The sequence below is a fragment of the Tympanuchus pallidicinctus genome, unplaced genomic scaffold (assembly GCF_026119805.1).
Source record: "Tympanuchus pallidicinctus isolate F22 unplaced genomic scaffold, pur_lepc_1.0 scaffold1, whole genome shotgun sequence".
Lineage (NCBI taxonomy): Eukaryota > Metazoa > Chordata > Aves > Galliformes > Phasianidae > Tympanuchus > Tympanuchus pallidicinctus.
Window position 1 is genome coordinate 42385100 of NW_026294618.1, and position 225627 is coordinate 42610726.

The window sequence follows — 225627 nt, forward strand, 5'->3', positions numbered from 1 at the left end:
TGTAAGACTTTCCAGGAAACAAAACCAATGCACATGAACATTGTTGTTACAACTACAAAGAAAAGTCTTCTTTCCCTCTTTACACGGGCAACTTTGGCCTTCTTATGAAAAATCCAGCAAACAAATATTTTCCTCCACAAAAAAAAAACCAAAAACCCTGTGATTCCTTACTGTCAACTGGTCAACTACCTCAAAAAAAAGAAACAATTTTTAAAAGTCTGTAAAAATGTATTAAACAAGGACATAATATCAAGAATTGGAAGGAGGATTAATGGTAGTGAAACAATTACACCATTATTTTACTCAAAATACACAATTATGATGCTAATGTCTTTCTTAGGTAAGAACATTAAATGCTTTTAAACATGTTTTACAATACAGTCTTAAATAAGGACTCAGTTTCATAGTTCTTTCTGCATATTTTCTTTACAAGATTCACGTAATTTTACCCTGAAACTCAGAATTTTACATCAGTTCCGTCTGAATTACAAAATTTGCATATCTAACATTCTTAATTCCCAATAGTAGACTTACAGATAAAATTGTTTTTGTTGGCCTCATTGCATTTCTGATAGAATGTAAAGATGAATTGCTGTTTTTGTATAGAATCCATACACTCCACAGACAAGACACCGTGCTGTTTTCCTAAGCAACCTCCCCACCCCATAGAGCTCTAGTGTAGAAGACTCATTGCCTTCTGTCCTAGCACAGCAAGGCTTCACATTTCAGAGAGTTTTTTCAGTAAGAGAGCAGTTCTGAGAAGTGCCACAACTACATTCCCAGCCACTCCAGTGAAAATTAGTTCATGTTGCTTCTGCCCAATTATTTACTCCAAAGTATATTCTTCATGTAGGGTTTGTGAAGACTGCTACATACTGGATCTTCTTTCCTACTCCTTCTACTTTGGAGACATAATAAGGGAAAAAGGCACAGTGGCACGGTGTGGCTACTCTAAGTGCCTTTAAGTTTTTCTGAAGACTTCTAAAATTGTTTTTCGCTTGAAAGATTTTCCAAACACATTTATCCATCCTTAGAGTTTCCTGCAGTCCCATATCAACTGATGAAATTGTCCATTTTTTTGCATGGGATCAACCTTTATATAGCCTTCAGCATTTTTGGAGTCTGCCTTCTCTTATACTTCCAGTCCAAAAGAATAATTTAAACTTTGAAACAGAGACATCATGAAACATGAAACTCTTACGTGCAGAAAACTTCAGCCTTTCAAAATGGTTTTACTTCTAGCAGAATTCACACTTTTGTTAGTAACCAAATATTTAATATTCTCATCAGCCTTTACCTGGTTGGGTGCCCCAGGAAACCCCCAGGTGCTGCATATCTGCCAGAGGAGCCAGGAAAATAGGCTGTGTAGAAACAGACAATGGATGAGAGACAATGGACATCCCTCTGGGAGTCCTCTGCAGGGGAAAATCCTCTGGATTATCCTACTCAGCTGCTCCCTCATTCATTTAAACCAAATTTAAGCAATCAAACTCATTATTTCCACCCACTCCTTTTATTTGCCAAAAGTGATGCTGCAGGAAGGATATCAGGGAGTGCTTGACCAGGAGCTCTTTTAAGAGACAACACATGGCAGAGGAACTGCATCAACCCCTTTCATGAAGCATTGTGGTCCAGGAGAGAATATGTGTTTGGAGCTTCCACTGAATTAGAAGCAATTCCACCTAATGTTTTCATTTTGACAAAAGTCAATAAATTTTGTTGAGTAGGTGTTCTATTGATTTTTTTCTTCCTAACCAGCTGTACAATTGCTAAGAAGCTGATGTACTGTCAGACATTTCAGTGACTAAGCAATGAAAAATTGGCACTTAACCCAACAAGCTGTCGCATTAGGCAGTCTCTGAAAGCCTGTTCACAGTAAATACTAGTTTTGAGGAGAGAGTCGCAGGTACAAATATTCCCAGTGGATGTTGATTGGTTTTTTCTTCTTCAACAATTGTCTTCAAATAAGCCCATCTCTCCTTTATGTACACTATAACATTTTAGTTCTGTGACATTTTCAGCCTAGAACACCCACATTACATAGCATTCATAGGTCTTTTTGATTATAATTATAACCTTATTTAGAAGTTTGCATCTGCACAGAGAAGCCTAGAGGGCTGGGATTGTTGTGTGATAAACAACTACTGCTCAACTTTCCTCAAATCCAATTGGACATTCTATAGCCAGGGACTTTCCATAGTGTTTGCAACCACACTTGTGACATCATTTGAAATTTCTTGAAAAGACCTAATAGATAACAGAAATTGAGCCTAGGTTATCCATATCCATCTTTTCAGGAATACGTTATTATTCACATTCCCATCTTTAAGTGCAGAAAGCATTTAGAAAAAGTGTTCAACGATGAAAAACCTTAGGGCTGTATTGTAATAATGAAACTCAATGATTACGTGAATTACCTCTGAATTACCTTTGTATTCATGCCTTGCCCAGAAGAGGTCATTAAATAGTTAAAACAAAACATTAAAAAAAAAAAAAAAAGAGAGAGAGAGAAAGGAAGGGAAAAAAAGAAGAAAATATATACCTGTGAACTTGCATGACCAGTAGTTCTTATTCATTTAAACTATTTAGGAAAATAAAATCTTCCTTGTGTGGAACAAAGCAGTCTTGGCAAGGAAAATGCTTATCTCCCAGGGTCTTACCCAGAGCCGGCGGTCTGTCACGTACACCTGATGTACCTGTTTAGCTTACAGAATAAAATTTTCCTCCCTCCAATTTCCGTCAGAAGGAACAAGCCCTGCTGCTCACAGCAAAACACAGGTCTCGCTCTGCGCACACCTCCGCATCCCTGCTATTTTTAGTGCCAATGTTTGAAGCAGTTCATTGAAGAAAAGGCTATTAAGGAACAACAAGCCCTCATTTCCTCTCAGATTGCGAGGTAATTAGACTGGCAAAGCAGTTACAGTGTTAATTTATAATTGGCGGATGAATTAAGTGCTTCTTTGCTGACACTGGAGGAATGACTCATGTCATTAACAGACAGCCTCACTAACAGCAGTATTTCTTTCCCCTTCGCCCCCTCTCACCCACCACCTCTTTTCCCTGAACACAGGATGGGGACTGGAAGGTGTGCTTTGCTGTGTTCACAGGTTTTCCAGGGTGGTCTCTGCCTCATGTTTCTAGCCCAGTGCTCAGTCCCACCAAGCAGCTTCTGCTCTGAGTGCAGCATGTTGGCTCTGGCAGAGCCCTTAATCACTTCATTGCATTTCACACAGCTATCAGCAAGACCTCCTACACCATAGTGCAACTCTGCCAAGAGTGTTATTAGGATCTGATTTTTAGGTGTTTTTACACAAAACTTAGCTAGGAAAGTTTCCTACAGACAAAATTAAGAGGGCTCTGCCCTTCAAGCAGTCATTCACACAAGCAGCCCCTTACCTGCAAGCTTTATCAATGGTACTATTCACGTGAGATTTTTATGGTTTACAGGATTAGACACTGTATGTAATGTCTCAGTCTGAAACCTGGCCTCACAGCATGGCCTTCTGCCCCCTCTCTGGCAACAGCACAAGGATTCTGAAATGCAAATAGGGAAAAAAAAAAAAAGGGAACGGAAGTTGCCTTTTAAACCCTTGGTTTCGTCATCACTCAGAAAACTCACACAGCTGCCGAGATGTGTGCAGGCTGCCTTTAAGCCCACCTCAATGAATTCAGTCTTCACACAGGCTGCATTGTGAGCTGCAGTAAATAAATTGCTGCTAGCCATATAGAACTAGCTTGCCAATATGACATGTTTCAACAGACTTGCATTCAGGTTTTAAAGGTATCTTGGTAATGTGTTTGTATAATTTTTTTAGTACACAAATGGTCCCAGCAGAGATGGGGAGCATTATGACCCATCCCTAGAGATACTCAAGGCCAGGCTGGATGGAGCCCTGGGCAGCTTGATCTAGCTGGTGGCAGCCCTGCCTACAGCAGGGGGTTGGAACTGGGTGGGCTTTGAGGTCCCTTCCAATCAAAGCCGCTCTGTGGTTTTACAATTCTATGGCTTCCATTATTGCAAGTGACAATTTATCTTTGTCATGAGTATAAATGATCCAAGTTCTCAGCTGAACTAATATGGATGACAAAGGAGGCCCTTGTACCTTACCTCTTGAAGGAAGACTGTTCAGGCTTGCATTTCACCTGTGACACTGCCATGGCATAAATATTCTTTCTCTGCAAGTTAAAATTTCATCTGCAATGTCTCTTAATGAAGTGTTCATCTCATTACTCTTAGATAAGATTCTGAAAAAAAAAAAGAAAAAAAAAAAAGCAGTGGTGGGACTTGTAGTGAGCTGCAGTAGTGGTTGTCATGCTGTGGCTGTGTCAGGGAACAGGATCCATCTCCATCCATCTGGCCTTTCTGGAGAAATGGCTACTCGCATCCCTGGTGGCACACCTCTGTGAGTTGTCCAACCCATGGACATTCCATTCCTTTGACAAAGCCTAGGAGAGGGTGAATCATCAGATTGCTAGGGACCAGGAAAAAATGGAAGCTAGGTAGGAAGGAAGGAAGGACTCTCTTCCAGGACACCAAGTCAGGCTGACTGTATCCTGGATGGGATTTGGTCTGGGCACCAGTTAGTAGTCCTACTTTTGACACAAAATTGCATCCCCAAACTCCAGTTCTGCTGGCTTTGAAGGTTAGTGCACCCCAAATCTTAGTCACTGTCATGACCATAACTTGTCTGCTAGGCCAGACTAGATGTGAGTTTTAGTAAGCATCAATAAGAGAATTGGCAACAAATGAGGAAAGAAATGGCACTGAATACAATGAGCTACAGTGAGTGTACTTTAAAAAAATAATAATAATAATTAGGTAGCAGGCTCCAAAAACATTCAATATCATTTGGTATAAAGCCAGCACCAGTTCAGATCGGGGTGACAGGATTACTGCTTAGATCAAGATTAGGGCAAAGGTTAGAGTTAGTATTTAGCAAAGCAGAGAGTGAAGTCTGGTTTATGGTAAGGAGAAAGCAATATGAATAGCCTCCTGGGTGGGAGGTTTAACTTCAGTTTTCAGGTTTAATAGGGAATAGCGTTACTGACAGCAAGGTTCAAAGTTTACAGCCAGATGCTGCAAAACTCAAGGACTAAAGTAAGACCACTGTGTGCAGTTTAGCTCAGATGTGTGCAGGGCTCATTTGCCTGTGAGTTGAGTATGAGGTAAGAGGGGCTGGGCAGCAGGGACACAGACAGCTAAGGTGAGAGCAGGACAAAACTGCCCTTATTCAACAGAGAGAAGACTGCTGATGAACCTTATTCCAGGGAATAAGCCAGGGAAGGTTCAAATGTGGAAAGTGGAGGAGCTGGGTGTATTTCCTGCTGGCCTGAAGAAGCAGTGTTATCAGGATGGAGAATGACTTACATTTGTGTTGGCCCAGATGGAGGGTACTGGGATAATTTAAGGATGCCATTTTGTTGAGCCTATTTTTACAAAGCCCTACCATGCGTTGAAAATTACTCCTCTAATCTACTACTAAGCTACTCCTATAATCATAGCCCATTTGCTATGCGCTGGGCTGTACTACACACAGCTTTAGTCCATGTGAATAGATTCCTTTCAGACAAAACAAAGCTGAAAGATCCCCTGACATGCACCAAGTGTCCTCCTGCCCTTCATGGAGACATGGGTCTATTACTTTCTTTTGGCTTTGTCTGGCCAAAGAAACCTAGAGATTCCTAAAGATTTTGCAGTACATCACAAGCTGCAATGGGAGGCAGTGTTATTCAGACAGTATTATCGGTCCCAAAACAACCTGACTAGATAAGCTTCAATGTAAGGATCTGAGAAAAAGCTGACCTTGTCACAGAAAAAGTTTTGCTTGTGTTTAACCTAGCACAGTAAGAACTTAAATTGATGGAGGCAGTTTAGAGACTGCAACAAGTAAAGCATCAAATGTTGGCAGCAGATGTGATTAAACCTGTGACTAGATGTAAAAAAAGAATAGTTCTGTATCATACGCAGAAGTATGTAAAGAGTGATTGACTGGGAAAGCTGAAGGGAGAAAACTAAAGAGAGAAGATCAGAACATCAGAACATCAAGCAGTATTGCCAGGACCTGAGAAACCACACAGGATCCCAGGACGCTCTATGATGACTAGGAAACACTTCTTTACAGGAAGGGTTGTTAAGCACTGGAATAGGCTCCCCAGGGAGGTGATTTAGTCACCATCCCTGGATGTGTTTAAAATCCGTTTGGATGTGATGCTCAGGGATGTGATTTAGCAGAGGGTTGTTATAGTTAGGGTAGTATGGTTAGGTCATGGTTGGACTTGTTGATCTGGAGAGTCTTTTCCAACCTGAGTGATTCTATGATTCTATGATGTTTAAAGTTTGATCGACTCTAATTTAATGACAGTTTTGCTAATTTGCTGTAAATTAATCTATACATCACCTAACTCTTGACAAAGAAGTTACACCTTAGTGGAGAGGTGACTGCGAGTCACTGTATTTGCACTTTGGCATGTGATGGTAGATCACAGGAGCTGCTCCTCCTCCACAGCAGGAATATGCTTGCTGGTTCCAATAGTTGGCAACTCTTCCCTTACCTACTGCCCCAACTAGTGAGCGACGGAGGCTGCTCTGGCTACACCAGGCCAGGAACTGGCTGGAAGTAGATCACTTGAAAAACACCAATACTACCCAAGAACTCAAAGAAAGCAAATGTTTTCATTTCTCAGTCTCACTAACCAGAAGTAGAGAGTTTGGAGAATAGCTTAAGAGACATTTCCCACACCTTTGTTAAGAGTGGATTTGCCTACCCTTTCTAGTTCAACAGACACTCACTGTAAGAGTCAGTGACCATGACATTTCACAGGGAAATAGCTATTCCGCGGCACAGACACAAGTCTCAAGATTTTAGGCAGTAAAGATGCAATTGTTACACTAGGAATAAATCTTGTCTGTGGCCTTTACAGAAATTTTACATCTCTTGCTGATCATATACTGTCTCTAGGACAACTTCCTGGGCGTTGGTTCTCCAGCTGGTCAGCAGAAAAGCAGCCATGGCCACAAAGATTCACAGGACTTCACTCCCCATGCCTTTTTCCTGAAATAAAAGAATGTTAAGAAGGTCTTGAGCCATTCATCAGGGCTTTTCTGGGGCAGATGCAATGTTTCCATGGTTAAACACACCACTCTCCCACACAGTGTCTTTGGCCAAAGACCAAACTCAAAGGTAGGTAGGGCAGCAACCTTACTGTCACTTGTACGGCAGGAACAAAATGAGCCAGAATAGAGATAAGGCATGAACTTTTGCAGCAGGGGAGGCAAGGCTCATTTTCTATCTCTACGGTCCACTGATATGGAAAGTAAATGTGGTCAGGAGAAGGAACAAATAGATGCCTTTTTTTCTTGTGCAGGTATTTCTGAGCTATATTTAGTTTCATGGCTAGCACTGACAATAGGGTTGCAAAGAGGTAGCAGCTAAGGTCTAAGTAAAATGCAAGACCCCCTATACTAGAGTAATGTTCAATGCTGAAATTAAATTACTTTTGCTGTGGTAGGGATTACCCCAGTCTCAGGTAAAACTAACTTCAGGATGGGCTTAAATGTGAGGCTTTGGACTGGAAAGATCAAATTCATAGGATATCCACTGAGTTCTGTTTGTTTTTTATTTGGTTTAAGACTTCTGGAATCTTAGTGAAGAAAAGTTAGGGTAGTGCATAAGGTTACGGTTACTGAGAGCAGTAATGTCTTTGTTGTGAATCTGTTATGCCAGATGGGGTATACGCCCCAGAGGTGGGGTAGACATCCATGCAGAAAAAAAGCTGGTTCAAGTCTAACCCTGGCAAGCCCCTCTTTGTAGCTAGACTGATTTTTATGTTTCTTGGATATTTTTTACACCTAAGATTAAAGCTGAAGAAGGAAAAAGGGCTGTGGAAAAGGTGTTGAAGATCTGATTTCACGATGCAAGTTTCAATGACTCAGGATGAAATGTAGAGCCATGTGACAGAATAGTTTCTTTGTTAATCTAAGTTGAAGAGAGGTAAAGGGAAGAGGCAGCCCTGGCCTACATAATTCAGATTCACTTGGATAGTTTGATTTACAGATCCTGAAATGCCTGTGGACTGGACTGCTACCAATGGGAAAGCATGCTCTTTCTTCTTGTTTGGATGAGTTGTTTGTTATTTAAGTCTGTGGCTAGGGTTGTGGTTATGGTTACAGTTAGCATTGGGCTGTAGAGACTGAATGATTCAGTTTATATTTGGATCTTGTCAAGTCTAACAGTTTAGGGTGAGAACTGGTGCCAAAAGGAAGCAAACTCCTTATGAATACATCTGTTGCTGGGAGATGTTTCTTGGTATGACTGGCGTTGGGGTTGTGGGTGGCATGTAACTGCTGGACAACAGGGATGGGGAAACAATTGATCTGCTGTTCATTCTAGATAAGAGTGTTTTAGAAGACACATTGCCAAGACTTTGGCCTAGGCTAGTCCTATCTACTACATATCTGTGGTCCTACATACTATAACTTTATACCTAGCTGTGGAATTAGGGATTAGTCTTAACAGAGAAAGGACATGCTGGAAAAAAAGCTTGTTAGATATTCTTCCCTTCTAGAAATGGTCTTCATTGTACGAGATCAAGACTTGAAGGCCATAGGAACAAATCTCTCTCTTCAGATTCTGCTGTTAATAACTCTATAAGCTCTAGAACAAGGAAGGTTATTAACCCCTAAACAAAAACAGAAAATAAAGTACATATGTGTGAGCATGTGCTTAATTTATGACTGTGTGTACAGTCTTCTGGAGGAGGCTGAAGTAATATGAACTCCACTTCTTGCACTGCTCTTCATACTAGATGGAGTCTGCATGGAGTCAGGCTCATCAGAGGCTGGTACTCAAACCTCCAAACCCCAGTCAGTATAGTTCTAGACTGGATTATGCATCTGCAAGATTTATACTTGCCTGATTCCCAAACCATAACACACTTAAGTACCCAAATAGTAAAACCAGTATTTCAGGCTCTGCTGTTCAGAACATTAAAGTTGATTCTATCCTTGAACCTTTTTTTCAGGCTGTGGAGAAGCACAGAATGTTCTTGCCTCTTGGCACAAGCCTATATCTTAGTCCCTGTGCCTTCTGTATTGCACCTTTAAACACTGCTCTCCTTGCCCTGCTGCCTGTTACACTAACATGATGCACATAGTTAAGAGCCCTAAGGCACTATCACAACTAGAAGAAGGAATGAGTTTTTCCCCTCTGGATATCAGCCCTAAACTGCCACATAGACATCTACTTTTCTGTCCAGCCCTGCTAACCATAAACCCTCACCTTAGCCACAGGCCACAGAAAGACAAAAATAGTCCTTTGTTATGAAACCAGCCCATAACCTAGGCTATCCCTGCTGCAGCTAAAAGACAAGCTATTCAACCTGTCAGTCCATCATCTTAAAGAGATGACAAATATAGACCACAAACTTAAATCTAAACCCTGAAATTGCTGAGCCCTACCCCAGTCTCCCTCCAAAAGCCAGTTTGGCCATCCAGAAATATCCAGCATCTTTTGAACAGTAAACAAGGCCAAAGAGTAGCCTTAACCACACCCCAAGTGAACCTTACCCCACACTGTTGTCTCTTCAGGCACCATTCTTCATGTCTAAACATGAGTGTTTGGCAAGACCACCTCATAAAATTAACTCTTCAGCATTCATCTGCCAAATCTGAATGCTGCTCTCATTTCCAATCCTGATACTAAATAAAGCTCAATGATTGCTTCAGTTTTTGGAAGAGTATTTTGATATTTGTTGACTCCTAGAAGCAACCTAAGTGTATTGCTGTAGGTCCACTCAGAATCATAGACTGATGGCATTTTTGGGTTATGAGGATACTATGATCCAGACTATGGGAGCAGCAGATTCTCACCTGCACTAGAACTAAGAATAAATCTGTGATTCTGTCTCAGCATCACCTCCAGCTATAGGCCGGTGATTTTTGCTTGATAAGCAGTAAAGCTGAGCATGTGGTACTTCATATTTTAAAATCTCAGATCCTATCCTAGCGTTAACATAGCCAGAGATCCCTCACAAAATGCATGTTCTATATGAGAGTTTCTGAAAAATAAGTTTCTCAGGGAGGTGGTATGGAAGCAGCAGTCATGTCCAGGCAAACGAAACTCAAGACAGCTCCCCGATTAGAGGAGTCTTGCTTTTACATATGGCTAACATTGCCTTGGTGTTAGAGGGAAAAGGAGGCTTGCAGGATTTCATAAACTGGTTTTGCTTCTCTTGATTTTGCAGTGCAAAATGGACAGTACCACAGGTTGCTTTAGTATCATTAACATTTAGGTGGTGTGAAATCACTGACAAAGGGCGACAATTCTCTTTAGTTCTGATGTAGATAATTACATTGCAGATGTCTAGACACGCTGGGATTCCTTTTTATCTAATGGAGGGAAATGGATACTTTGAAAGAGCAATTCCTCTGAGTTAAATATAGAAACATACTCTTAGAAGGCTTGAGTCTTATTCATCATGAATCTTATTCATCTTCAATTATATCTCTGTCAGCTATAAAGACAGCAGAAGGTGAGAAGCTCAGGTGTAAACATCTACATTTTGTAGACAGATATTTTAAATTTGCTTACTGACCTGCAAGATCAGGACAGCAATCAGTAAATTTCCATACATACTGCTTTTATCGTATCATGATCTATAGTTTCATGAACAGGACTTTCAAAGACATCAAATAATATAAGATTTCTTTTATCAATTCCAAGGAACATTTTTTTGTTATCTCCATTTCAGAATTAAATTCATTTATGATACAGGAGAATCCACTCCAATGACAAAATCAGTTGATCAAGTACCAAAGGCCAACTAAGCAAGGCTGAGAGCACTGACCATTTATAGCATGCAAACATCCAGTCTGGGTTCTCTTTTCACTCACCTTACAAGAACTCAAGGAAGGAAATCAGAAGATCACCACGACCTGGACTGGCTGCATTTCATGAAGTTGCCCCTGGGAAATGCTTCCTAGCTTCCAGGAATCGTAAAAATGCTCATCTACAACTTACTAGAGTTTATTGACCTGCTGGTGAGAGGTGAATACCTCTCACATATTTTACTTACTAAGTTGAAAAGAGCCATCTGCATTCTCAGCTGGTACTAAGAAATGGACCTACATTTTTCTAATGCTCATCTTTTCCCAGCTATGGTTGATTAAATGGTGAGTTTCAATTCACGTATGGGGAGAGCACTAACCTCTTCTTCCACCGTGTCTGATTAAGGAACATGCAACTATAAGAACAAATTGTTTCTAAGTACGAATTTGGTGCACATTCATCTGGACCAATCAGGAGGCTGATGCACAGTAATATATTTATGTCATCTAGTGATATTTCAATTCATTCAGCCAAATACATTTAGTTTCTCAATCAATGACAATTACATTAACCAACTGTATTTTCATTAGTCTTCAGTGCACTACCGTAGCTTTTTTCCCTACTTAACTATCAATTAAAAATCCAAATATGTCAAATATAACATTAAAATGGTCACACACAGTGCTCCAAGATATATAATCTTGCTGGATATTGAAAGGCAGCGGTGGCGGTGAGTGATTGCCCATCATTGGATCTGAGAACTACAATCCATTTATTTTCCAGGAAGCAGAATTAGCTCCGTATGAATATTTCAAAGCACTACCCATTAACTGAGTGCTAAATCTGTATGGGTCTCTACACTGCAGCTTTACTAAATGTACCTAGACTGGCAGGCTCAGGTGCTACATGTGAAGTACCTGGAGTAGTACAGAGCACAGCACAGGCTGCAAACCCTCCTTAGACTGGGAACAAATGCTCTTAATTTAATGCCATGCTGCCTCAGTTATACTATCAGCTATGCCCAATTAGCTAGCCTAAGGGTATATTTGATCTCATTTCTGCCACCCATTTCTGCCTTTCACAGCCTTCTCATCTCTTTCTCCAGTTTAAAAGAATGGAGCTGTCTATGCAGTTTTAAATAACAGCCAATACTTACTGAGGCACTCTTGTATCATATTCAAAACACACGTGATGTTCCCTTCAGAAGAGGAATCAATCTATATATGAGAATTTTAAAGTGCCTTTGGAAATGTGGAGTGCTTCTTGTTTTTTATATGCAAGAAATATTTCCTTGCTGAGAATGTTAAGAGATACTTCTTCCCAAGCCCTTTATAAACACTTCTCAAGCTATCCTTTATAGATGGATAGAGACATAGCCTCTTTGACATCAGGCAGTTGGTGCAACGTAGTGCAGAACTTATCAAACTGAAAAACATCCAGAGCCTTCTTTTTCTAAGATTACCGTAAGGATTATAAGAGTTCAGGTTAAAATCACACCAAGGGAAACAAGGTGAAAATAAAAGCAAATGAAATTACTTGTCTACGGAATTCAAACAAGCAAACAAATAGGGGTGCACAATTTGTAAAGCAAATTAACAGAACTAAAAAGGAGAGGAAATGTGTATTTCCACCCTAGAGTTTGTATTATGCTTAAGGAAATCAAGCACTCCTACAGCTGTTGGCTGAGGGGAGAGGCTGAGACACTTTCTCCATGGTCAGTGAAGTGGAAGCAAACAGAGGAAAAAACCGTGAATATAAATGACTGACAAAGGTCTGGGCTGCCAAGGGAAATCCTGATTTCACCCTACAAACATAGCCTGAGCACTGTATAGGAGGTAATCCTCAGGCAGAGTTGCTGTGGAGCATCCTCCCGATCAGCTTCTGTATTATGCAGACCATGAGGTATCATCAGATTTAGGACTAAGTACACTAAGGTGTCACACTATCTATGTAAAGTTATTTTTCCACATGTGCCCAAAACCAGTTAGCAAACCACTTGCCTATTTTATACTATATATGATTGAAATGGAATTGCCATAATCAGATCTATTCATGTTAATATACCATTTTATTTAGATCAAGGCACAAGGTAGCAGGTTATTTCTTTCTCCAAGGCAGAGGTTTGCAAATGCTTATTTATAATGCTTAATTTTCAAGGTAAGACCTGACTACAGATTTTCCTGGAGTTCAACAGAATCGTTTTGTCTCATTGCATGTCAAAGAAATTTCCAAGTTAACACTGCCATCTGAAGAGATTCTAAAACCTCATACAAACAACTTTCAAATAGGCTTGGTAACGTCTTCAGTGAATGGACTCCATCTCAGTTTGGATATTCTGGGGAAAACTATTGAATATGCTTTAATTTGCCAGACCCATTCTGTTCTAAAATGTTTCCCTTGTCTTTAAATCTGCAGTTTGTTCAGTGGGTTGTTTAGACAATATTTCTCCAGACTTTTGACTGCTTCACCTCTGCAGAGGGAATCACATCCATCAGCATAGCATTTTTTATCCTTCCTGGATGGTAATCAGAGGAACAGCCATCTATCACCTTTTTTTTCAGGTATATTGTGGCAGTCACATTGGAGGATGTCATTATTGGGTAGTTTTTCTAATCAGTTATCCTGCAGTGTATCTAGTGACGGAGGTTTGCATGAGCACAACATCTTGTCCCCTTCGTGTTGCTGTGGATCACATCTGCCATGCTTCAGGTTCCTTATTCACTTTCTCTTTGACACGTGCTGAGATGTTATAAGCTTCCTTTCATGTGAAAATATTTTCCCAGCTCTACTACAAGCTTTATCACTTAACCATTCAACTAGATCTGTTACAAGATTCATTTTTATGCAGAAACAATTTAGTAAGTAGTGGTATTTTCAAATTCAAGGCAGCCTTATCAATTTTTATTAATACAATTCATGGACCCAGGAGCAATTTGTGACCAGAAAGTAGAGATCTGATTGCAGAAACAGTTTCTTTCTTACAAAAGTTTTTTGATTGTTGATACAGAAAAAGTAGTGCTGAGAGGCAAAGTAGCAAATGCCATTAAAAGTTGAAGATCACATTCACTTTTAAGAAAATATAGCCTTTAAGCTTTGGATTCCACTTTAAAATTCCCTAGAATTCTATTGCTTTCAATTTAATTAGCTCTGTGCTCCATTGTCTCACTTGAAGTATAAAAAACTGAAACTCCGGTATTTTACTTGAGGTATAAAAAAATGGAATTATTTAAATTTGTGGAAATTTTAACATATATTAGTCCCTTTTTCTTTCACATACTACTGCATTCCCATTTAAGTGCAAGATTTAAAGAAAAATGCACTGGAAGTGAAATACAGCTGAGCATTCACTCTTGAAGACAGAACAGAACTGCTTATAGATAATTTTAACATGCACTCATATTATGTTTGACTTCCTCAGCAGTTATCAGAGCGATGCCAACTAGTTTGCACCAACTATGTGAGGCAATTTAATACATGATGCACTCTAAACACAGAATGAGTGGGAAAACTGACAATTCTATATTGAATTACTATATAAAGGCAGGGGGAAAAAAGCTGTGACAATTGCCTGTCAAGACATTTATTCCTGTGACATCTGCTAATGCTGAACTAAAAAATCAGCAGCACCAACAGTGCGTTCTTGAGATGTGATTTAGAATGTAGGAATTGACAGTAAGTGGTTGAAGCAATTTGATTCCATTAATGTTACTAATATTTTTTTAAACATATTACCTATTATTGACTTTTAGCGTTAGCTTGAGTATGTTTTATTGATGAAAGCCTTTTGCACTGATAAAAGAGCACAGAGAGACATATAGAATAGCACTGCTTTGATCAGGGGGGAGTCAAGTGATACAAAATTACTTCTGTGCTCTATTTTTGACTTATTTATTATTAATATTGACAAGGGGATAAGGGGATAGGAGGTGGCAGAAGAGATTTTCACAGTCATGTAGGCTGCAGACCAAGTTATCCTCCTGACTAACTGCACTCCCAGAAAGAACTTTCACTGTTAGTCTAAAGACATGGGTTAATAAAAATTTTCCAACGTGGAGAATAAAATACCTTAGTTGTTTCCATATAATTAGGGAACAGAGACAGTCACCGTCCCTCAGTACCTCCTCCCCCATCCCCACCTGATGTCTTTGCCGGACCAGCACTGACACTGAAGATTCCTTCATGCTACCTGAACAGGTATCCAGAAAGTGACTGGAATAAATTGTCAAAGCCATGAATATGTAAATATTCAATATATAAAAATATTCAAATAAATATCAAATAAATAAATATCAAAGGGAGCATGTCAACATTTGTGTGACAAAGACAAGAACTGACCTCTAGAAGATGACAGGTAGGTAAGAACTTTGAGTGGAGTGGCTGATGGCTGTGATGAGCACAGCACTCTTTGGTATTAGCTATGCTGTTTATTAAATAAGAGAGAATGCAAGTCAGCAGATAAGATGCAAGATAGAGGGAAATTAGCAAACTTGGATCCATTCCTATTTTCCACTGTGTGCAAGTTTTTCAACCTTTGTGCCACAGCTTCTTTTCTTAAATAAAATAAAATATAATAAAAATGAAACCAAAAAGCAATCCCAATCTACTGACTAACCAAAAAGCCTCCCCTTGTATGCCTTTATGAAACAACGAGAAATCTACCTAGGCTCTTAGGAAGCACCTCAGGAGGGAGTTTCAGGAATAATCAATCACACATAAAACAGTAGGGAGGAACAGGAAAATAGACAAAATTATGTCACAAATGGGATCTGCAACACAAGATGATGTTCCACCACAAGTTCTATTCTACTTCTAGGAGTAACATTTGCAGAGACAACAGCTCTGCATTAATCTTCAAAACCACATTCTCTGTTGTTTTCTGCCACCTTCCTGGATTGCTGGAAATTGTGCAGACATTGACAGATAAGACTTAAGCAGTATTTGGAGATGCCAGCAGAGAAAGATCATGATTTTCCCCAGATTGTGTCTTCAATTTCCAGTTGTTTTGGTTTTTTTTTCAGTTGAGTTTACACCCATGTTAAAACCATCCAAGAAACAGTTATGCCCAAGGTAGTGTTAAATGAGCTGCTTTAGGTACTAAACCATGTGAAGAATTGGGTGTAGAGAGTTCATACTGACACAGTTTGTGTGCATAGTGAATCACTGGCAAGAACAAGCTAAAATGACTGCAGGCTGAGCTTCATGCTGTTGTATTCAGGCTACATCATATTCATATTTAGGACTGATCCTTCAAAAAATTACTTTGACTGTAGCAGGTTGCTCGAACGGAAGCACTCAGACACATCACATGCTGGCACATAAATGATAAGTCCAACCAAGTATTGATTGCTGTAAGTCAAAATTGTTTCAGTGTAGAACATAAATCTGAGGTTATCTTTTTAAAAGACTGCAGAATATTTTGTTTTTCCACACCTGAAGATATAAAAAAGCAATTCATCAAAGATATGTGAGTGGTAAAACAAAAGCTATCTTAAATCTGTTTTCTTATTTGACTTCATATCTTACCTTCTTGTACACTTTTTTCAGAAGCTATTTGTCACCTGGATTTACATGCTATATACTCTTATCAGAAAAAAAACAAACAAACAACCCAGTTGTGCTGAGATTTCTCAGGCTCAGTCTGTGAAAGCTGATGGATATTTAACTTACAAATGTGAATATATTAAATCTTCAGTGCTATAGACATACCGTGCTGTACCTGCTAAATAGAATGTCGTGACAATAATGGAGAAATTATCTTTTGAACAGCTTAATGCTTGTTGTGGTGACTGCAGTCCTCGCATGTTATAATTAGAAATCACATGATCTGGATGCCCCATGTTTGTTTTTCATCAGATCTAAACTCCAGAGGGAACTAGAGGATGAATATCTGCAGCAGCCTGGTTTGTCTAGGACTCTTTTTGCATGCCCTCTGATAGCCACAGCAGGTTTTGTCAATTGGATCTCCTGTCAATGCCCCTTCTGAAGTCTTCAGGAAAAGAAAAAAAAAAAAGTGATAAATTTGTAGTGAATAAGCCTTTGCAGTGTTTGCTGTTCCTCTCTATATTATATTAACTCAAGCATACACTAACTTTTCTTTAGTGAAGTTCCCAGAGATTTGTTTGGTACAGACACAACAGATGTATTTATCTGTAGATTCCCAGGTCTCCTCTGAAACCCCTTCACAAATCAGTGTCATAGTAATAACCTTCCATACTTCCCAAACCCATGAGGTTATAAACAAGAGATCAGGCATCAATAAAATCATTTCTGAGTCCTGTTAGAAAACACGATGAGTTATTGAGAAAAGCACGCTCCCAAGCCTCTGAGCCTCTGACTCTTGGACATTTCAGAGAAACATGAAGGTTTTGCTTTGTGCCTTACCAAATATAATTTCTACCAGCACAGATACTTTTCATTAGAAGTTCTTCACCTGCCAGTTCCACATGGGACTCTTCTGCAAGGTCCTGTTCAACTCAAGTATTTTTTTCTAAGAAATCCAATCAGGGGAATGTGAGCACTAGTACCTTTGTCTTGTGCTGCCACATGCATCTAGTTCCTTTTCTGCTTTACTTATTTGTTGGCCTAAGTCAATTAAAACATTACAAACCACTTAGTGCTAGTGGAAACTGCCGGACTAAGAACACTCAAAATATTTATCCAAAAACAAAGACTGGATAGCTCCAGTAGAATACAACTTAGCCTTGACCTAAAGGAGCATGGAGTGGAAAGTGAAATCCATCAAGATATTTTTACAGATGTCAGAGACCAACATGAAGATCAAGTCAAACTTCTGCATAATTCAGGTCAATAGAATTTCTGACTGCAGTATTTTAATCCTTGTTGCAACATTTGAATCCCACTTTGCAATACCAAAATAATGCCAATCAATCTGGACTTCCTATTTTGTGTAAGTTCTTGCTCTGATTCTGTAGTCACTCATGTATGTGAGTATTTTTCCACGTAAAGGACAGATACTGCAGCACTTTTTTCTAAAGAACTCTCTCTGACGCCTATTTCTGATTTCTAATCCCTGAGAATATCTTGTATACCAGGTTTAAAGGTGCTGTTGTAGCCTTAGACTGAAGTGCAACATGCAATTCTAGTAAGGTCAGTGGGGGTAGCAACCCTACAGAGAAGCAAAAAGTGTCCGCAGACAAATTAGCCTAAACTAGACCCACACTTCTCATCCTATGAATTTCTGTGAACTCCCTCTTCCAAAATTAAAACTGGCTCTATAAGTTCTGCACACCTCTTCAAATCAATAGGACTGGATTCTGAAAATCCCATTACAGAAACACAAATGTCAACAATAGAATTAAAGCCTTTTCATTTCTCCCTGGAAAATAGAAAACAAACATTGTAAATTGCCCATCAATTACTCAAATGCAAATGCTTAAAGTTCTTTTCTCTGCAATTATAGAAGTTGTTCTACGCAATCAAAGGTTATTAAGACAACGCTTAATGGCCTTATTCATGATTCTAAGCCACCTTCATCTAAAATTTAAATCTACCAGACTGCTTGAATGTAAATTGTGATGCTTGAGAGTATAAAAAATGGGATAACACCATAAATTTCAAGTATTTTCAGACATGTCTGTTCCCATCATTTTTGTTTCATTAGCTTTACTGCTCACTCACTCTCAATTAGATCATTCAATATCCTTCCAGCAGTTCTCTCTGTGCTCTTTCCCATTCTTGGTTGAATAGCTGTCCAACTACTATCATGGGGAGAGGAAAGGGGAGAGGCTGGCTTTCCTGGAATCTGCTTACTTACTGTCTAAATGGCCTCAGAGCAAAAGCTGATGCTATCAAGCTATTACGAGAGAGCCTCTTGAGATCATTAGGCAAAGCCTGGCCACAGTCCTGCACACACAGAGGTGGTCAGCAGTGCAGCCATTCTTTCTGCTCAGGAACCTTTCATCCTTTCCTGTTGAAACTTTGGTTTGAGCTACAACAGCATTTTCTATTCGGCTTTTTTAAGGATGAATTTGTGAAAGGCAGAAATCAACCCAGCAGAACACAGTTTATGATTAACTTCAGCCAGACTATGTAGACCTTATCTCAGTCCATAGTTATAGTGGTTATTTTTTGGAACACCGCCTGGTATCAAACCTGCACACACAATTAAACTTGCCCCACTCTGGAGCCTTTGCCAACATCACTTGAGAAGCATCTAAATTGTTTGAGCTAAGAGACACCAGTATATGAAAGGGAGAGGAAAAGAATAAAACACTTTAATTTTCCTTTTGATCTCAGAGGCAGAAAAGTTTCCAGGAACAGAGCACAATACGGTTCACCAATTCTGGTCTCACAGGCAGCACATCTACAGCTGAAACAGGTCTTTCGATAGATTCCATGACAAATCAATAAGAAACGCTCCACAGGGGGCTCAGCGAGTACTGGAACACATCCACTTAGTTGCTAGGTGAATGCCTTTGTTTTTATATTCTAAATCAGTTTTTTCTTTCTTGGGTGAACTTTCTGCACAAGGAGCAATATGAAGGAACAAATGAATGCTATTACAACCAGGACAATCTTTTTATTCAGGTGAGTGCTGGGATTATCACGGCTTATTTTCATCTCTGCTGCCAGAGTGATGAGGTGAAATGCACTTTAAGTTTCGGTGCATAATTACTTTATCACACCACCTGGTCTCGCTTCTGTCCCTGTGACGTGAAATACAGACATTGAAGACAGACTGTGGAGTATTGCCAGTGCATGTTAAACTTTCTTCTCTGAGGGATACGATGAGCCCTGAGCTGGGCTGAGTCTTGCAGAGAAAGGCCATAAAGATCAGAGGTGTGATCCTTACTTCCCAATGCATTAACCAGCTAAAATAGCAAAAAAAGGCAGAGAGCAAAGCTACAGTTCACAAAGAAAAAAATGGGAACTAAGGGACCCACATTGCTATTACTGCTTGGTAAAGTTCTGCTGTAACACAGAAGAATACAGTTTTTATAAGACAGGTGAGAAGTACCATGTAAGAGACAAATTCCCTTAATGTATCCCTGGTCCAAGAACAGCATCTTATAGAAGACTTCAAGGAAGTTTTCCTAATTCACAATGCAAGTATAATAGGATGAGATTTGGCTGCAGAGGGAAATGTCTGCCTCTCTGTTCATAACCATTCTACATGGAAGAACAAAAGGGATATGGATTGCAGGTTTCCTTTTGGCTGCCATAATACTGTGAGCACAATCACGTTTTATCTTTGAAAAAAATCCAGAAACTTAGTTCAGACTACAGTAGGAAGGTATAACTGGAAGCAAACACTTTATGAACACTAGTGCCCTTTACTGAGGTTTTTAGGGTTTTTTTCCTTAACTCTTTGTTCCCTGTCATTCATACACAAATCCAAATCATTTTGCGAACTAAGAGAAAAGAGTGAACTCCTTCAGGAATTGTCCTGGAGAAATCTCCAATGGAAGAGGGAACGAATCTGCAGGATGCCACAACCACTGTGCTACAAACCAAATGCATGTCTTATCCGCACTGCCTTTAAAAGCCATTCTTCTCAAGCAATTGAAATGCGTATTGAATTCTACAGAGATTGAAACTAGAGCGAGCTTTCCTACAAAGTAATATGATTCCATTTCACCAAGGAAAAGCTCTAAGCAGTCTGTTCTATATGCTGGTGGAAAAACAGCTCCAGATGTATGCCTGGCATCCTTCAGTTCATCTCTGATGTAGCGTTGCTTCTGCTTGCTCTTCCTAAGATCCAGCCTTGAATCATGGCTCTGTGACTTGCTGTCCTCAGGGAGCAATACGTACATCATTTTTCATCCTGACTCCTTCAAATGACTTTGCTACAAGTACATTTGCTCAACCTTTCACTTCCAAATTGATGAGATGACAGAATTATAAAAGGCAGAGTGGACAAATAGAAAATGGTGTGATCCTTTTCCTTCCCAGGGGATTCTCTTTTCTAATTACTACATGCCAATAGACAAACTCTAGAGTACTGTATGGCATGAGTATATGGGCTGCAAACATTTCCAGGAGGGCGATCTTCTTCTCAGGTACCAGAACCATTTTTTATTTTATTTTGTAAGTTGCCAGAATAAAAGAAGATGGTATAAAATAGACAACCTAGGCATGAGTTTTGTAACATGCTTTGTATCAGACATGGCAGCAAAGCTGAAGTTTGAGCTATCCTTACCCATGATGTATTAGGTGACCTGTGAGGTGAGATAGGAAGAAGAGGACTCTGGGACACAATAGGAAATCTATCTCATACTATGCTGTTTCAGTATGGGTTTTCTTCTCAGTTGTAATCAAAATCCTCCTATTAACTTCTCAGAGACACAAGATATCTATCAGTCTGCTGCAGAGCTGGTCAGAGCAGAGCTTTCCTCCTCAGCTTGCACCAGAAGCAGCTTCAATATTTAGTGCTAATTGTATTTTCCGTGTTGTTTTCTCCAATTATAAGACTAACAGCCAAAGAGTTATTGTGGCTGGCAAGCTAGGCAGCAGTCTCCCTCACCATGGGCTACACCCTGAGAAGAGCACTACACTACATGACTCATGATTGTTTGAAGGTGTAGTTCCTAGTGAGCTCTGTACACATCCCAAGAAAGTAAAAGAATTGGTTCCTCTACCTCTATGTTTCTGGACATGGGTGGGTATGTCCTGGAAGTTCCTTTCTTTATGGGAGAAGCAGAACTTGACTCTAGCTATTACATCATAGCTTTAATTACTCAGTTTTGCCATTAAACCATGGACCATCAAATCTTAATGTGAATTGTTGATTAAAAGCATGTGCTATTTCCTGAGTGTCAAACAACATGTGACAATAAAGTAGGCATAAAAGATTAGGAAAGCAAATGTTCAGCTACTTCTGTACTAAATGTAAAGCACAAATGACTGGTCTTTGAATGCTTTTGCATTTGCTTGAAGCTTTGTAACATTAAAATTGATTCAGCTTTCAGAAGAATGGAATTTGAATATTCCCAAATCCTCAAAGGCTGAATGGCCCCTAACTCAACATTCTATGGCTTTTCTGTAAGTGCTGGTACCACATCTTTTTAAAAGGTAATACTGAAGTAGCCTGAAATCTCAAGTATGTCCTGAAACAAGTTCAGATATGCTGAACAGTTGTCTTATCTAAAATGGACATCTGGAAGCTAACCAAGTCCTCCCATGCTTTGCTTATACTGAAATGGGAACAACAAGGTCCTTAAGGAAATGACCTATGAAGAGATGTAACTGAAGTAGGTCTTGTGAATTACCTTCTAGAGGGGCCTGTTTCTCTCCAGTGGTGCGAATAAAGCTTAGGCTGACGAATTTAGACTCTGAGCTAAATTTCAGAAACAAATTTGATGTCATTTATCATCTTTTTTTTCTGAAAATATGTATTATATATGTATTAGGGCACTTCACGTCAAGAAAAGATCTTCAAAGGTGTAAGAGAAGTAGCTAGCTTCAAGTTCGCTTATTACCTGGTCTCTTTAAATGTGTTAAGTCAATTATTAACTTTCCCTTAGTACACTTACAGCAATGTCTGCCCCAGCTGAATTGGTGCCTTCACTTTCCCTTAGATATATTTCCGGATATTATCTCCAACCAGAACTGAGAAAGTAACAAACTGAAGAACAGCAGCCTCCAAAATTAAAAACCTCTGGAAAGTAAGGTTAAAATCATACTTCTCATTTTGGAACTGCAAACAGCTGTCAGCAGGAAGTACCAGGCTTACCTTCTCACAACAGCAGATTTTTAGATTGCTTTCCTATATCCCATGTTATCATCAGCTTACCAAAAACACTACTGTCATTAAGAAGCCTAATTCTTCTCTCCCCATCTACCTGCCTGAGGTTATTTCTCATCTGTGACTGGATTACTTGCTCTGAGCAATTGCTGACCTTCCCAGAGCTGGGAAATATTTGACCATTGTTGAGATTCTCACAAGAGTCTGACTGAGACATGACACGAGATGTCCCCATGTCAGGCAGGTGTGCATGAGTGTGTTTCAATGTAGTAACATCATGCCAGCAAAACCTTCAAGCTGCTAACAATTATTTTTAATATGACATGGAAGATGAGAGAGGTCTAAAGAAGACATTCAGTATGGAGGAGGAGATAGGAATTATAGAAAAGACTACTTGAAGAACAACCAATTCTTATGTCTCTAGAAGAAAAAAAGATTAAATGAACAGACAAAATGGTTTGGCTTTCTCAATAACTTATGGCAGACAAATGTAACGTCCTGTTTTTAGCACATTAACTAGCCTCGTGGGCTAAGAGGAAGCTATATACGTAGCTTGCAACCATCTCACATTACATTCTCATAAACAAGCTTTAGAAACACAGTCTATCTGTAACCAGCCATAGGTATGAGCACTAGGAGTTGAAAAACCGCTTTTATCACAGTGGTTTATTGATAAGCCACTGTCAGATGGGAAAAAGAGACTGTCAAGAGCAGACATGGTGCTGTCTGCTATCTTTTGATTGATATTCCCATTAAACACTATATGATGGGGGTAAGTACACAGAGTGAATGGCATTGGATTGTAAGCTGTACATGCTTAGGGTTAAAATTAAGTGATCTATAGTAGCTTGAAGGGAAGGTATGAAATTGTTATGAAGAAATTCAATAAAGTCCAGCGCCACACTGCAGAATGAGAAAAAAAATATGCACAAAACAGGGGAGCACTTTGCACTTCACTTTCCCAACATCATTCCTAACATTTAAATTGTTTCTTTTTTCATGTGGTGAGGAAAAACACACTTCCACCTGATTGAGGGTTTCTAGCCTCATTGCTGTCCTTCATCAGGCTTCCCGATGGCCTTCCCTTGCTCTTGTCACCCTCTGCCCAGTGAGCCCAGGTCACCTTTCACCACGCTCTAGCATCTCTACTTCTAGGTCACCCATCACCTCTCATGTTTCCATGCCCCACTTCCTAGCACATAGAAAAGCGGTCAGCCAGTCTGTAGCAAGAGCCAGGTGAGGCAAAGCATCAGCCTCAAAGCTTGATGGTTTCAGCTGAATAAAAAAGTGGGCAAAGCAGAGTCATGGCTACAACTTCATAAATATCTGCATGTTTCTAAGTTGTGAATTATTGGATTTTTGCTGGTGCTGTGACAGCCTGCAAACCACGCTGTTGTTTGCAATCCACAGCTCCAAACACCTTCCTTCCAGGATCCACACAGGCTGCTAATGGGGCACAATCTCAAGCTCTAGAGCCAATGTCTCTGTGCCACCACAACACTTCCCTTAGCATGGAGGTGCAGGCTCAGTAGAAGGCATGGTGGCACGTAGGAGTCACTTTTCCTTAATACATGCAGGTATTTTCTTTTTGCCAGCTCATGCGTGGAGCAATTTAAAGGGTTTCCCCAATTCCAAGGCTTCTTGATCTCAGAGCCAGGGCAGAAATGAAGAGGGATTCACACATTTATCACTACAAGGCACCTTGGCACAATGTTCCTTGTACCTGGTGCATGTATCAATGGTTTTTTTTTAAATGCGTTGTTCATGCAGCTGAGCAGGATAATGGCATTCAAGGCAAGAGGGAAACAATTCGTTATTCTCTACAGAAGTCCTGACCCCACCATCTCCCCAGCAAATGTATGCAGTGCTTTCCAGGGCTCTTACACTGATACGTTTGTGAGCTATCAATTATTTACGTACTTAGTCAATAATTTAAATGTCCTGGAATGTGCTGTTACAAAATAACTGCCTTTGTTCTTTGAGTTTGCTAGGATGCCCTGCTGGCACTAGCCCACTTAATGGCTTAATAAAACCTTAACAAGAAAATTGAAAAGCTAGATTTTACTGCTTTGATGGCAACTAAGCTATCTTTCCCACTTTGAAAGAGTTATCCTTGAAAGACTACTTCAGGCGTATGCAGGAGTTTTAGTAAATTGGGAGCAATATACCCAAGGGTTTAAGTGAATCTCTTACATCAAAACAAAAAGAAATGTCACTTTCTTTCAGATAAGTTATACCAGACAGCAAGAAAACACTGCTAGTGGGATTCCTACCTATTTTTTAATGGCCCCCTTCTGCCCCTCCTTTTCTCCTCAGTGCCACAGTTGGAAAGATTAGGTCTTCCTGAGATATAGATAATTCACACCAAGCCACAGCCTTACAAAATGTGTCCATGCAACCTGCTGTCATCTTAACCCAGAGCACAATGGGTGGCTCGTGTTTGCTCACAGGGCCTCTAACTGCACTAAGTCTGTTGAGACATTTTGCAAATCAGAGCTTCAATCTAATCTTAAAGACCTACACGTCTTCCTGAAAAACAAACCAAATCAGTTCGTCTTCATAAGGATGTTTGGTACTGTAGCTCACGCAATCTGGACATCTTCTTATTGTCTTTTTTGAGGAAGCAAATGGGATGTAAAGGAAGTATAACAGGTTTGTAACACTGCAGAACAACATTTCTTCTGAGCTCTTGCAGATGGTAGATTACCTTTTGACCAGTGAAACCAGTGAAACCCCCTCTACTTCTTCCACCAAAAGGGTTCTTGATAGAGCAGGAAGCAAATGCTGCTGCCATCAGTGTGGGCTGGGACTCAAGCCTCCATGACACCAAAAGCATTTCAAGATTTGAGTCCTAGAGCGTTAACATCAACAAGAGCCAAAGCATTTACAGGCAAACCGAGTTACACAATTCCAGGAAACTTTATCAAGAACAAGCTTGCCTTAACAGAAAAAGAATCAAAGCAGGCTTATTTTCAGATTCTGCTAATGATATAAGCAACGGTACAAACAGCAAACTGTTCTGTTGTAAGAATCACAATGATGGGGAATAAGTAAAATGAGAGGCAACAGTTCATGAGCTGCATGGAAACCTGATGCTATGAGGTCCGTATCCTGAATGTAAGCATCAGTGTGGACATTGGTGACTAACAAGGGTTGGCCACATGCTGCAGATTTCTGTCAAACCTGGTGTGCTTCCTCGCAGCACCCGTTCTGACAAAGTCAGGAGGAGCTTAGTATCCCATATCTCTGTCAGGTATGGGTGGAACAATATGTTCAAATATTATCTGGAGCAAGAGGAGAAAAGGGATTATAAGGGATTATTAGAATCATTTTCCCGATTTCAATTGTCTCTGTAAAACTATTTTTACTACAAAAAGCAAATTTACTTGAGGCTGCAGAGGTTCTATTTTACCAGTGTGCTATTACTAGCAAGAAAACATAAATCCACCATGGAAAACAAGGCTGTAAGTTCTTTTCCTGATTGCCTGATCCGTATGGGAAAGTGGAGGAAATGCCATAGAGATGAGAGCCACGTAGGATGCTGTCTCTGCCTCACCACCTGGGGTGGCAACAGGAAGCCGTGTTGGTGGCCTGCTCTGTGGTGTTCCACATGGATGGCACTTTCTGACCAACTGATTTTGTTTACTGTATGTAGCCACACATCTGATCAGCTTACAGAAACAGAGCAGTACTAGTAAAGTGAATGCGAGCAACAAAGGGGAAAGTTTGCAATTAGGATTCCTTGTGTAGGAGAAATTAGGAAGAATTGTGGCTCTCATAAGCTAAGAAACTTTCCCAACCTTGAAAGGCACAAACAATGAAGCCCAAAGAATTCTCAATTATCAGACCAATATATCAGTCTAGCTCCCAATATGGCCTCTAGCTGTGGGGCTGCTGAAATGCAATGCCAGATGGGTAAAGCAGTTTTGAACAGGCTTCTCTGCTACTGCAGGCAGGCCAGTGCTAATGACCACTCCAGGAAAGCAGGGAGAGAGCTCAGAAGAAACCACCATGCCCTGGAGAAGAGATTTCACGAAGCATCCCTGCCTCCCCCTAAGGATGGAAAGTTACTCACCAGAGTCAAGTCAGCGAGTTTCCCTCTCTGCCCATTTTCTGGATGATTTCATCTCTAGATATGTTCACTTACCACCAGGGCTGTGTGGCAATAACAGCAGTTCCCATCTGCAGATCCCAGGAGCTACAGGCCACAGAGCACCCTGAGGGCTTCTCAGTGCTCACCTTCTCCTGCAAGCCTAGCTGTTCACGTCACACGCTTCTTGGTGGGAAGCCAGCTGTGACATGAGGGTATTTCCTAAGTTCTTCTCATGCTTGTCCATTGCGCAGCTCCTACAACAAAGTTCAGCCCCTTGCTCCATTCCTTTCCTCTGGCACTTTCCCAGCTCTCGCAATGGAGACTCTCCCCTGGGGCAAGGAGTCCCCCTCTCTTGAGCCTCACCAATCATTAAACAAGTTGGGCGCTTGCTCTGACCTAATCAAGAGATTCCTTTTAGAAGACTGTGCTTAAGTCTCATTAAGAAAATATGAGCAGATTTCAAGCACAGGCAGTACAGTACTTCTGGAGATTCATTATCACTCTGTGGCATTATCTCAATATTCTGTTTATGTCTTCTAATAAGACAACTTTATTTGATTACAGCTGTTTTCTAAGTTGGTTTTAGAGTGTTTTTTCCATCTTTTTATTGGAAGTCATTGTTCAAAAGTTCCTTGCTAAGTTTCAATTTGCAAAAAAGCCAGATGGTTTAGTTAAATCAGAGACTTCTAAGATGTCTTTTATTTGACCTATAACTGAAGAGGAAAATGAGTAATTAAATCAAAACAAAATAAAAACATTTTTTTAAAAATCTAATCCTGTAAATTGCACCCACGTATCAAAGAGTTTCTCCAGGAGTTCTACAAATCAAGCTATGTCAATTTTCAAAACCATATTGAATATTTGAGAAATTCTAAAGGTTGGGGAGAGGCCTAATATGTGCAAAGACTTTTTAAAGGAAATTAAAATAAATATCACATCATCACTGAGGCAATAATCCTAGTCAATATCATGGAGTAGGCAAGAGGAAAGACGACTGTAGAAATTATGCAGTAGATAAGATTAGTAGCGCCAGTTAACACTGCTTTACAGAAAATCAATTTTGCCCAATGAGTATTATCATATTTTCATAGAATCATTAAGGCTGGAAAACACCTTTAAGATCACTTAGTTCAATCATCAACCCATCCCCACTAACCATGTCCCTTGGTGCCGCATGTACACATTTTTTGAACACCTCCAGGGATGGTGACTTCACCATCTCCCTGGGAATCCCATTCCAGTACCTCAAGTTCTATCCACTCATTATCATGACATTACAAGTCTGATTGTTAAGAAATAATCCACCATGCTGATATAATAAATTCAGGTATACACAATACATATATAAAGAGATCCTGTACTGAGCAATCGAGGAGTTCAGGGAAGCATCAGAGGTGTTCTTTTGCCTCTGCATTTTAAGGAATAAGAGTTATTATAGAACCCAGACTACTTCTAGTGGCCAAATTGTGGGAAAAAGTTAAGAGAGGCTAACAGGCAAAACAGTGCTTAGAGGAGAGCCCTAAGAACTGACAAAGGAAAATATGTCACAAGTTCTGTACCTCAATCAAATCCCAGTTTGTTACATGTTTATGCAACGTATATTTACCTATAAATATCATCCATATGAACAATATTATAGATACAGAGGTATTCAATGTAACAGGGAGCAGCAGATCACAGGCAGGCAAATACAGAATAAAAACAAAAAAGTGCAAAGTTTTAATTGTGAGATACCAGAATAGGCTCGCAGGCATTCTAGTAGCTTCTCTATCACTCAATGCTGTCTAAAAAATTGAGATATTTCTGGGCTCCATCAGAAAAGGTGTGGCCAGCAGGAATAAGGAGGTGATTGTCCCCCTCCACTCTGCTCTTGTCAGGCCTCATCTGGAGTACTGTATCCAGGTCTGGAGCCCTCAATACAAGAAAGACAGCTGTTGAAGAGGGTGCAGAGGAGAGCCACAAAGATGATCAGGGGACTGGAGCACCTCCCCTACAAAGACAGGCTGAAGGAGCTGGGCTTGTTCAGCCTGGAGAAAAGAAGGCTGTGAGGTGACCTAAAGGGAGCCTACAAACAGGAGGGGAGATTTAGGTTGGATGTCAGGGGGAAGTTTTTACAGAGAGAGTGTTGAGGTGCTGGAACAGGCTGCCCAGGGAGGCTGTGGATACCCTGTCCCTGGAGGTGTTCAAGGGCAGATTGGATGGGGCCCTGGGCAGCCTGGTCTAGTATTAAATGGGGAGGTTGGTGGCCCTGCATGTGGCAGGGGGGTTGGAGATTCATCATCCTTGAGGTCCCTTCCAACCCTGGCCATTCTGCGATTCTGAGATAATTATTCTGCCCTAAAAACATGCTTGACTTCAGATGGGAATTAAGAAAGCTCCAAGGCTTGTGTTAGCTGGAAGATCAGAGTAGGTGGATGCAATAGCTTTCTGAGTTTGATAAATATTTCACTTTCTGTAGCAGATCGCGCCTCCTGAAGTCATTGATTTCAGTCAAGTCTCCAGCTGCAACCTTAACACCTCTCTCTCCTTTCTTCCCTGAGAGCCGTGGGATTCCATGAAGGTGTGAGCAGAAGAACCCACTGGTGCTGGGCAATAGCCTGGCTGGATGTGTTGGTGCAATCAAAAGGTTCAACAGGAGAGAGTGGCATCTTTTTGTTGTTGTTATTTAATTGTAAACCTCCTCCTTATCCCACCTCCCACCGACACCCTAACCCCCAAAGAGTTGATCAAACAGATTGGAAAACACTTAAACTTGCTACCAGTTCCCACTGTGAATTGCTCACTGCTGGTTTCAAGTTCACTGCACCTTTTACACAAACCCCATCCCATTAAAGAAGTCCCAGGGCCAGACATTGCACTTGAGATCTGAGATGCAGCCCATGCACCTTGCACACAGCAAGCAGCACTGCACAGAGATTTGGGAAGAAAGTGTTTTCTCTCTCTCCTCCCATGCACATACACAGAAGAAAACTCTTCAGAACAATGTTTACAGTCTAAATTATTAAACTGAGGTTTTCAAGCAATACTGCTGCAACTCTCCTAGCTTTATGAGTACTAGTATATCTAGATCCCCTTAAGAACTTTATAAATCCATTAACCTACCAGGAAAATATATAAAACTGATTAGATGGCAGTTTAAGTACTCTGTGCAAAATATTTTCTTAAGACAAAAAAAAAAAAAAAAAAGTATTTGTGCATTTTCACATAGTCTTCTAGAAAAGAAAGGTAATTCTGGTTCTCAGAATAATTTAAGAGATCATTCCTCTCTACAGGAAGAGGAAAAGAGGAAAAACACTCACTGCAGTGTTTTAGTTTAAATAGGTAAGATAAAACCTGTCATTCGTGGAGAGAGAAAGAAGGTCTTGATAAAAATATTACTAGGTGAAATTAAGTGTCAGAAAACAACCTTACTGAACTCATTCACTGACACACAGAAGCCTGGGGCAGTTGTATTCACATCAAATCTCTCCCCTTACCCACCACCCCCCCAAAAAAAGCAGAGCTCTGAAATGCAAGCCAGAAAGCATATTCAAAGAATTCCCTAGGCTGTGATGATGATTCTAATCCACAGTCTAAACAACTCTTCCTATATTTAAAAAGGAAAGACAGTTACAGAGATTTTGAGTGGGAAAAAAAATGACAGTAAGGAATCTTAATAATACAACTTCATAAACATCCATCTAATGCAATTTTTGTAATTTAGTGCACACAAACAACATAAAAATGTTCTCTGGGCTTTCAGATCATCAGGAGAAATGGATGGCTTGCATTATTCCTTTGCTGGAAGTAAAGAAAGCAAGCAGACCCATTATGATGGTCTTGCCTACTACAATTTTCCTTGTGTTATGCACATAGGCTCTGCTAAATGAGTGCAAGTGGCATAAAGCAGCAAACATGCCAGCAAAAGTAATTTGAATTCTTGCAAAAAGCAGCAGTGCTCAGGCCTCCAGGAATTTCTCTTACATAAGCCACACAGATTTTCTGATGCTTTGATTTATTCCCAACTTTGATTTCTGGGTAATATTTGTAAGCTCCCTTTTTAGCTCGCTCTTCCTCCTCGGATTCAACTTCTTCCAGCAAACTGGGGACTGTGCCATGATCTATGCCTCGCTCATATTAAATTAAGCTATTGCACAGAATGAGAATAGATGGTCTGTGGGCCTGGTGCAACTGTCTGAAGATCATGCAGTAGCAACGGATTTGTATTGGTATTGACAGGGCTAAAAATTCACATAACGTAGGGCAGCAGAGTACTGCAACATTACACATAAGTATGCTGGAGTAGTTACCAACCCTTGCACATAGAAGACTCTAAAAGCGTGCTAATAATGATTTACAGTTACACAGCCAAAGGTCAGCAGCTTGAGAGGAGTTTCCATCCGCTACCAACAGATCTTTTGCTTGGATATTTATCCTGTTACACAGTTACACACACTGTTTTCAGATCACTGCAACATAAATTAACAGAGATTTGGGTCATTGCACTGATGCGAGAAGTTCAAATGGAAATCACAATATGGGAAAGTAGAATTTCAGCAGATTCCGCTATTGCTGATAGTCCGATTTGAAATGGCAGAGACACTTAAAGAGGAGGCAACAGTTATTTTCACTTTAACTCAGTGGATGATCACAGAATCACAGAATTGTAGGGGTTGGAAGGGACCTCCAGAGATCATCGAGTCCAACCCCCCTGCCAAAGCAGGTTCCCTACAGCAGGTCGCACAGGTCGGCATCCAGGCAGGTCTGGAACATCTCCAGAGAAGGAGACTCCACCACCTCTCTGGGCAGCCTGTTCCAGTGCTCCGTCACCTCACTGTAAAGAAGTTCTTGCGCACATTTGTGCAGAACTTCCTATGCTGCAGTTTCCAGCCGTTTCCCCTTGTCCTGTCTCCACTCACCGCTGAAGACAGTCTGGCCTCGCCATTCTGCCCCCCACACCTTAGATATTTATAGACCTGGATCAGGTCCCCTCTCAGTCTTCTTTTCTCAAGACTGAACAGACCCAGTTCACTCAGCCTTTCCTCATAGGAGAGATGCTCCAGGCCCCTCACCATCTATGTGGCCCTCCGCTGGACGAATGATGTCAATTAGACTCCAAAACCTACCTTTCCTCAAAAGGAGTGGTGGTTTTGGTAGTAACATTCACTATATACCAATACCTCTCTGGCCTCTAGTAAGCCAAAACACTGTTTCTCCAGTGGGACTGTGACATAGTGGCTGTCACTGCTCATTCTTCAGCAACACAGCCCAGGGCTGCCTCTGCTAGTGGCTTTCAGACCACCACATTCCTATCTGTGGTTTCATGGCTGTAACTCAGAAAAGTACATCCACATATGTTATGTTGCAGTCCACGTGCATGGTATTTCTGGAGAATTTTGCACCGTAGAGGAGCTAAGCAAACAAAACACAGGTGGAAAAAGTGAGCTCCCTGACACCAGCCACTTACTTTGCAAGAGCCTTTTCCATGGAAATTGTTTTTAAAGAGAAAGGCAGATTTGTTTTGAAAGAATGTTGGAATGTAAATGCTGTCTTTAGAAGAAGCATCTGCTTGATTTTTCTAGCATATGCACTTTTTTTTTTTTTTTTTACCTCTTCAGAGCACAACTCTTTCATTTGCCATTGCAAAAAGACTTCTAAACATTTCCAAGTTTTTAAAATTCAAAGATTCTTTTTGTTGTTGTTGTTAAGATAAGCATTAAAACCAGAAGAAATTCACTTTTGTTTTCTGTTGTTAGCTTTCAGATGTCCCCCCACCACCAAACAGAAAAAGGGTTTAAAGAAAAAATCTAATGAACTTCATAAAAAGAAAAGTGTTGTGCATCACTGCAATTCCTCACAAAAAAAAACATTCAGCCCCTGCCTAGATCTAGTCATTACCAAGTGAAAAGTCCTTGAGTGCAGACACGGAGAAGATAAAAGATCAGTAGAGATGTTAGAGATTCATGGTCTCAGCCTCCCTGTTAGATTAACTGATGATAACCACATTTTCAGGGTAGAAAGTTTCCCTTGCATCCAACTGGAAGTACAGACAGAGATAGATCACATTCAATCATATACTTTCTATTAAAAAAATAAAGCCCCAAGAAAATCTTTCCTAACACATGTGAAACAGATCAGTACAAGAGGAACGAGAGTGTTGCTAAGGAAAATTTAACAAATCTAACAGTTACAGAGAGCTGAATGAGGAACTTCACTTATCCAGGACCCACCTTTTCTGCCTTTCAAAACAGTCTCTGGTCACACTGAGAATCTGCTCAGCAGTGAGCAAGCACTCAATTCACGTTACATAGGTAATATTATCCCAAAATCTCATAGGCTGTTCCTGTTGGTGATGCCCATGGGTGTTCTCTGTTTCCTAGTATCATACCCAGCTGTACGCTCATGGATAAAACTTGCACACTGCTGGTGGTACAAGAAGAGCTTCCTTGTGGAGTAGCTAAGCCCTTTAGTGTTTGCAGGCTGTTAGAAGCAGCTGAAGGGAAAAACATCCCTTTCCTTCATAAAGTGCAGGTGCTCCAGAACTAGGAGCTGTAGTTTCTGCTCTCATGAAATCACTCTTCAAATAGCAGTGAGACCTGGTCACTTAATGCCTAAAACATATTTATGAAAGACCGGTTGTTCAATGAAAAAAAAAAAAAAAAACCAGTCACAAAGTGTGATGCCACAGAAGAGACGGTTTAACAGGAAAAAAAAGTATGAAAAATGAAGAAAAAAAAAAGAAAAATCCTTAAGAGCATACCTGCAAGAATGGGTAGCACTCAATAATTGTTTGAGAAACAACAGAAATGCAGTATGGTATAACCAGAAAAACATTAAAACAAGGAAGTGGTGGTCAGTGAGCCCATATTCATACTTGACAGCTTGAGTAGCCTGTGGAATAGTTTCCTTATTTCGTCATGACAGTTCAAACAAGTTTCTTCCAAGGCCTAGGAATGCCTTCCCTTTGTCTCTCAAGACTTACCAATGGAAATTAAGGACTCAAACATCCTTAGGTGGGAGGGTGCTCCTCTGCACACTGGTTTTTATCTTAACCTCTGAAACATAGCTGATCTTTATCTGGATGTCTGAGGGCACTTTCAATTAATATCTTGCTTATCAGGTATCCGTTCTTCATAGCAACTTCAGCATCAGGAAGAGTCTGGAGGTCTGTTATATTTCTGTCCGGTCTAATACAGTTTTGATTGCAAGGCTACCATCAAGGCAGATCCAGAGATTTCAGGCCTGCCTCTCTATCAAAGTTATGTTGGTTCTGTGCTATCTTTTAATCTCATTAAGCTAATTATCACTCAGATGGAGAAGTGGAAAGGAACAAAATAACCTCTGCCAACACTTAGGCCCTGCGAAGGGGAGGAGGATTATTTACATGCACACAAACATACGAGCACACAGCCCTGACTTACTGCGCGTGGCATTTTCATAACATTTGAGAATCTGGTTGCTAAGCATGCTGCGACATTGCCACTTGACATTTACATTTTATTTTCTCTTTATTGCTAAAGGTAGGAAACGAAGCACTCTCCTACACTATTAAATTATATTCACCTTGCTAATAATGCTGCTAAAAGCACCGTTCCATTTTATTTAATGAACTTAAAGTACCCGACAAACATCCAGGCATTTCCAAGAAAACCTATTGTCTTTCCTGCTTGAAAAAGGCAGGATTTGTTGAGAGCATCACCTCATGGAAGAACACAACTTGCTGAGAAAATCCTGGCCTTTGCATTCTGGCTTGGGAATCCCCAGGGCTTTCCCAAAGAGCTAAGCACTGAAGCAAGCCTAGACAACAAAGACTTCAACAGCAAAAAGCTCAGCTCCTTTAAACATAAGGGAACAGGTAGATCACTGTACAACAGAGTAAGCCAAACTAGAGATCACAACATGTCTGCTTCATGGCTGGCCCGTGATGCAGTACACAGTAGGATCAGCATGCTGGGACACACTGCTGAGCACCTGGCTGTGAGGCTGTCCTTCTCTGCAAAGGCAGGTATCATCTTTGCAGGAAAAAAAAAAACACAGAAGTGTTACTGAATTCATCATCTCTGAAAAACTTTGGCTCATTAGTAGCTGCAGCGTGAATCACTTCACAGCTGAAACATGCAGGCCTTCTGTGCCACAGCAAAGCAAGAAATGAGAGTTTTACCTAGTGTATAAATAAGAGACTGGGGTGGCTGCTCCAGTTCAAGTGTCTGCCTTTCAGACTTCCCAGTTAGGAGTCTTCCTCTTCTGGGTCAATGCAGAGAAGTGCTAAGTGTCTGTCTTTCCCGCTGATTATCACAGAAACTTTTTCCAGTTTTATATAAGATATTTATATATTTCAGAGGAAAAATAAGGTATTTCAGAATTGTAAATCTTTATCACTCTCGCTGAATTATTTAGCTACAACTCAGCCAGTAGGCTACACCGGACTATTTTTAACCACGGAACATCTAATTGATCTTTTATTTGTACCTCTTTCCTTGAACAGAAAATTGTGTGTTTTCAGCATCATAAAGAATCTGTCACTTGGTATAGATCCCCATGTATCCCATGAAAATATCTCAGGGAACTGTGAGCTTCCAAGAGACAAAACTAGGTGTTTGAGCCCAGAAGTTAGCACAATTAAAACAAATGAACCCAGAAGGTATGCTCTCTTCAGGATCATGGCATGTTTGGTAAGGCTTGTTTTGACATCACAGTCCAAATTCAAAGGAAAACTAAATTAAAGAACAATAAATACAAACTTGAGCAGTTGGCCCAGTTGAACCTCATGAGGTGGCAAGCTGGATGTGAAGGCACAGCAATGCATGCTCACAGCCCAGAAAGACAACAGTATCCTGGGCTCCATCAAAAGAAGCATGGTCAGATCAATGGGATCCAGCCCATCTGTGCTGCTGTGACCTCAGCTGGAATACCACATCCAGTTGTGGAGTCCTCAGTACAGGAGAGACACAGACCTATTGGAGCATGTCCAGAGAAGGGCCACAAAAATGATGCAAGGGTTGGAATACCACTCCTATGAAGACATGGTGAGAAAGCTGGAGCTCTTCAGCCTGGAGAAGAGGAGGCTCAGGGAAGACCTAATAGTGGCCTTTCAGTATACAAAGAGGGGCTCTAAGAAAGAAGGAGACAGACACTTGGCAGGTTCTGTCAAAAAGGAAGATGAGAGCCTGTCAAGGGAAAAATGGTTTCAAACTAAACAATGGAGATTTAGGTTGGACATAATTATTTTTTTTTAAAATTTATTTATTTTACAATAGGACTGGTACTGCACTGGAATAGGCTGCCCAGAGATGCAGTGAAAACCCCATAGAATCATAGAATGACTTGGTGAAAAGGACCTTAAAGATCATCTAGCTTCAACCCCCATGCCAACCACTAGATCAGGCTGCCCAGAGCCACATCCAGCCTGGCTTTCAGTGCCTCCAGGGATGGGGCATCCACAACCTCCTTGGGCAACCTGTTCCAGTGTGTCACCACCCTCTGTGTGAAAAACTTCCTCCTAATATTTAACCTAAACCTCCCTGTCTCAGTTTAAAACTATTCCCCCTTGTCCTATCACTACCCACCCTTGTAAACAGCTTCCCCCCCGAAGCTGTTCCTCCCATCCCTGAAGACATTCAAGACCAGACTGGACAGGGTTCTGAGCAACTTCATGTAGGTATCCTTGTTCAATGCAGTAGAGTTGGACTAGTTGATATTTTAGGGTCCCTTCCCAACTCCCAAGATTCTATAATGCTATGAAATAGTAGCTACTCAAGGCAACTATGAGATTATAGGAAAATGAGACAACTACTTCAGCAAGAAAAAAAAAAAAGTGAGGAAAGTAATTTGTTTCATACCATTTCACTGATTGATGTGGACTCAGTTTTCCATATTATTCAAGCAAAATTTCCCACTACAAATTTTATTTGAATTTTGCTCTAGTTTTCTGAACTCCACTGTAGTTCATCTGAATTATAACTACAGCTTAACGGGCAATTTAAAATAGTTCATGGAAAGAATAAACCTATCACTTACTAAGTGAAGACCAGAAATGTCTTCACATTCATACATGAGATGATGTCTAGATTTCTACTTTTCTCACTTCTAATTCTAAGAAAAAACCCCAACACTTTGCTAGACAGCAGATTTAATTTTCCCTCTTCACATTTGGAGCTGTTCCATTGTTTGGGAAAGGACAGTAGTCAATTAGCTGTAATTTGAGAAAAACTGCATCTCTGACACACTGTGAAATAACAGTGGGTCACTGGAATTCAAGAGCTTGGACACAGTGCCATGACTCACGGCTTTCATCAAGAGGTGGCACCTGCCAGGCCCTGCGCAAAGCCATGGCGCTGATCCACCTTGTAGTAACTCAACTTTTCTCCAAGTCTTTAATCAAAGAAGAAGGTATTGCACCACACAAAAGCAGGTACAGAAAACCACCCCTACACTCCCTCAAATTTTCACCAGTCCAATTATTGCAATGAGAGGCAGCATAGTTGGTGTGCACCTTACAGGCAACCTGCCCATCCATGCTGATGAGACAATTTAGACTTGTGAAAAGGCAGTGTATCTAGCTCTTGTTTGAAGAGAGAAAATAATAAACAATTAAGGAAGAAAGTGAAACTTCACTGAAGTCAGGAAGTAAATGTGGCTTCTCACACTCACTCCTCAGGCAAAAGGTTTCTGATGATGCATTTAATTGTGGGAACACCCTGCCCGCTGAAGGAGGAGCCCTCCAGTGCATTCAGAGAGCTCTCATCAGTCTTTAGCCTTTTTCACAACATCCCAAAACCAACCAGGCCAATAGGTGCAGGGTCTCCTGGATCACTAGGGAGCTGCTTTTGTGCACACAGCCCCTGCAGTCAAGTAGAAAGCCATATCTATGGGCAAATTTGATTTTGATGTTATTCTAAACTATTATCTCAGCCCAGTTGCAAGGTGTAGTTTCTAAGTGGAAATATCTTACAACTACACTAGAGGAACATACCAGGGCTTGTTATGGGAAGGAACAGTTTCCTTCATTTCCGCACTGCCTCCATCCCAAGGACATAAACAAGGAGCGCCACATCGCTGCGCTCAGGTCTGGTGCACCTCATCTAGAGGTTTTAGCCAGACCTTGAGCGAGCTGTGGGTATTATCCTACAAGTATGAATCAAGGTCCAGCATTCCTGTGATGCTCCAAGCAGCGGCTGCAAAGCAGAAGTTTTTAATTGTTATTTCACCTAATTCTGATAGGCAGAAGATGAACCTGAGGGTGAGAAACACAGCCAGCAGAAGCCAAGTAAATATTTTCTTAAGATACAAAGCTTTCACATTATCACTGTTTTGCTTTGCCCAAGTTACCCCCCTCTGCCCTCATCCTTCTGTTCCCGAGGATAACAGAGAAGGACAGGCTGAAAAGGCTGTGTCTCCCTGTGGAATCTGGATTTACAACTGTACTATTACAAACATACTGAAGACTATGTTTCAGTGACAGCTATTTACATAAGTTATTTATGAGTGAGCAGGCCTTGCAGTCCTTCTAGATGCTTCCAAGAACTGTGGTAACACTTCTGGCCAGAGCTATAACATTATCTATGGGAGCCAGCAGGACTGTGGTATAGAGGGAGACATGTTTCTGATACAAAGAGATATAAGGGCCTACAGTTGACAACGAGGCGATCAGATCTGTGGGACAGTTTTCAGAGAAGAATCAAAACAAAAAATGATCCCATAACTGCAGTCATAGATAGACATTTTATATACAAAAGCAAAAGTGGGAGTACTTGCTGACTTCTTATGATAGAGAATCAAGGAAAGCAGAGGTGAGAAACAGCCTCAAGAGTACAGCTGCGTTTTATGAGCTTCCAACATAAAACCTTAGTTTTATGATGAGGTGATAGACTGAATAATCACAAGCAGAAAGGCAAGTGCCAAAGCTACTTCAGCCAATTCACTGCAAATTAGGTAAACCTACAAGCACTGGAGACTGTTGATTTTGCACATTCCATTGCTCACGCTGGTGCTCAGAAAGCATCCGAGTATCCCTGGCTCATTCTACCACCTGTTGTATGTAACTGGTCACCTAAATAAAAATAAAGAAAAATCACATCTACTGTTCATTTATCTGGGACAAATAGAACAAGTTACAGATTCTGGTGGAAGGCAGATGAATACCAGCATACAAGTGAAAATGACGCCATTACTCACGGCACCATGGATGAAACAACTGCCTAAAATGCAGGGCCTAATCTGAATCCATTTGGAATGGAAGAGAATTACAATTTCAGGTCCTTAGCCCACACCATGCAGAGGCTGCTCTAAGATGCAACATCTGTTGTTCTCTAGAGAGAGCAAGCTATCAAAATACTGTCTGGATATGAAGTCCAAAAGTAAAAATGTCCATAAAAAAAAAAGTCCAAAATGTAGTCAAGCGGGAATAAAAAGGGAAGAGCAGATACCAGGAAAAATCCTCTTTCACCACACTCATTACTGGTTCCTAAGCACACATTTCTCATCTAGCAATATATATTCCCCCCCCCCCCCCCCCATTTTTCCTGTACTCTGGGCAGGATCCTTACTTTGAGTGACCATCAGTATTACCATTTGCTAAATAGTTCTGTAATGCTTTGGCTTCTGTAGAGAAAAGCAAAATACTTCTGTTGCATCCATTGGCTAGAAACACAAGACAAAGGACTGTTAAATACAGGTTCCAGTTCCTGCAAAGAATAACATCCTGTAGTATCCTTCTGCTAGATATTTAAGCTCCATCATAATACTAGTTCTGTCCATACTGCTCCTGTTGAAAAGTCATCCCAGGGCCTCCTTCCTCATATGGTTATAGAAGCTTACAACCCTATCTTTAGCCTATTCACTACGAAAGTGTCAAAAATATTGCTTACAAAGTCTTACTGGTTATAAATATTCAAATTTACTTATTTACTCTTATGCAAATTATGTAGAAGAGGTTTTACAAGTATTTTCAACAACAATATTAATAATTCCTAACTGAAAGCAAAAATATCTCCTCAAACAAAGTTAGAATGCTCTCTCATGTCTGTACTACACAGGCAACCATTAGGCATCTTGATCTTTCTTTCAACTTGTTCAGCCCAATACTGCAACATAATCTGCTGCTAGTGCTCTCACTTGACCTCATTCCATTAAACTTCATTGCATATTTCTTTATTTGTTATCCAGTTATTTCTGCTCAGTATCCTCATTTTCCTTCACATTACCAGTACTTTCTAAGAATTTCACATTGAAAGTTTCATTAGCACATTCCTTATTTTATGCCAAGGTGGAAACTCAACTTCTTTTGTCTCCCCTCAATTTGTATGGCAATAGGGCTTATTTTCAATATCCTTTGCAAGTCTTGACTTGATTTGCAGCAACTTTCAGCACTGCACTTTTCAGCAGGCACAGTGTATCTTCCCTGTTCTGAAAAGACATTGCTCCATTCCAGAAAAAACTCTTCACCTTTTGCCAGGGTATTTTTTATTTATTCATTCATTCATCTATTTATCTACTACTGAGATGCTCAGTTAGGTCTGGAAATTTTCATGGTCTTTTTCTCTGCACAGATTACATGACTTTGGACTTTTGACGGGAATTCCAGGCCTTCTTCACATGTCTTCCCTTTTTTACCGCCACACCTTCCTCTATTGTTGTTGTTTAGTTTTTGTTTTTTTTGTTTGTTTGTTTTTTTAGTGTGTGCAAGTGTCTATATTTCAAGTTAAATCTTGATTATACTTTCCTCTTTCTAGGATGCACTCTCTAAGCAGTTCACACTCTGGGTATACTCAGTAGGTAGATTGTGAGCATCTATGAAGTTGCTCTTCCCTGTCTTTCAGAATATCTACATATCTTCACCTGGACTCACCCTTGCCTCCAGCAGAGTGCATAATCCTCTGATCTTCTTTTTCAAGATGTGTAGAAGGCTGGATTTTATAAATAAATAGATCTTCTCAGAAAATAAGTAGTGCACACGGGAGAACTACTGCCTACTGAAGTACTTTTGACTACAGTTGAGCCTGTGTCATTGCTTGCCTGTAACCAGTTGTCTCTTAGCCTGTAGCATGAGAAAAGGAGAGGGCAGAAACCTCACCAGACATGCCCACACTTCCCCCTACCTTTCTCTCAAGACACAAAAATGAGTGGCTTACTTATCTGGCTGTGCATCATATTACAGAAACCTAATAAGAAACACTGCCCCAGGCTTCCCTGATCACTTGACATTTGAGCCAGGTGTAAGGAAGGTGTCGATGTTACCTCTCTCCCTGCAGCTTAAAGGATACTGCCACCTTTGGAATCATTTTTGTAACCATCTTCTGTGTGAAGTCTTGTTCAGGATGGGCTTTCAGGCAACAACAACAACAACAACAACAACAAAACAAAACAAAAAAAAAGCACTGCCAGTTCAAACAAAGATAGTTATAAGAATAGTTATAAGAAGCAGATCAAATAAAGGCTCCTGAAATTTCTTTCTTGCATGAGACTAGCAAAGAAAAGAGGAAAAAATAAAAATCCACAAAACAGATAACCCTTCAAAATGTTAACAAGGTGCTTCTTGGCTATTCTCACCAATAATAGCATCATTTAGTTGAGTTATTAACAAGGAGGGCTCATACATTCCCAGTTCTGATCCTAAGCTGAATGTGGTGTTTGGCCCCCTCAAGCAGGGCCTCAGAATTCTGAAGACATTTCTCTTGGTAGTCTGCTAACAATTCCTTCCACTACAGGCCACCACTCTTAATTCCTGAGATATATAAAATATGTCATATTTCCACTTTTTTTTTTTTTTTTTTTTTTTTTGTCTCCTTCCAAATACTTTTCTGCTCTGAAAATTTGATTTGAGTAGAAGATGGGTACTGGCACTAAAACTGAATTTGAAGTATGAGCAGTATTCCCCTCCATCTCAACTTTTCTATTGACTTTTCTGAGCAGTACTTTTGCACGAAGTGTAGAGACCCGTTTGGCATTGGAACTGATGGTCTTTTCATTCTACACACGATTTTACCCATTGACAACACTGCGGCTATTCTACACCCTCTCTGCCTTACCAGTTCTTCAGCATGGAAGACAGAGCACACATCTGAAAATACTGCTCTAAGTAGTCATTACCTCTCAGAGGGCCCTCCTCATCCAGGCATGAAGGAGAAACAAACAACAGACAAAACCCTCAGATTTCTGCACATCAAAATAAATCTTCAGTTCCACTCTTCCCTTTCAAATTGCATTTTCAGTCCTTAATTAAATCAGTGGAGGAAATGGGCTCTCCTCCTCTGGCTGGATAAGGGGGAAGAGAAAAGCAAGAAGTGAACATCTGCTCTCTTTCAGTAGTGTTTGAAGAGATTCCAGTAACAGCCCTTGCACAAAGCAAAAGGCATTTTGTCCTTTGGAGACTCACTGTTTTTTAGACATTTTGTTTAAATTAAGTCAGCATAGCAGGTCTGTACCACAGCACCGGGACGGCAAGCTTACTCCATTTTTTGCAGCAGGCTGAACTAAGTCCCTGAGAGAAGCAGCGATTGCATTTTAATTACATAGCTGGAAAGATATTTATTACAGAGACATTCCAAAATAGCAGAAGCCTGATTTACAAACACCATTTGGAATAATACATTCTGATGAGGTGTGGTTGACATCTTACTCTTCATACAGAGGGCAAGTGAAAGGTTTTGGCTGCTGCTATGGGGAAGTAAGAGGATTTCCTTTGCAGGACAGAGAAGTCCTATTAGTTCTTTGCAGTACCTATTGCATCTCAAGTTTTGACAGAGCCTGCTCACTGTAAGTACACTGATAAGGAGAGTAACAGGGGGTTGTTTGGAGGCTGATTCAGTGGCCAAGAAAAGTGTTGTGTAAGGGTGGCAAACAAAACTCTTGCCATGGTTACTGCTACCCACAAGATTTTCCTACACACACCGTTGTGTGTGTGTGTGTGGGGGGGGGGGGGGTGGGGGGGGTGCAGATAATTCAAACACAAATTTCTCCTTTGCCAGCCTGAAGTGCTGGCATTAAAAACAAAGTTCGCTCAGTCAACGCCTTGTAGGCATCTCCTTGGAGCACAAACAGAGAGTGTTAAATTGATGCATGAAACTCAGTACTGAAGGAGGCCTTCACTCTGCAGGGCGAGGGGCTGGAGCTGGTTATTTCACCCCAAAAATACGAGACAGTATGCATACGCTTTAATTAAAAGAACAACAATAAAGAAGGAAAGCCTGGAGAGAGTTAACACCTGTGTTAAAATAAAGACTGAGCAAAGCCAGCTGAAGCTGATTACTCCCCTCTCCTCCCATCAGCAGTGAAGCTTCTATTTTGTTTAGACTACCGCAAGAAACACGCTTTTTAGTGAGCATGTGTTTCTAGTTGTAAAAAACCCTGTCCTGGTCACTCAAGACAACTTAATTACATAGACTTACATTTTCTTGTTATTTGGATTTCAACTACTTTCTTTCTTGCATCCACAGCACCCTTTCCTGTTTTACTAATTTTGTTCCTCTTTAGCTGAGAGCACCACTCAAACTTTTAAATCTATCTTCTTAAATCAAAGTGCTCAGAAACAGACACACTGGCCATTCCTTCCTTACTTTATTTGAAGAAGTTGTTCCAAGAGTGGACACAAAGCTTTCAGCCAGAAGGAGGTAAGTCAGCAGAGCACAGGGGAGCTGGTTCTGTGCATTGCTCCTCACCCTTTCTGCATCAGAGCTCTCTGAGGCAGGGAGGTGAAACATCTGCAGCACCATACCACCCTGGAGTGCTTTCATCTGCTGGTTCCCAAGGCACCATTTGCATAAAGAGCAATTTACAGGAGACCTACCAAAACAATCTTGCTTTTTCATCAGAAATACAGTTTATTTTTTCTTAGATGAGCAAAACACCTTTATGTGCTAAACCATTTTCAGGTGGGAGGCATCCCAATAAAACATTAAAAGTATTCTAATGGGAGGGCAACCCACTAGAATTTTAACTAGCACTCACAAAGCAAAGTGCATGCAGAGCAGCAGAATATTCACAAGCACAGGGTAAAATATTCAGTCATTTTTGTAAGCAGAATCTGTCTCGGGGAGACCTCAGGCTCATATACAGCCTTCTCTTGTGGTAATAGACTGAAAAATGAAAGTCAAAGAAAGCACCCACAAAGCATAATCAAGAGACTTTTTACATTATTCATAAAAAGAAGTATTGTACCTTTTCTTCTGCTGCTTTTTTTCCTTTTTGTTAATTCCACTCCACTCCACTTTGTCTTCATAGGACCAAATAAGAGCAGCATAGGAAACCTCTTCCTTCACTGAAGCAAGGTTAGGAGCCTGGCTGCCAGCAGCCCCTTTTGCTGGGCTTTAGATGCTTACTAGGATGAAGGGGAAAAGAATTTATCACACCCTGGTACAGCTGCTGCTCTTTAGCACTAATGGCATGTAGAAGCATGGTAAAGGACAGAATTGAACTTGCATGGGAAATACCAGTTCTGATATTTCCTAACAGTCAAGCACCTTTAACTTACTATAGCTTTGGTAGCCTTTCTAGACAGTAGGCTTGGTCATCCATCTCTGTGTCACCTGCCCTGGGCCTCAACTTTTAACATTTCTGCAGTGATTTCAGAAAATGTTGATGGGGCCCAATCAACTCCAGTACCAAATACTTCTTCAGACTCAACTTATTTATTCTGTTTCCAGACAAGGAAACTTTGAAATTCTTTCTCACTAGTGCTTTTGGATGGCTACCTTACATCACCAGGGATGGTTTGAAAGATTTATCTTGTTTCCCACAGTTCAGACCTCAAGCTGCAGAATTAGTTCATTGGTGTGACATTGCTTAGATTTAGAAGTGCAAGAGCAAGATTTTTCTTTTTTGGCATGTGCAGAAATTTAGACCTGTGTCTACTCCTTGAGAAGCGCTCACACCCATTTCAGCTGACTACTTGTGCAGCAAAGCATATTTCTCTGTTCCCAGACGATGCTCTAGTTGGCTGACCTTTGTTTTATCCTTGAGCTGCTGACTCAGCCACATGCAGGACTCCTCTGCAGCGGCACAGGAGGCAGCAGGAGCATCCCACCTCTCCTGAAGCCCTGCAGCTTCTCTTGGCACACTGACCTCCGCAAACCAGCACGCAGCAGAGGCGTTCCTCCTGCCAACTCACCACTCCCAGCGTATGAACAAAGAACTAACGCTTTCTGTTACTATCGAGACCAAGGGAAACATTGCCCCCGGTGTCCAGAGTGGCGGTAGTATCTTCGCGCTTTTTCCCAGATACATTTTTTTTCAGCAGAGCCTTGTAAATCCTATTTTCCTCTCCCTTCTGCACCCCAGGGCTGTGAGCTGTCCTTTGCACAGCAAAGCAGTGGTGCAGAGCTCCCAGCTGCCACCAGCTCCGTCCCCATTGAATGCAGTCCCTCAAAACATCCCTCTCAGAACATCAGGGTAACACACCGATTGCCTCTATCTAAACATCTGATATGTCTCTGTGTGAGATATATTTTTTTTCCCATGACAATGTTTCCTTATTAGGTATTGTTTTTCACCAATAGTAAACGTGCTTGCAAAAGGTTTGACAAGCAGACTGTAAGTGCAGCTTCAGTCTCCCATCCACACTAAAAAGAAGAGACAGCAGTGCTTTTGAAAATCAGGAATGCTTTTTCTGATGATATGCATATATATATGTGTGTGTATATATATGCACATACACTGGAGCTGAGGATAGAATCCTGTGTACTCATGTAGGCTGGCCAAAACCCAGCGTCTCTGGGCACAGCAGGTTCTTCTTCTCTTCCCACTCCGAGTCAGTTTCTAGCAATGCTGTTTAAACACATTCTCTCTTGCACATATCCCCTTAAAGCATATTTACAGTGCAACTCCAGTTTGGCTCTTTCCTGCACCTCTTTCACCATCTGTTTTCTCATTGAGAAGATCCGTGCCCACAGTTAAACAGTGCCCTGGGAAAGCCCAGCAAAGCTTCCTGTTCTGAGCAGTTTAAATCCCTGCTCATGTACTGAACAAGCCTTTTTACTGCCTCCCCCATTTTATCTGCCTAGCTCTGTGTTTGTTGCATTTACCCGTAACAGAAGGCAACCATTTCACTCACCAGCTCTAGTCGGTTTAACCTAGCCCATAATAGTGTCATTGTAGTCAGCTTGCTGAGAGCTAGAAAAATTAGATATACCTGTTTTTAATGAATGCCGATAATGGCACAGCACACAAACAACAAAAGCAATCTGCTAGGTCCAATCACTCAATCAATTTGAATTTTAACATTGATAATTGTGTACTGTGAAGTTCAGAGGCACAAAACAGGATTACTTGCTTCATATTCCTCATAATAAACAGTACCAGAGCAGAAGAACACTCTAGCAGGGAAAAGACACATGGTATCTGTTCTACTGATGAGGAATGGGATGCAGAAGTCAGCCACTCAATCTGAGGTGCAGTGCAGGGAACGCGGGGCAGAACTGGTGCTGAGTTGTCATAAATGCTTGCCAGTAGCTTTGGCACTGGGCCATCTTTCTAAGACAAACTGCAGGGCAAAACTGAAAGTTTTTATGAGGATGTACAGGAGCCACAAATGTCATCTTTGTGTGTTATTCTTTCTGAAGCATAGCTTCTAATTACCCAACTTACTCCATATAAATCTCCAAAAGAATTTGAACTTTCATACCTACCTGTCCACATGACAAAAGTGAAGTATTTTAGTCTCTATGGGGGAGGATGTAGTACAGACAGTGGTATTCACATCCAGATGTTCAATTTGTGTGTGTGATACAACATCTTAAATTTATTTTGGTATTCTTGTTTTTCTGTTTATTATCAGTGCTGGCAGATGTGGTTCAGAAGAAGGAGGTTTTTTTATCTAAGTTATTGCACCTGGGAGAACAAAGCCACACCTTCTCAAACCTTCCCAACTCTGGCACTTATTTTTTCACTAGTACTGAGCAGACATTGTAACTGTACTAGATCAGAACATGAGAATTCTTCCAGGCAGCACTTAAATTGATTTTTACCTCCCATGAGACTGTACATTCTCCATTCCCCTTACCTCTGTAAGAATACTATAATCAACACAGATGCAGATAACTTTTAAAGCAATGCTGTTTTCCATGCCCACCACCTGTAGTAGGAAGAGGCATCACTGCACTGTGTAGCATATCATCTTCAATTACCAATACCTGTCAACACATTTGCAAGGCAGCAGCACACTAAAAGCCTGACCTTACTATCATCGATGCTGATGGAAATAGAAAGAGAGCTGTGATACCCACCTGACTTCAACACTCATTTTACGCATCACCTTGCAAAAATTCCAGGTGCTATAAATCCCTCAGTAGGGTGTTGTTCAGCTCACCTACCCCAGCTTCCTGAATTCCCATAAGGTCTCTGGAGATGTGCAGGAAGACCTGTAGGAAATGCTGCTTCTTTGCTGCAAGGGCAGAGAACTGAGGCAAAATCCTAAGCCTCTCCTTCCCACTGAAGCTGTGGATGCTCCATCCCTGGAGGTGTTAAAGGCCAGGTTGTTTGGGGCCCTGAGCAACCTGGTCTAGTGACTGAGTCAGTGTCTGGCAACCCTACAGGGAGGCTGGAATGAGATGACCTTTGAGGTCCCTTCCAATCCAAGCCATTCTATGATTCCCCCCCACGACTGGAGAATTTAGTGAGGAAAGAAACATAATTTCTAAGCTTTATATGGCCTAGAAAAGACTGAATTTAGACTTTCTACAGTGAAGAGAGTTCTATGACCCCAGAGCCCTGGAGCATTTAGAGGAAAGCCTTCACCCTTCCTTCTGTGGGTGGCTGTACACAGGAATGCAATGTGAGAAGGAGCACTGCAGCCAAGAATGACACTTGCTCAGGAGCAGGGTGCCTTGTCCCACCAGGATGCCAACCCATCAGTTATAGCCCAGCACTACCAGGCTTCTAGGCCACCCATGCCTCCAGACCACCCTGAGGCCTCCTGGCATCCCAGGCTTGTCACGCAGCTCAGGTGCTGGTCTGCCCAAGCACTGCTGGCCTGGGGGAGGAGGAAATACCTGTCTCTTGTCTAACAGGTGTTTTCAGGCAAGAATAGGTGACTACAGAAAGAAAATTTCCAAGCACAGTACAACGGTGCCTTGCAGTGCAGGAAGCAGACAGACTAGTTATTGTCTGAGCCTTGGGCTCTAGGCACCTAAATTTCACTGTAAGCAGTCTGGGCTCTGCACAGAGCTAACACCTTATTAAGTTTTCAGGTTCCCTTTCCAGGCCTTTCACTATTCCTTGTCTATCAGCTCTCTCTGCTTAAGCTCCACGCTAACAAACACAAAGGCACCAAAAACATAGACCTGGCCAGAACATTGTCAAAGTGGTATTTAGTCAAATACCCCATTACATCAAAGCTGAAACATCTCAGAAGAACACGAACATTTCAACAGAGTTTTGCCTGTGACCAGAATTAAAACTCCCAATAGCTTGCCGGAGGCTTTTGATCTCAAACCAGGCATTTCAACGCAGCTCTTTTTCACAAAGGCATCTGAAAGGAGGTGCTTTGTATTTTTTCCCCACAAAAGATACAGAGACTTCAGAAATCCCAAGAATGTGCCCTGGGATTGGAAAGCTGTCCCCTCATTCAGTTCTCTCAGGCTTCAGAGAAAAGGGGTTTGGGAGCAGGTGCCTTCGTGTCACCCACATTGCTCATTCAGGAAAGAGTGGCAGGGAACATGATGCAGGTTCTCCTGGTTTTCCTTCAAAAAGTTGCAGTAAAATAAAGTAAGAGCACATTGAACATTTCACCTTATTTGCCTAAGAGGACAAAGAAAAAAATATATGTTTATTAAGACATTTTTCATTATTACAAAGCATCAGATGATTTTTCTGTCAATTTTTCCTCTTACACATGTCCAATTAATCTTTAAACCTACTTCAAACATTGATATACAGAATAGAATAACTTGGTTTATGTCTTTTAAAAAGACACTTAATAGACATTTTGTGCTAATGATTATTGAAGATGCAATAGAAGGGAAAAAAAGCTATCATCTTCTAACTCCATTACTGTACACTAATACATCTTTCCTGACATTTACTGTCAGGATTCAGTTTTCCTTATGGTCAATCTAGCTCATACAGTTCAACCTGTTATTGGCTGGGAACTTTTCAGGCTGAGAATATCCTACAGTCACTCTGTTGCATGATGATTCCACTACTTCAGGAATTTGATTCACCACTAACAAAAACTATAGGCTGTTTTGAAATTATTTGCCTTGGAAACTAATATCACTGGAGTCAAATGTGTGAAGCTACTACAGAGGATTTTGCTTCTGCATGATGTACGCTCTCAGGAAGAAGGAAAGACTCCATTTTCTGTACCTTTTGTCTATCTCTGCCTTTAGCATTTTTTTGAATGTAAGTTACATTTAAGATCAGGATAAAGTACAGATTGATCCTGCTTTTTTTTTTTTCTTTTAAATAGATCTCAAGTTACTCTTCTGCCAAGTAGACTCTTGTTGTTACTCTCCTAATGTCTCAACTGCAGCCAGTTCATATAGTCATATGAAATTACTTCAGTATAATGAACGTGTCTCCTTTGAGGTCTCCTGAACTTATTCATCTATTGAGTCATCAATAGTTTTGCATTTACTTGTATCCAAGTGACCCTTTAAAGGGAATGAAAGACATATTTGGTTATTTTAACCCAGAACGATGAAGATAGATTCCAAGAAATATATATATATAGTTTTGAGTTAACACTGACGCTCAGACAGACCATATTTTGCCTTAGATGTTGATTTACTATAAAAAGGTTTTCCACTTGAAGAAGTGAGTTAGTTGTATTTCAAATTGAATATAGGAAAAAAATGAGGGGTGGAAATTGATTAGAAATAACTATCAAAACATTTGAAGCCAAAACATTTTCTTTGAGACAAAAAGAAAGTTTGGACATAAATGGATTGGTACAATTTGATAGCTTTTTCTTCCTCTTCGTATCTTCTTTGTGAAGTCCACTACGGGCTCTCAAACAGGCAAAAAACAGAGAGAAGAGAAAATAACTGAATCAGATGGACAGCACAGCTACACTCAGAGGCTAGCAAGTCTAGAAAGTAGAAGAAATTGTTAGGCTGAGTAAAAGAAAGTCCAATTCCTTAGAACATTTCTTCCAAGCCCTCAAGAAATGCTGGTATTATTTCACTACACCAAAGGTCCTCACTCTGTAGAGATCACAGGTGAACATTTCTACCAACATCTGAAGAAGAGTAACTTGTTCAGCAAAAGGGAAATTTCTCCTTCCTCGTGAACAGATGCAGTGTCAGACCCTTAAATGGAAAGCAGCCCAAAGTCTCTTATCTCCTTGCCCTTAGCTCCAGAATAAGAGCCAAGAAGGTTCAACTGAACTGAAAAGAGAAACAGGAGCCTCCAACGTAGAAGGTGCAAAAAGCAAGCACACACCAAATAAGGTCTCTTTTGTCCTCCCTTCTAGTGTCAGCACTTGACAGCTTGCTATCATCAGGGTATTACCCCTCTTACCCACCCTCCACCCCCCCCAGAAAAAAAGAAAAAAGAAAAAAGAAAGAGAAAGGAAGTTTCCACAATACAAGGAAGGACTATGTACAGAAGTATCATCCATCCATCTATCCATCAATCCATCCATCCATCCATCCATCCATCCATCATCCATCAGCAAGCTGCAGTACTAGATATGTAGCTTGTCCTCTCATACTCCCATGGATCAATGCAAGTTTCTGTTTATCAGTCAGAATAAAGATCATACCATTAGCTATCATATTCATAGCTATTCATTACAAACAGCTCAGGCATTTGCCTTCCCCAGAGCAGTGGATGTTGTTTTTTGCTGTAGCTCCAGCAAACCAGTGGTTAACTGGAAGCTCCTTAGACTTCCAATCTCAAGGTGGGTAAAAATTACCAAATGAGTTATCTTTTTTTCTGTTATTAAAAGAAAAAAAAAATGCTTATCCAGGTTAGCTGACACAATTCATTCTGGTGCCTTCTTTTCTGGCTTTTTTTTTCTAGTCACAGGTGAGTGGTATTTGATGTTATGACCACAGTGTGTTTTTCCATCCAAAGGAGAAAAAGAGTACTGCCAAAGCAGAGCTGCAGCATGGTCTTACACTCTGAAGGAAGGCTGGGTGCATGTCCAAGCACCACTCTGCCAAATACAAATCTGCAGGGAGCCTTCCAGCTTCTGATAACCATGTCCACTAGGAGCTGAGCAAAAACAGATGCATTTTACAGCTCACACCACCGTGCCACGATAAACACAAGCATCTGAAGAGAGAAATTCCCTGCTTTCTTGTTCTCTCCTGGTCATGCCTTTGTTCATAGAATAACTCCAGCCCTGGGAAGCACCTGCTTTTGCTGGAGTGAGGAGAGGCAGTCAGCAGCTTAACCTCAAAAAAGGCAGGAAGAAGACTGCTCTGACTCCTAAAGTGGTTTTTAGCAGCTCATGTGCTAGTTAAGAAGTTGTCTGATAGGGGGCTTTGGGTTTGGAAATGTCCCAGGCAAAAGAACTGTTCAAGTTTTAGGTCACCTGGATAATATTGTTCCTTGTTCTTGAACTGTACATGGTACCCCATCCTGTACACTCATTAGTTTTGGAAAGGAAATCTTTGTATTTGGTATAGCAGTAAAGATGATCAACTGATTTAGGTTGCTTCTAGATGATGCAGTAGGAATGTCAGTATCAGACAGAGATACAGAAATATTTTAGCAGGATGCCAATCAATCACAGTTATACCATACACTCTTTTATTACATGATGAGCTGTAGTTTGTTCATGTCTTTTATAGCCCATAGCATGTGGCTGCTGGTCAGCACATTCCACACTCTTAGCCTAGTAGTCCAAGAATCCTTTATAGGTGGTTTTAATTTTGATCTTTTCATATCTTTTCTTGTTTAGTTCCATTACTTTTTCCTCCTTTCTTCTGAAAAAAGAAAAATTCTCAGACAGTGCCAATAACATGCAGGAAATCCTTCACCTAAAGTAGCTGCCCTGTAAGAAAATAATACTGTGACTTGGTGACGTGTGGGTATAGCTCTCTCATAGCTGCCTGACATATTCAGATGGCTGAAACTTAAGGAGAGATGTCAGGCCTCAGAACAGTTCTTCCCTCTGCCATTGGCTCACTGCTCCTGGCTGGTATGCAGCCCTTGCCTGGCATCTTTTCTCAGTTGAGGACTCATTTGTATTCAAGGGATGTTTTAAGATGTAATGGATGTTTTATTACATAAGCATTTCAGACGAAAGGGCCGGTGTAAATTCAAGGAACTTACTGATGATAAGCATTAATAATAAATGTGATCACAGAGCTTTTGCAGTGATTCAATGATTTCACAATATTCTTACTGTGTAATCCATTTCTGATTTTAAAGCAAGAGAAAATAACAGAATTTTAATAGAAATTTGTAAAAGAGAACAATTCTGCACGATTATTTAAGAATTTGTAATTTCTTCGGAAGTAAAGAAAAACATAAATGCTGGGAGTTGGGCAGAAATGAAGGGAATAAATCTTTGAGATACAATACAAATTTCTAGGTCATAAAAATACATCTCAAAAATATGCACAGTTTATGATGGGGGGTGGGGGCGGAGGGTGCATGAGAGCTGGTGCTAACAGTCAAAACCAGACACAGATTCATACACTGAATATCATAAGAAAATATTTCATTAGCACTAGCAATAGAATAGTGGAGAAGAAAATGGATGAAATATCAAAAGAAAATTGCTTCTAATGGAAAATAAGAAGAAAATAAGGAAGAGTTTTTCTATATTTGTTCTGTATTCCCTACCTTTCTTTTGCCAGAGCCAAGCACATGCACTAGGTAGATTACTAGCTGGCTTTGATACATCCTTGAAAATAAAAGGAAAAAGTAAGTAGGAACAAGAACAACTAGTAGTCCCTATACATTGCTAATAATAAAACAGCTGTTTCATTCATAAATCTGTGCTGCAGTCTTTGACTTCTACAAAAATCTCAGTTAAAATCACAAAACTAGACTTCAGTAAAGCTATAAATTCAACTGACGATGCCACTAGTCACTAGAAATCCAATGGCTCTTAACTTAGTTGCTTTAAAAGTCTAATTTTGCTCTACTCGATATCTGAAAGCCTTTAAAATTACCACCAGCATCTAATCACTCTCACAAGATTTTATAAAGACTCCGGATCTGTTGCTTGTATTCAGCTACAGAAGTATCCAGTGGAGAAACAGAAGGTGATATGCATGCTTGATGTTCACACAGCATTTTGAAGATGAAAAATGTAATGTGCCAAGTATTAAGCTGGTCTGACCACCTTCTCATTACAGCACAGGTAGACAGTCTGTCAGAACAAGACAAACAGGACACAAAGCCGGTCTGGTGAGGATCCTGTTTTGCCTTAGAAATGATGTTAAAATAATTGATAGTGTCAATAATGGTTTCAAAGTATTATGTTCCTTTGCTCACTGCTTCAAAGAAGCCTCCAAATACCTAGAAATACAGCTATTTTACTACTTACATTTGATATGAAAAAGTACTAAAAAGCCTCTTGAAAATACAGGTAAGGAGATCTACTAATTTTTGATCCACCCTTAACATGTTTAAAAGATTTTAGGTACGTGCTTTGTATGCCTCCCTGTAATGAAAAACCTCCCATAAAGACTCTGATGTGGAACTGATTTGCATTCTGAATATGCTGAATGGACTTCAGGGACTACAGAAGCCTTTGGAGAATCCTTTCTGTCTTAAAAAGGTAATTTCATACTATATCTCCTTCCACAGGAAGTGAAAGGTTGAAATATGCAAATTCAAATAAACAAACGTTCCATACTTTATTATGAGCTCCAGGTCTCCTGTGCATTTACTAAAATTTTAGTAACTCTTCTTTCAATTTCAAGCACAATAAATTCAAGCCATTTGACAAACCTTTTATCACAGTTTTATTTAAGTGTTGCCACATACAGAAGCATATTTCAAGCAAAGATGCGTCTACAAACGCTTTCTTTGAACTCACTTCTCTCTTCCCTAACCACTTCCCCATGCCATCAAATGGCTGACAGTTTCTTCATCTTTTAGAACTCCCTTAATTTCCAGCCTGGATAACTTCTAGCTTGCACAGCCATATGGAGCACTTTCACCTCCACACGTCTTTAATTCATATGTTGGACATCTCAGCCAGATTTGCAGGATGGTCAAAGTCTCAATAAAACAAAGAGCATCCTCACTCATGAAAAAAGAGAGCTGGAGAAAGAGAAATACCCTCTATCTAAAGACCTTGATTAAGAAAATGGAAAAAAACATATGCTTGTCTCATGTGAGAGACAGTGAACCTTTCTAAAGGCTCAGCTCTCAAGGAGGGTGTCCAGTAGACACCAGAAATCACAAGATTCATCCGCAGCAATTCCCCCTACTTCAATGCTCATGGCAATGTCAATTAGAGGACACTAAAATTAAGGCTGACGTCTGCTCATGCCAGAAACATGTGGCTTCACACCTCCTAAATCCTGCGGTTTGGGCTGCATTGAAGATTGCCCTTTCTGAAACGCACCCAGCAGAGCACCACCCGAGATTCTGTATGGACAGTCAAGTTATGGGTATCTGCTAAGTGGATCGTGAGTAGGAGCTGGAGGTATCCACAAGTCTTGCTACCAGCTGTTGAGGAGAAATGCTCCCAAACCTCTTCTGATTGTTGCTAACTGGTCACATAAAGGAGAAAACGACACCATAATTGCAGAAGCTTGCTGGCAACTCTGTCTGCAGTTACTGTATTAGCAATGTTGAAACAAAATAGATAATCTCTACTTTGGGCACTAACTACATATATAAAAAGCTGAAGCATACCTGAGGAGCCACATTTAAGCCCACATTTAAGCTTGAGTGTATTATCCACCTGAAAATACCTTTATTAAATATTTGAGGATCCATCTGAATGTGTAATACCAACATAAATAATTTAGAAAGGAAGTGCACAAAAGAGAGGAACTAGAGAAACTCAACACTATTTGTTCAGATTATTTTGTTTAAAGGGTCATTTTTCACAGAAGAAAATTCCAGCTGGGAGGAATGGAGGGATGGTATCAATACTATTATCTCGGAATTAGAGAAAAAAAATGTCTGTGCACAGCCATCCATCCCTCTTCTTGCCCAAAGGTATGATCAGCTTCATCTAAACTATTCTCAGAATGATTCTTATCTTTTTTTCAGAAACATCCAAAGCTCTCCAGCAATTTATCTCAGCGCTCATTCTCTCTGCCACTTTCTTTAGAGGTTATTTTATCTCTCTGTTGAGCTGAAATCCTCCTTACTACACCTGAAGCAGGTGACTTGTTTTCTTCACAGTATGCAGGAAGGATAGGCAATTCCCCATGTCCTAGCAACTGCCTTTCACCTGCAAGTTGCAAGATACTCTCCACTTCTCACTCATGTAATAAGTTCCACTCTTTTGATTTGCCTCCAACTACATCTCTCATGATTTCCATTGCTCAACTCTCAACTCTAAAGGCTCATATGTCTCCTAAAAGCAATGTTCAAAATTAGACACAAAACTAATCTTTGGGGCTTGAAAGACTTCTGGTGAATTATTTGCTACGGGGCTTGAAAGACTTCTGGTGAATTATTTGCTACAAGCGTTTTTCAGACATTTCCCTCTTTTTCAAAGTACCTTCTTGATTCTGCCCTTTTCCAAAGTAGATACTAGACCAGCCATGTCCTTTCCCAACCCCCACTTTTCTTTAGGGTAGTGAAAGATTCAATTAAATCCTTATTTGTCCTCCTCTTCCCTGGGTGAACAAACCTCATTCACCACACCTTTGCTCGTATGAGACAACATCTGTGGATTACCTCTGGGCTCTCTCAGTTTACTCTTGTGCTGGTGGGACCTCATGCTACACACAGTGTTTGTGATCCCAGGGGAGACAAATGCAGCATGTTAATCACCTCGCTCAACCTGCTCTCAGCCTGCTGGCCATGCTCTCAAGTCTGAGGAATTCTGAAATATGTGTCACCACTGTGGGGCCCAGCTTCATCTTCCAGTAGAGGGAGAAACTGGCTCTGGTCACAGCCCTGGGCATTGCCCTACTCCTTATCTGTAGTCAGCAGCAGCCCCTGACCCCAAGGGGCTACAGGACTATAGGGTTTTGCCTGCTCTGGGTGGGAGGGAGGAGAGCAGAGGACCTCATTGCCTCCACACAGCCCCAAGGCTTGTGACTCTCTGCCTCTCTGGCATTGTCACTGCCTCCTTCAACCCTGTCATTACTCTGTTTTCTCCATGTCATCCTAATACCAATCCCTTTTGTTTTCCCCTCTCTCCCCTCTCCAACACTCCTTCACATTCCAGCCCTCTAGGCAAACAAGTCAACCCTGCTGCACCAAGAACCTCCACACTTGCATTTATGGCAACCTATTTATAACAGCAGATATAAAAACCACCTCCCACTGCCCTGCAGTAAAATGATTGTTCCTGAGTGAGGTGGAATGGATGGGGAGGAGGCCTTTGGTAGGCAGACATAAGCCCTTGCTCCCAGCAAAGTACCATCCCGCACCTACGCCTTACTAGGAGAGTTTCTTTTGCATTTTTCTATCTGAAAAGAGGTTGAAATGAGCTGGGAGTCAGCCTCTTCTCTCAGGTAACTAGCAATAGGATGAGAGGTATTGGCCCCAAGCTTTGCTAGGGGGAGAAACAGATAGGATATTTGGAAAATTTTCTTCTCTGAAAGAGCAGTGAGGCACTGGCACAGACTGCCCAGGGATGTAGTGGAGTCACTGTCCATGGAGGTGTTCAAGAAACATGGAGATGTGGCACCAAGGGACATGGTTAGTGGGGATGGGTTGATGACTGGACTGGGTGATCTTAGAGGTCTTTTACAACCTTAATGATTTTATGATTCTAAGCACCTGGGTGCTTTCATCACTTGTACTTTCATACGAAGCATCTGGTAGTTACTCATAAGCTCATGCCTTTCTTCTTCTTCAAAGCACCACTTTAAAGACTGCACCTCTTTAAAAACTGACTGCCAGGAGGTTCATAAGAGATGATCTATCAGTGTATACCCCATGAGTGTGTTGAGAAGAATGACCTTTTCTCCTTCCTTGTCTATCCCTCTGTTGTGTCTGATTTTTTGTAAGGCTGCAAGTTCTTCAGGGCTAAGGCTACCTCACGTCTTAGCCTTAGAGTGTTAATAACATAAATGATGAGAGTGAATTTCCTATTTCAGTGTTATTGGAAACTGAATATGAACAGTCCAGCTGGAAGAAAATGCAATTGCCAGATTGCCAATTCTTCAGCTCCTCAGTTCAAGATCTTCAGCACAACAACTGGACCAAGCCCAGATGTGAAGCTTGACCAAGGCATCAAATATCCCTGGTCTGAATGACCAAAAGAGCCCAGCTACTCTCCCTACAACAGTGCTGTTACTAATTGGCATGGAAAGCATTCAGACTAAAATCCACAAGGATACAGACGTCAAGAGACACCCGGTAATGACTACCCTAGGTTTGAGGAACACATGATGTAAGACTGAAGGAAAAGCACCAGCAAAGCATTAGTTGAACAATACCAGCCTGCACTGCTGAGTAAGAACAGTCATGCTAAGTAAACACATTAAAACATTCATTAGAGTCCCAGACCCATATCAGGTAGATAGCGATATTCACAGAACCCTAGTGTATGAGATCATACATTTTGGGATCAAGCCTGACATCCTGCTCAGGTCACCAATATTTATGTAGACGTTTTCCCTGTCATTCAGTTTCTCCACCACATTAACAATGTCCTTTTGCTTACTGTGGAACTGTGGCAGAGGGTTTAGATCAATGCCATGTTACCAGGGCCAAATTAATGTGGGAATTGCATTGTGTCCTGGAAATGACTGAGTGTTGTTTTAAGATTTTAATTTCAGTAAAAGCAGAGCAGCAGGAAAACCAAACAATACTTCAAATGTTTGTTTACAGTCAGTACTTCACAACAGTGCACACCTTATGGAGTTTGAGAATTTTGGAATGGAGACAAAGAGTAACTTCAAGCTGAAAAAATCTGCTGTGATGTCTGAAGCTTTCTATTAGTTTCCTGAAAGAGAAGAGAGTAGCGAGATAAGCCTATTAAAGGAATCAGAAGATACTTTATATAAACTTACAAAAAGATATTGTCAGCACATTTTTGAAAACCTCAGTAAGTTTTGTAGATAGTAAGTACAGAAGATACATGACAGCAAATTTTAGAATCATGTCTCAGGTTACTAATGCCTGTCGTGTTTTTGCATTATTTTCACAGCCCTGACAAAGGCTAGATCCTCTTCTTGCTTGTTATTTAACAACTTCTTTGTACCTATGCATTAAAACACTGGAACTGCCATGTTAGAGCAAAGGCCCCACTGAGCCCATTTCCATGCTACTACCATGCCCCCAGACTGGCTTCTTCAGGGAGAACGCACCAAGCACCTACAAGGTCACGTGCTTGCTGACTCCTATGCCAATGAGGGTCCTCAGTACAGGAGAGTTTCCATCCAATTTAAAATGGCATTTTCGTCCTTGCTATTGTAGCTCTGAACACTACAGTTATTTGCACGTACTCATTTGGTTTTGAATTCTACTGCTCAGATGAACCAGATAATTTACATTTGCCACCATAGTCTTGTAGTTGTACTTCTCTGGTCTCAAAGCTCATTCTTACTTCCTTGTAAAAAAAACCCAAAAACATGTTTTACAAAACTCAGCTGAAAAAATATACAGGTTTTGTTACATAAAGTTTACACTTTTCAGTATAGCAATCACAGCACTTAAGTCCAATAGTGCACAGTAAGCAATGTTCAGGCTGTGTTTTCAGCAGCAGTTGTTGAAAAGAGGGAAACAGAACAATTGCTTTACAGAGGCGTTGCTTCCTTTAATAATTTGTGCCACATAAAGAATACTTTTCACACTAGGTCATTCAAGAGAGATTTTGGTGGAATGCGATCATTCAGTTTATGCAGCAAAACCAAGCTGCCACGATTTAATTCTGCTGTGTGTTCCATTTTTATATTGTATCCCCATCAGTTGTTAAAGCATAGCTCCTGCTAAGCTGAAAGCATAGAAGAAAGAGTCTCAGATCGCTTCTGAAAAGCTGGAAAATGTTTTATTCATGTATTTATAGCGCATACATTGGAGGGAGTATCACTGGATTCAAAAGAGATTTGAATAGCCCTTCCTATATGAGATTTTGTTAGATCAGGGTTTTGGTTGGGCTGGATAAAACGGACTGTTTTTCTTCAGCTCCAGGTCATTCATTATGGACATTTTACTGAAGACTAAAACACAGCAATTATGCATTCATGAGAAGGAAGCTGAGGGCTTCGCTTGGAAAACTGAAGTCTGATAACCAAAGCAAGGATCAAGTATCTTTCCCAAGGCTACTGCATAATGGTAAAAACAAGACAGTTTAGAGCACAAACTGCAGAAAGCCCGCTGCTTAAAGCTGCTGCAGATAAAATGATGGATTTACAACAACCAGCTTCTTCATCTGTGGGGGCGTGGTAGACCTGTACAGTGCATAAATGTAGTGTGTGCTATATAACGAAGGGCTTTGTGTGCTACTAAGCAGAGCCGACAGATCCAATTTCAGTTATCTTTAATGCAAAAACAAGAAACATTTCCAATTGTATCTATTACAATACAGCTGCTGGATGATAATATCTGCTATCCAAGCCATTTCAGTCATATATGGGAAATCACTTCCCTACAAAGCCTGAAGGCACATGCAACACAAATCACTCTGAACTGCCTCTGATGCATGCATGTTTCTATACACCCTCACATTCAGGTAGAAGGTGTCACTGTGAGCATTATTGCAGAGCCCACTGAAACCTGAGTGCAGGGAAATGCTGACTTGCACAGATGCGTGACAAGGAGCCAGGCCCTGCAAGTGTTTGCTCCCAGGAGTCCTTCTATGGCTCATCAGGCTTCCTAATTGCTGCTCTGGGGAGAAATGACTCCACATGAAATGCTGTGCTAATAAAATTAGAGTGTGTGCCTACAGTAAGCGAGCTTGGGAGCATTTCCATCCTAGGATGCGCCTTACCACATGCGGAGAAAGGCTCAAGCCAAACCATTTCATCTTGCTGAAAACAAGGAAGCTAGCTGAAGAAGCTTATGGGTGTAACAGTGTGGGATATGGCCCAGAATATTTCACCTTGTAGAGAGAATCCCTGAACACGCTCTAAGTCCCTGCGGATTTCTAGACCAGCTGAAAAAAAGGGCTGTTCAGAATACAACATTCAGAAGGAAGAAACAGTAGGCTGCACACAAGTTTAATTGCTCATTTTAGGTTATTTTGTTTGAATAATAACACTGTACTTTATTAATGACTTGTGTGGCTAGCATATGCTTACAACAAAAGCAGTGCCATGCAACAAACAGAAGCAGAATTGTTTCAGTCATTGCAACGTACATTAATCCAGATACGCTCCAGCTGGACAAATTTGTGAAAGAAAAGCATAGGTAAGAGCTGGTCCCACTTACTATAGGTGAAATTATTGAAAAAGTCATGAAGTACGTGGGCTCTATTTTCCTCCCATCCCTCCCATTTCATTAAATAAATCCATCATGTTCTCTTTCGCTGAGTGGATTGCTTCGTCAGTGATTCCACTGTTCTGTGACGGAATGGAACAGAACAAAGGTTACCTGATCATTTTTCTAACTCACTCATCTGGTCTATTGAAAACTCAAGAGAGCCTAAATATGCATAAATACTATTAAAAAGCAATCTGTGGTTTTTTCATAAAGCATGCCACAAACTGATCCAACCATTCCAGTTCATTTGGGAATTTGGCAAACATTTTTCTCCAAGCATATTCCTCCATTTCATCCATTTTACTGATACATCATAGAACAAAGGCCTGTTGTTTCAGCTTTTTTTTTTTTTTTTTTGGTTCTCAGTTTGTGGAATATTTGTATTTTCAGTTTGCTGTTTTACCAAGAAAGATAAAACATTACATTGGCTGCTATCTGTTTATCTTCTGAGCATGCAGAGAAAAGCTAAGTAAGGGAACAATGTGCTCTGATAGTCCCTGCAGACCCCAAGATATGCTTAAACAGTGAGATCTGATAAACCCATTCTGCTTCTTGGGTTTGTTCAGCCTACTGGAAAAGTAAAGGAACACAAAAGGACCAGGCTCTGCACTCCCTCCGGAACTCAGGAGGCCTCTTTGGGGCCTCTTTCCCACTGAAAAAATGCAGATTGTTGAGCAGATTCTTCAAGTAGCTGGGCACTCTTAAATGCATTGCTGCATGTCTAGGGAGTAGAGACAATCAGCATGAATGGAGAGCTATTGGGAAGGAGTATACCTGAAAAGAAAAACAAAACACAGACAACTCCAGAATGTCATGAACTGTAAATACTTTGTTTTGAATTCCAATTCAGTTGTTCTTGCTCTTCAGGAAAACATTGCATACATTCCTACTTTTAGCCTCTGTCTTCATCAAGCATGGTGAAACTTGCCATATTAGGATATTCTTATTATATTAATGTAGTGTGTGGGAAGCTGAAACCTGAAGCGGTTAATTCATATGCTCTATAACCACAAGCTGAAAAAAAAAACCTTAGCTGGTATAAGGGAAACAACTCACTGCCACAAGAGACAAAGGAAAACTCTGTTCAAGCGCCATTTGCCTCAAATGAATGCGTACTACTACAAAAGGGAGGCCGTAATAAACATGGAAAACTTACTCATTACTAGAAATGTTAATGGAACCTCACTCGCTGCTTTCAGAGCAGAATCCAGGCTTGCAGTATCACTAGACCTTGTGGAGAGGAATAAAACTAATCACACTTCAGCATTTCTAGACCTTGAGGTTTTTAATCACATACACTGTCTCACTTAACAGCTCATTCATTTTATGCAGTTACAAGTTTCTGTGGTGTCTGGAAATGCATATAGAATGCGTTGCTTTTCCACCATTTTATTTACAGGTTTTTCCCCTCCAATGAAAATCAGTAGCTAGTAAGTCAAAGCATAATTACACAAACAAAAATACAATCAACATTTTACTAGATACAAATGATAAGCGTAAAGAAATGTCCGTGTATAAGTCACTAACATAAGTTTGTGTTAGTCTGTTATTAATATATGATATTATGGATTGGTGGTAATATAACTGAAGCACATTGATTTAAAAAAAATATTTCGAGAGCCACTTCTGTATGACAGGATCTTATACTGAGATATGTATCCATACAGAGTGATAGGATCATATATACTCATGCTCATCATCCTTTCCTCCACCCCCTCCTTAGAAGGTATTATCATTAAGGTAACTGAACTTCCTCAAAGCTTGCTTTGACCAAGTATCAGATATGAAGTGTTGACTGACACTGAAACAATCTGTGCAAGCATGCAATTTTCTGAATCAAAGGTTTAAAAAAATATTTACAAAGGCCATTTTTAAATTGACTGATCAAATTAAGACTCCAATCTTCATATTCCAAACAGCTGATATTTAATGTCTTTTTTTTTGGCTTTTTCCCCCCTCCTCCCCATTCCTTCTCCCCACCACAAATAGCCAGCCCATATTTAAGGTAAACCATCACAATTAGAACTCTTCAAAACAAATAGTTATTCACCTTGTGCCAAAAAAAAAAAAAAAAAAAAAAAGCAGCACTAAAACATTACTCAAGAGATTCTATAAATCCTTCATAATTAAGAAAAGTTCCAGGAGCAAAAAAAAAAAAAAAAAAAAAAAAAAAAACACCTTGTACAACTTGGGAGGAGAAACAGGGGAAAAGAGGAGATGCTTATCAAACCCTTCACTTTTTTCTCTGAACTTCATTAACAAAAAGCTCCTGGTACATTTCCCAATGCTTCCACACCTCCTTACTCTGGCACATCAGGTTCAATATGCAAACAATTTAAATAAAATATCAAAACCAAATCCCCATGGTCAGTAATTCAACCCTTAGGAAAACTGGTAATTTTTTATAGTTTCAAAACTAGCCCTGTCTGACTATCCATTTGGTTAGAACTCAAATTAAAACAAGAGGATTCTTGCAAGATGTGGTATTCTGTGTTTAGACTTGCAGCAGTTTCATACAAATAAAATGTGGAAGAAACCTCTCGCTTTTACTTTGCATCTTTTGCATACATTCCTACCAGCCATAGATTATAACTATACGGGCTGTGTGAGAAACAGAACCATTCAAGCTTTCGTTTCCTAGTGGTTTTAGGAGCTCTGACTTTATTGAACTTAAATGGAGGGCAAAAACCTCTTCAAGGTATCATTCTAAGATGTAGATAAAGTCTCTAGCCTTCTGTCTTGGTGGAGTGTTATCATCCATCCTTATCGTGAACGCTGTATTTCTTCTCAGCTTTAAATCAGGGGGTGTCAATTCTGTCTCTTTTTGCTTCCATCGTTACGCCAATTTCAAACTTGTTTGGTGAAAGAGCACATTGTTTCACCTCCATGCCGAAGACGATCAAATCCTTTTCACATTGGTCAGCTTTGGAAAGTCAGAAACAGTGGGGGTGCTTCTCTAGATCAGACTGGTACTAGTTACAGTATGGAGTGGAACCAAGCTGGTTTGATGCAGAGTTTGGACTGATTCATTTTCATGCTAGGTCGAAGATCTAGCCACCTCAGATGGTTCAGGAAACGGGGTGGGGAGTGGTAGCCATTTTCCTGCCCTTCTTCTAACAGCAAAAATACAGAAGAGAAACTGAGAGAATGAAAAGGAGACTTGTGGCGGAGTGAAGGGCATTTCCATGTCCCTGAACGGTGGTACTGTTCAGTGAATTTACGGTGGCTGGCAAAGTGGAACTTGCTGAAGAATTGTTTGAAGGTATTGGACTTGTTCCATTGGTATCACAGTAGATCTAGAATATGGGTAGAAAAAGTTAATGAAAAGTGATTTTTTTTTTTTTCCTCTTTAAAAACAAAATCAGGAGGTAGGCAGTCTTTTGGATTCTTTTCAAGGAATGATGGGCCTATTTAAGTGGGCTTTGCAAGACAATAAAGGGGAGGCTAAAATGCTGTGGTAATAGTACTGAACTGCAGAACTTAATGGAATTATACTGATTAAATCAAAACCTATTGGCATGCACAGACAGTAAGATGTGCAGTAAAAAGTCCATACAATACCAACAAATAAAAAAGATGCTGACAAAGAACAATAGAAATCCCCACACAACTCTGCATTAATAGTGGCAAAACAGTAGAAATTTGCATCTTCTGTAACTTCAGTATCAAGCTATACCCTACAGACACAGGAAAACTTTGAAAGCTAAGCTTTGAAGCTGGTTCTTCCCTTCAAATCGAAGATGTGCAATATGTAAGGGTGGAAAACAAAGGTAAGACTCGTGAGGGTGAGAGGGGAAAAAATGCACAGTTCAGCAAGCGTGGCTGTAGTTCTGCACCAGCAAACCTGTGTTCAATTAGAGCCTTCTGGTACACTGGAGGAGGGTTTGCTGAAGTAAAAACATTTTTTTCTTTAATGAGCAACTACTTTAGTAAATACTCTCCATAAAAGAAGTCTTTATTGTCTTGTATTGCCAGGGCTGCTGAGAACATTACTGCCTTTAGCAGAAGTGATATATGTTGTACCTCCACACTGGAGCTACTAAATCAGTGTTAAATACATTGCATGACCGTATCCCTCCAGCATTCTGAGTAAAAGCACATCACAGAAAGACACCAAGCTAGTACAAAGCCTCTGACAGTTAAGATTTTTGGCAAGCAGAAACATACTGGAAACAATTCAAGACTGCAGAACTTTGGGAAAAAAAAAAAAAAAGAAAAAACAGTGAAGTTTCTGTTGAAATTAGTCAGTAAGTGATCAATACAGAACTGCGGAGTTAATACCCTATAAACTGGTTAGGAGGTAAGACCCACCCTGCCCCAGAATTTTCGCAAGTCTTCACAAACACTCCTCCTTCCCTGTTCCCCACTGGGATAGATATATATACATATTTTTAAAGTTACATTGGGTGCGAGAACAAAGCCCGGATCGGCACCCACACGATCTGATCCTATTCTACTGAGGCCAACGAAAAAGGGACGAAGTTTTTATTCCCAAACAAAAGCGCAAGCTTATTTGAAACAGCCTCTAAAAGGCTCCTCGCTGCTTATTCGCACCGTGCAGCATTACCAGCCCTTTCCACGAGGAGTTCTGAGGAACCCGTCCACGCATGGTGGACGAGCACCGCGCTGCCGCCCTCCCCCCAGCAGCTGGCGGAGCTCGGCCAGCACGGCGATGCCCGCAGCCAGCCCCGGGCCGCCCACCCTGCCGTGCCCCACCCGCACCTTGGGGGCTCGCAACAGCGAGACTGACCGCCCTCTGGCTCTAAGTCTCATTTATTGTCAGGGGCCGCTCGGCTTTACTTGAGGGGTTTATCCCTCTTCTTTTCAGCGGGGAATCGATGCTCCTTCGCCACGCGGCGCTGTACAGAGGCGAAGCGCCCGCACCGCTCCCTCGAGGATCCCGCAGACAAAGGGGCGAGAGCCAACCTCTCCTCACAGCACCGAGCCCAGCCGCCCGGCGCCGAGCTGCCTCTCCCCCGCCCGAGCTCGCCCCGTTGCAGAGCCAGGAGGCTCTGGTCGGCGAGATGGCGGCCCCCTCCCGCAGGCTTCCCCGAAGGAGCACCCCGCCCCTCACCCGCTCCGGGAGGGTCCCCGCGAGGCCGCGCTGCCGTCTCCCGCGGCAAGGCTCACCTGCGTAGGTAGGAGGAGCGCCAGGAGCAGGAGCCCCAGGCCGAGCCGCGCCGCCAGTGCTGTCCCCACGGCCGTCCCCATACCCTTCTGCTGCTGTTCCGCTGCGTACCACACCGATACTACTGCCGTCCCAACCGCTGCGACAGCGAACGAGGCGGCTGAGCCGCGCCCGGGCTTTTTATAGCAGCGCGGGCTGCCGTCACGCCCCGCCGCCGCCGCCTTTCCCGCCTCCTCCCCGCACCTCCGCCCCCGCCCTCCGGGCCCGGCCCTGCACCGCCCGCGAAGTGCCGAGTGCGCCGCCACCCCGGCCGATGTCCGGCCTCGGGGCAGAGCTGTGTTTCCCTGGCTATGGGTACTGCAGGCAGAACGTGTGTGCCTTTGTCTTGCGCCTACCTCGTGCTCTGGCACTTGACCCCGACGTGGCAGGGGTTGAGTTGCAATTATTCGAGATAAATTCTTCTTATAAAGATCACAGAATCATAGAATCACTAAGGTTGGAAAAGGGCTCTAAGATCGCCTAGGCCAACCACCAGCCCATCCCCACCATGCCCATTAATCACCTCCCTCAGAGCCACACCCACACGTTTTTTGAGCACCTCCAGGGACCGTGACTCCATCACCTCCCCGGGCAGCCTGTGCCACTGCTTCACCACTCCTTCTGAGAAGAAATGGTTCATATCTCCAACCTGAACCTCCCCCGGTCCTATCACTACACAGGAGAAGCCGACTTCCACCTCACCACAACCCCGTTTTGGAGAGTTATAGAGAGTTATGAAGTCTGCTCTTCTCCAGACTGGACAGTCCCAGTTCCCTCGGAACATCAGGCTTTTCATTTAAAAACTGAGCTCACAGCTGAAGGAAGGACAGGTAGAGAAAGCTGTATTTCCAGATGATAGAAACAAGAGATGAAGGGTTGAGGAGATGAGGCTCGACCTTCCCCCTGGCTGTTAGGTGAGTGCCTTCCCACCAGTACTCAGGCTTCAGGACACAGCTCGCGGTTTCAGACACTCTTTGGATCTAAATATTTTATTGTTATCATTATTCCTCCAAGAGCAGGAAACCTGTGTAAGAAGTGGAACAGGAGGTTCTTCCAGTTGTAACCTGCACATAAGATTCTAGCTTCTGGCACACTGTAGCTGTATTGTGAATCCTCCCAGGTAGGTTCTGCCTCACTGAGTTGATGCAATCCTTACTCTATACCAAGATGAAAGATCTTCAGAGTATTACACAAAGCACTCGTGAAGCACTCCTGGGGTAATGTTTCTCTGGTTTTTGGTGTGTTTGTTTTTAAAATCTCTGAACATATTGAGGCTCTCGCTCCTTACTATTAGAGGCATAGTCTGTACCAATCTTTGAAACTGAGGATCTTATGTTTCTGAGTGTTTGCTGGTTGTCTGCTTAAAGCTGGTGATGAGAAGTTGGATTTTCATGATTCCAGATATCTGAATCCCCTATGGGAGCAGTCACGTGAATCACAGCAATGAAGTGAGGCCTTAGACTATTCTGACACCAGATCCCCATTCTGCTACTGCAGGAGATGCCAAAGGAATGTAACCTTGCTAGGGCTTTCCAACAGCCATAACAAAGACTATTCTAGCATAAAGCAGGCAGATAATTTCCTTTACAACCTCTCCCACCTTTTATTGGAGAAAAAGCAATGATATAGCTGTTGCATGATCCCCCAGGGTTACAGCAGTAGCTGAGACACTTAGTCAAAGCAAAGACAGGTGGGAATGATGGAGTAGCAATCAGACAGCCTTTCGCATTCTCTCTACCCAGTGCATTTACCTGAGGTCTGGAAGTCAGTTTTAGTGAGGCTTGTGCAAAGGTCATGTAAGGTGACTTGAACATACAGAGCACTGTATCACTGCTAATTATCATTATACAGTGTATTGCACTTCTGGTATTTTAACAAGTTACGTTGGAAAAGGAGATATTTCTTCTTGTTAAAATGTTAGACAAGCTATTTGCTTAATGGTCTTTTAAAGAAAGAAAATGCAGAGGTTTTAAAATACATGTCAGAAGTGATAAAATACTAAAATAAGGGAACTATGTAAAGGCTATGTTCTGAGGTCATATTTCTGAAATATTCCTGAAATACTCAGGCAAGTATGGCATATGTATTGGCAGCAAGGAAGAGGAACTCTCCAATGGATTCTGTTAAAGATTTATCTGACCAAGACACCAGGACACGATGTATGGATGTTTGTACAGAGATGAGAAATACTGAGTTTAGAACTGTACAAAGTGAAGTACTGCTATCTGGTGGCCAATAGGCACTTCTGATCTTTTTTTTTTTCTCTTAAGAGGTGACGTACTCTCTCAAAACACCCTCTGCTGTGTATTTTAAGAGGTTCCATGGTGCTGAGATGTGTTATTAGGTACCATTTTTAAACGCTCACTTTTCTGCTTCCTTTATGTTTTAAAGTCAGAAGAGCACTCAGCATCTCTCCTAGTTAAACATGTCATATTTGGTGAGAACGCATAACAAAGAGAAGGGCTAAAACTATTTCAATCTTTTGGGTTAAATAGAAATCAACTTGCGTATTCTGCTGAGGACTTTTAAGTTGGTTCAACTTTGCAATAGACATCATTTTCAATCTAGTGATCAGAAGCAAAATTTGTGTTACTTTGCATAAGATATTAGCAAACAGGATCCGCTGAAATGGTATCAATAAACAGAAGTCATCCATAAAAGGAAATGGAGAAGTAGTCTCTGAAACTTAAAAGTAATGCATTTGAATCTGGACAAGCTTTAGGAAAATAAGTGTAGTCAGAGCACTGAATGGAATTCATGAGAACTAATTTTGACGTAGCCATTAATTTTCTCTTGCCTTTATCTTCTGGTCTTGATCCATTTAAGCTTAAATATTTTAGGAGCATCAATTGCCAAGGAGAATCTCTGGATCCAGTGCTCCCAACCAGCTCTTCACTCTTTAGCTGTGTATAGATTGAAACTTTCTTCATATTATGGCACATCTCAGGCTCTTCATCCATTTTAAGCTCATGCCAGAGTGCACTGCAGCTCTCAGTAGTCACCTGGGTCATAACTGTATTATTTTACATAATCCCCAACTGTGAGCATGTGTTGATACTTTAGTTCTTGATCGTTTTACAAAGGAGAACTTGGAAGAGAGAAATGCAGCTTCCCAGTGTGCACTGTCTAGCCTGCATATGCTGATCTATGCTGACATCCTCTGGTGGTAGGCTTCTTTGTTGTCCATTTTTCCTGGATTTTGCCTTGAGAAACTCCCAGGTCAATATTTACTAACATATAACAACAGTATCTTTTCCTTATCTAGGCTGGCTCTCTTGCTGCTGGTTTAGTGGGAAGGATCTATCTTGCCAGAGCATCAGATCTCCAGCCACATAATCAAATCTTCCCAGCTCTTTTGAAGCACCCTTCTTTACAAATGCATCCGCAGTAGCATTGCAGAACAAGTTTGAAATTCTGATTGGTTGAAACTAATGTTATATATCTGGCCAATGCTTAGGTGTGCATCTTGATTTGAGCACTTGGAATATATTTTGAGGATTACTTCTTCCATTTGAGGGTTTACAGTCTGTTTTTTGGCATTGTTAGTAGAGATTTTAATGGAAGACAGGGTTGGTGGGACTGTAAATATCCACTTGGTGTTAACTTATGATTGCACTCAGTTATACATGTGTTCATAAATGGGCCTTTACTGGTATGATCCAAACCATCACTGTAACAGGTTTCTCTTCTATGCCAAACTGAGACAAAAACAAACAAAAAAGCAAACAGAATCAGGCTGCTTAATTAGAGGTGTACAGTTATGGAGGTAAATTAATCTACAATTTTCAGCCCTGGAATCCTAAGTCTAAAATAATGTCAACAATAAATGTTTAAGAATAGCAGCCCTAATACCAATAGATCTTATGATTTCCTGTTCAGTTCGCACAGTAGAGTTTGGATTCAGGTCTGCTTGAAAGCACACCTTTCTCTCTAAGTCAAATAAACTCTTGGGTGACATCAAGACAAATAACTTAAACAGAAGGTGAGCCTGTTCTCTAGCCTTCAGACCAACTGACATGTCTAGCCACATACGAAATACTAAACTTTGCTAGGCTCCAGAAAAGAGCTGCTGAATCTAAACTGTCTGTTGTAAGGCAGCAGTCCATGGCCCAGGCCAATCCCTGAATCCTGCCCAGGAGTAGTTTGGTATCGTATTGCTAGGTATGGGATGAAACCAAGGCAGGGCTTTCCTTGAACTCATCAGGCTTACTGTTACATGGAGCAAAAGTCATTAGCTCCATTTTCTCATTTGAGGTAAATTTAAAGGAAGCAGGGGAAATTCTGATGAACAGGCTGGAGCTGTTTATTTTATAAGACAAAACAAGAATGAATATGATTAAAAGATGCATAAATGAACAAGATATAGAAGATAGATCAGCTGTTCTTTCCATTTTGTCTTAGAAAAAGGGACCAGTTCGGGAATTGAAAAGATGGACAGCTGCATCTTTGATCATGCTAAGACTTCAGGTATCTTTTTAGATAGGAAATTCTTTACTGCAAGATATTAGACAAGGTACAGGGAGGGATAGGACATTTATCAGTGAGAACATCCAGAGTTTAAATGGAAAATATTGCAGGGACACGCTTTAATGGAAGACAGATTTTCCTTCTGTGTAATTCACACATTCTCTTCATGCTTCTGGACCTGAATGCTGGACAAGATATCCTTGACTCCAAACAATATGATTGTTCTGACATTTCATCCATCCCCAATGCACTTTTATTTATATTATTTTCTTTATTTTTTTATATATATCAAAAGTGTATTGAAGTCTACAGATACATTTCTCTTTCCTGATGCAGTACTGCTTGTACATGCTACTGAAGGTAATGTCTCTGAGTCACAATGAAATGTGAAATACTTTGAACAGCCTTTTTTTCTGCTTTTAAAAGCAAACCCAAGATAAAGCATTACAAAAAAAAAACAAGCAAACAAATAAATGCTTTTTAACTGTACACAGATGAGGGAACAATCTAAAATCTCTCTTTGGTGATTAATTATATTAAAGTTATTTGTGTGTGTATCTTGAATTAGGTGCTATCAATTAGAGAAGAGAACGCTACATTCTAAGTAGTAAAGCCATTAATCTGAGAAGAATACAGAGAAAACAGAAGTAAATAAGTAATTCAAACTAATTAACATTTGTTCATGGGATATGTAGTTGTTTTTGGCTAATAAGTAAGTTTCAAATAACAAATGCTTAGCTGATTATTTTTCCTTCTTGTTGCGTTTGCCACCTGATGTTAGCAGGAGCTAGATAAATCCTAGAACTGCAATCAAAGCTAGCACAATCATGGTCACTGCAGAATGAATGAATTTCCACAAACCTGTATTAAAAGCCAGTACATTAACTTTTTCTACAAAAACAAAGACATTGTATCTTATTACCAAACAAGGAAAGGAGGAAAAACATTTGTCATTGCAAACCTCTCACCAAACTGAGGAGTTGAAGAATTAGCAGTGAAACCATGAAGCCTTTAACCTGTGGGTAGCTGGACTGAATGCCAGGCTAACTAAAGAAAGCTGCTATTTTTCCTCCCTGATACTTAGCTACTGATGTAAAACTGATTTGCACTGTCCAGCAGTTTGTTAATTTCCAGTCTTGGTGGCTTACCGTGCTATGAATTATTAGGATGGCTTCTATCAGCTTTTTTGTAGTGATTAAAGTAGTTAGCACTGCCTATCCTCTTTTTCTTTCTGATTATGGCTCAATGGGGCATTCTAGTGTAAAAGAAAAATGGATTCTGTGTGCAGGGTGACACAGTGGCTGCAATAAAAAGTGACAGAAATTCGTAACACCACTGCTATTGGAGAGGATGAAATGGCAACTCAGAGAGTCAGTAAGTAAAGGAGACAAGATTCAGCATACTCAGGGGCTAGAGACATTAAAGGAATCCTATAGAGGAAAAAAAACATCCCACAACATTTTATGGTAAAAATGGCACAGTAGATACTATGGGTAACTGCGTAGAACAGTGTGCCAACTGGAAAGGCAACAGTGGAAGGACCAGAAAAAGAGTGTCTGCTGCAGGAAGGATCAGCTTTCAGAGATGTGTTTTACAGAAAGAGGTGGTAAGATTATTTGGACATGGACTGGATGTAAACGAGTTAGAGGAATTGTCTCCAGACTGTGGACTAAGAGAAGAGAGTATCTATCAGTTGCAGTCGGTATGTAATACTGGAAGGGGTGAACTAGCGGTCAGGGAGATTTAGCTCATTATTTAAATGAATATGGACAAAGTTAAGGGTGGTGCTCACACCGGGACACTCTGTTTTCCCAGGCCATATACATATGCATAGAACATTGGCTGTGTACCTTCAGTGCACCTTTAAATAAGCAGTGTGTTTTACAGAGTGTGTAGTTACAGCAAGGTAACTCTGAAGATAATTCTGCAGTGACAAGTAATCTAGTGAGGTGAGCATTGTGTAAAGGTAGAGTTATAGCATTAGAGTATAATGGTACAGCTACAGCTACTAACAGGGCTAGGAAAGCTGTATGGTGGTCTCGACTTCATTTTTAGATTCAACGAGTACCAACAGATCTGGTACACAGGAAAAGAAAGGAAACAAAAAATCCTGAGCAGTGGTGGAAGGATTTCTTGATTATAGACACAACATACAAGTTAAATGCTAGCAAGAATTTTCTCTGAGATATCAGAGTAAGAAGACTAATTTTTTTTATGGCTGAATGCTGTAGAATATATACGGAAGTGCACAAAATGAAAATGCTTTTGAGAAAAGCTTCTGTGGGTGCAGCTTGAGCCTGCAGAGCTTTGTCAGGGAGCCAATCACTGCCATCTAACGGTAAACTGGAGAAAGAGATAAATTGCACTGCAATCTTGACCCAGTCTGAGTGTTTTGGTTACAAAGATGGTTTGATGTAATTAATGTAGAAGTCATTAACATTGCCTTTATTTTTTTCTTTTTGGTCATCAAAATATGCACTTAATAACCTAGGTTGGGAGTTTCCAAGACCCCACAAAGCTGGAGTGTAAATCTTAAGGATGAGGGTTTTCATGGCCCTTCTAATGGCAGCACAGAGGAACCTGGTGACAAGGCGATCGCACGACACTGACGTTCCTTTACAGCCCAGGGCAGAATGGATCCTGATGATAACCTTGGCAAGGGCTGGCATCATGGCAGAGACAAAGTAGTAACATGAAGTATTCCTAAGTAGAACAACTGCAGCAGTTGTTGTTGTAGCTAGACTGGGAGATGGAGCAAGTGTGACAGAGGTGATGTCCAGTTTGGAGCTGTGCAATGGGGAGATAAACCAGGTGCATGATGCCTGCTCTTGGCTGCCAAGTTACATTTTCTCTGTGAGTGAAGAGGGACCTGAGAGCAATAAAATTCACATTCTGAAGACTGTAAGTCTTACAGGAAAGGGTGTTGAGCAGTGACTTAATCGCATTCTGGATTTGCAATGGGCCTCTATATCATCATATTTGAAAGATATAGAAGATAAAGGCACTTCAGACAAGTTCTTTAATCCTACATGAGTCAAATCACATTTTAAGGTTCTGAAAAGAGCAGATTGAATGGAAAATTGGCTGTTGTTTTTGTTTTTTTGTTTTTTGTTTTTTGTTTTGTTTTGTTCTGTTTTTCCATTGGAGAGCTAGAAACTCTGCTCAGGGAATCTCTGCTGTTTAGAGATACATTTTCTGTTCTGACTCATATGTCACTATGAGTGCAAGAAAGTGGCTTGTACTTGATTTTTTTCCTTGATAATGATGTATGTATATTTTAAGATGCCTGGATGAAAAGTACAAAAAAACTAACAGCTGTATTCCCTACTGAGACTGGTCAGAATCTCTCTGACCTGGGCAATGGAACACTCAAAACAAAGATGTAAAGATATTTGCAGCTTCCTTTCCAATGAGGCTTTCAAGGAGGGAAATAACTTTCCATAGAACTGCTTTGCTACAAAATATCCCTGACATAAAAATCTCTCCTTCAAAAATTTAATGGCAAAACTTAGGCAGGTGTTAAAACTAAGCTGTCAACTATAATGCCCATGCTAATTGCACAGCTGCCATGCAACAGTACCCCCACACCACTTCCTATACTTGCTGATAACTTTCTAAGAGAGGATTGCTTTGCCAAGTGAGGTGAAGGGCCTTTTAAAGTAGAAATTCAAAGGTGAAGTGCTTTTCCATCTGCCAAAATTACCCCAAACTTTGCACAGCTCTTTGCATCAGGGCAAGATGCTGTTGGTTGGATGTGACTGCACTCTGTACCCATCTGGTATGGATAAGGAAAATCTCACAAAGGCTGAGCAGCTGAAAAGTGGTCAGGAGGAGAGGTGCGAGTGAGGTGTGGCAGAGGGATGGACCTGGCTAATGGCTGAGCTGCAAAGAGAAGGGATTCTGGGTAGCCATTGGTGGTGGAGGTGTGAAAAGGGAAATGCAGAGCAAAGGAAAGAAACGAATCTAAAGACGTGAGAATCCCAAAATATGGTGTGACTGGGATTAGATTGTCATTGTGCAAATGAATCAGCGGGCGAGAGACTTGGACATCTGCTGGAGGCATTTCTCTTGGGAGAGGTTTCCATTTCCCGTTTCCTGGCTTGGGAATGCAGGCAGAGGGGCAGAAAGCACACACTCTGGCCCTTAACACTGAAGTCCCTGTGGTTTGGTCGTGCGGTGACAGAAAGCAGCTCTGGAAATGACAGATGAGAAAATCCAGCATCTTTGGTTTTACATGGAGAGGTTTTGGGGCAGGAGGAGTACTCAGACCTAAATTAGTAATTTATTTCTGCACTTTCAGCAGTTGTTGTAAAGGGAAAATTATAGATATGTTGTAAATATAATTAAAAATAAATATATGTGTATATATACACACACAGGAAAAATATATCATTCTGGGAAGGCTCTTCACTGGAGGGCGGTGGGCATGGTGAAGGCTGCCCATAGCAGCAGGCACGGCCCCAAGTGCCAGAGTTCACAGAACACTGGGACAGCACTCTCGACACGGAGTTTGATTTTGGGCGGCATGGTGTGGAGCTGCTTGGGTCTCATCCAACGTGGGATATTCTGTGATTCTAGGACACCAAACGGGACGCGGTCCGTGCCAGCCTGGGTGCGACGGCAGATGGCCGAGGCCAGGCCTGCCTCTCGCGAGAGCAGCTCCCTTTCCAGACGGCTGAGGAGCCAGCGGAGCCGGGGGATCCTCCGAGTCCCTGACGCCCGGCGGGCCGAGCGGGCACAAAGAGGCGAAACGGCCCGTTCCCCGCCTTCCGCGGCAGCCAGCCGGGCCCCGGCAGAGGGCGCCGAGCGCGGGCTGAGGCGACTCCGCCTCCGGTCTGCCAGCAGCGGCGCAGGGACGGCGGCGGCGGGCCCGGGCCTGGGGCTCTGGGGTACTCAGGTAACCGCGGCGGCCTGCCCTGCTGCGAGGCTCCCTCCGGAACGGGGCGGCGCGTCGCCGAGGCCGCGGGGCGGAGGGAAGCGCGGGGCCGCCGTGACCCCCAGCGACGGGACGGGCCGCGGTCGGGCCTGGGCTGCACGGCCTTCGCCGGGACGGCGGCCGAGGGCGGCCGTCAGCGACGGGGCCTGGGCCGAGGTGATGGCCGCCCTGGGCCGGCCCTCAGCTGCGGCAGCCGCCCGCCTGGAGCAGTGTCTGCGGCCCTGCGCTGCTGGGAGCTCCGCTCCGAGCTCAGCGCTGTGCCCGGGGCGGGTGGCGGCCGCGGAGCCGCCCTTGGCTCGGGGTTTGGCAGCTCCTGTGCCCCCGGGGCGGGTTTGGATCGGCGGCTTAAAATAACAGCGATCGCTTCAGAGAACTTTTAGCAGTTTGTCCCCGGCTTGAGGAAAGGCGTTAAGTCTTCAGGGAGCGGCACACCGTCCTAAAATTTTCAATTGTATGCCTACTAGTTGTAATTGCTGTGGTGTGAGCAGAGCCGTGGGGGTTGTGGCTATTTTTCTGCCACCAGTAGTCACAGACCTTTCACTACTGCAGCTGACTGCACAGGAATCCCATTCTGCTTTCAGCAGAGTTCACTCTGGTATCAGGAGAACAGCCTCTGGTGTCATGCAGTACACACACAGCTGTACAAAAGCCAGCATCACATCTGGCTTAGAGAGGTGCCCCCAGCTGAGGGGTGGGCCTCAAAAGGAGCATCACCAGGGCTGCTGGCCCCAGTCCTGTTGCGGTGTGCAGAGCTGAGCTGCTTCTGCTGGAGTGCTGCGGTGGTGCTCGTTCCCACTTGGAGCACTTTGCAGCCTTCCCTCAGCCAGGAGCATGGTCTGAGCAGAGCCTGGAGTTTAGAAACCTTCAACTCTTGGGGTTTTTCTTACGGCATCGAACGAATTGGTTGCTTTCACCAAGGAGGAGTCATAGCAGGCGTAACTCTCTCTTTGCTTTATATGAAATATCACACAGAATCACAGAGTGGCCCAGATTAGAAGGGACCTCAAGGCTCATGAATCTCCAATCCCCCTGCCACATGCAGGGCCACCAACCTCCACATTTAATACTAGACCAGGTTGCCCAGGAATCTGGCCTTGAACACCTGCAGGGACGGTGCATCCACAACCTCTCTGGGCAGCCTGTTCCAGCACCTCACCACTCTCCTAGTAAAGAACTTCCCCCTGACATCCAACCTAAATCTTCCCTCATATAATATATGAAATAGCTACCTGGCTGCTTCTTTTACGAATGGTGTGTTAAATGGAGGGAGGAAAATGCCACAGGTATGTTTAAACAGTTAATATTAAACTGCAGAAGAGGAACAGAGTATTCTATTCCATTGGGGGTTTCAGCGCTGGCTTCTGTCTGATACTTTACCTCTCGGTAGCGATGTGCAGTGTGTGAGAAAACACAGCAGGATGCCCACTGCGTTTAGATGGTGCACTGTGCAAGGGAACTAGATAACCATCTGTCTGTTTGTTTTAACTGTTGTGCTGTCCCTGGAGAAATCCTTCCCAGTAGTCAAAGCGCTTGCTTGTTTTTAACTATGAATGCTTATTTCATTTTAGGGTGTACTATGACTGGCTTCAGGCTCCCCATCACTGTGTTTAGAAAACTGAATGTTTGGGTTGGACTGTGGGAGAAATTCCCCTCTAATAAACTCTTTCCCTCTTGGAGAAGAAGCATTTTCTGTAGCTGTCAGGCAAGCACAATAAATGACCGAAGATGGTTTAGCTTTTTCCCAGTAAAACTCTGCACACTAAGACTTTCTCCAGAGTATGTCTCAGTACTCTCTCTGCGGAACAAAAGTAGCAAAAGCTCTAAGAGGAACAGACAAACTGTACAGGAGGAGGAGGAGGAGGAGGAGGAGGCAGATGAACAAGAAAGTGATTTGGAAGATGAATTGGAAAATGACCCCAACGTAGTAAAAGATTACAAAGATCTTGAAAAAGTGGTGCAGTCTCTACGATATGACGTGGTCATGAAAGCTGGCTTAGACATTGCAAGAAAGTAAGTATGAAAAAGAACCTGCTGGTGAGAGAGATGGCATGTAGATAACACCGGCGGTTTGATCCCCTTCATTGTTAGAATACCCACTTTTTAATATAGCTGTTTTGAGTTGGGATATCTGGGGTGTTGTTGTTTGTTTGGGGCATTTTCTATCAATTACCATGTATTTAAAATGAAGAAAACGTACTAAGTAATGCAAAAAGATCTAATTTGAGACAGAGGGAATAAATAACATGCTATTTAATGGCTGTAGAAATAGATGAGGGTAAGGTCAATCTAACACACCGGGTCAGCCAGATATGTACACTCTACATCAATAAGTCTGATCTTGAACCTATAAAAGCCTTACGTTGCAGTGTTGTTACTATAATTTGATCACTTACAAACAATTGAACTGGCTGGTGCAGGACGGAGGACTTCATTTGTTGGGTATTCAGGAGACAACTCTTCAGAAACAGCTTTTTATTTCTTTTACCTATAGCACAGAGCACCCTCTGTCTACTATTTCATTTACCGTCTGTGAAAGATTTCTTCCAGTTCAAGACTGTCCTGCCCTAAAATAAGTAATCCTTTATGTGCAAATTAGAGTTGTGGAAATATGCCTTGCATGTGAATGGTTTTCTTGTGTGTTTGCAAGTGAACAGTTGCATTTTGTTCTGCTGCATACTGTCAATGCAATAAAACCTTGTTTTTCTTCAGTAAAGTAGAAGATGCATTCTACAATAATGAACTCAGGCTGAATGGAGAAAAACTATGGAAGAAAAGTAGAACTGTAAGACTCTTTAACATTTAAATATTTTAATACAGTACAAGAAAATAACTAAACTGTGAGCTCTTCTCCTTCCTTTTACTTGGGGCAGAAGCAGCAGCCGCTAAATGGCTCTGCCATTTAGGTGAAGGGCATTGCTAACACCACTTCCAGCTTTCTCTGTGTGTGACTGCTATTCCTGGGGTACGGTGCTGCTCCCTAAGGCAGATGGGTGACCTGTGGTATTGAAGTGGGCTGAAAGCAAGGAGAAGGCAGGTGGCAGCAAGGACAGAGCTTTATGTGTTGCTGAAGGAAGCGATGATAGATACGAGGTTGATGGATTAGGAGTGATTAAATCTGAGGTATTAGTGGAGTAGGCACATGGTTAAAGTTTGATGATAGAAAGGGACTGAAACTGAGGTAGCCCAGGAAAGGTTATTTTGTCTGTGAGAGAGCACACAACACACACACAGCCAAAGGGTTGCAGGCTCAGCTGGCCAAGTTCTTTCACAACAGAGCTCACCCAAATGGTGACCAGCATACCTCTACGTTCCCTTCAGGTGAGGGGGATCAGGTGGCATTACTGTGGTGAAAAGGCAGGAAGGAGAGAAGTTTTAGTTCCCATTCCCCTCAAGTAAGGGCTCGTTTTTAAAGGCATACTGCTGCTGTGGATTTTGTGAGGGGACACAGACTGTTGACCCGCGCTGTTCTTTACAACAGTTTCAGGCGTTCTAAAGGAAGGAGGAGAATTTTGCATTTGGCTGCTTTGTGTCTGTATTGATAGAAGAAGATTGGCAGGAAACCCTATTTGGTAATAAACCTGTATGATAGCTTTTCCAGAGTTAGGCATTGGCTGTAATTTAGTAAGGGCAAAACTCCTGGCAGAGAAGGTCATGAGGAGACATTTAGTTGCTTATTGCCAGGGCTTTCCTAAAAGCTCACAGTGGAAGGACGGCTCTGTAGTGGGTCTGGTGTAGCCTTCCCACTTCCTCCCCCCAGAGATTCAGGAGAACAAATGGCACGAAAGGAGCACCATTAATGTGGCCTCGACTGTGGGAATTTGTTTTCTCCAGAGAATGCTTACAATTGCTCATCTCCTCTTTCTATTTCCAGGTGAAAATTGGTGACACGCTGGATCTCTTAGTAGGTGAAGATAAAGAAACAGGAACTGCTGTAGTGATGCGGGTAGTCTTAAAAAAAGTATCTAACAAGACTGAGAGTGAAAAATACAGAGTAATTTTAAGACGTTGGAAAAACTTGAAGGTGCCCAAACAGGACGTACTGAAGTAGCGGGGAGATGCATGTGGCAGCATGAGATTTGTTTTGCAGAAAACCATATTGTTTGTTGTTAAATACGAATTTTGGTTAAACAAAATGACAGTACCCTTTTTTAAGGGCTCGTGTTAGAAATATCTCCCTCTGCTGTGTACATCAATGCTCTGTGGTAAATGCCTGTCACTTCTTGCAGTTAGTTTTGTTTCATGATACTGTGGGATAAAATACTCTGCCCTCATATCTCCAGGCAGTTTCCTTACAGACGTTATATAAAATGACTCAATAAAGACAAATTTGATCACTGTTTAATTGCTGCCTGGTTTCTGTTAATCAGGTTATGTGAAAGCTGACGCCACAAGCAGCACTGCTTTCTTAGCTTTATTTCTAGATTCGTTACATAGTTTGGTTTTTTTTAATATTACATATACGTATGCGTAAAATTGCTTCCTTTTTAATTACTGATTTGATCCTGGTTAACAGTACCAACTCTGTGCTTTCATACACGTTGATGCAGTATAGAAAGATACTGATTGCAGCAGCATGTTCTTAAGCAGGAAACTTCACAATGACCGAGGATTTGTCAAGGCAGAGATCCTCTCTTCTCTCATGAAAAAGGTAGCTCAGGCAGGAGGCACACAGTTAACAGAAGAAAATGAGATCTTGGTTTTTTATTGCATACTGATGTCAGCGTGGCATTTAAAAGAGTATTTATCACTTAAGTGGCTGTAGAGATCTGATTGATCAAAGATCAGACAACACTGTGATTAGAAGTACATGCCTGTATTACAGCAGCAAAGTGCAGCCTTGGAGCTGGCGTCTTGGGTAATCACCCACACTTGTAATGTTGATCATACTCTTTTTCAACAGAAACAACAAACTCTATGAGCTATGTGGCATAGACGGAATTTTCATGTTTATAGGTGTTTAACATCTACACATCCAGGTGGTGTGTGTGTGTGTGCAAGGTGGGAGCATTCATTCAGCCCACGGTCTGTTCCCTACCAAGTGAGAAGAGCCCAGAGGTGAGAGCAGCCCAGATCAAGCAGCAGAAGCACACAGCAGTCTGCTTTTCCTTGCATGTTCCTGATATCTAAGTGGGCAGGCAAGAAGTTGTTGCTCACAAAACAAATGTAAGGTATCAGGCTATCACATGTATCTGGTACACAGTGATAAAGCAATGGCTGGATCCAATCCAGAAGGCTCTGCCTAGCACTGTCAGATTGCCCATACAGAACCATGGCACTGGCACGGCACCAGGATGACCTGATAGCTTTGCGTGCTTCCCACACTGCAGTGTGTGCTGCAGGGAGGCCAGCCTGCCTTGCAGAGCAGGATCTCTGGTCATCCATGGGAAGACAGCAGGGAAATGCTCACAGAACTGGGCTGCTTCTGCCACCTGCATCAGTTTCTCAGTTCTAATTGTCTACATAACAGAGTGATTTTAATCACTCGCTTTCTACTTGCTCCACAAAAGAAAAGGCAGTTATTTTTTCCATAGGGACAAGAGTAGCACCAGAAGCATTCCTGGTTTCTGTTAGCTTCTGCAATGGCACACCAGAACCTCTAGCTTCTGTGAATTAATTACAGTGTTCAACGTGATGGTTGGTCTGCAACAGCCCTCATGGGGAAAGGGGTGTGGAGAGTCTGTGTATATGGTGGGAGAGCAGCACAAATGTGAGTACTGCTGAAACTTAAAAATCTTCATCTCAGTACTAGAGCATCCAGTGAACCTATAGACAAGCACTCCAAGGAGAACATGGGTTCTTAAATTATTGAGAGGGAACATAAGAGAAACAAGGGGCAACATTATCTGCCACAGAAACAGACTCCTGGATTTTCCATACAAGGAGTAAAACCTCAGGAATAGGATGTGATCCTATCAGTGACTCACTCCTGCTGCTCCCACACACCTCAGCATTTTCTTTTCACAGGAAAGCTTTGCAGACCGTGCTAACACACCGCCTTGGAGCTAACTGAAGTCACACGCTCCTGAAAGCATCATGATGGGTGGAACGCTTTGCCTTCTGAGGAGCTTCAGCACCAAGGCACAACACCACAAAGCGTGCCTGGAAACGGTGACAAACCGCTGTTTCACCATAATGAGATTTGTGAAGGAAATGGGGAATGATTATCTGACATTTGTGTGTGGGGGGAGATATTAATGAGGTGATCTTCCTCCAGCCTTTGACAATCACCATTTGTTTTGCTTACATCTATTAATGCAAATCTTAGAGCAACTGGACATGTGGTGATTTTGCCCCCTTTGTTTTTTTTAACTGATCGTGCTTTACTTTTTTTTTTTTTAAACTGAAAATTGTGTTGTTTTTTTTTTTTTAATTAGTCACATTTATCTTGTGAGGGGGAAGATTGGGGCAGGGAAGCATTCTCCAGAGCACCTTCATTTAATCTCTGTTACAGCTCTTTCCATAAGAACCGAGGGCCTTTCAGCTTGCCATTAATGAAAAGAAAAACGCTCAGAGGGGACTGCAGCCTCATCATGGAGTGAATCAGGAAGGAGAGCAAGCAGCAGCCTGCCCACACCACAGGCTTCTCCTGGTGCGATCAATAACCAGCAGACACCATTCAGAAAAATGACAAAAAGGGATATGCTGGATGGAAATGATACAGCATGGGGGTAATGCCCTGCTCATCAGACAAGCTCAAGGAAAGTATTCCAGATCTGAGGGGATGCTGATTTGGAGTTTGCTTCCAGCATTCTGCTGCAGGAGACCACCTCTCAGAGCAGTGCTTACACAGAGATGACCACGAGCATCGTGTAGCCCATAAGAAATTAAGACCATCCCTACTGGTGGGAAGTTAACATGAACAATTTCTGTAACAGGGAGGGTAACGGTGAGGTAACACTGCAAACATTAGGTATTTGTCATGATTTCTGCTGGGACAAGAAATTAGATAGGAAGAACAAAGACTTGTGGATGGGGACTTATTTCTTTTTCTCAGCCTTACCAAGGACAACCCTAAAAGAGGGCACTAAAGCATGTCATTTCAGCAACTCATTTAAACAACTCCAAGTGCATTCCTCTTTCCCAGAATATTAGCAAGGTAAAAAACCTTGCAAACATACCTGCATTGGTGCCAACTGAATGGCCAGAACAATCACAAGAAAAACCCACGACGTCAGAGATGAAGAAGCTTTAGCAGTGACATTGGCAGAATTAGATTTACTCTGGAAGGCCATAAATGTGAACCTGCCCCATTGCCTTACCACGGATTTCAAATGCAATCAACTGAACTGTGCACTGTAAGTGAGAACACCTGTCAGCCCATGCCATTACCTCAGCACAGGCAAGCTCCAGACATTGCATTTTCCAGCTGTTTCACAACCCTTTAATTGCTGAAACAAAAGCTAAATAACCAACAGAGCCTACACTTTATTCTCTGTCTCCTGGGGCTGTAGAATTAATAATGCTCCTTCCAGCATAAAATTAGTGTGCCTTTGTAGAGCGTTGAGGATGCAGTTCTGTTTCCCACTGCTATACATAAATAACAATTCACAGAGATGAATGACACTCAAAAATGTATAAATGTACTATATATATCTGAGGGCAGGAAAAAGAGGTGCAAACATTTTCTAGAACATGAAACATTTGGTGGCTGTAATGTATAACAAAGTGGTTGTCTTCGTAAGTCAGGATCCTTCTCATTTCAAACCCTGTTACCTAAGCCAGCTGAATGCACTTAATAGGCAGAAAACAAACATGCTTGATCTCCCTTTTGATGTTTCGTTTTACATCCTCTACAGAGCTTCTAAGAAAAGGTTTTAATTTGTGCAGGCTAGGAAAGGCAGAACAATATAGAGCTGAGGTGTATTAATGTTCCTTTCAGGCTGTTAGAGGCGAGACATTCAAGCTGTATGTTGACAGGGACACGATACTTGCCTCAGCAGGGTGTACTGACCTGATAGGCAGAAGGCAACGCCGGTCTATAGGAAGTCAGTGTATGTACATTGCAGACATCTTCACACCTAGCAATCTTCCTGCTATTTTGAAGGGGGCAAGTTTGCTCCTCTACACAAAAGCCATCTGAAAGGCAGAAAAAATGGCTGCAGCAAAGCAGGGAGTTTTCGTTTATGTCTACAGTCTGACTTGCTAAGATTACGCAGGATCTTAGTTACAGCCTCTATAGGAAAAAGAACATGAATCTGTTCGTGTCACTGTACTCAGGAAATCACCAGACAACATTCCTCTTGTATAAAAATAATATACCTTTAATTTATTTACAGGACAGACCGACTGGATGAAGTGGCTGTACTTCAGATGCACTGCAGGAGCTTTTTTTTTTAGTGACCCCATGTCACTATTTGTATGTCTCTATTTTCTTCACAAAGCATACAGTCAAATCATGGAAGATTGGGAACAGTGAGACAAAGGAATGTACACAGCCATTAGACATAAGTTAAGAGAAAAAACAGCGAGGATCTTTCTGTACCCACTTTTGAAAATGCCATTTTAAAAGCTGAAAATGGCTTTTTCACTCATCAGTATGTAAGATAAACGGGCTGATTTTTGACGTGTCAGGAGATATTGCAAAATGACAACATCTACAGTAAAACCCAGTACGTCTTGAATTCACATGCTAGCTAGTAACACCTGCCAGTGGTACAACAGTTCAACGTTATCGACTTCTTTGGGAGCTTCAACATCACTGAGTGGTAAAACACATATGACATCAAGATAAGAAAAAATAATTATAAGGGAAAGCCACACTTTGCATTTCTTGCCATCTGGTGGGGCATTCACAACAGGTTGTTGATATTTTCTGTGATTTTACATCTCCCATACAAATGCACGTAAAAGACTTCACAGAGGTGCTCGGTAGCATACAGTTACATTAGAAGGTCTCAGTTTCTGGCACATTCAATTTGCTAAATTTATGCACTGAAATGAAAGATAAGATGCAGACATTGTGGTATCAGTTCTTCGTCTTTGGTAAAACGTTTTCTTTTTATTTTAGCCATATTAGCTCCAATATCCATCCTGTGCGTGGTCTGCTATTATTTCAACCAGCGGGAAACATTTAGATGGATACAAACAGTATCAGTGTATTGTTTAATACATTCATGACTTTCTTCATACATTCTTTGAGAATGTTGCTAGCACGTGGGGAAAATGAGCAAATGCTAATCTGTTATGATTTACTCCTGGTTTAACACACTATCCTTTTGCTAGTACCCACCATTAGGAAAAAAATGTTATTTTGCTTTTTAAAGGGAGAGATCAATATGACTCTAGGAGCAATAAATTCTAAAAATCTGAAGTAAAAATATCAAGTATTTTGTATTTTCTTACAAATGCTAAAATAGAAAATCACACTGGAACAGACTTCAAATTCGATACTATGACCCACTTGGGAACCATTAAAAAGGACCACAGAGAACATTAACAACTGCTCCGAGGCGTTCCAGTGACGGTCAGTACGCAGTCGCTGACTCTACTGACTCAAAAATACATACCTGACACTCTCTCATCATTTACATCGCCATTAAAAAAGAAGAAAGCTGTTTTAAAGCTGTGCTCTCCAGTGATAAATCATATAGTAGAGTCACAGTGGGTTCTGGGTGGCTTGTGTTAAATATGAACATATTATTGATGCAAACTTGCCCGTATAAATCTAAGTTATACATACACAATTATGTCTCCAAATAGCTACTAATTACACTAAATCAGTTTGGCTAAGTGAGCGAGCTCAATATCCCTACATCTGAAAAATCCAGACGGTGCTACGCTGATGCAAAGAATGATGCAAACAGCTCATTCACGGGGACCCTGTAGCACTTCCTTCCATCCCAAAACTAATCTTTGCGGGTACCTTTTATTTATGCAATTTGATCTTAATAGTGGAAACCTTTGGAATCATCATTTTGATACAGTAAGATCTAAAAGTTTTTAAAGTCCTTGTTGCTTATCTAGTTACTCTTGTTTTACAGAGAGGCAAGCAGGCAGGCAGGCAATGGCAATACATTCCACAGGTGCTGGCTTGGGTCTGTGCTGCTGGCTCTGCTCTCACAAGCTACCTTCAGTCACGCCAACCGCGACACTGAGCAAAAAAGAAAACTCACAGGGGCATGATCAAGCTTGGCGTGCCAACGTAAAGAAACATTCACACTGTGTCTATGCTCACGTCTCAACTCTTCAATACTTCAATTCTTAGAATTTTTAGAAACACAACATGAGTAACAGTCAAAAACGGAAATCACACCGCTCTGACCCATTCTTGGACGTGGCATTACTATTTTCAGTATCTCAGTATCAATAAGAACAAAACACATTAAAGCTGTGATTTACTTAGAAGCAAAGTCAGACATTCCAGTGATTTCAATGAATATGGCACTTTCAAAAAGCATTAGTTTTGTAGATTTCGATGAAGTTTAAATTTCAAACTCCAAATGAACCAACATAATTGTGTATAAGGGTGAAATGAAATACTGCCCCTGACAAACACCACATTTAAAAAAAACCAACTTTATTATTAAAAAGTGTTAAAAAAGGGGGAAGCAGAAATGGGGAATGGCATAGTAGAGTTTCAATACATGTACTTGCACCAGTGAAAGCCATGCTCTTAATGAGTCATTATGAGCTCTGTCACCAACGACGTAGGATCTTTTCCCATGTACAAACCTAGTAAGCCACTTCCCACTGCTGCAGTACCCACATAGATGCAACACACACGTTAAAATGCAACAAACTTAGTGCCTAGTTCTCCCAGATGCTGAGCAGCCCCAGCCTGACGGGCCCTTCAGCCTAAAACAAAGCATAATCCTGACAATAATTTAGTGGTCAAAGTCTTCGGAATTCAAAGAGCCCCTCACTTCTTTGCTTTCTTTGCTTTTTTCAGTATGTCACACTTTTTTCTGTTAGGACGCCGGCATCTTTCATCAATGCTCGGTATACATTCATAATGCCATACTTCTTCCATTTTCTCCACGGGGTAAACTGCTTCCACGTAATGGCGGATCAGCCTCAGTCTGATAGGGTCCAGCTGTTTTTTGTTACAAGCACCTGAATGGTTGTATTGCAGTCTGAGATTTTCGGGAGTAAAGAGTTCTGGGAAGAGTCTTACGAGAAGCCTGGCGGCGAAGTTTCCAACAGAAAGGCTCTGCTGTACGATCTCTCTTACCTCCTTATCAGTCAGCAAATACGGAGAAGGCACAGGGAAGTCTGGGTTAGGAATAACGAGTTCATCAAGTGGTATCTTGCAAAAATCCTTGCTGCTCCTTTCGGGGGGCAGTGGCGGCCCTTCAAACTCCTCTCGAAACCTTTCGGGGTTTATTGCATAGCTGAGGAACTCCCTCCTCTCGGGCCCTGGCATGTGGACCTTCCGCTGCTGCTGGTACGAGCGCCGTTGCTCTGTGTCCCTTCGCCGACACCTCTCATCGAGCTTCCCAACAAACTCCAGCATCCACACTCTGTCATTCTTTGCCCTTGGGTACAGTATCTGCACGTAATGCCGAATTAATTTAATTCTAGTGGGATCAAGCTGCTTCTTCCCCAAAGACCCACTACAGTTGTATTGCTTCCGTAAGTTTTCATGAGTAAACAGCTCAGGAAACAAGAGAACAAGCAGCCGAGAAGCAAAGTTGCCTATGGAAAGACTGCTTTCGTAGATGTTTTTAATCTGTTCTTTGTTCAATAGGTAATCGGGAACAGGGACATCAAAATCAGGAGGGGGAAAGTCAAGTTTGTCAAAGTCAATGGGCACAAGCCATATTTTTTTTGAGCGTCTACCTGGTTTTTCATATTCAAAGCTGTCTTCCACTTTTATGATCGATACGTCATCCGGTAAACTGGAAGAGTCGTAACAGTCATCTCTCAGCTGATCACATTCACTTCCATCCATATATACATTTTCAAGTTCTTCATTTATTCGCTGAACGCATTGCTGCAACCAAGCTTCCTCTTCTTGTACATCTGGAAAGTAAATTTCAGTGTACCTACGGATTATCTGAAGCCGATGAGGATCAAGCAGTTGCTTCCCAGAGTCCCCATAGCAGCTGTACCTTTCGGCTAATTTTCTGTGGTCAAAGAGTTCTGGGAACAGTCTATGTAACAAAAAAACACAAAATTCCCCCGGAGAAGAAGCTTCATCTAAAAATTCATTGAGATCCTGAGCATCTAGAATGTAGTCTGAGGCAATGGCATTACTCCTGTCCAAGGACAAAGCTTCTTCTTGCTCTTTATCCTCAAGAAAATGAGAGGAATCCACCTGTTCAGTCTCGTAAAAACTGGAGGACTGCACATTCTGTGGGTTGTTTTCCAATTCCCTTTGAGCCCAAAATCTATTGAAAAAATCATTCAGTTGAGGCAAACACTCCACCTGCCACACAGCTGTACTCTTCACAGAAGGATAACAGACTTCCACATAGCTACGGATAAGCTGCAGATGGAGAGACTCCAGCTTCCTCTTGTTAGGAAAGCCACAGGCACTGCAGCTCCTGTTGAACTCGTCGTCGCTGAAGAGCTCTGGGAAGAGTTGTACCAGTAAGCGACAGGCAAGGTCTCCACCTGATGTGCTTTGATCCATGAGCTGTTTGAGCTCAGCAGAAGTCAGCGTGTACTCAGGGGGAGGCTTGAAATCTGCCACACACTCCACTGGACTGACTTGCTTTTTGATTCTGCTCACCTCCAGAGACAGAAGGTCAACCTTATTGTGAAGCTGGGTCATATTGGAACTGAGAGTGTTAAGTGTGAAGAACATTTTCTGTATCAAAGAATATATATTTGGGTCAGACTCGACAGCAACAGCCGCTGCAGCGAGGGCTGCAGCAGAGTCCCTTTTGCGCTGGTCATTCAAAGTCCGAAGATGCGAGGGACTGCTGGGGCTGATTTTTTCATACAAGTCATAAGAGGCAAACTGCTCTGCTCCCGGTGCATTCTTTTTCTCTGTAATTTTGTGTGAGATGCCATACAGGGGTTTCTTGTAAGATGAAGTGGTTACGTCGCTGAAGGGTTCTTCCTCACAGAGCCACGTTATATTAGGATTCTTGTTCTTGCTTGGCTGCTCTGCATTTACCTGAGTGGGTGAGCCAGTGTCTCTGTTCTTCATGTTTGAATTGGAGCCCTTTGAATGAATAAACATTGTATTAGTAAGACTGCTTTAAAAATATCAGTTATAGATGTTTCCCCCTTAAGCAGGCATTGTTACATAAAAGTTCAAGGTCAAACTGTCTCTAGAAGATTCAGTTGTGTTACATACATCAAATTAATAAATCCATTAGTAAAATAACAAAAATACAGGAAAGTACTGTTTTTGTTTTATTATTATTATTATTATTATTTTGTCTTGGCTCATGGCTTTCTCCACACGCTAGAAATTAAATTATAACCCTTAGCACTCCTTTCCCACTGAGTTCTAAATACTCTCCCAAATTAAGTATCATTATGCTTATGTGTACGAGGATCTCGAGCTGCAGAGAACTCGGGTGGCAACAAGTCAGCAGGAGAGCCAAGAATAGAACTTAGATTTTCTGACTCTTCGTCCTGTGACCTTGCCACTGCTTCCACCACCTGCATTTAACATTCTTAGTGCTCTCCTTATGTTAGCTTTTGAAAATGCCATGAAGGCTGTAACTAAAACTCTCATTCTCTTCTTGCTCATGTCAGAGGTTTATAAAGTCGTTTCACTTTATTTTTTTTATCTTTAGAGTGGTGCACAAATCTTAAAAAAATTCTATGAGTAAAATATTAAACATTCTTTAATGTAAATAATAAAAACTTTTTTCTTCATGTGAAAATTATCTTGACATTGCAATTTTTAAAAGGCAATTTTATTTCTGAAGGGCAGAGAAGTTTAATTCCCAGTTTTCTAAATAATCTCTACAAAATACAGCAACAAACTCTCAAGAAATTCCTGCTCTTGATCATCTCAATCTCTTCCTCCTTCTTTGAAATCTGAAGCAAATACTTTCAGCTGCTCATAATAACTAAATAGGGCTTGAGGATTGTTCTGGTTTGGGGTTTTTTTTGGGTTGACTTTTTTTTTTTTTGCAAACACATGGATATTACAGATAATTCTTATTAAGTAGATACGACAAAATCAAAATTGAACATACAGATTCCAAACATCAGAAAACACTCACAGATTTTAGAAAAGACTGTACTGAAACATTTTGGCATGGCTTGTTCCACAATAGATCAATTTGATTAAAAAAAAAAAAATACAGAATTTGCATTCAAGGATTATAACAGATGGAATGCAGACTTCAGGTCTGAGCTGAGAACCATAAGCAATTTGAAATGCTAGCAAAGACTCCAGCGCATTCTGCAATGAGGAGCTAGAATTAAGGTTCCTTTCTGAAAAGCAGAACACTAACAGTCATTAAATTAATCTGGTCCCTAGGTGTCCTCCTACTTGGCATCTGCCTATTTTAGTGACAAACTGAATCTAATTACTTTTCAATTTCTAAAGCAGTCAGTGCATGCTTAAACAGAACAAGCTGTTTTCTACTCCAACTTTAGGAACCAGCAGACCCAATGAAATTGGAGTTGTTTCTGCTCTCATTCACATCACGCAGCCCTACACATGAAAACCTGTGCATACGTTCAAGGCTGTGTGGATGGACAGGTGATAAATGAAAGCATAATGTCCAAAGAATCCATAGCAGTGGTGGTGCTTAGGACAGCTGACTTTCAGGTTCCATTTATTAGACTGTACCTCCAATCTCACTCGTCTCAGAGCCCATTTGCTGGCAGACCACCACCAGCACATGGTACGACACACCCCACCTACATCAGCATCTCCATGACTTATAACACACTGAAGCACCAGAGGCTGATCTGCAGACAGACTGCCACCCAAACTGCTCCCAGCCAGCTCCCACAGTGGGGCTGTGGTTAGCACAGATGCCCTGTATTTGTCAGTGGAGGAACAGAGGCACTTCCAGCTGATAGTTTAGCTTTCCGAGCAGACAGACATCACCTGGTGGCAGGTCAGGGCAATCCTCCCAGACAACACAGACCTATGGGTACCTCTGTCTCCCAGTGAGCCCCCAGTCTGAGCTAAAAAAAAAAAACCACCAGCAACCTTCTTTTTACCATTTCAGACCAAAGGAGAAAACAAAGCTGCAATTCTGGAGAATCACAGAAGTATAGAATGGCCTGCGTTGAAAAGGACCGTAAAGATCATCCAGCTTCAATCCCCTTTGCCATAGGCAGGGTCACGAGCCACTAGACCAGGCTGCCCAGAGCCACATCCAGCCTGGATGTGAATGTAGAATTTATTTATTTTTTTTTCATATAATGTGAAATCTGCTACCCAAGTAGCAAGATACCTTTTGGAAAACACCTCTGTTCCCAGAGAGTATTCCAAATATTCCCTCACACACATAGTATGATTCATTCAGCTCCTTCTTTACCAAATAGCTTGTCTAGGTCACCAACAGTCTGCTAGTTCCCCTCAAGAGCTCCTGCCGTTCTTTCCCTGTTTAATTATACAACAAAACTTGGCAATGTGAGGGTTCCTCCCATCAGCGCACACCTCACGCGCAGTGCTGGGACAAAGCATGATTTGGCTGTGTACCCAGCAGCACAGACTCACTGCCTTCAGTATCTTACTGCACCCTCAGGCGTGGATGCAGGGTGCTGGGGGAAGGCAGTGGTCGTGCAGGAGCAGGGCTGGGCCCCGCCACCAACAGCTCAGCACTGCCACAGGGACCTGGGCATCTGCCTCGTAGAGAAATATACTCCGCGTTCGACTGATGGATGACAACAAGCTGGGGCCCATGCCTCAGCACTCTCCATGTCAGAAGTTTTCTTGTCATCTTTCCCTTTTGCTTTGCTTTGTTTTTATACAGGTTCCAGCTGGAAACAGCACTACTCACAGCATAAACACAGGGCTTTGGGTACATTCTCCAATTAAGTTAGTATTTAATATATTTTTAACTATATTTCTGTAATTTTTAAAGAAAAATCTTTAGTGGCAATTAGCTTATTTCAGAAAATGCTATTCTGATTTAGGATGAACAATTTTAATGTACTATCAATAAAACAAGCAAAGGAAAGTTTCTGTAAGATTAAATATACATAATCTAGTGCTGCTTTTTATATTATATTTGCATAGCAAGTTGTTGGACTCTATATGTTCTTTGAAGATGTCCAAAATGCAGCACTTTGGTAAACACTGACCAACACAACTGACTGTGAAATAATCTTCCATATTACCTCTCAGTGTCCTAACCGATCTTTAAAAGTTGTTTAGTTATTGCTCTCCTCAGTGTTAAAGCCCAGGTAATTTATGAGCTTTATCACGCTTTATACACAAAATCTCAATGCCTATAAGAATAAAGAACAAAACATTTTAGCATATGAATAATAAGAATAAATATGTCTAAGCAAGAAACACAGAATACAATTCCATCAAATACTTCAGCTTGGAAACGTCTTGCATGGAAATTCTTAAAATTTACATTCTGCTACATGAGATTTCTCTAAAATTGTTTTTATGGAATGTAGAAAAACATTGATTTCTAGCTTAAATCAGAATAATTTTTTTTAAAGTGAAATGTCTTCTGACAGGAAGTCACTGAGTAATCAACACCAGCCTGAGAGTACAATTATGTAGAAGAAAAAGTACAGCTCTAATTGTATTATAGATAGATGTCTATGTGAAACGTAACACAACCACAATACTCTGAAAAAATATTCTGTTCTCTGTTTAAGCAGAAATAGTTAATGAAGTCATCAACTAAAACAAAATATTTGCACTAGAAAAGCAGTACACTTTAAAAATGTTGTTAGGATTGAGGACTGGCTTTGGTTGGTTATTTAACTAAACTTGCTGATTCACTGGGGTCAGCTGAGAGCGAGTTTTCATCGTTGTAACTGGGTCACTTTCTGACATAATAAATTCAAGGTTAATTCATTTCAAATAAAATTTTAAAATGTATTAAAAGCAACCAGCAAAACACAAAGAAAGCACACTTCAGAGACCAGAAAGTAGTTCTTTTAAGATTTTGAATATAAGTAAAATAATTGTAAAAAGTAGAAGAGAAAGGGAAAAAAAGAAAGAAACAGTGTTATAAGATTAAAACCTACCTACCACAGGCACTCAGGAGAAAAAACAGAGACAGAGCTCTGAGAAGTCAGAGAGATGACAGGCATGAAAAACAAATACGAAGAGCCACAGCTAGAAAGGAGAAACGAAATGCACAAATGCAACTCGGGATAACTGGCTAAGTGGCAGAACAGCAGAAAAGGATATGTGCATTAGAGTAGGTCATAAACTAAATATAACCCCAGGATTGAAGTTATTCGAAAGAGGTTGAATTTGAATCTAGGTTATTTTAAAGAAGTGCTGAGTGTGAAAAACAGGAGGTCATTATAGTGCTCTGGAGGGCGTTAGGAGAGATGTGACAATCCAACACTGAACACGACTCTTCTGGGAATCTCAAAGAGAACAACAAAACATAAGGGGACTCCTGGAGAGGAGCTGAGGAAATAGAATTTCAGTACTAGGAAAAGAAGGGCCAAGCATGGATGGCACTATAATTTTTTTATTTTTTTTTTTAAAGGAACAGAAGGCCACCGCTCTCCCCACTGCAAAGAACAAGGGCAAAGAGAAACCTGTGCAGTTTCAGCAAAGATTAATGAAAACACCTCTGGTTATTAGGGAGGTGAAACACTACAAGGGGATAACTGAAGAGATCTGGAACCTCCTTCACTGGCTGGACAAATGTATGGATTGCCACAACTGGGATGCTGCAGAAGTTGCAATACATGCCATTCCAGGTGTGCTGGAGGGTTCTGCATCTCCGTGTTTTTCTTTTTTGAGTAATATGCAAATTTATACATGTCACACTGACATCAAGATCTGTGTCATGGAATGATGAGAATTACAGCCCTGGTGCTACTGCCACTGAGGATCCAGCTGAAGGACTGTGTGACGTGAGAGAGGCTGTAATCACAGTCATACCGATTTATGCCAAACCCCTACCTGCTCCTACGTTCTCTGAAAAACAAAAGTATACTTCAAATGAATGAATTAACCTGTAAGTGTATGTCATTGATACAATTGCTCCCAAGTTAAAGAAATGCCCAGACAAATTTTGTGTGCAAACTGGGTCAAGAGAAGCCATATTTGACTCCAACTCATCACTAATGCAAATCTTATTAAACGACTTGCATTTTTGCTTATAACAGCACTGAATTTAGCCTATAAAATATGAACAGAAAAATCACACAGTCATGTATAGAGAAGTCACCTCTTGTGTAAAGCGTCTTTTCTTCACACTGGGTAAGACATCTTGCTGGCTCCCTGAACCATCACAACCAAGTGAGGTCTGTTTCCGTTTGTTGGAATCCTGTAGGCAAGTAACTGCGCCATCCACTGAGTGTTTCTCAGAAGATCTGGATGTTACCGAGCAGTCTAGAGCTTCATCTTCATTTTCTGTTTCTACTTTCACAATATTTTTTTTAGGAATTTTTACTGGAAAAAGAGAAGGTTTAGAAAGATAAAGCACTCTCTCCGGAAAACCATGACAGCCTTAATACAATCTTTCGTGTTTTGTTTCTTTTTATGAAAATGTGTTTTGAAGAACATCATAATTTTTTTTTTTATTTTTTATTTTTTTTTGACTTGCACAATAAGTGTATGCTGAGGCCACCCCAAAGTCAAGGTTTTATTATGCTAGGAACCATACAGTCATCCAGTAAACGACAGTTTCTTCCCCGAAGAAGAGTTTTAAAGCATAAACAAAGTTACAGTAGGAAGATTTTTCTGGAGGGGAAGGAAGGATGCAGAGCAGAAAATACAATGAATAACAAAGACAATGGTGCATTTTAGATAGCTTTTCAGAAACTGTTAATGTAGTTTGTCCTGATCCAAGCGCGTTCTTTATCAGATTACAAAGCTTCATTTCAACAAGTATTTTTGCCTGAGCAGAAATTACACAACGTATGATTTTTTACCTTCATCGTCATCAGTGATTTCAGCTGAGTTCATCTTCTATTTCACTAAGGAGCAAAACAAAAACACAGATATCAGCATCTTCTGGAAACAAGACACACCTACACGTGTTTTTGTGATTACTTTTACTGTACCGCCATTGTGCATTACCAGCCCGCGGACAATTTCCAACCTCTATTTTTGGAGTCACCAGCTATTTTCAATAAATTTCACAACCTGTAGACCTGTAAACACACAACCTATACTGCAGACGACATACAGGAGCAGGAACGTATTGAAAATGACACACCTTTTTTCTGGTACAAAGCAAAGTGGAAGTCACTTCACTCGTATTTATGAAGTCTCTTGTCAGTACAGAAATGAAAGTTAACTGCAGTCAGTTCTCTCAGCCTGTTGCCACATCTTAACACGGTCAAATGCTTTTATGTTGTTGTTCTGTGTGACCCTGAGTCACAGAATGGAAACTCACCATAAAACAGAACACATGTATGTTGGAGTAAGTTTTCAATTACAAATCCTTGATCTCTTGTTGTGGATTGCATAAATTGGAATAGAGAATCTGCAGACCTGCAATAACTACTTTTCTTCCTACTGCAAAACAATAGCCTCTAATAATGTAAGAATGTTGCTGGGTTTCTTTGTAAGGATAAACAAATAATCCACACTATTCTAACATAATTTCAGCATTATTTCCCATATCATAGAACAGCTTGGGTAGGAAGGGACGTTACAGATCATATAGAAGACTCAGCTGTATTTCTGTCTCCTTAGGAACTAATTTGGCAAATCACTTGGGATAAGCATCAGTCTGTGGATGTGTTCCTGAAAGATACTCTAAAGCCTTTGGAGATCTACAAAGCAAACAACCTAATCAGATCTCACTGCCCTTAGGAGGCACACAGCTGCAACCTGACTCCCTTAACTTGTAAACCAGTGACTGAAGAGCTGTCACACATCTCTCATGATCACCTACTGTAGCCTCATGTTTAATTGGCCGCAGATTATAATTACGTTTTCCACAGTCAGACTCCTTTTTAATATGGCTGTCTTTCAACCTTTCCTGCAGATCCCTTAACTGAGGGAGCAAGTGAATAAAGCAAACAGCCCATCAAAAGCTTACATATAGCCCATGAGAGGGAATTATAAAGAAATCTAAAAAGAAACTGGAGTGGGGAGGGACAAGAGTCTGCTTTAGAACAAAAAATAATCTTTACCTTACTTTCAAAGCACTGAAGCTTTTTTTTTCCTTAAATAATCTCACAATATTGTTAAAAAAATTGTGCAAACACTTGAATATTGCACCACCAGGCATTTCTGTCACCAACTGATGGCTGTTAATGGTAAGCACGGGATCACACTCAGAAAGTTTCGTACGACTGTAAAGCAATGGGTGGCACACACACATCCAAACAAAAGATGCACGGAGTTATAATCTGCTCATCCTAGGCAACTTCTTAAGCATAGCATCTTCTGACACACTCGTCCTGAGCATGGCCCTTGTATGCAGCCCTGTAGAAAGCATCCTTAAGAAGAGAATGTCTTCATCTCATCACCAGAAAAACATATGCCTCACTTATACAGAGCTACACTACAAACCCTTCAGCTAGCGGCTGCTCTTACCATAATTTCAGAATTTGTGTTTGAGCTGATCCACACACAACTCACACCAGCTTAACGGTACTAAAACCACTGTGCTTACACTTCAGCAAACTGCAGAGACAAAACAGCACGAAATACACGTGACCCACACCACCTGCTAAACCACCTGGTAAGAACCAGTGAGGATTAATACCCAGTCTTAACAACAGCATTTGTGAAATCAGACAGCCACTACAGTTCCTTATGAAAAATCCTAAGACAGCATACTTAATATTACTGTACTTCACCAGAAAGCCATGTGGGACTTGAAGAAGAGCACATCATACTAAGCATCTGTATTTGCCCCAATGTCTCAGATACATTGACATTCAGCTTCCAGACCTTTCTTCTACCTTAGTTCACAGCAATAGGCTTAGCTTTAAGGAACATGAGCTGTGACACACAGAGCGTTTTTGTCAGGGCCAGAGGTGAGAGCAAGCAAACACACTGATAGCACTGCAGCAGAGCATTCTGTAACGGAAATCAAAGTGTTAGAGCTCCCCATCCCAATCCTGGACCGCTCTGTTAGAGCAGAGCACTAACAGCTGGTATGCTGGTAAACACAGAGCCAGGACAAAAGAACGTAAAGGCAGTGCTGGGAGGAATGATGCAACATATTGAGAGGATATACAGAATGATTTTTTTCTTCTAACTGTGACTATAATTGCTATTCAAACAGGAGACCGTGTTAGGAGAACTTCTCTAGGAAAATACTAGCAAATTGCATGTAGAAGATAAACAAGAATCTGAATGATGGCTATTTAAACCTGGAAAAGAAGTAAAAACTGAATCAAAGCACACACCCTGGTTAACAGTTAACTTTCTAAACATCAAGCAGGCCAAGCAATCCCCAGTTCGGGTCAAACGTTGAGTCTGAACATTTTGTCCCACGCGTTCGAAACACAGTGCTGTAACTTAGTTTTAAATTACCTTTTGATCTGAAAATTGCCAGAATACAATTAGAAGCAGATAGTAAAAAGAACATCAGACTCAATGACTAGACTTTTGTTTGGGCTCTCGGATATCTAACAAAGCATGAGCTCCAAACTGTTCCTTCTTGGGAGTCCTAGTAATCTCTCTCTCCTTATCTGGTTTCCTCTGTTACGATATTTGTAAAAACATGGGCATTACGAGAAAATTAACCACAGACAGCAGCTTCTATTGAGAGTGAGGAGTCAGCTGCCCCTGTAATTTCCTGCCACACAGCCCCACCTGCTTCCCGTCAGGCATGGCTGCTCACCTCATCCTCCACTGAGCTTCTTCAGCTTGATAAACTAACATAAAACAATTCACTTCTTTTTTTTTTTGATGGGTTGCTTTTCTTCTAATCCAGAGAGACAGTGGGTAAGGCAAGCAACCAGACCTGGCTCCAAGCACACGTCAGGTCTGGAATGGGAAGGAGGAGCAGAAACCTCTCTGACACCAACACGTCACTGGCACGGTTCAACTACTCCACACCACCACCTCACTTCAAATGTAGGTTGCAGCTGAACCGTGAGCAAGGGGTGTGAAGACAGCAAGTAATGCAGAACTGCTGCTACAGGCCAGGAGGCCACATGGGGCAGGTCCATGTGCAGGTACGTGTGCCTGCCCAGGTATGGCTAGCATCAGTCTGGCTGGGTGCTTCACGTTCTCTGCAATGCAGTTTGCAGAGTGTACGGGAATAACAATTATTTCTTTGATAGAAAAGGCATCATTCTGGTCCAGACTGTGCAAATATAAAGGCTGGAGAAGAAAAGAGGAACATGGGATGCAACAAGTGCAAAAAGTTATCATGAAAGAAAATCTTTCCTATCTAAACTGTTTTGATAGCTCTTATACATAGCTGCAGAGATGCTTGTACCAAGCACAAGTGGGTGTCATGAACCTGTACAATTTCAGCTCTCACCTTGGAAGACGTAACCACTCCTTTCAGCTCAGTCCTCTAGACTTTTGAAACAGTTAAAAAAGATGAACCTTAGAGGACTCTTCTTAAGGTAGTGACAGCTTTGTTTCTAAGAAACGTGAATAATATCTCAATTAGCAATCAGATAAAGACAAAACTATTCATTTCATCCTAATACACGGATGAGCTTATTTGCAGAGAACTGATTCAAGATGCAGCATCATGCACTCCTGCTGCAAGTTCAAGCTACTTCAAACAAATAAACATACATTACACTCAAACTCTAGACATTAATCTAAGCATTTTATATGCAATCTCGAGACTTGCACCAAGATCCAGAAATCCCACTCAGCTACCCGAATCACAGAACGGCCCACGTTCGAAGGGATCTCAATGATCATGAAGCTCCAACTCCCCTGCCACAGGCAAAGCCCCCAACCTCCCCATTTAATACTAGACCAGGATGCCCAGGGCCCCACCCAACCTGGCCTTGAACACCTCTAGGGACATGGCATCCACAGCCTCCCTGGGCGGCCTGTTCCAGCACCTCACCACTCTCACAGTAAAGAACTTGCTTCTGACATCCAACCTAAATTTTCCCTCCTCCTTACAGCTTCTAGACATCAAGTTTCTGGTGGAGCACATACACAAAACCCTAAGAGTCCTGCATGAGGAATTACTCTGCTCAGATTCAATAGAAAGACTTCGGTGCTTCAGCACTCTCACGGAGGGCAGCCACAAATGAGCACAAGGCATTTCACTTAACAGTGGTACAATGGTTAAAGAGGTATTCAGGAAATTTTTTATTTTCCCGCTATTGATTTCACACTGGAGACAATACTCAGGTCCCCAGATCCCAGACAACTGGCCTCATCACCAGGTGATGGACACACAGGAGGGCAGGCTGCAAGGCAAGCTTGGGCATGAGGAAGTAAACAAAGAAGGGAGTGTCCCAGGGTTCCTTGGCTGCCACTACTGGCCACATCTCCCTCCCACAGACCCTGTCCTCATCAGATCTCATCAGATTAGCCAAGGGAAAGGGACAATTCAATAAAGGAAAAGAACTTTATCTAATTTCACTCACATCACTTAGGCACATGACTCCATTTAGTAACATCCAACTGATAACACAGAATTACAGAATCATAGTAGTTGGAAGGGACCACTGGAGATCATCTAGGCTGACCCCTGCTAAAGCTGCAACCTACAGCAACTTGCAGAAAAAAAGTGTCCAGGCAAGTTTTTAAATATCTCCATAGAAGATTTCTCTGGGCAGCTTATTCCAGTGCTCCATCACTCTCAAAGTTTTTCCTCATGTTCATATGGAACTTTCTCTATTCCAGTTTGTGCCCACTGCCCCTGGTCACTTGGCATCAACGAAAGGAGCCTGACCCTACCTATTTGGAGCCCTTCCTTTAGATATTTATAATCATTGATAAGATCCCCTCTCAGTCTTCTCCAGGCTGAGCAGTCCCATGCCACTCAGCCTTTCCTCACAAGCAAGATGCTCCAAGCCCCTCATCATCTTTGTAGCCTTTCCTGGACTCTCTCCCCGCTCTCTCTTTCCTGGGCTCCTGTACACACTCCACCAGATGCAGCCTCACCAGGGCAGAGTAGAGGAAGAGGATCACCTCCCTCGACCTCCAGGATCCCATTGGCCTTCCTGGCCACCAGGGCACACTGCTGGCTCATGGCCAACCTGTTATCCACCGGCACCCAGGTCTTTCTCTGCAGAGCTCCTTTCCAGCAGATCAGCCTCTAACCTGTACAGATGCATGCAGCTGGTCCTCTCCATTTGTAGGACTCTATACTTGCCTTCGTCAAGCTTCATCAGGTTCCTTTCTGCCCATCTCTCCAGCCTGTCTAGGTCTCACTGAATGGCAGCACAGCCTTCTGGTGTGTCAGCCACCACTCGCAGCTTCGTATCATCAGCAAACTTGCTGAGAGTGAACTCCATCCCTTCATCCAGGTCACTGATGAGGACATCAAACAATACCTGACCCAGCACTGGCCTCTGGAGAACACCATGAGCTACATGTCTCTAAACAGATTTTGCACTGCTGATCACAGCCCTCTGAGCTCAGCCACCTCACCGTCCATTCATCTACCCCATGTATCCCATCTACCATAGAGGGCTACCTGATTGGTCAAACATCATTTCCTCTTTGGGAGCCCATGCTCACTATTCCTAATAACCATCTCTTGGAGATGACATCCAGAATAAGCTGTTCCCTTCCCAGGGATGGAGGAGAAGCTGACAGGCCAATACCCATTGCTAACAGAGAAGCTCAACACTTAGCTCAAAGCTGCAAATTTGAGATAATGGAATAATGACTTAAAAAAAAAAAAAGTTTTGGAATGTTAATGCTTGCCTGTCCTTTTAGAGGTAACTACTGCCCTGAAGCTGCTGTTGCAAATAGAGCTAAAAACATCATCGATGTGTCAAAATTGTGCCTACTTGAAATACGCACAAAAGCCTTCAGGATTAAGAGCACATAGGTAGAAAAAAAACGTATGAACACAACATAAGCCTAACCTCCTCCTATTTATACCTAACAATTACTGATTTGTTGGCTTCATAGTATTATTTTTTTTTCTGTCTCATGTTTACAACCCTTACAAAAACCACAATGCAAAGAGAAAAGACCTCGCTGGTAATAGAAGACCAAGCCAATTCTCCGCCCTTGCAATCGCTCTTAAAGAAAGCCAGATTGATCACCCCTAAGTTCTGACTTAAAAAAAATGCTGTTGTTCAATCATTTATAACTAAAAAACAACTTATTACTCATTAAACATCCATACACAATCAAAGCCCTGACAACTGGGGGGAAAAAAAGCATAAAAACCATGACAGACAGTACAAAAGTGCAGAGATACTGCATATAATTCTGATTTTATAACACATTTTTAAAAAAATATGATTACAAATTAAAATGATTATCTTAACTAATATAATAATTACTGTTTCCAGTTTCATAGAAGTTAGTTGTTCACTAATTCAATCGTTTGCAAAACATTGCGTTGTTCAGTTCTGTATTGCATGGCCAGTGCGTAGATGCTGCTTCTCAAAGCACACAATCCTACTAAATATATTAATAGCTCCACGTAGGTTGGACACCGAGCCTTGGAGATGTAGGTCTACAAGGCTTCATTATTGATACGTTACCAATAAAATAACATCATTTTTTTTAGACATTGTGTATTATGAGATGTTTATTCCTTCTAATGCCTCATGGTGGTACATTGCTTCGTGCATAAAAGTCACAGGCTTTAATGAGAACTACTTGAGTTTTGTTTACATCCGAAGAGGTGAACTGTTATTTACATTTTGGTCAAAAGATAGGACAGGTGTTTGCTAGTCACATTAAGAATGTTTAAAAGCCTATTTAAATAATTTGTTCAACTCCCTTGCTTTCAGCATGCAGTGAAAGATGTAACACTAGCTAAGGAGCTGATATTGTAAGGAGGTAACATTGGCTACATTTTACAAGACCAGTGCACAGAATTGCTGTTATTTAACAGAGAAAAAGCAGCTGGCCTAGCTACAACAGCACTTAATCAAGTCAGTGCTACATACAGTGTGGTTTATCCAAAGCCAACCAAGGACGGTTTATTAATTAAGAGACTTCTCAGACAATAAAGGGTCTGAGGTCCTGCTCCCTGTCTCTGTTCCCTGTCTCTGGGTCTGCACTTCTCATAAAGCATGCGTTGGATAAAGCAATGCAAAAACTCACGCACACATACACACGAGTCCAAAGGAGTGCCACAAAGGTTTTGAAGGGGCTGGAGAAGCTGCTGCAAGAGGAAAAGACTGAAGGAGTTTTAGGCCCTTTTGAGCTGGGGAACAGAAGGCTCAGGGGGGCATCCCAGTAACTTAACAGGTGGCCACAAAGAAGACAGAAGATCTCCTTTCACAAGGAGCCGCGCGGAGAGGATGAGGGGCAACGGATACAAGCTGTACCAGGAGAGGTTTCACCTTGATGTAAGAAAGAAATGTTTCACAGTGAGAACAACTGATCTCTGGAACAAGCTCCTAAGGGCCGTGGTAGAGTCCCCATCACTGGGGCTTTTCAAGACAGGTAGATGGCGCTGGATCATCTCACCTAGGCTCCCTTTTCCAAGGAAGGCTGGGCCTGCTGAACTTCTGAGATCCTTTCCAATCGGGGCTGTTCTGATCCTCCCTCGGAGAAGTTCCGCAAGCTAGGAAGCAGCTGGCTGGATGCAGTTCCATCCAGCTCATTGTGGTTCTAACTACCCCGGTAACGGTGAACACACAGTCCTTTGTAATGTCTCAGAAGGATGAGGTTAGAGTAGCTCTCTGAGAGGACAAGGAAGCCTCACCTCTTGTTCAGGTGACCCAGCAGCTGCCTCCCACTCAGGCACATTGCTCACCAAGCAACTGCTGGGCAGCTCTTCTGCTGGAGCAACCCTACAGACCTCTGGCTTTGGCCACGTCATTCAGGTCTTTCTCTTCCTGCCTGCAGCACTGGGTTCAATGTGAAAGTGTCTATGTGCTACAACTATTCTTGGCGTGCATTTTATTCTTCCAGTTTATAAAACAAACAAACAAAACAACACCATTCAAACTCAGTTTAACAGAATTACATGGAAACACCACTCCAAAAATTTTTCAGCGCTTGGTTTCTGTTCAACAGGTCAGCAATTTGAGTTTAAACAAGACAGAAATTTCTCAACACCTTTTCAAACAACACAACAACACAAGTATTTTACTCCAGGCTTTTTGGCATTTTCATTAATATTTTAATTTCCTCTTTAAGTATTCTCTTGTTATTGAAAACCTCATCACCACACTCATTTGCATGTTATGGAGAATAAGCAAATAGCTGCAGCTCGCTGCCAGTACACACCGCTACCTCAAACATCTGCATTAATCATGTTAAAAGTTACATCTAAAACCACCATCACAGACAGAAAGCAGAAAGAAAGACAGATAAAGGACTCTGAATTTCTCACTCTGAGCTGCACTTTGCATACGTTCAGTCCGTTTTCCTTATAAATTACTGCATTTTTCTCAAGAGAATTGTGGAAAAGCACGGGAAGTCACTCGAGCAGCAGGTTCAAGAAACAACTCCAATGCCCAAAGCCACGTGAACTGAAAATGCTTATTATTTCACAGAATTACAGGGCCGTGGGGGTGGGAAGGGCCCTCTGGGGATCACACAGCTCAACCCCCTGGATGCTGGAGCAGTATCCCAACAGGCTCCTATGAAACAGGACTCTTACATCTGTTATCCAAACGAGCAAAATGCAAACGGGGAATCTGGGAGCGTACTTGAAGCAGATGTTTTCTATTCCAGCAATTTGGTGACAGCAGGGTGCTGCCGGTGACCCCAGAATGGAGATTCGGAATACAATTTATTATTGGTGCCCAGTACTCAAAAACAGTATTCCAACAACATGAACGCGCTACAACCACAACTGCACGTATCGCAAGTTTAAAAACCACAAAAAGGACAATATTAAGAGAAGCTTTACCCTTAACGGGCAATACAACCCCCCGGGCCGAGGACAGATCGGAAACCTCCTTCGCCACCGGGCGCGGGAGGACGGGATGCTCAACCTGCAGCGGGGCAAGGCGCCAGCAGGCCCCTCTCGGCACGTCCGATCCGACCCCTCGCCGAAGGCACGGGGACGGCCCCCCACCCGCCGGGGTCCGCTCCGTTCCCCGCGGCCGCCCCCAGCCCGCCCGGTTCCCGGCCGGTGCCTCCGCGGTGCCGGCGGGGAGGCGGCGGCCGCCACGTGGGAGCGGCGCGGCCCCGCCCCGAGGCGGAGGCTGCGGCGAGGCCGCCCCGCACACCCCGCACGCGGCGGCCGCGGCCGCTTCCGCGGTCAGACCCGCGAGCCCGGGCTGCGGCGGCGGTTGGCGCTTCCGGTCCGAACCCTGCCCGGGCGGATCTATGTGGCCGGTGCGCGCGGGGGGGGGTGCGGAGGGAGAAGCGAGGTGAGGGCGGAGGCGACGGCGGAGCGGCCGCCTCGCTCTCCTTCCTCCAGCCCGGCGCTCCCCGCAGCGCGGCGCGGATGGAGGCGGCCCGACCGGGCGCCGTGCGCCAAAGCGCCGTGGCGAGCGGCGAACAAAGAACCCCCGCCCGCCGCGCTCCGTGCGGGGAGCGGGGCCCGGCCGCGGCGGGGCGAGGGGCCGCCTCACTCCCCCCTCCACCGGGCCTCCCGCCGTCCCCTCCCCGCTCCCCCTATCCCCCTTCCCGCCCGGCTGCGGCGGCGGCACTTACCGAGGCGCGGCGAGGGGGCGCGGGGGCCCCGGGACGGCGGGGGCGGCTGGAGCGGCCGCCGCTGGTGCCCGCCTCTCCCCCCCGCTCTTTGTGTGCGAGGGTCCGCGCGCTGCGCTCTCGCGTGACGTGACGGGACCGTGTGTCATTTCCGCACAAGGACACCGAGCCCCGAGCCGCCGCGGCCAGCGCCACCCGCCGCCCCGGGGCAGGGGCAGAGGCGGGGGGGGGGGCGGGTATGGGGGGGGGCGGGGAGAAGCGGGCCTCTCTTCCCCAGTCCGCCCCCGCCCGCCCCGCCGGGGGCACGCGCCGCTCCCACCGGAGACCCCGCGCGCGGCCCCGCCACGCGCGCGCCCGCCGCCCGCCCGCGAGACCCGGCCGCACGTGGGCTGGCGCCGAGCACGTGGCCGCGGGGCGCCGCGCGCCGCCGTCGGGCGCCGTTATCGCGCCCTCCTCCCTCTCTCCCTCGTTCGCTCCCTCGGCCGTCGCCTCGTGGCCGCCCCACGCGGGGCTCCGCGGCGGGCAGGGGGCCCTGAGGTGATCCACGCAGCTCCGTGCGGGAGGAAAGAACCGGCGCGGGGCCGGGGCCGGCTGCACGGAGCTGTGAAACGGGAAGTGCTCTCTGCTTTGATGAGTATCCGTGTCGATGTTGTCTGTTTTGACAGCAACGTGTGGAACGTCAGTTCGACGAATCCTGCGCTTTCCTCTCAGAGCTTGTGGGAAAGCCCCAAAGACGAAACCGTACATCAACGTGAGGAGGACGGCCCCGTCGGGCGGGCTCTGACCGGCTGCGCCGCGGTACGCAGCGACCCAAAGCGGGAGCGCTCCGAGCCCCGCGCGCAGATCCCGTGCACACGGCGGGCGCTCGCACTGCGCCGTCATTGTTTCACTTCTCCCGCAGCCGAAGGAACCGAGTCTCGTGTTACCGCGTTAAATGCAGTGTCAAGCAGTTGGGAAATGACTTTCCAGGAACGAAACCTCTCTGATAACCCGCTGCCCCACGAGTACTTCAGCCCTCCTCTAGGTACTCCCGATTTCCCTAGGACTGAGCGATACAAAGAGTGAAGCTTTAAAAAGTTTGTGATCTGAGGTGCTGCCTTTAGGAAAATTTCTGTCTTCCGTTTGTGTGGCTCCTCTGAGTTTGGACTTTAGGGTTTGGGACATCCTCGCAGCGCCACAGTGGCTGCATGCTGCTCGCAGACAATGCTTTGCTGACTTAACGTTGGCTGCTCTTTTTGTTCTTATTAAGGGACGGCTCTTACAGCAGCCCTTCCCAGCAAAGCTGCCAGCTTCCAGACTGCTCCGACGGAGCACTTAACGAGGACACCATTTATTAACGAGACAAGAATCTACAGCCAGCAATTCATTGACCCTTTAGCGATAAGGGCACTTCCCAATAACTTTTCTGGGTCTGTTAGCACTACGAAGGTGAAATTTCCAGCGTGATTTGTCCTCTGCCTTGTTCACAGAGCTAACTGAAGGTGTCCCTAAAGGGAACAATGCTTTAGCACCTGGCCCAGCTGCTGAGTAGTGCTGTGTCCCACTTGGATTTCGCTTGAGTCCTTTAGTTAGTGGAGTTGAGCAGAGGCAACCGTAAGGCAGGAGCATGCCAGTGGAATCCCAAACTCCATTTCAGAGCCCTTGAGATCACACTCGCCAGTCTGAACTCCGCCTCCTTTCTGCTCTGCGGCGCTGGCCCGAGGCACTGCAGCTACCAGGGACCCAAGCCCAGGAGGAGACCTGAAGGGCCTCAGTTAAGCATAAAGAAACACAGCATATTGCTGCCATAACAGCACTCACTGAGAGGGGAGCAGGCTGAGCTGTCTCCAGGCAATGCAGAGAGCAGAGTAGATTGTCTTCCTGGCCAGATAGCTTGCAGTTCCTTCACCATTTGAACTTGTGATGAACAACTCATTTATTCAAATGTTCATTTATTTCCCTTCATGCCTTTGGCTCAAAAGCCACTCTGTGACATTGCAGCAATCTCTGGAAAATTCTGCTGGGAAGAGAAGCTCTGGTACTCCAACATGAGCACTCTTCAGGAAAAAAATCATCATCACTCCTGAGTGCAAACAGTGCCCCATCGCTCACCCTGCCAAGCTGAAACAAGATTTCAGCCATCAACATCAACCAAAATGTGAAAGCTGCCAAAACTGATTGTCTTTCACAGAATCATAGAATGGTTTGGGTTGGAAGGGCCCTTAAAGACCATTGAGCTCTAACCCTAACTGCCATGGGCTGCTTACCATCCCCCAAGCTCAGCTGCCCAGGGCCCCATCCAACCTGGCCTTGAGTGCCTCTGGGAATGGAGCACCCCCAGCTTCTCTGGGCAGCTGTGCCAGTGCCTCATCACCATTGAGCAAAGAATTTCCTCCAAACATCTCACCTAAATCTGCAGTGTCGGACTGGCAGTGAGGGCACAGGTGGTGTCACCACTGCAGCAGGCATGAGTGAGGAGCTGGAGCAGCTCAGTGTGCTGAGGCCACAGCATGGTACAGTGACATGGAAAGAGAATGGCCATGAATGTAGAGCTCTCTGCTTCTAGTCGTGCACGTTTGGCATGAATGAAGACCCAAACCTCTGGCACGGCTCCTTTCTTGCAGACTGCTGCAATTCCCTGCAGCACTGGGGAGGCAGTGTTGTGGCATGTGATGTTGAAAGTGCTCTCAGTGCTAGTTATGGCAGTTTGGTTCAGGAAAATGTACCACTGTAGCACCAGTTAATCTCTTTTCTCCAGCACGCATCTTGAACCTAAGCCACACTGCAGCCAGACCCAAGAGCCAGAAAGCAGAAGAGAAACAGCCTTAGTGTGCAGAGTGAGTTCCTTCCAAGTCATATGCATTTTGCACAAGACCTTAAAGTGAAATCAAGTCCCATTCCTGTAGGAAGGCAAGCAGAGCCTCCTTTTGCCCTATGCCTGACTTCCTGTTGCCTGCAGGAGCAGGGCACACTCTGCTCAATGTGCAGGTGCACTGAGAGATGGAGCTGGAGGGCAATGCCTGGAGGATGGGGCCAGTGCTTGCTGCTGGAAGCCAGCACACTGCCAGGGCCAGGATTGCCCTCTAGTGCTTCCTGTAAGTGCATGGGTGAAATCAGGAGTTTGCACTGGCCTGCCAGAATTGGACAGGTGCATGAGAACATCCCGAAATAAAAATAAAACAAATCAGTCCAATTAACTCATTGAATCTACAGTAAAAGGTGGTCTGTGACTCAAAATTTATACAAGCCTGAAATATTCAATGGCAAATAAGGCAAGAGCATCTGTCACATGGTGGCCCACTTCACACTCCTCAGAACCTTTCACTGCCAGCCAAACTGATGGGACATCCATGGACAAATAGCATGTGCTTGCTTAGAGCCTGTGCCAGCCCACAGGCAGCAATGCTGAACAAGTAATGTGCTGCAGGTTCTATCCAGACCGTGCTGCAACCTAGGGGTGGAGGAACTGCAGAAGACACCCAAGCTTCTTTTCTACTTGCAAACTTTCCATGGGTGCAAGCAGTGCTGGGGGGCTCTGCCTGTGACATTCTGCACTGATTGGGAAGTAGTGGCTTGGAGTGCCAGCTAATGTAAGTGCGAGTTTTCTTCTCAGAAACAAAATTAGTATGTGATACTTTTAAATTTTGTAGCAGCACTGCATCTTGTTCTTAAGTACGATGATAGCCACTGTTGGAAGCCAGACTTTGCAAATATGGGCAAATATATATATATATATATACATATAGTAGTATTGCTAGTTGAGGATGTCAAAATAGAGAATCCAAAATCATATCAAAACTGGAATGGAAGATGTGAGTAGGACAGAACAGTAACGGAGCATCAAGAATAGAGTAACTGAGTGAGCAACTGAAAATCTCCCTCTGTGCTGCAGCAGTTGATGCATACATCAGTTGCCTCCACAACTGTTTAAAAATTGATGCGTCTGAGCAATTTCCCTCTTGGAAGTGTAAGCCCCTTTTAACCTCTTGGCAATGAAATCGTTACATGCAGAAATAATGCTTTCGGCCTGTTGCGCAGTCTCATAGCTCATTAAGATATCTGCATTCAAAATATTTGTAGCAATAGGTAAAAAATAGTAATAATTTGGCAAGCAATGTAGAAAACGGGGTTTCACTGAGAGCTCATCTGTCTGATTTGCTGAGTAATTTTTTTTTTTTTTTGAGCAAAGACCTCTTTTTTTTTTTTTTTAATAAGTGAGAGGAGCAGCGTTCAGGTCACAGAAGTCTATGTGGAAGGAACCCTCTTTACTTCAGAAGCAGCTTGAGATCTTCCCTTTTCATTCTTTGCCCCCACTGCTTTGGGAGAGCTGTTCAGTGGACAGGAACCTTTCCTTCTGGACGTGCATTTGTGTGCATCCCTGGTTCACAGCTATTAGATACTGCAACCCAAACTGCCACAGCCACTTGGAGAACAGTCATGTATTTGAAAAGTATTTGATGGTTGCACTGGATGATCTTGTAGGTCTTTTCCAACCTTGGTGATTCTGTGATTCTGCGAAGGCTTTTTACCAAGCAGAAAATAAATCTGCCTTGGAAATTGGAAAATTTAACCTGCTGTTTTTTTTTTCTTTTCCCTCTTAAAAATGGAAGGTGCGGGGGCCTGCATTTCCAAGAACGGAAGAAATCCCATGTGCTTAATGGCCATTGCTGGAAGAAAATATCAAGACATTCCTTTCCGTAAAAGTTTAAGTAAGAAACGCTCCCAGTCACTAGCAGTGCGACTATTTGCAGCAGGACCGGTCTTTAAGAAACACTTGGTATTTGAACTCCATTTATTTTCCTGCAAAGATATCTTATCTCAGCACATCCAAAAGCCATTTACAGCTCCTGAGCAGAGAAAGGGATAGTCATAGTTGTTGTAAATTGGCGTAAAACTTTAACGCGTTCACTTCCACAGGTTGACAAAAGCAAAGCCATTGTTTTATTAAAATACGACTCAGTAATGCAGGCATTTTTCCTTTAGTGTTCTCCTGCCAGGGCTCTGTTGTGCTTTCTTTATGTCGGTGCTGAAAATAACGATGCGAGCAACTAAGTGTAATTGTAGGAAATTATTGCTAGCGATTTGCATATGAAACACACACCTTTTACTGCCTCCAGTTTGCATTGTTCGGCTGGGTTATAAATAGTACAGCTCGAGTGCTGCAAACAGAAAACAATTTTCAACGGGCGCATGCGATGAATGAAGAAGTGCTCCGGCACAATGTGCGACTTGGAGAGCTTTCATGGGGATGGGCCGGGGGGGGGGGGGGGGGGGGAGGGAAAGGCTTTCTCTCCTGATCGTGCTCTGCTTTGGAGAAGCTGCTCACACAGCGAGCATCCCATCCCGCTCATCCGCAGAGTAAGGCTTTTTTGCAATCAGTGTTTATGTTTTTGTGGAGAAAAAGAAAAAAAACACGTAATCTAATCTGCAGGCTAATTCCACTAATTACTTCTAGATAACATTTCCTTTTTGTAATTTGACATTTAATAACTGCTAAAATATGAGCGCTACCGTTGATTCAAGTAATTTGATGTAAATGTCAAAGGCAGAAAAGGACCTGGTTATAAGACGCTGGCTTTGGTGCAAGCAAAATGCTCACTTCTGTGTACAATTAGAAAAATACAACGAAACTGATCATTTTTCTACTAGCAAAGAGTATTTTCAGTCCTTGATATCTGGGGGAAGGAGCGAAGGGATGAAGACAAAGCGAAATAGGGAAAAATTAGAATATTTTTGAGCAAGATTTTTATAACATGGCTGCAGAACGGCAACTGCCCTTTGTAATCCTATATAGGAGAATACAGCCCTCAAATTAAATTGTACTCATAAATTCCATAGAAACCAGACAAATCTGTGAAATGCTGTTTTAATTCTCATGGGCTCACCTGTCACATGTTTGCCACGTCCTCGTGTGATGTGACCCCTCTGGGCAGACCAGTGATCCCATCATGTGAGGGGGTTCGCACCCTGCTCCAGGATGCTGCCTTCCCATTCAGTAAGGAATCGCCTCACCTCGCCGTTTCTGTTTTGGAGAAAAAAGGCTCTTTTTCCACGGAGATGCGCCTTGGCAAAAAACCATTCTGCAGATAGGGAGGAACGAAAGCCAACTTGCAATGCTGCAGAGCGTGAGTCTCCTACACGTGGGGGAGCCAGAGCACTCCTCAGCTGGCACAACACAGGGACCCGGTGATGCACAGGCACGGCCATGCACGAGGGGCAGCACCTGGACATGGGGACAGAGCGGGCAGCACCAAGCACAGGGCATCCAGTCTCTATCTGCTCATCACCCTCTCCTCCTTTTCTCAACCTACAGCAAGTGTTGTGCTTTATGGCTCGGGTAATTCTAATAGCATTCGTCAACTTGCTATCAAAAGTTGAGCTTAATGATTTTTAGAAAAACAGGTCAGATTTAACCCAGAAGAGAAATGTGTGAATGCTGGTTATTTAAATGATTAGTGCATTTTAGGGATTGGTTTCTGAAAGGGGAAGAAAAAAAAAGAATTTATTGCAAAGACTGTGAAAACAGACCACTTTCAGAATTGGACATTTTCTTTCCTTTGAATTGCTTTGGGAGACTGAGAAGCAGCAATGGAGAGATTTCAGCAATAGGTTATACTTCAGAGCACCACAAGCTGGTACACCTGAACAACGTACCTGGGGCAAGAGGTATTCTCCAGCCACTCCACAGAATGCTCTCTCAATACTTCCATGAAAGTAAAAAAACCCCTTTTCAATTCTTTAGCAACTTTAATCAATTTGGTTGCATGCTAAGTCATGTGTGCACTCTATTGCCAATAGGGCAAAGCACAGGCTGGGTTACAGTAGGCCATCAAATCCACGTTGCCCACTTGCCTTTCATCCACCTGACTGGAGGCAGAGCCCCTCTAGATTAGTCAGAGTATTAATTACCTGAGTCTTGTAAATTTAAACCAGAAATCCCTTCATTAGGGCCAGGACTACCATAGAATCATTTAGAATCATAGAATGGTTTGGCGATCTTTAAGGTCATCTAGTTCCAACCCTCTCTGCCATAGACAGGGCCACTTCCCTTTAGACCAGGCTGCTCACAGCCTCGTCCACAGAATCACAGAATGGCCAGGATTGGAAGGGACCTCAAGGATGATGAATCTCCGACCCCCCTGCCACATGCAGGGCCACCAACCTCCCCATTTAATGCTAGACCAGGCTGCCCAGGGCCCCGTCCAACCTGGCCTTGAACACCTCCAGGGATGGGGCATCCACAACCTCTCTGGGCAGCCTGCTCCAGCACCTCATCACTCTCTCTGTAAAGAACTTCCCCCTGACATCCACCCTAAATCTTCCCTCCCAGCCTGGTCTTGAGTGCTTCCAGGGATGAGACATTCATAACCTCACTGGGCATCAGCTCTCCTCTCCCTGAGGAATCAGCAACTGGAATGGTAATTTTACTGGATGGACTTTTTATGGCTACCATTTTTGCTCACTGTTCGTGTATCTGATCTTGTAGATTCGAGGTGGGTTCATCACCCCGCTTCCTCATGTCCTCCCCTGGTCATGTAGATGCACCCATGGAATCCTGTCCTTTAAGCAGAGGAAAGCTGACTCTCAGCAACTGAGATTCTGGCCTATATGGTTGAGGACAATCTCTGAGTTACTGGAGCTGTTGGGACAGCCTCTCCACAGTCAAGATGCAGGCATGTAGGGTCAAGAAGAAGAGAGGTTCCTTTTGATTAGCTGAACAACTGACCTGTCCATCACTGGTGCCTGCAAATCATCCAGATCGTTGTAGCCAGGATGCTGGTATGTAATATCAGCTAGCTCATCATAAACTTCTGCCACATGGTCCACATGCACTGGACTTAATCTGGATCTTTGGGTGCTTGGTTGACATCCACACGTTGTGGCAGACCACCTCCACCATGGCTAATTCCATCAGTTACTGGATACGTTCCTCAGCAGTGGTCCACTAACCTCAGTGGTATACAGGATCCTCCTTAAAAGAGATACCTTTTCCATATGCTTAACTGGAGAAGCTGGCTCCAGAGGCTAAATGAGCTGACTTCTGCTTCTATTGTTTCTTTACTTGGCTGTAGCAAGTACCTGAGTCTGAAGACTAGGAAGCAGAGGTTGGGTTTCTGGCTTAGCTATTGGTCTCTTGGAGACCCTGTCTCACCCTGAAGGCACTGCATAGTGGTTAGTAGGTGCAGACCAGGCCCCAGCACAGCCTGAGGAGTTGTGTCCCTCTGGCACAGCCAGAGCATCGCTTTCTCAAATGCTGTGCCCCATCTTTTGGGGCTTGGGGGCGAAATTCTATATTGCTGGATGGAAAAGCTGCTCTTGGTGTCTGTTCTCATTCACTCACGCGTCTTTCCAAGACATTCCTAAATAGTTGGTTAGCCTTAGGAAAAGCCAGAATCACATTTCTGAGACAAGCACTCAGAGCAGCCCAGGACACTCAAGGTACTGAAGAGCTGTTGGAGCAAGGGAAGAAGCATCTGCCCTGCAGAAGCAGAAGGTGCCATTCTTTGTCTCCTTTACAAACTGGCTCTCAGAAAAGTGGGAAAAGTTGCAGTTATTAGCTGTCTCCACGAGATGGTTCCCAAAGCACTGGGAGAGCAGCAATGCAGGGCCCAAATACCAGATTAGGCTCGAGGCCAGTGCTTTTATCATAGCTCTCCCAGGCAAAGCACAAGCAGGTGCTGCAGAGCACAGTAAACCGCAAAAGGCAAGAACAGCCTTTAACAAGCTCTCAAATTTGATGTACAGCAAGAGAAGGAGCCTAGCATGAAGTAGGTAAGAAACCAAATAAACCAGTGGTGGGAACAATAAACATTGTGACCAGCAACAGGCTTAACAGAAGCTCTCCCTCTAACATGCTCCATCCAAATCTGTCGCTACCTCTGTTCTGCCCCGAATTAGGCACCAGAAAGGATTGTTGTGGGCTCACCCTGGAGGGCAGTATGGCAGACTGTGCAGCTGCTTATTCACACTCATTGCCTCCCACTTCCCAAGCAAGCTGGGACAGAGAATCAGAAAAGCGAAAGAAAGAAAAGTTGTGAGTGGAGATAAAAACAATTTAGTAGGAAGGGAAAAAAAAAACCACAAAAAAACAAGTGATGCAGAAGCAATGACCCCAGCCAACTGATGCCTAACCAGACCCAAAGCAGCAGCTCCCCTGGAAGACAGCCCAGCTTCTATTGCTGAGCGCAACGTTCCATGGCACAGATTGTCCCTTTGGTGAGCTGCAGTCAGCTGTCCACCTGTCCCCAGCCTGCTCACTGTGCAGGGAGAGTGAGATGCACAGAAAGCCTGGGTGCTGTGAAAGCTCTGTTCAGCCAAAGCATTGGTCCGCTACCGATACTGCTGTGGTCACAAATCTAGAACACAGCACCATACAGGCTGCAATGAAGGAAATCAGCTCTATCCCAGCTAGTTCCATCCAGTGCACCACAGTAAGTTTTTATTCTCCTCTCCACCATACCCAGAGAGGCTGTTCCCGAAGCGGCCTGTTTTGGGCTTGCAGCCCAACAAGCTTAATATGAAAATGGCTTTGGTCCCTGGACGGCTACCCTGCTGCTCAGGACATTGCAAGGATGGCCACCAGGAGGGGTTGATAGAGTTGGGACTGCTTAGACCACTGAGAGCAGACTAACAGGCAACCAAACACTACCAGCCTACAAGTACAGGGTAGGGAATTAAAGACAGGGGAGCCAAACTCTTCTTAGTCGTGACAGAAACAATGAGCCATCACCACCAACTGTTGTGAGGAAGGACATCAGAAACTCCTTCACAAGGAAGGTGAAGCAGCACTGGGGCATGCTGCATGGGGAACCTGTAAGAAGTTTCCAAGGCTTGGTGTTGGCAACAATCCCACTGTGAACAGGAGATCTGAACACAGGACCCTTAGCACTCCCCTTCCGGCCAAACATTTCTAAGCTCCTATGTACCTTGTTTTCCAAACAATTAGAAATTGAATTTTACAGCCTTCTTATACAACATTATCACAATTGTGAAGCTGGAAAAACCAGGCTGGAAGTTCCATTAGACACATATGAGACAGCCATCCTAACCACTGCAGCTGTGCTCTTTGCAGATGAATTCAGTTTGGTTTTATGAGCAATTGGGACCTTGTCCTGTATTTTGCATACCCGTGGAATGGTCCAGCAATACAAATCCTGGAACGAAGTTCAGAGGAGCAGCTGATAGGTGCTTCTGGTTGAGTCACTTGTGTTTTGGATCAGAGTACTGGTGGCAATTAAGAAAAGCAGACATAAACATTAGGTGCAATTTTCTGTGCCAAAGCCCTTGTGAAATGCAAGGGCATGGAAAGGAAATGGCATATGTCCTCGGCTTTGCTAAAAACCAAAATCACCTCACTCCTCAAACTCTTTAATTAATGTACATTCTGATAATTCTCTTGGTCATTAGAAAATTAAAAAACAAACAAACAAACACAACAAACGTGACCCTGAAAACAGCTTTTTGGTTTTTTTTTCCAATCTTACAGATGAGAATTTCACTATATATATACATGTACTACTAAGACAGCTGAAGACAACACAGCTTCTGTCACCTGGATGGCTGAAGCAAATGTTATGAATTCCCTCCACAACCAGAACTCAGACCTCCCCTCCCCGACATCCTTATAGAAGTAAGTGAGGAAAATAATCCAGGAGAATAAAAACAGAATGGTCTAAAGATTCTACCACTGCTCAGCAACTGCATATGGTGTGGGGAACCCAATTAACCCACAGTTTAACAGAGGGGTGCAATTCTTTGCTTGTGTTTTACCTGGATAAACCAAGGCAACAAAAATTTCTCAATAGTTATAGACAAATATATTGAATATAAAATTACCCAATAACAGTGGTACGGACAACTCATTTTGACTTCTTTTTAAATTACTGTTAAGGAACAGTTTAAGAGCAAGCAGAGCTTTCTGGTGGTAAAAACACAAAACCATTCTAAATAGTTTTGTCGATTTGCCTTTATTAGTAAAAAGTACAAATAAAAAAGATGTACTTGCATGAAAAAATAAACCAGGTGTACACAGTTGTTTTGCATGTTTGATTTTTTTCTTCATATAACCGAGGTAAGATAGCTCAGAATATCTCCAGCAGGCCCCAGTTTCTTGTAGCCTTTAATCATTTTGAAGCACTTAGCATAGATGTAAAATAAAGACAAGGTATGGCTTCTTCTATATGTAACATGTAACAATCAGGTCCAGAAAAACTGTCTGAAATACAACTGGGGTTGAATTTAAGTATTTACTTTCAAGCCTGGTGCCTACGTTAGCTAACCAGTGTACATTTGCACCTGTGAAGTTCCCTGAAGTTCTAAGGCAGATGCCCATGGCTGCCATCACCTGTGTGCTCTTCTGCAGCCTCCAGCCTTCCCGCAGCAGCAGCACCAACATGGGCAGAAGTGCCCTGAGCTTGGGAAGACAGAAAATGCCAGGGCAGGCATGGAAAACAAAGTGCAAGCAAGAAGTGGTCTCATGCTGAAGACATTCTCCAAAATAAAACAAGTCCTGAGTTTTGGACACTGCTCCTGTACAAAGATTGTCTCAAGCGTCCTTATTATACATGCAATATTACAGTATAATATAGACATATATTACATGGAATATTATGTACATTATGCGGGATACATTTTCAGTATATTTTTAGAGGATACAGTTTGTATTTGTATTTTGCACTCGGTGGAATGCAACACGCTGGTCTATGATAAATAAGCTGTGTGACAGAGCGGGGAGGAGTGCAGGGGGAGAAGGAGGGAGGAGAGAATTTAACAGAAATAACTCCACTTAGTGTTTGAGTGAACGATGTAATGAAATCTGTTTGCTGTGCTAGCTGTCTCCAGATTGGGCTGTAATTACACCACAGAAGGAAGAAAGGTAGCTGAGTCTCAATCTAGATCATTTATGTAAACTCAGCCTTCTTGTCAACGATGTTCTCAGATTGCATGCATGCAAACCACAAAAATCATCTCCTATGAACAAAACAGAGACAGTCTCACATTGCAAGCTCCTGATACACCTCAAGCTTTCTGTAGTTGGACTTAAAAATTCAGAACACTGAGATTCAGAACTTCTCCAATGTTTTCTCCATTTCATTCAGAGCCGCGAAAGGCTGCGCTCACAGAAGAATTTCACACAGAATTTGTGTTCTTTTCTGCCCAAGGCTGACATCTAGCCTTACAAATTACCATTTATTTGGCTGAAACGAATACAAGCATCGCAAATCCAGGAAATTATTCTGTGTAAGGTTGTGCAGAAACAAACTACTCGATCTTAGAGAAGGGTATTCCCTCAATTCCTTCCATTCTTTGACCCAGAGAAGCACATTCTGTACGCACAGTACAAAAACCAGGCAGCCACTTCCCTCAGCAGAGCCAAATTAATATTTGATTAAATATCTTAAAGCTCCTACTTACCATGCTTGACACATTTTCTCGGCAAGTTTCTCAGATAGGGAAAGCATTAGACACAGGGCAACTTTACATTGCAATACATGAAAAGAGCGCGAGGAGCCCCGGCCGCGCAGACAGATCAAGGACTTTCCCCTGTTAATTCCCTGCCCTGCAGTGGAAGATGGGGTGCCCGCTGGCTCTGGCAGCCGGGGGCGTTTTGTGTGACACCCGCTCCCTCCGCACGCCCTCCCTGGGCAGGAAAACCACCGGCCTCCGCCCTGGCGCCGTCCCCGCCGATGCCCAATCAATACGCACTTATTTCCTGTCCATTTGCTGAGGTCACGGAAACGGGCCTCATTAATTATTTCTGCCGGCGCAGCCTCAAGTGTGCTTCTGGCACGACAAGTGAACGCGTGACCTTTTTTTATTTCCCCCGTCTTTCTTTTTCCTTTTTCTCCCCCTTCCCCGAATTTTGCCTGTCATGGAGGGAGGTCAGGCGGGTCCCTGCCGATGGGCACCCGGCAGCTCCCACGAAGAGCTCAGGAGAACCGGGTCACGGCGTGGACGATGTTGGCCAGGGCGGCTCTGGCCTCCGAGGGAGGGAAACTCTCCAGGGCTGCCAGTGCACGGTTTCCATGGCAACGGCACAGGTCGATGGCAGAAGTCACACCTTTGCCAGCCTTGATCGCTTCTTGCAGCTGTTGGGAAACACAGGCATGGAGAGACTGCTCCGGCAGGGCCGGCGCACGGTTAGCTGTGATGGCGGTGCTTCCATCACCTTTTCCCGAGGTAAAGGCAATCACCAAAGCAATTAGAAACAGCTCTCAGAATGGTCTCAGGTGTACAGCTGCTCCATTCTGGCCCCAGACTACAATAAAACTGCAGGTGATTTAACGCTCATCGCCCACTGAGAGCTGCCAGCTCTCCAGGGAGCACAGAGCAATACAAGACTTCAAAACATCTGAGCATTTCCACGCCACTGCCTGAGAGCTGCTGTGCAGCACTGGCACACTGCACGCTTATTTGATCTCCCATTTGCTGCAGTGAGAAGCTGGATTTTATAAATGCTCATTAAGGATGGCATGCATGGGGCTTTTGCCTTCTGTACTACAGATTTCTATTAATACACTGCATGATTACATTTCTGACAGTGGACATATGCAAATTGTCAGTAAAGCAAGGTTTGTTCAACTTTATCATACTCAACTAAGTCTGGATAGAACAGCTTAGGTTGGAGGGGACCTTACAGATCATCCAGCTCCAGGCTCCTGCTGCGGGCAGAGCCACCAGTCCCCAGTTCAACTGCCCAGGTTCCATACAACCTGGCCTTGAACAGCTCCAGGGATGGGGCACCTACAGCTTCTATGAGCAGCCTGTGCTGGTGCCTCACTGCCCCCTGCATAAAGAATTTCCTCCCAGCAACTCTTTTGGTTTGAAGCTGTTCCCCCTTGTCCTATCACTATCAGACTGTGTAAAAAGTCAGTCCTCCTCCTGCTTGTAAGTTCCCTTCAAGTACTAGAAGGCCACAGTGAAGTCTCCCTGGAGCCTCCACTTTTTCAAATTTAACAATCCCAATTCCCTCAACCTTTCTTGAAAGAAAAGGTGCTCCACCCCTCTGAGTATCTTTGAGGCTCTTCTCTAAACCTGCTCCAACAGCTCTGCATCCCACTTGTCCTGGTGCCCCAGGGCTGCATGCAGAACTCCGGATGGGGCCTCAGGAGGTCAGAGCTGAAGGGGATAATCACTTTCTTCACCCTGCTGGCAACCCCTCTTCTGATGCAGCCCAGGATATTGTTGGCCTTGCAGGCCCATCCTCTCAATAAGGACAGGCAAACTGAGAATGGTTCAGTGAAACACCCGATGAGAAAGTAAAATTCCCCGTGACATTCACAGCAAGCTGCTGGAAAGATCTGGTATCTAAAAAACTTGGGTAAATGACAGGTTAAGTTTCCCACAAAATAATACAGACAATTATCCCTAAACCATGACAGCATTTCATCATCCTTAATATGTCCCACATGGCTTTCATTGTTTAGTTTCATCACGGTATCAGCTTTTTGTTTGTTTGTTTTAAAAAGGCTTTTCTTGAACACAGGTGCCTACATTAATTAAACAGGGTTCTATAAATTATGTTTTCCTCCACCTCGTAGCACAATGCCCCAATTCATTCACAAACACATCATTAAAATTGTAGCAACCTAGAAGTAAATCACGTCAAAAATATCTAAGCCACGTCCAAACTGTGAAAGTCATCCATTTTATAGATACTTGCATTTAGTTAAAATGAATGATATTTCTTAATACAAACTGAAGTGGATTCATTATCCGTATTTAAAGATGAAATTAGCTGAAAGCATATTACAGCACTTGAGTGTTCAGGTCCCAGTTCATAAAAATTTTATTTTCCTTTTCAGTTAGAATCTTTCTGTGCTGTGCTTTGGAGAACTAACCTGGAGGCAAAACTGCACTGCATTGTTAATTCAACACATCTTTTAACAAATAGGACTCAGCCGTACAGCACAGCTCTGCTGTGAAGGTGGGGACAGGTGAGAGTGAGGAGGTACGTGAACAGCATGGAAAGGTATTTCCTCTCTGCTTCCTTCAGTCATAACGTTGAGAGATGGCAGAGCCCACACACTTGAAGCTAACTGCTGATTTGTTAATGCTCACTAGAAATGTTTAAAGTACCTGCTAGTGCTCGTGTAAGTATACACCGAGATGTAAACTGGAAAGAAATCAACTTCTACAGAATCTTTACAATCTGGAATGAGGGAGAATTCAAAAACTGACAGAAGGACACAACCTATTTATGTGCTTGTTTTGTGCAAACCTGTAGACTCATACAGTGCCTTGAAGACAAAACAATTGAAAAAACATCAGACCAATCTACTATTGAACGTTTGCAGGCAAAGTTCAAGGAACCTCTAAGCGAAAAAATCTCTGCCTGTATGACAGGTTCCTTCCTCAGCTTTTTAGTCATGAACAATTTCACAGTCCTTAACAACTTTGTTTTGTGCTCCATTTGCAGAACCAGCCAGCCAATTCAAGTAAGTATACACACACTGAGGTAAACCAGCCTGGATTAATCAGAGTGAGCGTTACCTCTGTCTCAGACACGGCTGTTAAAAAGGAAGGGGAAAAAAAAACACGAGTACAAATTGGGCTTCTTGTAGCAAGAAAGTTATTAAAGAAATTCAAGATGTAACTCCATAGGAAACCAGGCTTCAGTAAGTCCTGCTTTACACAAAACAACTGATTTATGTATTTAGCTGCACTGTTAGTTTTACTGGAGCTACACTTGCTCTCAATTTTTGAACTTCAGTGATTTCATGTAATGAACTTCACAAATTAAGTACATTAAAAAATCCACGTATCCAGTTTAGATGTATTATTCCTATTATTTCATTTAGATAGGAACAGATAATTTTTTAGGCAAATTAATAGAAAAGAAAAACAAACTCTTTCAATTTATTACTGTATAAACTTCAATTAAGCTCCCTTGTTAATTTCTTCTAAACAAAGGGATCACATCTTCTGGTCTCTACTTACAAGGCTTCATTTTGCGCTAGCATATTTCCACTAGTAGGAACAATTTCATCTATCATTAAAATACAATCTACTTCAGAGCAGCATTCAATAATTAAAACAGAATACAGGTCAAGATACAGATTAGATTTTTTTTTTGCCAGTTCAACTGCAAGATATGCTGGAATACTGCATTTTAAATTTTTGGCTTTTGTTCCAACCACTGGCAATAAAGCCTTACTTCTTTCTAAAGGTGCCAAGCATGCGAAAGTTCACAGAAGGGCTCTTGTTTCAATTCAGCTTTAAGAATAGTTTTAAAATAGTGCAGCCCAATTAAGATTCATAAGGGAAGCAATAACCCCTCCCAGCAAACCAACACTGGTTTTCCTCAGCACCCTCAATCTATCCAGATGTTTACCAGGCTTAGTGGTTTTTCACTGTACACATGAAGCTCAGAAACACAAAGTTTTTTTGTCTGAAAGGTTGCTCTATGAGTCTAAAAAAAAGCAACACAACAACAAAATCTTCAACTAAATTCAAATCAACAAGGAATAGGTTGATAGGTTCCATTTCTCTCATATTTGAACCGTACTTTTTCCTTCACAGTTACCTACACACCTATTTTTTCTTGAAACAGTGTGCCCTTGCAGCAAAGATCATGAACCAACCTCAGGCTGCGTTAGCAAGGAAAGGCTGCAAATTGCTTGGTTTGGCTTAAGAGTAGAAGGCGGGAATTGCTGCCCCGACCATCTCAAGGACCAGTGCAAATCAAAGGCTTATGTGGAAAGGAGAAGCACTGGGCTCAGGTAGCAGCATGAGAAATGCTGATGAGACTCAAGGAAATTCTTTTCCACTGGGAGGATAGTCAATCCAACAGGCTTCTCAGGCAGGTTATAAGAACTCAAGTTCTTGCAGGTATCCAGAACTCAGACAAGGCTCTGAGCTGATCAATTCACACTAGCTCTGCTCTGAGCAAAATGAGGGACCAGATGTTCCCCAGAGTTCCCTTCCAACTTCAATTACCATATCATTTTGTGACTAAAGCCGAGTTCTGAGCACTGTTTTCTAGTCTCCTTGCCTTAGAAGATAAAAAGAAAATTTAACACAGAAATTACATATTTGCCTTCCAGAGCAACTGTTCTGGGCTCATCTTAGCGCACACAAGTAATTAATATGATATTTATGCTAAAAAAAAAAAAAAAAAAAGTGATATTGGTTCGTTTAATGAAACAAAAGCCATGTTGGATTCTCATCCTAAAAAGGCCATGGAAGACATCCACCAATTAAAAACAATGATACAGCTGATTTTTGGTATTGCATATACGCTTGAGTACTTCAGATAACTGTTACCTTTCTTTAGTTTAGCCAAAATCTAAATTCAAAAGAAAGAAACAAACACACAGACTCAGAAAACAAAACCTCCTAAATTTACCCCAAATAACAACATAACAGCATCCCCCATTTAACAAGTGATCATAGAATCACAGAATCATAGAATTGTCAAGAGTTAGAAAAGACCTGCAAGATCATCTAGTCCAACCGTCCACCTACCACCAATGCTGCCCACTAAACCATGTCCCTGTGTACCACATCTACACATTCACTGAACAGTTCCAGGGATGGTGGCTCCACTACCTCCCTGGGCAGCCTGTTCCAGTGTCTCATCACTCCTTTTGAGAATAAGTTGCTTCTAATATCCAACCTGAACCTCTCCTGGTGCAACTCGAAGCCATTCCCACTCATCATATCAAATAATTTGGATGTTAACAAAAGATTTCAGGGAACAAAAGTGAATGCCAACGAGCAATAAGGGCCAACTTCTCCATAAGGGACAGGGAGCCATGGGAGATGACCTCCCAGCAGGGCATGGGACCAGTCCTACAGGGTCCCATGAGGTGAGCATCATCCATTTTGAGATCTGGTAATTCCCAACGTGCAGTAAGCTGCTTCTCCTGAGAGGCTTTGTCTGCTTATGTAATATTGCTAACATATCAAGAATAAGTATACTCACTAACAACTGTTGTTTTAATATACAGAACAAAAGAAACTAATGGCAATTGCTGCAAACAAGAGATTTTAACAGAAAACTCGCAGAGGTCACTACCATCTACAAATACCAATTCTGTTTTTAGCTCTCTGCTGCAATTCAGGAGCAGGACAGCAGCTAGTCTACTGCCTGTAGTCCCATGACACCTCTCACGGTGATACTCTGCCATTTAATTAATCAGAGCTGAGGGAGCACTGTCATTTATGGTGTGAGATGGTAAAACTGCTCCAAAGACAGCACCACAGTAGGACAAGCGCGCTGAGTAAGGCAGTCAGGAGTGAGCTGGTCAAGCAGAGTTATACGCCCTTGCTGGTGCAGCTGGATGGCACTGTGTTATTGTTACTGCCACCAAGAAACCTCACTGTTTCCAGATCTGACCTTACCCATTTTTCTTCTTTAGTTCTTTCCTTCCGTACGTGAAGCCAAGACATTAGCACCATGCACTGTATGAATGGATCTACCACTTCCTGACTCATTACTGCCAATCCAGTATAAAATCCGCTCTGTTAAAGTCTTGTGGTGGTTCTATACACAAACTATCAAAGTATATCACAGCACTGCTGACGTGCCATATTTCCTGTGCCAGTTTGGATGAAAGGACTCCACAAGAAAGCAAGTGAGTAGGCCTACATTAAAAAAAAATTGTTTTGCCATATCTTCTTTCACTTGACCTAATTTATCTTTTACGAATGCTATATTAAGAAAAACAAGTCCTTTCCATGGTATGCTATCTGGATGCAAAATATAGGATGTCACTTTAGTCTCGTAATTCTTCTAGAGCCTTGGCCAGTGAACAAGAATTATTCACTCCTGCTACTTTTTGTACTTTTGTTACTCTCACTTAACAAGACTGCATAATGCCTCGCACCATTAAGTCTTGATTTCAGTGGAACCAAAATTATAAATAAGTGATTCACTGAGGATCTCAATTTGTTTTTGTAGAATTACAGCTTATCTGTGGCAAATAACTGGTAAAATGGACAAAGAAGCCTGAGATTTTTGTTGAAATTCAGCGTACTAATGAGGATGACAGGAAATCACATTTCAATGACACACAAGCTTTGTTTCTGCCATATATTGGTACTTTTACTGTTGTTATCTGAGAAACACCACTGAAATAGAGCTTCAACTACTTTTTCATCTCTGTAAGAGACTTTCAAACAACATAATGATTGGATCAATAATTTGTCTGGATGTGGTGTGATGGTACAGCAAAATTCAGAGTGAAACATTCAGATAATAATGCAAGAAAATAAGACTCTTTCTGATATCAAAGTCCTTCTAATAAGAAGATTGATATGCTGGGAGAAAGAAAGTACTGATAATTTTGCAGAACAGTGACCTTATTGACATGATAGTCTTAGGGCTAATTAAATTAATGAAAAGTATTTCACTTCTGTTTTTATCTCAGAGCCCTAACAAAATTTACTAGCACCACCAAGACTTTTTTTTTGTCAGTGGAAAAGCTCAGAAAGATCATTTTCATATAACATGCATCATATGAACAGTTAAAAAGTTCTTGAGCAGCCTTTTAGTAGAGTCACGTTGAATGGACAGATCTCAATTTCTCATCTTTTCCTTAATTCATTATTTTAATTGAAATCTGCAGTGAATAAGGTGAAATATTCTTAAGCAGACAAAACAGCAAAAGGTCTTTATGTAAATATTGTTATGTATTTAAATAAACAAACAGCATTTTTATTTTGTGCAAATGGCATGCTGAAGTTCATAGTAAAAATGAAGTTTCGCATCTAGTTTTGGTGACCATAGCTTTTTCAAAATGAAAGAGGTGTTTCTGAGACTCAAAGAGAAGCAAGGCTCTGGATTTGATTAGAAATGTTAAAGTAAATCTAGCAACTGAATAGAGATGAGAGGAGACACTGATGCTGTGGAAAAAAAACCCACAAAAAACAGCAAATGTGCAAAATACTGACTCTGGTGGTACAGGAGTAAAGACATCACAGCAAAGAACAAAAAAGAAACACAAATTTGTGTGGCACAATATGTACTCTAATTGGCTGTGTGCATGTACCGGTCAAACTAATACACTGAGATGAGCTACAGGTTACTGAGCATGGATGTAACTAATGGCCACTTTTATTTTAAATGAAGAAACACAGAAGAGAAGGATGTGACACCGATTTTGAAACTGATGTTCTCGAAAAACAAAGTTGATTATTGTTTGAGTGTGCAAAAGCAATGGAGAATTTTTCACTAATAAACTACTACTAGTTCTTCATTACTGAACTCATAATATTCATGAGTGTGTAAGAGACGATCAGCCAGAGCACTGAAATCATGTCTCCCAGCTGAAGTCGACTGCATGAAATAAAAACCTCAAGAGGGCTTTTTCCTTTCCTTTTCCCTTTCCTTTCCTTTCCCCTTTCCTTCCCTTCCATCCAAGTGTCCAAGTTGCACAGTCACACTAAGTTTTCCAACTTCATATGAAGGATTCAAAATATGAAATCATGCAAGTAAAAATGTAGAATATAACAACAAATACATAATTCAGTAAAGCAATTTTAGAAGCCTTTAGAAGCCTTTCTCCCACCTCCCACTTTTTTTTTTGTTTTAAACTATGGAAATGACACTGGGCATGTCACAACTGTAACTCTTATAAGAAGGAAATCCATTCTATAGTTAGAAAAGCAAGTAGCGTCGTCTGAACATTCAAAGGAGTGTTTCACATATTTGAGGAAAAGAATTCAGTACTCTCAGCAATGATTTAGAAAGTGGCAGTTGTATCAGTCTTTTTCTATTATTAAAAACAAAACAAATCAAAACACCAAATCAAAATGAAGATGATTTTAAATAGTTAAAGCTGAGATCCTTTTCATGCTTGAACAAGAAGAAAAAATAGCAATTCAAACTTTCTTAATATGGTATAACTACATTAGAAGTCTGACCTGTAACATGTATACATGTTAACTTACCACATTAACAGCAAACATTCACAGCTGTAATGTTCTTTAAAGTCTACTCCAAGAGGGTGATTCTCAATTGTGTGAGAGCAGTAACTTAACAATTATTTCCCAGTGATGCTGGAGGAAGCTAACTGGACCCTCACGATGTACTTAAGACTCGGAACAACTCAGCTTTGTGCTCACTGAGTAACTTGGGGACAAATCCCATCTTCTACCTCCACCACAGTTAAGCTGTTCTCCAGTACTGAAGGAGGGAGCCTTCTATGTCATCTCCTGCACTTCTCTAAGAGCACCACAATGCTCCAGCTACTTTCAGCTGATAAGCTAATTAATTCACATCTGCTTTTACTACAGAGCAGTTGCATAGCAAATGCTGTGGTGACTTAGCTCAAAGCTGTAACAGGAAAGACAAATTGCTATAAAACACCTGTGTGTAGATGTGTGTATTTTTCTAAAGGAAGCAGAGTATTAAGGTGAGATTAAGAAAAGAATAACAGCATATTCTATCAATAAGTAGAGATCACTGCTGGCAGCTAACCTGCAAACAACTGCAGAAAAGGAGACAGCAAAAGCTGACAAAAAGCTGACTTCAGAACTAAGTTTGGAGAATTAAATGGAATAAATAATGGCAAAAATGATCATTAAATGGCTGTGTTTGATACAGGATAGATAACTGTTAGTGACTTTTCAAATCAAGTAATAGTACAAGCCATTCTCTCTCTCTTCCTCTCTGCATGCATACATGCATAAAGTGGCTTAAATAAGGAAGTTTCAACTGTCAAGAATAACCTTGAAAATGTCACACATAATATTAAAAATAAAAAGCAGGTTTAAATGTAATTTACTGACCTTCTTGTAGTCCATCAAATTTCCTTTTCCTTGTGCCTTAAAGAGAAAGAGAGATTTTATATAAGACATTACCTATATAGACTACAGTAGCAAGAGTATAAGATGCAATTAGAAGACCTACTGCTTTACACAGAATTGACTTTCTTTAGGAATCAGATGCAGAAAAAATACAACTGAAGTTATTACCAGCTTATCCAACATAGTTCTGTTTCACAGAATCAGGCTTTTTAGTCTTAGTAATACCAGAAGAGGTGTGTTCAGCATGCCCTCTCCTAAACGTAAGACGTTACAAGCAGCAGGAGTATTTTCTCATTCTCTGCTCCTCTCAAACACTCAAGCCAACAGCACTTACACTTCTCCAAGCAGCAGCCTTAGCTAATGTTTCCTAAGCTTTCTTTTTACAATAGCACATTTGCCCTTTTCTTCCTTTTATCCTCACAGTAGTTTGCTCTTTGACTTTTACTGACCCTGATTTCAGGCACAGAGATTTTCTTCTATTACATAAGATTTCTGCATCTGGTTTAGCTTCCTCACTGACTTACAAAAGGTATGCCTTCTTGCCAAATTGGGGTAACTTTCCAGGTCTCACTGCTTGGCTGTGCCAAGGCTCTTGGATGTGCTAAGGTTCTGGGCCTCAAATAAAAGGATCTGTGTACCAGCATGCTCAAGATATGAACAAGCAACTCAGCTCAGCCTTTCTTCTGAATACCACATGCCAGTTGTGAGGGACAATAATATTAGGACATTCTTCATCGATAATCAGGTGGTGTAAAATCAGCTCATCTTGCCAGGAAGAAAGATCCCTGAATCCCCCATGGAACGGCTCAAAATGCATCAGATAAACAGATCACAAGCAGACAGTTTATGACAATGCTTTTGAAGTAGATTTTCAGGACTAGTGGTTTTGAAGATTGACTTTTCTTTCTCAGATGAGGTGACCCTCTTATGTATGTTCTTAAAACCTACGCTTCACAATACTTAACAAAGCATCTGATAAATCATCTACAAAGCATTTCGGAAATGCTTTTCTTCTAGTTGTGATTCTTTAGAGAAGGCTCAGAAAGACCTGGTAAAAGGTACAGGGATTACTTTGGCCTAAGTGAGATTGTTTCTAATTTATTCTCCTATTGAATTAAAAATGTTGTGGGCTAAGATGAGTTCTAGACCTATTTTTTTAATTTTAAGAATACAAGGCTTTCCAAAATCTCAGCAGGACTGCATTTAGCAGCTATTTTAACACTTTTGTCTAGAGGTCAGCATTCAAGCATTTGTCTACAGTGGTGTTTTCTGGAAACTATTCAGGGCTGGATTTAAGTTTATTGAAAAAAAGAAAAAAAAACACCCCAAAAATAAAGACATTTCAGGACTCTACTCCCCAGCCCATATTGCTTTTCAAATAAGACAGCTGACCATTCATTGGCTACTTTACTTTTAAATACAAAAGGTTGGAGGGGTTTGGTGGTAAAATCAGTGAGAATAGATTCTCTGGCCTTTGTGTATGATCATTCATGTACGTATCTGTATATGCATGCATACACACACACATATATACATACATCTACAACTTTTTTTCTCTTTTATGACACAGCTTCCCTTTGTACGCATCCCAATTTTCTTTTAAGGCAGTTTCTGAACATCCAAATTTGAAGGTAATCTTCTCAAAATACACACATCCACATGTGGTGATCTGGTGTGTTTTGTTCTTTTCAAATAAAGAAACAAGAGGGTTTTTAAACGGTCTCCAGCTCAGCAGCAAGAAGGTGCATATGCCTGTCTCTATTCTAAAGCTACCGTAGGAACAGCGCCTGTTTCTGGACTTGTGACAAGAGAACTCTGGGGAAACAATGACAAAAAGTCCTGGGCTCCACAGCATTTCAGGCATCCTTGATTAAGACACGAATGACAGGCAGTAAGTCCTGGCCACATACTTTGTATTTAGCTAAAATAATAGTAAGTACAATACTTCTATGTAGAGCATGTCACTTTTTTCCCCTTCAGCAAAAACCGCTTCATTGTTTCTATCATGCCCATTTTTGGTATAAGAATTAGCAAGGAGACAGACGGCACTCCTGGAATCCTGCAACCTCCTCTAGATTCTGCAGATGGGAAATGGTTTCAAAGCCTTTATAAAGTGCGCTGTGGTAATACCATTATTCTCCAACTGCAATCATCTAAATCCATTTACATTCAACTCACATCTGAGCCTTGTGTTGAGACTGCAGAATTTGAAAATTTCTCATCATACATTATGAAACATCGTCGTCTAATTTCAAATTGACACAAAGCTTGTTTTGGTTCAAGATTCACACACAGTACTACTGCAACCTGGCCACCATAAATGGAGAATTAGGCAGAAGCTCAAACCTTACATCCTGCGATGCTCAGTTCTGCTTTCAAACCAAGAAGGAAAGAAGCCATCAACAAGCATCTTAAAAGAACGTGTTTGCAGGGAGCTAGCTTATTACCAAAGGCAGCAGACTTTCTCCTGAAGAATCAGTGTAACAACATCAGGAATTTCCAAACAGTACACATCACAGCTGTTTAGAAAAGCAAAACATGTCTGTCTGATACAGGAACACAACAGAATGCTTATTACTGGTCATCTTTCTTTGTTTCTTCCCCACTTTCTCCTCCCTGCTCTCCTGTATCATTATCTATTTGTATTTCAGCACACAGGAAATATTCATAGGCTGGAATGCCACAGTTCTATGTGGTAATGTAGAACAGATATATGCTACACAGCCATCTTACTTTTATGTCCTTCCTTATGTGTTAGAGGAAAAATAACTGAATGAAGAGAACTGAGCATGAGGACATCAACCAGCTAGACCTCTCAAATACTTTGTAGTGGTCAGGAAGCCATGTCTCCCAGGTCTTTTCCCTCTGTTGAAAATCACAGATCCCAGAGAAAAGTTAGCCCAAGAAAACGTGTACTTACCTTTTGACCACTCTGGTGGCATTACACAGCCACTGAAAGTAGGTTTAAGCTAAGATATAGGACTTTGCACAAATAGTAAGGGACAGATGCTCCATGGAAGTGAATCTGCTCGTTACACTGACACACAGAAGTCGTAAAGAGCTCATTTGTCAGCTCCTCTGATTTCACCCTCTTGAAATAATGAAAGAGAGTGGTTTTAGGTATTGGAAAGTAGAGGTAATAACCTTTGCATTATCTCATCTGATGTCGGTTTCTGAGTTTCTCTGTAGATTGAAAGCACAGACAGAAGAGAGATGCAAATGACAGAAGTTGGCAATTCTAAACAATGTTTTAATTTACCTCTCTGATCTGTTTAATCCATGCATCCCTTCCAAGGAATTCCTGATGAAGGACTGCAGGAGCACAATTCAAACTGAAGGCCATGGCATCACTAGAACTTTCTTTAACAAATGGCTGAAGGTCTGAATGCAGCTGAAAGAAAAGAACAGTTTTTTTCAACTTCCAGAAGCAGACTATACATTCACATCTACCAATTCAAAGCCCGTATCCCAACTCTATAGCTACTTGCCATTTTCTGCTTTGACACTTGCATTCTGGTTGCACTTCAAGACTGAAGGAGGGAAAGGAAGAAGGAGAAGCACTGCAGTGGCAGAAAGCTGTGATAAAGACAAGTACACAGAGTATCTCCAAATAAGTAGGTAAAGGACAGCTTGCAGAGCTGGGCAAGTGATGAGACAGTCAGGTAAGGAATTGTTGAATGGAAAGAAGTGGAAAAAAAACCATAAAAGAAAGAACGATTTAGTCTTTGTTGGGAAGATCAGTTTTTCATCTGTTAAGGGCAATGCACTCTATCTACTTCCAGTAACCAAAGAAATTGATGTAGTACGATCTGTTTTCTGACAAAGGAAATATTACACAGCTAATAGCCTTCTATGAAAATCATGTAATCCTTTATACACAACCATATTAATCACTAGAGAAAGAATTAACATTAAAGCACACACTAAATATATTAAAGCTATAGTCTGAACTAGATGTAGTTTACTCTCAGAGTAGTACCTAGCAATATTTGTATGTCAATGAAGTCCTGCTTTTGAAAACCACTTCCTTTTCTTGGAGGAACTAGAAACCACATAAACCAACTGAGTAGGAGCGGATGGGAGGTCTGTTTGCCTGTCTCAAGCGATATCTTCCTTTACAAGTACTGCAATACAGATGGAGTGGGTATGTGAGGCAAAACAAGAGTGCTTTGCTTTGTACTACCTCTAGCTGTGAACTGAAAGACTGAAGAAAATATTTCCGTCCAGTTTTCAGTGAAGAAAATGCAGCTTAACACTTCAACTCAAACATAAGTTGACTAAGTGGATGCACTTCTGACTTGAACTGAAATTGCCAGAGATATGCCTCTGTGTAAGGCCAGTGAGCTCCAATAGAGGACAAGTAGAAATCTAAAACCTGCACAGACATTTTGCAGTGGCTGTCTCACTCTAGCATGAGGGAGGGTCAGACTTTTTCTGGGAAATCCTACTGCTGCAGAAGTTTATGCTCCTACTGTTCTCACCTGGTTACCTCCCTTGCTATGCATCATTTACTCCCTTTGGAAGTTAGCTCCACAGCAGATTAGCTAGAAGAGAACACATGCAGGTACTTCAGCCACTGCAGCTCCTGTCTCAGTCTCATGTGCTGCTGCAGGAAGCTGAACTTATTGGCACAAACATATGCATGGAGGCAGCTTGGCACCCAACACCTGCTTCCCTCTGCAATTCCTGCTGCTGGGACTGTGGCTTCAAGAAGAACACAGAGCACAGAAAGTAAAGCTTTAAGCTGCTACAGACAGACGAACCAGAGGGACTTTTAACAGAGCGTCGAATGAAATAAACCACACAGCCAGAAAGCGTGATTTTGCAAGCTCATAAGCACTGTTCATATCAGCAGTTTCTGCAAACGTTATACCAGGCAGTAGTCAAGTCCCTCAGTACCGTTAACCTGCTGACAAAGGTCTGTGGCATAGTGGTGGTGGTACAGAACAGAGCTCAAGACCAACAAATCTTGCAAGTTTTTCCAATTTTAAAATCACAGACTGAAAGAAAAAGGTGTACCTTATGACTCATGGACATGTGCTTTCCATACCGAAATGCCATGTCCTGAATCTCAGAGCTATGCTTTGCTAGTTCCATTGCAGCCTGGCAGCTCTTTGCCAGCAAGGCACTATGTGACAGGAAAACCTGTTCCTTCCACGTAGATATTCCAATGTCATCTGTAAGACAGTTCTGCAAATGAAAGAAAGGTGAAAATGAAAACAACAAAACTGCAACTGTGTCAGCTCATGGAAGTTAGCATTGCAGCAGAGGAAAATGCAACATGTGGTAAGTAACAAAACTCTGGATGCCAAGGTGCTAAACATAAGTTCTTCTACGGATAGGTAGAGAAAAATACCAGAATAAATATGCCTGAAACTTCAACAAACAACATTTTCATCTTCTGCTCAAAAAGAACTACAAACAAAATATGTGGAGTTGTCAACAGATTCCACACAGATCCTTTTCTGCACTACTTTATTATTACCCTGAACATTAACAGTCAGTTACATTCCCTCTGCGGTACAGGGGAGAAGAAAGAAAGCAGAAAGCAAACTACGTCTGTATTTCAGCCTCTCGCCAGTAACTAAGAACCAGCAATCCCAAACAAACAGGATGTCATCTCCGAAGTCACTCTCATTTCTTCTTTGCAGTTAAGAAAAAAAAACAAAAAACCAAACACCCCACCCCACAATACTGGAGAAAGTATTAGAAAAGCATATAGAACTGCAATGGAAAGATGAAGGGGAGTGATGAAGGAGTCATACCTCTTCCTCCCCAGGAAAGACTGAAAGCATTTCAAAACAAATAAAGCCATGTTTTAGAAAAGGTATTAACTTCCCCAGAGGAGCGACAGTGATTGCAGTGGTGACTCTAGTGAACTTTATCACCTTGACTCTAAGGTCAAAGATGTTTAACATTTCCACAGATCCTCTATATCTAAAGCATTAATTTGAATTACTTTCTACAAAATGGAAATGTGTTTTAGTTAACGTGAATCCCATCTTCTCTTCCCCAAACATAAATTCATTTGTGTTGGTATTTCACTATTTTACTATTAAGTTTCCAAAGCTAGATGCGACATGTAAACTTTCTCACACATACACATCACTGTAGGTTTTCTCCAAATAGAAAAATAAATAAATGCAAAAGATTGTTTTGTTATGAAAACCTAAAATAAGTAAAGAGAAACTCCAGAAAAGAAAATAATGTTAAAAAGTTGGTAATTTCTCAGTTCAGTCAAACCTATAGCATACACCAAACCAAAACATTCTTCAAAACAGTAATGCAAAAATCTCCAACATAACAAGAATTTTCCTTCAAAGTGATGTCAATTAAGTTACTTAGCAATGAGCACGTAGTAATTCTGCGTGACCCTATAGTTTTCTCACAAGGTATTATTATCTGTAATGAAATTGGTAACAAATGAAATAGAATCCATTCATTCAGCACGAATTTTTCTCCCTTATGCATATCACCCAGAAGTGCTGCATTACAAGGGAGAGAATAATTTGAGACTAATGGAAAAAGTAGGAGAATTCTGCAATGCCAAATAACACAGTGCTGTATCAAAATTCCACTGCTTTCAGATGCACGATTAACTTACACAAGGAATGTGAAGATCAGAGAAACCACATGTTTGCTATTATGTATTTGATAACTTACGAAGTCAAGCCTGAATTATCCTTGTGTTTCATTTTACTGTTGTAATTTTAATATCTTGACTCAGCCCAGAGCACGTGCAAATTCCCATCGCTGGCAAAACGTCAAAATGAGCATTTAATTCAAGTAGCTTCCTATGTATCAAGTTATAGGTCCCTCCCTCCACCCTCCCAATCAGATATAGATCCATTTATTTTAAATTCAAAATCAGAAGCTCTTGGAAGACGCAACACAATCTTTTGCTTAACAACCAATCTGCTCAGAGAAAGAACAGGATTTACTAAAATTTGCTGGATGATAGTGGAAACTGGCAGTGATTTTTATAATTATTTGTTTTAAATCCAACCAAGACAAAAATATTAAGGTATCTTTAAACAGTTTATGAAGTTCAAATATCTTTCAGAACATCCACAAGCTGAACATTTTAGCTTGCCTGAGCCCTTGAACAGTAAGAGAAATGCAGACTTTATCGAATAGTGCAGGAACTGAAACAGCTTAAACAGTCCTTCCAACTCGATACACATGAGGAAGTTGATTCTACAGTGTTTGGAAGTGACTGCACAAGAAGCTCCTGTCCACTGGATGAGAACAAGGTAAAGCTTCATACATCTAAAATGGACATAGAACTTCCGAAAAATGATGAGAATCTGAGACATTAGAAAATGTAGTATTGAAGTCTTATGTACTGTGAATCCCTGGGTTACAGAAGCAAGGTCTAAAAATGAATTATGTTCATATGGATGTGACTTAGCATGTAAGTTTGCAAGCTAAAATATAGCTAATTTTAGTCACACACACTTGTGACCATGTATTTCTAAAGCTTCTGCTTGTTAAGAGAATAGAGGCAAACACAACCATTCTTTAGCAGAATTTTCCTACAAACAAAATGGCATTTTTTCCCAAAGATAAATTTCATGCTACACAACTGTAGCATGCCAATGACACTGTACTCCTACAGTGTCTATGCTAAGAGTTAAGCATGACTATAAAGCATCAAGAAAGAAATGAAACTAGTTCTGGTTTCAAGATGTTGTGAAATCTGAAGCAATGGTGATGTTTGTTATCTTTATTAATTCTAGCTGTAGTGGACAGTGCTCAGACATCTGATGCCTACAGAGCAACCTCATTACAAAGTTATGCCCTCAAGAAATGGGTCCAGATCCCCATCAACTCTCATGCTGTTCGTGCAGCAGAGGCTGGGTGAATCCCTCACCGTCCCTGAAAAAAAGCAGTCAATTCAGGTCCAGATACACTTTGAGGAGTGCTGGCATATGGGAGCACAATGAACATATCTGAAGCACCTTTGTCGATCACTTCTACTCCAGTTATGCTCAAGAAAAATGGTCCTCAAGGGTCTAACAGCAGGTTTGCTTTTCTTGTGAACATGTTTTGACAATTCACACTCACAATTTAAAAACTTCAAGAATCAGTGTTTTAAAAACTAATTTTTCAAAGCAGTACCTGGAAGAGGGAAATTAAGAGCAGCTGAGGGTGCTCCCACTTTTATTAACGCCAAGGTCAGTTACTGTCTTGTGAGAAAGAAATTGGACAGTTGAGAGAAGCTTTCCCTTAAACGATTTCTGTAATTTAAATTAAGTCTGGAACAATCATCCTAGGCAACAGGAAAGGTAGAACTGTCAGAAAATGAACTCGCAGAACAAAATATGCAGTCATAGAGGGGCAGGTCTTCGTAGTTACAGTTACAAGTGTCCCCAGTGCAAAAGCGGTTTGATTTGCCACACCAGAGAAAACGGTAACATGAGTTCGGATGAAAACATATTCAGAGAAACATGAATGAAAATTGTTTCTTAGAAGTGCACGAAATCATATGCAAAAACAGGAAAGAGTAGAAGTCAGATATAGATCACATAAAGGGAAGCTTTATTTTAATCAATACGATGGCAGCTCTTTCTTAGCCATCTGGTGTCTCACAAAATGATCAAGATGTCTGAACCACTCTTATACCGAGCTTTATAGCTCAATTCTCAACGGGCAAATAACCCACATAAACACAGAGAAATATTCTGAAATAGTTCTACCATTTAAAAGTTTTACATTAGATAGTTCAGGAATGTCTATTTTACATAAGTAAAATACAGTTACAGATCTCTTTAACTACAGCAAGACCTTGCAAAACATCTTGCATACGGTTCATACAAGCTTTAAACAGATGTATTCCTGCTTCCTGGACATGACAAGGCATCTTTTATTGGTCTGTTAATACATGCCTTCTATATTTTTGGAGAGAATCTGCAAATGGGTCAATAGAGCATGCCACTGCCACTGACTACCTGACACTTCTTACTGTGACACAGTGTAAAAAAAAATTAAAAAAAAAACAGTTGAAAAATTATAGTAAATTAAAACCTCTCTTCACATCTGCTACTTTTAAATCTCCTGGAAAAGCCCAGTATTCAAAGAACAAAAGGAATAAACAAGATGCAATGGCCTTCTTTCCAGAGATGCTTTCCCCCACTCCGACACATTCACCTATTCTTTTCACAGATGCTTTTTACTCAGATTCCATATTTTATCATTCCCTTTCGTCTCGCAAAAGAAACATACTTAAAAAAAAAAGTAAGAGCTCTGACTGCTGCCCTGCTAAAAGGTGGTTAGCATGACTCATAATTCATTTGATTTACCCTCGGTGGTAAAATTTATAAGCAAATCCATTACTTGCAACATATACCTGTAACATTCCAGTTGACGAACATGTGCAGAATCCCAAAACACAACTCCTCAAAGCAGGACTGGTGATCAAACATGAATGAAGAATTGGTACAGCTCACTGCATATAGCTATGCTTTGCAGGAAAATAAGTTTCTGTTCCATATTAGTCTATGCCTGTTAACATTGATTAATTCACTATCCGGTACAACAAGTACTTGCTACAAAGAGATTTATTTTTCATAATTGTTTTACATACTAATTCTACATACTTATTCAAACAATTCAATGGAAAATTTTAAAAACACTTACCAGCCACCAGAAGAATATCTTTGAAAAAGTAATATCTTATGTAACAGTCTCATTCTGATACTAAAAATGAGGTTTGGTAACACACATCTAGCATCAGCTGGATAATTTGAAGGTGAGAAAAAAAAGAACACTACAGTTTCCCATGGAAATCCGTAATTCTATAAAAAACAGTCTGCCAAGTAACATACAAGATCCAAAACACTCAAATACTTGTTAAATGATCTGGGATATTAAGACAGAATATTTCTGAGAGTGCAAAAGTATTCTGTGAGCTAGCAACATTTCAGAAGCCTTCAGTCTTCTAAAAGTAGGAATTAGAGATCCAGCACAATGTTTTGCTCTGTTAAAAACAGACACTATGATCAAGAAGGAGAGCCATGTTAGGCTAATATAATCATTGCACTCACTAAGGACATACACTTCTACTTCCAAATTAGAACTAGATGTAGGAGAGGCGGATGGGAAGCAGGAACGGTGTCCTTTAGTCACAGAATTTTGAGTTCTGATATGGGATTTAGCACAAAGCTGCAAAAATTTTATTGCGCTGCCCCTTCCTGCTCCAGTTTACAGTTCAGAACATTAGCTTAAGCCATTAATGCAATGTCTTCAACCACATTTATAAACCACTTGCAACGAAAGTGGCAGCCCTAATCTTTAGGTTATGCTCACAACACTTTATAGGTAGAACTGCCACTGCAAATAAAGATGAAAAGTTAAAACACTGAATCTTTATTTTCCCCCATTTTACAAAGATCTAATGACTCACTGCAAAGATCCAATCAAGAACAACCAAGCAGAACATACTACAGTGGGATGGCTGCAGGACTGCATGCAGTTTTACAGAGAGAGAAGTGGTAATGAGAGCTGTAGAATCATTATATCCGTTATACATCTTCAGTAGTAAATAAGGTCAGCCTTGTCAGGTCAAAAGATCCTTTTAATTTTCCCATAGGGTCATCCAAATGAAGCAAGCTGAAAATACTTTCTTGGATAAACATGCACTTAGGATCTCAAAGGGGAAAGGTGAATTTTGCTAAGTTATTTTTATCTGAACTAAAAGACAAAAAAAAAATCTAGCAAAGCTCAAACAACTCAGTGCTGAACAAGAAATGAGTCCATTTTGTGCTACTGAAAAGTTTTATAACGATTGTGTTAAAGGCATATTTAACATAAGAACCACAACCTTTCTGCCTCAGGAAAAAAAAAAAAAAAAGTGAGAAGACATCCTTCCACTTTTTCTAAATTTAAGATATTCCCAGCAATGAAAATGTCATTACTAACATCCCTATGCCCTACCATTAAAAGAAAGTAAGCTTGACATTCGAGGCTTAGTTGCAGAGTAGATTAAAGTATTTGTCTTACCTCCAGGAAATGTCGTTCAAATTTTGGTTTTGGTCAAATGACAGTTGGTGACGGAAAGATGATGCACAAAAGATACAAATAAGACTAATAACTGACTTAAGCCATTTTGCAATCTCTGCTAAAGAGATGGTCAGCACATGAGTGGGACACTGTCACAGCAGAATAGCAAGGAAAACAGCAGGGATACATCTAAACACACAACAAGAAGCTACATTTCATAAAGGGCAAAATTAAAGAAAAAGAAAAAAAGATGCTACACTTCTTTGCTCTCGGTCTCAAGAGGCCACATACATTATAAAACTAAACTTCAGGCACTATCATGTAATTTTCAGTGCCTATTATGCTATCATACAAATTCTGTTTCGAGTTAACTGGATTTCTCCTAGGAAGGAGAAATTTACTTCCAGCTCTTGTTGGACAGAATAAGTCACTAAAACAAAGTATTTTCCACTTGTAATTGGGCCAGGGTAGGCAAACGCCATGCAGCTGTACTCAGTGTATCTCACACTTCCTCTGCAATCTACATCTGGAGTGCTTCAGTACTGCAATAGAAAACAACTATTTTCAAGTTCACCTAAAATGATGCAATTGTGCCAGAACTGTCAGCTCGGCACTTTGCCAAATGAAGAAAAAGAAGAGTTTGACCCTCTGTGATGGCAGGATCCTCAACACCTCTCATTTATACAGCACCCATTGTTAAAATACAGTCTCATTGATGAGATCAACTAGTAGAGCTCCTACCAATAAAAGTAGCCATTGCTCTTCTACATGCAATGTATCTGGGGCTTAGTTGTATTTAGAAAACTGCCTGAACACAGAAAATACAATTTAGCTCCTTTGCAAAGATCTCAAAGATACTATCTACTTTACTGCAGAACCCCCAGCGCCATCCTTGCAAGCAACCTACAGGCTGAAGTGCTGCTTACTCACAGATCTAACCCAGAAGGTGCTCCCACACCTCCACCGTGGAGAGGTGCCAGGAGATGGCTCCATGCACATCGTCCCTTACCTGCAGCACCCAGCACAGCTCTCTTGCTGGAGGCCCTCACCTCCTCAGAGGGAATTGCTCAGCAGATCAGCGTGAGCACTCCCTGCTAACTGGTTTTAGCCAGAAGAAGACGGATAAACTGAAGCAAGGAAGTAATATGCCTTCATTGTATGCCACCTTCTGTGGCCCAGCTGCCGCACATCCACAGCCTGAGACTTTGCTTAGCCCACAGCCAGGTTTTGCCTGGTGTGGAGCTGCCAATGCAGGTACCTACTGTGGCAGTAACCTGTTTGAGTTGATGATTTATTCTGCTGCACACTGCAACACGGCAATAGAAAGCCAGAACAGCAATCTGAATATACAGCACATACAAATGTATTCATAAACTTCTGCCATCTTATACACTGAACATGAAGACAGAAGTGTCTGAGGCAAACTAGGCACATGAGAAAACATCAGAAGAAATAAAACTATATGCTGCAGTAGATTTTAAGATACATATTTACATATACACATTGCTGACCATTGCCATACTGTGAAAACTTGCTATTTAAGACCTGCAGAGGTTATGAAAATTTTAAAATATCAATTTTTTTACATGCTAAGATACAGGCAATACAAAATGGAACTCAGTTTTGCTCCAACATCCTGCTCAAGCCAACTTACTTCATGTAAGCTTTTTGTATCTCTACAAATTTCCTTAAATATTCTACAAAAGACAAAAGCATCTAGATCTGATTTGCTAGATCTTCATTATGGTTCTTGCCACACAAATTAAAACACAGGACAGTGACACAAGACATCCACAATTGCCCTTGAAGAGAGAAATGATTCTTTGGTGTGAAACACTGGCTATTGTCTCTGCCCACACCGACTCTGTAATACATGCACATGATCTACAGTGGAGAAAAGCATGGTACTGCATTTCTAACTCCTCAGCACAAAACAGATGTTCAAGTTATCAAACTTAAACACTGAAAAAAACCCACACTGAAGCATTTCTGGAAAGGCTCAGTGTTCACAGGTGCCACAGTGACGTTACTGCTGAACCTCGCCATGACTGCAGCTCATTCTCTTCCTCCCCCTTCCTCTTCCATTTCAGATTAAAAAGTTGCAGCATTTACTGTACTCACATTAATATCACCAAATGTCTTGAGTATGTAAAATTACTGAAATTCTTACCTCAGATGATCTTGAATTTTCATAGTAGATACCTTGAACTAAATCACCAATAGCACTTGATATGAGTTCCACAACCTGTAAAAGAAAAGGAGGAAAAAAAAAACAGATTTATCTTTACCAGTAAATTTAGTCATAATTAAAGAAAAGCTACTGCCAGATTTCTAGAGAGGTAAATAGTTTACTTCCTTTGCAGAAAGCTAGATGCGATGGACTGCAGGACCTACCAGGATATATTCTGCACAAGCATGATCCTGTCTTCCTGCTAAAGCCTATACTGCTGAAACTCTTCTATCAAAGTTTTAAGTAATCTATAAAATACAATATTTAAAAAAAAATTAAAAGGATAGTAGTATATAAAATCCAATATTTTTAAAGAAATATTAAAAAAAAAAAAAAAAAAAGGATAAAAAAATTGAAGTATGAACGACAGAGTGTATTCACAGGACATTCACAGAGCTACTAAATCCCAGTTCAGGAATATAAGACAATACCTCATCTGGGCTTAGTTTTGTTTTGTTGTTCTTTTTTCCTGCCAAGTAAATACTTCACAATACCTCTCATTGGGAGCTGTTAAAATCCTAATCTTCGTGGCTATACAGAAAGTCAGAATCCATGGAAAGGTAACCTTTCAAATGTGATCATTTGGTATTCGGGTGTCCTGGGAATGCACTGTGGATGCATTTAGCGCATGGCCTGAGGCTCAGCTGTACCACATACACTGGAAGTCTGCAACACGGGAATGATTAAATCAGATTTATCAATCTGTATTATCTTCAGGGTTCAAACTTTTTATTTTATTCAAGTGAAGCCTAAAAATCTGAACTTGATCCAGAATGTAAAACAAGCATTCCATGGTCTCCCTGGAACTACTGTACAGTTTAGAGTTGTGCACATGAACTGTCTTAATTGGAACAAAATACTCAGATTTACTGTAAAATTAAATGCAGGCATTTCAAATAAGCACACCTTAAGGCTACCCCTGTAGTTTTAATTTCTTGAATGCTTCATTTCCTATGCATATGATTCTATATCTGATTCCCCTTTTTGCTTCCTAAATTCAGCCTTGTTCTTATTGAATTAAAAGATTTAGTTTCAGTCTTTATCATTCTTGTAACTGAACACAAGAACTCAAATGATAGAACCCCTAACAGAAAGATATTTTAACATTTAGGCAGACTTTATTTGATAATAAAAACACATTTGCATACTAGTTTTCAGTATGAGCAGAAAGATTGTGTGTTTTTTTTTTTTTTAAAGGCTGGTTCATATACATATTCATACACACAGAGCAAGCGCTAACTTTAGAAATGCGGCTGATTAAAAGTCATGTTTTTTCTTGCAATGCATATGGGTTAATTTGGAAGACCTATAAAAACAGCCTAAAAAAAAAATCACATTGCCCTTTAGGAAACTAGATCCCTAAGAATTATTGTAGCAATATGAACTGCAGAGGAACTGAAAGGACAATGATCCTACAGTGCTACCAGATGTGTTGAGTTATTTAAGTGGGGAACAGAGAAAATGAGGGCTTTTTTTTTTTCTTCTTCTTTTTTTCTTTCTTTCATTCTTTTTTTTTTTTCCGAAGGTATCAGATAAGCACTATTCCCAAATCCAGGAGGATTGAGTATCGCCAATAGGTCTATGAAAGTCTGTAACAAAATGCCGGAGATCAGATTGTATTACAGTTTATACAAGCAACATCCCAAGATTCTTCTGATGGCTAGGACACATAATACAGATCAATCACCCGCTAAAAAATGTTATGGTTTGTGAAACAGTCTGAGCTCAGAGACCTACACTGGTAATACGAAGAGGAATTTACAAAGACACTGAGTCCTACTCTAAATGTCAAAGTGATAGTATGAACTTTTAACAATGCATCTGGCTCTGGATAACCAGACCTTTTCCTCTCTCTCCTGAAACTCTAGACTATGCAAGACCCTGTTTTGGGGTTTCTTCTTTCCATCTCTCCTCTCTTTTTAGTGCAACTCTACTCTCAAAGGCAATTTTAACTGACTTTAAAACAATCTCAGTGAAAACATTTGTGAACAATTCTACCTCTTCTTCTCGTAACTTATAAAACATCTTTGGACAATTACACATTTATTAATTAGAAGATTCTATATATCAAACACCATTAGGCCTTCAGTGACATATTCTCACTAAACATTAAGAGGTTAATAACAGCAATACTTCCTTTCTTTCCAAATCTCTCCTTTTCTCTCACAAATTATTTTTCTAAGGTAAACACAAGGCCACATAGATCATTACCAAGAATGAAGTTCCCGTTTCAAGAGCACCGTGGGATGCTTGCATGCTCTGTTACTTCATCGCTCCTTAATCTGATCTGTGAAAAGTATCTGCTACATAACATCAGTGGCCTAGAGTCTTGGGTGTGGGCAAATGCAATGAAAAATGTGGAAACAGGTGTTCTTCCTGTGTCCCCAACTGACAAAGAGGAAGAAATATTATTACAGATTCAGTAGTACTCATGTGGTCAATGATATACTGACTTGTTCCTCTTTCGGATTATTCATCAGAAAATCTGAAAGCAATCAAAATCCACTGTAAAATTTATTTCCTCCTGTTTTATATAAGAGAAAAAGAACAACAGGGAATTGATTTTCCCCAAAGTCATGTAACACGCCAGTGAAAGAGCAGAAAACAGTATCCAGGTCGCCTCTATTCTCATCCGTGCTTTTGTCTGACCAGTGCCCTGCTCAACTCTTCGACATTTCTAAAAAGCAAGTTTGAAGAATAGGAAAGGTAGATGAAAATCACATGCTCCAAACTGTTTTCCTTCTGTTACCATTTGAAGGTTGAGCTCCATTTTGAAGAATTTCAAAGACTGGCAAAGAGAAAAAAGAACTGCCAGAACTAGTGCTTCAAAGCAGCAGGATCTCTGCAGACCAAAGGCAGGCTATTCATAGTCTCTCTCCCCACTATTTTTCACTCCTGCACGCATTTCTGAGAAGCCTAGTCCCTCTTAGGTACTAGAGATGTGGAGGAGTAGCTTTGCATTGATAGAAAACAAATTTCCACTCCATATTTCGTTTTCCATTCTGCATCAGTATCACCCAAAGTGGTAGCAAGGAGGCCTAGTAGCAAACCAGGGTCTGGCCAAGGATTTGCAGGTGACAAGTTAAAGATGATCTCATAGATCATTTCACACTCTTTTAACACATTTTATGCAAGTTTTGCCAGTTTTTTCTTTTTCTTTTTTTCCCCCTGAAGTAGAACCTAACACATTTTGTAGAGATGTGATGGTCATAGCTGGAGGGCTGTAGTCAATGTCTCCAGGTGGGGGCTGGTGACAAGTGGTGTCCCTTGGGGGACCTGTTTTGGGACCAGTGCTCTTCAATATCTTTATCAACAACATAGACAGATGAATTTAGTGCACACTGTCCTGGTTTTATCAGTATTCCATATCATGACATTATGCAGCAAGCTGTTCGGTGTTGGAGCAAAGCACAGGGGAAATGCATTTCCTGGGTATGAGCTCTGGCAGTCTCAGCTATTCTCACAAGGATTCCAGCTCTGTTAGAGGTGGATACACTGAGAAGAGACAAACTAAAATCTCCCAGAAGTCTCCAGAATTCCCCATATGATTTCTGAATCTGGGTGATGAGACAGAGCTCTCTGCCCTTCTAGGAGGCCAGTCTTGAGTGCTGGCCAATAAGGGCTTGGACTCTCTCTCTTTCCTCCTGTTTTCAGTTCATTTGATTTATTATTCTTAATTACTCTGTATTATCTCACATTCCGTTTAATAAATTAGTTCCCTTATCTCTGACAAGTTGTTTTTTCCTATTTCCCCTCACTTCTCCCATGGGGAGGTAGGGGTGTTGCATAATTAACTCTTCAAGCCTTGACAGCACACTCAGCACACAAAAGTCTAGTCTAGTTAGTTGTCTAGTTAGACCAGTGGCAAAGCTGATGCAATAGAAGGAAAGGATGCCATCCTGGGACCTGGACAAGCCTGAGAAATGGCCCCAAATCAGCCTAATAAGGTTCAACAAAGCCTAGTGCAAGGTGTTGCACTTGGGTCAGGGCAATGCCAGATATGTGTACATACTGGGAAAAGAACTCTTTAAGAATGGCCCTGCAGAGAAGGTCTTGGAGAGTATGGCTGATGAAAAGCTTGACACAGACCATCAGTTCACTATGAACACAGGGAAAAGAAATATATGGATAAAGTTAGAATATTCCCTTCTATTTAGGCAGAGAAAGTATATGACACAAGTTCTGGACATAAGCATGAGATGCCTGATTCCACAGCAAAGTAGAGCTCACATTCTAACTTCTTTGATACAAATATAAATAGGCTAGAAGTCTGTGCTGTGTTTCAAAACCAGAAGAGGTCTGTAGGTTTGAAGACGAGAGGTTTGGTGAAATGTATTTTGCTCTTTTTTTTGGTACAGTAATTTGTTTGTTAAAAAAGCATAGCTTTAGCTCTTCAAAGTTCTTAAAATTTACTTCAAGTTCTGTCCCTTAAGCTCAGATGTTGACTGAAAAAATACAACATAGTGCTTGTAATTTTCCCGGTGGTTCAAAAAATGCTTGGGATGTTCCAATAACCGCACACTGAAATTCCTCTCTCCCTTTCTTGAATTCAGACAAATTTTTTTCGATAGGTCACTTGTGATCAACTTATAAGATAGTTCAGGATCCATAATTCTCAAATAATTCTCTCTATGCAATGACAAAGAACAGAGCCAAGTATTCATTGACACAGGAGTAGCAGCCCAGTTCTTGCTTCCAGTGCCAACAAAAAACAGCCACGTATTTTGATGAAAGTGAAATTTTAAAACAAGAATGAGTGCAGAATAAGAGACATTTTTTGGTAGGACTAGAACGCCTTCTTCAAAAGTTAGTAAATGTGACAAACTCCTTCAAATGTAGTAAAAAAAAAATGGATCTTGAGCCACGCTCATTCTTCACAGGAGTTCTGAACACACTGGATGAAAGGAAGACATTACTGCCATCAGCTTAGCAACTCAAGCACTCATCTTTGAAATATTTTTTTCAAGTTCACTCCAACACAACACTGAATATTTTTCCCATTTCCCTAGTTGAAAGACAGAATGAATTTGAGTTCCATTCAATACGTGGTGTTTTTTAATTTTAGTTTTTTAAATTCAGCATCCGAACTGGAATTGATTATACAGATTATTTAGAAGCAGCAGCATTGTATCTCTCCAGACTCAAACAGATATTTCAAGGGGAATGTCAGGGAAAGGATGACCCTTTGGGGAGAAGTGGGAAACAGCAGTAGGGAGAACACAACAACAGGTAAGTCTTTGCTCCTCATACTTCCCAATTTGAAAAAATTCTGTAGCTTTGCCAAATCCCTTTCAAGAAGAGCCATGAGTTATTCCTTTCCTTCTTAGTCTGTCTTTTTGGGCTGCTGATCTTGAAATGATACTCTTTCCTTAGACATCCACTGTGACAAGCCCTACCCCTTGCTGCTGGGGAACAAAATTGAAGATGTTGCAAGACTTCACCGTCCAAGTAAATAAGAAAATTGTATAGTCAAGAAACATCAAATATAAGGATAAAAGTTCCTTCAATATACATTTGACTATATTGCTATTTTTTCTCCTCTCGAAACAAGTTTTAATTTTTGGAAATATTTCACACACAAAAATGCAATGAAAAGTTCTTAAAATTGTATACTCTCCTGCATTTGACACAGACACACTGCCACACTAAGAAGCTACAGATGAAATTCAATAAGCAGGTGAAATTGGATTTTGATTGTTCAATAATATCTAAAAAAAAGGAGAGTAAAAACTCTAGGGAATGCCAAGAATACTGAAATTTAATTTTCTTTCCTGGTGATCTCCTGAAACATCATTAGTCATACATGTAGAGAGGCATGCCAGCTAAAAGATTTTGTTATCTTTATTGTACCCTATTGGATTTACTTATTTGAGCTTTTTTCTTTCTTTCTTTCTTCCTTCTTTTTTATTTTTTTCTTAAGCAGCCACTCTTCCTGTTGAAGCACATGAAAAGGACTCCTCACAGCAATCTGCTTTCTAAGCAAATTTTAAATGCTCTTTGAAAACAAATTTATAGTTTTCTTCACTCTATTAACAATGAAGGAAGAAAAATACAAGGCAAAAGGCACACACATCACCCACACATACAGCTTGATAAAAAAGGTACTTCCTAGCCATAAGTATATGCATTTATATTCACATTCAAAACAATATATAGATATTCAAAATAAATATCAGCAGACAATTCAAACATTGTTAATATTTGTAATACATAACTTCAGGTCAGTTTATCTCGAGGCTTTTCCACAATGTTACATGTCTCCTTTTTGTACTGATGTAACACTATCCACAGAAGGGGTTTACACAAGCACGAAGACTTTCAGTGCATAATTCAGTTATTTTCCTGAACGATAACAAAACTAACAGAAGAAATGTTGCTATCTCTTTCCTCCCTTCAACTGGTTTCTTACACAGTATACTAATATCTTCAGATATCTTTACATATCTTTGCACTGAAGCGCTCAGCCATCTATTATTGAGTGACTCAGATTAAAGAAGTATGTGATTCCTTCAACTTGACCTTTTTGGAAGGGGTTTCTATTTCACTGCATGTCTTACATACAAAAACAGTGAACAAGGATGGTACTGGGACTACAGGGCACTGAGCTATAAAACCCTCCTGATCAATAAATGATGCAAGAGCGCATGGTTGAAAAAACACTATGCCCAGTCATGCTGGGGCAGACAACCATTACAGCGGAGTGTTTTCACAAATAAACTGTGGATTAAACTGAACAAAAAATTTTTTGATCAGCTTCAGATTGACAAAAATGATTAACTGCAAGTGGTATTAACTATTTTGCAGAGACTATGTCTGAATACATGTGGATCAGCAGCAGTATCATGTAGCATCTGACAGATGGAATCAACTAAACCAAGCTGCAGATGTTTGTTAAACTAGCAAATCAACAGCCTGTTCTGATGTACCAGGGAGCAGAAATCAGATTCTAAACTTGCAGTGAAATGCTGCTGAACTTCAAAACGCTATTATTAACCAGCAGTTCCTGTCAATCCAAAAATAAAATCCTCTTGCTAGCCAACAGGAGCATTTTATTTAAAAATACAATTAATTTATCTACAAAATTGCTATCATATTATGTACTTAATTGCATTATTGAAGTAAAGCCCCTCCTGATATAAAGGCACTAACCAAAAATTTCTTCACTCTGGGAAGGTTTGCTTCAAAGACTAGCACTCCTGCAGTGCAAGAAGAGGGGAGGATACTTAATCTATCACCCTACTTACAACATACGTTTTTTCCTAGCAGCACACTGTGTAAAAACATCTGCAGGGAAGGAATGAAGAAAACAGAGCTAAATTCTTCTCAGTGGTGCCCCTGAAATGATGAAGCAATGGGCACAAATTAAAACACATGAAATTCCATCTGGACACACGATAGTGCTTTACAGTAAGGGCAGTCAAACACTGGAACAGGATGCTCAAAGGGGCTGTCTCCATCAAGAGACAAAGCTCCAAACCCCAGATGGACATGGCTTCGCTGGACAACCCACTCTGGGCGCCCCTGCTTGAGTCCAGGGCTTGGTCTAGATGACCTCCATAGGTTCCTTTCAACCGCAACCACTCAGTGATAGGAGCAGCTGTCTGAGAAGGACCACAGCTGATTTTGCATACGCACCTCTGCAGCACAAGTAACAACAAGAATTTTCTCTTTAAAGAAAGAGAACTAGCACTACAAAGCAGATGCTAAATACTCTGTTAGGAAACAGTAAATATTAGTGTATGCCCTGGGAAGAGATTTCCCTTCCGTGAGCAGCCAGGCTCTTGAGAGCAATCCAGACAAATCTTAGATTTCCATCAGTATTGCTCAGTGTTGAATTGCAAACGAATCATTACAAAAATCTAATTTCACTTTTTAAAAGCATATTCCTTACTGAAGTTGTACTTCAGGTGGACATCCAACTATGCACTGTCACTTTCCGTTTGCAAAATCATTTCTTAGCTGTGTTGTTAGAAAATAATAGAAGTCCACCTCTTGAACAAATGTGTCCTAAGACCCCATCCAAGGAAAGATGAGTGTCAAAATGCATTAAGTCCTCAGTCAAAAAAGGCTCTTTGAGAAAAAACTGTCAATACAGTATTTCACCACAAACAGATCTGATTGTTGCTCACCCTGCTACATACTCTCAATATGAATCTTCTATTACAGTTAAGAAACAGGCTTTAAATAAAGCCAAGAAAACAGAACTTGTGATATTCCACTGTTAGAGCTATAAAAAGAATGGAGGTGATATGCAAATATCGCTGACTGAGGAGATCACTTCTTGCAATTTTATGAAAAATCTACTTTCATTTCATAATTTCTGTGTGAATTAAAACTTTTTAGCATTGAACTTGCCTGTGATGATTATTCACGGCAGTGGAGGAAAAGCTGCACTGAACATCCATGCTTTAAGAAACCTGGATGGTGACAGTATCATTTTAGTGTTAGTTCTCTTCACTGTTTTTATAAATGGTCTGGATGTAGCACTCAAGTGCATACTAAGTAAGTTTGCAGATGATTGTAAATTGGGAGGAGCTGTTGACTTCCCTGAGGGCTGAGGGGCCTTGTAGAGAGAGATCTTGACAAACTGGAGGTGCTTGGCATGCATCAGCCACATGAAGTTTAACAAGAGCAAGTGCTGGATTCTGCAGCTGGGATGCAGCAACCCTTGTGGTATATTTTTGGCAAAGATCTTCAGTCTGAGACTTGATGATTCACAGCAATGTCTATGAGAATGTACTTTGCTACCAGTTTCATTTTCAGCCCTTCCACGTTCTGCAGCAGTCGCTCTGCTACAAGGCACTGGTTGTAAGTCATATGTATGTCCATAAGGGAAATGGTGGAATTTTCTCTCTATTTTTTAAACTAATTTTTCATGCAGAAGTGGGAGGACAGAAAAATCTAAACACAAAATTTTCCAGCACTGCCATGGCCAAGAACCACAGGAAAATAAACTCTTTCAATAGCGATGTATTTTACAGAAGCAAACCTAATCCCAGTGAAGCCTAGTTTTGGAAAAGTTTATTGTATTAGCTTTAAAATCAGTGCAGATGCAAAAGGTGACTAAGGTAAGAAAAGACCTACGTGTAGAACACACTGATTAGGAAGCAAAACCAAATTATGCAGTTGTAATCCCCAACCCCGTGTTCACTGCAATGCAAAAGAACTCTTTTACAGATCATCAAAAAGGAGACTGTTTCTAACCTATTACTGCAATTACAGATTAATTCTAATTTTTAGAATTTCATTTAAATTAATAAGTTAATAAGCTGTGTCACCTAATCCTCCAATTTAACTTCTCCAAAAGATTACTTTTCAAACATATAATCACAACCATTAAGGTAATGAAATTCTACAAGTATTTTATTACCAGTTACAGATAGCAAAAGTGAAACAGAAAAAAAAATGAAAGAGATTCAGAAAACTGAATGCCTCATTTGCTCATGAGTTATTTTAAGAGGCTATAAATTTACTTCTTGAAAACAAAGGCAAATGATGTGCTTACTAAGAAAGTATTCCACTGACACAGACGTGCAAAGGGGCAGTGGGGACTGCAGAAAGAACTAATTAAGAGATTCACAAGCATCATTCTACAATTTTATCATCATCACCATGAGAACTGTTATATCTACTGATAGCAGAAATGCTAGACAAAAGTTTTAAGGTAGTGCCACGGGAGAAGAAAGACATTATCAAGTATCAATTCAAATAATTGTTAATCTTTTGCCTTTAATATGCAGGATTTCAAATTCATTTCTCGGAATGATGCGAATTACTGGATTCTGGTACACTCTAAGAATATTAAATAACTGTATTCTTAGTTGACTTATTATAACAACTCATTTTTCAGTACTGAAAACTTCTTGCATTCTTTAATAGAATTTATGATAAGCTGTATGCTAATACTGAGATACTCTGAAATACAGAACTACTTTCTTAGTGTTGCCCAAACAAAAGCTTTATTCTATAACAACTCTCAATCATGACAATTGTGGTGTCTTATGTCATCTCATACTAGGTTAAGTGTTCAAAACACACTTGGTTTCCTTCTCCTCCATTTCCCAGAGAAAACAGTGCTCCTTAATCATAACTTTCTGTAAATACTTTCAGAATTCTTCAATCCTACCTGCAATCTTCAGTAGTGTCTGTCTTTCAGACACACTTCCATGACACTCCTAAATACTAAATTATACTCAAACCACTCAGCAATATAGAAGCAGCCCTACTCCCCACTCAGTGCAGTATGCTCCCTCAGATGAAGGTACAGCAAGACAGACAATGCTAAGTTAGTTAATTCTGAAGCTCATTTTAATTCTTTTTTTTTCCCCCTCTCAAAAAATCATTTAAAAAAGGGGAAACCCTTTACTCTTCACTGGTGCCAAGGAATCAAGTCCCTCAAATTCAAATCCCATGCCCCTTCCCTCCACGTAGGACCACAAGTGATGCTATGTAAGCATAAACCAGGGCTCAAGATAAGCAGAACTCTGAGGAAGCAAAGTGCACATTCAGACTGTTTCAATAGAAGGATCTACACGAATAACTTGTTAACATTTACGCTAACACAAGTCCTATCTTGTAAATAACACATGCGTTTAGGAGCACATAAACTTAACATAAGGAAATGCATCCACTATGTAAGTACTGCAACTGTGCTGCTGTTCATTTATAAACAAATAATGCCTAATAAAACAACTCTCTGTGATGTGGTCTGCTGGCAGAGCTCTGCACTGACAGACAAGATTCCTGAACTCAATTCCAAGCTTTCAGGCTGCAGATTTGAAGTGCTTTGGTGCAGCTCAATCATTCCAACAAAAGTTCATTGAATTACAGATGGAAGAACAGTGCCACTCCAAAAATTTCAGTAAGAAGTACAAAGAACACGACCCTTACAGGTATGTTAAAGTGTTTTGGATTAAGCTTTTTTTTTTTCTCCTTTTTTTTTTTTTGGTCTTCTAAGAGATATGCCTTCCTGTCTGTCTATGGAGTTGCAAGCAATATATTTAGATTCTTTTATCATTTCTTTAGCCATCAATACATTACAGTAGGCACTGCACTAAAATGACTGATTTCATCCTTCTTGAGTTCTACGTGTCATTGCCTTCAGATTGTGGGAGCATCAAAACTGGTCACAACTACATCTTTAATGCACTCTATCTATAGTTTGATAAGAGAACTTACAATAGAGATGATCTAACAAGCTCCAGCTTAAAAGCTGCAACAAGTTTCACTCACCTCATCTGTAATATATCCTAATAAAGAAAAATATTTGACAACACCCTGGTCAATATTCACATATCACTTGAGTTTAAAATGTCCATATGACATTTCTTGCTAACAGATGGCAAAACTACAATTAATGCCTGCTACGTTTGCTGCATTCACATTTGAACACCAGTCTACAATTATTATAAGAGGTTAAGGTTACTTAGGCAGAACTCAAAGACCAAACTAATACCTTTCGTTACTAAAGAAGCACTGTCACACAACAAAATCTTGCTAGCAATTTCAACCCCTCATCCATCCAGATCAGATATGTTAAGGTCACATCACCTTCAAAAGAACCAACCAATTTTTCTTTAAGCACACTGGAGATACCGTCATTTGTTAGGTAAGCATCATTTGCTTTTCTGTTTCTCCCACAATACACATGTTTACAATGACTTCTAAAATGCTTCATCAAAATTCTAAAATCAGAACACCATAAAAAGAGAAAACCTCTCAAGCAACCCCCTCCCATCATCCCAAATAAACATTCCAGTCCAACAAATCAGCACGTTACCAGATGTTACCGTGTAATTTTTAACTAGCAAAAAACCCCATCCTCTTCCTTGTTGAGGGCTAATAATTTTTAAAACCACTGCCAATACATCGTCTACTAAAAAATCCCACCCAGATGCTCTTTGTGCTCAATTCAGTTTTAAAATCCAATGTCCAATCTACTATAGGTTGCAATTATGGAATAAGGTTATATCCATATTATCTTCAATCAACAACACAACTTACCACGATAATCAGAAAGCCAAGAAAAGCCACTATCAAAAGTACAAGAAAAAAGGCAGTCAAAAAATTAACATGAAAGAACAGAAAATATGCAGTGTGATCAATGTAAGACTTTACAGCTGAAGAAATCACCATTCATTTGAAACAGATTTTATTATTCAAATCAACTGAGAACTCTGCTGTAATTTACACAAATATAGCACACAGTTGCCCTTCTGTAGCTTTTTTTTTTAAATTTTTTTCAATTAATGCCAACTTTGTAATCATAATTAATGTCTCAATTTCACGGAGTAGAAAATGAGAATGCTTTCTTCCAAATTATTGTGTGTGTTCAAACAACAAATTTTACATGACTTCACCACAGCACAAAAACAGTATTTGTATTATTTGTACTGTTTCTGGTATCATAATTGACATTTCAAGAAATCCTCAGCATTTGTAGCACACACATAAAAAACAAACAAAAACACCCAACCCCCACCCAAAAAAGCAACCCTCCACCTCAAAAATCTCCTTTTGCATAACATTAGCAATTGTATGAATGAGAACTATGGGCATTTGATTTCAAAAAAAGAAAAAAGCCCACAAACCCTGAGCCCTGAATTAACATCAGTGCAGTTATATTCTACAGCACTAGCAAGAAGAGGAAAATTACTACAAATTAACAACAACAATTCCTATATTTAATGTTATTTAAAAATCAAAGTGTTACCTAAGGCAATTACCTTGCAGCCTTTTAATATCTACAGGGAAAAGCCTAAGGGAAAATAATTGACTTTGCTAATTTTACCCTTGGCAATTATAAAATAGCTCTGCATTTCATTACGACTACAGAATTTCACATCTAATTGTCAGCCCCGAGAGAAGCAAAGAGATAAATGCATCATACGCAAGCTTAGACAAGAGTTTAATGGCACAATAAAATTATCTTGGTAGCAGTGGTATCAGGTAATGCTCAAATCCCCTTTAAATTCTAGATGATACAACAATTATGCATGCCTAAATAGAGGTTATAGTCTACCACGGTCAGTGCCATGTACAATGCATGCTGCTCATTTCACCAGCCAATTTGATGAGCTATCAAACGAGTGCTAGCAAAAAGCAGCACTGAGATTTTTACTTTTTCCATCAAAGAAAACAAAACATTATGAAGGAAAAAAGTCACAGTTATTTCACACTGCTGAAAAACAGATGCCAGATTTGAAAATTCATCATTTACAAAAGAATAAATACAGTATGTTTAAATCATTGCACCTGTCAAGAAATTTCTATAGCTTGTACTTCAATTTTTCTAACTTTGCTAGTGGGGTTAGACATATGAAAAAGAATAATTTACTAAGTCAATCAGTTCCCATAATGGCATCCCACTTATCGCATCTAGAAGCTATGAAAGTATTTAGATGTCAGAAAAATGAAAAAAGTGCTAAAATGTTTTGGCAGGATTTTTCAGACATACAATATGATTACTTCTTAAAAAATAGTAAGGAAAAAAAGGGGGGGGAAATATTTCTTTGCACTTGTGTTTCATTTCACTGTAGGCTTGCTTCCTGGCAAGCCTTAAGGGAGTTGTTGCTGCAATACTTAATGATGTAATAAATGCAAAGTAGTAGGTGCTGCATTTTATAAAACGTTCCCACAGAAGAGGAAACAACAACAACAAAAAATGAAGTAGAGTTAAATGCTTTGCTTTGTTTTCAGATTCTTACTACGTACGAAAAAAATTAATGGACACAAATCAACAATAATTATTAAAACTAATTACCACCCATTTTTATTATGGTATAACTAAAACTCTTCACAAAACTTCTAAAAAATATTTACGATCGGTTCTCCCTGTAACAGCTTAACCCAATATTCAAGCAGATTGACACCTGATCTCTTGTCCTTCTTCTGAATATCAGCTCTACACTGTGAAATGACACCACATTTGTGACACATTGTCATAACGATGATCAAAGCAGTATATACAGGAAATACTCAACTGTAACCATCCTGAGGAACTTCAGAAGAAGTTAAAAACGATGCACTCATTAAGCTAAGAATTAAAACTGTGTTGATCATTGACATTCATACACACGACATGCTTATTTTCCATTAAGATATGGAAGAAATGTTCACGTGAATTAAGGTTTCCCTGTCAAGAACAACAGTTTTCAGCCCACAAAACTCCAGCCATACATGTAGCTAGGTGATACACACTAGACTGCAGAGGGATGCTCATGAATCTCTCTCCACCATGACAAATTTTAAGGAGAAGCTAGACAAATCAAGAATGATTTAGTGCAGCTGATTCTGTCTGGGGACAGAAAAACCAACCAGAAAGATGATTTCTCAAGTTTTCCATCAGATTCATTTTGTAAGATCACACATATACACAACTTGTTCATCATGAAAAACATTGCCTATTAGGATTAGCTGACTTGCAGATGCCTTTTGGAAGCCAGTACGTCCATGTTAATTGGGCAATCCAATATTCCAGGATGACCAAATGCCTAACAAAATAATTTTATTACCTGAGAGCTGCATAGACAAGAGGTTAAGTGTCTTCCCTTATGAATTCTCTACGACAAACTTTTCACAAAGCTGAAGGTGAAACACCAAACCAAAAATGCCTGCAGATGGCAGCCTGCTAGAGGGGCTCTACTTCAAGGTGTCACAAGGATGCCACAGCACACAGCTAAAATCCACCAAACTAACCAGTCATTCATCACTACCTATAGCTACATTCTTCAGAACATCCACTGACGCTGTCAGCACACAGCAATTCTACACGACAGCGGTAGACATTCACAGCAGTAGCATCCTGTTAATCCATCCACAGCTACAGTATAAGCATGCTGATTTTTAAAGGGTGTTCCACAGATAAACAACACACCATAACTAAGATGATTTTCTAACGGACTTCTGTTTTAGAAGATTTACTAATAGTTGCTTTGGCAGTAAAAGAATTTTTATTTTTTATTTTTACCTTGGTATTCTGTAACTGAGCAAGACTTGTGCAAGCATTTGCGAGCAGAAAATCTCCACTCAGAACAGCCATTTTATTCCCAAATTGCATATCCTTCAGCGGGCCATCACAGGACTTGAGCTCACCAATGTTCACTATGCCTCGATGCACCAGAAAGGCAGTGTGGATCAGTTCCGTAATCTCTGCAAGACTTCTTTGACTGAAAGTAAAGAAAAAGTGCAGTTACTTTGAAGCTATGAATAAAATAAAGATTTCAGGGGGGAAAAAATAGGCCATGCTAAGCTATACGCTAAGGTAATATTTATTTATTTTCAGATGCAACATTAAGCATAGACAGAATCACATCACATCACCAAGAATTTCCAGATAGGCTGCTGGTACCATTGGTTCTGCTCGGGGGAACACTGCCCTTTGTTTGAATTCTCCAAAAGAACAAAGCTAAGTAATCAATATGGTTCTCACCGCATTTTCTTTTTAGTTTTGTCTGCAGAAGCTTGAGGGACAACAGCGTGAAGAAATTAGAATAATAGAATCATAGAATCACTCAGGTTGGAAAAGACCGTAAAGAACATCAAGTCCAACCACAGCCAAACCGTACTACCCTAACTCTAAGAACCCTCTGCTAAATCATGTCCCTGAGCACCACATCCAACCAGTTTTTAAACACATCAGGAATGGTGACTCAACCACCTCCCTAGGGAGCCTATTCCAGTGCTTAAATTGCCAAACAGAAAGTGTCAATGGGAATGAACGAAGGACGAGCAAGCTAATGTGAACACTCTAAGAATGCTACAGTAAATGACTGCTCAATTTAGAGTTAAATTAATAACAGGATACTTTGCAGTTCCATAACATCGAGGGGGGTGGGAGACAGCCAGACATATGGTGCACTAGTGACATTTCACTGGTCAGAAGACACAGTGATTCTTGTCCAGCACAGGAACAGGTCAGATTTTATTTGGGTAGCTTCACAAATTGTTTCTCATTCCAGCTCACAATGTGCTACCCTCTGAACTCTGGAACTTCATCCCTGTGAGAACCCCTGCATCAGGCACAATATTTTCACTTTCCTGACATGAGACTTGCCCTCTATTTTCACTTTGTTTTTTTTGGAAAAGGCATGAGAAGAGCCAGGTAACCAGTTCTCTTTCTTCTCCTCCTCCTAATTTGGTGCTGTACCCTAGTGACTGCCCCAGGGGCCCCAGGATGAGTTCCTCCCTTGCTCCCACCCACAGCAAGTGATGAGCTGTCAGCAGGCAGAGATGAGGGGAGGGAACAGAGCAGCAGGCAGCAGCACTTTGCCCTGCTGGTTCTGCTCAGCTAGATATGCACAGGGCTGCTCTGATGGAATCATCAGCGTGTTCATGTTTTTTCACATTCAAGCAGTTCCCTCTGTGTGACAGAGACTTAATGTTATCAGCAAAAACATAATGTACATCCTTGATTATAAGGTCTTTAAGTTGAATTGCAACCTAGTACAACAGTACTGGTGAGGCAGTGGCACAGGCTGCCCAGGGAGGTGGTGGAGTCACCACCCCTGGAGGTGTTCAAAATACGTGTAGATGTGGCGCTGAGTGACGTGGTTGTTAGTGGGCACAGTGGTGATGGGCTGGAGGTTGGACTAGGTGATCTTAGTGGTCTTTTCAACTTTAATGATTCTGTGCTCCCTGTTATTCCTGCTTATTCCAATACTGACTAAGCCCCGATTTACTGAGTAAATAAACTGCCTCACATGCTCACATATCCATATACTGCACATATGCATATACAGGCTAGGTTCTGGTTCAGCACTTGCAAAGCACTGAGTAAATCAATATTTTTCCTTTGGCTGGTGCAGATGTGTTGCACCCACCATAATTGACCTGAATGCAACTAACCTCCTGCCCAAATGACTGCAGACACAATGATGCCCAGCAGCACCTGCTTTGGGCCCACAGGCTGTGGCAGCCAGCAGAACGAGAAGTCAGCAAAGCCATGTGGGCTCTGTGGCATGGCAGGGTGGGCGAGTGGGAAAAGTGGAAGCTGTAGTCCCCAGCGTGTTTTGTCACACAGAAAGCAAAGTTGTTTTAAAAGTCACCATTTCTGCTTCATGTGAAGACACTGTGAAAACAAAGCAGCTGGCCATTCTCCCTTTAGACAGGAAAATTGGAGGTTGACAGTGTTTTTCAAAGAGGAAAAGCAGCCTCTACAGCCTTCATCCACGGAGCAGTACTGTAATGCTGCTGGCTTGTCTCTAACAAAGGGTTAACAGAATTGCCAGCTTGGAGGAAAGGACTAACAAGATATCCCAATGCTCCTGCTGTCACTGTCACAGCAGCCCTTGGAGGAAATGTCCCTATCAATTCGGTTTATCAGATGGACAGCTGATCAACATGAAACAGCCTTGCTCTGGGCAGACTGAGCTGAGCTACCTGGCATGAATAGCAATGAGGGCCCGCTGCCCGCAGCCAACCCTGCCACCTCAGGCTGCACAGATCCCAGGACATATGGGGATCCCTGGTGACGAGCAAAGCGCTGTCGCCAGCTCCAGTGATGGTTCATTTCCCCCAGCTGAAAGCAGACATTAATATCCTGGGGAGACTGGGCCCGCCTCTGCGACCTCCAGCCATTGAAGCAAAGCAGCAACTGTCCCATTTCTTCCTTTAATAAGCTTTTAATGAAGGAAATCAAAATCTCCTCTTTGACTTCAGCATTGCTCTTCATTCTAAGGTTGCACAAATACATCAGTGTCACGCTTTCCAAATGCACAGGATCTAGATGTTTTCATTTCATTTTTTTATAATCCATTTGTTCTCGTAACGATACTCGTATTATTTGTGCTAACAGGAGAACCGTATTATGGAGATAATCTGCATCTAATCCTGATCTTACACACTGCTCTGCTACCCTCTCTCTTGAGTCAGCTAAAGATAGAAGAAACAAAGCCACTGTAAAAATCCCAGGCAGTGCCTTTCCTAACGTCTTTCTATGATAACACCCACAATACTGAGGCACTAAATGGACTCCACGGTGCTGCTATGGATACAAAGGAGGTCTTGACGTGACTTTGAAAAGTACAGCACCCAACAAACAGGCACACACAACGCAAAAAAACAAACTAAAACAAATCAACACCCAACACTGTTATGAACTTGCTACTGAATGCCCGAAGCAATACCATACACGGCTTTCTCAATCTGAGGTCCAATTCAGCGATTCAATAGTTCTGTGTTTGAAAGCACATAATCCCCACATACAAGAAGCTAATGTTGGAAGAAATGCTGGACTTATGACAGAAACATCTGATAGAGTACCAAGGCAGAACAATAGGGCAACCAGATTACGAACTCCTGCTGCTTCCATTCTCATATAACAAAAAGGGAGTGCAGTAGCCACCAGAATCACTGACATCACAAGGTAGCACCCAGAAAACAATCAGCTTTTTATATTTTTTTTTTCCAATATGCAAAGTTTGTGTGTTGTTAAAATAGAAGCAGAAGTGTTTTTCCATCAAATGTCAACAAACTTCCATTTATCCTTCATGCCCTTTGCCACTAAAGCATGGACACTGCAAACCACCACCAACTGCCCCAGAGACCCAAATTCTAGCCATCACATTGCAAGAGATTGTATTATTTCAATCTCCACAAGTCACTCAATCTCCTCTTTCTCCCTTTGCAGAAAATGACCCACGTGTAATGATATCATTCCAGAAAGGATGGTACAGAGGCTTGACAGAACAAGGAGGACCTTAACAAGAAGTTTTGATGGGTCGCAGTCGAACAGGTACAAGTTCCGCTGTTAGTTGCATTACCTATGTGGGGTTAGCTGTGAAAAATAGCCCTCTCCCTCCACCTCAACTAAGAGAATCACAGGATGGGACTTCTGTACTCAACCAGCCCAACCCCTGCTCCAGCAGGGACACACACAGCAGGGTGCCCAGGCCCACATCCTGGCAGCTTCTGAAGATTTCCATGGAGGAGAGAGCCTCTGGGCAGCTTGTGAGCAGGACAAGACAGACTGGTTCATTAGCCTTTCAAGCCAATTACTGTCTACAGTTTTAGTGAATATCTATTTTCTCTCTTCCAGTCTTTAGTAAGATCCTTGAGTTTGTTTACAGTTCTTTTCTTGCTCTACTCTTCATGAAAATCTCAATTCAGAGCTTTGTATTGCCTGAGGCATATAAAATGAGGCAGCATCAACATTGTCTCTTGCTTTTTTGCTCACTCCTTGTTTACGCAAGTTTAAAGCACCTGTATAACTAATCTAAACGTGTGTAAAGTAGCACATCATGGCTGGAAATATCCTGAAAAGTAGAAAGGAAACACGGATATTTCTAAGAGTCAATAACACCACCTTCTCAGCAAGGTCTGGAACTACGCTGACTCTGGGACTGTGAAACAGTAGCTTGCAGGAAAATACTAGGAAGATACAAAATTGAGTTACATAGAGCATTTTATCTCACATCAGAATAAGGAGAGCTATTTCTGTTCTTCTTTGGTCCCTTGCCCCAGTAAATTCAACACAGACCTTTGGCATTCAAGTATGTTTTGGTGAAATTTGATAAACTGCTGAACATACTTCAACAAATCCTTTAGATCTCCCTTATAAACCGACCCAGGAGGTGCAACAGTGTGCTGCTGTGACACCATCAGCCCAGGGAAGGAAGACAGCTTCTATATGAAACCCATGCACAGGTAGGCACCAGACCCATGGAGAAGAATAAGGCAAACACTTTGTAATTATGCTCCTAAAAGAAAAAAAGAAAAAAAGAAAAAAAAAAGAAGCTATGATGATATTATTACAAAGAGAAGTATCTCATGAAAGTTTCACCACAAATGTTGAATCCTACACAAAACTGTACAAAATGGCAAGGTTGACTGGTAAAATATTGCACCAAATTTCCATGAAAATAAAAATAGGTTTTTAAAACAAATTTCTCTTGCAACTTTTAAAAACAATTTTTTTCAGTGCTGAATACCCTGTTTGTTGTCTGTGTTATCATAAAATGCTTGCAGCTATGAAACTTTACTGGGCACGATCTCTTCAGAAGTTCTTACAAGCAACTTCAGTCCTTAATTTCAAGTTCTCCTCTAAACAGAAAATAGCATTGTGCACAATATATAAAATAAAAACATTAAACAGCTCAATTGATCTGCTGCAAACAAAGAAGCTCTTCAAGTTGAATACTCTGCAGTATTTGTGATGGAAACTCAAGCTCTCAGTAGCAGTTGTAAAGTATGAGTTAGCTTACCTTTCCTCATGAGCTAACTATCAGAAATATACTGCCCCTCTCAGAGGAAGATAGGTTACACAAAGAGCCACTTAATAGCTTAAAATTATGTTAATATTAAGGATGATATTTCACATAAATGGACCAAATAAACAGAGAATAATACTAGCTACTAAAACCCACATTCTGAATTTCTCAGCAATGAACACAACTGCTTTGAATGAAGACGATGCAGAATAGAGATTAAAAATTCTTCAAGAATTATCATCATGGAACCTTTTATTAAAAGGTAACTAAAACTGTACACCCCAGATTTGAAGACTTTGTCTATGATTGTCAATGCAATAGCTTCCCTTCCATACAAAAAGGATTAACTTCAATGTACAATGCTGCATTCGCCATTTTTTAAATAAATACACTAAAAAATATCAGCATGTATTTTAGAGTGACAACTATAATAATCTATATATAAAAATAATATATAAAGTAATACAATAATTATAACTAAGGAACTGAAAAACTGTAAAAGCATTTAAGAAAGAATTAAAATTATAATTCTAACACTGACAATGTATTTTAGTAGAACCTGATATCTGATGCAATATTTGTGACCAATGAACAGAAAGGACAAAACATTGCACAAGTTAAATTTAAATTGATTCTGTTTGCTGTGGTCGTAATGCTGTATCAACATAACACACTTATTCACACATTAAAAATGGGGAGGAGGGAATTTTACAGTTCTTTTTTCCCCATTAACCTGTCAAAGCCAACACCATACTTAATAAAATCATTATTGAATTATTTAACATTATTAACATTATTTACCATTGGTTAAATTAGCCAACATGTATGGCAGGTGCTGTGGTTTCATTAGCAGGAAAAGACTTTAGGATGAAACAGTAGACTTAAGCCAAATATTCTGGCATGGCCACAATTCATGCCTTTTTACATGCTGAAATTATCTATCCACTGTTATCCTTTAACAAGGTCAAAGACTAAGACCTCTGTGATTCCTTCTATACTGGTCTCTAGGCTATTGTCATCTTCCACCTGAAGGATAAATTAAATGCATTGGTTCTATGAAGTTTATTAAGTATGCTGATAATTACACTCCTGTTTATCAATTTATTTTCAGAGTTGCTACCTACCTTGCCTTACTCTTCTTTTTCCCATCCTAGCATCACAAAACATTTTGATGTACAACTTCTACCCATAATTGTCCATATATTTTCTTTTATTCTTGTAAGGAGCTTTTATTCTTGTAAAGAGCTTTTATTCTGTATTTTGCCCACCACTGAAACACTGTTTCATTCTCCTCCCCCTCCAATTTACTTTAGCAAGCTCTTCCCTCATTCTTTCGTAGAATTTGAAAATGTTTTCTGATGTTTAAGTTGATTTGATGTTGACTTGAATTCAGTACAACTGTTTCCCCGAGCATTGTGCATGGACAGCATCCTGTTCCCGTTCTTCATACAGGAATCACGTCCTATGATCCCCATTTTAAAATCAATGTGGCAAGACTGATGCTTCCAAAATGAATTATAGCTGTCAGATGCAGCATTGTTTTTTCTACAAGGCAATTATCAAGCCTTAAACTTCTAGTAAATAAAAGACAAGTTGAAATTCTAGTTGCTGCCTGCTGCAGATCATATCAAGAGCCATGCAGACCATATCTAGTGCAACGATCAAGTCATACCAAGAGCTAAAATGTTTACTTCCTTAAAGAGCTACTTCCCTCCTTCGGTAAATATATTACATGAGAATTTACTGACACTCAGTAATTTATATTGGCAATATAATGAATTCTCAATATCGTGTATTTCTAAAAGAAAATTTCCTATCTCAAGAAATGTTAGATTCAACTTGAATTCTCTGTTAAACTTTTAATTTGCTAAAAAGAGCTCCTATCAGAACAAATAATTTGGGTACAAGTGAATACGATCTAAACACATTTCTTATGCAAAAACAATATAATCATAGCCAAAGCAGTATACAAACACTTCTTGTAAATACGATATGTAATGTTCAGATGTATATAACATCATAAGTAAGTGTTATTTTCAAAGATAAAACAAGCTGAAACCAATAGATAAATTAAACAGTAAAACACAAACAGCTTTTGGATACTGTTCAAGAATATTTTGCTATATAACCAAAAACCCACAATTCCCCAGTCAGGAAGACTAAGCTGATTAAAAGCAAAACAGAAAGCCAAAAAACTGTTGCCTACACAAAGCCAAACCAGCTATAATTCCCTTCCTCTCTGTCTGAAACAAACTGAAAAATGGATGGAACAAATGCAAATCAGAGGAACTAGGCAAGGAAGGAAACTGACAAAAGGAACAAGAAAATGTAAAGATGGGCACAAAACTCAGCAAAGGCAATTTAAAAATGATATACTAAAACCCCCTCAAAGTCAAAAGAATTTTGAGCATTGCATTGGTCCATTAGGTTGGGTTTGGCAGAAACATAACAGAAAGGCAGAGGATTTTAGGAAGTCTGTTGTATTTCTAAGTGTTACATTTACACAGCCAGGTACAAATATCTTCTAGATCAGTAGTGAGTAATAATGCTCATAAACAGCAGTGGTTACGATTTTATAGTCAGTAGATCCAGAGAAATTGCTCTCTGGAGAGGAGACTAGGGAAAGCAATGACATAGTGGATAAACAGCAAGGAGAACGAATTGACCTCAATACAAAATAAGGCAAGCTGGTTCAATATGTTTTTCTCAAGTCATAAACACATTAGAAAAAGCAAATGAAACAAACAAACAAGCAAATGCCCACAGTCAAAAGATCTTAGGTAGAATTACAGAAGGCAGACTACACACTTGCAGGACAAGGGACTGTTTTCAGAAGAAAATACTCCCAGTCTGTGTACACGTAAGAGTTGGAAGTGAGGGAAGGAAGCAGCAGAAGAGATCATCTTAAATAATCAGCCAGATCTAACAGGGTCACACAAGACACTACTGTAGTCCAAACAGGCTAATAGAATACACATTGAATTAAGGTAAAAATGCCAGCAGAAGCAGTGTTTCCCCCAACTCTTGGTTTCTGATACTAGTCAAATAATTACTGGGAAACTGCACTTCATTGAGGAGGAATTAGGGAAAGCCAAAAAAAGATTTTGGGGAAGTTACACTAACAATCTGAGTAATACAGAACACATATTCCAATGAGAAACTCCACCAATTAACATAAAGACAAAGCTGGTATTGAATCTGTAGACCAACCTGTTCACAGCTATTTAAAGAAAATGTACATACCTAGACTTTAGAAACAAATTTAAGAGAAGGAAATACCTGGACTATCATAGGATTGTTAGAATCATAGAATGGCTTGAGTTGGAAGGGACCACAAGGATCATCAAGTACCCTGCTGCGGGCAGGGTTGCCAACCACTGGATGAAGTACTAGATCAGGTTGCCAAGGCCCCATTCAGCCTCGCCTTGAACCCCGTGTTGTGGGGCATCCATAATCTCTCCAGGTAACCTATTCCAGTACCTCATCATCCTCAGTAAAAAACTTTCCCCTGAAATCTAATCTAAATCTTCCCTCCTTTAGTTTAAAACCACTGTCCTCTCACTATCTACCCAGATAAAAGGCTGTTTTCCCTCATATTTATAATCTCCCTTTAAATATTGGAAGGCTGTAATGAGGTCCTGAAGCCTTCTCTTCTACAGACTGAACAAGCCCAGCTCCTTCAACTTGTCTTCACAGGAGAGGTGCTCCAGCCCTCTGATCTGATCTGATCCTTGCCCTGTTGGCCACCCCTGTTCTGATGCAGCCCAGCATACCATTGGCCTTCTAGGCTGCAAGCACATGCTGCTGGCTCTTGTTATGTTTTTCATCTACCAGGACTCCCAAGGCCTTCTCAACAGGACTACTCTTAAGGAATTCTTCTTCCAGTCTGCATACATATCCAGGATTACCCTGACCCAAGTGCAAAACTTAGCACTTTGCTTTGATGAACCTCATTAAGTTCATATGGGGCCACTTTTGGAGTTTTTCAAAGTGATGATTTCCTTTTTCCAGTCACAAGGGACTTCACCTGGCAGTCACTGCTTTTCAAATATGATGCAGAGTGGCTCCTTTAGGACCCAGGGATGCATGTCATCCAGCCCCATAGACTTGTACATACTCAGTTTTGTGAGGCACTTGCTCTGCCCCTGTGTTGGGGGGGGGGGGGGAGGGGGGGGGAGGGAGTTTGCTCCCCCAGTTTCCACTGAGATTATCAGGCAAAGATAAAACACAACCCAGTGGCTTGAAACTAAGCCAATTAAGAAAAAAATAAGGTGAAGTTACTTTCCAAAAGGAGTACAAGAGGTAAAGACGGACTCTCCATCACTGGCAAAACTGAAGATGATGCTTCATGAAATTCCACTGAAGTATAAGGATTGGAGCTGATTAAAGTTGGGAAAATCCTAAGACCTGTTTTGTACTGCAAGCTGATCTATCAAAATGATGTCTGTTATTCATGTACGTCTGAACCTTAAAGCCAAGAGAGGAAAACTTCAGAAAACAAATAACAAATGAGATTTGGCACCACTTAGCAGTGGGCCCTGAATTTAAAAATTTACTATGGGTGAGTAGCCTATTTTCTTTTAAGGATGCACAGATATTTTCAGGATTGGGATTTCTGAATGCATTTCAGCCACTTTGTTCAGCAGACTGCAAAAGCAGGACCACTTTGCTCATTAAAGTTACCTTGCAATCACAGTACAAGATCATCCAAAGCCACCAGGAGGCTGGGAACCTGTCCTGCTAACACAGCTTATTTCTATCTTACTGTTGCAGACAAAAAATGTTTAAAAAAAAAAAAGGAAAAAAAAACCCAAACATGTTCTACAAGAGGAAACAACCTTTGTCCAGAATTCATGTTCATCTTCACACATTCAGGCACTCACACTGGTAACACGATGTATTTGGCACTGTACTCCCACAAAAAAAAAAAACACCCAACAACAACGACAACCAAATGAGATAAAGCAAAACTGAGACCATCTACAAAATTATTTTATGTACATAAAGGTATATATTTTATCTAAGTATACATACTTTTTTTAAACACAATTTTTTATATAACCATTTGGGGGTTCTGGCCATGCAAGTCACATTTATTAAAGGCAGCACGTCAAATAAGAGTTGACAATTACAGGCTATATCAATACACATTATGCCAGATGGTAATGAGCCATACACAAAGGGCCAGCCATCCAAAATAATCACACCATTTTCCACAGAAATGTTGAAGAGGTTATGGTTTATTACACAGTGCTCATTAGATATACAGTGGCAGCATTAGCAATTTTTCCTTCATTTGTGTCTCATTTAAGACTCTGCCCCCGCAAGCCCATTCAAATTAGTACACAAGGTTAAAATCATTATGGTCAGAGGGAAAAAAACTGAACCGCATTTTGCATTTTATAGTAATGGTGGATCAAAAGCCCCTGGAATCTATTCTTCTCCGAACTGTTATCTAACACAGCATTCTAAAAAGAGTAAAAGCCACTGTAAGCAGAGACTTGACATGAAGATAGACTATTTTAACTGAGCAAGCTCCACATCACTTAATAACACTTAGTGAAAACACCAGTTAAGTTGTGACACCATGCGACAAAAGACATAAAACTAAAAGGTGAAACTGAACTGGAAGTTTTGAACATTCCTATCTGCATTTCAATTTGCTGCTTTGACAGCACTGAAAATTCAAGTGTCCAAAAGGCCACTTTCAGAGTAGGTTAGAAGCACAGTTGTCTGAAATAGCAAGAGTGTCACCTTTGAGAAAAAAATTAGGTATGATTTAAAGCACCTTTCCACCCAGCTGCATGTGCTGATTCACAGCTAAAATTGTCTGCTGGAGACATTTTCCTGCCTGTCCAGTCTATAAAAGTACATGAGTGAAAAGATGTATTGAGGTCAATGTGAATATTTCCCTGCACTAAAAAAGATGAGTCTTATCAATTAAAAACATGCAGATGTTTCCAAGCCTCCAAGTGAAAGCGAGAAGTCAAAAAAAAAAACCACCCAAAACTGTGGAAGATGGAGGAATTGAGCACTGCAAGCATCAGCTGACAACAGGAATGAAGAGAATGGACATTTTGGTCCATGCTCCTGAAGAATATCTTATTTAACAAGGCCTTACAAATAAATAAATAAAATAAAAAAATCCATCTAAAACTGGTTTTAAACTGTCTTCCTGTTCTTATCTACATCTGCCTTACAACCTGTGCCTGCTGCCAGCCAGCTCCTATGCCAGCACACAGATTACCTCTTCAGACAGCCAGAGCACCCAGGCACGAAAGCCAGACTTGTCTTCTGATATCCTTTGGACGAAGGGGATTGATGTTCTATTTTCTATGCCAAACGTCAGCCTTTCCAGAGAGGACTTTTCCTCTCCTGCCAATTAATCCACTTCTTCATTGCCAAAGGGACGTTAACTTCTGCAGAGATCATTCTAGACCACCTAGTAAAGCCAACAACCAAATTTCAGCACTGGACAAAAAATGTTTCCATTGACTCTGCAGAGGAAATTTGTCAGTCAGAAGTCATAGCTTATGTATGCTATGCACATGCATTGGATATACCTGCAGGTTCACCACTGGCCTCGGTGAATTTTATTTATTTGGGGTTTTTACTCCTATGACAGAAACACGCCTCTAATATGAAATAGCATTTTATGAAAACCACCAAACGAGGGATAGAGGGTGATGTTTCTGAAGCTGAAGACCTCTGCTCAACAATCAATACTGTTGCTAATCTTGAAGAAAAAGAAGTACTGTTGTTCCCTTAAAACAGCTGTACAAAACTTGGAAAAAATGTGATGCTAAAGATGTTTAAACTTGATCAAATGCAAGAAGATCAAGCAAAATGGAGTATTTTAAAGATGAGCTATTGTAAGGATCTTCTGGCTTACTGAATGGAGTGAGTTGCAGGTTTTATAACCAGGATTCCAAAAAAAGGGGAAGATATGAGAACGAAACCTTTAGCAACAGCTGTGATAGCGTGACCTTGGAGAAAATTAGATACATGATGCAAGGAGAGAAAGTAAGACACAACTGAGAAAAGTATTGTGAAGAAAACACTCAAAAGATGAGGCATAAATTAAATAATTTGTGAATTGTATGACTGTGTTACCACTAAAACAGAAGTCAAATGAAACATGGCAATGAAGAAAATCAGGTATTTTTGTTATGGAAATTCTCTTACAACAGCAGCATGGTCAGTCAGACTGCCTATGAAATGACTAAGCATCATCCAGTCCGTCCATCCATCCAAGATTAACTCAGATGTACTCTATAGACCCTCCACAACAAGCAGTCTTCAGTTGCATCCCATACAACATCTATTCCATAACAAATTTCACATCACAGATAAAAAAAAATACTATTCTTTTTAGCCAAAACATTTAAATACACAATAATTAAAGAGAAATAAGGTTGACATTTACAGATAAATGGAAGAAATAGGTTACTAACAATACGAGTCAGCAGTGTGCCTTGGCAGCTAAGGCATCAAACCACATGTTGGGGTACATAGCCAGCCAGTCAGAGAAAGTGATTCTCCCACTGTCTTTAGCGGTGGTGCAGACTCATACTGAATGTTGTATGCTGTTCTGGATTCCAAAACATTAAAAGGACGTTAAGGTCCTCAAATGTGTCTAGTGGAGGGCAACAAAGCTGATAAAGGGACTGGAAGGCATACGCTGCGAGGAGAGGCTGCAGATGCTTGGAAAAAGTGGGCACAGCAGAAAGCTGTATGAGAGGAGGCTCAGATTGGGCATTAGGAAAATTTACTTACTATGAGGATGATCAGACACTGAAACAGGCTTCCTAGAGAGGTGTTTGACACCCCGTGCCTGTCAGCGCTCAGGAGACATTTGGACAATGCCCTCAATAACATACTGTAACTTTTGGTCAGCCCTGAAGCACTCAGGAAGGTCCCTTCCACCAGAACTATTCCAATTCTAATTTTATGACCGTGTTTTCTCTTACTATATATTAGCGACTTCTCAATCCCCCAAGACTTTGAAGCATGAATAAAATTTTATTTGCAATGAGTAAAGGAACAGTTTGAAACAACATAACAGAAATTCCCACTACCATGTACTGACAACTATGCAGATACCACCAGCAAATGCCATCATGACTTATCACTCTAAGTGTCTCTCTGAAATATCGCTGAAGAGGTTGTCTATAATTGCATTCAATGTAGCTAGAAGTTGAGGTGCAGTAACCTTGACATTAAAGCTCTGCTACTAATGACACTTGAAATACATCGAACCCTTTTTATGCACGAGAAAAGAAGGTAACCTTTTTTTATGCAGTGAAGAAAACCTGATAAATGAGCAGTCCTGCTAAGAGAATGGATGGTTCACATGTCTAAATGCATAAGAAAAAGGCACTGGGGAAAAGAAACAAAATCCTCTGAATTACCAGAATGTAGTTTACAAGGTAGTTACAATTTTTTTATCGTGCTTATATAAAATCATAACATATATTCTGAAATGTCAACAAATATCCAACTCACAGAGGAAAAAAGAACACAAAAATTTACACAGCACGATCACAGATACCTCATGTGAACAAGGAAAGCTGTCCTATTCTGAGCATCTGTAACTGCATTTTTATTACTCGGGAGTTAAACCTGTGGTTCCTGAACTTTCCAACTTTATTGGAGAGGGACACATAACACCATGCATTTAAATTGTTTACTACAGGAACACTTCCACTTTCCACAGAGCAGAAGTATTCAGCAGATGGGTATTGCCTGCAATGAACAAAGAGTGAGACAGATAGCCAAAGGAAGACAGGAGACTTTCTCAGAGACCTTGCCTCTTGGAGCAGGTGTGTTGATAGAAGCACAGCAGGGAAATGATAATAAACCTTTGAGAGTAAGGCAATGACTGCTGCTTCTGGGACCACATCAGTACAGCACAAGCATTTGGCACTACTGATATCTGCAAACTTTTAGTAGGAGGAGGAGTATATATTTTATGCAAACGAAGTATAAGACAAGACTATGAAAATGTGTCTTTTGATGAGCAAAATTACTTCCCATTATCCCACTGGCACAATTTCCATCTATTTTTACCTCATTTACATCAGTTCATAACAAATCTGAAAATCTCATTCTTCCATTTTTTGGTCTTTCCATCCCCAAACAATTCAATGTATACATTTTAATAAGTGGTATTCAGAAATTATCAATTAATTCCAAGAACATTAACCCCAAGTAAGTACTGCTGGAGAGAGAGCTACATGTTAATGAAACATCTCCAAGAGAAAATCTTCTGCAAAATTCCTCTCTGAGTCCACAAAACAGGGCCTACTATTGCTTGCAGCTACTACTACAATCCTGATAACATTCAGGTAGTTGACTGAAACAGCACATGAAATTACACGAACTTTTTATGTTGGTTTTGGTGCATAGTTTCAGAAGCCAGAATGAAATTTCAGCCACAAGTCTGAAGTTCGTTTCCACAGAACGCTGTTTTGATGAAACACAGTAATTATGTACAATATTGTACAATATCTGAAACTCAAGTTTTCCTCCTTTTCTGGAAATACTAGATGCATAATTTCCTTGGCTACTTCTTCTCTTTCCACAAAAATTTACCGAAGTTTGGTCAGTCTTTAGAAAAATTAAAAACTCCAGCTGCCAATACTATAATACACTTCCAGGTTTTGGCAGTCAAGCTCTCCCAGAATCTCATTGCACTGAATATGCTCCATAATCAGACCATCAGTGCCAATCAGAACTTTTCAACTGCTGCACGACTTAGGAAAAAAACATCATTTGCCTTTCTGATTTCTTTTTTGACTGCCTTACCACCTTCTCATGCAACATTATTAAAATGCAGTCATGAAATCTCTATCCTTATTTTTCTAACTCCGTATTTCTCTTGTAAAATCACTAATCATTGTGCTATCATATTTCTAGCAACTTAAACTCAGAATGCAACCACTATCTTCAAATTCTGGCTTGCTAGTCTTGCAATCCACACAATCCTAAAATCTTGTATTACATAATATTTTAACTTTCCTCTTCTTCTAATAATGAAGGTACAACATAACAAGGACTCATATTTTCTATTTTGATCTACTGAAGAATCACCTTAAGTTTCTGCAAAGATAGTTCATTTTTTATTAATGAATCTTTTCCATCACATTAATCTTTGCAATCATTTCTCAGTATTTTCTCTTATCGAATATATCTTACATCAAATACAAACCACCTCGCTTGTGAAGATGAATATCTACCAAATGATGATCTCAAGATGCACTGAAATAATGCACAGAAGTAAACATGACCAATGTCTACTTAAGAGGGAGTCAGTCAAACAAGCTGTTTCTGCCTATCCATCACCCACTGAAGAAAAAAGTAAGTCTCTGAATTAAGGACCTCCTTATTTCACAGTCTCTTCAAGAATTTAACTTAAAATCCTTTCTTCCCATCTTCAAAAAGAAAAAACAAAACAAAAAAACAAACAAAACACGAAACAAACATAACCAAACACAAAATCCACCCATATTTAGACACTCTGCACTTGCCTCTCTTCTTGTTTTTTTCTGGTGACATGGCCAGATAGAGAAAATCTTTTATGGCCTTGAACAACCTGAGCTACAGTACTACAATAACTGGTAACTTCTTTTTCCTTGAGTTTTCTTCATGTTCCTGCTCTCTGTATGTACTCAATGATCTGCTTTTATATTGGAATGCAATACAAGCAACCACGCTTTGTCTAGCAGAAATGTCCTGTTTATACAGGCCTTAGCAGTTATTCAATAAAGAAACTTACAGTGCAAAGAAACTTTGTATTTTGGAGAAATTGTTAATTTCTAGTCAAAAGATAGAACATTCAGATGTATCTTCCCCTACAAAACAAAGTTGACATCCACCACAATATGCTTTGATTTAGAAGCTTCTCAGAGCTGTCAAACTCCACATGAAAATCTACCACAAGTTTAAAACCAGATAACATTAAAGGATCAGAAAGATTCATTTACTTCATATATAACATGAATCCAGGCTCTAAAACAACCCATTATTTCAAGTAGAAGGAAACGAAGTAGAAAAGGCTACCTTTCCTGAGACAGCATCATTCATTAATAATCAGGCTCACTCGTACTTAAACTCCGTCCCAGAACAGCACAAGAGAAACAGCATATTCCTCATACATAGACAAATACAGCAAAGACCCACGCATACTTTACATTAAACTTGTGGGATACGAGCATCTTCCCTCAACTGCACACCATCAGTTGGAAAGTTTTGCAATATCTTCAGTTACAGTATATCAGTGTGTTGATTGAGACATATAAGAAAACAGATTAATTGGTACAGCAACTTTTGTAATATTTAACTTTCCAATTTTCTGAGTACTGTGGAAGTTAGTATTGAAACTTTGCAATTGCACTGTAAAATTAGAAAAGGGAGAAGTTAATGGCTTGGGCATGAGAAAAGGAGAGCTGTTATTTTAGCATATGGGAAAGCATAAGAGACATTCTGGGATTGCAGGACAAATTAATTATAAACATACAGTTACTTCAAATCTTTGCTGCGGTACAACTGGTCACATTGGCATCACACTAGTAGTTGTGAGTGACAAGCAGCTGCCATCTTAGGGCAGCTTTGCAGTGCTGTCATCACAGCATGGAGTCGCACTCACATGACAGAAGTTTCTCTTCACATAACTTATTTATTAAGAAAGCATAAAAGTTCTTAAACAGAACTGTGAAGTGGACTGGTACATGGGGATGCCATTTCCCCAGGAAGGCTGTGCTAGGTCTTCCTATCAACAGGTCACCTATGCTTTCTTTAAGATCTCCCACTAGAATGAAGCAGAACTTGTTCCCATAGGCACCACTGACTCACTGCAGTTTGTTTTTCGTCAGTGCAGTTTGGCACACTGCAGATTCTTGCAGTCCACTACTCACTTCACAAGCAGTAGGAGGAGGAAGACCCAGAAACAGAGTGGACTGGAAAGAGACAGCAGGCAGCACTGTATTTTCTCCAAGGTAACCCCTCTCTACTATGAATATGAAAATCATTTGTAGTGTACATATTGAGTTTACCTTGCTCTGTTATCTGGTGCTAAATAGATTTATTTTGAACAAGTTTCAAGTCTATATTCCTCCATAGTCTTGGATTAGCTTTACTGCAGAGTATTCTGATTTATTCTATGCTGTGCAGAGAGGACCTTTTCTTATTCAACACAAAATTGCTGTATTTGCACATGCTATGTATGCTGAAAACAATAAAAAGTTAATGAAGAAAAGTATTGCTTGTAATGAATTAGTAATATTGTTAAATTTGGAGTTGATTCTTATTGTTGTGTGTAGAAGATGATCAATAGGAATATGTAATCAAGTTGTATGTGCTTTTCATCTCCTGAGATTCATCTTGTAAATGAGATGAAGAATCTCACAGGGTTCATCCTGTAGAGCAAAAACTAAACAGAATAATTTAAAACAATCACTTAGATTTCTTCTAACTAAAAGCTAAGAGGTTTTCCAAGGTTTGGGAAACAAAACTGTACATTTCTTAAAGATTATAAAAGACATCACTACTTATATTTTGAGATGCTTTTCTCCTTTACCTTTCAAAGAAGTAATTTTGTCAAGAGCCTCGCATTCCTTAAATACTTAGATACTGAATATTTTAGGACCATGCATTTTCCCTACCAGCTAATTAGCTAAGCTTCAAAAACATGGTAGTCAGGATACAGCACCTTCACTGGAAGCCAGCTTTGCAGAAGATAGGAATAAGATGAGTAACACCCAAAGGAAATATTTTTTATGATAAAGAGTCCTAATGTGTCCCAGTAAAGGTGAGGATTGATTGTTAAGGCCTATTGTTACTATAATTAGAAGTCAAACACCAATTAGTAGTTCCATTAATAAGATTAATCTCTGCAATATCTGCAGCTGAGACCCAGGGCTTGGAAGCAATAAGGCGGTATGAATTTAAAGTGCAACAGCCATTCTGCAATAAAACTTTCAGTCTGCATACATAGACCAGACAAAAGAAAAAAAAGCTCTACCTTCTTAGAGTTTTGCATTGCTACACACACTTTTGATCTTGCAACATCTTTCTCATTTCTTGCTTTTTATTTTCTTTAATGTGTTATGAGTGATTTACACCATTCATGAGGACAGGAGCAATGCAGTATAAGGTCTTCCAAACTCCAGTTCTTGGCCACTCCGACTACACTGCATCAGGTCAGGGTAAATCTGGTTTTGTTTTCCACTACTGACAGACAAGAAGCAATGAAAAAAACCAAAACCTTCTTACAATTCTGTATGTACTCCCCAGGTGAAAGAAGTTCAAAATACAACTAACCATCATTCACTTACTTCCAAACACAGAAGTAAGAAACAGTGAAAGGCAATCTTTCATTTTAATAAACAATATAGTTCAGAAAAACTGAGAGAAGCAAAAAGTCTGAAGGAGAGGTGAAAAGTCATGCTCTTACACTCTACGTTTTTGTAGGTACTGAAGTATCATTTTAATGGTGATTCTTTGATTTTATTTCATCCAAGTTTTGTCTTTTGCAATAAATGTCTAACAGAATTTGTTCACAGATAAATCTCCCCTGTTTTGACTATGAAGATAAAAGCTCATCTGGGCAAGGTAGAAAGAAGACTTTTTCAAAATCTAGTGACAAACAGATCAAGGAAACCTCTAAATGATACTTATATTGTAACAATACAACTGATCTCATCTTCACCAAAATTTACTAATGCTTGCCATTGCTTATTAATGGAGAGCTTTTGTAACAGATTTGTATTTTCCTCCTTTAAAAGTGAGTCCATCTGATTTCTTAGTATAGGACTACTGATAAAGTCATTATAGATTTACGTATAGGCAGCCATATCTCAGATGGAACACATTTAAACAATTATTTTAAAATAAATTTTAAAAAACCAAACAACAATGTGACTTTTAAACTCATCTAGAGTAGAAAGAATTTGCTAGCAAAAGACTATTCATGAGAGGTACAAATCTTAAAGACAGCAGAAGATGTCCTTCAGCCAGAGTAATTGTTACGTTTTCCTAAACCAGAAGTAGCCCTTTGCTATTGTAGTCACTACTTGGCTTGAGAGATGCGACAGCCCTCTGAGTCACAACTCTGAGTTTAGTTGCACTCAAGACAGGACAAAGGCTATTTGCTAATAATCAAAGCCCCCAGGGAATGCAGAGCCCAAGGTGCATATTCAAGCATAACAGATATTCTGTTGATCACTCCAACTGGAACACATTTTATTTTCCTCAGTCTTCAGAGAAGATGTGCTCACACCTCAAATGCTATGATGCTAATTATCCAAAGAAGAATATTGCCATTTTGGTTTTCCCTCAACCATAAAATCCCAATTCAACAGCAGTCCAGGACAGAGGTCAACAAACCAACGTCCATCTGTATAAATCTGTGCAGAACGTAGCTCTCAGAAATAAACAGTCGTAAGCCTACAACCACTACATCTTGGACTATGCTAGTTCTCATTTACCTGTGTAGTCTGAAAGAGTCCAAGTAACACCATCATTCACATAGCATCAATTCCCTGGAGGCAGCCTGATTGCCTCTCATGCACACGGCTGTTAAAGACTGCTCCAACAAGCACAGCATCACTTCTTATGTCTGTCATGGCATTGGTTTTACAGAAAAAACAGACAAAGCTGCAGATGGTGAACTGACTAGAGATTCCTTATATCTCCACTAAGACTCAGGGATACCCATCAGAAGTCACTAAGACTGATGATAACTTAACACTTGTGTTCTCATAATCAGCCTGGGATTGGCCCATGCCACTAACGTGGAAAACGTGGGTATGGAAAGTTTTTCTGTTTTCATATCCAGCAAAGAAAAGCCAGGAGTAAACTTCATAGAACTGCAAAGGGACAAAGCAGTAGAAGCCCTAACTTAACGAAACTGGAGAAACTTCGAGAGAAAGAACAACCAGTGGACGAATACTCTGGTCAAGACTTGGTAATTCCTAGAGACCTTTAGGTTGCAAATCAGTTTTCCATTAGAGATGGTGAGGACAAGATGACTTGAGGTATTTGTGATGACAAGAACATGTAAAATCAGATAGTGTGATGTGTTTGCATGTGCTGTGTCCAAAAACAGAAAAAGATAAAAAAAAAAAATAGTATCTGGGGAACTTAGTAAGAATTTGTACAGGAACCTGGTGAGTGAAGGACTCAACACCATAACAAGAACTAGTATCTGCTGTTAACTGCCACTTTATAGGTTTTTGTTGGAAGCAGCAACAGTACTGGTTCCAAAAATCATTGCTGAAACACTCAGGAAAAGCAGAACATGTTCACGCTGACTGTCACTACAGTTTCACTGCCACTATTTCAAGCAGCAGAAAGGATTCAGAGAAAAGTTTAGGCAGTAAAAGCATGTAAGAAAGCATGTTCGCCTTGCAAGAAATGAATTCCTGGAGCTTTTAAAGGCCAGATGCATAATTCTGAGGGAGAACAGGCAGGGCAGAGCCTAGCAGTGAAAGTACTAATCCAGAAACCTATCGTGATTCATTTACCAGTTCTTTGGTAAAATAGAACTTTCTGTGATCCATTCTACACGCACGCTTGCTGAGTTTGACAAGAGTCTCTTTACTTTCTCAGCGTCCACAGGATCTGACCTTGTGAACACATAGGTAGACCTGGCTGAAAACATTCCAAAAACCCATCAACTAGAAAAAACCTCTGACAAGTGTCCAAAGGAATCTGCAGAGCTGAGGCAATGGGTATCAGTGCTAGAAGGTACTCCTGAAACTGGCACTAAAAGAAGAAGAAAAAAAGAAAGAGTGAAAACATGAAAGAGAAGAAAATAGCTTGCTATAGTAGAGCCAAGGATATTGGTGCCTGAAGAAATGGCATAAGTTTGCTCTTTGGCATCACTTACACTTTCAGCTGCAATATAGAGGCTACATGAGGAATTTGTGACACAGTATAAAGCCAAGAAGATTCCTCAGTTCCAGCCAATGGTGTCTGCCAGTGCCAGACATCAACAGCAGAAGATACCCCTTTGGGTACACAGTGAGAGAGCCCAAGCCCATCTTGGTATCTTCAGTTGTAATTTAGTTGTTGAATTCTAGCTCCAGCTATGAAGCAGAAAGCTATAGGTGTTCAGAAGCCATATGATCCTGGAACATCTATTAAAAACCTTCAGCAGCAAAGACCAACAAGCTGCATACATAACTGTCCAAGCAAGATTTGCTCTGAAAGAAGGCAACCTCTCTGTTGCCTTATGATTATGTCTCTAACATAATCACAAGTTTGGAAATGGGTCTCAAACTCTCATGGAGCTCTTGGCTGCAGCATCACATCTAAGGTGTTCTCTGATACTATTATATCATTATAATTAGCTAGATTCCACCTAAATGTAAATGTGTGTTCTGTGTTCTCTTCAGCAGAGAAAGAACACGAACAAGGTTCAGTTGAATAAAGGATGACGCTTTGCTTAAGCATGGGCAATGACATCAATCCTTATATGACACTGCTTGCATAACTTGTTGAGTGCTGCTCTTCATCATAGCATTTACCATGGCTCTGTAGCCATGGAAATATTTACCTAATGGTAAGAGACCAGCAGGAAGCTTTAATTTTAGGAAATCTGTCCAGCAGGTGAAATAGGGCTGTTTATCACGTTGCCATTCCTTTTCTGCATCCTCTTTTGGGAGCACTGGTGCTGAGCTGGAGGTAATGTCAGGTTCCTTTCCCCGCCAATGGCAATGAAATTAGGTTGCTGGCAGCCTGACAGGGAGGTGGCAGTACAGAGAAAAGCACGCCAAGCAGACACTTGTAACACTTTCCTGTTTATCTTCTGCATGACTCATAAGGTAACCATCAGTTACTATGATATCCCTGTGCACAATGGCCTGTAATTCCCCCCTAGCTGAATGTGGACAGTTCACATCTGCAAATTACAAAGTGCCAAGCTGGAAGCAGTGCTGGCCACAGGCAGCATCATATCACTACACCAACTCTGCTCCTTAAACTACCTAAATTGTAGTCCTCATTACTCTGGAAAAAAGATTGCTCTCTAGTAGCAGGCACCAGTTTTGTTCCATTGTGTACCAGTAAAAACAGATGCAAGTTAAGTAGCTAGCTAATCTATTTTTATGCATTTGGGTCACTGACACATCTAGAGATTGGGAGAACAGGATAAAAAGCTGGCAGTTCCAAATTTAGTGTCCTTAAATTTTAATTATGGATACTGCATTCTTCATTTATACTGTGATTCAAGATATCAAATAGGGAAAAAAGGTTATGCAGAACATGCCTCATCACAAAATGAAAGGTCTTTTTTTTTGTGATACAACAGATGTGATACAACCAGATACAACAGACTGATGTAACCTAGCTACCCACTGTGGGACAGAAGATTTCAAGAGAACACAAGAGCTGACTCCAACATATACAGTAGGAAAAAAAAAACATTGGACTGCTGCAATCACTGACAAGTATTTGAACTTAACTCACGCTCAGATTTCAGAAATGCAATTAACCCCTACCAAATACCCTAAAATCAAGCAAGCTATATCCCAGCTAATAGTCTACAATGCATTGTTCACAACATGTGAGTACCAGACAACGAAGATGCTGGTTACAGTGCCAGAAATAATATTTCCAGCAAAATATTATATGTAAAGTTGAAGTAATTATATGGCATGGTAACAGAAAGAGCTGCATAGTTTACAGCTGAGATGAAACTCTGTAGGAATCAATTTCAAAAAAAGACTTTCAAAGCTGGAGCAGTATATAAGCATTAAAGGATCAAGCACATTTCTTCACTGCATATCACTGAGGAATATACTTTGCCTTTGCTATACAATTCTAATACACACACCATATATAACTACACTGTAACCAAGACAGCAGACAAAGATGTACTAAGGGAAAATGTCCTTTGGTATTTATTCAAGAGAAAGCAGTTTATAAAACATTATTTGTAATACATAAAACAATCGCAAAAGCCCTTTAAGTTCATGATTTTACAAGCTGCCACTTCTCTTTGCTCTTTGTACAGAACTCCTCTTTCTCTCTGTACAGAAATCAAAATGAGAAAAAAGACAGGCATTGAAGAGTGCATTTGGAAAAGTACACAGCCACAAAATCATTAAGAAGAGGGAGAAAAATAAAAAAAGAGTTCCAAGTCAAAGATAAAGCGCCAGGTGACTTCAGTGGAAGGCAATACCTGGCTCACTATGACACAAAATGAAATAAAGCACTGCCATTCTGCTAGTATGCATCAGTTTGCTTGTATCTGCTCCACAATACAGATTTCAGTTGCCACTGAAAATTCACTTAAATTAATGATTCCATAGTTATCACTCTCACAGACAGTAATGAACCTTAAGTGAACCAGTGCGGACGTATTCAAAGCTGTTTCATTTCTGGAATACCTTGGTAACTCTAATCTAGGTATTATAATGGCTATTGACTTGCTCAAACTTAGATTATTAGGCTAGATTTTCAGCTGGTTGAACTGGCATGGCTCCAATGATGTCCATTTACACCAACTGGCTCATTATTAATTCAAGGTCTTATTTGCTCCTCACTGAATACTTCCAATAGTCATCTTCCCAGTGGCAGCTTGAAATGCTCACTAGTTACCTCCACAGTCAGAATCATCATACTCAAAAAGTTGGTTATGAAAACATAATGCTTTTTCTCTCCTTTTATGAGACACACTTAATGAAAACTTCCAAAATCATTTACTTCCAAAATCAACTAAAATACTTTCTGTATTATAATTAACTAAATAGAATTATGCTCTCATGCAGCATCATTTGCATATAAATATAAAAACATTACAACCCTAAGGGGACATTAAGGACAAAACCAAACAAGAACGGAATTAAATAGCTAAAGGGGCATCACAGCCCCTCCTTAACAAGCCTCCTATATCTGTTCTTTTTTCTTACTTAATGTTATTTCTGTCCTTACCTATTCATGTTTATTTTCCTTCTTTATTCTGTTGCTTTAAGGTTTTATATGTATTTTAAGGATGTTATTTGTTTTGGTCTTTTCAGTTTTGAAATGCTATTTGTGCCCTTGTGTATAGGATACAAACCTGTCACTAAGTTTGTGTATCTTCCTTTAATACCCTACAGAGGCCAGAAGCAAAATTGGCTGAAAATACAAGAGTTTTCTCAGCCATTGACACTCAAGCCTTCAAAAGGACTTCAAAAATTTTAATTGTACAGTTTTTCAACCAGAACTTTTTAACATCACTTATTATTTCAGAGGAACAGTTAACTGTCAAACACACACAAAAAAACCAACCACTATTTCTAATTACTGTTGTTACTAGTATCAAATAATTTACTTCAAATACTTAAAAAGATATTTAGGAACTGGATGAAACCTGATTATATCAGTGAGGCCCTGAGGTACCTTAGTGACAGGCTCAGTAATTCAGCTCACATGTGGGAGGTAAGGAACTTTATTCTACACTATAGTGTCAGGGGAAAATATCCTTCAAAGTGGCTGCAATAAAAATGATTTGCTCAGTAAAACAAACTGGTATTCCACACAACTGTCAATCTGACTCTGACATTTCTAGTAAGTAGGTGTACCTAAATTACATCTGAGTAACTCAGAAAAATTCCACTCAATTAATGTATGTACATATTTGATTCTGAGTACCTCTTAACATAAACTTTCAAATACCTAACTTAATTCAAATCTTTTTGATTTAACTGTACCAAGAAACGCCAATTAAGATTTAGACATGGATATCATACGAGCTACACAACTGGCAGGAAATGCTTTTCACCGTGGAAAGCTTATAATAATCCTGTGGAATAAGGATTTATAATTAGGCAAGTATTGATTTTTTCCTTAACAGCTGAGCAGGCCACTAGGATGCTCTGAAATCACCATGACATTGCCAATCAAATGCATTTGTGCGTATCTAGCGAAAGAAAGTTACCACGTACCTGGAATAAATCCCACTGACCATGTTGTGCTGGAAAGAGAGCTCTGCTTTGCTGGGTCCAGCAGCTTTGGAAATAAGCAATACAACCAAACCTCGCATCTGTAAATTATTTCGACTATCATACACAAAACCCCTGCAAAAAAATAAAAATAAAAAAATTAGAAAAGCACATCATTTACAATCCATTTTCACTGCTTATGACAAAACAGAAAGAAAGACTTAGATCTCGAGCTCCCCTCATTTCTCTAAGTCTTTAATAACCATGTTTGCATGAAAATAAGCTGTAATTATTAATCACAAACTTTTGTCACCCTTCACCTGTAACTTACTGTGAAATATTACTACTGCAGAGCAAATTGAGTATTCAGGATTAAATGTCATTTATTTCCAAAGGGTAACACAAGTCCTGTGCTTCATATGATGTCGCAAAATATATATATTTATATTCTTTCTATCCTTGTCAAAGTTGCTTTCTAGTTCCTATGATCACCAGTAAGGCTAAATAGCTACAAAAAAAGGATAATATATCCCAGATGCTATTAAATCTGTAAACTGCTTTCCAGAAGGAGCCCTTATCTCCAATATAATTTAAATATTTGCTGAATAGATAAGAATTACATCACAGATTACTAAGTGATCCAACTCACTTTGTCCCATTGTGTAATTTTCGCCCTAATCACTGAAGAAAATCAATCCAGACCAGTCTGTAAAGCAGCTAACTGACAGGATAGGATGCCTATCTTGGAAGTGCATTTGAATAAGTAGAACATTGTGTGCAAGCTGAAGGTCCATTTGGATTTTTTTCTCATAACGTTTACACCACTTCACAACACAATAATATCTTCGATACACTATTTCACTTATGCAGACATGTAAATATATATAAAAAAAAAAGTAATTTAAATATCCTTCCACATGAAAGTTCACGTGCTACTGCAGATAACCACTCCACTTCTTTTGTCAGTCTTCCTAACTATTCCCACAGTGACAGAGCTGACCTCGTGCCTCCAAAAGCTCAGTGCAGAACAAGCTGGCTCAGGCGGCTGGTGCTGGGTGAGCCTGGCCCCACATGGCCATGATCGCAGCACCATGCACAGCTGTGGTGTGAGGGAAAGCTTCCAAGAGGAATGCACACGGTCATGGCTTAAGACAGCTTCAGAGTTTGGTTCAAGTGAGTTTTAAGAACCAATGTGGTTCACAGTCGCAGCTGAAACTTGGCCAGGTGCAAGCATCAGCCACCAGTCTTAACCTTCAACAGTGCAATTCCATGTTAGCCTCTTAATAGGGCAATAAAATGAAAATGGCAATTCACACAACTGTAAAGATGGTGAAGGATCTAGCAATATAAGATATGCGAGGGGTGGCTGCAGTTCCTGTGTTTGCTCAGCCCAGAGCAGAGGAGCGGAGTAGAGCCCTCATGGCGGCTGCAGCTCCTCACAGCAAGCAGAGAGGCAGCGCTGAGCTCTGCTCTGTGTAACAGCAACAGGGCCCGAGGGAACGGCATGGAGCTGCGTCTGGGAAAGGGCAGGGGGGTTAGGAAGAGGTTCCTCACCAGAGGGCGGTGGGCATGACCCTGAGTGCAAGGAACACTGGGACAGTGCTCTTAGACATAGGGTTTGGTTTGGGGCAGTGCTGTGTGGAGCCAACAGTTGGACTTGGTGGTCCTTGTGGATCTCTTCCAACTTGGGACATTCTGTGATTCTGTGAACACGTTACCTTGCTACCTTATAGCAAATCATAAACTAATCAAAATGTTTCTGTAAATTAGGAGAACATGGGTAATCACTATTTCTGTGGGAGACTAAATTCAGCACAGACATCAGTATTTAACACGAGACTCAACTTTCTGAGGAAAAGCCCCCTCACAGCCATCAGCTCTCACTTCTTCCATCCACAAAGATCCTTTAAAAAAACTGAATATAGCAGCGTAACAACTGCTGAAAAGAAGATGCTGTACAGCTTCCCAGAGCAGACAATGATTTCTCTTTGTAAACCACTCACGCAGTGCTTCCCAACCATTGAAAGCCAGGAAAGCTTACCCGGCTCAGATCAGTTCCTAAGACACAGAGCAGTACTGCAACATACAACCTTGTTTTGCTCACCAGGTATGTATGGGGAGGGATTTTAAAGAGGAGGAGAAAGCTGCTTACCATTAGCATCCTGCGAATTTTCACCCTACATACCTTCATTCCCACTAAGCACACAAAGAATGGCTATTCTTACCACGCTCAAATATATAGCTTCTCTGGTTGAGCTTCAGCTGACCACATTACTTACAAGCAAACAAGTTACACAGCTGATGCAACTAAGTACAAATAGAGTCCTCATATTTCCTCAACACTTATTACAATTCCATCGCTAAAAAAAAAAGTGACTTCAGGAAAACAAATAGACATATTTTTTTTTACCCACATACATATACTGGTAAAACAAGAGTGCCTGACACAATATATGCAGGATCCCAAGAGAAAAGAGTAGTGTTGTTTTGTTTTGTTAAACAAAACATAACATAACAAATTTTGCTGATACTTTAAGTCAGAATGCTTTGGTTTTCCATGCTCAGCGCTCCATGGTTTTCCAACAGACACATTATTACAGAAAGAAGAAAACTGTCCAGATCACCACAAGACTTTAAAGCAGAAACCTTTAAACAGGGCACTGCCCAGAGGGACACTGTGGAAATGAAGTGCTGCAGTGCTTTTAACTTAATAAAGCTTAAGTGAAGAACAAGAGATAATTACCTGTAGTGAAACAGATTCATAGCAATAAGGAAAACAATTGCTTTAGAGCTGTTCTGGGGGGTTGCAACCATGCTCAAAAGAATGCCTTGCATTTTTAGCAGAATGTTATTAATGAGAACTGCAGATGTGGGTGGGGGAAGAACAGGACATAAAAATTACACAGTGTAATAGTAAGGAGCAACACGTCTGTCATTTCTACACCTAGTCATATAGGCTAAATCCAAATCCATATGGTTTGAATGCAATTTTAGACAGAATTTTCTATGAATTACCAGACCCATATTCAAAGTCTTATTCCCTTCAAAACATAACTGAAGCTGTGTTACTGACATGTAACATATCCGTACTAAAGCAAACCGCAGGAGACTTGAAACAAATAAAGCCTACGGTGATCATCCTTTAGAGGCTGGAAACTACTGCAGCTACTTGACATGGCTTCAGGGGTCACATTCACATTCAGAATTAAGCTCCCAAGAGATATTCTGCACAAGTAACAGCTACACAAAAGTCTTCCAGATGGTGCAATTAGTCTTGATGGGTATGTGGCAGGAGACAGGTGCCTCTAGGGAAAAAAAAAGTGAACTAAAAGCTACCCAAGTGAAATTGTGCACACAGAAAAAAAAAGATGCTTCCAGCTCAGACTCTTTTAGAAAACCTCAGCTGAACACAAGTGTTCATGTACATGCACAGTGTAGCTTCCCTCCCTTCTCCCCCCCTCAAAAAAAGAAAAAAGCAAAAAAACCAACAATAACAAAAAACAAAAAAACAAAAAAACAACCAAAAACAACCAGGAGTGTAATTTTGCTTGCTTGCTGTGGAGTTACAGGCTTGGTATCTTGCAAATAACATATTACGTCTTCAGGGGACCTCATGTCAAAAGAAGTAGGTAAGCAAACACTGCGACAATTCAGTTTTGCAAAACGTTGTGAATTTCAGGGGAGGTGTGGAGTGAGCATGTACTCGAGATATTATCCATGTGATAGAATAACCCGTCCAAAAACGCAGATTCACGGTTTTAAACAGAGTATTGTTCACAAAAATTTAATCTGAAAGCACAGGGGAGAAGAGCCCAGCTCTGAAACATGCGCAGTGTGACACCATACAGACACAAGAGACTCACACCACCCACTCAAGCAATGACACTGGCTAATAGCTAATGTGCTGCAAATTACACCTCCTACTACCAGAGTCCTCTGCTGCAGCGAATAAATCAAGCAAACACAAGCATTTCCCTTAATGCTTTGTGTATTTTTCCACATGTGCAGCCATTTCAGTACATTCTGCAGTTAAAATGCTAACCTCCAATAAGTGTCAGGCTTAACTCCTGCATTAATTTCCGTTTCTATAAATAAAGAAATAAGTAATAAACAGAGTGCTGATTGCAAGCTCCACTCCTACTTTTGAGCAATGTTGATTAAATACCGTGAAGATTTAAAGTTATTTGCATTATAGCAGGTCCTCAGACAAATACAGCTAATGCTCTCACCATTTTTTTTCATTACATCATACCCAGAATTTAAACTATAAGAAACATGCAAAATAGAGTGGTGACTGTAAAGAAGAGGTGGATGTGGGTGAAATATGGGAGGGGAAAAAAGCCACAGCCAACTATAAAATCAACTGAATGAATGTGGATGTGTAAGAGATCAAATCCATATGCAGGAGTGCTAGTTCCAACTTAATCTCTAAGAACACAGGAAAAAAAGATCTAATTAAAACAGATATGATAAGGTATTTTACAGTGGTCAGAAAGAGAGTTGTTAAATGTTCAGTCCAACATTTTTTTCTGTTTTCCAAATGCTCTGTTCATTGCCAATGCAAAAACGCCAGGCTCTGTCTGCAGCCCTCCCATTAGTTAGCCAGCAGGCCCCCAGGGTGACCTTCTCTCACAGCCCAGGTGGGTGCTCCGATCGCTGCCCTGATGGCTGGGGGCTAAGTGAACAAATGGCTGCTCTTCTCTTCTCTTTTGGTGATTCTGCCCTTTCCGCACATTTTATTGATGGTGTCCCACTGACAGAATCGTTCATTTTGGTTTGGGTCATATCTGTTTATTTACACGGGGATGAAAACCAGGGAAAGACACTGGGTGCTGAGCAGCCATTCCTCAGCCTCCCCCACACAGATGTTGAACAAAAGGAAGGGAAAAAATCACCTTTTTCTCACCGTTTACACAGCACTAATAAAAAGCAACTGGAAAAGGACCATAACAACCACAATCAATTATGCTGATAAAAAAAGATTTATAAAGCTGGGATAATGTCTTTGAAAAACACAGGCCAGTATTAAGCTGAAATAAAAACTGTTCTGAAAAAGAAACATCTCAATTCTACCTGACAGTCTCAGATGTGACAATATAAACACAGTTTAAATCTGTAACACCTAGGGAAAGTAACACCTATTTTGTCCAAGACAGAAAGATTATCAGAATGTACACATGGTTACAGGGTGCAACTACATTTAAAAAGACGTTTTTTCAAAATCAGTCAAGTCAATTAATTTTAATCAAAATTAATCAATTGTAACTGATGATTCTATATCTGGTGCTAGAAGCAAATGACATGGCTATTTGGTGAGAATATTGGCTACTTTATTAGAAATGTAAGAGTTCTACTAGCCTCAGGGCTTTTATTCAATTTGCTTCATTAATGACTAGTCAGAAATAAATAAGAGAAAACTCTCCTGACATACATTTTCTTAACGGATGCTAAACCACTCTATTACAGATGCACTTACTTGAATCACATGACTGACCATATGACCACACTCAAACAGGCATACACTATTTAATTATATATTTTGTTTATGTTAACAGCAGTCTATGGTGACTTATTTTCACCTAGTGAAATCAAGTAGTGAATTCAAGTACATATTAAATAACCCTCTAGACAACATATCTTCAAACACGTTAAAAATATTTGTCAATTGAAAAAAACAAAACAAAACAACAAAAAAAAACCACCTTATCATGCCACATATTTTGAGCATAATTATCACAGAATGGCTAGTTTGGAAGAGACCTTAAAGCACATCCAGTCCCACCCTTGCCATGGGCAGGGCTGCCACCCCCCAGCTCAGCTGCTCAGGGCCCATTCAACCTGGCCTTGACTGCCTCCAGGGATGGGGCACCACAGCTTCTCTGGGCAGCCTGGTCACACAGATGGGGAGACTGACTGAAGAACATTCAACATACATTAAAATTACAGCTTATAGGAAATGTTGGTGTTTAAGCTAGAATTGGACTCAATTATCTGTGTCGGTCCCTTCCAGCTCAGGATATTCTATAATTCTTTCTGGGGCTGTTACTTACACATTTCTTCTGGCTTCAGTATATATCCCATATGCTGTAGTACTTTCAAAAATAAAATTCCAGCACCTTTTTAAACACAGCAATGATCACAAATAATGGAATCTTCAAGAAAACTCTAGAAATCAAAAGTTTAAATAAATTTGTGGAGATTCAAATGAGCAAGGCCTCATAAAAGTCAAATGCCATAAAAAAAAATAATTTTAAAAGCTACAGGTTTGGGGGGCAGTGCAAAGCAAATAGTGATACTTGATGATGGCTAATTGGCAGTTTGCTGTCTTTGAACATTTATGGCTCCTACAAATTGATACAGTATTTGAATTGGTAAAAGATTTCTTTTTCTTGGAGCCTTTATAACCCCATTCAAACCTAAGTATCAGTCTGCCATCCACTGATACTGGACTTAGTGGGCTGCCCAAAGGCAGAAGTTATGTGAATCATTACCATGATGACATACTTGTGTATTGGTTTTTTTGTTTGTTTGTTTGTTTTAAGTTTCTGATATACTGACTTCATTTACTATAGGTTACCCCCAAAGATCAATGGGAAGAATTCTTAGAAACAAGCAAACAAAAACAAACAGTTCTGGGCTCCTAATTTTCCACAAAATTTATTAGCAGCTGAGTACCAAGAGGAAAGAGCTTTACTAGGAAAGAAGAGGACAACTAGATTTTTTCATGAGTTGAAAAAACACGGCACTGGGTTAACTAAAGTTTCAGTAGAACTGGCTGCAGATTGCATGGTCATTTAAGATCAGATCCTGCAATAAAAATATCAGGCAGCTACAATCACACATTATCTGAAATATGTTAATTACTCAGAAAAAGTTTTCATTACAGATTTGTTATAATAATACTACCTTCCCCCCATCAGATGAGCATTAGAGGTGGGCAAAAGCACTACCTTAAGGTTGACATTAAGACACGAAAAGAAAAAAGAAAGAAAAAAAAAAAAGTAGTATTTTTAAGCCAACTGCCAACCTTTGCTGGTTTTCCTGGTCAGTGTTGGCTTGATCTTGGAATGTGATGTGGATAACAGGCAAGCTAATACCACAAAAAGCAGTCAGTGTCTGAGTGCAATTACTCTGACCAGCAGTTGCTTGCAGGTCTGGCACCCCTATTTTTTCTAACCACAAATACTTAGACAGAAGCCTAATTTTTGTGTGTCTGATTTCTCCGTCAATATTTACTTTATTTAAACTCAGTGGGAGGTACATAAAATTATTCAACTACTTGAGGAGGAGCTTGAGCTTCATACCATGAATGACACACTCTAGAAAACTTCAGTCCAGGGAAAAAACAGACAAAAAAAACAGTAAGGTTGCATGCTCAAAAATTTAGATTTGTGATCAGTGCTAGCCTGACCTATTCTTCTATACTGCTATCCTTGGTTGAAACAAAATCATGCATTCAAACAAAATTTACTCACTGCTACACTGCATATAATGGTATTTCTTACTTCCAACATACATAGAAGTCACTATGAAATTGATACCTTCTCTTTATTTCCATAGAAAATATAACAGATAAAAAAAGCACTATGATGCTACTTGATAGAGCAAATTTTGAGCTACAAAACACTTTCACGACAGTCACCACCATTAGCTATGCGTTTTCATCAGCAGTGAACAAGAACCTGCTTGTAAAAATCTGCACTAGTGGAGGTGAACCACTGTTTCACAGCTGTCATGACAATGTCATTGCTAGAAGAATGCTGCCCAAGTTAACCTTTCATCAGCCTGAAAAAATGAAACTCAGAATGTACTAAAACCGGACTATACAGTGGATGCAGCAGGATAGTCCAGTCAAGACTGGCAATGTTTTTCATGGTTTTCAAAGTGGTATGGGGCCCAGCGTTACTGTATTGCAAAAGAAAGGGTGCCTTCTTCTCTGACCTGACTCTGGAAGCTCAAGCATTCAGCTTAGTCATTAGTTGTGATGAAGTGGTCAGAGTTGGTTTGTCCTGATTCCAGGAAATCCAGAAGGATCACACCTTTCCTATCCCAAAAGACAGTGCACATCACTTTACCTGTTGAGGACTGGCTCTTGAACTTCTTCGATGGAGAATTCACACACTGCCACTCTAGGGACTGATGTTTTGACTCTGGTTCATAGTGGTGACACCACACCTCATCACCAGTAATGATGCAATCCAAGAAACTGTTGCCTTCAGCCCTATATTGATTAAATAGTCCCTGACAAATTCACACATGGTATTCTTTCAGTTCGTGAGTGAACATTCATAGGACCCACCTCGTGCAAACTCCGTGACATTCCAATGTTGCTACCATCTCTTCCCATGCACTGAAGCTGAAATTCAGTTCTATACACAGTTCTCTGACTGTAAGCTGTGGATGAGCTGATTGAGATGCTCCTTATTTTGTGGTGGGACATCTGTGCATGGCTGCCTTTCATGTTGTTGTCACCACTGCTGAAACAAACCACCCACTGCTTCACTGTGCTCATATCCACTGTCTGGTCTCCATCAGTGTTCAGCATGTCAGTGTCAATCAGTGTCTCTTTTTCTGCATGGAGGAATTCAGTGACACGCTTTTGCTGTATACACAATGTCAGACACCATTTTGTCAGACTGCCCCTCTGCTGCTATCAGTCACAAGGCAACAATATGTAACGGGATGCTGGCAGGAAGGTTCAACTTCTACTGCTGTACCACCACCATCCACCTCTGACATCATGAAACAACATAATAAAATAAAGGATATTACTTTCAGAGCAGCCCTCATGGATATGAATTTTTCTTTTAGAAGATAAATACTAACGCAAATATTTCAGACAAAAATCCTACAAGATTTTTTACTGACAAAAATAAAACTACATATTTATGAAAAAATTAAGAGAACATGACAAAGGGGCACAGTTTAAAGAAGTTTTTCTGCTTTTTTCCTCCTCCATTATCCTACGTTTGAAGGATAGAATCTAACTTTGGATCACAGTCAAAGTGCTTTGGCAAACTTGCTAACCTTCCACCAAAAAACCAACAGTCCAGTTATACTTTAACTGTAGTATGCTGGCAAGTTCTTTAGTATAACAAAACGTGTTCTCTACCATGCCAACAGCGGGATACATTTTAATACTTCAAGGAACCATATGCACTTCCCTTGGGATTTGTTAGCACAAGAAAAAAAGGAAAAGGTCGTTCTCATAAGTGAGCCTAATTTGCACATACACATTTGCAGCCAAGGAATATGTTTGTGTGCTACAAACTTTTTCCCCATCCCACTAAACATTTTTTCTTCCTTACTCAAGTTAAGCACACTTCATCTGTGATTTCAATTTGCCATTGAAAAAAGTGTATGCGAAATGAGCTGCAAAATTACAGGATCATAAAACGATGTCGATTTAAATGTCAAAATGTAAATGAAAAACGTACAGATATCTTAAAAGCATGTCACTAGAATTATATATTAAAGCTCTTTTATTATTATTTTAAAAAAAGTACCACTGCAATTATAATACAGCATTTTCAACAATTTTCTTTACCTATGAACTATGCTCCCGCTAGTTGGCAAATACTGCTTTTAGCATTGTTAGATGCCATTCCAAAAAAAATCTGGAGATTTCGTTAGGCTCTCTTCATTAGACTATGAAGCAGCCAGCTAGAATGCTACAACTTTCTAGTGCCTCTGTGTTTGTGCTCACATGTCTCCTTTCTGCTGATGAGGTCAGCCGCAGCGGATCTTGAGGTTTCTAAAATGAAACATGATTTTGTGGTGAAATGTCAGTGATCAGGAATAAAGAAAAGGCAGAAAATACAGAAACTGGATTCTCCCTGACAAAAACAGTATCAGATTCTGTGTCCTGTTGCTTTTTCTCCTCTATTCTAGCTACTCATTCCCCAAGCATAATAATAAAAATTAAAAATTAAAAACTTATAAGGGCCTTCCTTCTTAATTACAAATTTTAGCAAAGGCACGAAACCCTGCTATCAGGAAACTGAAAACACTTACTCTGCTGGAAAATATAAAGTAGAAACTATTCAAAAATCTCCAGATAAAATGCAGTCTGACCCAGAGGAAAGAAATAATGCAGATAAGTGGCCTATGTGTACACTTCTGTCCATCTATGCTTATTCTTAGCAGCCAAACCTCAGGAGTCTCCTGCCACAAACATTACTCAGTCTCACGAAAGGAAAAACAAAAACAAAACAGACAAGAAAAAAAAATAAACAAAGAAAACCACCAAGAACACACATATTATATTTTATAACCAATATAATCTTTAGATAAACCTGCAAAAGTGATTAAAAAAAAGGCCATTAAAAATACCCATTGAGGCTTAGACCAACTCTTCTGTTCAATCTGATGGGCAAGCTTTCAGTTTACACCCAAAATAAGAAAAAGCATTCAAGTACAACCCCAATTACAGGCTGACAGCACTATAACTGTCAGCAGCAAACTGCTAGCTGCATTACACGAACTGTTGCCAGCAGGTCAAGAGATGATTCTTCCCCTCTACTCTTGAGTTCGTGAGGTCCCACCTGGAGTACTGTTTAATTCTTGGCTCCCCATACAAGAGAGATATGGACATACTGGAAAGAGTCCATGAGAGGACCATAAGATGCTGACGGGACTGAAGCACCTCGACTGTGAAGAGAGGCTGAGAAAGCTGAGCCTGCTCAGCCTGGAGAAGAGGAGGCTCAGAGGGATCTCCTTAATGTGTAGAAATACTCAGAGAAGGTGCAATGAGGACAGAGCCAGGATCCTCTCAGTGGTACCAGTGCCAGGGCAAAAGACAATGTGCATAAACTGGAACACAGGAGGCTCCCTCTGAGCACCAGGCAGCACTGCTTTGCTGTGCAGGAGACAGAGCACTGGCATCAATTGCCCAGAGGATGTGGGATCTCCTCCATGGAGATCTTCAAAAGCTGCCTGGAAGTGGGCCTGGGTATTCTGCTCAGGGTTTTCCTGTTGAAACAGGGGTTGGGCCCTGTCAACATCAGTCACTCTGTGATTCTGTGAAACTTTCTTCTACATCTTATGCTTACTATTCTCCTTAACTTGTCCAAATTTCACCAAAATCAATTCTTCACAGACATGCTCACTCGAAATGGATTCCAAATCCAAAGCAAACTTACAAGAGCTTTGCCATATATGCAGACCTGGTACAAGCTCAGTCTCATCAAGCTACCCAGCACACTTCCTCTTTCATCACATTATTAACTAGAGAAGGACAGATTCTTAAGTAGCAAGATACAAGGGGGGAGGGGAGGGGAAGGAGAAGGGGAAGGGGAAGGGGAAGGGAAAGGGAAGAAAAAATCCAAACCCCACACACTAATCCTCAAAGGAAGTAGAGTCAAGTTTCCTATTCTTTCAGGACTAGGAGTATAAAAATGAAACAGATAAAAGTCAAAATTATCCTTCAGGTCCATATTGAGATTCTCCTGCTTTTGGAAGACCACCATCCTCCTTGCAGAAATACAATTCTACAAATCAGAGAAACAGTACCACAGTGACATTTTCAAGAAGCAGAATATCTCCCAAAAGCAACAGCACTGGAGAAATTCTCAGTTTTCTCCATCTTGGACAGAAAATAAACTTCAAATTACTAACAGCCTATTATCTCTCAGATAAGACTATATGGTTTCATCAACATGCACAAAGCAAAAATACAGAGAATAAAGAATTTCACATTCTCAACCAATGCAAATACATACAGTAGTACCCATTCATGAGAAGTCCAGCTTCACGTACTGAAGTTGCTGCTTTGAAAATACAGCAGTGGTGTATTTAACTCTTTCCCTGTGACAAGATTTAGAATATTTCATGCAACTGAGTTTACTTACAACAGTAACAACTAGTTCTACTCACTATACAGAGCTTAGACAGGCTACAAACTTTGGTTTGATCTTCAGCTCTCCAGTTTTAATGACGGAAACTGATAATTCAACTTTCAGGGATGCAGTGGAAAGTTATAGATAAGTCTGAAATCCAAAAATAAGAACTCGTATATGTTAATAGACTGTATACAGAAAAACGTCAATCCTGGTGCAAACTCTCAACAAGTAAAGTTTAGCTCCCCTTATTGACCTTTTTAGAATTGAATCCACGGAGGCCACTGTGATAAAAAACACAGTCTGTTCTGTCTTAGTACTGGTGACTTTGTCAGAGGACGCTGTTAATGCCATCTAGAGACTTGAATGACAATGTCATGAGCTAACGTAAATGCTTCTTTCAGGCAATAAAAAACATGCTAATTCTTGGGCTGCTTCATCAAGTAACTTTAATATTAAATTTATTTCAATGTGCTGTCCTTGATGAGTGTCCCAGTGCACAGGCAATCCCTCTTTCAAAGACTATGTACTGAGATAATCCCAAAATCCTACTAATTATACTTGCAAGTTCTTCATAACGTGTGACAATGATTTTGTAGTACTGGTGTTCTAGTCTTATCTGACCTATTATGCCTGCAGCAGTAGTAAAATACAAAATGTCAACACATTCTTGCTGTAAAATAATACAGTACCAGAGCTGTGTGACAGCACTTACACGAGGTAACACCTAAACATGGAACATCAAAATACTTTTTTGTAAGTCAATAATGCTGCTTCAGATTCAACAACCATCTTTAAAATCCACAAAACTAGGACTTAAGAATTCATTATGCTTCAATTTAGCTCTGAAGCTGAGCAGCACCTCAGTGCATCAAGCACGGAAATTCCAAAGTTAGCAGTTATAAATGACAACTAACACATGTATCGTATAATTCTAGCATATAGAAGGTTATTTACATGTCAGATTCTGATGACTTACAACAATCTGTAACACAGCCCAAAGCCTTTCCCTTTTAATCATCCGGGAATTACACAGCACTTTTATGTTTACACAGGTCATGCTCATAATATACAAATATCATGGTCCTATGAACACAGATGCTCAGAATAGAATACCCCTGTATTATATTCTGATACTAAAATCACTGTAGTCAACATACAACACGCTAAGGCAATAGGAACTTACCTTGAGACAATTCTTTGAGTCATGATCTTCCATTAATTTCAGGTGGAAAAAAAATGCAGTGACTCAAGTTTAGGATTCTGTATCTGAAGTTCTTCTGACAATCTCTTAGAATTATTTCCTCTTGGGTAAGTTTCCAACATAACTCACGAGATGGGCAGACAGGAACAAATGCTCCCTTGCTAATTTTGTAATTCCTTCCAATTCTGAAGGAAGAATAGCTGCATCCTGTAGCTCTAACAGAGTGATGAAGACTGGACAATTGTACTTTTTTGCAGGGCTGATTTAATGAAAGGATAAAATATTATTATCCTGAATTCTGAATGTCTGGCCATGCTTCTTCATTCTTCTAAACTCCTCCTGTTTAGGAAGGACTTGTTTGCTCCTTCCTAAACAACATTCTCACAGAATTTTATTGAAGGTCAAGACGGTGGGGAAAGAAGAGGAATGACTTGTCAAAGTAGAACACACCACCAGGATCTTTGTTCTTGTAAGTGACACACAGTGAAACACACAGCACTCAAATGAGAGCTCTCTTAATAAAATCTACAACTAATAAAAGAATCTTTTTCTTTTTTTTTTTAGTCCACAAAATTAAAATGAAAAGCATATCCAGTGCAATGACACAATGTAGCATGACTGAGCCATTGAAAAGAGGCTGGGGAATGCAAGTCAGTGTGTAACTGAGGTGAGATCCCGTTTGTTATTTCTTTGGTGGCTTTTGTTTTGTATTTAACTTGGAATTTAACTTAGCTTTAAACTTAAATTGGAATTATTTTCTGTCGTCACTATCCTTCACTCCCATAAAGAGATACAACATAATTTGAAGTTAACTTCTTAACCTAGATTACCAGTCTTTGGAGGCTCTTGAAAAACACAGCTTGTGGTGGTAAAATCCTGGCAGTTTCTATGGCTGGAGAGCTCTGGGCTATGCCCATGCTCTTTTCTCCAGCACATCCTACAGTGCTGGCTCCTGACTACATCTTTCCTGCCCTACACAACGCTACCCCTCCAAAAGCTCCTACTCTGCTCTTAATGCCCACCCAAGGAGAAGGGGAAGAACTGAAAGGACAACAGAAAAATGGGACAGAGCTAGGTTGTGTCACAGCTCGCAGCTCTGTGGCAGCTGCTCCTGCTGTGGCTGAGGGTACTTGCAGGTGGATTCATAACAAGCAGTTCTTCTTCAGGAAAAGCCCACTGTGTGAATGGAGGAGGAGTAGACGGGCTGCTAAAGCAGCCCTGAAGAAGCTATCTCTTCTATAAGAAGCAGTAGCACCAGTCTTGTTAATCTAATTTAATTTTATGGTCCTAGGGATTCTATCAAACATATTTGGAAGTGAAAAGCATTGCACGTGGGAAAAAGAAACATTTTCATTGGCTCTTAAATTTGTGTAATTCTCTTCTAAATATCCTAGGATATATATGACAACTTCTTGTCTCTTGTCACAAGAAACCAACAAAAATTTGTATTGGAATATATTTGGTCTTTGGCATCTGGCATCTGACACATTTTAGGGTAAAACTGAATGAAAAAGTTTTATTTTCCTCTTCCAATTACTGTAACTTCCTTTCAACAGATTTAGTGGCAAGATTTCCTCACTGGCTGCTGGAAGATCATGGTTATTATTCTTTCAAAGAAGGATCTGTCTAAAAAAGGTTTCAGTATTATCTAGGGCCAATAAAATACCAAAATTTGCCTAAATCTCTTCTGGTATTCAAGTCCCAGAAGATCATAGCAAGAGGACTTTGGCTAACGATACTTGGTTTCTATTTTCACATTGTGAAAATGTGGTTACATTATCCCAGAAGAGCTCAGAAGATGTCACTGGAGTGCCCATAGCAGGGGAGTAACAGTTATTCCATTATGCTCTGTTCTGCTGAAGGACGATCAGAGCCACCAGAAGAAGAGTGGGAGATCTCCTCCTTATATACCACCACAGGCAAACTGTTGTCATAAGGTTATGGACAGATACAAGCACTATCAGCACCGAGTTCTTGCATGATTTCACAGCCATTCAATCTTTTTGAACGCTTCTTTAAATGTGTCCTCTTCTACACCTGAGGGTAAGAAGTATGCAACATTGCTGGCTAATGTTACCTGATTCTGCAGGTTAGCGATCAGCACCCCCATTTCTGTGCAACATCATTAAAATTATAGAGACTGGGAAGGAATTAAAAGAGTCCTTCAGAGTCCTTAAGCTCCAATGGTGGCAAGTGGAATGAGGTAATTTATTGCACTGCTCAAGGAGTCAGGCAAACACATTTCTTTTAGAGGAAGATCAAAGCATCCATTACCACAGGGCACAGCCGTTGCTCAGCAGCTCCCCCTGCTTTCTTCCTCAAGAAGAGGCCTGAGCACTTCTCACAGACTCCACCACTCCAGGCTTCCTATATGATAGCACCTATATGATTCAGTTAAGCGCAGTGCTCCATTCATCACATTCTGAACATCACCAGACACAGCTGAAAAGATGACAACTGTTTTCTCTCTTATAAGAAAACAAAACAAAATTAAGAATGAAGTTTATGAGCAAGAGCCAAGGAGCAGTAATAGAAATCATTTGCTAACCAAGTGAAAACGTTCTGCAAGCTGGCCTACAGTGTTATCACAGCAACTTGCTCTCCACATCAGCACAGCAATGCCAGTGTCAGTTCTGACTTTTCCTTCTCTAGACCTACAGTCACAGAAGCAAGATGTTCACTAGATGCAGCTTGGGGACCACTATTACAGGTCTTTAAACTACTTGTGTTAGCAACTACAAGTGAACACCACACCAAACCATAAAGTGATTTTAAATAACACTGTCCAGATGAGGCAACTGCTGTTCTGGAATAAAGCCATTTCCATTCTGTAAGAGACTCTACATGGGCAGCTATTCCAGAAAAGCTTCTTGCACAACAGTTGTGCCATTCAACTTCTTTGCAGAGAGAAAGAGCATCTTCAGAGGGTAGGTTCAAAACCTACCAAAAATCTATCAAAAACCAAAAACCCAATGCCAACAAAAGACATGGCTTATACTGTGTTAATTTTATGTCCTAAAAATAAAATTTCTTTTCTTATTCAACTTGAAGAGAGACGTTTTCAGAGAAGTTTTGGGGGTGGGCTTTATAAGTGTGTTGGTTATTAATTGAAGAAATGAATAGGAAAATCCTTCTTTTTCCTGAATGAACAGGAACAAATGACTGCACACTAACAGACGCACAGCTCACTGTTACAATTGCAAAACACAGCACACATTTTTCCCAGCATCAAAAACGATGAGCAGAATTCAGCTCAAAATTATCCATATACCCTACTCAAGAAACTCTGAAAATACTTTCAAGGAAACCCATTTCATACAGAAACAGAGAGAGCTGGGTTTTGAGTTAAAAGGAAAAAAATGCAGCGAAGTTGCAAATTGGGTTGCCATAATTGAGTCTCTGTCCTTTTCTCTAGTTCTACAGAGACATTTTTTACAGGTTAAAAGTGGTTGTTTTCCAGACCAAAACTATTTTTTCAAAGTAAAGTCTGAAAACAGGGTAAAATGGAAGAGAGCCATAATCTCAACAAGAAAGAAAAGAGCACTGTTTCTTTAAAATAAAGCTAGAATATTTTCCCGAGTCTTCTCAACAATTCATCAGGGACAACCTAGCTGCTGCATGAATGGTAAGTGTAGCACTAAATTGTTCATATCCTGTCACAAAAAGACTTGTACATCTCCAGAAACACAACATTTCCAAATGCCTTATGGCAAAGCTGCTAACATAGTTAGTTAGCAGTGCAATTCATTAGTCAAGACTTCCCCATCTCGCCTCTCATTTTGCTACGGCCACATTAAAAGCTATGGCATAAATCCATTCCCTTTTGAAAGCTGCTTGTTTGGTACATTTTTTCCTAGCTACAAAAGCTAGACTGAAGTGTTTGAGATTTTAAACTACATTCAAATTAAAGGCAAAAACACATTGAGAATACCTGGCACATACCATCACCAACTTAGTTCGTTTCTAAGCGTGGGTTTCTAATGCTTTACGCAGTGACTTTTATATCTGTATATCTCCTGTGAAATAGAATGCCATGCTGAGCTATGTGGCACTTCACAAACCCGGTATGTAGCAGTACCTTTCTCAGTTTTGTTACCTTACATATTAATTGCAGTGAGGTAGTGAAATTTCTGGCGTTTCCAGTTATATTATATGATTTTAGAGGGGAGTTGTTAGGGTAGTATGGTTAGGCTGTGGTTGGACTTGATGATCTTTAAGATCTTTTCCAACCCAAGCAATTCTATGACTTTATGATTCTACTAACACAAATACAAACTTCAAAAGTTTGCATCAAACTCTGGCAGTGACTTGATAGTAAAAGCTATACATTTTTCAACTGATATCTCAAGTTGCAGTGACCAAGACCTTACAAAAATTACAAAGAGTAATGGGAATATTTGTCATTCAAAAACAAATAAACAAAAGAGCTCCCATTGGTAAACACCAGTTTTTTAAATGGGAGGGAAAGCTCGGATAGCTGTGGTAGCAACGCACCGGCTCAGTCAGCACACAGCCAATAACTTACCTCATTAACACCACACAGGGTATTTTCGAAGTCAGATACAAAAAATATAATTTATTGGAGCACAAGAGGTGGTTCAGACGTCATATTTGGAGTCTGAGGTGAAAATACATCTTTGAAATGAAACCACCTTCATCACCGTTAATAAAAATGACACAAGCTTAATGATACAAATGTGATACTTAAAAAGCATCTCCTCCACTACTGCAAGTCCTCCCACTCCAAATTACATTCGAAAACTTTGCTTTAGACATTTGTATAAATTTCAACACCACACATCTACAATTCAGCTGCATTTTGTGAATTATGTCAAAAAGGAAAAATAAGATATATATATATATATATATATATATATTTTTTTTTTTTTTTAAATAAGTGCTGCTGCAATTTTGAGAGTTAGTCCTAATACTCTTCTGATTGTAAGCTACTGGAACATCTACCACAACACCCATCAGGCAGGGACCCGAACTTCAGTTAACACTTACAGCAAGCTCCTGGAACTGCTGCTACAAGGACTTTTGGTTTGTTCCTTTTTGTTCTGCCCCAAATTCCTCGCCTCACCCCTGGCAGCATAGGATGTAAACACAAAAGCAAGTTAGGAAGAGTTAAACAGTTACTACTCAGCCAAGCTGTGATTCCTGTCCACTCCTAGCCTGAGGCAAATCCGAGATAATTAGACTCAGGTTAACCTGCCATGAGAAAAGGTCAAGCTACATTGCATTATTTTGCATTTGCTTTGGGTCTAGGTGAATACACATTATTCAGTGTTTACAGCTGATTTTATGAGCAGTGACCTGACTGCACATCCATTATAAACAAGTATCTTTTAAAGATCAGTGTTGAGATACAGTTGCAGCATGCTACCACTAGCAACACAAAAGACTGAGCCTGAAAATTCAGCACACTGCTGGGGGGGATGATTGGGGGGGATCACTGTTGCGCAGCTGGATGCACCACAAAGCAAAGAAAGGAATATACAGAATTTTCGTTGTAAGGGCTACTGCTGGTCTGTGTTTAATATTTACTCAACTCTTCTCTTGTAGGATATTTAATCCTTTTTATAAACGGAATAGAAACATGACGCTATTTTTGCAAGTGTCAATTATTACTTGAAGTGGTATTCCTACAACCTACACCCAAATGAACACCAAAATTAATTTTGTGAGAGCTTGGAATGTGCTGGTTTAAGACAGAGAACAGATAAGTTTCTCTAAAAGCATCCTTCAGCTGCTCATTTTCTAAATGTTTTAATGGACCCAAAAATGTCTTCAGAGTTCCCAAGATAAGCACAGCAGTCCACAACCTGGAAAATCTCAGATCCTGATCAGAGCTCCTCACTTTTCCCTTACATAAGATTCTTCAGAAACAATTTGAACAACATGTAACTGTTTACTAGTGGACTGTATAAAAGAAAATGGTGAGGAGAGAGCAAACATCTCTTACTAGAATCGAGCCCTCCTCTCCACGTGACACTTGACTTCATACGGATGTGGTCTCTTTTCCCAGTACTTCAGTAAAACATCTTACCACCAGGTCACAGCTCTGAGATACAGGGAATGGGAGTGCCTTAATTCACATTCGGACTGGAAAACCACACCACTGAAATGCCCTCTTTCCTCTGGCTTGAGAGCTCTTCCCTAGTTAGTTTTTTTTTCTTTAACAAGAAGGCTGGGAGATGAAATCCAAATTCTGGACTCAAGGTTTTCATGGTCCAGACAGGCTCACTCACTGCCAAGAAAGGGAGAAGAATAATTGTTTTCATCAAATTACCTGGGAAGATTTTCTCTTTAACCCTTCCATCTTCCTCTATGCTCTTCCTTTTGAATAAAAATATCCAAATGGTGACTGGTCAGGCTGCAAGGACATAAATACTCTATTGGACGGATTTTTTAAATGTTGCCTCATTCATTGAAATCCAAGCACGGCACAGAACAAGAAATTATCGTAAGCGGAGAGTCAAAAATACTAATTATTGATCCAAATAACTTCAGCCTTCATACACAAAGGGCTGAATACTCAGTTCCCACGTATAAAGAGTCCTAGAAAGTAAAAAATTCGCACGCGTACTTTAAGATAATCTTGGTGCCCTGCTCATATCCAAGTTCCCAACATCTGTAAAAACCACTATCCTGCGAACTGCTTTAAGTATTGCCTTTGCTGGGCCCGGTCGGTTCATAGCTTAATAAGTGCAGCGATGTGACAGCCATTCAGCGCCATGCGTGAGGATTTGGCGAAGCAGCTCCCTTTGTTAGCAGCACCGCTTTGTTACAGGGCCGCACTGCGCTGAAAACGCTCCCCACAGTGCCATTGTGAGGGACTTAAAACCGAGAGGAAATCTCTTCTAATCGAGGATCAACTCTGGCATCCGCTTTTACTCTTTCATGCTAATGGTAACCTTCCCTTTTCTGTGCGTGCATTCAGAGGCAAATTCTTTGTGAAGAAAATCATTCAAATCCCAAATTAGAGCAGAACTTGGGCCAAAAGCGCACCCACGTTCTTTGCAAGAACTTGCGAGTGAATTCTTCTTATCCACAGCCCTTTGGAAATCGGTTACCGAGAGAAAGTTACATCCACGTAAGTTCGGCTAAACGAGGGCACACAGCACTTCTTTCGGCATCCATAATGAAACATCTTCTGCTCTGCCCAAACTGCTCTGCCGAGCTCCTACTTACGAGATCTACTTATAAGCACCAGCAAACAAGCACCGATTTATTTAAGATCAAAAAAGATACTCATAGTCAGGGTTTTTTTGAATGAAAAACTGATGTCACATACTACAAGCTACTATTTGAGAATTTACTTCTGAACGCTTTCTTAACACCAATAATATTCTAGCCTAAGATGTAATCAAAATAACACAATAACAAAGAAAACCAGTATCCTACAGGTTAAAAGTACTACCGTCAAAAGAAATCCTTCTGTATCCAAACAACTCAATCTAGGCACTCCCTTATGAGAAGATACTTGCCTTTCAAATTTGCAGAATGAGTAAGTGCCCAATGGCAACTTTCCCATAATTTATTCAATTACTATCAGCATCATTTCCATACTTTGCTTTTTCATAATGACTGGTCTACATCTGAGGTTCACTTCCATGTTTTATTTTTCATCAAAAAGGACAGAGTAAAAGACAGAATTCCCAGAACTCAAAGCAAGGAGCCAACCTCTTTAATGTGCACTTTGACAAAAACTGTGTACTTAACTTCAGGTTTTCTATTTGTTTTCTTTCCTCTGAGGGCTTATAGGAACAATAATTTACCTCAAAATTTTGTTTTTTGTCAGGCCTGAGGGAAGAACTGCTTCAGAAATTGCAAACTTCTTACAACCCTGAAAGATAATGCCAGGTAAACCCAGCCAGAGGAGCACAGTCTTTCAACCATGTGCACAAACACTTACTGCAGTTTTTTAGAGGGGGGAGGGGGAAGAGAAGCTTACTTGCATGGTCCTCTAGCAGCAAGGATCTGAAATGTTTCTCTCTTGCTTTCAGAAGATCAGGAGAACAGCCTCATGAGTAAAGATATTGCTCAGCATTGGAGCTGCTTTACTGAGCCAATTTCTGTCAGTGACACTTTGGCACCCTTTTTGTGGTACTGTATGTATGTGGGACAAATTTGATTTCCTGGGATTAAAAGAATCTCTCGATTCAGGACTTAACAAGATGAAAGTACAGGATCAATTGTGCATCTGACACCATCATTACATGGTCTGATCTCCAATTCTGCAGCAGTAAAGTCCTCAGTGGATTTCTGATCTCACTCAGGAATCTTTTCTCCCCACACCTGCTTCCCTACACTGATTCAAGGGCTTCTTCAAATAAAATGGCTGGTGAGTTTCACATATTCATATAGTTTTAACTGAAGTAGGAATGTCTGTAATCCTGAGGCACTGCTGGCATGCATTGCTCAACTCCATTCTGCACGCCTCCTCAGACAAAAAATCCAACAAACTTTCTCTAGTAACACAGCACAGGCTTTTTGAAACATTCATTTCTCTATGATCATTATTAAAAGCAATACTTAATTTCAGATACAGACATAGACATGGAAAAAAATGAACTCCTAACAGACCTGTAAGCTCACAAATACGAAATGTGGATCCCACGTCAAGATGCTCCAATGACCGACCCCACTAACCTGCTGTATTCAGCAGAAACCCATCAGGAAACTACCCAACACAGGTTGAAGAGGTCTCTAGTCTAGAGGGAATTACTTCTTTGGCAACAAATCGGTTGCATAAAAAGTTCTGCCAAGCAGGACTTTCAGCTTCCCCTTGGACATTCCTGCAGCTTTTCATGCATCCTGAACCCTGTCTCTGAATATTAAGGACCAATACCTTCACCTGCACTTCTGCAGGAAGTCAACATGGAAAGGCAGGCCAGCCACAGCAGCTGAGCCAGCACACAAGGTTTAAACCCTCCCCGCCTCTTCCCTACCCTTCTAAAACCACAGTTTTTGGTTATTAACCTTTCACATAGACATCATTTGCCTACTGCTAGTAACTTGCCTACTGGTCTGTGGTAATTCTCTTCTAATATCACAAAAAAAATGGACTTAGCAGGCAAGCCACACATTTAATTAATTATTTCCAAGAGATGTATTTACAGGAATGATGATGGGAATAATATTAGGAAAATATGTAAGATCTGTTACTTCTGTCAAAGAAAACAGCTTTCTAAAAGGAAGCAGAGCCAAGGGGCCACTTATCCCAAATACAGCTTGTAGTGGAAGTACAATTTTAAATAGCTGATATTTCTCTCAAGAAACCTAAAGAAGAAACCACCTGCTAACAAGAAAACAAGATATGTGCAGAAACTTTATGAGGTGGTGTACATCCTACCTAGCAAACCCACCAACAAAATGAGTTGATACAAAGGCTATGAAGCTTGTTTCTTCAGGTTTTCTTGGAGGTGATACTTTCTTTCTTTATCAGTCACTTTAAACTGCCATTCAAATTTCTGTTCCTCTATGTTCCCAGCCTGTTCCAATGATATCCTGCAGATGGCAATAGTGGATTAGTTATTTTTCAATATATTTTTCATGTCGGAGGCTTTTTAAATTTAATTCATTTCATGTTAATTGATGGTACTGTAGAAACCAGCATTTAAACTGCTTGATTGTTTCCAATTCATAAAACTTGCCCTGTCCTCCTGTCATGCTTTTCAGATCTCTTCATAACTTTTATAAATCTCTACTCATCAAATTCAAGGCATTCAACATCTAACGAGAAATAATCAGAGGCCCATATTGTTTTGTTATGATTTCAAGAAAATGATGCCTTTTACACAAGAGAAAACACCAATTACCTACATGCAAGGCTGAGGAACAATGAATTAATGTAGCGGTCAAAAACATTACTTTAAATTCAGGATGGTATGATTCTGCTCCTTTGAGGTACCCAGAAGCTGAATCCATTCAAACTTCAGCTTTCTATGTCTTTTATGAAGCTACTGCTATAAAATTTAAAATTCACTGCTCCCATAATCATCTGTGACTTGATTATCTCTCAGGATGCAGTAGACTCATCTGAATTGGAAACACTCTTTTCTTCTTGCTCAGTGTACCTTTTTCAGCTAGACAGATGGTAAAGCAGTTTCAGAGCAGAGTTAAATATCTGACAAACAGCTGGAAGATTTTAAGCATCCCACTTACCCTATCAGGGAGGGCAGCCATTCTCATCTGAGCTTATCTGCGATTTCTTCTGATAAGGTTTTCAGAAAATAACATTTCAATGCAGGTACTTCCTAAGGCAAATTAACTTCAGAAAATGCATAAAGGTGCCTGGGCATGACCTTGGCTATCCTTAAGAGGGAAAGAGATTCTTTTTATTTAATCATCCAGGCAAAACTAGCAGTTAAAATATTCCAGGCATATTTGACACCAACTCACCTCAGAAGGCTAGACAGCTCACAAAAGACAAACATCCTTTCCTACACTGTATTCTGCATTAAAATGAAATTATCATGAAATAGGGAAAGATCACTTCTGGTAGATGGGAACCACAAATGTCAACATTTGCCCTCCCTTCTACTACTACATAGATCCTGCAGTGCAGGTGCAAACAGAAAAGCTAGATATGTACCTGAATTTATGCCTTGATACTATTTGTTGTCAGTAGAACTAAGCTAGGCAATGAAATTAACTTTAGTAGCAGCAGTAAAAGACACCTACAACATTTGATGTCATTCCTACATGTTCTGGTATCAATGAGAAAAACTGAGAATTGTTAAAACTTTCTTTGTTTCAGCTAAAGGAAGAGTTGGTACAGAACCAGATGTGCCACAGAGTTCAGAAGCTCATCTGCTACTTCAGACACCGGGGGCAAAAGTGTCCATAAAGACTGCTAACAAAACACAGAAGCAGCAACTTCACAACAGCAGAGCCTTGCTAAAGGACTAAACATGCACTGCAAGAGGATGAACATCATGATGCTTCTACCAGTAAACCAGATCAGCCCAAGAGAAAATGAACCCAAACTGAAAAAAGCCACCTGCCTTTCTAATTTCCTCAAATTAACAAATTAGATCAGTTCACAGAAAGACCAGAAAATCACCAAAGCCAACGCATGGAAGTGGTAAACCTGCACAGCAAGGGCAGGGAGAGCGTGCCACGGTTCCTTCGAGCTGCCATAGCCCTCAGACCTGCTCAGCTGCTCGTGAAACCACAGTCCAAGGCCCCTCCAGCCAATTCTGCTTCCTTTCAAGTTCTTCTTCCACTCAACGCAACCGCCTCAGGCCACTTGTTAAAGTTCTCCTAACTGCATCACTTAGCAGCCAAGCAAGGCAAAAAGATTTCTCGCATGCTTTCTGAACTGTTCAGTAAATACAGAAAGATGATTTTCAATTACAGTAAAAAAAAACACTTTATCTGCAAGTAGTTTTCCCTGCATGGTTACCAATTCAAATATCTAAAAGTTCACAAAAGAATTTCTTGTTTTCTTGTGGATGCGAAGTTCCCTCACCTTGTAAAACCTTCCTTCCCAAAACGGGCAATTAAAACTCAAATAGCAATAACACAGCAAAAAGAAATATACTTGAGCTACTAATCCTATGCAGAGCAAATGCTCTGAACACTAAACTGAGAAAAGGGAAAAAAGACATAGATTCATTTATTTCTGAACTCAGTGACTGTATGGCTTTACACTTTCTACAAAGTACTCAGATACAGCCAAACCTCATTTTCTACAATTTTCTCAATTTCAATGCAGCTTTTATTTGTCCCCCAGAAAAAGGAGATTCTCATTTCCTAGGGATTTTTTGCACTCTTCCATTCTGTTACACTTTTTTTTCTGCTATACAAGTCTTTTAAACCAAAAGGTAGAGAAGCAAGAATGCAATGACTAAGGCAATAAGAATAAGCTTTTTACAGTCTACTGTACCTGAATAAAAGACAAACTTCAGAGTTGTAATACCTCGACCCATGGCTATTGCATAGATTCAAATTGCAAGAGCTGTCCACATTCATACAGGACTTCAGATGAACTAATAAATCCTTCAGCAGATCATGAAACTAAAATTGAAGTTACTTCACTACATAATTGAAAGCTCTTATACTTAATATTTGTAAGTCCCAGCTGAATAGGAAAGCATTTCCTCCTCTTCAGCATCCAAATGCATTTGCAATAAGGCAATGCTTTGTCACTTGTGCTCTCAAACATTGTTACTTCCGCATTATGTGAAAGTTCTAATTAGTGAAGATTATTCTTCCTCACACTTCTTCTAGAATATTATTCATACACCTCTTCAATTAAGAAAAGTCACAATACATTCATCTGCATATCATAATCTTCTCTGAAGATCAGAATGAAAAATGCTAAATATTTCTGTTTCTACATGACATGCACACACTGAGGCTGAAAAAGGCTGCCAGACTGATATGAACAATACAGACACGCACTGCAAGATAAACAAAGTTCATGATCTGCTGTCCATAAGGGGAGCTGTTAGTCTGCTGAACTGTATCTTTCCATTGTTTTCAATTTAAAGTGATGAAAAGGGCATACACAGTAGTTGGCTTTTAAAAGCATTACACAGATGAAAACATCTGGAAACCACAGGAATGCCTTGGATGCAAACCGGAACTGTTTTGTACATATCTCAGACAACCTCCCCGTGATGAGCCCTGAGCACACACGCTCCAGCTGCCTCCTCCTTAACCTTACTGCTGTAATGTACTTCCCATATTTTTTCTTAGCCTTCTCCACTTCTTTCTGTCTCATTAGGTGTTTCTCTAATAATTCACTGGCAACACTTCTCTGCCCCACTTGCTAGGAAGTCTGTCAGGATCTTCATTCCTTTCCCTGAAAAGCTACCTTGCCCCTGGCTTGGCACACATCACCCAAAATGCCTGGCCTTCTTCTTGCCACTATCAGGCAATCAACTGAATCTTAGTTTTGCCAAAATTTAGTTTCAAACCTCCTTCCCAAAGTACTTATACCTCTCTTCAAATTCTTCGAAAGACTTCAGATGTTGATTGACTTGAGCATAATTAAAAGCAAATTAAAAAAAAATTAAAAAATGAAGACTTTCACAAAACAAAACGAAAGGAAGCAGTGAAATCCTGCTCCTTTTCAACACTTTCATCAGCAAACAGAAGTGTCTGCACCTAGCGCATTCAGACCGCTAGCCTCAGGCAAGCAAGACCTCTGCATGGTATGTCATCATTATTTTGTGCTTTAAAAATCATCAGTAGGACATACATACTTAAAATAGCACTGAATATTGCTACTTGGAGATTACTTTCTGCCTCAGTCTGAAAATGTGTTAGGACTAGCTATGTGTGAAGCAAAAATAAATAAATCAGGTTTCAGATAACCTTTAAATATAAAATAACCAAAGAATTATAGAATCACAGAGTGGTTTGGGTTGGAAGGGACTCTTAAGATCATCTAGTTCCAACCCCTGCTACTGGCAGGGACACCTCCCTCTAGACCAGGGTGCTCACAGCCCCATCCATCCTGGCCTTGAATGCTTCCAGGCAAGGGGCATCCACAACCTCTCTGGGCAACCTGTTCCAGTGTCTCACTACCATCACAGTAAAGAATTTCTTCCCAATATCTAGTCTAAATCAACACTCTTCCATTTAGTTGGTATCATGGATTGCAGTATTTTCTGTAAATATTGTTTTAGCTATTCGACGTCACAAATTATTGCCATGTTTTAACAGTAATAACTTACAATTATGTTAATTTGTCACAAGCAATCTTACATCATCTTACATAGTCAACAGTAAAAAAAAGAAGCATTTTCCAAGTTAACTTCAAGTACCATTTGAATGAAATACTCTCCAACATATTTTGGCAAAAAAAAAGGAAAAAGATAAAAGAAAAAAGAACTGTTTGTAGTATCTCAGTTGCACAACCTAATGGGCAAGTTTAAGCTTTTCAACTTCTCCTAAGGTTTTCATCCACACAAACACATTAAAAAAAAAAAAAAAAAAAAAATCCCACAAATCTTACAAAATACAATTATGCAATTACACACGAATCTCATAGAGCTTAACATGGCCAACCTCAAGGTCCTGCACCTGGGTAGGGGCAATCCTAAGCACAAATATCAGTTGGGCAGAGAATGGGTTGAGAACAGCCCTGTGGAAAAGGACTGTTTTCCACTTCTAGTGGAGAAGAAACTTGATATATGTCCAACCCTACCCTGGGCTGCATCAAAAGAGGTGCAGCACGGCAAGGGAGGTGATTGTCCCCCTTTACTCTGCCCTCATGAAGCTCCATCTGGCTACTGTGACCAGGCATGGGGTTCCCAGCACAAGAAGGATGTGGAGCAGTTGGAGAAGGTGCAGAGGAGGAACATGGGAGCATGTCTAAAGGACGGACAGACAGGCGATCACAAGGCTGGACCATCTCTTCTATGAAGACAGGTTGAGGGAGCTGGGCTTGTTCAGCTTGGAATAGAGGTCCCTGGGGAGACCTCACTGCAACCTTCCAGCACATTAAGGGGCCTATGGATGCTCCATCCCTGGAGGTGCTCAAGGCCAGTACGGATGGGGCCTTGGGCAGCTTGAGCTGGTGGGTGACAGCCCTGCCCATGGCTGGGAGTTGGAAATGAATGGGCTTTAAGGTTCCCTTCCAATCCAAACCATTCCATGATTCTACCCACAATTCCATTTTTCACAAACCTAGTTATGCTCCAGCTCCTGCATCCTGGGAAGCCACAGTCACCAGACAGAGCAGCCTTCCTATCTCCTCAGAGGGATCTCCACTGCACATGGGAGCGCATGGGAAGCAGAACATTCACACGTGACCTGTCCTCACGTGCCTTCTTCAGACTGCCTCTGCTTCTCCTGCCTTTTTGGGATACCAGGTTAGCTCAGGGAAATAAGGAACTAATACAACATTTGTAGACTGAGAGGCAGTGGTGGTAGTATGCTTCTGAGCCCAAATCCAAACGCTGATGTACACATACAGTTGCCATAATTTGCCCAGAAAAAGACTCACTGACAGTCATAGAGGCAGTATAAAGAACCCAATCTGGGCCTCTTAAGTGAGAAGAATAAAAAAAAAAGAAAGAAACGAAAACACCCACAGAGGGCACCAGAACAACTAAATCCACCTAGATAGTATCTTCTCCTCCTCAACATACAGAAAAAAATGAAAATACATGAGAAAATCATAATTTTAGGACAAGCACTTTGCTCTCTAACATTAGCTGCAGGTATGGCAGTACAGTATTCTGGAATATTAAAAAACAAAAATATTAAGATACTAAAAAAAAAAAGTGTGAAGCAGGGGAATTTTAAAAGGGACTCTTAGCGATCTCTATCCTGCAAGTTACTGTAAGAATGCTCTCATAAAAGAAAAAAAAAGATTTTGCTTAAGGCTATTTCCCTTCCTCTTTGATTCTGCTCTTCAGCTAGCCTCTAAGATAATTCTTTGAAGTAATTAACACAGCTAAAGGTGCAATGATGAAAGCTAACTTAGCAGAAAAAAAAAGGTTTAATGACTGAACTCTTTACCCTACTTCATTTCATGCATGTATCTTTTATTGTAACTTAACATAGTACAAAATAAATTGCACTTTGGCTGCAATACTCACACAAGGGAAAATATAATGTAGGTTTGTTACCTCTTTTTCATAAATCAGACTCAGGCTAAATTTAAATGCATGCCAAATATGACCTAAATTTGTCACATCTTCAACAAGTAATCATACTCCAGAACAGGAAAATAAGCATCGCTTCAGCCCCAACAGCCCAACAGCCCACAAGTAACAGATAAAGTTACCATTTTATGATTGTATATAGTTATAAACACATAAAAGAAATAGTTTAAAAGCAAGGGGAATATTTCCTGAAATAAGGATAGGAAATTAACACCAATAAACCTGTCCCTATATTTTGCCCATCTTCTAGGATGACTGCATGTATTTGGTTACCAGTACCTCATTTAGTTTTACGTTATATTTCTGCAATCCTTCACAATTTCCCAAAGCAACAGATATCAATGGGTCTCACTCTTCTCTTTTACAGTTAAAAGAAAAATATGTTTCTGGTGATATCTTCTAAACATCCAAGTTGTTCCCTGAAAAGCTGGACACAGACCAGAAATCAAAAGCAAAGAAGCAGTCTTGTTCAGCTGAGCAACACACAACAGCCCATTAGAGAATTATGCAGCAAGAATTATCCTTTTCCACTGCTAACGTAGTAAAAGCTCTTCAGGGAAGAGCTGAGCTCACCTGTAACTTAATTTAAAACCCCAAGTAATTAATTAAAATAACGTGGATTTCTTGTGAAGGAATCATTCAACATTCACAGGGGAGGGAAGAATGTAAAATTATTTATATCAGCAAATGATGACATTTCGAGATAAGCTAACACAAATTTCTATTTTGAAACAATCAGGTACAGAATCACAACATGCTAAGCATAGTAAGCACCTTTCATTTGCCATAACCAGCCTGCAGGACTCTGCCTTTTGTGTCTCCGTAGTAAAAATAAATGGTTTGTGAATTCATGAAAATCATAAGCAGAATTTAGAGCCAGAGAAAAGCTACTTCTCTCACTTTATCTCTTTCTAGAGCTAGTCCAGCTCTAAATGGTTATTTAGCCCTTGCTGAAGAAAGAAAGCATTTCCCATTCTTGATATAAAGATGTAAAACCATCTCCAAAATATGCATAATGACACGGGTTAAATGTATACAAGGTTTTATCATCTGCTCTCTTAACAATACACTTCTGGAAGCAGAAAAGTCTGAAAATGGAAAATTGCTACTTGCACATCATCGCTTCCCAAAGGCTGTGAGGTTTGGGTTTTCCTTGTTAAATGTGAAGTGTGAAGTGTACAACTACAGTCTTTCAGTAATTAGCAACACTAGCTGCAGGTTTAATATGCCTGCATTGCACTCTATATAGTGCAGCAAGATTCATTCCATGTAGACGTGAAGCAATAACAGATATGTTATTCAATGTATTTTCTTTATTTATTTTATTTATTTAATTTTTTAAAATTTATTTTATTTCAATGTATTTTCTTGCTTATCTAATAATCATATGTGTAAGGACTCACATTTGTTTGTCTCCAGATTTCGTACCTGTCCTACAAATCTTTCAAGCGTAAAGGACACTGTTTCATACAGCATAAACCTTTGCTTTCAAATTTCTTTCAAAAACCAAATGAAAAACGTTTAATGAGGTCCGGTGACAGTAGTTGGTAAGCATTTAAATTATTTGTGAACTCACAGGAAATTTCTTTAGTCTCAACACTCACTACTTATTCCTCCCAGTATCACTCTCTAATATAGTTCCTGGTCTACTCCTCCATTTATCATAGCCAGAGAAAATCAGGACCACAAAGGCTTAAACGGTAGATTTCCTAAGGCATACCAGGGTGTACACACTTCCCAAACTGTTCAGTAAATAAGTCTTGTTTATACAGAGCTTCACCACTGGAGAATATGAAAACAGCTTTCAATATTTAATGCCTACATGCGCACCAAGGTAATCCAAAGCAGCAGAATCACCCAGGGACAATACATTAACCCAAACCTGGTATTTCTGGCAAGTAAGTCATCAGCATTTACAGTGTAAGAAGGAGGGAGAGGGATTCTAGCTGTGAAGACCCCCCAGCTTTGGGTTGTAATGCATGTTCAGTTTTTAATAGCCAGATTAAAAAACAAAACAAAACAAAACATTGGATAAATGAACTAGCAGGAAGATGGTACATCAGAAAGAATGCTGTGGACTGAGGAGAGGACGTGTTAGAATTAAAAATGAAAGCCCTCAAAAGAAAATATTAAAAGCAGGCAACTGCGTGCACCAATCTTATATAGCATAACATCCTCAGGAGGAGCAGAGAGGGAGCCTGCCTTGTCCTCCCGTGTGGCTCCTAACAGCTGGGAGCCCAGCATGCACACCAAGTAGCACACAGACACACGTACCTATATCCATGTGAGCCTCACCACTGCTCTCTGAGCTGGTGAAACTTCACACTGCAGGCTGGCATCTGCCAATAACATCATGCTTGTGGTAAGTCAAAAAACATAGACATCTCAAATTTTTGTTCGTAACACTCTGCTAGTGAAGCTTAATCGTTCTCTGACAAGCCATGGTGAGAGGAGCAAAAGATTCAAGGGAGCTCTTAAAGACTTAAAAGTAGAAAAGAAAATGAGAAGAAGAATATTCAGCAAATATTTTATTCGAGGGAAATTTTGAAAGAGCAAAACCTAACAAAAACTTCAGCTCTTTTGAAGTGTGACAGAAACAAGAATTGCCAAAATATGTTCTCCCCAAGAATACGCATTATGTTAGGACATATTCTTCCTCTTAAAAGAAAAGAAAAATGAAAGAAAAAAATCCACCAGCAGCAATATGATCCCAAGTGATTCACAAACAAAAAACAAGCCTGCGTTTCTGTTGCTATAACATAACATAGAATGCTCTTTTTTTTTTTCCTCTGATGTCATTTTTATAACCTTATTTTGGAATTTGACTATTTTAAAACTTGGTTGCTATGACAGATTACAGTCATTACGCGGATTCATTTCCTACTTTCCTGCTGGCAAGATAATTTGATTCAGTTTTATGAAGTTATATTATGGACAAAAGACACATAAAATATACTGTAAATTCCAATACTAGAAACTCCTTCAACATGTTCCGTTCGTTGAATAAATATGTATTAGAACAAGGGCTTCCCCACACTACCTTGCAGGTCTCTGCATTTCCAGCTTCCTTGAGTCCTCTGAACCTTATTTCTGAAAACAGCCTTTTCAGGTAATTACTCCTACCAATACATGAAATCTGATTTCTTGCAGAGCCTATCAACAACCTCCCACACTATCTAAACTAGGAACCAGGGATCAAGAACAGATATGCTGAAGTGATCTCTTGTACTTTTATACTTCAGCTTCCACAGGACAACAAAGGCTTAGGGAAAATAAGTTTTTTTCCTTAAGATCCATTTTTAATTATTCAAAGATGTCGAACCAGTGAGATTCACATTCAGAAGTCTATTTTTAAAAGCAAGATCCAAATATGAGCATAATGTAGCATTAACATCGCTGCAATTATTTTTAACTATGCACACAGGGTATCTTCAAACAAACCACATTAAATCAAAAGCAGTTGGGAATCAGAGACAGGAGAAAAATCTCTCCCGGCATAATATGCATGCATAAAAGCAACACTCACATACTGCAGGTACTTTTTACTTTCTAGTCTGTGAAAATATATGAATTTTCACAACGTGAAAGCAGAGCCACTGCGCCATACTCAGTCTCAAAACTCACCACTAATTTAACTGGGAACACAACGCACCTTCAGACAAAAACAATCACTAACAAACACACAAACTCTAGCACAATCATTTTTCAAACGCTTGAAAGAAAGATGAGTTTCCACATGTGATCACAAAGCTTTGTGATTTATGTACTGGACCCAACAAGCAGTAGATTCCATTTAGCTTTTAACAACTTGAACTATCTGTTAAGTTCGATTAAAAGCAATCTTACCAAATCAGCTCATGACGGTGCTTCTGCTACTGGCTAATCATTCAGATGACAACCAGACACAAAGCTGCTGGCATGGCCCATTAGCCTCACGCTGCCTTAATGAGGACAATGTACTGGTAGGATGGTCTCACACACGCACATGCTGTTGCCAACCCAGACCTACTTTGTGACTGAAAGAAAGTCGTTGTTTTTTCGTTTGTTGTTTGTTTGTTTGTTTGTTTGTTTTTGAAGTGCAACATATCTACAAGACAGAAAAGGAGAAAAGAAGAAGCAGCTACTGTTACTCTGAAAAAGGGAAATGGAGTGGAAGGAAGGCAAAAAGCAAACAACCCTCTCTTGTAATTTAAGTGCAAAATGAACAAGAAGGACGAATGCAAGAGGTGGAGCAAGCTGGTGCATCTTTGTAGGAATAGCTAAGGATTAAAGAAAAATGACTGTGGCTGAAAAAGTTCCAGCAGGCTGAACCATTCCTGGAGTTTCTTAGTTAACTCAGGTTTAGAGTCATATTTCTAAGCCCTACATATCATCACAAGTACAATCTAGCTGGTTCACAGCACATTTCTGGTAAAAGCTCAGGCGTAACGAGTCACATCAGTTTTCCTATATGATCAGTTCTCCTTCCCTTACACGAATCTTTCACAAAGTGAGAAGGGAGAAGAAAAATTAAGTAAAAATGACTGTCAATGCCACAGAACTGGCAGGGACAATTCAAGGACAGTAAAGCATCTGCTACAGAATTTAAACAAATTTTGAAATAGATCCCATTTTTAAATTCATAGTGTTCCTTTATAGTCTGCCAGGTTTGTCTCCTGCGGTAGTTCCTTTAGGGCAAGTGCTGTAGACAGTCTGCCTACCCTGAGGGAAACTAAGAGAGTCAGAAGTGGGGTAAAGGAAGGTTATTAATAATTTAAAACAATGGTCTTCCACCCCCGGGAGAAAGCAGTGGCATCAGCACGGAAACATCTAGATGCTTGCTTGTATTTGTGCTTCTCCAACTTGGTATCTATTCAGGAAAATACAAAGTACTGTAGAGGACACGGTGTTATACATATGGTTCTCTGGACCTCTGAAAGGGATCACCAGAATTAGTTAACAGGGATTCCCAAGGCCACAGGGAGCAAAGTCAAACTGGGAGGCGGCATCAAAAACCACAGCATGGCAGAGGGAAAATATCTTGAGTAAGAGAAAATACTTCTTGCAAGCTCCAACATACAAATGTCACAAAGAGCAAGAGACCACGGAAAGTACTTTTACCCCTAACATTTAAAAAGGTGAGTTAAGTTTTTGAAAAAGAAGATTCATTGAGTGAAAATTGTTTCCAGTGATCCAAATACGAATCCTGATTACTCTATGACATCAGCTCTCATTTGTGCTTTATATAATGGCATATTTGGTAACTACCTTCTGGGTTACAGAAAGAATGATTTTGAAAATATTCCCACTTATTCAGTACTCTTTTTCTGCACAGGGCAAACATTGACATAACAGTCATTCGCCACTGCATTAAACTTGCAGGCATTACAAATCATTTAAGCGTAGAAAAGATCAGATGTAAACTCCAACAATTACCTTTATTTGAAAAAGCTTCTCAGGCTGCTGTGTACATAATGTAGAAGCAAGCATGCTATGGGCTTGTTCAGCATCAGTCAGCCCTCTCTGATTTTGGATACACTCCCTGCCTTTGTTTATTTGTATTTTTTGCTCTCTGTAACAACCTGAAGGGAGGTTGTAGTGAGCTGGGGGTCGGCCTCTTCTCTTGTGTAACTACTGATAGAACTAGAGGGAATGGCTTCAAGCTGTGCCAGGGGAGACTTAGGCTGGACATTAGGAAATAAGTAGCTCTGAAAGAGTGGTCAGGCACTGGAATGGGCTGCCCAGGGAGGTGGTGGAGTCACTGACCCTGGAGGCGTTCAAGGAACATTTGGACGTTGTGTTGAGGGACATGGTTTAGTGAGAGCTACTGGTGACAGGTGGATGGTTGCACTGGATGAACTTGTAGGTCTTTTCCAACCTTGGTGATTCTGTGATTTTTGTTTTAGCGAAACACTACTTGCTACCGAAAGAAAATGCTTTGTTATTTATACAGTATCTTTTAAAGACTGACCAGCACTTGAATCTGTTTATTACATATTCAGCTTCTTTTTTACACACTGGAAGCCGAAACTTAAGAAACCACAAAGTTTTTCATTCAATTAGTATGAGTCATACACAAATTTCTGCTGAAATCTTCAGACTCGGAAGAAACAAATTACTACATAATTGATCATTACAAGACAGACACTCCTACAGGCACACACATTCCCTATAGAAATGTAGAAATTATCAGTATCAGGGCAGCTTATTCTTTCTCATTAAAAGAAGATTCTATTAGCACATCCCAAGCAGCATTTTCACCTGAATACATTTAATTTACCAAAACAAGCCTACATTGGTGAAATAACACATTCCTCGTAAGTACAGAAACGTAGATTCAAAATAAATATTCAAATGAGAACCACTGTAAAGAATACTATTAAAATGAAAGACAAATTAATTTGCAGCCTAACTTTTACTCATCCATGCCGCAAACTTGCTACTTGATCACACTTTGCTTATGGTGGCACAACATTCGGCAAAAGCTGCTATTGTACCACACAGCTAAACATCCTTTGCATCTTCAAGTACACACTTCCATAAACATCCAGCATCTCTGGCAAGTCCATGGCCATGAGGATGACTGTCTTCACCTTCTTGAGCTCTGCTTTAGGAATACTTGTCAACATTTGTTTGGATAATATGCTTTAGCTTCAGGAATAAGATTCTCACTGCCAAACCCAGTAAAAAGCATGTTTTATTAAACTCAAATGTAATTCAATTTTAATAAAAAGTTAAGACCCTTAAATGTGAACTGTGAAGCTCAAGCACAAGTGTACAAGTTCTGATGCAATTCTTATCTTCTTAATCCTACTGACAGCTCTTCGAAAGAGCAGAAATAATTACTGGGCACAAGCATTTGTGTATGTGAAGGTAATGCTACTGGTGGAGAAAACTAATTAAAAAAAACTTGCACTGGTAAAATATGCAAGAAGAGAGACAAAAAGTAGAACTTGGGGGGGGGGGAAAACAAGCAGCGTTTATTTAATCACCTAATTATATCTTACTAAGGTATAAAGGATGAGTGTGACATGCAGAAATGCATTCTTCTTTCCCCTTAACTGGATAAGCAGTATTTAATGGCTAACTGAAAATAACAGTGGAGTCCATAAATACAATGAAAAAAAGAAGGAATCAGATGCAGAAGGAAATTTCAATCTGCATGTGAATCCACAACTGATTTAATTTCCTCCATGTCTTTTCACCTGCCAAAGCTTTCCATGATAGCTTTTTGAGAGATCATCCAGCCAAAATGCAGGGAAAAACTGATTTTGAGGGGCAAAGAATTGTTTGTTTCCAAGTAATAGAAATGCCTGTGGAGCACAAGCATTTATAAGAGACGTAACATGACAAAATTTTTTGGTAACATGACAAAATTGTGGTACTGATAGGAATGGGAGGGTGGTTGGACTAAATGATCTTGCAGGTCGTTTCCAACCTTGTGATTCTGTGATTCTGAAAATTTTTTTGCAGCTATTACTCAAGCCTACCAAGCCAGATTGAAAGATGGTCACAAAAGTTGATTTATCCAGGAGAGAGCAGCCTTTCCTGAAAGAGATGTGATGAGATCTTGATGTGGCAAAGCCACAAATGCACTCCAGTGCTTGAGCTGCTGCTCCCGAGAGCACTGCTGCTTTGATAGAAAGCGTTGCAGAACGCTTTAGGGAATAGTCTCGCCGAAGTAAAGTTAACCTGGTTATTACCATCAGCATTCCAGTAACCTGGCAATTAGGATCAAATATTTAGAGCAGGAAGACACGTCCACATTTCTGACATCACCACAAAGACTTTCTGCAGAGGTGCACTGTGTGTTGTTAGCTTTAGTGAACAGTGCTTCCAGACCTCCCAAGCCAACAGACTTCTGCAGTAAACACAGGAAATTACACACCTGCTACCTCATAGCTAGCATCTAACAGCATTCTGACCACAGCTATAAAAATTGCATCTCTACATCACAAAAACATTTTTTATAAAGCATTCCAGAGGCTGAAGAAAAGCCAATAAAATGCAGTGAATGCAAATTAATTTTGACTTCTGATCCAGCAACAGCAGGAGAGGTATGTCATATACCCCATCCCCAAGCTCCTTTGCAGATGCAGGATCTCAGTACTACTCTGAAGACTACAGCAAGTTGGAGCTTTAGAAAGCTATGTGCAGGCAGAAGCCCTCAGCTGCGCAGAGCCTCTGCTCATGGCTGCTGGCTGTGTGCAGTTACCCCGCTAGCTACAGCCAAGCACACGGACACCTTTGTTTTAATAGCCCAGAAGAAAAAAAAACAGCATTTGGAGGATGTTGCAACAAAGCTACTCACAGTCAGTCAGAGCACACGCAATTTTGAATAAGGGTAGTTGTAAGGTCACCTTTCTGTGAGACAAAATACAAATTGTCCACAAATTGGCCACAATTCCACCCCGCAGGGCTGGAACAAGCCCCTGTATCTGTGCTGCAGACGCTCAGTCATCCACACAGGAGGACAAATGAACGCTGCATCTAAAGTGACAAGATACACGTCACCAAGCAGAGCCATTCCAAGCTGACAGAGAAACACAACCATCAGGAATGTAACATTATCAGACATTTTAACTCAAAAGCAGACCATCTTCAAGCTGCTCTGGATTGCATGCTACACTCAATGTTTAGAGCAGCTAAAGACCAACCTGTGGCAGGCAGCAGCAGAACAAATCCTGTTCGATCGGGCTTTTTTATTTCTGCAATAATCTAGGAAAACTGCAACTAAGTCTACACAAGGATTTGTCACCAACAAACAATTCTGACAGAACTAAAATATAATCATTCCTCCCACACACTAATGATGGAATGACTAGAGCTAAATGGTGCCCCATAATAATTTTACGTGTATGAAGTGTTCCATTTCATTTACTGATATTATAAAAGTGATGCATTGGCCATAACGTTTACTGTTTACAATCTGCAATAAGCTATATCCTTCTCAGGGGAGATTAAATAATCAAGAAAATGTTATTCGCACTGTGTATTTGAGGAAAGTAGATCGTGGTGCCAATTACAGATTCTTTCCTATACTAAAAAGGATGTACGTTAGCCTAGGAAGGCGGGAGAAGCGAAGAGAGAGGATCAGAGAGGATTGGATTTATTTTCTTCCCATCTGAAAAGAAGTTCACATGCTCACTGTTGGAAAAAATTCTTTAGTTCAACAAAGCCTGAAGAGCAAAAAAATGCTAATGTTAGTTTTTGGTAGTTGCTGAAAACACTTCATTATAGGGCAAGAAAAATGAAAGCTCTGATGGACCATCCTGTGACTCAGAAGGCTACAAAGAAAGATCCAGCAGCAGTTAGCATGCAATTCTATTTCCAGAGTATCTGTTAGAGGTGAATATTTTAATGACAGCATTTGTTTAATGTATTCTTTATTAATATTGTTTATACACCATTTTCCACTGAAACATCACAGAGACCAATGCAGGCTATAATGAACTAAGTGTAATAACCTCCAGAAAACAGATGTTGCATTATTCATTTTACAGATAAGTACAAGCAAGTATGAAAAATTAAGTGACTTCTCTGCTCAGAGTGCCAGAAGCACAGCTGTGAATATAATCCAGATACCCCAACTTGCAATGATCTGTTAACCACTAAACATTAGCCTTTCTAAAATGAAATTCAACCTTCCCTCCCATTTCACTCTCCTTCTGACAAGTCTGGCAAGGCCAGTACCGAAGACGTTCGCTTCATGTGGCCGACTCAGGAAACCAAAGCTTAACAAAAAAATCAACAAAAGACAGTTGGCCTTACCACACGGTAATTCCAAAATCCCTTGTTGTAGGGGTCAGTTACCCGTCACTCTGCTTCAGCTGCACAGTCAGCAATAGCTCACGAATTTAAGGCTGCTGGCCAAAAGCAGTCTGGGTCGGAGGCATCGGGGGTCGAGCATCACCCCCAGAACACCTGCTGCAGGCCTGATTCATGGCAGGCACTGAAACCCATGAGCTGCCACTGCTGCATCCAACGAGGGGAAGGAATGGATAGGATCATCAGAGAAATGTATACTGCCCCGACAGCTGCTCTTCCACATGTCCTGTCTCATGTGGACTGTTATCTTTAAGCTGCTTTCCCTAAGGCTCTCAGCACTGGGCTACGTGCCGCAGCAGCCTGGTGACCCAAAACAAGGCAGAAGGTTAAAAACGCTTATCAGCATTCCACTTACACTGCATGTTTTCAGTGCTGTAGCAGTGATGCTCTACAGTGTCACAGTTCAGAATTTATGCTCCTCAAAGCCAAGGGTTTTCTACCAACGCATAAGAAACACATTATGGTCTAAGGAAGACTTTAAGAAGCAAGCTGCCCAGAGAGGTTGTGGATGCCCCATCCTTAGAGGTGTTCAAGGCTAGGTTGGATGGGGCTCTGGGCAGCCTGGTCTAGTATTAAATGGGGAAGTTGGTGGCCCTGCATGTGGCAGAGGGGTTGGAGATTCATCATCCCTGAGGTCCCTTCCAACCCAGGTCATTCTGTGATTGTGTGTGCAGCAAAGAGTTTAGACAGAAAGAAAAAGGAGGGGGTCGGAGGAAGACCAACTTTTCACAGCCTGATAATGAGGAGGAAACAAGGAGGAAAGCTTTAAACTAAAAGAGGGGAGATTTGGATTGGATATTAAGAGGAACTTCTTTACTCAGAGGGCTGTGAGGTGCTGGCACAGCTGCCCAGTGAAGCTGTGCATGCCCCATTCCTGGCAGTGCTCAACGCCAGGTTGGTTGGGGCCCTGGGCAGCTGAGCTGGGGGGTGGCAGCCCTGCCCACAACAGAGGTTGGAACTGGGTGGGCTTTGAGGTCCCTTCCAACCCAAACCATTCTATGATTCTACGATTCCATGAAGGAAGAAACAAAGGAGAAAAGCACTGAAAATCCTACTGGTCAAAGAAGTTAAAGAAAATCAACACAGCTTAGAAATGACAATGTACAATCATAATTTGTTTGTCAACACCTACTATATACAACCTCAAAAACACACAGGAAGTGGAAACTTTAGAAACAAGTGGAATTAATCAATTTTAAGCAGTCTTCATATGGTCACAAAAAAGAAAAATCTCTCCAAGTGTTTGAGTACTTAAAGGACATGAACATTTTTGCATTCACAATCTTTAAGCTTAGAATTGAACAACATCACACTCAAAAGCTTTCCAAAAAAGTCACCAAAGAACATATTTCAGATACCTACGCTTTAAAACAATTGCATGAACGCACAATAAAACTATGCTGGTTCATACATGTGGGCAAAAATCAAAACTTGTTTCCTCAATAACTATGGTCAGACCACAGACCCCAGGCTTCTCACATTAACGGACTTCAGTAACACTCAAGCATACAACAGCCAAATTTCAGCAATTTGTTACGAATCAACAGTCTCAAGATTCACACTGTTGAAAAGCTATACCATAAAACACAGGAACATACAAATTGTGCATTGTTCCAAGTGTACTAAAACTTGACAGCATGAAATCTACTCTTCTTATAATATTAAAGTCAAGACCATTGGAAATGCATGCATATCAAACCTTTGGAAATATGAGTGAGGTAAATTAGGAACATGCCAAATAAATGCACACACTTTTACACAAGTAAATACTGAGTACTGTTTTTTATAGAATTTTAAAGAAATGAACAGAGTCAGTTCTCCAGGCCCTGTGCCCAACTGTATTCGTGATAGCGTTCCACAAGCTACAGGCTCAGAGATTCAAGTCCAAAGCAGCCCATGAGCATCACTTCAAAAAAAAGCTCTTTCCTGAAATATTCATCCACAAAGTCACAAAGCACAGGGTTCAGCCTCATCCACAAACAAACCAGAAGTACTACACACTGAGCAGGCTCTCAGATACACACTGACGTCCAGTTTCAGCACTGGGGGACTTTCTGATACTCCTACAGCTATAATGACAACTGAAGAATGTGTGGTGATCCAGGCCTCCTGTTTGCTGCATTCTACCAACCAGTCCTAAAAACAGATCCAAAGGCAGAAAAACGTTCTGTCTCTGTCACTTCCTTCACACAAGCACATCAGAAAATCACAACCTTTTCTATAGAGCTTATCATAATACTGCAAGCTGTTGGTACAAATGTTCCATCCCCCCCCCCCAAAAAAAAAGAAAAAAGTATCTCTCCAGCAGTATTTTCTGAAGCCAGATATTTTCTTCCACCTCACTGGAAAAGCCCCATTTGCCCCGTGCACCTCTCTTTGTTCAGTTCAAAAAATTCAGATTTGCAGACACAGACCTTGAAAAATGCATCTTGTTTTGGACAGCATTGCAGCATCACTGCAGAGACGCCAAGGGCCATCACACAGCTACATTTTTGAATCTCAAAAAGCAAAGTAGAAGACCGATCTGAGTACGTACTAATTTGTGGCTTACACCTGTTGACAGATATTTTGCATAGCAACCTCGCGTTTGCACAGCACCTCGCGTTCTCTTAGTTGTTGTGCTTTCAGCCACAGCGATTCAGGCCGATCGGTTTCCCCGGCTGTCCCGCTATCTCCTCACAACACAGACCCAAAAGCCGCGGGCGCGGCGAGGCCAGCCCCGCTCCTCCCGCCAGCAGTGCAGCTCCCGAGGCGCCGCCGCCCGCCCCCCAGCACGGCCGCGGGCGCTCACCGGGCGGTGTCGAGCAGCGGGTGCTTGGTGCCCACCAGCTTGCGGACCTGCATGGCGATGTTGCTGAGCTCGTCACTCAGCAGGCACCGCAGGCTCATGAAGGACGTCGGGTAGCCCACGATCTTCTCGGCTTCCGACACCACCTGGCTCCAGGGCGCGGCCGAAGGCGGGCCGCCCCCCGAAAGCCCCCGCCTGCCTCCGCCGCGGCCCGCGCATCGCAGCAGGGTTCCCCACATCCCGCCCCGCGCCGCTGCTCGGCCCGGCTCAGCCTCGGGCGGCGGACCGGCGCGGCCTCATCGCGCCCTGGGGGCAGCCATCTTGCGCGTCGCAAACGGGCCGTAAAGTGAGGCGGCGCGGCTCTCCCCGTTTCGCCCGTCTTCCGCGCCTGACGGCCTCTCGCGGCATCCCCGCGTTGAGGGTCACGCAATACTCCGAGTGGGGAGGGAGCCGCGAGGATCGCCCAGCGATTTCCCCAGCTCCGCACATCGCTACATAAAATTCACTCCCTGTGTCCCAGCGCTCCTTGATCTCCAGCACTCGGGGCCGTGCCCACCGCCCTCCGGTGCGGAACCTCTTTCTAACAGCGACGTCTGAGCTCTGCTGCTTAGAGGCAGAATTCTGATGAGAAAACAGCCCCATTGACTGCATTCCGGTGAAAAACGGGGCATTACGTCTCTTACCTTTCTAAATACGGAGTACATCTCACGTGTTGCTCCACGTGATTGAAGAGCTACAGTGAAGGATAATGTGAAAAAAAAGGTGCAAACAACACAATTCCATCATGAAACTAAAAATGAAGTGCAGTCCAAGAAAGCACAAGCAAATAGAAGTTCTTGAAATGATAGCGCGAAAACACTGTTAGCTGTTTCCATGGCTAACACAAAGGGGTTCACTGCTCTCACATCTGAGACAAGACTCAAAACAGACACCAACAGTTTATTAGTGCCCTACAGAAGGGAGTTTGGCTGGAGCTGATAACATCGGGACTTGTCTGTGGCAAACAGCCTCCCCCAGACCTGAAAGAGAACAGCTGGAATGTAGAGAGCCTGCAAAGTCTGCTTTCTGTGCAGTGTGTCTCTGGGAGAGTCAGCCATAACTCTGAGAGAGCTACCATTGAGTTAGCTTAGCTACTGTCACAGAGCAAACTGGTGCTAGATAGTGAGTTCCAGCTTATAAACACTGCCTGCAAATGACAGAATGTGATGGCTTTCTGCTTCTGTGCAGAAAGACTGAGTTAATGAAAAATGCCGGAGGGATGTACTTAAGAGGAGCTAACAAGGCACCTCAACCTATAACACTGACAAATTCCTTGATCCATTTCCCGAGCCCTGTATGTTCTTGCACTTAATGTGCTAAGTGTTCTGTGAAAAAGTAACATGATTATTCAATTACAGTCTACTTAAAATAATACATATAAACAGAGCAAGGAGAATTAGAGTTCCATGGGCAGTAAACCTACCATCTCCTAATGTGTGAGACTTTAGCTTTTGAAAACTCTGTTCTTCATGTTATTCTAAGAAACCACACACCTCTGCTCTTTTTATATAGAGCTCTCCTAAATGCAAATGGTTTAGAAGTAGGGCAAGAAGCTTCATAACCACAACACAGTATGCTGCTGCTATAGCTTCCTAGGGATTCATGAGTGTCAACAGCAGGTAGGCATTCTTAAACAACTTTTTTTTTTAATCTTTTTTTTTTTTTTTTAACTTATTTGTTTATTTTACTGCAGAATAATCTTTGAAAGCATTATACCATAATACTCGAGGACCTTCTTCCTCATGCTGTCAACCCAATGCCTTAATCCAAGCTATACTTTCATGCCCATTTTTGACTTCTGGTCCTGGTACATGGTTTCACCCTGCTAACCTTCTCACTTCTTTACTTCAGTGTAGCACAACATCCTTACTGGCATATTTTTTCTCATTCTTCTGACAGCTTCCTCATCTTTTTCTCATTAAGTTCCAGTCATCCTCATGTCTACACAGCCTGCATCCTAGTCATGGGCTCCTCTTTTCATATGCATTTATGGGTGTGGTTTGTGGGGAGAAGCACAAAAGCCCTCTCTCTGCTCTTGTGCTGAGCTCTATAACACCCCTACTTCTGTGAAAATCAATTGAAGTCCAGGTAAGCCTAATGGAGACGTCCATTACTGTTGGACTTTCCAGGCACCAGAAAGTGGAAATGCCATTCTGATGAAGGGTAGTTATTTACACTTTTTAAATGTAGAAACTGAGAGATTCTCCACCTATCAAATCTCTAGCAAATCCTTGGCAAAGCCAAATTTCTATTTTAGAAAATGGAGATGCAAGAGTTGCTCACTTATACAGACCAACAGCATTTTTAATGTGAGCAAAATAGTGTATTTTTCACCAACCTTCTTTTGCAAACTGACCGGACTGCTTTAAAAATCAGCTTCATGTTGAAACACTAATCACAGAAAAATTCATTACACATTAGTAAAAATTTTACAGTTACAAGCATTAAAATCCAGTCTTACAAAGGGGAATGATAGACAATCCTACCCAGAGGTATTGCTGTTTGTACTGCTTATAATACTGAGTTCCTCAGGTTTTTTTTCTTCTCTCTTCCTCTCAGAATACAAATAACTAAATAAAACAGAAGCAAAAATGTGATGTACTTACCATATTTTAAGTTATGGACACAACAGTATGTTTGCTTCTTGCTTGCTTGCTTTCGGCTTGGTTCATTTCCCCTCAGGAATCAATAGAAAAAGCCACACTATTTCAAGGGCTTCAATATGTGTACAATACATGTGTCTATTTCTTTAGAGTCTTAAGTAGAGAGGGAAATGGTAAGTCTTTTTTTTTTTTTTTTTTTCTATCAATTGACTTTGTCAAGCCTTCCCAGGAAGAGAAAGAAGCCACTGCAGGGGGCCAGTATCACACTTGAAGAACAAAGAGGAGAGGTGAGGGGACATTTCTGTTTACAGCAGCACGCTCTGGATTGTATACCACAGGATACATCAAAGCCAGCACTAATGCCAGCTCTGGATTTCTTCTAACAAATGAAATGTGGGAATATTTTCCTGACTGCCATCTAAAGCAAAACTTTTGCAAAGCACTTACACTTGGTTGTGGAACAGTTGACCATTCAGTTACTCTGGCCCTATGCAAAATAAATTATGTCCATAGGAGAATGAAGCTAGAAATATTTGTATTTAATGCTCTGTATACATTACACAACCAATAATTGTTCTGGACATTGTTTAAGTTTTTAATACGTTAAAACATTGGTTGCACTCCACAAACATCCACAAATATGAAAGCAACATGAATATGTCATTGTTTTCCAAAGTATCCAAGTAGTCTCCCCACCACACATACTTACATACAGCAAATTGATTTACTTCACAACATCCTGGAGAAAGTAGGCAGTTATGATAATTTCCATTTTGAAAGTCAGAAGGTTTAAACTTAGAGGTTATGTGATTTGTCCAAGGCTTCACAAAAGCCCTAAGGCAAACTGAGAAAAGAATTCTCTTCTCTTGTCCTGGCTGTCTGTGCCTTGTCTGCAAGGCTGCCTGTCTTCCTACTAGCCTATAGCCTACAGAGAAGTATGAATGCTTATTGATCCTTTAGTTACACACACACACAAAAAGCCAGTGTAATTCAATGTCAGGTGATTTCAGTAGGAGCCACATGCTCTGGATGGAATTTGGCAAGAAAATATGTTAATTTTTAAATCTAAATATACCTACTGAGATACCAATATCAGAAAATGATTTGTTGCTGGTTAATGAATGAAAATTAATGCATAATTATTTTGATTTCCTTAGCAAGTAAATAAATACAGCTGTGATATATAGGGATGCTTTGTATGAGTAGGAGTATGTTACCATTCTTCCTTTGCACACAAAACACAGCACTTGGGTCAATAGTCAGTGCACAGCGTGGATCAGGAGCCAAAGCACCCAGTAGCTCTTGGCAGCCCTGTGCAGGCAACGAGGCGAGTCCCCCAGTGCTGCATGCTTACTGCACACAGCTGCATTCACACTTGCTCACCAGCCTGCACTGCAAGAAAACAAAATCAATTGAAATCCCTCCATTTCAGCAAGCGGAGGAAGAGGAGGAATAGTAGCAGAGCAGTGTGCGGCTGATAACACCCCTCCTTCACAAAGTCACATTTTTTTTCACCTCCCAACCCAATTTTAATTGTAAGGCAGCCTCTTAGGCTGTCTTAAATGACTGGCACTACTCCACTCAGGGGAATCTGGGGAGGGACTCATAAAACAGCAGTGCTTTAGAGCCGAGTAATCTATTGAAGAAGCAGGAGGAAGATAAGCACAATGTTAATTCTGGTCATATGCAATCGAAGCTGACAAAGCATCCATCACCCTGTACAATATTAGCCTTTACATATTCAGCTTTATCAATTTCCCCATTCCTAATCCATCATTAACAACCCCATGAAGCCTCAGCTAATTAGCCCCACCTCTGCAACTCGGCATCCTATTAACTATTTATTATTTCTATTTAGTTGCACTCCAGTAGCAGTGAAAAACTCCAACCAGACACATTTTAGTACTGCAACAAAGGAGATGGTCCCCTGCTTATGGAGTTCATGGTCGGGATGAGGGTGAAAGCAGCAGAGTAAATGACAGCCGTGCTGAACAAAGGCTTACTCACACACACTCTATTAAACACTCCATCCAGCATATCTACAGATTTTATATGGGTTTTATTTACTTATTTCTTTATTTCCATCACAGCATCCTTTGAAATCACAGAATGTGGTACAATTTGGAAGGGTCCAGCAAAAAGAAATAAGCAGGATTTAGTCTTTAGCTGAAAAATAGATTGAAAAACTATCTAAACCTTTTCATGATTAGTGAGTAGGAGATAAAATGCAGTGATTAAAGTCACAGTTTATCAGGATACTGGCTAACATACAGAATACGTACATTTTCTATGGATTTAATAAATAAATCCAAGCATTTCTCAATTAAAATACTTATATCACAGGGACTACATATGTGTAATTTATGAAGTGTTATGTATATTTTGCAGCTTGCTATTCACATGCATAATCAAAGCATAGATAGAATATTAAATGTTCTTTTTTTTCTTTTTTTCTCTACCAGCAATGCTCAGTTTGAGAGATCTGCATACCTTTTTGTCTTTGTCCCTTCTTTTTTTTTTTTTCATTTACATGGGAAGATATGAAGTCTGGCTTGGTTTTCTATTGAAGTAAACTTTGCAGAAGTCACTGGTGCCTTTTTTTTTTATCTCCCCCTTGTTTTCTGTACCTTCGTATTTATGACTCTCCTTTGAAGGGTGCCTGAAAGATCCAGTTCCTGAAAAACCCATTGCCTACTGGCTGAAGTGTGTGGCACAGTGTGAGCACCAGAGGCGTGGCTCTAGCTTTCTGTTTACTGATGAATTTTAAAGCACAAAACATTTGAACATGTTATTGTCCAAAAGGCTGCTCGCGCTCCATACCTGCTCACTGCTTTACTAACACAAAGGCAGTAATGTCTTTCCGGGAACAAGGTCTGCATATACAAAAGTCTACCTAAATGATGAAGAAAATGGTTTAAAAATTGTTTTAGATGACACGAAGAAAAGAGTTTGAACCTGCCCTTTGAATTCTGTGTCTGAACAAAGGAATGTATTTTAAATAGCACTGACTAAATGGCTTTGGGAAAATTAAAACAAAAGTATTCCTTTATAATATACTGTACTATCAATGCATTTCTCCCCGGTTTAGGTAAACCCTTCTGTTCAATATAGGTGTTTTTCTGTATGATTTCCTGTGCTTTTGAATTTGTCCCTCTGCCAATCCATTGGAGACAAAGAATAGTGACCATCATGGTACAAGGCGAGATGCATTCATTTTTATCTAGCTCTATACTCACTGCATCTGTTCTTCTTTTAACCTCTGTAA

General features: G+C 40.8%; 3 protein-coding genes across 13 annotated transcripts; 1 reads left to right on the forward strand and 2 right to left on the reverse strand.

Moving 5' to 3' along the window:
- The first annotated feature begins 74486 nt into the window (after nucleotides 1–74486).
- Nucleotides 74487–78976, forward strand: MTRES1 (mitochondrial transcription rescue factor 1). Of its 2 annotated transcripts, XM_052673995.1 has the most exons (4): nucleotides 74487–74595; nucleotides 76203–76644; nucleotides 77344–77416; nucleotides 78506–78976. In XM_052673995.1, the coding sequence occupies exons 2-4, from the start codon at nucleotides 76211–76213 to the stop codon at nucleotides 78680–78682; spliced, it is 684 nt and encodes a 227-aa protein (XP_052529955.1). In that variant the 5' UTR covers nucleotides 74487–74595; nucleotides 76203–76210; the 3' UTR covers nucleotides 78683–78976. The 2 variants fall into 2 exon arrangements, with proteins under 2 accessions (XP_052529955.1, XP_052529943.1); XM_052673983.1 differs by lacking the exon at nucleotides 74487–74595 and having other exon boundaries at nucleotides 74868–76644.
- A 1977-nt stretch (nucleotides 78977–80953) lies between these two features.
- Nucleotides 80954–103561, reverse strand: BEND3 (BEN domain containing 3). Of its 7 annotated transcripts, none has more exons than XM_052673912.1 (4): nucleotides 103358–103560; nucleotides 93589–93633; nucleotides 92883–93106; nucleotides 80954–87745 (listed from the first exon to the last, which is right to left on the reverse strand). In XM_052673912.1, the coding sequence occupies exons 2-4, from the start codon at nucleotides 93620–93622 to the stop codon at nucleotides 85493–85495; spliced, it is 2511 nt and encodes an 836-aa protein (XP_052529872.1). In that variant the 5' UTR covers nucleotides 93623–93633; nucleotides 103358–103560; the 3' UTR covers nucleotides 80954–85492. The 7 variants fall into 7 exon arrangements, with proteins under 7 accessions (XP_052529872.1, XP_052529892.1, XP_052529882.1 ...); XM_052673932.1 differs by lacking the exon at nucleotides 103358–103560 and adding an exon at nucleotides 102606–102770; XM_052673922.1 differs by lacking the exon at nucleotides 103358–103560 and adding an exon at nucleotides 101213–102597.
- A 10720-nt stretch (nucleotides 103562–114281) lies between these two features.
- On the reverse strand, nucleotides 114282–220041 carry PDSS2 (decaprenyl diphosphate synthase subunit 2). 4 transcript variants are annotated; one of them, XM_052672514.1, is made up of 8 exons: nucleotides 219724–220037; nucleotides 178456–178587; nucleotides 153286–153484; nucleotides 138258–138332; nucleotides 130106–130276; nucleotides 128346–128477; nucleotides 125069–125104; nucleotides 114282–116421 (listed from the first exon to the last, which is right to left on the reverse strand). In XM_052672514.1, the coding sequence occupies exons 1-8, from the start codon at nucleotides 219957–219959 to the stop codon at nucleotides 116263–116265; spliced, it is 1140 nt and encodes a 379-aa protein (XP_052528474.1). In that variant the 5' UTR covers nucleotides 219960–220037; the 3' UTR covers nucleotides 114282–116262. The 4 variants fall into 4 exon arrangements, with proteins under 4 accessions (XP_052528474.1, XP_052528485.1, XP_052528502.1 ...); XM_052672542.1 differs by lacking the exon at nucleotides 114282–116421 and adding an exon at nucleotides 122186–122898 and having other exon boundaries at nucleotides 219724–220038; XM_052672525.1 differs by lacking the exon at nucleotides 138258–138332 and having other exon boundaries at nucleotides 219724–220040.
- Between the last annotated feature and the right edge of the window lie 5586 nt (nucleotides 220042–225627).

Excerpts from the sequence above, each read along its gene's own strand:
- MTRES1 (XM_052673983.1), top strand. The coding sequence starts at position 76,070 with ATGGTGCACTGTGCAAGGGAACTAGATAACCATCTGTCTGTTTGTTTT. Across the intron at positions 76,645-77,343 it reads GGCTTAGACATTGCAAGAAA|TAAAGTAGAAGATGCATTCT; the intron begins GTAAGTATGAAA and ends GTTTTTCTTCAG. Across the intron at positions 77,417-78,505 it reads TATGGAAGAAAAGTAGAACT|GTGAAAATTGGTGACACGCT; the intron begins GTAAGACTCTTT and ends TTCTATTTCCAG.
- BEND3 (XM_052673912.1), bottom strand. The coding sequence starts at position 93,622 with ATGAACTCAGCTGAAATCACTGATGACGATGAAG. Across the intron at positions 93,107-93,588 it reads AATCACTGATGACGATGAAG|TAAAAATTCCTAAAAAAAAT; the intron begins GTAAAAAATCAT and ends CTCTTTTTCCAG. Across the intron at positions 87,746-92,882 it reads AAAGACGCTTTACACAAGAG|GGCTCCAATTCAAACATGAA; the intron begins GTGACTTCTCTA and ends ATTCATTCAAAG.
- PDSS2 (XM_052672514.1), bottom strand. The coding sequence starts at position 219,959 with ATGTGGGGAACCCTGCTGCGATGCGCGGGCCGCGGCGGAGGCAGGCGG. Across the intron at positions 153,485-178,455 it reads GTCAGTGGGATTTATTCCAG|TCAAAGAAGTCTTGCAGAGA; the intron begins GTACGTGGTAAC and ends CTTTACTTTCAG. Across the intron at positions 138,333-153,285 it reads CTCAGTTACAGAATACCAAG|GTTGTGGAACTCATATCAAG; the intron begins GTAAAAATAAAA and ends TTTCTTTTACAG.